This window comes from Anopheles cruzii, chromosome 3 (genome assembly GCF_943734635.1).
Source record: "Anopheles cruzii chromosome 3, idAnoCruzAS_RS32_06, whole genome shotgun sequence".
In the NCBI taxonomy this organism is placed as follows: Eukaryota; Metazoa; Arthropoda; class Insecta; order Diptera; family Culicidae; genus Anopheles; species Anopheles cruzii.
In genome coordinates, this window is record NC_069145.1 from 18,331,131 (window position 1) to 18,610,785 (window position 279,655).

The 279,655-nt window shown below is 50.8% G+C and overlaps 25 protein-coding genes and 1 pseudogene across 32 annotated transcripts; 13 read left to right on the plus strand and 13 right to left on the minus strand.

Moving 5' to 3' along the window:
• Window positions 1-10,620: 10,620 nt before the first annotated feature.
• On the plus strand, window positions 10,621-11,310 carry LOC128269975 (uncharacterized). Its single transcript, XM_053007378.1, has 3 exons — window positions 10,621-10,943; window positions 11,018-11,115; window positions 11,195-11,310. The coding sequence occupies exons 1-3, from the start codon at window positions 10,621-10,623 to the stop codon at window positions 11,308-11,310; spliced, it is 537 nt and encodes a 178-aa protein (XP_052863338.1).
• A 984-nt stretch (window positions 11,311-12,294) lies between these two features.
• LOC128274029 (uncharacterized) lies at window positions 12,295-12,926 on the minus strand. The gene is made up of 2 exons (XM_053012111.1): window positions 12,809-12,926; window positions 12,295-12,733 (listed from the first exon to the last, which is right to left on the minus strand). The coding sequence occupies exons 1-2, from the start codon at window positions 12,910-12,912 to the stop codon at window positions 12,295-12,297; spliced, it is 543 nt and encodes a 180-aa protein (XP_052868071.1). The 5' UTR covers window positions 12,913-12,926.
• Window positions 12,927-19,100: 6,174 nt separating this feature from the next.
• Window positions 19,101-19,940, plus strand: LOC128269976 (uncharacterized). The gene is made up of 3 exons (XM_053007379.1): window positions 19,101-19,276; window positions 19,375-19,514; window positions 19,816-19,940. The coding sequence occupies exons 1-3, from the start codon at window positions 19,101-19,103 to the stop codon at window positions 19,938-19,940; spliced, it is 441 nt and encodes a 146-aa protein (XP_052863339.1).
• A 693-nt stretch (window positions 19,941-20,633) lies between these two features.
• Window positions 20,634-21,113, plus strand: LOC128269977 (endocuticle structural glycoprotein SgAbd-5-like). Its single transcript, XM_053007380.1, has 2 exons — window positions 20,634-20,773; window positions 20,843-21,113. The coding sequence occupies exons 1-2, from the start codon at window positions 20,634-20,636 to the stop codon at window positions 21,111-21,113; spliced, it is 411 nt and encodes a 136-aa protein (XP_052863340.1).
• A 1,417-nt stretch (window positions 21,114-22,530) lies between these two features.
• LOC128273649 (endocuticle structural glycoprotein ABD-5-like) lies at window positions 22,531-23,131 on the minus strand. Its single transcript, XM_053011665.1, has 2 exons — window positions 22,980-23,131; window positions 22,531-22,833 (listed from the first exon to the last, which is right to left on the minus strand). Exons 1-2 carry the CDS (start codon window positions 23,129-23,131, stop codon window positions 22,599-22,601), a joined length of 387 nt encoding a protein of 128 aa, XP_052867625.1. The 3' UTR covers window positions 22,531-22,598.
• A 13,126-nt stretch (window positions 23,132-36,257) lies between these two features.
• Window positions 36,258-41,682, minus strand: LOC128273058 (CLK4-associating serine/arginine rich protein). The gene is made up of 7 exons (XM_053010971.1): window positions 41,584-41,682; window positions 41,335-41,432; window positions 40,743-40,924; window positions 38,675-40,607; window positions 38,412-38,562; window positions 37,606-37,708; window positions 36,258-37,496 (listed from the first exon to the last, which is right to left on the minus strand). Exons 1-7 carry the CDS (start codon window positions 41,680-41,682, stop codon window positions 36,316-36,318), a joined length of 3,747 nt encoding a protein of 1,248 aa, XP_052866931.1. The 3' UTR covers window positions 36,258-36,315.
• A 2,316-nt stretch (window positions 41,683-43,998) lies between these two features.
• On the minus strand, window positions 43,999-46,686 carry LOC128269979 (uncharacterized). Its single transcript, XM_053007381.1, has one exon. The coding sequence runs from the start codon at window positions 46,684-46,686 to the stop codon at window positions 43,999-44,001; it is 2,688 nt and encodes an 895-aa protein (XP_052863341.1).
• A 3,186-nt stretch (window positions 46,687-49,872) lies between these two features.
• On the minus strand, window positions 49,873-66,715 carry LOC128275488 (probable E3 ubiquitin-protein ligase IRF2BPL). 2 transcript variants are annotated; one of them, XM_053014004.1, is made up of 4 exons: window positions 65,901-66,715; window positions 54,880-55,095; window positions 52,680-53,344; window positions 49,873-52,598 (listed from the first exon to the last, which is right to left on the minus strand). In XM_053014004.1, exons 1-4 carry the CDS (start codon window positions 66,628-66,630, stop codon window positions 52,458-52,460), a joined length of 1,752 nt encoding a protein of 583 aa, XP_052869964.1. In that variant the 5' UTR covers window positions 66,631-66,715; the 3' UTR covers window positions 49,873-52,457. The 2 variants fall into 2 exon arrangements, with proteins under 2 accessions (XP_052869964.1, XP_052869965.1); XM_053014005.1 differs by lacking the exon at window positions 54,880-55,095 and adding an exon at window positions 57,305-57,358.
• A 21,732-nt stretch (window positions 66,716-88,447) lies between these two features.
• On the plus strand, window positions 88,448-91,670 carry LOC128269980 (spermine oxidase). Its single transcript, XM_053007382.1, has 3 exons — window positions 88,448-88,666; window positions 88,962-90,287; window positions 90,360-91,670. Exons 1-3 carry the CDS (start codon window positions 88,448-88,450, stop codon window positions 90,540-90,542), a joined length of 1,728 nt encoding a protein of 575 aa, XP_052863342.1. The 3' UTR covers window positions 90,543-91,670.
• Window positions 91,671-91,940: 270 nt separating this feature from the next.
• LOC128275787 (protein Aster-B-like) lies at window positions 91,941-93,400 on the plus strand. The gene has a single exon (XM_053014409.1). It carries the CDS (start codon window positions 92,100-92,102, stop codon window positions 93,216-93,218), a length of 1,119 nt encoding a protein of 372 aa, XP_052870369.1. The 5' UTR covers window positions 91,941-92,099; the 3' UTR covers window positions 93,219-93,400.
• A 65-nt stretch (window positions 93,401-93,465) lies between these two features.
• Window positions 93,466-97,434, minus strand: LOC128272734 (symplekin). Its single transcript, XM_053010603.1, has 4 exons — window positions 97,318-97,434; window positions 94,599-97,245; window positions 93,791-94,533; window positions 93,466-93,707 (listed from the first exon to the last, which is right to left on the minus strand). Exons 1-4 carry the CDS (start codon window positions 97,399-97,401, stop codon window positions 93,588-93,590), a joined length of 3,594 nt encoding a protein of 1,197 aa, XP_052866563.1. The 5' UTR covers window positions 97,402-97,434; the 3' UTR covers window positions 93,466-93,587.
• A 614-nt stretch (window positions 97,435-98,048) lies between these two features.
• Window positions 98,049-103,777, plus strand: LOC128275491 (nucleolar protein dao-5). Its single transcript, XM_053014008.1, has 3 exons — window positions 98,049-98,603; window positions 100,460-101,681; window positions 101,791-103,777. Exons 1-3 carry the CDS (start codon window positions 98,544-98,546, stop codon window positions 101,850-101,852), a joined length of 1,344 nt encoding a protein of 447 aa, XP_052869968.1. The 5' UTR covers window positions 98,049-98,543; the 3' UTR covers window positions 101,853-103,777.
• Window positions 103,778-104,524: 747 nt separating this feature from the next.
• On the minus strand, window positions 104,525-106,060 carry LOC128273946 (ADP-ribosylation factor-like protein 5B; annotated as a pseudogene).
• Window positions 106,061-115,931: 9,871 nt separating this feature from the next.
• On the plus strand, window positions 115,932-116,688 carry LOC128273928 (zinc finger X-linked protein ZXDB-like). The gene is made up of 2 exons (XM_053012001.1): window positions 115,932-115,987; window positions 116,185-116,688. Exons 1-2 carry the CDS (start codon window positions 115,961-115,963, stop codon window positions 116,614-116,616), a joined length of 459 nt encoding a protein of 152 aa, XP_052867961.1. The 5' UTR covers window positions 115,932-115,960; the 3' UTR covers window positions 116,617-116,688.
• A 1,241-nt stretch (window positions 116,689-117,929) lies between these two features.
• On the plus strand, window positions 117,930-118,913 carry LOC128272721 (pro-resilin-like). The gene is made up of 3 exons (XM_053010588.1): window positions 117,930-117,947; window positions 118,233-118,371; window positions 118,486-118,913. The coding sequence occupies exons 1-3, from the start codon at window positions 117,930-117,932 to the stop codon at window positions 118,911-118,913; spliced, it is 585 nt and encodes a 194-aa protein (XP_052866548.1).
• Window positions 118,914-122,154: 3,241 nt separating this feature from the next.
• Window positions 122,155-124,020, plus strand: LOC128271908 (high mobility group protein I-like). The gene is made up of 2 exons (XM_053009588.1): window positions 122,155-122,277; window positions 123,025-124,020. Exon 2 carries the CDS (start codon window positions 123,048-123,050, stop codon window positions 123,420-123,422), a length of 375 nt encoding a protein of 124 aa, XP_052865548.1. The 5' UTR covers window positions 122,155-122,277; window positions 123,025-123,047; the 3' UTR covers window positions 123,423-124,020.
• A 610-nt stretch (window positions 124,021-124,630) lies between these two features.
• On the plus strand, window positions 124,631-125,947 carry LOC128271906 (chromosomal protein D1-like). The gene is made up of 3 exons (XM_053009587.1): window positions 124,631-124,712; window positions 125,100-125,214; window positions 125,305-125,947. The coding sequence occupies exons 2-3, from the start codon at window positions 125,152-125,154 to the stop codon at window positions 125,623-125,625; spliced, it is 384 nt and encodes a 127-aa protein (XP_052865547.1). The 5' UTR covers window positions 124,631-124,712; window positions 125,100-125,151; the 3' UTR covers window positions 125,626-125,947.
• A 647-nt stretch (window positions 125,948-126,594) lies between these two features.
• Window positions 126,595-130,546, plus strand: LOC128273261 (calreticulin). The gene is made up of 3 exons (XM_053011196.1): window positions 126,595-126,779; window positions 126,928-127,032; window positions 128,642-130,546. The coding sequence occupies exons 1-3, from the start codon at window positions 126,692-126,694 to the stop codon at window positions 129,673-129,675; spliced, it is 1,227 nt and encodes a 408-aa protein (XP_052867156.1). The 5' UTR covers window positions 126,595-126,691; the 3' UTR covers window positions 129,676-130,546.
• Window positions 130,547-130,682: 136 nt separating this feature from the next.
• On the minus strand, window positions 130,683-143,041 carry LOC128275401 (SH3 domain-containing kinase-binding protein 1-like). The gene is made up of 4 exons (XM_053013884.1): window positions 142,000-143,041; window positions 134,773-135,001; window positions 134,597-134,708; window positions 130,683-134,519 (listed from the first exon to the last, which is right to left on the minus strand). The coding sequence occupies exons 1-4, from the start codon at window positions 142,022-142,024 to the stop codon at window positions 132,009-132,011; spliced, it is 2,877 nt and encodes a 958-aa protein (XP_052869844.1). The 5' UTR covers window positions 142,025-143,041; the 3' UTR covers window positions 130,683-132,008.
• A 1,003-nt stretch (window positions 143,042-144,044) lies between these two features.
• LOC128272798 (transmembrane protein 179) lies at window positions 144,045-145,356 on the minus strand. Its single transcript, XM_053010677.1, has 4 exons — window positions 145,145-145,356; window positions 144,931-145,074; window positions 144,689-144,850; window positions 144,045-144,623 (listed from the first exon to the last, which is right to left on the minus strand). Exons 1-4 carry the CDS (start codon window positions 145,252-145,254, stop codon window positions 144,341-144,343), a joined length of 699 nt encoding a protein of 232 aa, XP_052866637.1. The 5' UTR covers window positions 145,255-145,356; the 3' UTR covers window positions 144,045-144,340.
• A 5,698-nt stretch (window positions 145,357-151,054) lies between these two features.
• Window positions 151,055-163,826, minus strand: LOC128271767 (diacylglycerol kinase theta). Of its 2 annotated transcripts, none has more exons than XM_053009401.1 (15): window positions 163,715-163,826; window positions 161,909-162,091; window positions 161,653-161,844; window positions 161,366-161,572; window positions 158,792-158,959; window positions 158,445-158,581; window positions 158,258-158,370; window positions 157,682-158,168; window positions 157,375-157,604; window positions 157,164-157,312; window positions 156,915-157,094; window positions 155,091-155,382; window positions 154,864-155,020; window positions 154,687-154,794; window positions 151,055-151,201 (listed from the first exon to the last, which is right to left on the minus strand). In XM_053009401.1, the coding sequence occupies exons 1-15, from the start codon at window positions 163,824-163,826 to the stop codon at window positions 151,055-151,057; spliced, it is 2,862 nt and encodes a 953-aa protein (XP_052865361.1). The 2 variants fall into 2 exon arrangements, with proteins under 2 accessions (XP_052865361.1, XP_052865360.1); XM_053009400.1 differs by having other exon boundaries at window positions 156,810-157,094.
• A 4,846-nt stretch (window positions 163,827-168,672) lies between these two features.
• On the minus strand, window positions 168,673-176,078 carry LOC128275355 (AP-1 complex subunit sigma-2). 6 transcript variants are annotated; one of them, XM_053013828.1, is made up of 6 exons: window positions 175,972-176,078; window positions 175,587-175,765; window positions 175,409-175,517; window positions 175,200-175,337; window positions 170,103-170,900; window positions 168,673-169,387 (listed from the first exon to the last, which is right to left on the minus strand). In XM_053013828.1, the coding sequence occupies exons 1-5, from the start codon at window positions 175,972-175,974 to the stop codon at window positions 170,856-170,858; spliced, it is 474 nt and encodes a 157-aa protein (XP_052869788.1). In that variant the 5' UTR covers window positions 175,975-176,078; the 3' UTR covers window positions 168,673-169,387; window positions 170,103-170,855. The 6 variants fall into 6 exon arrangements, with proteins under 6 accessions (XP_052869788.1, XP_052869792.1, XP_052869789.1 ...); XM_053013832.1 differs by lacking the exon at window positions 170,103-170,900 and adding an exon at window positions 172,806-173,065; XM_053013831.1 differs by lacking the exon at window positions 170,103-170,900 and adding an exon at window positions 173,412-173,455 and having other exon boundaries at window positions 169,340-169,387.
• A 496-nt stretch (window positions 176,079-176,574) lies between these two features.
• LOC128272762 (zinc finger protein OZF-like) lies at window positions 176,575-178,855 on the plus strand. The gene is made up of 2 exons (XM_053010631.1): window positions 176,575-177,162; window positions 177,225-178,855. The coding sequence occupies exons 1-2, from the start codon at window positions 176,684-176,686 to the stop codon at window positions 178,162-178,164; spliced, it is 1,419 nt and encodes a 472-aa protein (XP_052866591.1). The 5' UTR covers window positions 176,575-176,683; the 3' UTR covers window positions 178,165-178,855.
• Window positions 178,856-179,246: 391 nt separating this feature from the next.
• Window positions 179,247-181,100, plus strand: LOC128273264 (tubulin--tyrosine ligase-like protein 12). The gene has a single exon (XM_053011200.1). It carries the CDS (start codon window positions 179,247-179,249, stop codon window positions 181,098-181,100), a length of 1,854 nt encoding a protein of 617 aa, XP_052867160.1.
• A 3,681-nt stretch (window positions 181,101-184,781) lies between these two features.
• LOC128274183 (uncharacterized) lies at window positions 184,782-232,986 on the minus strand. Its single transcript, XM_053012291.1, has 7 exons — window positions 232,744-232,986; window positions 231,702-232,026; window positions 229,164-230,428; window positions 186,658-189,690; window positions 186,391-186,584; window positions 186,024-186,323; window positions 184,782-184,935 (listed from the first exon to the last, which is right to left on the minus strand). The coding sequence occupies exons 1-7, from the start codon at window positions 232,984-232,986 to the stop codon at window positions 184,782-184,784; spliced, it is 5,514 nt and encodes a 1,837-aa protein (XP_052868251.1).
• A 17,764-nt stretch (window positions 232,987-250,750) lies between these two features.
• Window positions 250,751-252,409, minus strand: LOC128273867 (uncharacterized). Its single transcript, XM_053011926.1, has 2 exons — window positions 251,186-252,409; window positions 250,751-251,122 (listed from the first exon to the last, which is right to left on the minus strand). Exons 1-2 carry the CDS (start codon window positions 252,407-252,409, stop codon window positions 250,751-250,753), a joined length of 1,596 nt encoding a protein of 531 aa, XP_052867886.1.
• Window positions 252,410-279,655: the final 27,246 nt, after the last annotated feature.

Genomic DNA, 279,655 nt, shown 5'->3' on the forward strand with positions numbered 1-279,655 from the left:
GGCCGGAAGGGGCCGGTCGGGGTGGTGGACTATGAAGAGGGTTTTGTGGACGAGGGTCCTTGGTCCCTTTTTCCGTTCCCGACCCACTCGGAACGGAGGTTCTTCAGCCGCTGTTTGGAGAGGACATTCCTTGCTGGCGGTGGCGTTGCTGGCTGGGTGGTGGCAGAAAAAAAGGGATTCTCCAACAAGGGAAGGGCACCGGACGGGAGGGGTGAACCGGGGACCAAGGGCGCAACTTTCCGCACGTGTGTGTATGTGTGCGGCCGGGCACGGTTGTGTGAATGTGTCAATATTTGCCGGTATGAGGTTATAAAATGGACGGTCGGTCGGTCAGCCAGAAGCGAAGGCCGGTGGGCGGTGGGCGGGGAGAGAAAAGGCATGCGAAAGGTGACGTCAACCCCTACGCCACCCACCTTGGCCACCCCACCGGCCACGGGTGGTGCAAAAATGGTCGGCATGTGCTAACAAGATACTGGGAATTTCGCTTCCGGTCCCGGGCCGAAAGGGGTTGCGATTGCGTCCTTCTCGGCCTGGACGCCTCCTTTCTTATCCACTTGACCACAGTAGGCAATGGTTGAGAGAGAGAGAGAGGGAGAGAGTGAGCGACAGAGAAGAAAACCGGGGAAAAACGGAACAACCACTCTGGACTAAACCGCGTCGCAAGCGTTGGACGTTGTTCAGGGAAACCATCCAAGGATTCGGACCGTGCTCTCTCTATCGCTCTCTCGCTCGCGCACGGTCGGGTTGCTTGGTTTCGCTTCAAAGTGGACGCACTTCTTTTCCCTTTTTACCGAAGCCCTGGTTCTGGTCTTGTCATCTACCACGCTTCCCATTTGCCCGCGTGGCCCCTTTTTTGTTTTCCCAACCAGAATGCGTGTCCTTTGAAACGCGGAGCCAAAACTTCGTTAAGATATTGGGCTGAGGCTTGGGTAGGGATAAAAAGGACACGTCCTTACGCCGGGGAAACCCGAAAGAAAAACATCTTTCCACTGAACCCACCTCCTGGTGGAGGTGGACAGTGTGTGTGTGTGTGTGTGCCGAAAGGACAACACATATTTTATTTAATAGAAATAAATGGACACCGGTCCCACGGTGGCCTGCATGTCGTGTGTGTGTGTTCCACCCATCCGTCCGTTCGTTTATGCATTTGATTTTCCCGTAACCCTAGCCAAAAAAAGGAAACGACGCGAAAATCGGTTCGAGTGTCCCGAAGGCGCATTTCCAGCGAAAGGAGTTCCCCCGGGAGAGCAAGGCGGAAGAGTGAAAGGGATATGGGTCGGGTCGAATGCGAATGCCGCGTACCGTTAAATCGAATGTAAAGCCGCTTTCGGTTTTATTCGCTGCCCGCAACGGGGTCCCTGGATGGGCAGTTAATATGGTAATGAAGGTGTTTCTGCTCCATTTTGACCCTCCGAAGTCCGACGGAAAAATAGGGAGCGCATTATGTCGTTAAGCTTAATTTGCGCCGGAAGCCGGGAGGCGGATGTGGCAAATCGCCTAACGCTTACGGCGAATCGTTTGTGAACCTTGTGTTTGATGCACCCTGCTTCACCTAGCATTGCGGCAAAGCGCATTTTGCGTATGTCTCCTTAGCTAGTTCCTTATTCATTTCATTTTCTACGGTTTTATTGTATTTATTTAACACCATTGAAACGTATGGAGAGCCGTATTGACCACCAACTTAAAAAGTTTTGCACTCAGTTGTTGATGGAACTATCTGGGTTCGAACTGACGTCTTTCGAAACCTATGAATCGGGACAGCGCTGACGGACGATCTACGGACGAACCACAGCTTTTAAGATTGATGGTTGCAACAATCCATTTTAAATTTGAGGACTCAACAAGGCATTCATATCTTACGAAAAAAGATTATAACACTATCAACGTTACTCTACAAAGTATGTGCTCCTATTACATTTCCATACATACATACTTAAACATAAATCAACATCAAGTGAAGACAAGTGAAAAATTAGAATCGAACATTAACGATTTGGCTTAAAGAATATGATTCCATCACTATATACCCATATCCTGCGATGGTCGAAGGAGTTCACAGTGCGCGTGTTTGCATTCTTGTGCCAAATGAATTCATAAGCCACTCTGATTGTACCAATTACCTACCAGGATCCGGTTTGAAAACTCACCAAAGCGGCCCACAAAAAAACAGCTTCCCCCAAAGCATCTTCAACCACAACACCAACCAACGTGTTCTCGAAAGGCGGCCCCAGAATGCGCGGGGAGCAAAATTTCGCCGCTGAGTAGATTTAATCAGTTCATAAAATGTAATCCCCAGGCCCGCGTTGTCGTTCTGGCCACTGGGGCAGGTTTCGGGTGGGTCCGGATTTTGCTGCAAAATGCAAACTATCCACTTACCCGGCCACCGGAAGTCCCGGAAATGCCTTTTCAGCGCTGGCTGCTATTCTTGACGCTACCACCACACGGTGCACGGTGGTGCAACCAAACTCCTGGTGCTCCGGTTTCGAACAGTCATACCGGCTCCGGGTTCGCCCGAGCTTCCGGCTCCATTAGGCAGCAGGCGCTTCGGCCGCAGGATGCAGTACCGGCTGCATGGTCTTAAAACGTGCGAGGATGGGGTTTTTTGTAATCTAGTTCAATATTTAACCCGGAATTGATAAGCTTAGCTCGGCTCTGTTTTTTGGAGCCACGTTACACTTGAGATGTTGCTTCATAATGTATTTGTTCGTGAAACATGTTTAACTTTTCCCCGGAATACGTCAAGCACTATGGCTTCAATTAGTTTTTTTTCTTCCGGCACAACGTTCGACTGGAAATTTGCACACAATGTTGCCGGCTCTCCCCGTGCCTCGATTTCTTGCTGAGCTTCCCAGAGCGATGCATGTCCAAATAACGGCATCATCTTCTCAGGAACAGCATCCTCTCGGCGCCTGAAACCGCTTTCCGAGTGGGTCGCATTCAACGATTCGTCCGACGTTTCCGCCTACAGGAGACGGCCACCGGCTGGTTCACGGCGAAGGTGAGTACATCCTTCAAGCGGGCGGTCGTCGAGAAGCTGGCCCCATCCCATGGCCCATCGTCGGCCGCAAGGAAAATCGCAAACTACCATCTCGATGCTCCAACTCCATTCAAAGTACCCTTCAGACCGGGTACAAGATGTCCGCCTCCGCCTCTGCGGTGCTACGGCGATGTCCAACCAGAGCGCAAATTGAATTTACTTTAATATAAAATTAAATCGGTTAACCAACGCATATCATTGTCGATCATCTGCCCGGCTCTACCGGATAGTGGTTAGTGAGGTTATGTAAGAAACCCTCGCTCCATCTCGCTCTCACTCTCTCCCGTACTCTCTGGAAGCGATTCCCGAAGGAGATTTGCCAGGATTCAAAGTTTCCAGCGTCGGGCCCGGCCCAACACTCTGTCGGTCTATCTCCGGATCGGCCAATCGATCGAAACGACCCCGATGGCGCTCCCTGGGCACCGAAAGTTTGTGCGCCATGGAAAACCCTTCGTTTTTCTTCGAAGCGCAGTGGCGCAGTCTAAGAATTCATTAGGAATTCTAATCACCGGAGGTCAAGATAACAAGCGTCCATTTATGGTAACTATCATCGAGCGAAGGGACCGCTGTCTAATTCGAAGGACGGAACCGCCGGTCACCGGTTGGGAAAAGATGGGACCATTCGGATCCGGACCGAACAGGAACCTACCCATGCCACGTACGCAGACCAACATACGGGTTGGAGGGGGCCAGGGAGTCTCTTAACGGCCGCAGACCAGTGCCCGTCCGCCTGTCCAAAGTCGTTATCGTTTGCTATTTTTCATCGCAACCGACCAACCCATTTGCTGGGGCGATACGGTTAGCCCTTTGCGGTTCATCCAGAACGCCCGGCATCACGTACGCTCCTGCGGTAGTTTTGGGATCCAGAACCGTTGGCCATTCGGCTTAGGTTTAAACACACGGTCGCAGATCGGGGAGCAGAAAGAAAAACCCAATATAGTACCTCGCCAGAGTGGGATTATTTATATTTTCCAGAACGATAAATAATCCTCGGCTCCGTCGGTCGATCGGGCGCACGTAGCGGTCGAATCGGTTTCGGCCGCCGTCCGCCGTTCGCTGGCCGGCTTCTGGTATCTGATTTTTCACTCCTCGACCATCAGCAGCAGCAGCGGACCCTCGTCGCCGTTATCGTCACTCACTCAGACTTCCGCCATTCGGGGTTCGCCATCACGCCGGCGGGCGCCCGACGGCGCACGCGGAATTCCCTCGTTACATATTATTTATGCTGCCCGGATGCTGCAGGTTGGCTGTCGGCGGCAGCGTAGGACTTTTTATCTATAGTGAAAGTGACTGAAACTGTTGTTCGGGAGGAGCAAGCTGCTGCTTGGGAAGAAAATCAATCATACTTTGAGACCGAATCCGGTTGCGGTTGTATGACTCCTGGACCCCGTGGAGTCTGTAGAAAGTTCAAATGAAACACACATTCAACATGATACTCTTCCAGGATACTACTTTGTAGACGAGTTAGTAGAAATTGCCGTAGAAATAGAGCAGATTTAAGAATTAATAAAAAGCTTGTTTTGTGTTTTAATTCATTTTTATTTATTTTATTTATTTTTGTTACCATTTATCACAATTCTGAGTTTCAGGTGAGGTTGTCATCTCAAGCACGGACCGACCATCGACCGTCATTCCTCTTATGTTTCTTATGGTTATTTATATTTTTCATACTCTTCACTAAAGCCATTTAATTCTTAATAACTTAACTAAAAATTTAATAATGTTAACAACGCATAAAGTTCGATTGAAATTTAAAATACCAAATCAAAGGGTGTAATCAATTTTCGTGCTCATGTATGGAAACTTCCTTAGTTCCAGAGTGTGTCAGCGCACATCGTTTAAAACTAGTGGAGTGTTGTTTAAAGACATAACGCCCCACGAAGAGTGTCCTTGAGTGGCCGTCTCCGATCGACTGCTCACCTCCTCCCGCGCGGTATGACCGTTAGCCGCTGACCGGAAAGTGTCTAAGCCAACCCATAACCGGTCCACCTCGCCGATGACTTCCAACGGTCCCGGCCGGCGAACCAATCGAAGCATAAACAACCACGGCCCAAAGTCATCCATCCATCGCTCCCGAACGGGGTCGTCGTCGCCATCGTCGTCCCGGCTCGTTATTGGCCTCGGCTCGGCTTATTAATAGTGCCCGTAATCCCGCCCGACCGTGTGTATTAATTTTGGGTTTTCCCAAAAACTAACTCAGGTCCACCGGCGTTGGTCCAGCGTTCGAAGGCACCCGGGCCGTCAGGGAGGGTGGTGAGCCGAAAAGAGTTCCCGAAAGAAACCGCCCCCATTCATCATGCTTTCAAAGACGAAATTGGCTATTTTCCGGGAAAGTCCGGGCTCGGCATGCATGGCTGGCCGGTCCCGAAGAGCCCCAAAGGCTGCCACGTTCCACGAGAGTCCTTTCGACACTCGCCAGAGCCAGGGGCGGATGTTTGGGCTGCGTCCGCCTCCCTCCGGACGGCAACCTTTCAACTCCCTCGACTCGGCCCCCGAAAGCCCCTGCGTCCTTGTTCGTTGGCTAATAAATACGTTGAAAAATCGAAAACTCTTGCTTCGGATCCACCTTTGCTCTGCGCCACCGCCCCCCGGGAGCGTCACCGAATTTAAATAATGTCACCTACTTAGCCCCTGACCATAAGCGCCGAGTGGCCGACCCACCAGCAAGGACCGTGCTCGGCGAGGCTTCCTGGCACACACATGAGCGGGATCACTCAAGCATAATATTGTCTCCGACCGGGGCGACCGGGAGCCGGGTGTTGCCGGGTCAGGCGACCGAACGGCGTGGCCCGAAATTTAAATCAAAGACTTAAGAACTTTTCATATTTCTTCCGGTTCCGGGAACCGGACTTCCGAAGACGACGATGTGTGCGCTCCCGGCGATGGCGACGACGGCGACGACGACGACGTTTCGCATGACCGGCTCATCGACGGGGCGCTATGGAAGATTTAGAAGGCGCTCGGCCCTGGGCTGTGCTGTGCTGGGCTGGCTGGTCTCTCAAGCGAGACCCGGGACAGGGAACAAGTCCAGTGTGTCCGGAAAGGTCGAATTGAAAACGGTTCGTTTGCTCTGGGAAGCAACCAGGGGCGAGCTCGGCCCCGACGGAATGGGCATGCTAATGTAGGTACGACTTTTGGTCATTCGTTTGCGCGGGGCACGGGTGACCAGGAAGGGGGCCCGAACTTTCACCCCTTTAATGGCGCTAAGGAAGTGGCAAGGCGGACGGCCTCGGCCATCTTCCACCCGACCCGGGGAAATTGCCGACGATGGTGAAGGATAAATCAAAGTGATTAAAATTCCTTTTTCCGTGAGCTTCCCCAGGGCCAGGCCCCATGGCCAGACCTGAGGGGCTGTGATGGCCACCGGAGAAGTTGCCCTCGCCATCGGTTTTGGACATGGGAATTAATTCCTGAGGTTAGGTCAACGAGGCATTCTTCGTGACATCTTGCACAGCGAGGTTCGGAGCTTGTGTCCTGAAAAAGTTTCTTGCCCTAACTTCCGAGGGCTGCGAGCCTGTAACCTACGGCCCTGACTGCAACTTCCCATACACGTTTTTTTTTGTTCTTTTATTGTACGATGTTAATGCTTTAATAAAAGCGTAATCGATGCTGTACCGCAATCTAACTGAGGCCTTTGTCACACGGGTTTATTTTAGAGACCCTAATCTATATCGCAGATCTTATGCTCTGCATGGGCTCTTAATAATGTGACCGAAAAAATCGGGAATTCACATATAACCCAAGAATTGCTTACTTGCTGAGGTTTGAGTGGGTTCTAGTTGGTTAAATGCAGAAGTCCTGACGTACTAAACAAAGACATTAGATTGGCACCCAAAAACATAAAATTGAAGATGACGGCTCTGACGATTGAAAAGTTTGTACATCAAAATTTTCAACCCATCGATCAAATCGTGTACTTAACTTAATACTTAAAAAAGTCATCGACAGGAAATCGAAGCGGACCTTCGTCAATTTTCAGTAATCGTCGAATGACGCCGCTCGATGACGATGCCATAAAGAAAATCAAGAGATTGACAAAACCCACCGGTTCCGATGAATGTTTGTTTTATTTCGAAAAAAAGTAAGTTAGACTAAAGTGTAAACTAAAGTAAAACTATATTTCACTTTCCGAAAGACCCGACCTTTTTCCCAAAACACTCAAATCCATTCTGCGGCAGCTTCTGTGCTTCGATCGATACTGGCCCGACCGGAGGAACCAAATCGTAACTTATTCCTCATTCTTTTCTTAATTCGACAAACTCCACCCAAAAACGCTGCCCGAAAGGACATTACCGTCGACCGCAGAACCTTCCGTCCGTATACAAGAGGCCAACCGGACCGCAACTGGCAGACATCTTTTTGTGGCTCGGACTGGGCCGTACTCGGTCCATTCTGCGTGTGTGTGTGTGTGGGCCATGTTTGTTTTGTGGGAAGGTTTTAAGTTTTTCGTCCCATGTTTGCCTGAGAGTGGCCCACCTCCCAGTCCCGGGTGACGGCCAGCATGTTGGGCTCTATTTCCGGACCTTCGGACAGCGACCATGTTGGACCAGAGTTGGTGCGTTACGTCCAGCCGGTGTCTTGGGACCATCGGGGGGACGAGACTCACAGTTGTTGCCAGCGCAGCGCAATTCTCCCCAGCGATCCACCCATGTGGCCCTCGGGGCCGGGGAGAAAGTTTTCCGTTTTAAATGTGGTCCCAACCCCCAGAAAACCCACACATGTCCCGGGTGGTCCCGGCACCGAACCGAACCGAAAGCCCTTGCGGCCTCGGTCCTTTCCTTCCGACCAGTCCGGTGTGGCTTGTTTATCTTTTCGCAAAAACATAGACTGGCCCGTCAGGTCGGACATCGGGTTCGGGTCGGAAGGTGGTCTGCTGTTTGTTTTTCCATCCATTGGCACCCCCGAAAGGCCGGGCGCCGCACTGGCCCACCCGAGCCGGACCCAACCCAACCTGGCTGGTGAAAGAATTCCAACCGGCAACACGGGCGTTCTCGTTCTACCCAACCCGGGGGCGAAAGTGAGTTTGGTTTCCAACCTTCCGGCAGGTCCTTCCAGAGGCACGCCCGGTCCCCTTTCGGCACTCCGACATTAAAACTACTTTCGGCCCGGAGCTCCAACGGACCCAAAAACGGACGCGACAGCGGACGGGGCGAGTTGCGCCTTTCGGGTTGGAGTTTTGTTTATTTCCTTGACTAAATTAAAATGAAAACCGAACCGAATCGTAGCCGAAACGGCCACCGGCAACCGAAAACCGGACGAGTCTATGCTGCGTGTTTGTGCTTCCAATTTGTACACACGTCCTCATTTCGTTCTCAGCAAACCCCCCGTTCTCGGGATTGAAGCTGGGAGCAGGGTTTCGGACAGCCGCTACCGGAGTGAGCAGCCGCTTAGGCAGGATTCGAACTGGTAGCGAAAGGAGTTTGTTTAGTGTAGGACCTCATTTTTTAAACTTCAATCGAAAGGATGAAAAAACGAGCCGCACAGCAGACGGGAGATAGGAACAGCTGCCCGTGTCCTATTGATTGGTTATTGATTAAAGCCCGAAACCCGCGCGAAGGGGTTGCGTGCCGTATGCAAAGGATTCACGCCCGGACGTGCATGCATAAATCGAATTAAAGTCCTGCGGCCGGCAGAAGCACCCTGCGGTATTGGTTCGAGGGTCGGGTCCCGGGGATTAGGACCTTCGGGACACGCAGCGGGCCCCGAATGCAACCGACGCAAAGCGACGAGCACCGTTTACCAAAAAAAGGGGTGCAAATGATGCAAAAACGGTTGCATCGCGGACTGAGCCTGATGACGGCCGGCATCCAATAGAGGCAACAGCTGCCGCTGGAGGTGAAGATATTAGACACCCTGTCAGCGATCGCATTCGACTCAGTGTGGTGCGTTGGACGTTGGAAGCGTTAAATAGGTGGCATCCATCGGCTATAGTTTATGGTTATCCTTTCGTTGCTTTACACTCTATAGAGGACGAAGAATTGCTCCTTCCAAACTCAATCGGAAGTAAGATAGCTCAATTCGAGTAGGGTTAAAAGTCCTCCAACGAAGCCACTAACACTGGGCAGATTCGAGATATTGGCTATGATGGAACAGTTCAGCGCTTGTACATTATTTCCCTATTTTCTGCAAGCGTATAGTGTCCCATTTCGTGAATGTAAAAGTTTTTGCTAAATGTTTACAATTTCTAGAATGAAGTTTGAACTTGTAAAAGTCAAGCAATCGGTAGTTTAAAATCCAAACACTAGATAGCACCTCCACCTTATACAAGCACCTCACAAATACCTCATAAAGCCACGAAAGAATGATGAGCGGGTCAGCGTGAGTTTATGTTTTCGTTGACCCATCAAGTTTCTGGTTTATGCCCCATTAGGATGGCCCGTCAACCACCGGTGCCCACTTTTGGTGATCATCTTTCGATGGGGCGATATTTATAAAACACTCATCGCTAACGCCATCGTCATTCGCCAGTCAATGGTCCAGCAGGTCGTGCCGAGAAGATCACGCAAGAACGCCGACTCAGAGTGGTACTCGGCAACGGCAACATGGTCCGCAAACAACGTCTTGTCGGTCGTCTTGCCTGCATCACCTTCTGATGGCTCGCAATTGTGCCCGCGGATCCACTGGAACGCGATCTGTACAAGTTATATGACCTCGAGGAGATCAAAAGCACCGTTAAGACTTTAATCGACAGCAGGTAGGTACCCATTAGTGACCTTCGGTGCCGAGTAAGCTCCTCGTACTAATCTTCCGGCTCGATTGACAGTGTCGGCATCAGCCTGGAAGAACACCTGATCCGCTACGTTAAGGGTGAAACTCAGACTCGGAAGGTCGAGAAGTACCGATTTCTTACCGACGACGGGCGAGGCCCCCGTTTGATCGGAGTTCATTACGATGGGGTTACTATTATCGGTTTTCAGACAACGACCAGAAGCCAAAGATTGTCTTGAACGTCGACATAACGGATGATGACGTCGCACAGAAGGTGCTCCTTTCGCTGGTTGGCAGTGGGCACATCAAGTCGCTGGTGGTGCAAAAAACGAAAAAAAGTGTCACAGTGTAGGTGAGCCTTTCTGCTTGAGGTCTGAAGCATAACAATGTGCAGCATCGCGCATGGATTGCAAGCATACAATGAACACAAACATAAAAAGCCGACACGGAATCGCGTGGAATTCGCACGAAACCTGTTTGAAGGTTACCCGGTGATGGTCTCTCGATATCTCTCTCTCTCTTTCACGGTCAACCGAAATTTGGAGCGTGCTGAGAATGGACGCTACTATTACGGCTTCTAGGCATTAGAGACCTACTCGAATCATGCCGCAGGCAAACATCTAGAATCGTTGATCGAGTCCGTGACCAACCGAGAGATGCAACGCGATAGTGAACTTCCTTGCCGGAACTCCGGGGAAGCCACCGGGAGCCGATGGTTCTTGGTAGCGCGGCGTGACTGATTATCATAGCGACCTCCGGGATCACGGGATCGAGATTGCAATGACAGCTATGGTATAAATCGCCTCAATTGCACCACGAAAATGACCAGTCAATTACTAGCAGCTCGACACCTACTGCCTGCCATGAGTTGGACGATGCTCTCGTTCGCTCTGCTCTCCGCCTTGATCGGACCACCAGCCTCTAGCGCCCCACTAACCGGCCATTTTCAAGTGGTTGCCATTCCGTTCGCAACGGTCGACGCGAACAGTTACTGCCGAAAGCTGCACTCGAAGCTGCTCCACGCGGCCAATCCGATTTTTGTGCTCGAAACAAGTGTCCCCCGACGGGTTTATCAGGTACTGCCGAGTGTCGCGACGACAATGGAACCGATTCGACCAACGACGGGCGCTCCGGATGACGCCGGAAACAAAGTTGACGACATTCCGGTTGACGATCTTGTGAATATGATACGCCAACAGTGAGCCAGTGAATTTCCAGGAGTTCTCCAAAACTGTGTGTTCCTCATCGAAGCTGTTTCGATTTTGTCCACAGAGAGGTAACGGTCGTGAGCCACCAGATTGTGGAAACCATCACGCTGGAAACGAACGATGGTCTGGTACGGTTGACGGTCGAGCGTCCCGGCAACTTAGGTTCGTACCTCGTGCAGACCGTGGGCAGCTAGCATTCTGACCCGTCCGTTCCGTTCATTTCCAGCTCCATCCCTTGCAGAGTCATCGGAAATTGCAGCCCGAAGTGGGCTGGGCAATGATAAACTGCTCCTGTCACTGCTCGGCGGTGGCCGCCAGAGTAAGGTGCGGCGCATCGAACGTGTTAAAAATCTGTAACCTGGGGGCGCCCCAAAACTCCTTCGCACCTAACCGGGCGTCCCGAATCCTTGCCGCATGTATCGGTCCAGTATCCGTGCCCGCCGTGGTGGCCTAATCTTCATCTAATCCCAGCGCCCCGGCCAACGCGCACCGCCACAAGACAAACAAATCCAATTATAATTTATTACAAGAAGCGATATCATACAGCACTTCCGCCGAGCCGAGGCCGGGCTTAAATCGTCACATCGCATGTCGCACGGACCAACCCATCGGGGCCCTGCCACGGACCGGAAGGCCGGAAAACAAATGACCTGGAGGGGCCGTTCCGAAGCAGAGTGCGTGGTTGATGGGGCCCGGAATCCTCGAGCAAACTTCGAATAAATATTAGCCTTCCATGGCCGGGCCTCGGGCGAGCTTGTTAAGATTGAACCGTACATATCTGGCCCAATTTCTTTACCCGCTTTTTAACCTTTATCACCCGAGCTCACTTGGGCTCGGGCCCAAGGTCCTAGCGATTCCCGGCTACCCGGCTCCTGACACTACCGCCACCGGTGGCGTTAAGAATCATCTACCTTCGGCCGAGCCCCATGTGTCAAAATCACCTTCACCAGCGCCTCCCCCCGACGTGGATGTCCTCAAGTGCGGGGACCGACCCGGCTTCCGAAGCAAACTTAATTGAATAAAATTAATAATAATAAATTTATTCGTGACTAAACCAACTTGACCGTACTTTAAATTTATCATCTTGTTAGGAAATCGGCTCGCCAGGGCAGGGTGGAGTCGGGCCGGGTCAGGCCGTCATGAACGTCCAGTGAGGTTCGTTGAGCCAGAGGTTCGGGCTACTGGTGGGCCAACCTTACGATGGTAAGCCGACCATGGACCTAGAAACCTAGTATTGTTGTACCATGACTTTCGACACAAAGAAATGGGACCAGGATTCCTATACTGTCTTCACTTTTATTTCATTGAAATAAGGTACATTCTCAAGGTAACGGGGGTCACTCATCCAACAAGCGACAGTAATGCTGCCTGTTTCGGACTAATTCGGTTGCCACCTCCGATGCCGGCGCACGGATTTGCGGTCGAGCTGTCATCAGTCGTCGCATTAGCGGCCGCCGCTTGGTTCGGGTCGTAACCGGCGCACGGATGATCCTCTGACAGCTCGGTCACCGGAGCCTCACTTGCCGGTGGAGCAACACTTGCCGGGGTTTCCTCGGAGCGGATTCCCACCTCGTCACCAATCGATGGGACACCTACGCTCTGTAGCTCCGGTGGTACCTGTACCTCGGGAGCCTCCGCTGGATCGGCTGGTCGGCGTCCCAGGTTCAGCGTTAGGCCAGTGGAAAGCCCGAGATGGAAGCCACCGATCGGTGTCTGCACTCCGATTCCGTTCGGTGGCGCGTTCGGCGCATTCTGAATGCCACCGAATGGAAACTGTGGACTGTAAAAGGGCAAAAGTGCGTACGATTTGTGTCTCCACGACGTTTCGGTGTCACACGCAGTCACGGTCGCTTACCGTGCTTCACGAACAACCCGCTTGATCACCACTGGACCGGCCCCAACTGCTGCCAGCAACCACAGGAAGGTCACTGCCACACTCACGCTTGCTGCGAACTTCATGTTGCGCACTTGCCCACAACCTAATTGCAACTGGCGGCGATCGTACTGTGATGGGTCCGCTTTTAAGTTCCAGACATCCAGATAAACACCTGACCGGTGCCTTGCGAGAGAGAGAGAGAGCGAGAGGTGCACCTGATGTTTGACGGTGTTTGAAGTGTTCCCAAAACCACCTCACGTTCATCATTAATCACGCGAAGATGACGTGAGACAAAACAAATTCAAAACATGTTGCAGCAGGCACTGAATTCGCGAAATGGTAACCCAGCATACCAACCTTTCGATCTGCAAACAGGATCGTCCACAATGGCGAGACCGGATTAGGACCGCCACCCAAAGCGATCGTTGAGCCACTGGTGCCGCTAAACTTTTGTCCTACACTGTGCGCTTATCGTTTTTTTTCTGTACGTTTCACCAGCCTCCAACATATGGATGAGTATTTTCCGGTTAAAAAAACCGGTTTATATGCGCCGGTTACTGTGTTTCTTAAGTTTAACTTTTTTGCGGCAGCATGAAATCGGTTGATGTTTATCTATATCCGGCTGTTCAGTAAGTATTGCGGTACTATAAGAAAAACATAATGTTATGGTTTAAATTATACTTTATTATTCAGTAAGGTCTCCCTGAACACACTTGATCCAACGAGATTCCAATTTATGAATTCCATTCCTAAATCTGGAAGGGCTACGCTTCCATAGCTGGTATGACCTCATCATTTGATGAAAAGCGCTTTCCACGCATGATTTTCTGTTAGGTCTGGAAACAGATGGAAGTCACTAGGGGCCACATCTGATGTACAGGGTGGTCAAACAAGCGTTCTCTTTTTCATTTGGTTATAAAACAAAAACGGCTTAATATTTTTCGATGCTTGAACATTTATTTGAAAGGTTGATCATCAAATTTATGTGTGAAAAACAATTTCGCTCAAATGTCCCCCTCGGCTGGCTTCGCAGTAGCCCAATTGGTCGACCCAATTTTTGGGCACTTTTTCGACTGTCTGTGGTCCTATCTTGGCAATGGCAATTTAAATTTCAGTCTTGATGTTGTCAATAGTTGCTGGTTTGTTGTCTTTCACCGATCCCCAACAGATAACAGTCCAATCGTGTAAAATCGCAACTCTTTGGAGGTTAATTCACAACACCATTTGTACTGATTATTCGCTGTCCGAAGACGCGGTGCAACCAATCGATCGTGGCTGTCGCTGTATGGCAGATAGCCCCGTTCTGTTTTAACAAAATGTCATCCAAGTTCTCAGCTTCAATTTTGCCAAAGAACCAATCAGCCAACATGGCTCTGTAGTGTACGCCTTCGACGGTTATGGCGGCTCCTTCTTCATTCATTCATACGGTGGCCGATGATGCCGCCGGACCGAAATCCGCACCGAACAGTCACTTGTTTTTCATGCATTGGCTTCTCTTGCACGACGTATGGGTTTTCCGAACCCCAAGAACGACAATTCTGCTTAATAACATAGCCACCGAGGTGGATATGAGCTTCAACGAAATGAGCTTTTCAAATATCGTACCGTTGAGATAAGACTTACCACTTTGGAAGTAAGTTTTTAATATTTCCCAGCATTCTTCAAGCGTTTAGCGACCCACTTCGTAAATTTTTAAGTGTTTACTAAATGTCTACAACTTCCAGAATCAAGTTTGACGTTTTAAACGTCAAATAATGGGTAGTTAAAAAAGAGAACGCTTATTTGACCACCCTGTATATAACATAACAAACATAACACAATAAATGTAGGCTAGTAGCAGCGCCCTCTGCTGTTGAAGAACTTATTGAACAACCCAGTTAACACGGTGCCCCAATGGTCCCGGTGTCCACACTGAGAGTAGGCACCTGAGCATCGACAAAAAATGGGAATCAATTAAACTCCTCTACACGTAGTTCGGAATCTCTCTCTCGCTTCTGAATAACGGGGTTTTAATGCCTTTTCTGTGAGTATACAAGTTGTCTTTACTTTCCATCCGTTGAATGCATAGTCCCTCGAGGTAGCCCTCCTATTCCTATCCTATCAAATCCACCTATATTTACACAAAAACCCGCTTCAGATTATCCCAGGAGTGAGATCAACACCTTCTGGTCGATTCGATTGCCAAGACCTTCTTCCGGCGGTTCGGTCGTTTCCTGCTCCAGTGGATCCACGGTCATCAGGGGATCCTCAGAGCTGCTTCCGACGCGCATAGGGTGCTCGCTCGTGGCAACTGTCGTTGTGGATGTGGCCTGGTGCCATGGCGGCCCCTGACCACCGATACCGTACAGATTTTCGTCCTCATCCTGGGGAAACACGAAATCACCGCCCGGTGACCCGGTGGTACTAGTGCTGATCGCCGCCTTGAATCCGTCTTGACCCTGGTATGGGCGCTGCCACCCGCCATTGAAATTGTTCAACTGTTCCGAGCTGGGAAATATGATTCCGAGTGGGTTGGCCCGTACAGCTTCTCTACTCTCTGTCGGTGGTGGCGCTGTTGGCGCTGATCGGGCCAACGAATCCGGACTGGCGGAACCAACATCCAGCAGCATCGGTGAGGGCACATTGTTTTCGGCGGGACCGGACGTTGTTGCAACGATTGGCGATTGTGTTGTAGCCGCGCGACCAGCAAACGTTGGAGTTACGGAGAACGTAATCACTGGGGGTTGCGTTTGGATAATGCTTCTAAATGTTATCGACAGTGGAGGCCCTCGCCTGTTTGCTCCTTGGTGGAACGGTTCCACGGGCTGTGCCCTCGATTGCTGACCCGTACTCAGTCCGAAGGAGTTCTGCCACACACTTCCCAGCTTAGCCCTAGAAAAGAGAGATGCGATCTTAATGTCCCCATTCGGAAGAACAGTGCTTGCATCCTTACCGAACCACCACAATGGACCGAATAATATCATCCGCGGTGAGCTGCTGCTCTGCGCCCTCGGCACGATCCAGTGCACCGCACGCGAGTAACAGCCAGCAGAAGGCTCCGGCAACGAGTGACTTCTTCCAGTTCCCGTGCATGACTACATCTTGCTCACGATTGGGAAAGTCCACGGACGGCCGAACTGTACTCGGAAGTCGGACAAGCCAGCTATCGTTTTTGCTCGCTCTCCGGCTCGAACTGCCTCGAACGCGACCACCACCAATACGATCCCATCCGTGGCGCGTGGAATATTAACCAAACGCCTCTCGATCGATCTTCCTTTACCGGTGTGTCAGGTTCTTCGCCTAATCAAGCCACCACACAGCAGGTGGATGTTTATTTTCGTGGGGCGGTTTTTGCCGTCCCGAAACTCGCACCACTCGCAGGCGATTTTTTGCCACTTTCGAACACATGGCCACTCGTGAAGCTGCCCTCGCTCGTTCGGGTTTCTCTACGTGCTTAATCTACGGCCCTTTGCCCTGTCGGCGGATCGCATTAAGCATCATCGTCACACAACGACCTTCGCCCTCAGGATCCCTCCGAGCGGGAGACCCTATCGGTTCCGTTTCCTGCATCACCTCAGGCATCAAGATCAAATCTGGACCAAACCACAACCGGCGATGATGATGGTTCGGAGGTTAAAAGTTCGCCCTAAAAAGCGTCCGGATGTCCGAGCTAATTGGACCAGATTTCTCCTGGTACCGGTTCGAGAGGGTCTCTCGGGGAGGATGAAAAAATGACCTGCATCCTCCTGGATGCTGAAACTCGGTGTCAAGATCAAATCTGTAACACAACCCCCCGGGACGAGCTCACTCGGCCCAGTCTCTGACCCGTTGCGCTGTGGACTGGTTGGCAACAACCAACTGACTGACTGGAACCGGCGCCCAGCTTCTCGACCAAACTGGACGAGCAGACGAATGGTCAACGGGGCTCGCCGAATTAACACACTGGCGCACAGGAGTACAGAGGTGGAAAAAAACGAACACCCCTCAGCGCGCTCAGGTCTTTCGTAGAGCCCATCAGCGGATCGTCCCGAAGCTCAGGTTTGCAAGGGGCGTGCGGGGCATTCGGGGAAAAGAACGATGTTCTATGGGACATACCGGTTGGCCGGGCCAACACCCAAAACTGGATCCGTGGACTCCGTTGTCTGGCTGGACCCTGGCTGAACCCTCTGCTTCACGGGGCACGTGTTCAGCGTTTGGTCCGTCCGTATATTGATATTCTAATCCGAATTCTAGGGTGGGCCGATGAATTTTGTCCACCAAAATGACCACCAAATGTGGCCCTCGCGTATACCCAGCGAGTGTGGTGCGTCTAATCGTCCGCCAAAAAACGGTACTTTTCGCGATCCCCGAGAGTCGAACGAGGCAAAGTTATTGCCGTTTGAAAGCCAAGCCAAAGTCGCTTTCATCGAAGCCGCAACATTGAGCGGGCGCGGCCCTGATCATGAATATTTATGCAGTTTACGGCCGGTTAGAATATCTGGTGCCGGACTGAGCTAGCAGACGGCGAGCGGTGTTAAATATTCGCCACACGCAACACCGAAAGCTATTGATGAAATCTTTGGACAGCAGTCGACATACTTCTCTAAGCTCAACACTGTGGAACGTTTGGTCGAAGAATAATGGGCAGTGTTGTTTGTCAAATTCAAGATCCAGTGTTCCAGTGGCCGCGCAGCACAGCGAGAGCCCACACACTTGAAAGACTTGAGAGAGGTGCTAACACACACTCCTCAAGCGTTCTTTCTGAAGGCGTTGGTGTGATTCTTCTTCGCGGCTCTGAAGTGAATGGAACCTGACCACCCATAGAATGGCTTTGCGTAACGAAGATTCAAGGCACACACAAGAAACCGAAATGATGCGTATTTGAATTGGATTTTTCTACTACTTTGGAGCGCGATCCCTAGAAACAAGTTCTAGGTTTACGTCTATCCGATGACGCACGAAGTGGTTTTTAATGACCCCACTTACAGCTCGGACTCGGGCATCCATAAAGACGCTCGCGACGCGTGAGACCACAAACGTGAGGCCTTCTTGCGTGTTAATGCCCTTTAATGAATCGGTCCGAAGTGAAGTGACATACTTTAGGTAAATTAATCGATCACCCAAAAGTGAGTAAAGCCAGTATCGGTGGCAATGATGCAACAGTTAGCGATCACCTCGACCTTGAAATTGAAACTCGACCGTTTCCGCACTCACCGTGCCCAATTACAAACTAGTGCCACAGTTCAGGGCACAAACAGACAGTACATTGACCATATGTTTCGCCACCATCTCTTGAACTCGAATGCGTGCCCGGGTGTTCGGATGGGCTCAAAGAGGTGCTAATGTGCCGCACCCGTCGCAGCAGATGCTAGCCCCACCAGACACACCGCACGCGTTTCCGGCCCGGCCTTCCGACGGGCCCCGTAGGAAGAACACAGCTTGAAAACTGGTTCTAACAGTTAAATGTCGAAACTAGCACCCTTGTTTCGGTCGATCGGCTGCGGAAGAGTCCGTCTCTGAGAGCGGGGCCAATTCTGCAACAAAAACCATCGAAAGAACTTCAAACAACTTAATCGATCGTGGCAGACCTTCCAGCAGCGCCAAGTTCCCCCGCCCCAAATATAACGCCCGCAATGCACGTTGATTGCTCGCGAAGGAAAGACCTCGCCCGACCGGTTGATTTCCTCAATCAACCGCGAAACGTTCTAGCCGTTCAAATAGGCAAATCTAATTAAGCTCGCATTACGCGCACTGACGTAAAAAGCTCACCGCGGGCAAATATGAGCCTCGCATCGCTAGCCGGTTAAGCATCCCCAATTGCGCCGATGGATCGATCGCTCAATTGCTGCGTAAACAGGCAGGACCAACAACAACAAAAAACGCGTTGATCCTCCGCGGCTAGGAGGGGTTGGTAAAAAAGGTCTAGGCTGTGGTCAATCGCAAGACAGCGATTGTTTCGTTGTTGCCTTTTTTTGCACCATGCACCAACCCCCCTCGATTGGGTGCGCTTTTCAACATTATGCAGCTACATACCGTGGCCATTTCCGCGCCGAGACAATTCAGGGACACCAAGAACAGGGGCCGTCCAACGGTTTGATGTAAAAAAAGAACCCTCACTCGGGGTGGCGAAGACGCTCCCGTCACGGGGATAATCGCGCCCGACCTGAACTCGTTTCGAGCTCCACTCCACGCCGTCCGTCCATCCGTCCGTCCATCTGTGTGTGGCACAGTCACTTTCGGGAGTGAATATAAAATTCGCACGACCACAGCCAGCGGCAGTCATTGCTTGGGTGTCGCTAGAACTGTCAACATCATGGTCCTACGAAGCAACGGTCCGGTCGCCACCGGTGCGCTAATTGGTGCGGTACTGTTCGCGGTGCTCCTGGGGCAACAGTTTGCGCCGAGCGCCGGCTTCCTGACCTACACGAAATACGTCACCGAGAGCATCTCCAACCGGTCGGATTTTGTGAACAAAGTGCTGAGTGACGAGTAAGTGCGCTTCACCGGGACCCCACCGGGGGGTCTGTCGCCCCAACGTGAGTTTAATCCGTGGAGTAACTTTCTGCATCGCCCCAATCCCCAAAAAGGATCAAGCTACGAATTGTGGACCACTCGGTGTACGTGTACGATTGGGATCACGACACGCTGAAGATTAGCGGCAAGTGGGTGCTCAAGTCGCAGGAAGACGATGCCAAGTACTACGTGGAGTACACGCAGAAGATCGACAGTAAGTACCGACTCCGAATTAGATGTGAAGCCTATTTTTAATGCCCTGACTGAAAAGCGTGAAGCGTGAACCCAAATATTCTGGCTTGCTAGTGCTTTCTTTTAAATTAACCAATCGTTAGAATTGCCTCCCGAAACAATTTCGTTAAAAGTTCCACCGAGAAGGCACCGAACTTTCGTAAAGCTCGGAAGCGATGCAAGCTCGTATGAAAAACATTGCATGCCAGCCGGTGGGTTGTACGCAACCTTAGCCAGCCGGCTTCGTGCAAGTCCATCAATTGATTGAAACATTTCATTTGCAGAAGAAACGGCCTTCAAAGGAATCCTGGAAAATTTGAATGCCAACGATCAGATCACCGACATCAAACGAGTTGAGCGCGCCAAACCACAGACCTACACCTTCGAAAAGACGTTCTCGTTCTGGTAGAGAGCAACGGGAAGAACATGACAAACAACACGTGCGAGCTACTATCGATTTAGGCTGCCCTATTTAATCGTCCCCCGCGAAGTGACCCGCATTGTGTTCGAAATAAAATCTGAAACGTGTTCGAGGTGATTCAATACGAGTTCGCTCATTTCCTAGTTCCATGATCCATTAAGACAATGCCAGGTCGTGGTACGAGCAGCTCTCATGGGCCCATGCCAACTAGTCTCTAATACCATTTAATTCTTGAGGTGTGAAAACCCCCACTCCTTCGAAAGGGAAACGTCAAAAAGCTTGCTGTTGGTGTTTGGTTTCCCATTTTGTCACACATTCCGTTGCGCAAGATTAAGCGGTCTAATCTCCGGACGCTAACCCCATGCTGGCCATATATCACAAACTGCCAAACGTAAACAAATGACGATCTGTCCATTGGAAGTGCCCCTGATTGATTGTCAATCATTAGCCTTCGGATGGGTGGCTAAGCATTTAATATCCACGATTTTTTTTTTCTCGGGATGCATTTACAGCCGCCAATGGATTCGATCATTGTCAATCGATTGACTAAATCAATCGACGGTTCGATGTCCATCGCCGGTGGGTGGGTTTCATGGTATAAAAGTTTGCAAACTTGCAAGGCTCACCATCAGTAGCCACCGAAGGATTGAGTAGCGAACCCGAGCCTGCCCCCACGAAAGGATGCAGTCGATTCGCTTGTTTTTGATTGCAGTCTCCGCAACGTTGGTGACAGTGTTCGGTGCTCCGGTGGATCCCGTGGCCACACCGTACATTTTGCAGTACGAGAGCAACAATGCGGCCAACGAGGGATACAGCTTCGAGTGAGTAGCCCCGTATTGTGCCGGCTCTGAGGGTGAGGTCTGACCCGCTGGGGAATCTCTCGCACCCAGGTTCGAGCTGAGTGATGAGCAGAAGCGCAAGGAAGAAGGGACGCTGCGGTTCACGAAGGACGCCGAGGGAAACGACGTATCGTTCGTGGCCGTCCAAGGACACTACTCGTTCGTTGGGGACGATGGCCGCACGTACTACGTGGAATACACGGCGGATGAGAATGGGTACCGCACCAGGATGAGCGCCGGCGACTACCCGGGCGATACGGATCGTTCGCTGGCCGGCCGCGCCGGCAGCCACACGACGACACCAGCGTCCAGGAGAAATTGATTAATGGAGCCAAGCTTCGCTATCCGCGGTCGCGGATCACACGCAGCCGCACACGCAGTCATTTGAATAATAAAAAAAAACGCGCAAGTTGGAAACAAAACGATGCGGGTCTTTCCCAAACATAGCTCATATCAGTATCCTTGCGCGATGAGTAATGAAGCAAATCCCGTGGTTCTGAGCGCTACTTCCGGTTGGTCTTGGCGTGGGACAATAGTTTATCGCTTTCGATAAACGCATGAGTTATGGGATGCGCTTAATGATCGGCCATCGTGGATGATACCGGTTTAGTGAAGGAACGTCTCAGTATTGAACTCATATTACTGAACACAGGGACAACGTATAGGGGTTCTGGTTCTGATTTGATGATTGAAAGGTTCTGTTCTGTTCAAAGGTTGCTTGGTCCTTGTGTCTTCAGATAACATAATCCCCGAAGGTGACAGACAACGGCGATGTAATTGAAGTTTTATTTGACATTTAGATAGATCCAGTTTGATAAATACTTTAATGACTCTTATGCCTATCTGTAATTTGACTAATAAAGCAATACATTAGTTCGGGGAAAAAGAAAACTATTATTTTGTGCGTGAGATTCAGAACTTTCTTTAAAATGTTTCGGCATGTCCGGGCTGGGTCAAATATGCACCATTTGATCATAGCAGTCTTGGTCTTTATTGGTGACAAGCTGTAGTAATCGATGTTCACAGTCTTCTCTAGGGTTCCCATTTCCCAAACACTCAGGGAGTTTTGAATTGCTCGATAAAGGTGACAGTCACTTGATGCCTGGTCCGGATACAGACGCGTGTAGCCTGATGGAACACAAAACCTCTTCTGTCTGCCAAATCATTTCTGGCCAATCACTAGCTTCAAACTATCCAATTGTTGGCAGTAGAGATCTGAGTTTAGTGTTTGGCCATACAGAAGCAACACACAATAAATTATTCCTTTCAAGTCCCACCAAATGCACAGGAGAACCTTCTTGACCGTTATCCCTGGATCGGCGACCGTTTCAGCTACTTCATCACCCTTCACGAGCACGATCGTTTTCAAGAGGGCTTCTAACACTACGAAGCTGAAAACACCAAGGGACTCTTCGATATGAAATGTTAGCAACATACCACAGGAATGTTCGCGAGGATTCTTTCAGGCCTTTAAAAACCAATTGCGCTGCACGAAAGCAGAGGATGTTCGAGAAAGTGACTGAGGTCGCAGACTAGTTTTACTAAACTTTGTTTATTTTATATCCTTATAGTGGCTAAGGAACACAAAGCATCCTTATGTACATCGGAGCGCTACCGCTGAGTGTAGGGAAAGGAGTGGCGCATTTCTTCTTTCTCTCGATCGTTGCTCGAGCAAGAAGTAATTGCTGGGGTTTGTTCTGACACCTAGTTCGCGCATCGACCAAGGGCAGGCTTCTGGCTGACTAACTGACTGACTGACTGACTGACTGACTGACAGTGCTGGTGACCGACCGACTGCTGGTGGTGCTTATTGGACCGGCGCATCCTGTCCCGGTTGAATGCCTCCCGTCGGGCCGGTGCCAACCTTCGGGTGGTAGCCGTTCTCGTCGGCGGTGTAGTTCACCCAGTGCGTCTGGCCGTCCGGAGTGACGAACGAATACGCGCCCTGCACGAACAGCGTCGGCACTTCCTTGCCCTCGGCATCCTTCACCATGCGGTAGGTACCGACCTCGGAGCGGATCTGTCCATCACTCAGTTCGTAGCTGCGTGGAGACGTGAAGAGAAGAAAGGGGGATATAGTGTCGTTGGATATCGCTGACACTCCGAGCCGCACTCCGGGTTATCCGGGATTCGTTTGACACTTTCGACACTTTCACGGCGCAACCGACCGCGTTCCGCACACACTTACGTGAACTTGTAACCATCAAGTCCATTATTTTCGCTATTATATCGCACGAGTGTCACATCGCTCGGGTTCTGTTGGGGTGCCGGAGCCGACAGCACGGCGCGTCCTGCCAGCAGGACACAGCACACACTAGCGAACACTACGGACTGCTTCATTCTCTCGAGGATCGCGGGGTCACTTCAAGGCACGTGTGGTATCCACTGGGATGAGAAGCTCGGTGCGAAATGATGTACCAACGTAACGAAAGCGTCGTTTATATACACGCCATCGTCGCCAAACGCCCGGCCCGGCTGTCGGTGTGGCTATCTCGGCATCGCCAAACCGAACCGATTACGAGAGGTACGAACCGTGCCGCGAGAGGTGGGTTTTTCGGAAAAGCCCGAAGGAAGGGAGCGAAGCCCGGGCTTGAAGATTCTGTGCAAAGCTCTACGTTTCTGCGTCTTCTGGTGGCGGGCCACAATGTGCCACTTCATCGTCTCGCAGCCTCGCATCTCTGTCTCTCCGTGCCGCGAGCGAGTCATACGGCGCAGACATCAGCTCACTCGCCCGCGCTCACCTCGGTTGTGCGAGCGTGGAAATATGTAAGCAAAGCCTTCGCCACAAGTCGGCCTCACAACGCCCAACGTCGCATCATAACCTCGGTCCATGCCATTCCGGCCGGCTGCGGGTCTCGTCTAGTTAAGCGCGCGCGCCTCACGAAACCCTTTCGTCCGCGTTCATTCATCCCAACCCCAAACAACCCCGTTGGGCCGGAGAAACGACGAAAGATTCGCGCTAGCGGCGCACGCGGAACAAACGACTCCATTCATCCGCAAGCGACGAACCCCATCGCCGCGCACGGTGGGTGTTGATAGTGACTTAATTTAGGGTGACACCGCTTTCGGGCGGGATATTAATCGGATAAATGTTGGCGGCCTGACACGCTACACGCTGACCACCGGTTCAGTGGTTTGATTGATGAGCGCTGTCGCCTGTTGAGGCGTGTGTGGCGTGCGATCAAACAAGGTGATCCAGCGTGATAGGGCTGCTAAACGGTCATGAACGGTCGTCGATCAATTATTTCGTCACATGAATTGTTACTGCGTATGAATGTATGAAATATTCTCCAGATTTAATTCATTCCATTACCACGCAAACCTTCTCACTTCCTGGTGGAATAAAATAAACATTCTTCCCCAACCCGGCCGGCAAGCTGACCATTATCCCAGAGATTTTTGGGACGCTTCACGCCTCGTGCTTATCGCAATTTTTCTCATCGTCTGTAAGCGCGGCGCATCGCTCGTAAAAGCGTCGAGAATGAAGCGCTTCCCTCGAAAAACCGATCGTTGAGTCGGTCTGCTTCCGCTTGGGCAGACCATCAAGGTCACGACCATAGGTCGTGGTCGGTGTTTGATGCGTTTTACGCATTTGGTGCCATTAAAGAGCAATGGAACAGCTGCGGTGGTACTCAGTCAATGCGCTGGGAGAATCAATCCACACACCCCGACCCGGATGATGGTGCAGGAATCGCCGCGAAATAGTTTGAATCGAAATCGTAACGAGGATGAAAACATATATTTTTTTTATCAAATTCGCCGTAAATCAACTGTTGAAACATTATTATTCGTTTAAACATTCATTACCTCAAGGCCGTACCTTCTGGCGATAAGTAGTCTTGCCATTGGCGTTTAGCATTACAGTATACGGTGCTTAATTACAAATGTTGAATTGAAGCTTTCTATAAAGATGGAAATAAACTAAGTTAATGCTTCGTGCCACGCCGTGAATAAGACTTTACTGCGGAGTAAACATGGACCAAGCTTTTAATCACCGATCGATCCAGCCTCATCTGTTGCGGATCCACCACGGGCTGGCCAGATGATCGTGGCCACCGACAAATGCAACTCTTCTTCAACGCAACACGTACCGGCGAGCAGACGAGCGCTCCGGAGGGCTCGCAAACGGCCCCCGGGTCTCACGGGCTCGAGCCACAGTTCACGGTTCATAAATTTTCCAAAACTATTGTCCCATAAATCGTGCCATTTCGGTCAGCGTTGACTGCGACTTCTTCGCGCAAAACTTCTCGCGTAACGGGCGCGCGTAAGTCGATCGAGCCAACGAGAACCGACGGGCACCGGGGAACAAATGTCATCGGTGCCTCGACGATGGACGATGAACACCCAGAACATCGGAATTGCAAAGCGTGCCCCGCGGACCGGTCACCGGAAGTGGCCAACCGGGAATGGCCGTGTGGCCAGACCGCTGGACACACGGGTGGGCGCCCGGAACATCGACCCGGGGCCGACCAGCAACAGTAAATTACCCCATAAATTTCACTCAACAACTCCCGACATCGTTGGGTGCCGACTGGAAATCCCACCAACAGATCGCTGGCCCCGGCTGGGCTCGGAGAAAATCACGGACTACCCGCCGCCACCTAATGCAGCGATGCAAATTGCACAATGCAACTCCACTGCCTCGTAGCGATCACTGCGCCGTTTATGTTGCGCTAGCGGCGCTTCCATTATGCTCATCTTCTTCACGACGCTTTTATAAGGACGCTGGACGCAGTGGGCTCGTAGCCGGGGGCACATAATAAAATGTCACCACAGTCCGGAGGCCAATCCCCTATCGTGTTAGGTGATTCCAGACGCGTTCACGACGCTTTCAAAACCCCGATTCTCGTTCTTGCTAATCACCAACGAAACCGCGAGCCTTGCGACGTCTTATTTGATCGACTGATACCGGCTGAACTCAGCCCCGGCCATCTGCTGCCCGGCTCGAGAGTGTCTCGGTGACATTTTCGGTTCCCACCGGACCTCAGCTGGGCTATGCAAACTATGCAAACTATGCGCGCGCTCCGCAATCGCGAACTGAGACTGAGGTCGATAACTCACCCCGCGGATGATGTGGTATGATTTATGACCGCAGATGGAGTCCGCCCGGAGTTCGGGGCGCATTATGTGTGCGCCATGAGCCTGCGCCGGGCCGCATCGGATGCGATTGAGGTCAACCGGCGATGGTGCCGATCATCCTGACAACGGCCGGTCCCCATAAAATGTCCCACCTCAAACTGGACCAAACATCGTGCCCGCGGGCGACCTTTGCCACCGTCGATAGCTCCTCGACGCATCCTTACGCAAAAGTCAAAGTTCTTCGAAGAAGATGTTCGCAAGACGGGCCACGCGCTGGATGCTGAGATGCCCGAACTTTGATGGAGCTCCGTTTTGGCAAGTGGCCAAAACGGAGGCACGAAAAAAGCAACGCATAAAAACGACGCGATCGCTGCCCGCACACACACACACACGATAACCCAAGGGGTTGCCCGATGTGCCCGGGCCCCCTTTAATTGCGACCCATCAATAATGCATGGCTCAACAACCGAGCAGGCTGTGCTGAGTAGGAAGGTGAATTTTATTATTTTACAGTTCTACACGACACCCGTTAATGTGTTCGTCATTGGGCTGCGGACTGCGGCGAGAAGATTTGGCATCGATCGATAGCATCGTTCAGCCGGAGCAGCGCGAATGAAGTAATCGCCAAATATGGCTTACTTTGGTGTCTATCATGTCTAGGCGACTGTCTTTCTCGCAGGAATTATTGATTGGAGCTCCTTTCACGCTAACTTTCGCACGATGGAAGGGTGCACATACTGGGTTGCTCAGTAAGTTTTGCAGTTGCGGAATTTAAACGTGATCGAAGGGGGCCTTGAAGATGATTCACGTCAAGGACGTTCAAAAAAAGTAACAACAATTGAAATCGTAGAAAACATACAGGACATCGTATTGAAAAGTCGTCGAGTGACTGAAAGAGATTTAGTAGAAACCCTAGGCATCTTATTGCGCAGTGTAAGCAATATTTTAACCGAATTTGGCCCCTAGCGACTTCCATCTGTTTCCAGACCTTAAAAAATCGTGGAAAGCGATCTTCATCAAATGATAAGATCATAACAGCTATGGACGCGTATTTTCCATCCCTTCCTCTTCAGGAATGGAATTTATGAATTGGAGTCTCGTTGGACATACTGATTAATAAACTGTATTTCGAACCATTAAATTGCGTTTCTATTATCGAACCGCAACACTTATTAAACATCCCGGTGTATTTCCCAGCACACAAAAGCGTGACCCACCGATGGCATCATAACCTTGGCATTTTACTAGCGAAAATTTTGCGAACCCCATGCTACCGGGATTCGGCCGGTCCGTTCGGCTCACACGGCCAAGTGTCCAGCGACCTTCAGAGCCGCTTCGCGCATCACGGAAACTGATAGCGAAACACCGGCGATGTTTTATGTTTGATGAATGCATTACCATCGATTGGCCGCGCGCGACAACACGCTGCCTAATTACAAGTGTCCACACTCCGGCTGGGACTCGGAGCGGAAGCGACTCGTGGGCCACCAGAGTTTGGTACCAACTTTACACCGTAACCGTGTTTGAGATGCAAACAGCATTTGCAGCCACCGTTTGGGTGTCCTTGGTGTCGGGGGGTGTTTGTCCGGCGTGCTGTTATCACTGGAATGCCACACAAAGTCGCAACATTGCTCGGATCGGCAGCATAAGTCCGTGGTTTATGCTCGCTGACCTGCCCGCAATTAGGCGTGGATCTTGACCTTTCATGACACCGAAAACTCCCAGCCCCGGCCGAAAAGGGTACAATGTCAAATGTTTACGAGCCTCTTGCCCGCGAAAGGTTGCGCCGCCAGCGCCCCCCACGCCCCGGGCGGGTCGTGGCTATGGGTGGTCAAGCCGAGGTGAAGTCGGCAGCGGTAGGAGTGGGCACACAGAATTGAAGACGCTACCGCGCGGGCCACTCGAGCCTGTGTATTAATCTAATTTTAAGCAGCAGATCAACCGCGGCTAAATGTCAATGCCTGACGGTACAGCTGCATTATGCCGTCGGAACGGCCAGATTCTTTCGGCCTTTCGGAGGCGTCGAGTTTTTCTCTGCTTTTCTGGTGATTGTTTTTTTTATTTCCTACAATTTACCCAAATCACGGTATCATTTACGGCGGAGGTCAAGGAAACTGACCCGGTGCGGACCGACCCGGCCCGGGGCTGTATTGGAACTGCGCACTAAACGACCAACAGCCGAGCATTAAAACGGCGCGTAACTCTCGGTCTTTCTCTCTCTCTCTCTCGGCAAGCCTCGGCCATTAGGGGTTTGAACTTTAACCTGCACGAAGGGGTTTCCTGGGTGGCCAACGCATAGCCCGCGGCGAAACGGTGTCCCAACCGGAGAGAGACCACCGGTAAATCTTTCGGTGCGGCTGGTCAATCAACGTGACGGCCGTCCGTCAGGATCGGACGGCCCAGGACCTGTGGCGGCCGATAAAGTTCAGCAAGCCACAGCAAGTGGGCACTTTCATCGGCTCCGATCCGATTACGTAATGAGCTGGCCATCACTGACGAAGATGCACACCGAGGAAGAAAGGTGCCTCCACGGCAGGCGGTGCGATGACCGTACGGTGACGCTGGATGGTTGGCCACTTCACACCTGGCCGGCTGCGAGGCACACGATTTTCACGATCACTGTGCCAGTCGGCCACCGGTACGTGGCCACCTTGACATTATCGAAATCCTGCTGCTACCGGCTGTTGCGATCGTGGACAAGTGGCCGGCCCGTGGTACGTCCTGTCAGAAGCAGAAGCACCAGCGCTTCATTTCCATGTCAACATACCACGTTTTCGTGCAAGAGCTTCTTCTTGTGCTGATTTTGCGTCGATAATGAACCGGCTGCCTGCGGCCACATATGGTGATGGCCACCTGAGGACCAGTCGCAGGACGTACGCGCGAAGATAACGCGAAGTGGGACTGGGAGCATAATCGGTACAGCCAATCAAGCCGAACCAAGCGGTAATTGTTTACTGCGTGTGACCATCATTGCTCTATAGTTATCATTGGTTTTTGTGTTGCGGTTGAACATGGATAATAAAGCAATGATAAAAGCAGATCGAAGCAGTAACCAATTTAGTGGCCATTTAACGATGGAAAGATCGTGGAAACATGGGAAGTTAAGCGTTTGTTGTCACCCATTTGTAACAAGGCAAAGATATTTATAACCAGAACGTGCAGTTTTTGGCAGTGTTAATGATTTCACATTATCGGTTTTTGATTACTGATTGATCATCGATTGCCTTTACTCTCGAAACGTAGCAGATGTTATAAAACAAAACACCGAAACCGAGCGCTAAGAAAACCAATAATAAATTACAAAAAGTGATGCAGTTTATAATTTGCCGAACGGTGAAAGAAGACCCTGTCCTTCTGCTCTTTGGTCGCCATCTTTTATTTATTTTAGTAGTTGAATATTGGCGAACAATTTCAAAATTTCAAACAAAACTGAGCACCTCTCAAAATAGCTGGCCACCACGGCATGGCGGCCAAACGGGACCCCATTATCGGTGGGCAAAATGTTGGCTCGTTTATGATTTTATGATGCAGGCTCGATCGGCGCGCTCGTGATCAACTGGCACATCTACACCACGGCGCGCATTATCTATGCCCGGCGGACAGCCTTTTTCACAGTAAATCATCTACGGACGATTGACTAATTTTCCAATTGTGCTCCGTGAGCTCATGCACACACCCGGCACCTGGGGCGGGGGCCAAAAGATCCTTGCCCCGCTCGCCCCGTAACGCCCTCCAAGCCTTTAACCAGGTGTGTAAACATTGCAGCAGTATTCTGTCGAATAGTTGCAATTCCATTAATTGATTGCCCCGCGGGCCGTGCGCAAAGCGGCTTGCGCAAAGCGCGCAAGGCGAGCCGTCGGATGGAAGAAGGAATCTCACGCGGTACCGGACCATACGGCTCAAAACAAACCGAACGAGTGCCTCACGAAATGCCCCCACTTTGCCATCTCGGCCGGACGTGGCCGGCGATCGACTCGATACGCGGGACTTCGCAGCGACGCTGCTGACGATTTAAATTACTCCCAGTTATCGACCACGATCTCACGCCAGGTTCTTTTTTTGCCATCACGTCCCATCTGCGTTCGACCGAAGATGCTTAACCCCAGCGGAGGATGCTACGGCGCCGCTTCTAGCCGAGCCGAACAGAACATCGGTGAATCTGCCGCACGGATTTCGGGCCACAGGGGTCCCAGCGGCAGTTCGGGGCGAGATTTATCGATCTTTCCGAGCCGAGTCGAGCCGACGAGTGAGATTCACTTGACCCACCGCGTGCCCTCCGGTCGTCCGGCCAAGGGCGAGGCGAAGCATTTGTCGCCATCGACGCCATCGCCAGCGGTACATTAATTTGTGCCGCCCGGAGGAAGCTTATCGCTTCGTCATCGAGTCCGCGCATCGAGTGGCCCTCTGGCTGCAGTTTCCTAAATGGGAAAATGTTTACCTACCCGAGGGGGAACGTTTTGGAGGAGGTTTTTTAAAAACATTCCGCGGGTTCGTCGCTGCAACTGCGCTTGAAGTCTTTCGATTGGCGGTTCGGCCGGCAGCAATTAATTAAACCAAATAGGCACCTTTTTTATTGCCCATTATTGCTAATGTGTACCCGTGGAAGGATTCCCGTCCAGGATGTGACGCGTGACCAGCGGCAGCGACGTTGATTGGGAAGCCAATCCAATCCGCCGAGGTCCGATCTCGCGCGGCGAAGCGCGCGGAAAATGGCTTTTAAATTCGATTAATTACATTGTAGTGCGATCGTTTGCGGGAAACAAAAGCAAAAATATCTCACGGCTTAATTGCTCAACATATCAAGCCGCTCAGAGCTGAAGGTTCCTGTCCTCCGCGGACGACCCCTTGCGGCGGTGAATAAAGCAATAGAGGCGGTTTCCACGTCCATCGTCCGTGCCTCCTTGTGGGCCCGAGATGCTCTTCCTGTTTGCGCATCGCCCTTCCGACGTGCGTAGTTTCCTGCCCGCGACGTGCGGGAGTTTAACGCTTGGTGCGGCGCGCGAAATACGCCATCGTCACTTCCATGCGCATGATTAAAATTGCCCGGCTGCAGGGCAATGGACCTGCCGTCGGACGTTGTGGTGTGGAGTCGTATTAATGTCTACCTCAACTTCTTGTTCCGTGAGAACTCGCGGCGCCGTGTATTGCGTTTCGGGCGCCGTTCTCAAGAAGCACGGCTTCTTCGGCGAAGTGTAGGTAGTGATCGATCGACGAAAAAATGGTTGTTTATTTTTAGAAAACGAAGATCCGCGGAAACAAAATATCGAAACTTGGAGCTCGTACAAATCGGAACCAAGCAACGTCGTTTTAGATTCGAACACACTCGCCACAGGAATCTGGTCTTAGATTGATCGTGTGCGCCACACCGCGGAACGCCACAAATCACGTAATGGTGCGAATTAATTCCAATTCAAGCATAATTACTTCAAATGCTTTGGTAGTCGGTGGCGCAGCGGTCGCCAGCACCGGAGATCGATTTTTCCAAGTAGCAACTTGATCGTACTTGATCGGTGGGGGCCTCGTGTAGGCTAATTGTGAGCGGGGACACCATTTAACGGGTGCTTCTTCCACCGGCACACGCAAGGCCGTCTTGCAGATCTGCCTTCTGGTCATCTTTTCACGCTCTTCTTAATCGAGCCCCAAGCCGTTCAATGTCAACCAGCAACCGCGCCTTGGTGGGTAATGCTCGGTTAGTTTGGGCTGTTGAGTCACTCGACAGCACTAGCAGTGAGGATCTTCAGGCCAACAACCAAGGACAACATCGTTTTGAAGATGCAAAGAGACGATGTAACAGCACTGCAATTACATCGCACAAAACGTTTATCAAGTCGCGCTTAAAAGGCTACGGGCGTGCTTCTTACGCCCTGCTCTAAGTTGTCTGCGACCACACAAGCGTTTGCGCCAAAAAATGACCGGCGGAACCGTGATTCGCTGACCGCTGATGCAATGACATCTTAATCCACGCCTCTCGGCGAACTACCTACTGACCGAATGAACCGCAAAGTACGCGTACCCGACGATGCTAAGGCGGCGCTTGGCCTCAATCTTCGCTAACGAGTAAGGGGTTTGTCAAAATGTCAGCCTGGCACGTACGAAATTTGGGCGCTCACGCGGAGTCCTATCGTTTCGGAACAATCATTTATCAAACACGTTACACGCATCATCATCATCCCCGGCACCAGCACCGGCACCGTTTGGTACCGCGCGCAAAGCAGATTATGCTACGCACGAAGGTAAACAAGAAGGTGGACCAGATGATGCGTCCCGTGAGTGACCCAGGCTCCGTGACTGGCTGGCTGGTTTGTTGGCGAAAACTCAGTACGTAATCGGTTCGAGCGTCTGGAAATGGTCCGTGCGCCGCTTTCGTTTCGATTGTCATGGCGGTGTCGGTGTCGGACTTTGGCGCCCCAAAATCGTCCGCTTGATAAATGGTCTACGCGCTTGAGTGAAATTATGATTTATACGAGCGGCCAAAAAGACGGATGAGGTGAGAGTAAATGTGTCAAGAATTAGGGCAATGGAACGTGCTGGCACGTTCCAGTTTTGAACAGATTAAAGTGAGAGTAAGAGCTGTTCCGTTTCTTTATTTCTCGCTGTTTGTTTTCGATACTTTAATACCTTTTTTCATGCGTTCGTTTTTCTGTTAGATTCATTTCATTTTTCATTCGTTTTGGTTTTGTTTTGGGTTGTTTCAACTCTTTTAGACAGTTTTTTGTTTGTTATTATTGCTTCGTTAATAATTAAGGTTTTATTTTTACTTTATCGACAAGACTAGCGTGACGCAAAACGGCAACGATTACCCATTGAATGTTTCATCGCATCACACTTCTTACCGCGCATAATTAAGTACACACTCGCAAGAAGGAACAGGTTCGACACCCGGCACCCGGCACCCGGGTTCGGGTCCCCGAGGCTCCACACCGCCTGTGTATCGCTTTCCACAGCATCTCTCATCAAGCCGGCGATTGCCTCACACAGTCTGTGGCCATTGGCGGAAGAGCAACGGCAGCAGCTAGTGTGTGCTGTGGGTCAAGATTTCGATTTTCCTAACCCATCACCCCATTGACCTTTGGCACACACACACACTCGCGCACGCACCAAGTGGATGCCATTTCGGCGTGTCACTTAGGTCACCCAAACTATAGCTATCAATGCGTACGAGTACGGGGTGACGTAATGGACAGAAACGGAAACATATCGCTGGTGAAGATGGGCGACCTTCACCCGCAAGCCAGCGGAGGGTCATCGGTTTCTGTGCCGATCTGTGCGGCTCTACGGTGTTTAAGGAAGTTTCGAAACAGACACAAAATGGGTGGCCAATGTTGGCACCATTGAACGGGCGCCCGTCCACAGGTGCCGGAGGTGCGTTTAATGCATTTGTCACGAGTTTGTCACGAGGCCTGGGAACGGTTCACGTTCCCTGGCGGGTTTCGGGTTTCGGTTCCTCCCGCACGGCAATTCATTAGGCAATCCAACAACCCGACAACCGTCCCGAAGATGTGCGGCTCGACCTCGGCTCGGTGACTCGTGGCAACCTCTGTCGCCGCCAAAGGTGCCAAAGAGTCATCGGAATTAATTACATAATTTTTGTGCTCAAAATACACCACACGCCGGTGACACGATCATTCTCGTCCCGGGAGTGATCGTTGCTGGTTGGCAAAGGTGAACGATTAGTGAACTCATCCACACCGCACTATCCAGCCGCTCACCGGTGGTGCGGTTTTTATCAGATCGCACCGCATCACCGTCACTAAAGGGCTGTGTGGTGCGCGAAATCAATCCGCAAAACCGAGTACCCCGAGTTCGGTGTCACCACTTAATTAATATTCGCCTTACGAAACCGAAGCGGAGGATGAACCGTTATCGTCCTCAGCAACAATCACGGGCAATCACGCCGTCGGAGGTTCAAGAATCGACCGTGGGTCTCCTCCGGCCGGTGGGTGACATTTTTCTCCGTCTCGTTCGCCAGTGACGTAACCCGTCCCAGGCTTCGGTCTGTCATCTTTCGTCAGCGGACCGCCCGATGTTCTGTGTGCGCGGAGGTCCACTTCCCGTTCGACGGCGCTATCACGGTCGCAGCATCGTGTCCCGCGCTGGTCCCGAATCGTCACGACCCACCGAGGGAAAGGTATTAGTCATAGGCCGCGAAGTGCGTTGTGGGTGCCTTCAGAGTCACTTGCAATTGGAAAGACGAACACCCCGGCCCGGGATCTCCGGCAACAATGCCGGTGATATAATCGCATCATGCCCGATCCTCTCCCGCCGCCGACGCCGACGAGGAAAAGAACATACGCAATACGGTGATTGATTAGCATAATAAGAGTTCGGTCAGGAGCGTCTGGAGAGAACGAAAGTAATTCGGCGCACGCCCAACCACCTGGTTGGGGTCGTTGTGGTCCCCTGGCAGACCTGATTTACCGCGATACCGTGGCTTCAGTCACCTGGCGGGCGGAGTATGCTTTCAATTTCGTCGTTCGACACTCGCTCACGGTTTGCTTGTCTCTTCGACAATCCGTGGCGGTCCGTTTGCCCGATTCACGGTGGAGCTATTTCCGTGTGGAGGGAGATCCACAATAAACTAGGGACAGCCTGCGTTAGTGGGATGAAGATTTTCAGATTTAGGCATTCCCGCTTGAGCGGGCTGCTGTCAGTTGGTTCAGTCCGAGATTTGAATGGCAAATTCGTTTTCAACGTAAAATTAAATCAATTGCGACACCCGGTTAACCTTCTCAACCCGCCCCGAGTTGTTGCCCAACCCATTCTCGGTGAACACCGCAGAGTTTTCAAGATTAATTAATTTCTCCACGTGGCCCACTTACTTTATGCGCGCGCAAATTCCCGCTACCGTTGCGTTACGTTGAGTGCGCGCGAAACAAAAATTATCATATTTCGGGCATTTCCTTGACTAACATTTTGAGAGGGGTCACAGGGGTAATGCTACATCCGCTGACATTGCTTTGTTCGAGTGTCTCCCCCAACGGGCGACTTTTGCGCCACATTCTCCGGATCGTTGGCTATCTTGGGTGGGTCTAGACGGCAGCCGACCACCGGAGCCGCCCACACGGGTCACTAATTATGAATTTATTCCATTTCCATAACCTTGACTTTTGACAGATTAGCGTAGAGCCACCTCGGGGGCTTCTGTGTGCGGTCAGATGAATGGTAAGCTTTGGAAAATGTAGCACCGGTACCGTGCCGGGATTGGGATTCTACTGAACGTTGCAGCCATTGGTAGGATGCGTCGTGATGCAAACGGTCTGCCCTCACGAGGATCCCACCCAGTATTGGGTCGCTTTGTGATCGCCAAACGTCGAGTCGTCGAAGAACAGAGCGCCACAACAAAGCAGAAACGCACCCGGAACAGGTGCCCTGATCACTACTAGCAAAGCGCCGGCCGCAGACGATTAGCAATTAAAAGTACAAATTTTGTACCCATCCGTACTGGAACGCGGCTATTAGGCGCCTTTGTCCGTTTACTTGTTGCTTTTCTGTTTTTCGTTGGCCGCAACAATGTACACCATTGTCTGCGGCGCTTGGTGCGTGGGATTCACATTTTTCTTATCGCCATTTAAAAGTAGATTTGGCATCAGCGATTCTTTAAAAATATGCGTAAATTGTCGTATAATATTCGTGGAGAATAATGAACCGCGAACCGTACCGGGGGCGATACGATCGACATAAACGCTGCCAGAGATATCTAATCAACACCTTCACCCGATGCCAATGTTTCACTCGGTGTATATTTCGGTCCCGGGGGGGCGAACGGTCTGGGAACCGCAAAATGATGCATATTAAAGTGAAGATGAAATTCCAGAGTCAATTTCATCGGCCCCCAAATCGGACATTTGTAGATCACAGACGGAAAACATCGATCAATAAAAGTAACAGAGAGATGAGATGGTCGGTTTGTGATACATTTTTTATTTACATAAGCTATGTTGTTGTTTCGGAACGATAATACAATTAGAGGCGTATGTGCTATTTTATTAAATAACTTTATTCGTAAGCAGGTAAGTATCTCACATCTCTTCCGCAGGGGTCATAAAAGAGAGAAAGAAACGCACAAGTGAAAGCAAAGATCATCAACAAGTTCAGTGCCAGTGCACCGAACCCCGCTGCGACCACCGCCAAATAGTAAGTAGTATAACCTGAATCCGTTGCCGTTGTAGGAGGTTTCTTTGTAGCGTGTTCAGTGTACGTGTTGTAATGTGAAATGTACGTGCCGAGCGCACATACGCGTTGATAAGTGTGAATGTATGTTTGTGTTGTATGTTGTATAGGAATTAGGAATTAGCATAATAGAACAATATTAAGTGTTTGTAGTGCTGAGGTCAGTTAGGTATAAATAACGTTAAAATGTAGGAACAAAGTGTAAGCAAAAACTGAAAACTGAAACATGGTGGCCAGGTGGCAAGCGAAGGGAGAAGCACGTTTGTGCCCGTGTGTCAGTAGTCCACCAACTTCTTAACCGCCCTCGGTTCCGTCTGCCGGCTAGCGGTGCTTGTGCTTCCCGACTTACTACTAGATGTGCCTCCTCCGACCGGTGCTCCCCCGCCGCCACCATTACCACGCCCACGGGCGGGTGATCCGGAGCGACGACCGGGCGAACGTGATCTTCGGCCGCGCGATCCGGATCGCGATCGTCTTCCCCCACGATAACGACCACCGCCGCCGCCTCCACCGGAGCTTGCACTGAAACCTGAATGTGATCCTCCGCCGCCGCCGCCGCCACCACCACCAGTGTAACCGTGAGGCCGATCGTAATCTCTGGAACGACCTGGATATTCCGTACGGCGCCCACCCCTACCACGCCCCGGACCCGTAGATGTGTCCCGCGCAGAAGGCATCCTTTCACGCGACTTGGACCGCGACCGGTTGTAACGTGACGGTGGCGACCGTCGCCGATTGCGATCATCAAACCGGCCCCCACCGGGAGGAGCGGCTGGTCGATGACCAGGTCCACCCGGCCCACCACCACCACCACCACCACCCCCGGTATCTGCGCCACTGCCAGCACCCCGACGAAGACTCATTGAATGAGAGGACACCGGTGCGGACTGTTGCGTCCGGTAACCCGTGGCTCCACCGATGGCAGGCGAATTCCGACGACGCAAGCGTCCCACATCACCACCGGGGCCGCTGTACATGGTCACCGGTGGAACCTGCGGACTCGCCCCGGCATCGGTTGCACTTCTCAGAACGGGTTTCCGCTCGATGACCGCACTGTTCCTGTAGCCGGGTACCGCCGATAGGGACTCTACTCGCAACGAAGGCGGAGGCCGTGTCAGTCTCGGCGCGGCAACGGACGCCAGTGGACAGGAGAGCAGCGGTTGTCGTTGCGGAGACCGGGAACCCTCGCGAGCCGTCGAACTGTGACCGAACCGCGACGGCGGCTGCTGCTTCACGTGACCACCGCCCGTAGCTTCGTCCTCGTCGCCCGTGCTGCGATCCCCGTCGGAACTGTGCGATTTACTGTGATCACTTTCCGGTGTGCCATACTTGTGGCGCAGTTCACGCTGCCGGCGGCGCAGTTTCAGCGCCAACTCGCGCATCTCATCGTCCCGCTCCTGCTGCTGCTGTATTTGGCGTTCCACTTTTTCGATCTCCGCCTTTTTGTCCGCTTTATCTGGGAGGGGGGAGGGGATGAAAAGAGCATACACACGGTCAACTGCGTCGTGTTCCTCAATGGTGCCACATACGATGCCACAGACGGAAACCGACCACACCGGACTCACATTGTTTGTTGAGCAGTATCTGCATCTTGCGCTTCAGCCGATCGCGCGGATTAACGGACGAGCACGGCTTCGAGGCAGGAGCCGCCCCAGTAACGATTCCGGCCTGCAACGAATGATCGGAACGCACAACGCGCCAACCGCCCCGGAATCACGCCGAGAGACAGAGAATGAGTTGGGTGGTGTTAGATGGGGCAGAGGAATCAAACGTGAAGGTAGAGTGAGAGATCGAGAGAGGGATGATCGGTGATCTATACTACCAGATGGTGGCGATATGAGGAACTAGTTTAAGTGTGTGTGTTGGCGCAGGTTTTGTCAATGGTGAATGATATGACCTAACCCCTGTGTCTTGTCTTGGTCGCATTCCATACGATTCAAGCCCAAAGCAGTCTCAATCGATACCGTTTTTGAGTGTTACGTACTGGCCAGATACATTTGTTCGATACCCTAGTCGCAAACTGACTGACTTTAAATAAACTCACAAAACCGTTAATGAAACAACAAAAAACATGGTCCGAAATCATGGCTGGTAAGGAAATTTCGTGAACCTGGACTAGGAGCATGAGGATACTGTCGTCGATCGTCAAGGAAGTGGTGGTCTCGATCATGGTATGTGATGGCATTAGCCTCCCTCCTGACCATCACACGACAAGCTCGGCCCAACTCGCGAAACTCGAAACGTTCGACGAAAGCGAACGGAAGCTATCTCAAAAAACACACACTCGGTGGGCAGACAGAAGCAATTTGGTTGGTGGACGGAACGATCGGATTATTTTGTTGGTGGACGGATGGGGCGTATTCTTACTGACTTTGGATTCGGGTACGCTCGTGCCACCGGGGACCGTTTTACCAAACCTTAACGACGCGCCAGCCGCGCAGCCGGCAGTGGTCGGGCCAGTAGAGCTGTCCGGCTTTTCCTGTTTAATCTGTACCATTGTGTCGGTGAAACCGCTTGCCAACCTGCAGATAAAGGCAGAAAGAACGCACCGGTGACTAAACCAGGTTCGCTGATGGGTGGCAGCTAACATCCAACTAAAGAGGTGATCGAACGAATACGCTACGCCTCACTCACTTGCTGCTCCCTGCTGGTGCAGTGCCGGAAGTGCCGTCGTCACCGGCACCCCACGGTGGATCGTGCACCGCCAAGGTTTGGGGTGCGCCCGGTTTCCGCTCGTCCACCGCAGCACCGTTTGTGTCACGATCACCGTCGGACGTGCTCGAGGCGTCGCTGGAACTTTCATCACCCCGCCGGCGGCCGTAGTAGCGTTTGATCGGCACTTCCGGTTCGGGTTCGAGCAACGCCAGCGAAGCGATCGGTTTCTTTTCGTCAACCACCGCCGCCGAGCCAGCGGTCGAAAGTGATGCAACCGCTGGTGGCAGTGGTGGCGGTGGTGGTGGAGGTAATACGGTAAGGATCGGGGATGGTACAACAGTCGGGAGCGTGGCCACTTTTCGCTCCTGAGGCACTCCTGCCGTTGGTGCGCGAGATTTTTCGGGTGAACCGTCGGACGAGCCATCACCGCCCGGTGCTCTAGAAGTTGGCGTCCGCTGACGGCGCCCCGCCGGGGTCCGGGAGCGCGATCGTGACGAACGCGAGGTAGATGAGGAGGAACGTCGTGCATGGCCCTTGCGAACCCGCGCCGCCCGTGGTGACCGTCTTCGCGCACTCCGCCCGCGAGTGCGCGAACGAGAGCGTGATCGTGAAACAGATCGTGATCGTGAAGCAGACGACCGGGAGCGCCTTCGGTAGCGAGAGTGCGTCGCGTGCCGCCCTCCAGACCGAGCGCTGGGCCCTCCAACCCTTGCGGGTGATCGACTTCGGTTACCCGCTTTTTCGGTTCGCGATCTTTGTGGCCGCCTTTCGCTCCCAGTGCCCCGTTTACGAGAGGCAGGGCTGCTGCTGCTGCTATTGCTGCTGCTACTGCTACTGCTGCGTGAGCTTCTTCTCCCGCGGCTTCTCCGAGGGCGACTTCGGCTGCTTCCGCTGCTGCTGCTACGTCTACTACTACCTCGTCCCCGTCGTCCCCGGCTCGTCTCGGCCGACCGTTGATACTGGACCGGGGGTTTCTTGTCGCTCTCCTTCGGTTGTTGGGCCTTAAGCTTTTCAAGGTTTTGCTTCACCTTCTCCGCGTAACTCAACGCACCGCCACCCGCTGCACCGCCGGCTGCCTCGGCCCGCAACCGGGCCGCCTTCGAAGTGCCGGCCGCTATCCCGCCCAGCGTACTCATGTCGCGGCTGAAACCGAACGAAACCTTGCCATGTGCCTGCAGTTCATCTTCCCCACCGAACGACGTAATGTACGTGATTTTGCCCGAGTTGATCGGCGACGGTGACCGGGAACTATCGTTCGTCTCCACCAGTGTCCGTGGTAACAGTTCCTCTTTGGCCGCGTAACTTGGCGGACTAAGCGGTCGACCGGCAAACTTACGCTCGCGCTGGGCCCGCCGCTCCCGGCGGCTCTTGCGGCCGCTAAACATGATCTTCTCCTGCTCCTCTTCGCGGGCCATTCGCAGCGCGTCCGCCTCGTCGGCGTCCTTTGTGAGAAACGAGTAGAAATCGTTGCTCTTCATGCCGTACTGACGCCCGCACGCGTTCAGCTCGTGTGCCTGCGCCGTGCCAATCTTGTTGATGTCGATCGACACGTCCATGTCGAGATCGGAGTCCGATTCGTCCTTCATGCACTCGTCGTACCGTGCCGAAGAGCTAGCCGCACCGGAAGTCCCGGCCGCCGTTGCCGAGTCGGCCGATTTCTCGATGGCCGTGATGGACTGGGCGAATGGGACCGACGACGACGACGAGCTGCCCGCCATTGAGCTGCCACCTGTTCCCGAGCTGCCGGCGACCACCGTGTCGGTTTCCTCGTACGTGTACCCGATCGCGGCACCGGCGGCGGACTTTTTCTTCGAAGCCGCGGAAGCCGCTTTTGTTTCCGCTTCCACTTGCGCATTCACCCCGAACTGTTCCTCCAAGTGCAGCTGATGCAGATATTTTTCCTCCACGATTCCTACAAATGGGACCGTGATTGCTCCGTTAAAACCGGGACGCCCTAGAACGGCCTTCCTCCTCTCCCTCCGGGTATTCCGGAACTGGAAGGCGCGATCGATGCAGACTGTGCATCGTTGGATCAATAGTTACCCACCGAGGAACTCGTTCTGAGCCAGCACCCGAAACCGTTCATAGTTCATCGAGCGCTCGGTGTCGTCCGCCTGCTCCGTCGGTGCATCCGTTGGTTCCGTGCGCGGAACTGGCGGAATGTAGTCCAAATGGGCGCGCACATCGAACCGATCGATCAGGTTTTCCTTCTGCCCCTGCCAGGGCATCCTGTTTGTGGCGAGGGCAAAAACAAAATCAAATGAACCGCCTTAGAGACCGCCTCTCACGATGCTGGCCACGATTGCGGCAGAAACGTGGAACTGCATTTCAAGGACACATCACAACGTCAAGGGCACCAAATCGGAAGGACAGCAATTCCGTGCACACAATTGCCGGACAATTATGGGACAATTTCCCCCTCGATGCAAACAACCAAAACAGGAAATGAGCGTCATTTGCAACGAGTTCGTCCCGAACCGGAATTACGACCCGCAGAGGTATCAGAACCAGAATGGTTGAAAAGGACTGCTAAAGGGCTGTGTGAATGCGTGCGTGTGTGTGTGTACGTGAGAGTATTTTCGCAAAGAAACGGAAACGGGAGTTGACCAGAGCTCCCTGAGGCTTTGAATATCACTTGCATGATGGCGGGATTCTCGGCAGCTGTCGCGACGCTGGCGTCCAGGTTTATCTTGCATTTGCGCCCATGCACTTGAAGGAACTGCGTCGGATCGGCTTTCTGTACGCCATTTGGTCCGTGTTCCGGCCGAGCGTGAGCATGAAAGTAACCAAAAGGATATTAGTACACCACAACTTTTGCAGCTGCAACCGAAACGATGCAACGGATACAATGCAGTGAGCCGGGGGGTTAGAACCGGTTCCGTACTTACAATCCGCTCGTAGAAGTCCTGCCTCCGCTCGGCACGCTTCCGATAATCGACCAGCATGCCGCGGATCTTTTTCTCCTGCTTCCGTGCCTCGTGCCACATTTTCGGATCGTCTTTGGCGGTCTATACAATTTGAATTGGAAAACTGCTAATATCGAAACATTTATTCACGACCCCTCACGTTCACCGCCAACGGGGCAACAAGGTGAACGAGTAGCGTCGATTGCTAGTGTCCGCCGTAAGGGAAAGATCGTTGCGGCGCATCGTTGCCGAATATCACTTGTTCACTTTTGGCACCTTCTGTTTGACCATCGAATGCAACGGGGCACTACTTATTTACAAAATTTGCTGGGCCTTCCAACACACCGAAACACTTTTTCAGAGAGAACCAAAACACGACCTTCACGTTGCGGTTCCAAGCAAACAGTCTGCCGGCGCGAAAAGAAGGCAGAACAAAGAAAAACAACGCGCGAAAACGAAACGTCAAACTTCTGATCAACTGTGGTACCACAGTTCATCAATGGTGTTGAGTTTCAGCCATTTTCACCACCACCATTTTCACCACGGCCGGCCGTCAAACTTAAACAAACAATAATACCGCCAAATAATAAAAACTTTCTTGTGCTAAAGAGATCAAAGAAGCTCAAAGTGATATTAACAAGCTCATCTTCATTCCACAACTCTGTCATTTCCACTACCGGTTGCGGTTTGTGCCGATGGAGCGATACGGACCAAAGGCAGAGGCTCCACAAGGAACCAAGCGACGGCGGAACCGGCAGGTAACACATGCTCAGTTACCCGACGGTAGCCCACGGAAGTACAGACGGTTCAGTAGAAGCACCTCTCACAGTCCCAGTGCTCCAACACCGGCTATGGGGGATTTCGTCCAGGTGAAGCTGGAAGTGCTGGAGGAGGAAGAGCTGGCGGTGCCAGACGAGGTACGGCCGTGCGAGATTTTGCCCCAATACGGAGCGGTGGTGAAGGAGGAACAGCTGACCGTGCTAGGCGAGGTAGGGCCGTACGAGATTCTTCCTCAACCGACAACCACCAATACCGCGGAGTGCTGCAGTGCACTGCAGGCGCGGGTGACGGAGCTGGAAGCCAAGGTTTCCGCGCTGCAGGATTGGGTGGAGAAGCATTCGCAAAACCACAGATGTTCATTCACAGTAAGTAACATAATTTTGTTTGTGTTCCATGTTTCGTAAACTAAACAGTTCAACGTTCTAACTAGAGGGCCACACGAAGCGAAAATAAACGATTTGACATAAGCGGGATCGATTTGACATTTTTACGCTCGAATTTACGGTTCGTCTGGCCCTCCAGTAACAGTTTCAATTTGTGTGGTGCAGGTATAACAAATGGAAGTCAAAAATCAATTAGGAGAAAATTCGATTGGATATTGAAACAATTTTGTATTTTGTTGCAGGGGAAAATATCCAACGACCACCAAACAACGGCCTGGAACAAGATCGACCGATTAAAAAAGCAGCCAAAGGGGCCTTCTTTCGACCTAAGCAATTCTTCAGACGAGCACATCCTTCGTTCCGTCTCCGATACTCCGCCGGACATTCCTTCCGTCTCCGATACTCCCTCCCACACCGACATTCCTTCCGTCCCCAGACTCCTTACTGATCTGCTGCCGTTGTCTTCGTTTCAGAATGTGAAAATGGTCGAGGAATCGGCATCTGAAAATTATGAAGTTAGCAAGTACGGATTTATTAACTACATTCATAGTAAATGTAGAAATCCAAAGCGGAAGACAGGGGAGAAATTAGTTAAGGAATGCATAGATTATTTAGTAGAGCCAAAATTATTTGTAGACAGCGTTTGGGAGCAACATAGGGACGGTAAAGACCTTAAGTGGTCACTCTGTAGAAACACCTTAAAGTTAATTTATGACGCAATTTGCAGCTTAGATCCTGATTACGTTATTGAAAATGGATCAAAAATTTATAAATATTCCTTTAATGATTTCCGCAACAAAATGCACAAAATGGTTACGTATCCCAAATATTGCCAGAAGAAACAAAAATGAACAATAATAAAACTCTCCGGGTCTCCTCTCGGGTCCAAGATAAGCTGAAAACATTCAAGATAAACCATTCGTTATTTATTTGTTTCTTTATCTAGTTACGTATTTAACATTCTTATAGTCACGTCACGGATGCCACATTCTCGGACTTGGTCAGGTAAGCCTTGGTCTAATAGTGGTACGCATGGAAATGTAACTTTTTGTATTGTTGATGTTTTTGCAGTTTGCATCAGTATTCTGAACGAGATCAGCCCCAGTGCCGTTAATACTGTCTGTTCAAATGTAAGATTTATTCCTTTATTGTCTCAGAAAATTTGCGAATTTGCTGTGAATGTGAATAAACCGAAAACAAACTAAAATACGGAACCAATCTCGGTTTTATTTACTCATTTAATTTCGCCATGACTCAATACTTCTCCTTCGTCGGAATAAGGGCTCCCGTTACGGAATTGTACTGGCAGTGAGGATGAATCTTCGGTCGTCGCATACTCTACCGTCAGCTGCGTACTGAGTTCGGTCTCCTCATACGATTGCAGCTCAAACAAGGACGAATTGCTCCCTCGAAAATTGTCCAAATCTGAGCACAGCTCAGCCTCACTGAACGCTTCAAGATGCTTGCGCCCACCAACTGGTGTTCCGTCACTTTGCTTTAACGAGTACTCCGTAGAATGAAACGATATCGAAGAGGAACAACGTGTACTCCCGCTACTGCTACTGCCCTCCTTTGCAAGTCCTTTTTGCCACGATTGTAAGAATTTGTGCGCCGCCTTTTTTGCCAATTCGGCATCATCTCCGGAGCTTTCACCTCTTCGCTCCCATTGAGCACGGTGGCCAATGCTACAGATTTTGCTGATCGTTCGTGCATACCGTGGATTTTGTTCAAAAACGGCCCGCTGAAGCTGCTTATGTTCGTACGACGGACTAGTTGTCGGGCGTGGAACTGGCTCGTCAAACGTGCTCTGGCATCCGAAACACTCACATGACTTTGGTCGTACGTCCGGCGGTGGTGTAGATCCGAACGGTGGTTCACGATGCCTCGAAACGCTTGGTTCGCCCGTAGAATAGTTCTTCACTGTATTAAAATTTGGTGTCATTTTGGCAAGGCCGGTAGCTTGGCTTTGGATGACTCTTATGTTGTCCTTCAGAACGTCCAGGCTCTCCGTTAGTTCGTTGCCTAATTTTAAATTCTGCGATTGCACTTCGACCGCCGATTTCCAGATACGTAAGTTTTCCAAAAACCTGCCACCCGAACGAACACCGGAAGAGTACTCCACGGCTTCCGACGATGGCGAAGAACTTTTTTCGTGATGCATCTCTGATGGGCTTCGTAGTGCTGGAATGCTTGATACTTCCAGCAGGCTCCGTTGACACTGAACCGTTTTTGGAGTCGTCACCGACGCGAGTTTCTTAGTTTTCGAAGTGACCGTCAACGGGCGCTCTTCTCTGTCGGTCGATGAATCGCTATTATCTTCACTGTTAAACTTCAATAGAGATCTTATTTTTTGTGGCTCAAAATCATCATCATCACTAGTGCTGCTGTCATCGTCAAATATCTCCAACACTGCTTTGGAAGTTAATTTGTCAGCCGAACAGTCCTTCTTGAGGCCGACGAAAGGTTCTAGATACTTGTTCGATTTAGTGGCTTGTGTCCGCGATGCTGCCACTTTACAAGCGGACTTTGGAACGCGCACGAAATGCTTTTTCGGTGCCTCGGACTTCAAAGAGATTACTTTAACAGATTTGCGACCGGGTTGCCATTTTGTGTCCGAACTGTTGATGTTGATTGCGCCCTTATTATTATCTTTCAGTTCTTCCGTTCGCAAGTTCAGATCCGAGCTGCCTCGAAAGTGTTCTGATTCGCCCTCAGTAACTGGTTGAGTAGGTTTTTCGGTCTCAGCAACCTTTGTTTGCGATGCCAGGACAACGTGGTTGAGCTCTAGGTACTTAACATTTTGCTCGTGCACCGTATTATTTCTCTCGTCTTCCTTCCAATCCGCAATTGCAATGTTACTGGTTTGCCGCACTTTTAAATTAGCATCCCAACGGCCCTTGATCGAAACACTGGGCAAGATTTCAGTGGTGAAGCCCAGCAGTTCCGATGGGATCACACTTTCCTCCGTAAGTATTTTCTCCGTATGGTCAACTTTCTCTGTGTCTAGCTCTTTTTTCGTTAGTTTCTCGGGTAATGGTTGATCAGCAGTAGGGACGGGTAATGGTTCCAGCTCGGCCACTACCGATTCACTCGTTACATTGGAAGTTTTATCCACTTCCGGTGCCTCCTTTGCATGATCCCCCGAACCGTCTACACCCTCTTTTGCTTCTTTTGCTGGGTGCATCAGCAGGAAGCGGTCGAACAGTTTCTTAAACTGATCATCGGTGAATGTGCTGCGTAACGGTTGGCTAGCTTTTCTTCCACCGGAGGGTTTCGCTGTAGAAATGGCGCAAGGCTTGATGACGGGCTGAACAGCCGGCGACCGTTGCGAAGGAGCGGTTTGCGACTTCATACAGGGCCTTTGTACTGCCGGTATAACATATCCGTGAAGGTTCGTCCTTTTCGCAGCCCGTGGAGCGACAAAGTTCACATTGGTCCCAATATTCCGAACTGCTTTCGTCGGCCCAACCGGAGCCTTGTTGTTCAACGGTGACTGATCGCTGCACGGTGCTACGATCCCTTTCGGTACGATCTGGGCGATCTTGATGGCCGTTTTTCTCTCCGGCAGGGACTCCTCTCCGGACGATTCCTTCAGCTCCGGCTTTTCTACCCAGCTTGATGGTGTCGCGACCATTTTACTTCTGCCCAACTCCGGCTCACACTGCACTCCGTGGTCGTGGTACGTCACCATGGAACTCCTGGTTTCGCGGATAAACTTTCGGGCGGTCGCCAGAAGATCGTCAACTTCTTTATTCTGTCTGTTGGCTTCGGCGACATCCGCGGGACCCACTAGGCCACTCATACTCTGACTGCTAAGCCGATCGATTTCGTCATACAGCTCCTGGTAGCCCTGGCGCAGTTTCTGCAACCCCAGGCTTTGGGCCTCGGCAATGGCCGGTGAAATGGACTCCTCGTTTCGCATGCTAAACAACAACTGAAAGCAGCGGTCGCCAGCTGGCCTCAGGCATAGTTTGCAAGCGTTCGTCGCTAGGATACCTTTTGAAGCAACGTTTTCTGCCACGCATGGTTGACTTGGATTTCCGGTGGCGTCCTTAGAGACCGTACTCAGGGCAAGCTGTTGGAAAACATACACACACACAAACTCAGTTTGCCACCACATTGACCGGTTGGGTTATTGTTATAGACTTAATAGTTCAAATAGAAGGTTTATTTGCTTGTCATTTATCAAGGTATTGTTTCAGTATTTACAAAAAAATGTTGGAGGTTATCATTTTTCGCCTGTTGTTTGCCTGTTAAGAAAAACATTCCTCTAATGTTTACAAATCTCACTTAAAGGTTAATGGTTTTCCTTGTCCAATAGAAGCACAGTTAATTTCTGTCATCCCGATTCACTGGCCTGTTTCGGACATAATTTCACACAGGGCTTTACTTCCACCAAATTCCTCATCTGCGCAAGATTTTTGATTGACCAGTTCACTCGTCCGTAGTACGAAAGATGGTTGCTGTACTATCAATTTTTTTTTGTTTTTGAACTGACGGTAGCCTATAGGTCGTTACAAGTAGTGCTGAAAGATCATTACACAAACGGACAATGCCGTCTCCAACCCTTCACTCGTCTGATTAAGGGTTGTTTTTCTTTCCTTTTTTGTGTTCTCGACCAGCGAAAGTATGCTGCCGAAAAAGAACATACAAAACTCCTTATTCGAGAATTACTACTACTACTACCACTACATCCAAAACGCAAAGCAAAGATGGACCGAAAGGAAGATGAAACGCTGTCCACCCTCCTCGTGGGCATACACTTCACGAGAATCGGCACGCGGTAAGGTACACAAGAAAAGGACAGCTCTGCTGCCGTATGGAGATGTACTAGGCCCTCCGAACGGGATGATGATCGGGTCAACTCGTAGGAAGGGGCTCGGTATTTTCGTATTCTTTACAAGTATGTACAAATATGGCGAGTGTTGTGTTCCAATGTGACGAGCGGGCGGAATGGTGTCTGACGCGAACCCCGAAGCCCCAGAAAGGCCAAACCGGGAGAAGACCATCATACCACCGGTCCACCCGCTCCGTCAGTTTTGCTTAATTAAATGTACAAATCGAAAATCGAAACGAAAACCTTTTCCTTCACTATGTATGCACTCTCCTTATTCGATCGGATGTGACCCTCACTCGTCGGTGGCAATGGGAGAGATGGGAGAGGAATTGGGCTAGAGATCGTGTCGAAATTATCCTCGCTCGACATACTTTCTTGCGTTAACACTAGCGTAGAAGTTTCTGAGTTTTTGTGTTTTCAAAGGAACAAGCAACTAACGCTGGAAGCAGCAAGTGGCGGCACACGGCTGTTTGCATGCATATCATTTTTGGTTTATAGTAATACTTTACTGTCTTCGTTGAACTTCTGTTTTACCCTCTAGATTTGATTGCTTAGCAAAAACCCCAACACCGGTACCTCTCCAGCGAACGTGGTTTGACCGATCCGCTTTGCTGGGGTGGTTGAGTAACGAAAACGGACAAATTGTTCTTCCGATATAATCAAACGATTATTCGACATCCAACAAACGAAAATTGGAACCATAACGATGATGAGATTCGCTTGGGCTTATTGCATGAGAAAACAAATACCGTTAGGTATCCACGTAGGTACTAACCGTTTAAGCTAAAAACTGAAGGACGCCATATTTTTCACGATTTCAAACCTGTCGATCTTCACCACCCTAGGTGTTCTACATTTAGGCATATTGAACGAAATAAGAAAAAACCCGTAACGTAATAACAGCTATTGTTTGCCCTTGCCTTAGACAGAAGAAACTCTCCTATGCCGCACTATCGATTCAACGTTCTATAAATGGTGGGTATCTCTATCGGTAAAGGAAGAAAAGGTGCTAAACATTAAGGTATTCATGGTGATTAGTCGCTACCGGTGCGTTGGGAAAGTGATGCAAAACTCAAACCATCAGCTGCAGCTGCACGATAAAACTCTATGCTAACTTGTTTCTAACACATCGCATTGCATACGTCAAACTTAATAGTAAGGCTCACAAACATGAGATGTTACAAGAGAGAGAGTACAGTGCACGATCCTCTTAAAGTATTTGTTGCTTCCATTGGCAGACTTGCACACCTTTCAGTCAGGATACACTATTAAATACAAGATTTGTCGAGGACTGCTCTACTGCTCAGGGGCTTTTTGTTTGTTATTACTATGAAACGGTTGCATGTTGATTGCTTTTTTACGATCATGGATTGGAGGAAACTATAACGGCATCTCTACTACAACATATCTCAAAGAATGCGGACCGACACAACGCTTTTCGTCACGGAAGCCACTCTGTAGGGCGCCCCGCCAGTGTGTAAGGCCAGTGTAAACTATCTAAATATTTTCGCACGTTGTAACGATGCCACAGAAACAATATAATTCATTCCTCGATGCGTTTCCTCGGTTCTACCGTTTCACCTATCGTCCTGTTAGTGTGAAGTAGTGTGAAGCACCAAGTGGGTCCCTTCCATTCAATATTTGGGGACCCCCGGTCGCGATCGGTCCGCAATCGCAATCAAATTGTGAACGATGAGATGAAGGAGAAGGATGAGATCGATATTCTTATATGATTTACCTTTCATTTACCAACGTTCGCAAATATGGTATCGATTTCTAGTTTCACTAATGTTTTAAGTTTCGCTACTTAATTACATTCACAATACGAATTTATGATAGGTTTCTTACGTTGCGTTATGATTTGTTTCTTTTCCTGATTTAATTGCCTAATGATTTTTAGTTTACTCTGGCTTCAGCGAATATTGGCCGATCCGTCGTTACTCCGTGTTACATACTTTAATATGTACGATCATACACGTTTATGGATTGCTAAATTCAAGATCAATATCGTTCAAAGGTACTTTATCGCTTATTTGCTGATTTACTCATAATCGTCGATGAAATTTCCTAGTTAGAAACAATGGAACGGAAAAGTTTTGAATTGTACAATTGACAAAAGAAAAAAGGTATAAATAAAACCTAATGAACCTGCGAACAAAAGAAAACACAAGACACTTACCTCCACTGTTAATGGTAGAACAACAAAATCAACTTGGGAACGAAAGCAAACCAAAAACCCAACAACGCAACACACAACGAAGAACAACGATCTCGTTTCAGAAGAAAACAATCATTTTCACTGTATTTGCTAAGTCCGCTCGGCTATGTTATGCTGTAGCTCCTTGCAGCGTTTTCGCCTTAGAATGTTCAATGCCTCTCGCTTGCGAATAATTAGCACTACGTTATCGTCTTATCTTCTCCACATTAACGTGATTCATTGTTTGCTTTCCTTACAAGGGGTACTCTACCATAGAAAAGTATAACTAAACATAAAAACAGTACACAGTGTAATAGTATCATGATTTGTATTGTGTGTGCATCATGATTTGATCTGCTTTCCTCTGCTACATATTCCATCCGTTTCGCAAACTAAAAACTATAAACAACACTTACAATGTGTGTGTATTTTTCACTTCCGTCCACCGTAACTCGTATGTACAACCAGTATTCGTGAAATGCGCCAAAACGGTTCTTCCGCGGTCTTGCAAAGAACTAAAATCCCAAAAATTAAATAAAAATTGAACGCTCAGCTACTGTTATAAATACATGTACACTTAAAAAAACGCATCATCGCATCTTAACTCAATCAAACTTAAACGCGTACCAATCGCTTAAAGACTACAATTCGGCATATGTATTCCATCAAAAGTGCAATCGTTTGTTCGAAATTATTTCAACTCTTCAAAATCGAGTCATATTATAGCCCCCCGTGTGCCGGGAGTTCCTCCATACGTTCTTGGGTTGTCACGACGTAAATCCAACGCTTGGTTTGAATCAAACCTTGCCACAAAACCCATCCAAAGAAGCCACCACACAACAGGCGGTACCCCTGTCTGGTGACCTGAAGGTTGGGCTGTTCCAAAAAATGTGCTTCCCAAAAGCGAACCTTTCACACGCTCTGTTTAGACTTTCTTTTACACAAACCACGGCATCTAACACAAAAATATGTTGCAAAATTCCTATAACACTACACACTTCGACACCAAAACGATAGCAACAACGGCACGGTCAATGAATTTCAACACACCGCTGCAAATCGTAGATTATGAGACAACACCAAGAATTATCGAAATGTGGTCAAACGTAAGGCAAAAACTTGAACAACGCAGGCATTATGCACGTAAAAATGTTTAACCTCCTGCCCACACTTCAAAAGCAGAGGCCCCACACGATGATCCGATCATCGATCAGCCTCGTCTAACCGTTTCCGGTTCCACTTTTTTGCTGTTTGCTTATAACAAAACGTCTACCCACCCACGTTGTACTCTGATCGAGGAACGAATTCATAAAAAGACTACCCTTACTAACACTTGAAATGAAACACCACTTCGCTTAGGCTAAGTATGCTTTGTGAACTAAACTCTACTGCACCTCTGGCTTTCTCTCTATCTATATCTCCTAGTACGGGTTGTATTACGGAATACTTAAACAAAATAATAAAACAGTATCATCCCCCTAGTAGGGCCGCCGCTTTCGGGGTGGAAAACGGCCAAACTATTTACATCGAGAGTTTCCACTTCTCGCCCCGGTTCATCATTCGTCGGGTCGTTGCCTTATCCGTGCTGTGGACGAATGCCCCCCCGTGCCGAACGACGGCGCGTTATGCAAAACGATGTCCCTTACAAACTACCAAAGAAACGGTTTGTTTGCTCTTCGCCCACTTTCCCTGCGGCCTAAGGGCGAGCTTCGCGCCGATGGCCAAGAACTGGGAAAACAGCAGCACAGCAGCAAATCCAAAAACCGGGAAACTATCTACACAGGGATGTGGAGTGCAACTCTTCGATTGCTTCTTCATTTTCATAAAACAAAGAAGACACAACGCACGACACGATCGCCGTTTGTCTCTCACTTCCGTTGACCGACGTGTCTCACCGCCGTTGCCGTTGTCTAGCCACCCTTGAGCGTCACCACACGGACGTACGCGCCGCCACCTTCTCGAAGTAGCAGAGCTGCTCAAGCAAACACATTCTGGGATGTGTCCCCGGATCTCGCCATCAAAACTAGAATCATTACTCTTAATGATGACGCTGGTGCCGGTGGGATCTCAGCTGACGATCGTACCGCTGTTGGGGGGAGCCACTGTGAAGTTCCGACTGTTGTTGCTCCCGGTGGTGCTGTGGCTGGCGATAGTAGCTTCCATCACCACCACCTCGATCATCATCGTGCCACACAACCTGCTGCTGGTGCTGCCGTGTGGTGCTCGAAGACATCCGTTCCGAACCTCTTCGACCCACCGCACGGTTTGCCGAAAGCATTAGATCCTGCTCGACCGCCGCCGGCGACTCTTCGGGCACTTCTTCCACCTCGGCCTCATCCACAACACAGCGGTTCTGCTGGTGGGCATCCTCGTCGAACACTTCATCATACTGCTCTTCAGAAGGCACGCGCGGTTGTACGCGATGCTGCTGCTGATGATGGAACTGATGATGATGGGCGACACTACCGAGCTCGGGAATGCCGCTGCCACCGGCACTGCAGCTGCTTCGGCTGCTACTGCTTCTGCTGCTTCTGCTGCTACTACTGCTGCCGCCACTGCTACTGTTCCTGGTAGCAGCGGTAGCGCTAGTGGTGTTGATCTGTCGTCCGGTGGCCGAAACGCCGGCAACGGCACAGTCGGCAACGGTGTCTCGACTTCTCTACGTTTCTCGTTCCTTTTTCACCTTCAGCTCTTCGCCCAGAATGGTCGCAATCTCGCCCTGCATGAACGCCCACGGTATCGTGGAGTTGGCCAGCGGGCACTTTTCCCCACTCGGACAGTACACTTCCGCTCCGGAGCCCTATAAACGGAGAGAGAGAGAAAAAGAGAGAGCGTTAGCAATCAGATTCCTGCACCGTCCACTCCGCATCAGGATACCGACCTGTCGTTTGATGCTCTCCCGGCTGCAGGGGAAGCAGAACTTGTGGTGGCCTACCGAGGGACACTGCACGAAATGCGTATCCTCCAACCGTTCCTGACAGAGCGTACACTTGAGCGTCGGGTTCGGTGTCGGGGCGGGCGCAGGTCCACTGCCGGGCGCACTGTTCGGTGGAGCAGCCCCCGGCGGGAGTCCGCCCGGTCCGCCGGCACTGCCCGGTCCACCGGGAACATTGCCACTGCCGCTGCCACCGCCACCCGCGCTTCCCGGCGGTGCGGGGCTCGCATTGGGACCGTTCACATTGTTCGGGCCGGCCGGACCACCCATACTGCCACCGTCGGGCGGCGGTGGAGGTTGCGACTGTTGCTGGCCTTGCGATTGTGGCGGTGGTGGTCCTTGTTGCTGTCCCATTTGCTGTTGTTGCTGTTGCTGTTGCTGTTGCTGTTGCTGCTGTTGCTGCTGCTGACCCGGTCCCGGTGGGCCGCCCATCGGAACTCCCATCGGAACGGGCGGAGTGCCACCGTTGCCTCCGGTGCCACCGCTACCGTTCGGTGTCGTCGAACCGCCACTGCCCGGCACGGACGAGTTGGGCTGCGGAACCTCTGACGACGTGACGGTCGTGCTTGACACGTGCCGCGAACCGGACGATCTTCGCCCACTGGATGAACCTGTAAGCGAAACGAGAACGAAGAACAGATAAAGGTTGAGTTCGAAAAAGCGACACGTCGTTTTAGATGATACTAGGCTGCTCATTAAGTTCTGAGCTTTTTCAACAGAGGGCACTGCTACGAGGCTGATTTATTTTGGTGATATTGGTACACTCTTCATATGAACGTATGTGAAGTTTCATTTCAATCGGTCACTTGGTTCTTTTTTTACAAGTTATTTAGTATCGACATGTCACAGTATTTTTCACAATGGAAAAAATCAAGTATCGTGCAGTGATTGAATGTTTATTTTTGGAAGGTTTAAAAGCAAAGTAGATTTATGAACGAAAGTAGAAAGTGTATAAGGACTCTTTACCTTTAATTAGGTGGTTAAAATGGGCAGTTATGAGTTTAGACGTGGTCGTAGTAGCCTTCAAGACGATCCATGTAAAAAACGTAAAAAAACAGACACAACACCTGAAATCGTAAAACAATACAGGATATCGTTTTTGAAAATCATCCAATCACTGATAGAAATTAAGTACAAGACCTAGCCAACTCATTGAGCAGTATAACCAATATTTTGACTGAAGTTTTGGGTTCGAGAAAGCTGTTTGCACAATGGGTGCCGCATTTGCTACAAACGCATTCGAATGCATCTTTCTTGACAACATTTAAAGCGTTTTCGATAGGATAAAGTGGATTTTGTGCATTGAATCAACACTAGGGATGAGACTTGGGTCTATCACCATGATCCTGAATCAAAACAAGAGGTTAAGGAGTGGTATGAACCTTTTTGTTCAGTTCCGAAACGAGTTCGTCCAGAAATTGCCTTAAAAGATGTTAGCATCAGTTTTGTGGGATGCGAATGGAATTTTGCTAGCGGATTACTTGTAAATTGATAAAACAATAAATTTCGATTATTTTTGTAACATTTTAGAGCAACTGAAAACGAAAATTCATGAAAAAAGAGCCGGTTTGCAGAAGAAAGACAACCTCTTTCATCAGAGCAACGCACCCTGTCAGAAGAGCATTTCGAAAATGGCAAAAATCCATGAAATAAAGTTCGAATTGTTGAAATATCCACTCTATTCACCAGATTTGGCCCCTAACGACTTCCATCTGTTTTCAAACCTAAAAAAATCCTGCGCGGAATGCGTTTTTCATCAAATGATGACGTCATAGCAGCTGTAAAGCATACTGTGACGTGACAAAAATACTGTCGATGCTAAAAGACTTGTAAAAAAAAAGTAAGTGACCGATTGAAATGAAACTTTCCATACGTTCATTTGAATAGTGTACCAATATGACAAAAAAAAATCAGGCTCGTAGCAGCCCCCTCTGTTGTAAAAGCTCAGAACTTAATGAGCAGCCTAGTATATGCGTAAAAGCGTTAAAATATGTGCGGACGGGTGTGGTGCTTGTGGTGTGTTGTGATGCCCCCGAAAGTTGTGTGTGACGCAACAGAACTTTAAAGTTTTGCGCAGGACTTTTGCAGCCCCCTTGCGCCGTGGCCTCGTGGTGCAAGAAGACCAACCGGAGAAAGCGGAACCTACCGGAACTGTTCGGCGAATGCTGCGAACCGCGAGACGCTGTCCGCGGTGGCGGTGGCCCCGGTGGGCTGGGCCCATTGCGTGGGCTGCCCGGCGGGAGAGTTTCGGTGATCGACATTAGGTTCGCCATCGGGCTTTGCAACGGTGCGACAGACGACGGGGTCGGTGGTGTCGTGTCACCCATCGACACGGGCGGTATCGGTATCACGTTCGGATAAACTGCAAAGCGGAAAAAGAGGAAGGAAAGAGAGAGAGAAAGAAGAGAAAGAAGAGAGAGAGAGAGAGGTGAACATACAGTGACTCTCTTTGGCGTTCCATCGCCCGCGCCCGTGGGTCATAACATAAGGGGGTGCGCGTTTACTGCGCCATAGCCGCGAATTCGCAGTTGGAACTCGCGCCAGAATAGTAAGTCTGTCCACGCGGTCCGACTGGTCCGCATCAGGAGTGTGTTCTCTACAACAGCACTTCGTCTGTGGCATGATTTCGCATGACCTATTACACCACACTTCATTAGGCAGCGGTCCTTTGCACGAGAGCGATAACAAGACGGGACGACCATCGCCTTATCAGCTTCGTTACGGACATGCACTACTTGCCCACCGCGCTAGTAGATTGCGCTCCCCACAAAGATGCCCCTCTTTCACACCGCAGCTTGTCTGGCTCTCTCGCCAGGAGATAGTCCTCAGCGCGATAAGAACAGCTCTAGTTTCTCAGTCGAGGTGGTGGCTTTCGTCGTGTGTCATCCGCGTCTCTTAAACAGCTGAATGTGAAGCGATACGACCCCGCGATGGAAGTGCAGCGGCAGATAAGAATGTTACGCACACAAATGAGGGGTGCTTCAGCTGATAGTGGCTACTACGACGTCTTTTCCGTCCGTCGCAGGAAAGCTGTTCCAATAAATAAATTCAAACAAAAAAAACAGAAAAGCTCCGGTTGACCACCGGCGGACCCCATCCACCGCGCACCTCTTCTTATCAGCGACTTCCAACAACTTCCTTATCACACGCCGGCCATGCTCTCGCCCGCATTGCATCATAGGGTGTGATTGTGGGAGATCGCCCCTGGCGCAGAAAAACATGCGCCCAGCGCGCGCGATGTTTGCTGACCGACCGGACATCGAGAAAACGCCGACCGCTATACGACCCGTACGCCACCCGGATGATAACACCCAACGCACACCGCCGGCGACACCCATCATCATTTCACCAATACTAGCTCTCGCGCTCGCGCATTGATAACGATTATCAGGAACGCAATAAACGAACCCCATCATGCCCCATTGCGAACGAATGTAGTGACAACACCCCCGGAAAGAACAGCTGTATTTTATTGGCCACGGTTTCTTTGTTTTCCGGAGTGCAAAGAGAAAATGCAGAAAACGGTCACATGCGACCGCAGGACATTCCAAAAGTGCAGCACACGGCCACGGTCCAACCCATCCATCCCGGCGAGAACCGGTTCCGGCCGGCCGGGTGTGGATGATAAGGATCGAAACAAATCGTTAACTCACACTGCCTCACAACGGCACACGTTATCTCGGGCTCGGGGCGCGTTCCAAGGGCTTGGAGTTCATCGGGGAGTTCTATTAAAAGGAGGCTGCAGCGGCAGCGGCTTCTGTTGATAGCCAATTGTAGTAATCACTAGACACCGTGTTGTTGTCGGCCAGCGCGGTGTATTGATCATCATTCGTCTTCGAGTCAACAGAAAGTGAAGACCAGTTTAAAGAGTAAAATGGAATCAAACCACGGCCGCGACACGGCACAGAAACGAATGTCAAAAAACCAAAAAGCACACACACGTAGAGGAAGCATTCGAGAAATAGAAGAAATGGAACGTTTCAACTGCCAGACTGCCAGTCAGTGGTAAAGCGATTTTGTGAGTCAACGAAAGCAATCTCAATCTTCAGTCATTGATGTAAGCTCTGTTGCCTCTTCTCTCCGGCGAATGAATGAGATCGTTTTCATAGCCGCCAAATGGTGCCATTATGTGCCACATCCATCCCACCGTGCCCCGTCGTCGTCGTCGTCGTTGTCGTTCTCAACTTAGATATTGCTGCCTTGCTGTCACCGTTTTGAGACATTTTCCTGTTGAGTAATGAATAATGGGGACATACACTTGCGCTCTCTTACGCTGTGTGTCCTTTTGCGGGTCGCTACTCGAAAACCCGAAACAGAACCAAAACACCGACCCGACAAGGAAGACAGATCGCAGCAAATCGCGGCTATTGATCGAACCGGTTAGTGCATCAAATTCGCACCTTTCGCACCGCAAATTCTTGCTGGGCTCACAATATGCGATTTTTCGGTTCGGTTTCGGCCATTTCATTGTGCATTAGCCCCATTTCGTCGTGGCTGCTTGACGTTTACCAGCAATTGATTCCCGCGCGATCGGGAAGTACATTACTAACGTTAGTAACTTTCATATTTACCTCTTGGCATGACTGGGGCGTTCACAAAAATCCCCACGTTCTGTGGTTTCTGGTCTGCAAGAGATAGTATAGAAAGAGAGTAAGGGAAATTGGTATCAGAACAGCATTCGGCGATTGGAGCGCACAACACACTGTCTCTTTTCATCACGAGATTACCGATTCGAAGGAACCGGAATTACGGAATTATTGTGTGCAGTTAGACGCCGGGTGTTTTCTAGATCGAGGAGCAAACCAACGGCGGTGATCATTTGTTAAAATGCTACACACTATGCAGTTCTAAGTGTTAGTAAGTTAATAGTTTAGTTCATCGGCAGGGCCGTGTTTTGTACAGTCTTATTGTTATTGTTTGAGTCTACGTTTAGTTTCGAGTTTAATTTCGAAGCCGTTCGGTCGGCTAAAAGTGAACAATATTAAATATTGCCGAACCCCGAACTAATATGGCTCAAACAACACTTACGAGAACTTAACACAACCAGCACAGAGAGCACAACATAAGACCCCTCGTTTGGCTTCAAACTCGATTCCATTAGAGAGGGAAAACAACTCGGGAACTGCTCGCGAGAAAATAGGGAAAATCACCGCGAGGAACCGAATATCCTTAACCTTTTCTGTTCCAGTTTCTTCGCACACATGGGTCGCGCCTTGGCTGATCCTTGGGGGAAGGGTTTTTTTCCGAGCTTCCGTGAGTCCGGAACACGCAAACGGAAGGAACCAAGGTCGTTGTGTATTGAACAACAGCAAAAAAAATAGAACCCCCGACCAAGAAGGAACACTCCGCCTGTACACAGCTCGAAAAGGACATTGCACGCGGAGCGAACACGCAATAAAGCGCGACTTTTTCTTTTAATTTTTATGCATTCAACTAACGGCACTTCCTTGACACAAGGAATCGTTTAGATGTTAGAAAAAACAATGCTTGAGCATAAACCCTAGGGCAGAGAGTTTGTGTACCCAGGAACTGTAGAGTGGCGCGATACATGTAGGAAGCCAGTTTAAGCCATTCACCTCGATTAGAAGAAAATAAAGAGCCCAGAGCAATGGGATTATTTTACATAAGGCCCCTATGTGTGTGTTTGCCCCGTGTAACAGCCACAAAGGAATAGTTTTATGAAAAGAATAAATTATATTTCAACCAAATTCCTACGCCAGGCCGAAGACAAAGCAAGGGTAGTGAAAAAAAAAACAAAATTATATTGTCTCTGTTACAGACTAGCTATTTGCATGTATTAATTGTAGCCTCTATTGTTTGTTACATTCAGTGCCCACATTCATTATTATGGAAAGTTTCTTGCACGGAACAGGGAGCGACTTCCAGGTGTTGCATGGAGACGCATGATACTCTGCAACATATTACCCCAGGAATGAAGTGCAAAAAGTGTAAGATTGACCACATTCATTCGCCAACGAAACGATTTTTATTTGGCTTTCGCCGATAGTCAAATTAAAGATGACACTCCGAGTTCCATTCAACTGGTGCATCTTGCTGAACTAATTTAAAAAAAATAATGAACAACAAATACTAACGAACCCAACCCAACACCAACCAAAAGGCAGAGCAGCAAACCGAGATTGCTCCGCCGGCAGCTCTCCTCCGTTGCGATGCTGATGACCGAGAGCGTCGAGAAACGGACAACCGACCGCGGGCCACGGGTTGGCCTCCCCGGCCGACCGGAAAATGGAAATAGACGAACGAAAAAATGGTGTATCTGTGTCGAGGAGCGGGAACGAGAAATGTTGTTCTCTAACTGGAATGTGCGCGCCGCCCATCGGTGGAGCAACCACATTTCTCACCACAAGCGGGGCCTGGCCTGGTGGCCCGTCTTCCAGAACCTGTTCCGACATAACCGTAGTCAAAAAACCGAACCGGATGAAAATGAAAGAAACATAATAAAGAAAGCGAAAGAGCGAAGAGGGAGAACCAAAAGTGGAGTCCGAAAACGGAAACGGGAAGAAAGAACGGCCCGAAGCATTCCGTCGCAGAGCGCAGCCCTACTGGAGAAAGGAAAACGAAATTGAATATGAAGACATGGAGACATGAAAAGAGGCAAAGTTTGCGATCATCAAACGTCAAAAACAGCAGCAAAGCGCGTTCAATTTGACATGAGCTCACGGTTTGCTTCGCTTCGCCCTGACAATGGTGGCGAAGTTTGGCACACGGCTCAAACGGCTTGGGGCTCAGGAAAAGTTTTCGTGACTTGTTTCGAAAGAACATTTAAAAGAAATTGTAAAGCGAGCCGGAAATATATTAAAACGTCCAACAAACGACGATACACCAGAAAACATCGGAAGCCCACCGCGGAGAGCCAGGAGAAGCAACGCATCCATCAAACACAACAGAAGCAAACGGAGGAGGACTATACAAACAGCGCTCAACGCACACAAAACATTCACGTTATGTACAGTTAGCAGCCGACCGTGGGACGAGCTGCTCAGTAAGCGCGGATGCGTAGGTATTGGTAGGCAGGCAAGCGAGATAGAAGAGAGTGTACCGAAAAGTAGGTTATACGAGGGACTATGCTCGGTGCATCCTCGGCACGTGCTCCACCACCCGCGGTGAATCGTGCTTCTTTTAACCGTAGCACAAATTTATGACACGCAAGCGCCTCCGAAAGACAAGTGCAACAGCTTCCAATCGAGCCATCTTTTCGGTGGGTCGAAAAAAAGAGAGCAAGAGAGTTGGCTGTTGCCTAGCGCAGGTAATTTGGAAGAGCTTGCTCCGGAAAACGAAACGATAACCTGCCATCTTCCGGGTCAAACAAACATCTGTTCTCGACCGCCGTGCGCACGCATCCTTCCTGGGTGTAACCCCCAATCGAAACTGAACACCTTTCCGTTTATCATCATATAGGTTCACCGATCGATAACATGTTTACGCTCAATGTTACAAGGTAAATAATGAAGCCACACACACGCAGTGAAAGGCCTCAAAAGTGAGTGATGGTGTTGTAATGGAGATAGCGATTAAATGCCTACGATATAATGCACCGACCGTGTACGATAAAGAGAAGGAAAATCGCTCAGCGATGGCTAAAATCCGTGACCAAATTTCATCCGATCGGCGACCTCGAATGGATCATCACCTTCTCTCGAATATTAGCTCCCCCGCTCCACGCGATATAAACAACGCCGCCCGCGATTTCTTGGGAAGGAATTTTAAAAATAAACGATTACATCGCATTTCCTAATGGTCTCTCCCGGACGGCGGCCAATGCTTCCTCAGCATCAACGAAAGTTTTGCTTACAATTCGTCATCACGTTCCCGTTTCCAAAGCAGAGCCCATCGTGGGGCCGACGGCTTTCTCGTTCACCCCTGCTATGTGTGCTGCTGCTGCTAATCGATTCTACCAGAAGATCCTTAGCCGATGTTAAGAACCACTTTTTTTTCGGGGGAGCTAAACAGCGCATTAAAAACGTAAATAAATCACACCAATTCGTTTGGAGCTCTCTACACACCACCACGGGGACCACCCGTGTTCCGGGGGGAGGGGCTGGTTCCATGTGCGTTATGTTTATCGCACGTCCGCGTACATTGTAGTAGCAAATAGTAGCATTCGTATGCGAAGGTTGGAAAAGCAAAGAACGCGCTCGGAACTGTGTGGCCGCGCCGCGCCCAGCAGTGCATCGATCTTTTCGGTTTCTCGCGTGACGTAGTACTAAAAATACACCATCATCATCATGAGCTCTCCCCGTTGGCTGGCCCAATCAATCGAATTAGCTCTGCACTTCGCGCTCGAAGCGGAATAAAATAGAAGCATCAAAACAAGGGAAGGCAACGGACGGACGGAGAGCGAACGGAACGTGATTGACCACGGGAGGATGTTTGGGGGGACAAAACAGCTTGCGAGTGCCTTTGAAACGCGGACACGCAACATAACTTAAGGAGAAAAAGGCACCCAACTGTTATGGCCAAGTGTTTGCATGTGTTTGTGCGCCGCTGGAAAACGCGCAACGCAATACACGCCGCCCCCAGCCAGCCTCGTCAATCCCCTACGAGTAGCCCGAACGCCGTCGCGTTCACAATCTTCTTCTGCATCTTCACGGGCTTCATCGTCGTCATCGTCGCCCGGCATTTCATAGCAAAGGTGTGGAATGTTACCGCACATCACACAGCCTTCTGCGATGTGCTCGGGCGCACTTCCTTCGCGCTGCCCAACACCACCACCACCTTTCTTCTCCCGCCATGTTGCCCATGACCGACAGACAGACTTTCATTGGCAGCCCCACACCGTCTTCTCCGTCTGCTGTCCACGCGACGACGGGACCAACCGTCTCGTGATGAAAGGGCTGCGTTGCGCCACCCCCCGTACTGCCTTACATTCCAGGCGACACATACACACACAACCACACGGCTCGGCTCGGCTGGGCGGTATTGCGTCGTGAGCTGGCTCATCGCTTCGTGTGTCGCGTGCAGCAACGACGATTTTGTCAAGGTAGTGGTGTGGTGTAATAATAGCGACCGGGGGCCATAGTTACTGGCTACTAGAGTGTTGTGGGGTGGTGCACGTCGTGTGGTTCATAGCAGCAACCCGGGGGGGGGGGCCGCGATGATGTAATCCATAAACTTGAACCACGATGGCGAGTGTGAGCACGGCACGACACCAAAACTGTGATGTGATGTGATGCGATGTGTGTGTGTTTTGTTTGTTGATGGCTGTCGCGCCTTTCGGCGTCCGACGACGAAAATCCGCTCCCTTTCTTTGCTAAAAGAAAACGGAACATCATTATTCGCTCTCGATTGATGACGCGGCGGCGGCGCGGTGAATGAAAGCTTATTTTGCTTTCTTTAACTCGATCCAAACTGGTGGCGCACGCCGCCGCCGCGCTTCGCGAATACCGCCTTTACTGGTGTTTTGCCTTTTCTTTGAAGTCGCCGTGAAGTCGTGTACTTGGTTGGTTGATGGTGTGGGGGGTCCGTCCTCTTCTGTCGTCGAGGAACCGGTTTTGAACAAAAACCGGTTCCTGCCTGCTCCTGTCCAGCCGCGGCCACCATCTGACGACGGCGAGTCCCTGACGGGGCGGGCACCACTTGGAAGTTGGAAATAATTCGCGAAAAACGGTCACACCATTCTCTTGGGCAAATATTCGGTACGGCAGCAGGAAGTGGGCGGGTGTCGAGACACGGTGGGTCACCATTTTCTTGAAAGTCCCAGGCGCGCGCAGCCTCCTCGGGCTGCCGTTCCACTTTATTCGAGACACGCGACCTCCGCGTGCGGACGAAAGGAATTGGAAAGAACTGGTTTGAATGAGGCCAACTCCGCCACCGGTCGGTCGGTCGATCGGACACGGAAAACAATCTGGAGTACCCCAGAGCGACTTTTCTGGGATTACCAGCAGCAGAGGGGATATATGCGAGAAATAAGTCGTCGTTGGTTTGTCTACAAATGAAATTGAAGCTCATCGCAGTAGACACAACATTGTTATCTAGGGAGGCAGGCAGCGGAATGTCTAGCGGTTCTTCGAAGTGCTAAATTTGTTTGACACTTCAGGAACTGAAACGCCTTTTGCCTCTACACCTTGAACGCTGATTTGTTCTTTTCTTTGGAAACTCCATTTAAAGTTCCCAAATAGCGCGTCAAACGTTCGTATGTTCGTGCCTCCTCCACAGCCTGCTGTTCTTTTATGAGTTCAGTTTCGTTTTCAAACAGTCCCGATTTGTGTACGAACTTAAATGGTCCCCCAAAAAGGAATCGCAAAGAAATCGACAATAAAAAAGGCGCCATCAGCGAGACGGTGCCTCGTAACTGTACAACACCACCGCTCTCTCGGGGAATCGTCTTTAGGCTTCTTTTGGGCCGTAAAACAACCAACTGACCCGAGAGTGGAATCCGCAATCCGGTTTTTGGTCCCGCCGTGCACCTTTCCAAAAAGTCCTGCTTCCACAATGCAACGCTCACACACCCCAACGAACGAACGAGGAGGTCCACGACATGGGGCTAAATGGCCATACTTGTTCGGTGCTCTCCCACCCGGCAGCACACTAATCTGTCTCATTGGCGTGTCTCGCGATGCGAAACACGTTGAAAACAGTAACCATAAAAAAGGGAACTGGATGTCTGGCTGTGCCTTTGCCGTTCTCCATTCACACCACCCGCCCGCCCGCCGGTTGATGTTGTCTCGCTTTTCCAGCACATAATGCTGCACCGGCGCAGCAAGCGCGCCGCGGTTTGTGCATGATTCAAAACGGTACAAACGAGAAAGAAAGAAAGATAGAGAGAGCGCATAAAACGTGGCAACGGTGCATAAAACAACGTCAACCACACACACACATACGGCGTTGTGTCGTCGCCATACACCTCTGGGCAACGAACGACGACCAGACTTGACCGCGAACGAACCTTCCGATGAAGCTGTCGCCCCGCCGCCCCCAGGGGTGATGGGGTGGTACTGGGAGCGTGTGGGACGCTATGTCAAAGCCATTAGTCAGACATGCCATACACACTGGCGCACACATTCACGTCCAAGCGCAAGTGCCCAGGTGTGCAGCAATTCGCGTGACACGCAATGGAGGTGTGTGGACGACCCGCCGCCCCCCTAACGGGGCAGTCGAGACGACGGAGCCCCGATCCACATAAAGCACAACAAACGAGAGCAGCATATGGTAAATATCGCGAGCACACACGACCGACCGACTGACTTACAACACAGACACGAAGGCTACTGCGCGCCCCAGAGACAAACCCCAAAACAGAGGCTGACATAACTAACAGCGGTGATGTTGGGGATACGCCACAGATATCGATTTTTGGGCCCTGCCGCTTAAAGCCGACGGGCGCGTTCGTTGTTTGTGTCCGATTTTCATGGCCTGCCGTGCTTGGTGGCATCACCGAAACAATGTCTAATTCAACAACGCGCGATCGTAACGAAGAAGGCCATTGCGCGCGTCGAACGACCGACGAAAAGTGGCCCCAAGAGCGCATCTCTCAAACCGACGGAGAATGAAAGTAGGAAAGTAAATGAAACGGGGAAAGAAACAACGCAAAACGGACCGATTTGTTGAGCAAAAGGGCAATAAAACCAGAGGCAATCCTCCGCGAAATTGACGATCGCAGCCATGTTGTTGTTAACGGTGATGTGCGTGTGTTACTCGCGCTCTCAACCTTCTCTTCTACAAACTCTTTATAACGGATGGGGTTTGGTTACAGCAGTTTTGCGCGTGTGTGTTGGCTTCGTTTGTATCTGACACCCACCACAGCCCAAGAAAGTGAATGAAAAACGGCGAGGAGGACGGGGCGATTTAAAAGGACAACCCTGGGTCCCTGGGAGAGAAAAAACAAAGAATCAAAAATATTCTCTTCTACCTGAACGAAACACAAAAAAAGGATGTCCATCATGCATGCCGCAGCAGACCTTTTTCGACGAGGGACGCGCACACTGACCGTTATTAACCGTCTCGGGCCGGGACGGAGAAGTGGTTGATTGTCAGCTGATACCTGCGCGCCCCGAAAGAGCCGGAAACCCCAGCTGCTGTTACCACGGGAAGACCGGCATCGGGAAGAAGCCGCGCGCCGGCCAGCCAGTCAACAACAGGAGCAGCGCGAAAGCAAAAAAGGTCGACCAAAATGTATCATCTGCTCATCGATATGCGCGCTCTGCGCTGCTACTCAACACACGTGTGTGTGTGTGTTTGTGTGTCCTTGAACTTGGCACGGTGGCGCGAGGACACACAGCGGTGTTTGCGTCACACCCGCGCTCATACATTGTGCAGCACGCTGTCGTCCCCACAAAGTCCCCGATCCGGTGTGGGAGGGGACGCGGCATTAATCAAGGCACACGGTGTTTCACTGGCAAACGGCACTATTTTGATCCGGCAGTTGCCGCTTTCCGGCCCCCGGGACACTCCAATTTCGATTTCTCTCGAACAATGTGAGGGGATTAAATTTCAGCCTTCTATCTGGTTCCCATACCCACCGAGCGTCGGATAACGTTCCGTCGTCGATGTAGATGTAGGTTTTTATGGCTGTGTGTCGCCCTAAAAGTATTCGAAGGTGGTAAAGTGAAATTTGCAAAACACAGTTAAACCCGGTTCGGGTGCTTTATCCTTCTTGTTGTGCCAAATTCTAGGTACGAAGGACGACGACAATCGATCTACCCGGCAAACTGGGGTTTTATTATACACAAAAAGAGGGCCGACTGTAAATTTAACTGTAAAAGAATCATCCCATCATCGTTATTATCCCTTTCGACCCGTTTATTCACGGACACATCGCAAAAAAGACCCCAGAAGAACACTTGTTACCGATAAATGTGGAAAAGGACCATAAAAAAGCGATCTATTTTCAAACTTTCTGACTCACACCATTTTGGGGGCACATCTCCCAGCAACGGGACACACTTACACGGGCAACAACAGACCACCACCACCACAAAACACAGTGTAGACGCGACACTCGCTTTATGTTAAAACCATTTTATGCTAACACACGCGGCCTACTACCGTCCAGCTGTGGAAAGAAGGACGGTACGGATGCTTTTGGGTTCGCGTGAGTGATTTGCGATTTTCTACCGGGTTGGTGCAACAGGACTAACTAGGACTAAAGGAGACAGAAGCGGAGAAAAAAACATCGAACCCTACTGTGGCTACTGTGATGATCCTTACCCATCGATTTGAACGCAGCCGTATCGAAGGAAGCGGTTCGCACGGGATGTTTGTCCTTGTAGCTGGGCTGCCGCTCGGGCACGAAGGGTACCGCCGGCAGGGATTCGCCCCGCGTCAGCGGTGGCCGCTGTCCGAGGCCCACCGACGGATCTTCCGGGCCCCGCTTGGCGCTCCCGGTCGGACCGTCCATCTGGTGATCGTCATCGTCCGGTGGCGGTCGTTTCAGGTTCACGGACAGTGCCGGCGGCACGACCTGCTGCTGCCGGCCGCCACCACCGCCGCCGCCGTGTTGCGGCATACCGTGGTGCTGCGGTGGCAGATGCTGCTGCATTCGAGCGCCCGGTCCACCCCGCACACCTCCAATGTCGTGGGGTTCATGTTTCGGCGTAAAGTCGACCAGCGTCGGACCGTTCGGCCCGGCACGGACCGAATAGTGGAGCGGTCCGGCCACCGTCGGCACCGAGCGGTGCGACAGTTCCCCGTTCTCGTGGATACCACGTTTGCCGCCGCCAGCACCGCCAATGATGCCACCGCCGCCCGGGCCACCGCCACCGGCCGAGTGGATCCGTTTCATTTGACGGGCCGTCTCGAGCACCAGCTCGATCCGATCGGCGCCCTCGTAGTTGACGCAACCGCGGCACACATGCTCGGAGAAATCGTTTATCATTGCCCACGGCATGCGCGGCAAATCGCACAGGTAGCAGTGCTGCCGTTTCGCTTGGACCGACATTTTCGGGCACCAAAAGCGGGAGGGTTATGCTACGTAAATAAAAGCTCTTTCCTTTTCCGAACTCAATTCGTCTCCCGCTACACGGTTTGTTTGTTGCGGCGTTTAAATTGTTACTCGACAGGTAAGCGTTATCAAACCAACACTATAAACACGCTCGTTTGTACGGGTGCGTCAGTGGCTTCACTGTTGACAGCAATCAGACCCAGCATCTTTCTGGTAGGTTGGGTGAACGCAATTGCCGTCGGTAGATTGGCCGTCCTTGACTAGCTCCTTTATTTTCTTCTCTCACACAGTCGAGACGAGTATCGCGCGGCCACAGTTGTTCCGAATCGAACTTGTTTCCACTCAGCCACTTTTTCACTTTCAGTATAGTTACGGATCCGCCGTCACAAGAGCACGAAGCTGGTCGTCAAGTGTGCTGTGGGGCGCGATAACAACCGATTCGCCAACCGGAACCTTCCACGTGGAAATGCGTTTCTTCTCCTTCTTCTACTTGGTTCACTGAACGTGCCGCTAGACACGCAACCCCGGGCCCCGGGAGTGGGCTTTTTATTTCACTGGACACGCTCTGCTTTCCTCGGCTAAAAACGGGCTGCGGCAATTGCTTGCAGTGAAACACTTGCCTTCCCCGCTAAACGTGCCCATTCCGCCGACGACGCGGATGACGTTTTCGTTGCACACACACACCGCACGCAACGCCACACACAACCGAGAGACGGAGGACGTGTATTTATTTTAGCACGGCCGCCAATTTCACAGCCCACGCGCGAAAAAAGATGGCCGTTTTTCGCACACCCACACACACACGCTGCACGCGCGCCGGGACTCTGTTGAATGCTGGGTAGCACGCAGGAGGGAGCGACTTATTGCGACTGTCCGAAATATCTGCGACAGCCGCCGACGGATTGTGCCAGTTCCGCGCGCACTAACAACCCACCCAACACTTTGCTTGCGCTTTTGAAACGGCAACAATCGAGTGAATGATGATGGTGACGAATTTCGCGGTCGCTGGATTCGGTGAGAAACAACTTATTAATAGGCGGCTGCCTGGCTGCAAACAACACACGAGAGCACACCCCGAAAACCGCTAGACGACGACAGCACGAAGTGGTTCTTTCAACGGACGCGTAACTTTTGAAACTGATGATGCGAGGTGCAAAACAGGCAACGCGCACGCCACGGGCCTGTCTGTATATATGTATCGCCGCTGCCGTATATGTGTTCCGGTGGCCAATCCCTGCGGGTGCGAGCGAGACGTGGTCGAACGGTACACTGCTCGCGGCCACACGCACACCACTCAACGCAAAGGAGCTGGCGTCACAAGGAGGAGCGGAGCGCCCGCGGCCGCTGCTGAGGGGTGCTTCTCTTCCCGTTCCCATGCACGAGCACGATTGTTGGAACCTATTTTTTCCTCTGCTCCCTTTCGGTCCTTCTCTTTCTAGCACGCGGCAACCATCTTGCTCGCACACCGTACTTCCGCAGACGGCAAGCAACGTTTTCCCGCGACTGTTGGGTGTGTGTGTGAGTCGCGAGTTGCTAGCAGCAGGAAGTGAAATGAAAGCGAATGACGTACGAGCGTGAGCCGCGCGCGGGGCGCCTGTGACGACGAGTCGGACTGCAACGGTAGCACCACGCACAGCATAAAGTGAGGCAACAGCAGATGAACGAAAAAAAAATGCAAACACAGCCATTGCCAAACCCACACACACACACATTCAGACGGCGTGGAGCATTAAAAAAACGGATGATTTATTATCCATTCAATAGCCAGCGCCTAGTCAGCGAAGCGCGTTGTGTACCGCGGGCACCACACTTGTCTCTGCGCGCCGCGTCGAGCACAACAAATGACCAGTTTTTATGATTATTTTCACTTCCGACGCGTGAAACCCGAAACCCGCCCCGTCCCACTTGAGACAAGTGCCCCGTGAACCATCGGCAAAGGTCACCTGCATATTCGCGTTGCATTGCGTTTTGCAACATGAAAAATAGATTCCGTATTGTCCGTTTGTGGCCGATTTATCTTTATTTAGTTGATTGATGTTTTTAATTTAAAAAAAATGGAATGCTAAGGCGCACATTGCTCATGGGACTTTTCGAGGGCTTTTTCTGTACAAGACGCAAAAAACATCGAACACTCGCTTAGGCGAAACGGTAGGAGCAAAGTATGCTGTGCGAGAGCGCGAGTGGCGAATAACGGGGCACCGCTGGTCCTGCTGCGCATCCTGCTCTACCGTTGAACGACACGCACACAGGCGCACCATTCGCCCGTAATTAAACTTTCCCAGCCATACCATACACACAACACCATCCGCACCGTCGCGTCGTCATCGTCATCGATTACCTTTTTTCTGTTATGTTGCTTCTTCCGTGCGCGATTCGCGGCTTCTTCTTCCCGCGTACTACGGGCCCGCCGACGGCTTTTCTTCGTCTTGTTCCCTTGGTGGTCTTCCCCCTTCCGTGCGCTTATTTGTCCCACTACTCTTCTTCTGCTTCTTCTTCGTAGCGCACGCTTTCGTTGGGCAGTACGCGCCACATAGCGATGAGTTTGCCTTTTGGCGCTACTCGGTAGCCGCTCGTTTGTATGTGTATTTAGCAGCATTCGGCAACATCGCGCGCCTTGTATGTACTACTCGCACACACCCTTACAGCACACGACAGCAAGGTAAATAACGAAGCCCGGCTTTTTTTCGACGACGTTGTTGGCTTCTTCTTCGCCTCCGTCGCCGTCGTCACGTTCGGTGGGTCTTCTTCTTGGCTTGGTGTGTGCATCTTATGCTCCCCTCGCGCTTTTTTGCCTACGCCGAGTTTCTTCCTTTTCGCTGGCCGCGTGTTCTTGCCGTTGTAGCGGGCCAACGGTTGTGTTTGTGAACGTGGCCTCCGCTGTTTTTCTCATTCATTACACTTACCGTTCTTAGCGCGGGCACCCTCAGGATAACGGACCGGAAATGGATCGGTTTGCCGATATTTTTGTGCGAAAATTGGATGCTTTTTTACTGTCAATTGGTGGCAGGTGGCATTCTGATTGGCAATTTTTTCATAATTATTTTGTGAACTTTAAATGCTCATCACTTTGAAGGTCGGCGAAATGAATAGGTAATGACAATCAGTTAAATAATGTATTAGATTGTTACTTTTCGCACAAACTGTTATTGAGCCAAACGCTGAGACGCAAGTGCACATTGATGGCGTACTTGAGCAAATGTCTAATCTTTTGTCAAAAGAATAACCAGAGATAAAGGGATAACAGTGGCATGTCAGCCGCGTTTCGCAATAGCCATCACAGCTGTGCTTGATGGCGAAAGAAAATCATTGTCCGCAAGGGATGCTTTTGTCACTGTCCCCATTTTCTCCAGCAGAGAAAGGCGTTCGACGGTGGCTCGATTTTCCTTCTCGGCGCAAGACACACGACCGCGGACGATCGCAGCATTCCTGATAAGCGCGGAATGATTGCACGAAGCGGAAGGCACGTCGTGCCGCCGGGACAGTGAGCCGGGGATTATCGATTTTTTTCACGTTCCTTGTTTGTTAATCTTAAGAATCCGACGACCACGCACCAACGGATAGCCATTGGATCTGAGGCGAGCATCGGTATTGGTGCCCGAAGATTCGCGAAAGTATCCTAAGCGCTCGTGGCCACAGTACAGTAAACCGTTATTGAAACGGCAGCCCTCGGTTCCGCAAACGGACAAAATTAATGGCCAACGATTAAGTTGAAAAACGTTCGTCGATCAACGATAATTGTGCGACGCATTCGTGTTTTTGCGAGACAGCTTCTGCGACTGAAAACATGTTTTTTAATAACCAAAAACACAATTGCCTATGTGCTAAAATTTGCATTCAAAAACATTTTTCAAAAGCGTTCGTGGCGATAGGCCGAAAAATGAGTCAATTGCGACGGATCGAAGAACGATGATCCTGCACAGATTTATGCTGACGAAAATGCTAATTGAGAGGCTAATGCGTATCTCGATAAACATCTATCCTGAAACGCTGAACAGCAGAATCATTGTCGTCATAAATCATAAGCACATAAAAGAAAACATAAATCATTAAGCTGGGCGCGCTCGGTTGCACAAGTCTTGTGGGGAAAGCTCTATTGTAAGATGAATGAATAATGGAAATGGATCGTACATTCCAGGCCTTAGGCATTATTGACATAATATCGTCAGCCATGCGTCGTCGTCGTCGTTACTTCCATCATCGGATCAGAGCCTAAAAACGTCAACATTCTATTTCAATTTTCGTAGTTAGCTCAAATGAACCCGCGATAAGCTATCACAAACTCAAACGCACTCACCTCTCGCAACCACGTTTGGGGTTACCTTATCGTTATCAGTGGAAATACCGTCCATTTCCCCAGGAGCTCAATCATCGCACTGGGGCGCAAGGCTTCTTATCGTACTTCTTCGGTTCGGAACGCGGTGGCCACTATCGGTCACGCAGGGAAAAAAAAAATGTCGGAAGACTGTCAACACGCTATCGCCGACAGATGGCCAAACCGATGCCCTCCCTGGGTCCCTGGGCACACACTTGCTGCGGCTGTTCCCAACCCCAATCGGAGACAGTCCCGGGCCGTGAGCCCCACTCTGAGCATGCATCCGGTCGGAAGCAGATTAAAAATTTCGCTCTAAATGGCCCAACTCGACCGCAACTCTGGCTCGGTTACTTCTTCTATTAAACCGTTTTGGAGGGTTCATCGCTTTTGGTCGAACTGGTTTCACCCGCACAGTTTGGTGCTCCAACGCGGGGTGTTTCGGGCTCAGAGCTCGAATGTGACCCTATGCCGCCGTTTTGCACGGCGACCTTCAGCCGCAACGACGCCATTTGATAAGCGGGACCATCGTTTGGCCTACTGCGAGGCCGAAAATCGCTCAAGTAGCTGGCCCATCCGGTTTTTGGTTCGGGTGCGAGAACCACCAAGCATCTGGGCGGGTTATCAGTGCCGTGCGGGCCGTCGGTTGATAAGGCTAAAGTGCCTATCCGCGTTCCGGGTCACGACGACAGTGCGCGATAGTGCGCTCCGGTCTGTTGCATACAGCAACCTTGGTTGCCGGCCAGTCGGGCCGAACGGAATTCTTTATCGGCGATGCATGCAAACAGATGGAAATTCGATGTTGTTTTTGCCGTGTCCCGAAACTAGCCGAAACACGCATGCACGTAAATAATGAGGCCACGCAGGCCAAGGCACGATCCGGCCGTTTATTTATAGGTTCGACCGGCATTTTTCACTGCACAATCTCTGCCGCTCTAATCGGACCCCGGGTTTGCCCGGTGCGCGATACGTCACGTCACGGTGTTGTCGTAGTCGTCACCGCGCGTGGCTGGTGGCGCTGTTTTGACCGACCGACCGACTCCGTTACACCGTTGGTGGTGGTTATGTATGGTTATTCTACTACTGGTACTACTAGGCACCACTACTGCTGCGGCTACTATCAGCGCGGCGTCGGAAAGGTGAACGGGCCACGCCAAGGAGCAGCAAAACAGATGCAGAGACGACGAAACACGACCGTGGCGTGGCGAAACAAAAATATTCCCATCGCGGCCATGCAGGCGGCCCGTGGATGCCCGACCCATTTGTTGTCGGATTACATCATCCGACAGAGTCATCGTCATCATCCGGCGGCGGGTGTCTCACGTCCCGTACGCCGCTGTGCTTATTTTCCTGCGTTGTTCAGTGAGCGCGCACGTACGCAGCCCTCCTTCTGGTCTGGCCGGTGGCTGCGCTCGGGTCGTGCAGCTCCAAGCCTCCTTCGTTGGCGTTCTATTGGCTTTCCCTGTGATGTGATTGGCTTGTCGGTGTCAGAAGGGCACTCTTCGTTTTGCTCTTCTTGCTACTTCGCCTTTCGCCGAAAGGCTCGTACTAGTCTGGGTGGCCTGTACATTATATACTGTCCGAAGTGTGGTTTAAAAAAACCATAAAAGAGTGTGTCCGCGTCGACAGCATCGCGTGCCTCGCGTCGCTTCGGAACTCCTTTCGGGGTGGCGCACATCTCACGTGGAACAGTACATAGGCCACTCTGTTCCCCTCCCCACGACGGGCTGGAAAACCAAGTTTCGTTTTCAGTTCGTGCGCACCGTGCCATATGTACACGGCACGGCAGGATCATGTGACCCAAAGCCACTAACGCTGGTTCCTGTCTGCGAAGTCCCCACGACGATGTAGCCGGAAAAAAGGACGGCACCTTATGTAGTGCCGGTGCAGCTGCAATTCCGACGAGCGGTGCAACGACATCCTCCAACGACCATCGATCGATGTCCCGTGCGAATCCCCCGATGCGCTCTGTGCTTTGGAAAAGAAAAACGACCCACGGACAGACAGACAGGGTGTGTTCGTGACAACGGTGGCAGATTCTTTCGCCGGATGGAATCGGTCGTTTAAAATATGCTACTGGATCGGTAAATGCCATCCACCACTTCCGGGGGGAGGCCGCGGCTGTACATAAAAGCACAGCGAACTACGTGTACGGTCGGTCCACCGAATGAAAAAAGTATCTCACGGCTTCATTAATGTATGTAAATAATTTCATTTAAATACGGCATCAATTTCACGCACGTACCCCGCGCGTAGCCGAGAGAAGCGTGCAGAGAGCGTGCGAAAATAATGCCCAAACGTTGGCGATTACTGACTAATTAAAAACAAACAAGTCGCGCGTTGCTTTCACACGAATTAAAATTCGCTTGCATGGGTTTCAATTTGCCACCAAATTGATGATTTATTAAGACCGCACACCAACGGTAGTCACATCTACCTTGAACCTACTGGTTTGCGTTTATGAAAAAAAGCCGTGAACTGTTTTGAATTAATCACACCCAAAGATAAGCGCCGTTGTGACACTAAAAATACTGACTCCTATCGATACGCTGGTTCATTTATTTTCAAACCCCGCAGCGATAAGATAAGCAAGGGCATCAAGTTGTAGGAGGCCCTAGAGTGGCCTACGCAAGTGGGTTGCGCGAGAGCTCACATGATAGGGCGCGCGCTATCGGTGTCGGCGGCGGAGAAGAAGTAGCCCACGCGTAAAGCATCCGTTCGGGCGACGGGAATTGACCCCGTCCAGCCAGCGGCGCAAGGGGCCTCTAATCAGCGTGCATGCCCGAAGTTTCCAACCGCTGATAAAGCGATCGCCCGGTTGGTTGGACCGTGGGACGAAAGCTTCAGCCATCTGCCGGCGGTGGAGTGGCGACCGCCCGGTGCGTATCTTATCTACCTTGTCTTACTGACGAGTTGACGCCTAGGAAAGCGGTGGGGGCTTCCAGCGGGTCTGGGTCCACGAATTGTACGAATGGCGGCCGATTTTGACCGTATCGTAGCACCTTCTGGACAGTGTTTTGAAGGGCTATCGGGGCTGCGTGAGGGTTTTTTTGTGGTTCGATGTAACGTGCACCAATATAAACGGTGACGGAAAATGTGCTTTCGTGCATTGACTCGGTGGAGGCGCATGGTGGAACATAACTGGCATACCCTTTTCGGATTTATTTGCTAACAAGGATGTCTATTAATATATATTATTTGCTTGTTTGAAGCTCTCGCAGAATAGGAGCGTGAGAATGTAAGTTTGGTCCTCCGCCTTGCATCGGTTCGCGTTTATAGCCTTGATTAAGAAAGTTTATTCACTTTTAGTCCATTTAGCGAAGAAACTGGAAGAAACTACGACTGCATGTACCGAGATTGAAGTTTGAGGTGGGTTGATGACAAACGTCGAAAGTACGCTAACAAAGGCAAACGGGGAACATTAATTTCCATCAGCTTGGCCATTCTGAAATATTCGGAGCAAAACGAAGTGAAATGAGTAAGGTATTACGAAATGGCCTCGGACATGCTCTTGCTCCCAACCAGCCGAGCCGAGCATCATTTGTCATCCGTTCGACCCGATATATACACAGCGCGGGAAGTCTAATGGAGGCGCATGGTGGACCGTGGTGGCCCGGCGGTGAAATGGCCCCGGGCAGCGAGTGAGACGGAGAATATTGCCTTCCGGGAAAACCCCAATAACCGTAGCTGGCGTAGCTTTTGCACAAGGCCACCGTCGGTCGGCCGGGAGATTCCAGGTGGAATAAGCCGACACGCCACACGCCACCAAGCCCCGGGGTAATTGACTGTAAACGAAGGAGCAAAAAAAGGGCCGTTTCCTCGCAAGTCCTACCATCCTACCTCCCGCTTACCACACGCGCGGTCCCGTCAAACGAAAGTGGTTCTTCCGTTCGGTTAAGCTTCGTTGCGCTCCGCCAAGCACCTAACGCGCTGATGTAATTCATTCAAATGCATTTTCCTTCGCCGCGTACCCAGATTGCCTCATTGCGGGACCTTTTGCCCGCCTTTTTTCTGACTTCTGCTACTCGGTATACTAGGTTCGTGTGCGACTACTATGTACCGTGCCGTGACGGGGCAGGTTCGTGCAATTCTGCGAAACGCCCCAAAATGGAACGTCCCGTCTTCCCACGCGCACCGGACCGTCACAGTCCGGGGGCGGAAATTGAGCTTCCGAGCTGCGGAAGTCACCAACACAAACCAACCCTTCGGTGCACGGATCTCGGCTCGGTGTTGGTGATTCCGGCCGCTTTAGGTACCGCTCCGTGGCCACCGAGTGTTCTATATACCACGCGGAACACGGCCGATCGATGTGTTGGTCTGCGCTGGCCAACGCTGTAGAGGTGGCTATTTTCGTGGCTGCAAGGACGAGCCGAGGATTCCAGGGCCGTCAAATCAGGACAGACCCAGACAACGGATCGATACCGGCAGCCATTGTCGCAGCCATGGCCGCCATCACTATCGCCTCTTCCCCCGTCGTCTGCCGCCTGAAGGCCTTCTGCTGGCCGGACCGAACCCGAGCCGTGTCTCACAAACACCATGACACGCGAGGATGACTACGACGGTGACCAGGATGCCTGCGACGACGACGACGACGACGACGACATGAAGTTGGCCAGGGTCTGGGACGAAACATATTTTTCTCGGCTACGACGCAAAAATCGATACCGTTCACTTTTTCCTTTTCGGCCACGGCGTGCCCTGTTCCTGGCGACTCCCGAAAGGTTCCGACTCCCAGTTCCGGCGTTTTCCGGCAATTCCGGTCTACTCCAGAGGGGTGTGGTCCTGAAAAGTGCCCGCCACCGTGCTGTGAGCTACAACAATCGCCCTGCGTATTCTATTGCGTAATTTGAATCCTTTGAAGTGATGGCCGGAAGAAGGTGAAACGAAATTCCAACTTCACAATGGGTTCGTCCGCAACTTTTTTGCGCCACCACCGGCCAATGGAGGGCAAATTAAATTTACGCCTAAAATTGCTAAACAAATTTAATCACGTTTCTGTCCCGTCAAATCCTCGGCAAATAAAGTACCACCTCCGGCGGGAGCGGCCCCATTTCCCGTTCGAGCTCACCCCGGCTGTTCGCCCGGGGGGTGAGCGTATCGATTTTCCGACTGAATTTCCCGAAACCGAACGTTCAACTGCGCACACACTCACACACATACGAGGTGGACACCGACTGTCTCGCTCACCAGCCTCTGTGTCGCTCTGTTTCAACGGTTTCCTGTCCCGCCCACCTCCACCCAGACAGTTCATCTGTCACCCGGCCCGGATGGAAGCTTCGTTTCGTCGCATGGAGTCGGATCGATATACGCACCCAGCAGGTCCCAGCATCCGGCCACCGAGACCGCCTCGAGGACTTGAGGAGAGGCTGCGAAACAAGGCTGACGAAAGGCAAGCTGCTGTTTGTGTGCAGATTGCTCTCTTGGTGCCGTCGTTGTGGTGCTGTTGTTGCCCCGGTTGTCCGTTTGGGTTTGGGAGGGACAAAATACTACTCCACCCTGGGACCTGGGCACGTGTACGGAAATGGCGAACTCGAAGCAAAAAGCGAAAGCGTCCCTGCCAGCGCCAATGCCTCCGGTTTTCGGGTCAACATGATTTCTGCGCCCGGTCGTCGTCGCCCGTTTTGGCTTGTGCCGTTCCGGATCGGTGCAATGCATATGGAGAGGCAACCTTTACTGACCCAACGGTTGGCGTCTTTACGCATGTGCCACAAAAGTCCCGGTGTCGACCCGGTGTGGAGTGTGGTCTTCGTCTTACCCCAGTTAAATGAGCACCATTATCGTGTTAATGCGTTCATAAATTGCGTGAAACTAATCTCCTAATTATCTTTTTGTGTAAGAAAAATCTATGAGCAATGGAACTGTAGCGTCTTTCATTAATCCATTTCATTTTACAATTTCAAATAATTGTTTCGCAGAATTATTTCTGTTCCATTTCATCAAAGGTCAGGACTTAAATAGAACTGCCCAACAGGGTCTACCCGAAGAGTAGTTTGTAATTGATTCGATTCGATTCTAATGTTCTCCATAATCGCACAGCTTACGGTGTGGCCCGTTAGCCCTGGTGCCATTTAACGAAACCCATCAATCCTTCATTCCGGCTTCGGCCAGCCTAATCTTCCACACGATGCTAGCGGCTGTTGGCCGTGATTAATCGATAAAATGTTACGGAGTCATTTTGCGTTTTTCGTTGACGATTTCTCCTCCAAATGGCTCCCCGATGAACGCTCCGGTGGACGTCCCGGGTTCTTAGCGCTCCAACGGGTTAGCTACGAAACTCCAACAAGGGCGAACTAGAGTTCGAATAAAATATAAACATTGTTTATGAACTTGAACGTTTGCCACTTCCAATCGGTCTGGCATCGATCCGGAACTTAGTTTTAAGTAAGTTGCACTTGAAACAACTTTAATCAACCAACTTCCAGCGACGTGAGTTCGACTGCTAGTTTCGGTCCAGAAGCGACCACAACTGGGGAGCAGCCGTCCAAAGAATGAGCGCTTCAAACCGCGCTCATCAAATATGGTCGAGCTGGCACAAAGTACGAACGTGACCGCCATTTGCGACGCTAAACTTGTCCGGTCCGAGCCGGAATAGTTGGAGAGGGTACGGTGCCTTTGGCCGCCGGTGGCCGTGCGGCGCAAGAATTCCATCGATCTGTCCATCGTGCGTGACTGACGTGCCAAAGCGGACGTGCCGGGCGAACGGCCCTCCGGTGGTGGTCCCGATTGTGGCAGGAACTGGAGGAACCACCGGGCACGATTTTTGGTGGCCGATGGGAAGCCGCGGAAACGGGCGAACCGAGTCTTGCATGTCAAGCGGAGAAACCGGAGAATCGCGGCCCGAGTAACAACACGCTTGTGACGCCAGCCGACGATCTGCTGACGTCTGCGCTGCAAATTGCGCTCACCGCGCTCGCCAACACAGCCCGGCCCGGCGGGCGAGCAGTGGAACAGGTTTGCCTTGATCCATACCCGCGATCCATGCTGCTCGCAATCGCCAGGGTGAAGGGTTGACCACCCGATCGACGCCACTCGCTGTCGTCTGAGGCACACACACACACACGGAGAAACAGAAAAAACTTGTTTCGCCACCAACGCCAAGCTGGAGTGACCGAAGTCGCAACACGGCCAACATGTGGCCAGACATGTGAATAAAAGATGCCACGTTGCCGCAGCGAAGACTAACTGGAAATTAGGACCCGCTCGAGAGCAGGTTTTTGGCCCGAACTGCCGGGGACCCCGGGACTCGATCAACCCACGATCCGGTTTTTGCGCGACCGACCCGATCTCGCGAGAAGCCACGCTCGATGAACGGGATTTTGCTGGCGAAGGTTGTCCGGGCGGCACACAAAATGTGCGAAAGTGGCCGCTCGGGGTACCTACCCCGGGCTGTTCAATAAGTCTTGAGCTTTAATAATAGAGGGTGTTGCCGCTAACCTAATTTTGTTTGTTGTTGCATTGGTACGCCCTTCATATGAACGTATGTGAAGTTTCATTTCACTCTGTCACTTCATTCTTTGGTTACAAGCCATTTAGTATCGGCGTGTCACAGTATTTTTTACAATGGAAAAACAGCTGAAATCGTAGAAAACATACAGGATATCGTCATAGGTATTGGAAACATATTAGGAACATAGGTACTGGAAAATCGTCAAGGAACAAAAACACATTGAAATGCAACTTTCTCGGCAACATTTAGAGCGTTTTTGAAAGGATAAAGTGGTTTTTTTGCGTCGATTAATTCCTATGGATGAGACTTGAGTCTATCACCGTAACTCTGAAGTGACTAGACCAGCGACAAGTGGCCCAACAGTGGTGCGAAAGTCATTCTTCAGCTTCGAAACGAGTTCGAGTCCAGAAATCGGCCAACCAAAAATCCATGAATTACAGTTCGTGTTGTTGGAGCATCCACCGTATTCATCAGATTTGCCCCCTAGCGACTTCCATCTGTTTCCAGACCTTACAAGACTTTATGCAGGGAAAGCGGTTTTCATCAAATGATGACGTCATAACAACTGTGGAAGCGTATTTGGCAGCCCTTCCAGATGCTTACTTCAGGGATAGAAGTCATAAATTAGAATCTCGTTGGAGCAATTGTATTGATGTTCAGGGAGACCATACTGAATAATAAAGTGTATTTCAAACCATAAAGTTTTTTCTTAAACTTTTCTTATCGAACCGTAACGCTCATTGGACAACCCAGTGTTACGCTGTTCAGTAGATTCAAACTTCCTTTACACTGTATCTGCTTAGTGGATGATTTAGTTGACAATTTGTATGTACTATGACAACGTTTGTTAGTTTTACCATTATGGGATAAATAATCTTTACTTCCATAAAACCACCTTAAATTTCTGCGATACACGCTACTGACTCAACGAGGGACACAGCTCTCCAAGAATTGGCACAGGGCGTACGAGTGAGACAGACTACAATCGAACTCAAGCTCCAACGTTTTTGCCAAACCGAATGAGGGACATAAGTATTGGTAGGGATGATAATCATAACAAGGTTTACACGGCTATATTAAGCCATCAACATTGTTTTCTTAAAATGGATAAAACTAAGTCTTTCCTCATCCTCAAAGACAAGTTTATCTAATTGGGAAGCAACTCTCCGAATCCGCCGTCTCGATTTCTGTAAAACGTTTTTAGTCCTGATCTAAATGTACACCTACTTACAGTTTGCTAGCTTAAGGGGTGTTTCTATAACAGAACGTAGATAACATAGTTAGGTGAGGATGAGGGTTTAGTAATTCCACTTTACTTGTTCCGTGGACTTCTTGGAAACTTGTTTTGAATAACTTGAATTCGCTTTCTATGTGAGAGGGCACATTTGTGTTAATCTGGCGATCCATCATACACTATCCAAGGCGTCAGTGATCCTTGATAGAAGAATAATTAGTTCTTCATTTTTTCATTGTTTCATTTCGCATTTATAAAGAGGAAAAGAGTTGCGAAAAGGACGCCATCTTATGGGTCACCGCTAGTAGCTGTGAATACTTTAGAGCTGGATTTTTGAAGGACATTTTTTCCGTACAATATCCCGGCGCTTTTAGCTGCAGTATAAACTTAACATCAATTGTTGAAGAACTTACTACTTTCACACAAGAGTTTCACAAAGATGAAGTGTTCGTTTATTTGCAAACTAATCAAACATCGGCGTTCGACTGAAAATGGATTAAAACCTTGCGCTGATAATCAAGTATTTCAAAGGCGCATTAAGTACTAAGTAAATGGGTAAATTACTTCCCACATTCGTGAATTTCGCAATGCATTCGCAATAAATTATCATTGTCATTATCATTGCACTAGCCACAGTTTTTATCTCGCTTTTCTGCCGAATTCAGCAGAGTTTCAGGCCAACAGATGGCAGATGGCGTTTGTGTGTGCCATCTGGCGATGAATTCTACTGTTCAACTTAAGTCCCTTTTTTGTCTTTTACATACATAAGATGGGTTCCTGCACGTGCTTTCTAAGTGAATCGAGACTATTAGGTTAATGTTTTATGTTGTGGAAAGTTTATAACTTCAATTGGGTTCCCTAAACGACTCCACAGGTCATTTGTATCATTTTGTTCACTTACCAGTCGAATCAGCTTGGCCATTTTGGGAATGCTATATCAGCTTGGCAAGCGTGGTGCTATATCGAACCTACGAACGATTAGGTGCGCAGTTTTCCAACACCAGGACCGCATAAAAAACTTTACTCGTTACCACTGATAACCGAGTATGTATGGCCATTTTCAAAGGTTTTTTCCCGTTTCTCCCCATGTCTTCTCGCCACTCTTCATGGGACGCCCAAGTGCCTAAAGTGTACATTGCAGCGATACGAGATTTGAATTTTTTAATGAAATTTTCTCCAGCCCAAGCCGGAGTTTGTTGAAAATTCATGAAAATCGTTCCCCACCCCGCGCTCGCGCCCCACGACCCTGGGACTCTGTCATGCTGCGGAATCGTACCGCTGTGTGGGTTCCGTTTATGCTACACAACGACGACAACGACGACGGTGCTGGTACGCCTTGTACATACTCTCCGAAGCAGCATCTTTTGGCGCTTTTTTGTTTTGTTCTTGCCATGCTCCGGAAATCGATCGATGCTGCGTCGGGCGTCGGCATACATTCGCCGGCTGCCCGCGGGGTGGTGGGTGGTCCACAAAACGCCAGCAGTCCGAGCGAGATGCCAGGCGTGCGGAGATGTCGGAAAATCGATATCTGGTATGCACACGGCGGAGAAGCGACATTAAACATTCGGCGTACAGCAGCAGCAGCATCCGGGTCGGGATGCGGACGACGGCGGTTCGAGTCCATCTAGTTCAAGAGTCCGCAAGGAGGCCGCGGAGAGCACCAACACCAACAGGGCTCCGACATACGGTCGGAAAATATGTGTTACACCCGGACCCGGGCCGGATTCAGGGACAGGGCATCTTCAGGGAGAAGTGCATTCGTTTAAAATGGAACCACTTTAAGTAAACACCAAACCGATGGGTTGCAGTCGCTGGCCGATTCCCAGGTTTTGTAGGGCACGATCCCAGCTGAACCCCGAGGGCCAGCCCATAGATCCTTTTCTTGTATCGCATCCTGTATTACCTTGTACAGCGCTTGTACTGTGTTTTGCGAGTTTCAGGGCTCTTTTCTGACGGAACCGACTCATATTTGTTCTTTTTTGTTCGGCTCTATTGTTTATTGGTCCGCTTTTTTGTGGTTTTTCTTTTCCATCGTCTGCCATGTTTATGTTTTGCTGTCGTGTTTTTTCCCATTAGATCCCCCCTATTCATGGCTTGACTCATCCGCGGCGGCCATCCACCATTGATGGCACCAATGCGTTGGCGGCGCGGCTGTTGGTGGTGTTGGTGGTGCTTTTGTCGCTTTCTCAATCAATCTTCGGGCGCGATGCCGTTGGCCGTCGTGTGGTTGGCGAATGTTTTCTTTTTCTTGCTCGCTTCTGCCTCCCGACCGACCGACCGGGCCAACGCGCGGGTGGGTCCGCCCGGGAACCGGTTTTTCACCGCCTTACCTTACCATCCTCAATGTGGCACTCGCCCGCCTGCCTGGCCAGCCAGCCTGCCAGCCCGCCCTTTGGCCCTTCGGTCGCGCATACACGAGACTGGGCGACCGAAGGGGGCCGCCAGCCTTGCTGTCTCTTGCTCTCGTGCGCAGAACACAATCCACACACGCACACACACACAACCAGACCGTGCCGCGCCAAAAACCGGTTCTTCCGCGCGCTCTGCTTGCCATTTTCGTTCCTCTTTTCTGTTCTTCCACCCCTTGCGTATACGAGCCTGGCCTTGCGTGTCGCTGGCGCAAAAACCGTGCGTCTCCATGCTCCGCCGTGAGTCCCCCCCGCATACTGGGTTCCGGTTTTACGGTCCGCCAGGCCAATCGGGCCCACACACACACATCGAGCGGGTGTATATAGTGTGGGCTGCAGACCCGCCCCGAACGCGAACACCAACGCACGCACACGTTCGCATCGCGTGTGGCGCAGCACCTGGAATGTCGGCGCGTGTGACGTCACACGCGGTTTAAACGGCTCTCGCTCTCGCTCGCGTGCAGACAGATCCGTGCCGTGTGCCGGGAGTCCCAGGGAGAAGGCCGGAGGACGCGGCAGTCGGTCAGTCAGTCGAGTCGGGCGGTGGACACGCCAGTGTGCGTGGACGCCTGTGTGTGTGTTGGTGCACGGCGAAAGAATATAAATAAAATGCCTCGATGCTTGAACACTTGAACTACGGAAGAAACTGGGGCTGGGTGAAAAGGGGGTCGCCTTTGGCCGTGAACGTCCCGCGGCCGCTCTTGGCCGGCGAAGGTTTTCCGAGCGGCGCAGACAACAGTTTTCTCAGCGTCGGTCCCGGGTGCGTGTTTAAAATACCCCAAACCAAAACCGGATCCGGGGGTTCTCCGGCGGCGACGAGCGGACGCTAAACCCGTTGACAATGTGGCGAGCGAACGAGAATTTCCAGCCTATCCTTAAACTGACTAAAGAAATTAGTTTAAAGCTCCAACGAAGCATTGTTGGGATGGTTCAAAACTATTTCAATACTTACCATTCAATTTTAGCAAGCTAAACTATCGAACAACGTCCCTTAGGAGTCTTTAGATAAATTAATGTCGATGCCCATTATCTCAATCAATTCTTTGCGATGACAATTCCCTTTTCCAATGATTCAGGGTCCCGGTCTTAACTCCACGGAATCAACGGCCCAGACGGTGGAAGAAAATAACAAAAAAGGAGGACGTAAAACCGGCGCAATCAACACGATTCAGCACGAACGTGACGAACCTGTCCGTGTTCTGTTCCGAACCTGGGCGTGTTCTTTCGCGGTCATTTTCGGCCACTCGAAACGTCACGTCGTCGTCGTCGTCGCCGTCTGACGCTTTTATGCACCGAAAAGGCAGAACGGAGTTTGGCCGCTGCAACGGGCGCCCGATGCGAAGCGAATATAGGAACAACAAACTCGGCCCCGTACACAGAATGACCCCACATTTTACCGTTACCGAAGGCAGATCGGTCTCGGAGACGCTCGGATCAGCTTGGCGGCAGCTTTACTGCACCGCGTTTGTGTGTTGCGTGACCCAACCATTAGCATGTGCACGCTCCGTACCCAAAATACACCATCTCACCAGCCATCGTCATCGGTGTCGTCGGCAGCAACTCCATGTGTTCCATGGCTCATCCGCTCGACGACATCAGCACGGATCGTGGAGCGTTGCGCTTCGGCGGCGTAGGCATGCGTGACCACCTCTGGTTCGCGAGGGTGGCGGGGACATGCGGGACGCGTCGCCTCGCGGAACCGTACGAGCCGCGTTTTTGGAACGCCACTCAACAGCCAGAGAGAGAGAGCGAGAGAGAAAGGACACATCGGAAGGGTGGCAGCGATAGTTTATGGCTCAAAGTTCAATGTCAGGCTGGTGCAAAGATTGTCGAACCGGAAACGCCCTCACTGGGGCCGCCTGGTTGCGGCGCCGTTTCCGGTAGCTTCGGTGCTCTTCGTCACGTCACCGCCCTCTCGTCCGCGGGTCAGCTGTGGAGTTGGTGAAGGTCAACTTTGGGGTCGCGTGAAGCTATTAAGCCCAAAGGCACGATGGGCACGATCGGGAACGCAATATGCAACTCTTCCCGTTCCCTTGTGGTCCTGTTTCGTTGCACTAAACGTGCCTTGTTTGCCAACAGAGTGCTGCCGGCGGTCGCCAGGTATTTGGCCTGTGAGCACCGTTTTACGGTTTGCTTCCAACATGACCTACCCACGGAACGCCGGTGGTGGAAGATTCTTTTCGTGCCAATCGGCGTCACAGCGAACCGGTTCCGCGTTCGGTGGCCCCCAACCCTAACCGACACCAACACAGTCAGCAGCGGCACCGGTCCGAAAAGAGAAAGGTCCAAGCTCTAGCTCTCCATAGCTGCTGCAACGAGAAAAAGCGAAATTCTCTTAATTTTGCGTCCCAAGTCCATGCGAAAATAGCAGTCAAGATGGCCAACGGAATACTCACACACGCCAACTAAATGCACGGGAGGTCAAACCACATTGGCAGCCAGGCAGCGCACCTCTAGCCGCCAGCGGATCCTCGAGCTTGGCTCCATTTTTTCCGCTTCGTTCCGGTTTCTCGACCCGTTTCCTTCGGCCGCGTTCTTCGCTGGAATGGCCTTTGTCGGTGGGCCCCAACAACACAAGAGCGGATCCGGACGAACGGAACCTGATCGATGTCACGCCATGAGCCACCATTCGCCTCCACCGTACAGCGTGCATCATTGCCTCCTATTAATACATCGTATCTTGTGGCAAAGATGGCGTCCTTTACTCATCGGTTTCGGGGGAACACTCGGCAGAGCCTACTCGTCTTGTGGCATCAAATTCATTCTCGATCCATTTATTTATACCAACCGTCGCCATCACCGCCCATTCCATTGGCCGGTGGATTATTCAGCTGCTCACAGGCGTCGGGAACTGATCCGTCGGGAAGACGGAGTTTTCTGCTTGACTTTCCACTTGTGTTGTTCTTCCAAGCGGCCAGCGTCAGCTTCCCAGCCAGATCTCCGCCTGTTTCGACCCAATTAAAGACGTTGAAGGAGTACGGCAACTGCTGCCATTTCTAGAAGACGGGGACACGATTCCTATCCGGAGATACCGGGGATTCGTTAAATAGCAATTAACGACATTAACGACACAATCCTAACGTTGGGGTTTTGTTCGAGTCCGTCTTCTACGATGGCAACAGTAGTTGCTGAACTCTTCACCGATTTTGGGCTCGATCACGGTCACGGTTCGGCTACGGCTTTCTGCGTGTGTCTTCTTCCGCTACTTTCAGTCTTCCTTGTCGGCGGCTTGGCCGTTTCCGTTCTTATTTTATTCCGTTTTTTTCGCTCCTCTTCGCTTCCACTGCATTCCTACACGAAGTTCTGTTCGCGTGCGCGTGTTGGCGCGATACGAAGGATCGCGAATTTTGTGTCTGCCGCCTGCCGACTCGTTGCGTGTCATGTTTCGCGTGTGTCGGTTTTTGGCAGATAAGTGCGATTCAAGGATTTTTTATGCCGCTGTATGTACCTCCTATTTACTACTCTCACTCTCTCTCTCATTCTTTCTCTCTATTTCTCTGGCATCTACTCTTGTTTCTCTTTCGCACGCTCGTCTGGTGTTGAAAGGGGCTGACGTAAAACAACAAACGTTGTTTATTTCTTTTTTCCATTCAGTCGCACACGCTACTCCCACGCGCACCTACACCGACGCAAAACACACACATACAGCACATTTTCGCGAGTTCTACACTCAAACGGGATGCGCGCCACGGTGATTCCGTTCGTCGACGCCACGATCTGAACGTGAATCAGCAGCCGCAGCAACCGACGGTCGATTACGTCTGAAATGAGACCGAAAGCGAAGGAGAACACCATGGTCAATTCCTGGCTGTATATTTATCTTCACTTTGTTTCTTTTGGAGTCCATGCATTAAAAGCGATGGAGCTTTCAAACAACCATTCCGGATTGGCCGGAGATTTGGCTTAAAATCCCAAAGTTCCCCAAACCCGTCAGGAAAAGAGCTATAACAGTCTGGAAATACTAACGTTCTATATAATCCTAAAAATTTAGTGAGTAATCACTGGCAACAACCCTAGAAGTTTGCCCGTGTCCAGATTAAATGTGGGGCGTCCGATCTTGTTGTTGAAGCTCCGGTACCAGGAGTCACTGGGTCTGTCTTTACTGCGATGCCCTTGGTTCAGTTCTTGCTAACCGATCTTAATACCGCTCCCGATTTTTAATCAGTACAACGGGTCCGGACCCAATTGCATCGGCCATTTTTTCTACGCCCATGCCTGTCATGTCCTGTGGCGTTCCCAGATCCATTGGAAGGCGTGCGAAGACCACATGGGACGTCATTTTCTACCATCTGCGCCACATGTCCAGTAGCTCTGTTTTGGAATTCTTCGTTTGGGTTTTTTGTTCTGTCGCGAAACACATCACGTTCGCACTTGTTGTGGCGGACAGGCGACAGACGACAGAGCCGGAGATTAGCCTTCGCCACACCAGCCACGGCCGACGGACAAAAGCGAGAATGGTTTGGCCGTTTTTTTCATTCCGTCCGTATGTGCGTGGAAGACGCTCTGTTGTGGCGTTGTTTCAAGTCCCACCATTCGTTCTGGTTGCGTGCCCCGTTGAGTAATAGGCGCAAATGGGGGGGCTGGTAAGACGAAAGAAGCCTCGCTTTCTACGCGTGCGAGTTCGGGTTGTGGCCCCCCGTTCGGAGTGTCGCTCCGTTGCTTTCACCTTAGCCTCGTGGCCACCCCTGCGCCGCGGCACACACGCGATCGGGGAGCTTCAAGAACGACGATCACGATCTCGTTTATTTTTGGCATCACGGTTCGCTTTGTGTTTATCTCGCTCTCGTCTCGTTGCTGTTGTTTTGGCCGTCGGTGGCTTCGCTTTTTCTGTGTTTGACTCAACCGCTTCCGCCGACGACTTCAAGACTTGTTCGCTGTGGAACCGATCCGTTTACAGTTCTGTTCTGATTCGTTGGTCGGCCACACTAACACCACCAACAGAGTCGGACTGGCTGGTTCAACTTCCGTTGTGGCATTGCGAGCAAAGTATCGACTTTGCTTTGTGTACGAGAGGTTCCAAATTCCGTTTACAATGCTGTACTTATTTAAATTACAATTTAATTTTCAAATTTAGCGTTCCTGATCATGCTTAGACTGTCTATGGGCAGTCTCGGGGTTTACTTTTCTACTCTAGCTATCTTGTGCTATCGTCTGGCACCAGTTTTAAAATTCATACACAATTGAAAGAACAGCTCAAGTTTCACGTAAAAAAATCAGGCGCCGCTCTTCCGATTTCGACGACATTCTAATCCCGGCCAGTCGCGGTGTGCGGGTAGCGAAGCGGCGGAAGATCGTGGCCACGTTCCTGCTGTTTGTTTGACGGATTTGAATTTCTTTCCTGCTTTATTGATTCTTTCCTTCCTTTCCCCCGCGTCGCTTGTTTAACGTGGGGCGGGGCCGGAAAAACAAACAAATCGCGAATCGGCCGGCGGTCAAATGTGCGAACGAAGCGATATTTGAAGCCCCGTGACTGGCGCAGATTGGCCGTGCGGACGACAAATTCGTTCAGAAAAAGCGGCCGGGAAATTTCAAAGAAACGTTTGCTCTTCTGTGGAAGGGACTGTAGTTTTCTCAAGGGCAAGACTGGCGGTGGACATTATTAATCCAACATTTTTCAACGAAATGCTGCCCGATTTGATATCAAAATTGTACGTTGGTTAGCTGATCGCCTCGCGACATATCATCCTTTTGTGAAATTTTCAAACCAGCCACGAAAATGACGATTTTAGTTATAGTTTTCTAAAATGGAGAAGTTTTGAATTTTGAATTTTTTGAATATTTTGAATTTCGAAAATTCTAATTCGAAAATTCGATGAAAATTGATTCGAAAATAAAAAGAAAAATAAAAAGAAAAATAAAAAGAAAAAAGAGAATTTGAGAAGAAGAAGAAGAAGAAGAAGAGAATAAAAAGAAGAATTTGAATAAAAAGAAGAATTTGAATAAAATTGAAGAATTTGAATAAAATTGAAGAATTTGAATAAAATTGAAGAATTTGAATAAAATTGAAGAATTTATTTTATTTATGGTAAATTTTTGAATGTGCTTTCGGGGTGCTCGAACACAGCCCTTGCGCTGTGTCACGAACTGTCACAGAGCTCGCAGCTGTTGCGAAAGAAAAGCCCAAAACAGAGAAGAAATATTGCTGCGCAGCGACTGCTCCAGCAACACACGGAACCACACAGCCCGTCATACCATAGATCTGGCCATTCTCTGCCATTCTCATTGCACCGTGGCAGGGAAGGCAGTTTGGGATCCGAAAATCCGGCTTCGGGATCTAAACACGGCACCGACTTTGGAAAACATCCCGACCGGTGCTGGTTCTCGAACGGAGACGTCAAAGCTGGGTCGGGGAAAACAGTGGACAGTGAAAAGTGTTCAGGCACAACCCATCGGGGAAAATTGCGGAAAAAGCCATCATGAGCAGTGCTACTGATGGCACGGTGCAAACGGCACCGGCACCGGCACCGGCATCGAACGAGCGACGTAAACACAAAGTGATCATAGTAGGCGCGGGGATGGCCGGTCTATCGTCGGCCAACCACCTGACGAAGAACGGCTGCTCAGATTTTCTAATCCTCGAGGGGCGCAATCGTGTTGGTGGTCGGATCGTGTCCATCGACATGGGCATGCAGAAGGTAAGTGTCCCGGGGGTTGGCCAATGGTGGGCGGAAGCGGTGTTTTTCCTGCATTTTCCGCTTCCACCATCTGGCTTATGTAAGCGATCCTGCGTTTATCGATTAGTTATCAGGCGCTCATTGCCATTCGTGACTCAATCCGCTGCCACCCGAGGGAGATTGCAAATTCGAAGCGAATTTTTTTGGTTCCTCTTTGTTGTTTGCTAATCTGGCAGATAATGGTTCCGTGCATTGCTGCACGGGACTTGTTAGATAAGAATTAATGCCCGCGGTCTCGGTAACCTTCGTTTTACAGATTGAACTTGGCGCTAACTGGATCCACGGTGTGCTGGGGAATCCGATGTTCGAGCTTGCCATGCAGCACGGCCTGGTGAGCATCATCAACATCCCGAAACCGCACAAAGTGGTCGCAGCGACCGAGGACGGCAAGCAGGTTCCGTTTCAGGTGTTGCAGGAAATCTACGAGGCGTACGTTTGCTTCCTGCGGCGCTGCGAAGAGTACTTCCTGTGTCAGTACCTGCCGCCACCGGACATACACAGCGTCGGCGAACACATCAAGCTCGAAGTGGATCTGTATCTGAATGGGATCGAGTGTCAGAAAGAGAAGCGGCTAAGGCAGCTGATCTTCGAGTGTCTGCTGAAGCGAGAAACGTGCATCACCGGGTGCCATAACATGGACGAGATCGATCTGCTCGAACTCGGCAGTTACACGGAACTGCAGGGTGGAAACATTGTCCTCCCGTCCGGCTACAGTTCGATCCTGAAGCCACTGTGCGAAAATCTGCCCGCGGAAAACTTCCAACTCTCGTGTCCGGTACGGAGAATATATTGGAAACGGAAAGCGGCACGTCGCGCAGGGCCACTCAGTGCGACTGACACGATCCTTGAGGAGGATGAAGATGGAGACGAGTCGGATGACTCTGATCGGACCGTCACGGAGGTACCGGTCGAAGGTGGATCCGCTAGCAACCCAGGGGCCGATTCATTGGCGCACAAACTGAAAACCTCTACCGCGAACGTGCTGGTGGAGTGTGAAGATGGCACCGTGTACGAGGCCGACCATGTGGTCTGCACTCTTCCCTTGGGGGTGCTAAAGGAGCACAGCGAATCCCTGTTCGTGCCGGCACTTCCCCAGTATAAACTGGAGTCGATCGACAGCCTCCTGTTCGGTACAGTTGACAAGATATTTCTGGAGTACGATCGACCGTTTCTCAACGCAACCATCACCGAAATCATGTTTCTGTGGGATCAGGAACCATCGGATGCAAAAACGGAACCATCGTCGGACGACGATCCGGCACAACGGTTGAAGGAGCAGTGGTACAAAAAGATTTACTCTTTCTCGAAGGTGTCCGATACGCTGCTGCTCGGGTGGATATCGGGCCAGGAAGCGGAGTATATGGAGACGCTGTCACACGAGACGGTCGCCGAACGGTGCACTGAGATATTGCGCCAATTCCTAAAAGATCCTTTCGTTCCGAAGCCAAAACGATGCGTCTGCACCAGTTGGAAGCAGCAACCGTACAGTCGTGGCTCATACTCCGCCATCGCGGTCGGTGCCTCACAGGATGATATCGATAATATTGCACAGCCCCTCTACTCGAGCCCCCATCAATCGAAGGTTTGTTTGATCTCGAAAAAACGGAGGATCGGTCGAATGAATAAATTGTTGATTTTTCTCCCTCGCTCGTAGCCCTCGGTATTGTTCGCTGGCGAGCACACGCATTCGAACTTCTACTCGACGGTGCATGGGGCCTATCTGAGCGGGCGAACCGCAGCCCAGATTCTACTAACGCCTGAATCTCCGCAGGAGATCGTGATAGAGTCGGACAGCAGTGATCTTAGCTCGTGGATTCAGGGCATCGCGCTGGACTAGTTAGCCTCCATTCCTTCCCGGCTGCTTAGTGTTACGGTTCATCGTAGTTTGAGCTAGTTTTAAATCATCTGACACACCTGACCGCAACGATCGATAACGAACCTACAACACGAGGTTGCTTTACTGTTGCAAAACGGAAAACTTACCAAAAACCAAGCCAACAAACTCACTCACCAACTGTTCCCATTGCATAGCAGCGACTCCTGAACAGGGATTTATTTGTTAATTATTTATATTGATTTCATGGCTAGAAACGACCTTCTCTTATAGCAGCAGCAATGAAGGTGATTATTAGAGCGATCGATGCATGCTGGGACTTATTGGGAAAGGTTAGCTAAAAGAGAAAACTATCGTCCTTTCATCATATGGAAAAAGGCTTTTGTGATGGGAATGAGACTCACACGCGACATCTATGCGCACACAAGCACATTGGGCGTAGCATATTCTCCTGATTTCCTGAAAGGTAATGAAACGGCCAACAATCAAATCAAGCGACAGTTTTAGGTATTGGATAATAAGTGATAACGTATTGTAAGAATCGTCGAAAACGAAAGGGGGAGACACCAGTGACGCGACTCGTATTGTGGAGCCTCGCAAGCTCCGAAAGACACCCAATCGCCGTTAAGTATTTATTCCTGGCAGACGCAGATGCGTAGCTTCTTTTTTTTGTCTGGTTGATATTCGTTAGGTAATTATATGTTCTTCGAGTTTTGTGTTAATTCTAGTCTTCGAAGGCGAAGAACCGCTTTGCACCATTAGTAGTGTTCAAGATTGTGGAATAGGACGATGGGCGACGCCTCAGTTTAAGCAGCCAACAGTAACGGAACACACAGTCTCCACAGCTTTGCTTGCGTATCAGTTTACCAATAGAAATTGCATTTTCGTTACACATTCAACTGCAAAGCGCTTGTAAAGATAAGATAATCTTGAAAACAAGAAGGTTCACCCGGTGCAATAACGGATGCTTGGATCATTAATTGTACGAAAGATGATATTCATTTTTATTAAGGAAATTCCTAGCAAATTCTACGATTAGCAGTTCAAGATTAGGCAAAAGTATTGTCACAATGATTTTGTTCAATTATTCCTCGGGGTTTGCGATAAATTACACGGATGAGTGATATGAAGCAGCAATTGGGCGAGCCGAAGTTTGTGCTTCAAAGAACAAGGAATGATAAAGTATTTTGCTAAAAAACAAGCTCTGTATCATTTGAATTGGATTTTCAACTGGTCAATAAAAGAAACTGAAAATCATTTAAAATCGAACAAATGTTGTGAATTGTGACGAAATATTTCAACTGCTCGTCGTGCGAAAACAAACGAAACGTCAAAGAGCCCACGCACACTACGATGCGGACTGTCAGACGACCCATTGTTTTCCCAATCGACGAAAACACAAACCCCTTATCAATTCTGTGCTTGTGTCCTTGTAATCGCTTCTGAATCACCGTGAATCACTCTCAATGCTATCGATCTTTATCGGGCATTTCCTGCCGTGAGTCGTTCGTCTGTTCGTCGTCGTAGAGTCGTAAGCAACCGAGATCGTCAGCTCACAGGATGGTCGTCTCAGCCGCAGATCGACTAACGGTGTCATCCGATACCTCTGATGGAGAACCGGAGAAAACGGAGCCTTTAACGACGACGACGGAATGTGATTCGCTGCACTCCGGACGCCAGCTCGTGCACACCATACTCCCGATCAATGTGGACGTGCTGTTCGAGTTGCTCTTTTCCCGCTCCAGGTTTCTCACCGAGTTTCACGAGGTCCGAAAAACGACCGACATGGTTCCGGGTGAGTGGAGCCCCAACAAGGACGGCCTGAAGGAGCGCATCGTAACGCTAACAATTGCCATCACGCAAACAATCGGCCCAAAGAATGCGCACGTAACCGAAACGCAGGTAATGCGCAAGTGTTCGCAGCCTTCTCAGCTGTACGCGATCGACGTGACCGCGGTACAAGGTGGCATTCCGTATGCGGACAGTTTCTACGTGACGCAACACTACTGCATGTCCCGGACGGTCGACAACCACACGGTGTTTTCTGTGCACGCCCAGGTTCACTATCGCAAGTCGATCTTCGGCTTCGTGAAAGGCTTCATCGAGAAGAACACCTGGGTTGGTTTGGAGGATTTCTACACCTCTCTGTTGCGCAACCTGCAGAGCGAGTACTGCATTCCGCCAGCCAAGGGCAAAGGAAGGCGAACGCGACGTTCCGGACACGGACAGAGCAAAGCACTCGCCGAAGAAACAACCGCTATCGTCGACACGAAGGGCAAACAAGCGCTGGGCCGGCTGGGACCGGCCACGAGGCCTACGGCAGGTGGGCAACCCAAGGCCCCGAAATCTTCCGGCGCCCGGTGGCTCGTCGCCGTGATGCTGCTGCTGTTGATTTTCGTCAATCTGATGCTCTACCGGAAGCTGCTGCAGATGGAAGACCTAGAGCGCGTGTCTCGCTTGGATCGTACTGAAGAGCTGGATTCGTTGCTGCTCGCCAAAACCGTGCGAACGCGAAACGATTGGTTGTTGATCTTTCAACAGCAAGAAACGCGCTACAGCGACGAGCTGCTCGAGTGGCAGAAGGTTCTCTCGTCGGTCACCGAAATGCTCAACAAGGCCAGTGTGCTCTGCACCAGGCTGTGCAAAGTGACAGACAATGCAACAACCGTAACCGGCTGAGGCCTCTCGGACGGGGAAGAATTTCGAAGCGCGCAATGGTAGCGATATGGTGTTTGGTTCCTTTTGTAGTATTACCGTTATATCCTGTGTTGACTAGATTCTAGAGTGCTCTGGTCAAATCAAAGTGAACCAAAGCAGTCCTAACCCAACCCTGCCACATGAGCTGGGTTTGGTGGTGGCGCACGAAGAGTTAATGTAAAATATACATTTATTTTTTGAACATTTTTTGTATTTTTTCCGTCTCAGTTAACAAAAGACACAATCAAACCAGCTTCAGTTCAGTCAGAGCCGAACGCTGTGTCTCGCCATTCGCTCCAAGATGCTTTTCTTTTCACGGATCACAGTGCGCTTCGAGTGAACGAACTCGCGTTACTGTTCTTTCGTTAAAGGGGCGGCGGCCGATGTGGTTGTTGCCGGTTCGGGTTCCTTCTCCTGTTTGATTTTAACCGGAAGATGGGATGACATCGGTGCATCTTCACTGTAGTTACCCTGTGATGAGCGGGAAAAAAGCGGAAAAGAGACATGTTTGGTAAAGGATGGTGGGTTTTGGTTTTACGACGCCCCATACATACCACTATTTGCAGATCGTTCGACTCTGTGGTCGAGTAGGGCGATATGCCGAGCAGAACGTCCATGACGGGCTGCGAAACGTGTCCGATCTGGTGTTCCATAATTTCTCTCGCGTGTTCCAGCATCGGTTCGCGAAACTCTGGGCAAATGTTGAGAGCGTCCTGGAGCTGCGGTGCCGGCATTTGGATCAGTATTCCGAAACTCTGCGGCGTCAATCGCTGGGCGCACTTCAGAAATCCGTCCCAAACCACCTTCTGCTTCCACACCTGCTTTAGTATGAGCCGTTGCAGCAGATTCGACACGAAACCAGACAACCGGGGGTGCAGTGTGAGCGACTGGATGACGGTGCGCATCAACAGTGTGGGCAGGGGTGTCATCTCGACCAGCTGTTGCATCACACTGCCCAGCACGTCGTGTGTGTAGACATCCTTTTCGGCCAGACACAGCGAGCAAGCTTTCACGATAAACTTGAGCTCCACCTTGCTGGTCTCGATCGTGTGCAGTGCGACGAGCAGCTCTGTTGGCGTGAGCGGAAGTTCGTCGCTACCATACTCGGCACCGATGCCCAGAAGTCGATTGAACACCTCCTTCACTACGCCCGGGTTCAGCTTGATCAGCTTCGGCAGGGCAGTAAGGATTTCCTTCTTAGTCAGCCCATTTATGACTGGAATAAGAAGCCGCACGTCGGACACTTTTGTGTGATGGAGCGTACGAACACGATCGACGAGTTCGGCCGAGGGAAGCGCTGAAAGAAATGACAATTTGCGTTTAGTAACATACAGGCACCATGTAAACCCATTTTTAACATACTTTTCTCCGTCAGAATGTAAATGATGCGTATGATGATCGTCTCCGAACCCTTGGGGCACTGTTCGATCAAACGTAACAGTTCCTCGCTGTCCGGGCCGATCTTGCGGATCGGCACCTCGATCGCTCGTATCACGGCTCGCTTCATCTCCGAGGTCGCCTGTATGTACACCTGCGAGAATCGCTGCAACAGCGTCTGATCGTAGACCATCACCTCCAGGAACAGGCCCAGACAAATTTTGGCCAAATCTTCGTTCCACGTATGCGGATGCTCGGCCCGACCATACTCGGCGGTGAATATGGCGTCCGGTGGGTTTTCCTGTTCCAAATGCCCAAGCCACGCGAGAGCCCGGGTTTCGATTTCCTCCGTCAGCACCCGGTGCACGGCAAACACGTTCATCACGTACTCTATTGCCTTCTCACGGATCACTCCGTTCTCGTGGTACGCGTACCGGAACAGCAGTTCGAGGTAGACACGCTCTCGGGGTGGCCGACGGATCAGCAAATCCTTCGCAATTTGCATCCCACAGTCCACGAGGTCCTCAAGCTCACACATGCCCACGAGCAGATCGGTCACTTCCTGCGGCATTAACGGTGCTTCGAGGTAGAGCCGCTTCAGCAGCGATTCCTTCTGCCGGAATGTGTCCTTCGGGCGTCCGATGATGTTGGTGACGAGTCGCACCAGCAGCTGCGTGTATGGGTACTGGGGACCGTTGTCGTTCTTGACGTGTGTGTAACGCGAAAAGCCCTGCATCAGTGCGTATTCTTCGAAAATCCAAGAAAATGCCAGATCGATGCGCTTCGGGAGATCTTCGAGAATGTGCTCCAGGATGGCTTCTCGCACGGGCGCAACAAACGCCGACCCGAACGCCGTTATGATCTGCTGCCGCTGCGCACTGACCCCACCGACCAGAGCTTGCCGTTCCGCGCGCAGTATCCGGCCGACCGCATCGAGCAGGAACGTTTCTTTCGTCGCTTTCGCCAGCGGTTTCGTGATTTCCTGCAACTTTGGCATTTTGATCCGTTGCCGGAGCTTCGGTTCGGTACCAGCCGCTCCGGTTCCACCCTTGACACGCTCTAGCGTTTCACGGAGCTTGCGCGTTGCCTCCAGCTTCTGACGATCGTCTTCCGAGAGCGCTTCATCGTCGTCTTCCTCGTCCCCCGGCCCATCCCCTTGCTGTTCTTCGTCGACGTCCATTTGTTCCAGGTTGCCTGGTTCCGACGACAAATCACCCGCTTTTCGCTTTCCACCCTGAATGATGCTTTTCTCCTCCTCATCGCTAACTCGCACCTTCATCGGTGGGTCCTTCGTGAACGCGGAAGCACCCGGACCGACCTTCAGTTCGCTCATTTGGGTGGCCAAAACGTGCGCAATCTTTTGAATGTACTGCTCTACGGAGAGCACCGCGGTAGGTTTCGATGCCTGAATCGTTTGTTCGGACACTTTGTCCATGCTACCGATGACCAGCTGCACCACGGGGTCCACTTTCTGGAGCGCATCGTGCAGGAACTGTTCGTTCAGCTTCGTCGAACGCACCTTTTGCTCGTTCAGCTCGTCGTAATCGATCTCCATCGTGCGGTGCTGCTGCTGCTGCTTATCTTCCAGTTCCTTTTCACCCCTTCGCCCCCCTTGCTGTTCGTCCATTTTAAGTCGTTTTGCAGCGGCCACAAGCTGTGCGCTAGCCATGGCCGTTTCGAGGGCCCGCTTGGCCCGTCGCTGCTGCTCGCGTTTGTCCATTTTCGGAATGGCACGCGTTATCTCCCCATTCGATGCACCGAGGTCGACCAGGATTTGAGCGATCGTTGCCTGATGCTCGTAGCTGGCCGGTTGCTTGAGCAGGTTGAGGAACTGCATTTTCAAGTTCTTCCTCACCGAACTGACCTGCGAGTTGGTCAACGTTGGCGGTAGGTTGGAGTGCAGGTTTTTAAGTGCGTCGATGACGCGCGCCAACATCGTGGCGGGGCGCAACTTGGCGATGATGCACAGCGTGCCCGTGCAGGCAATCAGATTGACGGACGAGATGTGCGAAGCCGCATGGAACTGGAGCAGCAGTTCGAAAATGTTGGTCGCTTCATCTTCCAGCTTGCGCCGCCGGATCAGCTTCATCGTAAGGGGCACATCTTCGAGCGAAAAATCATTCTCCCGCTTCATGCTGTCCTCGTCCGGGTAGGTCTGCAGGATGACTACTCCCTCAAGGAACTTGATCGCGTTCGTGCGGATACCGTCGTTGTCGTTGTCGATCATGTCCAGAATGGAGGCCTTAATCAGACACAGCGTATGCCATGCCTGTTCGACCTCTTCCGGAATGTCGTCGAGCGAGCAGATCCACTGCAGCGCCAATCGGTAGATCGAACCACAGCCCTGTATCACCCGTTTCACCACGTTCGGTGACAAGTCGCGGAGAAGCGAAAACAGTTCCCCGATCACCTTCGGCAAAAGTGCGATGTGCTGTTTGCACATCTCCTCGATAAATCCGGCGATTGCCTTGCGCACATCATGATGCGTATCATGGCCGAGCACCAGTATGTTTTCCAGAAACTCGTTCAACAGCTCGACATCCGAGTGGAGCAGAAGCTCTTGTAGTTTGGCGATGATGTCACACTTTGCCGCTGCCGTTGCCGTTTGTGATTCGTTCAGCGCCTCAACAATCTAGGCAGGGAAGAAGTAACGATTAGCATATAAGCGGATGGTCAGTGAGAACAGTGCATAAGCGGCAAATACTTTGGTACGGGCATTGGCGATTTTTTCGTCCGTAAACAGCATAGCCGCTTCGCTGAAGCCGGATCCTCGCAAGAGAGAGTCCATGTTGATTAGCTTCTCCGGGAGGGAAGAGGATCCTTAGTGTTTGATGATGTCGTACTGGTGGGCCCGGTTACTTAAATAAAGCACTATTTTCCACTATCTAGTGACCCAGCATTGCTAGCCAAAGGGGTTGTTTTTGACTGAAAACGTTGGGTTGCTGAAAACAATTTCTACGGCATCGAGTGACAGCCGCCCTGACAGCTTCGACAAATGGTAAGCGAATTTTTGCTTTGTTTCCCGGCGATTTGTTGCTTTGTTGTGTGTAGAACCTGCCTAACAATTGACCACTAGGTGATACGTTAAACAATTAATCCAACAACCCACACAACAATACGAGCCATAATGAACATTAAAAGTAGGCGCGCGTGAAATATTTCGCCGGTATGCCCTGCCGAAATATGAAACCCACGCTCGCGATGCCACACATTGCCAGCAACACTTTCCTACAGGGCACTCCGCAAACAGTCCTCACCACAAATTTGGGCGCATTTTCTTCTTACCTCACGCAAGACGCCTGTGCCTGTTTGTGTGTGTGTGTTAGCTCAGCAAGAAGAGAGTGAGAGCGGGTGAGAGCGAGTGAGAGCGGGAACCGAATCGCAGTTCACGCTGTTCACCTTGTTGGTTGGCTGAGTAGTTGCTCCGAAAATTTCGCTCGCGTTTGACGTCGCATTTTCAGCTTGCGTTTCACGCGTGCATTAGGAAGGAAATCAAGAGTGATCACGTCGCAACGCGTCCACTTCAAAGAGGCGGGAATCAAGTAAAGTGTGAAGCAAAAACAAAAGCAATCCTGTGCGCGAGTCGGTGGTAGACGTGACGAACGGCAAACGTTCGTTAGTTTTGTTTTCGCCAGTACACGCAGTACCCGCCAGCGCGCGATATCAGGGTTCGCAACCGGAACGTACAGTGCAGCACCACTAGCTCCCTTATTCCGCCTCACGCATCGCGTGTGTGTCCTACGGTGGTTGGAGCGAGAGAACAACGGGCGGTGCGGACGTTGTTCTACACCGTGCGGCCGCAATATTGTGCGCTAGAGGGCGGAAGGCTAGCCGTTCTTTAATTGTGTGTGCGCGCGTATCTTGCGTTACCGTTGTCGGAGCGCACAGTCCTCGAACGGGGTGACGAACGCAGGGTGAAAAGTGAAAAATATGTCGGAATCGAACGCGAAGCCGGTCGAGGAGATGTCGGCAAGTGAAGTTAAAACGCCGGTAAGTGTGGGGCATCACGAAATGGTCACGTTTACTATCGGCACGGCGGGTTTGTGTTTGAGTGTGCTTGATTCTTCTCGAAGGCACAACCGTTCGCCGACAAATAGATGGCGGTGGTGCTTTTTTTTCGAGAAGAAAAGTCGATCGCAGGCGTACGTACCGGAATGATCGAAAATCGGATCGGAGCACGCACCTGCGAATGTATGTGTGCTCATTATGACGAAGGCCAAACACAAGCGCGCGAACCACACACCACACCAGCGAAGCGAATGTGTGCGCGAGTGTGCGAAGAATTGAAAACGCGAAGAAGAAAACATTATTTTCTGGAACTGTTGGATGAATAGAAAACCAAAGACATTGTTGCTACCGCTAATGGAAGCTTCCGCTTGGAAACGAAACGTTCCTTTTCCGAGAACTGTATTGTGTAATACACCTTGCGGAGAAAACAGTGCTGGTGGCAAGCGATGATGAGAATGATTACGACGAACTCTGCCGCCTATTTTCTTGTTTGTTCATGCTGCTGAAGTTGCCGCTCTCACTCTCCACTGAAAAAAAAAGCGACGGAACGTGAGATGGGATGCGTGCAAGCTCACGATGAGATGCGAATTGAAGCGATGAGAAGTGAGATAACCGCATCACTATGGGAGCTAATGTTGTGAAAGGGAACGAAGCGACCGGCGCAACGAAAGTACAGCGACAATATTTTTTCATTTCTACTGAGCCCTCCTGACGAAATCGATCTAAAATCGTCATCATCCACTCAGTGCAAAACGCACGATTTGACCCTGTGATGTAGTAATCGTTTGCACAATAGCTACAATTTGCCTAGTGACCGATTTTCTTATAGCAGAGTAGTAGTAGTAGTAGTGGTGTTGGCGGGGAAAACTATGTTTGCGTGGTGTTTACGGTATGGCGCAATCATGTGTACGGCAGAAAAGCTTTGCACCATTGAAAACGATTCGTTCCGATGCACGCAAAGCGTGAGGTGTGCGCCTCTCCTTAGAACGAAATACCCCTATTCACGAATAAGACAATAATTTTATTGTAATGGTATTGTACAAAATAAAGGAAAACTGTTTTATTTATTTCAGCGAACCCCAAAACCAAAACAAAAAGTAATAATGTTAATCCTATTCGATGCGCATCAACCGTTGCGAAAATAACTGTTGCACAGTAGCGTGCGTGGCAGACATTGTTTTTGTGCGTTGCTGGCGCGCATGCAACATCCAAGATGAAATAATAGTGTCCCAACTGCTTGAAAGACAACCCCCTCCACACGGTCGTGCTATTGATGTTGACCTTGTTTATATTCCATGTGCAACAGTGCGCGGCTTGCGAATCTAGAAAAGCACAGACAAGAGCCCGAGAGAACTGTGGCGCAAAGCAAAAGAGACAACAAAAATCCAATGCCTACTAAGAGCGGCTGTAGTACGTTTATTTATCAACGCTCACCTGATTTGAAGGCTATTCTCTTAACTTTCGAATTTCTAGCAGAAGGTGACACATGGGGTTTATTTAGTTCGTCATATATTAAATTTAACCCGTGTTAGATATGTAACCTAAATCGATGATGTATGCGAGAGTAAGCCAAGGAAGGTGAAATATCACATTTCGGTGTTTACAATATGGTTTGTACCTAGGCTTTGTGAATGTGCACCGTGGCGTGAAAATGTAATCAAAACGGATAGAACTTTCGAACCATGTTGGAATGGTCACGCGCCGTGCGTTATGGGCTTACTTTACACGCGGCCGCATGAAGCACAATGGACGCACCTAGGGTTACATTGGGTGCTGCGAGTGATAAGCGCCACAGCATAATACCGTCTTCTAACTGAGCCCTCTTCCTTGTTTTGCAGACGAAACGGACACCTAAAAGAAAGGCGGAGGCGTTTCAAAAGGAGAGCGAAGCGCTGCTCAAAAATCTCGGCGTCACCGTCGACCTAGATGATGGCCGTCGTCGGACACGTTCAAGTTCTCGCGCTGTCACAGCAACGCCACCAACGACACCGGCAACACCACCAGCAAAGCGAGCTCGTGGCGCAGCGACACAGTCAAAGTCCCCGTCACCAGCATCGGACGAAGCGCAAAAATCAAAGGCAACACCGAAAAAGCGTGAACACGTGGTGGAACCGAGAAAAATTGTTCTGCAAAAAGATCAACCGACTGCAGAAAGCCAGCCCGAGGCGAACACAAGTAGCACAAGCAGCGCGCCAGCAGCAGCAGAAAATTCGGTTGAGAAAATGGACGTCAGCACAGTACAGCAACAGGCAAAGTTCGGCAAACCGGAGGGCCAGGTAGCCAGCGACGTGGTTGAGGAAAAGAAAGTCGATGACACTAAACTGCGGGAAGTGAACACGAAGGACGAAGCCGATGCTACCAGCACAACCACCGAGGCGCTGTCGGCAGAAGCGAAGAAGGACGAGGAACATCAAAAAGATGCTGCTCCGCAGAAGAAGAACGACGAACCTCCAGCGGTGGATGGCGTAAAGGCATCCGTGGTGTCTGCTGCGGAAGAACCGATGGAGGTAGATGGTGGAAGTGGTGAAAAGGCAGTTGCCAGCAGCAAAGCAAAGGCTAACGTAACTGCTGCCCCCGTAAGGGTAGAATCCACCGATAGTTCGGCCACCGAGGAAACTCATGAAAATTCCACCGACTCAGCGAAGCAAGAGGACAGGCCAAAGGATTCCAACGCTACCACCGTCGGGGTGACTAAGGAAGAGGTTAAAGTGGTTGAAACGAAAGTTGCGACGGCTACTAACGTGGTTGAGAGCAACGGTGAAGTAGTGAGCCACCCGGAAGACACAGTGGTCAAGACGGTGACATCTACGGCAGAGGTGGTCGATGGACCGGAGAAGAAAGAAGAAGAGCCAGCAGCGCCTGCCGTCGGGAAGGAGCCGCCAGCAGAAAATATTAAGGCAGTATCTGTCCCAGTAGCAGCCCCGGTAGACGTGACAAGTAGCACGGTCGTAGAGATTGATGACAACTCATCGAACGAGGACACTGTGCCGGTCGTGAAAAGCGTAGATGTAGATTGTGCACCGAAAGAGAACAATGTTGCAGACAAAGTGAATTCAAATGGTAAGGAAACGATACTTGTTTCGAGACACGTTTTCCCTTGAAGCCTCGCTGTCCCAGTGACCCATTGCATTGGCTGTAGTATAATGCGTTTTCGCTTCTATTATTACAGTGGAGCCTAAGATTGTTGCAAGCGAACCGACGGCCGTGGAAGCAGCACCGGCAGCACCGTAAGCAGAGCACTTATCACCGTCACCAATTTGTTTCAATTCACCCCCGGTTTTTGAATATTTTTGTTTGTAGTTTGTTTCGTAAGAAAAGCGTCGTAGTAAGAAAATGCTTGAAAAGATAGGCCATGTGAACTAGACGAAGAAATATTGCAAGCCAACAGAATAGGAATGACAGAGAGATGAATAGAGCGAGAGAAAGATAGAAAGAGTGCAAAATGGACGGATTTCTTAGTATAAAGGTTGTTGATCGATTAGTTCTACATTTCGCGTGCCGATTCATCGACGTTATATATGTTGTCAAATCGTTGGAAATAATGTTTGGAAAAAGCATTTCACCTCCGGACATGATGGATGAACGAATCCATTTTTTCTTTTGTTTGATCTATTAACTGTAATTTTGCATACCTGGTTGTCCTCCGGTACGCCACGATGCTGTTTATGCCTATTTTGGAACGTAAGAGGTAATAAAAGCAATCCAAGTTGTGAACTACTGTTTCACCATAGTAACGACGAATGACGATTCTTAACGTTTCCGATTCGTAGTTGAGGCACCCAACCCAAACCCAATCAGCATATTCGTACTAATATTTTGAATTTAAGGTGAACAAAAAAATAAATGAACTACAAAATGGTTGAAATTTGTCGTAGACCTCAAATTACGGAGTGACTCATGGTTAGAGTACAAAAACGAATGTAACCAGAAGGAAGAAAGCAAATATTTACAACTTTAAAGATGACGAATATCATAAAATCCATTTATATGCCCGCAGCCAAGCTTGTCGGTTAAGAGTAAGAGTTTCGGAATCTGCATCAGACACAGCCAGCCGAGTCGAGCCGAGAAGCAGTCAGGGAGGCAGCAGTGATGTTGGTGAAAGGAAGTGAATTGAAAGTATACGTTTCCGCACGATATCCTTATTTTCCTTATGTCCCAGAGAACCAGCGGAACGGGCTGAGTTCTGTTTTTTCTTCGTTCGTTTACTTCTTTTCCCTAAGTAACCATACCAAGAAGCAGAATCAAAAACCAAAGTGTAACGAAAGCGAAAGGAAGGAAAGATAGAGAGTAGAGCATCTTTTTTTCTCGCTCGCTCGCGTGTGACACTTTGAAGCAAGGATCGGTGTTGACTATGTAGAATCGTTTCTTTTTTTTCTAGTTATGGCCATCTTAGACTAGAGTTTGTCGTTATTAAGAAGTTGGAACGCCAACACGAAAATAACGCTCTGCACCTTGTAACAGAATGAGATAGAGGCGTGCACAGAAAAACAGGGTAATAATATAAAGGTGTTACATTTTTCGACTACTCCATCAGCAACAGATAGGCCATAGAACTATGAACATGTGTTAAAATATCTGTCTCGTTATATCATGTCATCTTTTTCATCTGTTTGGACGGACGGAACCCGCTAGGATCGGTTTGCTTCTTTACCGTTGCCTTAACGCTTGGTACATTTGTTTGAGGAAAGCGAGTGCGAGCGAGATAGCAGACACCGTTGTACAGTGTGGCGCTGTGCAGACATGTGGTTCTGGTGGTTCTCCAACGCTGTACAAAAGATGTTAAACGGAATCCTAATCCATCAGTACTATTTACACGGAGCAAATGAAAAGTCAGTGCAGCAGGCAGAAATGCTTGAGGCCGGCGATGCATCCAAAACTTGAAAACAACACTAACACCACGTACAACTGGCAATCGATTCTATTTTATAATCTGTACAATGTTCACCGATAAGAATTAAAAAGATTACAAATGTGCGGAGCTTTGCGAATTAAACGAAATTTTCAAAAGTAACACAATATTGCACCGCGGCTACTGCGGCGGTGAGGCAGAATAAGAGCGATTTTACCTGATAACTTGTGTAGGTTAGAATGCTATAGTCTTGTAATGTAACTTGTAATGTAACTATAGTCTTTACATGAAATATAAAACTGTGTCGCGTTTTTGGGATAAAACAAACGTGTTCAAAGTGTTTGAATGTAGATCCACTGATGACTAGTTTGATGACTTTACCTGTAAACCAAATTTAAACTAATATTGCTAGCTGGACTGGTGGTGGGTATAAGAAAGGAGGAGATCTTGCCATTACTTTCGTGAAGATGCTAAGCGCTCGGGTGCACATGCACCGGCGCGCCGGCAAACATTCTTGTAACGATAGGATGTAAAATAACTACAAGAAGCTAATGGTCAGAGCCAAAACAAAAGGATCCTACAAAACCAACTAACCAGCTAGTGGAAACGAACACCGAAACAAGCAAACCCAAACCATTTATCAAACTTCATTAACGCATCGTAGAGCAGAACGCCCCAAGGAGCAACTATGTCCGATACAGAGTCCGATGGACGGTCCATCGGACACTCTCGGACAGTCCTTTGGACGGTCCGAAAGACGGCAAAATTAAGCAGCTTTGCAGTCCTTTGGACCGTCCAACGGACTATGCCTATGCTCGGGACTGCAAAACGGCCTATTGTCAAAAAAGCTCATTTTATAGCTACAAAAGCTCATTATGGCAAAGCTTTGTTAAAATTATAGCTAATTTCAAATATTTAAATCTATTATAGCAAAAACCAGTAACATTATTTTTCATTATTTATTTATTTATTTATTTTAAAAATACAAACTTAGTTACGTTACGCAGCGACGAACGCAAAATCGCCGGGTTTACAATATTATTACTACGCACGTATTACATTACAATCTATCGTTCGAGAGGTGGGTTCGGTTTACCCATCAGATCAACAACAACACTCTGCCAATCGACGATGTTTGCGAATCCGACGAAATAGATGAGTTTGGTGTCAGAAGTGGTTTGTGCTCCGTTGGTACACTCCGTTGCATCGTCCATCGTCCTTAGGGCAGGTCCAGGCGCCTACCCACCTCTGTGTTTATGTAGTAGATGCTCCATGCGGCCCGACGCTTTGCTGCCCGCCGAGGTCCCACACCAAAAAGTGGATATTCTTCCACACGATCTGCGAGGCGCGTTAAAAGAACAAACAACCAGTTGTGACTATGAACTTTTGATAGTTGCGTGGTGCACGTTACGAAAATACGCGGCACGGCGAATGAATGAGAAACGAGGCAAATGGACACCCGTCACCGGTAAGCGGCTTACGAAGTGGCCACTGGTCATCTGGTAAACTGCGTGCGTACCTCTTCCACGTTCGATCCGATCGCTCGTGTGAACCACCTCGTTCATCAGAAACTGGTACAGAATGGTCGTCTTGTCGGCGTTGTGCAGTCCCACCATGACAAGCTTGTGTTCTAAAACGAAACATAAAGTAAATAAACATTAGCAAGTTACAATAAACATTAGCGCTACGGGGAATTGGAACATCAAACGAAAACCATTTTACGGTTGGCCATTTTAGTTTAATGTTACGTTTGACGATCAGTGAATCCATGTGGCCCACAAACGACGAGTATCGCTAAAAAACCAGATTAAACAAATTATAATTGCTTGCTGGCGGCATTTTTTTGGGGTATTTGTCGCGGGTTACGAACACCGCGTTTTGGCGTTAACCCACTATCAGTGCTCAAAAAAGGTCCCCTTCGTCGCTAACGACCACACAGCAAAGGGCCCACACAGTGAGCTGCAACATTACCACTGATCCACTGATTCACAATCCACTGAACCGAACTACTGATTGATAGATTATCTTACGCATGACCGTACAGTTGCTTTGGCGCAGGAAAGTCTGCAACAGCCTCGCCACGCATACCACTTTTCTTGTCATACCTCTTTGTCCAGTTGGTTGGCTGGATTCCCTGGCAGTTGCTGCGCACATCGTTCTCATTCAATTCCAAGTCATCCAGCACTCGTCTAACCTGCAACGAAAAGGATGCTCATTTCACTAAATACATTTCTTTACACCTTACTTACCTTTATAATGTTTGAACTGATTCAAAACATATCGCCGCACACCAAATGCTCGTTCCAAAACCAAATGAATGGCAATACACCATTCATTCATGCCGTCGGGTACATGCTGGATCGGGTACAGTCGCTGTGTATGTATCTGGCGGTAGCGGGGTTTGGCCGGGTACGCTTGACGGCGTTTTTACTATTTGTCGATGGGCCAAGTATGAAGCTAAAATAGAACAAGACATCAATCGGTGCACATAACTATAATTGTTGATTAGTTTAACTCATAACACGGAACAACCAACGAAATAAACGAAACGAACTACACTGACCCGCCGTCGAAGCTAACTGCGTAAAATGTTTGGCAAACACACATAACACACATACAGACCGGTGCACCGTTCTAATGTAAACAAACAAATCGAATCTGTCAGTTTATTCGCCATAAAATAAGCCTTTTCAAAACGGTGAGCTTTAGCAGGCCGTTTTGCAGTCCGCCGGGACTGCAAATCGACGGCATGCCGTCGATAGCAGGCCGTTTTGCAGTCCTGTCGACGGCATACCGTCGATTTGCTGTCCGCGTCGACGGCACGCCGGCGATTCGAAAGCTCGTGGCTCCTTGGGGCGTCACGTTTCCATTACCTGAATTGGGAATGAACTCTCTCGAATTGGGTGACCGTTTTTCGACAGGTTCCGAATCCGAATACTGCGCCTTAAAGTATGCAGTGCGTTGAACGATCAATGCTACTGAAATTTGAAATTTATTGTTTTCTGACAACGGTTTTGTGACGCCGGACGCACGTTTAAAAGACATTACAAAATGTAGCATAAAAATGTTAATCTTATTTCATTCAAAAAGCTTATTTTCCTTGAATAAACCTTAGGCAAGGGTATCGGAACCTCGTGAATACAGAACACCAGCACGCGAAGACAAAACCGTTGAGCGGTTCAATGGCCCGATGAGAGTTGCTGGCACGAGCTTACATTTCTAATTAATTGGCGTGTGTTATTTAAGATTTCGTCCACCTTGTGCCATGATTTGAAGAGGATCGATCGCCTCGTTAAGCTCCGGTATGCAAATAAATGCCGAATGGGCGCCAGACGCACCGTTTTTTCAGTGGTCCGATTTGCCAAGCTTCCGGAGCACACTCAAATGTCGTCAGTCGAACAATGAACGGATGCGGAGACGGCGGTTTCGACGGTGTCCGCTTTTGCTTTTGCAATGCATCGCCTTCCTGATTGCCACTTTCCACACCATCGTGGACGCCGTTTGCACGTCGTCAATCGTGTCGAGCCTCACGCTGCGCCCAGGCGGACCCGTATGTTTTATGCCATCCGGGCATTCAGCGGATCTGTGTGTTGCTGCAACGTTCCGAGCGCCTATGGCCGCCCCTTGAATGGGAGCACATTTAAATTACCTAATGGCTGTGTGATCATCGTGGCTATTTGCAACGTTTAAAGTACCCACACACAACCAATGTTTAGTGTCGGTGTAATGCAGCGCTAGTCGCGAACCAGTCGGGAAGGTGACGAGAGCACGAAGTTCTTTCGCCGGAACTAGCTAGCTAGCCAGGAATGGGCACCCTTTTCTCCGGCCAACGGGTGCCTGTTCGGTGCGAACGAAAGCAGCACGAAAGCGCGGGCGCCGGGAAAATGTCACAGTTCAGGCCCTCCGGGGGGCCTGGTTCGGGAACTGGTTTTTCTGCTCCAAAATAAGAAAACGAATGTCCACCACCTTTCCATCCATCCATCTTCGGCCGATCCGCCAATCGCCATCGGGGTCGCCATTGTTTCTACTCTCTGGTGGACGGCGCGGCATGATGGTTTTGTTCCCCTGACCTATGCCAAAACTGGATCGTTCCACACGGCCCGTACCGCCGCCGTTTCCGATCCGATGGGCGCGTGAAGGGTGTGAAATTGCATAGCGCACACACACGCTCCGTTGAGCAGGCCACTTCGGAGCCGGTCAGAGAAGACCTTGTCTCGGTGCGGTCGCTTTTCGCACTCAACACGCGGTTTGAAGATTTGGTTTCCAAAAATAAACCACCAGCGAAGACAAACGTTCCACAGCCGCCGGCAGTGGCCATAATTATGTGTGCTGCATAGCAGGGCCAGTTAACGGCGCTCTCGGGATGGGTGGACACTCGGGGCTCGGACACTCCATAAATAAGTCGTGTGATGCAATCGTAAATAATCTTCCCATCCGATGGCGGAGAAGGATGCGTTCGGTTAACCGGACGCTTACTCGGCGAACGGACCTAAAGCGTAATAGGACAAGGCCTCTTCCAGAGGTTCCGCACGACGACGAAGGTTGCATCTTGGGCTATGTGTGTGTGTGTGTGTGTGTCTGTCTGTGTGATTGCGAAACGGGAAAATCGTTGAGCCGTTTTATGAGCCGCTTACCGCGCGTGGCGCCCGACGACGATGCGGGGTCCCGGATTGCATCACAGACTGCCCAAAACCCAACATTACCGGCCGCGATCGTCATCAGCATCGTCATTTGATGTTTGAATTCTGTTTTTCTTTTTCTTTTTCTCTTTTTTGCTTGCCTGCTTGCTCGTTGACTCCTTTCACATTGGCGGCCTCACAGCCGACTCTGGCGGGCTCTGCTGCTGCACCGCTCACCGGTGGATGAGCAAAACGGTACGGCTCAGCGGACCAATCCGCCTGACTGCTGGCTGCTGACGAGGATAAAGGTTCGAAGGTTACAATGTGTGGATACACCTGCGACTGGGGCTCGATTACTTGTGGCCGGGCAACTTTCTCGGGGGCCCATAACGCGCCACGCGCCGCCCGCTCTGGCTATAAACATTTGAAGAAAGCGCATTCACATTTTAATCTTGTGCATCGTCTGGCGATATCATTAACATCTCGTTTTTACGTTCGCCCAGGAACATCCTGCCTTTGGGTTGGTGCAAAAAAGGTGGCCAAATTCCAGCAAAATTTTATTCAACTCGAAACGAATGTTTTCACATAACCCAACTTTCGCCCTCCTTGGCACTTAGGCGGCGCCGCTTAAAATGAGCCCCTTTGTTAGGCCACAAGAAAAACTGGACCTACTGGGCTCGGTGGCTGTGGCAGGGACTTACGGTTGCCGCTTGGATAATAGATAATGCCGTGCATAAAATGCAGAGGAACGCAGGCTCGACTCCCGGCTGATTGCGGGTCCGGCCGCATCTTGGTAGCGAACCGGGTATCCGGCCGAGGGCCGCCCAACCCAGCCCAGGGTCCAATTACCTAGTTTTCCCAATTTCGTGGTGCAGTTTTCTCTTTATGGGGAAAACAAACACCGCACAGCAAAGCGTCCCCGTAATGAGCGGTGCCGGTCAGTCCCACGGATCGGGTAGTGGGAAACCTCAATCTGGTTGGTGAAACAATTGCGCCACAATAACCTCTGACCACTAACGGTTGCTGCACTAACGGTGCCGCCCGTTGACTCACACTGTCCGCAAATGAGCCGGGGGTCCGGGTGTTGCATCGCAACCGTCTGGGTTCCACTCCGGTTCCAACTGCTTGCGGGAGTGCTCGCCTCGCACGGAAGGCGTGTTTTTTCGTGTCTGTTAATAAACACAAATGGGGCGAGCAATGCTGAGGTGAGATGTTGGGTCTTTTAGTTTAGGATGAAACGTTCGGAGCCCAGATCGGTCTCTCTCTCTATCGGTTGGGTCTGGAGCGTTTGGAGGGGCACATCACGACGCTAATCGTAATGATGAGCGGCGATGAGATGAGTGAAGCGTTCGGGCCGAGCGCATATTGAGGGCTGCACTTAAACCGCGCCACGTTACATAATATGCCAACGGGCATAGATCGGAGATCTGCTCGGGCGCAAAAAAAGGTGATTCACAAATTCGTTCCCAAACGGCACTTCCCCAGAAGTCGACGCCGCGTTTGGGTGAAAGAGAAATAAAGAGATGCAATCCGGCTGCCGACCGAGTTGGCACCGTGGAACGCAGGTATCAGCTGTTGGAGGGCAGTGCTAAAGGTGCCCCGGCGTGTCACGGTTGATTCCGGGAGCTGAACCAACCGAAAGTGATAGTATTTTTTACGATCTTTGCGAATGGTTCGTTAAGAAAAGGATGCTCCAGTGCCAATGATACCATCGGCCGACACTCGTTTGCGGCATGTGTGCGCAAATTTTTTTTGCCATTCGTTTCACAACCCACCACACACTAAATGGTGCGTTACGTTGCTGATTGATTATTTTACCATTCGTTTGCATCCCATCGGGTCGTGGCGGGTTGTTAGTGCGTCACACACACGTACAACACACGGTGCGGTCATAAAATCGCATCTTATCGCATAGATTGATGATTTTCTGCCACCGCCGTCGCATCGGCCAGTGCCAATTTGTTGGTAGAATCTAGACAAAAAATCCATCCCCACACCGGTCCTCCTCATCGAACCGGTTGCATAAGGCCGGATCCCTGCACCCGCAGAGCGACTGCATCGTGCGAGTCTCGCGGCCGAAGAAGGGGGTCTCGAGCGTGAAGTAGAAAAAGAAGCGCCTGTGCTGACCGCGGCCGAAGACGAGAGGGGGGTCGGGTTTGCATAACCCATTGGCCGGGGTGGTGATAGAAGGATGCGCGGCGGTCAGTCTCGACGCTCAGAAGAATGCTCGACGTCAGTAGCATCATCGTCCAGTCGTCGGTTTCAGGAATCACCGGCTTCAGACCGCCACGGACCGTACCTTGCCACGATAAAGCGTTGTGAAAGTTCGTCTTTCGGCTTGCTCGGGACCGAAGATGTTTGTCTAATGAGAGCCTCTTCGGTGTGGAGTCAGCTTTCGCGCAACGCTTCGCTGCCGTCATCAATCATCAGTGGATCTCCAGTCCGAGCACGTCTAATGATCCGTGTCACTTAATGTGGTTAAATGCGGCCTGTTTACCTGCTCTCAAAATCGGCTCAGCCGAGAGGTGGACCACCACGCACGGCACACAACGCCACGAGCCACTTCAGGCCGGCCAAAAGACGGAGGTACCGACTGGGCCTCCGACTGTGGAGCTCATTTCCCAACATAATACCAACCTGCGTGCGTGCGGTGCACGGGCATAATAAGGTGGTGGCTTCCCTGTCACCGGCACCCTGTTGAAGGATATGTCGGTCAAGGTCGTTTGTTGCTGCTGCGTGAGCTTTCAAACGAGGATGCGTGGACACTCGTGGACAATCCGCTATCGAGCGAATCTTCGAGCACTACGGCCGTAGGTTCGCACTGAGAGGGCAATTTTGGGACGAGTGCAAAACTTCAGCTCGCAGCAGGGGTCGAGCATCTTCACCGCTCGATCGGCGAACCCACACCGATGCCAGAGTGGTGGCCAGCGTCGAAGACATCAACGGGCTTTCGATGGGCGCTTATCGTGGAACGTCTTCGAAAGAGACGTATAAATGAAAAAGAGAAAGAAAATTGCCAAAACAAGGCACATAAAGCTGCCTCTATTTCATTACCATCACACCGAACGTGCACCCGCACGGGCAGTAGTTTATGGCCCACCCTGGCCCATAACCTTTCTGATAGTTCCATCACCATCACCCCTTCATGCGTGCCGATGATGATTAATGATGATCGGTTACCGAACGGCCGAATGGTCGGTCGCTTCCATCAAAACCCTCAATTTAAATCAATTTTAGATGTGTTGTCCAACGTCCAAAACATGTGTTTTTGGCCACTGGGCAACATGAATTTGGAAGTTTGTTCACGTTCACGTACTAAAAGTGACGTCTGTCGCTGACGAAACATTCGCCATTGATCGTAACATTAAGCCTCATTTTGGGACCATTTGCTTTTGTTTAGACAAACTGCGTCTGTTGTTAACAAGGCGTAATGCAAATTCTGATTAGAATCTTCTCACTTGCTATCTAGTAATACACAGCCGTACACTATCTCCCGCCGTTAGTCCCGTTGGGCGTGTGTCTTGCAGTTTTCATCACCATCGTTCCACTTTCTGCCCATCACACAATACGTAAAACAGCACCGGAGAAGATTATCGTGCTCATCAGCAATGTTTGTTGTTGGCCGGAAAGTTGGCTCACAGAGGCTACCACCCCGCCGCCCCAAAAAGGTGATGGGAGAAAATTTATTTTCCAGAAAACCACACCAAACAGGGGCTGTGTTGCCCAACCTTGGTACCCCGGGGGTGCCTCCGGTTGGAGTGGAAAGTTGGCTCAATTCTCACGCCTGCCACCGCAACGCGTATATCTGCATGTTAGGTGGGCCGATCCGATGGGGCCACTGATTTAGCGAAGCGATTTCGTACCTGATAGGCATACCGCGGCCACCGCCACGGAATCGGCCCGTGGATCTCATTTATTACAGGCAATGTCATGCCACGCCAATGGGTGAACTACATTCGTTCACAAATAAAACCAAACCGGGAGCGACAAAATGTGGAACAATAGTCGTCGCCGTACGCCGCGGTTTCAAACATGTTGCGTGACTCTCGGTACCAAACCTGCTGCCACACTATGGCGCCTGCCGTACGTGAATGCAAATTTATCAACCAACCCTAGCGAGTCGTTTGCGTCTTGCAGCGGTGACCATCTCACGCCTGCCAGAGAGTGCCATCGCTGCCGGACTGCTAAATGTGCAATCCATCGGCTGGCTGGTATGCTGGCTGGCGTTACGAAACCTAAGAATCGTACCACGATCAAACCGATGACCGGGCAGGAATGATGGCATTAGCCGGGCACACGAACAAGACACAGTGTCGCCCACGGTCCAGGAAACTTCACGACTCTTCAACCCGTTTTATCTGGCGAACGTGCTGCACTTTACCGAAGTTACTCTCCCCCCCTCGGACCGATGGCGCACGGCGCTTCCTGTTCCTTTGCGGCGTGCAGTTGGATAACTGTCCTGCTGCTTCTGGTAGGGCCAATTGGCTCCCACCCCCCCTCATTGAGCTAGGCCAGCAACTTTCAGAAGACGCTTGCCTTCCGAAATCCGCCGCGACGATGTCCGACCGAGGATGTGGAAGTGGTTCATGACCCTCTCTCTCTCTCACTGTCGGTTTTGGGTTTCCTCTAGCCATTTTGATGGTGAGTTTAATTGAAGTGAGCAACTTTGTATTCAAAACACGGCCCAAGGGTAGCCGTGTAATGGACGTTGTACGGTGGTGTGTCGTGAGAGGCACCTCTTAGGGTAGATTTCATTACGGACTGAACGACGCAGCAGCAAATCAATAATTTCAAGGCCTTCGCTAAGGCATTGTTTACATATTGGTTAAAATGATGAGCTAATTGCCTGTGACTTGAGGGTTTTTTTTGCGTCTGCTATACCCACGATTATCTTTCACACGATCTTTTGCTATGCTCGGCGTTAGAATATTTACGAACATGCAACAGAGCACGAAACAGCTTCAGCAACAGTTTTACGTAAATCCATCCAAAAACCTTAAACAACATCGCAAGAGTAATTAAATATGCAAGCGCGCGAAGTGCATCGCGCATCAACGACATACCTGCTGCGCGGAAAGCGTCTTCGGCGACTGTTTTCGCCATACCGACAAGTCTTCAAGTACGAAACCTTGCACGATCGCTCTGTTCGTCCAAAGACATCGCAGCGGACCCGCAGCTTTAGAAAAGAAATCACAAGACTTGAGCGTAATGGCAAGCGACGAACCTGCGCACCAAGTTGTTTGGTTCGCCGTACGGATTATGTCGCTATCTTGCCCCAGGTTTTCTAGCTTTGAAATCAACATTTCATTCAATCAGTACACTGCACCCAACTTTTTGAGACTGATTGTGCCAAACGTGACCTGATGATGAAGTCTGAGTGCCTCAAAGTAACACTACGGTTAATGGTTTCTGGCAGCCGCGCTCCGTGACCTTATACTCAATCTATCAATCGGAAAATCATTATAACCCCCTCTTAGTCTCGTCAAGATCACGGTGCGCCCACTGGTCGGATCACGGATCGTAGCGGAAAAGGTGAGGCTTACTCTGAGGGCCACCGACGAAACCGATCGGTACGCGATCATTACACGAGTAGTACTCGTCGCGCCATCCGAATCTCCGTGAGATGTATACCTACAACACTTGGACCAAATCACATAAACGATCGCCCGGTGGCAACACTTCCTTCCGCTTCTTCATTTCCGGACGAAGTCTATGGTAACGCAAATGAACGTCCCAAAAAACAGTGCTTGTCCATTGAGCCTTTCCAGCGTCGGATGTTGCCTTGATGTTGAATTGGTATTTTTTGCCTTCGCAAACGTTTAAGTAAACGTTCAATTCAAAACCACGTAAACATTAATCCATTACTGCTGCTGGGTCCTTCACTAGCCATTGCTGCGGCCTGTAGCGTTGCATCTTTCGTTGGCAGCGTGTGATAAAATTAGTACAAGACCCCCAATTAGAGTTGAAGATAACGCCTGAGAGTGCTGTTTTACAATCTCTGTCAAGCCAAGCGGCTAGCCGGCCGCCATTTGGGGGAAATAAGCGGCTCAAGTGGTGGGACCTTTTTTCTCATTGCCCAAACTGATGAACACGTCACGTCTCTCACGTTGACAGTCGGCCTTCTTGATTGCGCTGTCAATAAAAGTGACTGAACCAGGACAGCGTTTCAATCGTGGCCAGCCATGCAGGCATTCGGAGGGCTGGGCCTTCTATTGCCATGGTAACCGAGATGGAGATAAATGACTTGCACGCGCTCTTCCTGCGCGTGCGTGTGTGTGCGTACCGTTGTTGTTGTTGCGCATTGTCGGGCAGGAAAGCGCAAGGCGTTACGGACACGTGCCCTCGCGAGAGGCCCAGAGCGAACAGACAAACAATCGAATCAACTCCAGTCCACCTGAAGGAGTGAAAACGGTTTTTGGGGCGTTTCGGGGTGGTTTCGACTAGAGATGCGCCACAACCGGAAGCGAAATTCACGGAGTGGTTTGTGCAGTTTTGTCAAGAGCTTAAAACTATCGGCTACACAATACGGCCACCGTCCGGTTTGGGGTGGAACGTCTTCAAGTTGTCGGTTTTGAGCATAGATTAACATCAAGAGGACAAGCATTCCGTGCGATGCGATGGAGTCTCCTTCCTAACGACCCGAGAGTCGGCAAGGAGAAAAGCTATCAAAAGTCTCTGTCCCGGCCTTCGCTCCGTATGCCAAATGGACGGATGCTGTGTGCAGGAGACAGAGGGAGAACATAATTACCTAGCGGCCGGGTGCCGCAAACATCGGCACCGCACATTGCAAGGCGACCCCTGACCCGACACCGGAGGTCAACACGACGTTTACGTTCGCCAGTAAATTCGATAGCCCGTCTGACGGACGATGAAGCGGTCCGCGAAATCTTCGCGAAGCGCGCGAGCCGATGGCCGTTGATCTATGGCCGCCCAGAAGCAGCCTGACATGTTTCATTAGACAGCCGCGGTGCGTCGTGATTTGTGTGGATTTTATGAGAGATCCCGTCACGGCAACACGGTCGGTTTTTTTCATCTTTTCGCTGCCCGGACCAGCATCATCAGAGCGGCGGTCGGTACGCTCCGTGTCCTCGGCCGCAGTCCTCGCTAATTTGACGGTTATTTGGAAGAAAACCTACGGTACGATGAAAGGTAAAACGCAACCTGTTGCAAGTCGGCCGGTGGCACGGTAGCCCAAAATCACGGGCACTCCATCCCACCGCTGTCACGTCGAGCCGGCCCGACGTGAGAAAGCCACGGGCACGTGCGTGCGTACACCGGGAAAGGAGGGTTAGATCGTTGAACGGCGAAAAACAATCAGCCGCCAAATTAATTCGCCAACCGGCTATTTAGTGCCGGCTTGCGCACGATTACGATTCGGCCATTTATGGACAGGGGTAAACGCCGGCTCATCTGCCGAGCGACGTGCTGGGACCTTGTTTCTTCTCTCGCTCAGCCGCTCAGACATACCAACCAACCAACCCGCTCCCCCCCAAAAAGTATGCTGCCTGCCTCGTTAAGATAGGAAAATTATGGCCCAGGCAACGTGCGCGTTCTTGGTGCAGCAGGAACACCACAGACACTACACCACCACCACCAATTAGCTACCCGCCGGCCACCGGCGGTCCCTCGGTTTGCCCGGTGTACACTGAGCTTTTGGACGGACGTGCCACCGTGCAGCGCGCATCTGGCGGCGACCGGCCGGAGGACAAATCTGGCAATGAGATCTTTGTGGTTCGTGGGCCGCCGCAGTATACGTTCAAGGACACTACTAGACTATAAAGCGGCAGGAACAATCGTCCGGATGGCACATTCTACCGAGTGGCGTTCGATTGTGAGGAAGAGCTTTGGCAGCCGCGCAGCGCGAACAGAAGATGCGAGTATTCGGAGTAGCAGTGCTGGTAAGTGTTTCCGGTTCCAGGGTGCCCGGGTGGCCCAGGAGTTCTGCGGCGGCCCAGAACCCTAAGTGATGCAAGTGTGGTGCAGTTGCAGTGCCGGGGGCACCGCTACGTTGTCCAATGCTCCTGAGAAATCTAATCGGTGCCATTTGGTGTTCTTTTCGTTTCTGTGCCCGTGTTTTTGCGTATGTGTGTTGCAGTGTGTGGCGCTGGTCGCTACGGCCCTAGCGGAACTACCTCCTTATCCAGGCGGAAACGGAAACGGAAACGGTGGTGGTGGCTACGGCGGTGGCGGTGGCGGTGGCGGTGGTGGTGGCTTCGGCGGCGGCGGTGGCGGTGGCGTGACGCTGCAGAAACCGGTCGGCCCGCAAACGTCCGAGGGCCTGATGGTTGACCAGCAGCTCCTGGAGCAGGTCAAAATGGTGCTCCTGGAGCACGAGCAGAGTGCCGGCCAGAACGGGAACGGGGGCTCCGGTGGCCCGAGCTCCTCGTACGGTCCACCCCGCGGCGGCGGTGACCGCGTCATCGGGCTGGTGCTGGAGCAGCCGGTCCAAAGCATTCCGCTGGCCGAGTACTGGCAGGGTGATCAGCCGCCCCCGAACCCCAGCTCCTCGTACGGGGCTCCCCGCTAGAATGACCTGACCTGTCCGCAAAAAACGAGAGAGAGCAGAGCGCAGAAAAAGAACACGAAAATCAGATGAAAGCAGCAGAAAAAAATCGAAAAAATAAATAGAAAATTTGTCACCGTTAATCCAAAACAACCGAGAACTAAGTTCCCAAACGGGGCCTAGCTGAGTGGTGCGTTCGATGATGCGCCGTGAAGATCTGAGATGTCCCCACCGGAGATGCCGTTTGTGCGAATCCCTTCCGAAAATCTACCGTCCGCCAGCGTGCGTTCCGGACCTGCTGTTATCCGAAACCCCTTGTCCCTGATTGAGATGGATAGTGGGCGGGGGTAGGAAAAGAAAAACAAACCACCTTCTCACAGCCCGGCAACGACGTTGTGACGTTGAGCGACGACATTCACTTTCCTCTTGAGGGCACCTTCGGCACGCAATAATTGGTTGCAGCTTCAGTGGCGTGCGGATCATCTGCCTCGATACCGCACACCGTCTTTCACTCGGTATTCGGGTGAAGGGCCCATCGGGAGACTGTGCGCCACAACCGCAAACTCTGCGTGCCTGGCCCGGGAATCGCCATTCGCCGCCGAGTCGCCAAAAGAAAGATGCTTTCCCCCTGGCCTCCGTTCACTCTCCAAGGTGCATCTCGTTCGATCGATCGGCCACGGACGGGGGGCCTCCGAACGGTGGTGGACCAACGATCGTGCCGTTGCCGATGGTCCCACGTTCCTTGCCAAGGGCACGGGGGCGAGTTGAATGAACAGAACCACCGCTCTGGTGGAGGGATCTGCCACCGGAGTGCCGTGCCTCCGAAGATGGCGAGGTGAATACGAAAGAGAGAGAGAGGGAGGGAGAGAGAATGACACAGAGAGAGAGAGAGAGAGATAGAGCACACTAGAGCAGCTTACGAAGGTATCTTCTACAAAAAGCACCGTCCCAAACCGGGTCTGCCTTTACGGTGCAAAATAATAACAAAAAATCTGACAAGATTAAGCCACGGAACCGTGAGAGAGCGAGAGAGAGATGCGTAAGTGGGAAAGCATTCGCGTGGCGCCGTTTGGGAGAGACCTCAACGAGGCCCCTGGCGGCCAGTGGGAACGGACACACCACGCGACGCCACGATGAAAGTGAATCCGCGCACCGAAAGGGGATGAAATAACGCGCGGGGCGCTACGAAAAAAGGGGTACCAAATCCCACCCGGGTGTTTGGGTATAAAGACGGCAATTTGGGCCCGTCGAAGCCACACTCGGTCACAACACTCGCCTCAGTAAACATCTAAATTTTAGTCCCCCGTGTTTTTTCCCCTCTCTCTATCTTAAGCACAATGAACAGCTTTGCGGTGGTAAGTAGCGACCCCTGTGCTTCCCTAGTGTTCCCGGTGTCCGGTGTGGTTCCTGTGTCGGTGTTTGCTTTCGGAAATCGTTGGTGATTCGATTGTGTTGATTTGGTTAATTTGCCACCGAACCGTATAGAACGTCCACTTGAGTACTACACTCCGATCGTTAGGTTAATGATTCTCGGTGTAGGGCAAATCGAACCATGCGGAACCACGCGGACACAAGGACATATCCGGCACGCCTGACGACACACACCCACTGAACCCGTTGCTTCTGTTCCTTCCCAACAGATTTTGGCGTTCGCTCTGGCAGCCATTGCCGTCGCCGAGCCGCCCTCCGGATACAACTACCGGCCATCCGGTGGCCACGGAGGAGGCGGTGGTGGTGGTGGCTATAGCCACGGAGGTGGGGGCGGCGGCGGCGGCGGAGGCTACTCGAGCGGCGGTGGCTACTCGAGCGGCGGTGGCGGCGGCTATTCGGGCGGCGGTGGTGGAGGTTATGCCCTTAGCGGCGGAAGCTTCTCCAGCTCGGGATCGTACAGCAGCGGCGGTGGCGGCGGCGGATACCAGCAAGTTTCGCCTGGTGTCCAGACCTCCGAGGGCCTGAACGTCGATCCGCAGCTGCTGAACGAGATCCGACAGATTCTGTTGCGCGAGGAGAGCCAAAGTTCGTCGTCGTCGTCGTCGGGAGGTGGCGGATATCCGTCGGCGCCATCCGGTAGCTACGGTGCGCCGTCCAGTAGCTACGGTGCGCCATCCGATTCGTACGGACCGCCGTCCGGTGGCCACTCGACCCGCGTCGTCGGCATCGATCTCGAGGGCGTGAAACAGGCCATCCAGGTGGCGCAGTTCCTGCAGACCTCGTCCTCGTCCTCGTCGGTCCCATCCGGCTCGTACGGTGCCCCGTCCGGTTCCTATGGCGCCCCATCGCGCCCCTCGGTCCCGTCCGGTTCGTACGGTGCTCCCTTCTAAACACAAGGGGAAACGGATACCACCGGCGGAACGGCACTGACGGAAACGGACCGAGCGATCTGCGAACTACCGGAATCTGAACCCACGGACCACGCAACGCACCCACCACGCAACAAAAACACGCAAATGCACGTGAAGAAAACACACAAGGAACATGGAAAAAACACGCCGCAACCACCATCCCGCGGACGCAACATCAACTGAGCGAGGAAACCACACCCGTCCCGGGGCGGCGGTGGCGGCGACGGCGGGCGATCCCTCGCCACTTCTACGGCCGCTCGCTCGCTGGCCGTGCACGGTGTGTCGGGGCGGGTGTGGTGGAGCACGTCCGTGCGCCAAACCAACAGGACTCCGGAGGCTCCCCTACCCACTAGCGAAGGCCAAATCGGTCGGTCCCCTGAGAACCCCCGAAACACCATCATAGAAGAGCACCGCGGGCCGACCGTTTGGCCTCTTCGCTGCACTTTCTGCGGGCAGCCGGAGGATCGTTGGCAGACAGTCAACACCAGCCTTCGTCCGCGCACGGACGGGCACGTGATCAGAGATTGTAACCCTTTTCTTTTCCGTGTAAATATCTCTCCCTTATCTAGTTTCATTCGTTTAGTAGCATAATGCGTGTTTGTCCAACACAAGCACACACACCGTAACCGAGTAACACACAAAAAAACTTAAAAAATAAAAAAAATCGAAAAATTTGTCACCGTTAAACGCTCCGGGTTGTTGTTTGTCCTTCTGTTGCACACTTCTATTACGTTACGCGGCATCAGACATTCGAGCGGCACATAAGATATCAAAACCGTGGATACCTTCGCAACGATAGTGAAAGTAAATTTCTAGCTACAAAGGGTTCGTCAATCGACACAGTTTAAATACAATCAATACAATAAAACTCAATTTAACGGGGGGTATTGTGGCGCTGTCGCTCGATCCTTATGCTTGTCAGCATAATAACGGATCAATCGGATCAATGGATTATGCAGCCACACATTAACAAAAAAAACAAGTTCGAGTGAAGGCTGCTTTCCTGAAACGGTTTAGAGGTGGGAAAGAAAGGGTCATTATAAGGTTATGGGAGTGCCTTTCATTAATTGACACGAAAATTCATCGCGTACAACACGCTTTTGTAGCACACATTCCTCAAGCTCCAGCCGATTTCGTAACAAATAATTAGGTCAACTCTGCCATCGTCCAGAAAAATTATCTTGTTTTTCTCACTATAATTACAATTACAAATTACATTACAACCGTGCATATAATAAACGCTCCGATCTGGAAGGGACAGACAACAATCGAGGGCTAGGAGGATTGGCATGAAGGGCTCACGGTTCAACCGGAGCACACGCTGAGATGCTGATGCCGTGGGATGGTGGCCAGACACCTTTCCGTCCTGGGCTGGGTTGGGAAGAGCAGACTGTAACAATGACGGTGCCTTATGAGCGCAATGCAATGCTCATAATTTCTTCATTTACAGCTACGGTCGCCCTTCGAATGTGGCTTCCCTGCCGGTCGACAGCGCCCGAACGAAAGCAGAAATTCGAGATTCGGTTGTCGATGGAATGCTCAACTAAATGCTGATGACGAGCCGTGCGGCAATGGACAAAAACTGTTGATCAGTAGCAGTAGCAACGTAATGGTGTCGTAATGGTTTTTTTACGCCCAGTTCACGTTTAGCTTGTCCAGGGTGGCCTACTCCCAAAGGGACGGATGGCAGATGGGAGAGTAAGCATAAACTATCGGTCGCCGGGTTGCTGCGACCTGCGATGGTTCTACGTGGTCGTAGCGAGATAACATCCTAATGGCCATCTCGCTGCGTCCAGTTACGCAACGGATACCATTCCGTCTGATAAATGTTATGCGTTTTTCAAGGCTCTTCTTTAAACATCTCATCAAGTGTCGCCATCAACTCAACAATCGCAAGAGGTGAGAGTGTATTTAGTTTTAATTAAAAGCGCGAACCTGTCGCGATTATTTTTATTTCAATCCATTTCACTTTAACTTAATTATGATGAGCTTCATGTAATTTTTAATTAATTTACATTTTAGTGGCACATTTCGAGTACCGCTTGCGTCAGCCTCCAATTATTCATGCCATCTTTGGTTAATAGGAATTATCAACATGGTGGCATTGCAGAAGCACGTGTGAGTTTTGGTTGTGTAGTGAACTTTCTGCGCCCGACAGTAACACCTAGTGTAGGCCGAAAAAATGGCAAAGGAAAATAAAACGCCCGAGTAAACGGAACGAGGAAAGCTCTCCCTCGTGACTGGCAGATCGCAAAATCCCAGCGAAAACGATCTGAAGCGGCTGCTTGAGCTGGGAGCATTTCACGATAGCGCGAAACTTGTGCATCGTGCAATTAAATGGCATCTTGAGTGGGTGCGCGCATTAAGGCGCGGAAGTTCTTCCAATGGCTGGAAAAAATGAAAAGAAGAGGCACCCGGATTGGAGGGTCAACTTTCTTTTTTCGTCGTGCATCTTCCTTATTCAAGTGACTTAAGTTTCGGGAGAAAAATGAAATGCTGTCGCTGAAGCAATTTAGTACGATTAATGGCACCTTGGTTCAATATTTTTAACGGAAGCACCGATTTCAACCATTTCGACAGCACAATGGTGGAAGTGATTTTTTTTAACAGATTGTGAAAGAGTGAAAGAAAACAAGGTTTTGTTTTCTTACTCCTACAAAATTAGCATGCTTGATTTGGTAGGGTAGGCGTCCAATCATTTGCTCATTATGAAGTTGAGGTATTTTCTCAAAGTGTGCCTAAAATATGAAGAAAATAAATCATTTTGTACAGCCCTTCGTTTAGTAAATTCGAAATTGCTGAATTTACTATAAAACCCAACCGTCAATCCAAAAAAACTTGGTTGAGACTGCGCTGCCACACGGTGCATAACAGCAGATATAACAGCCTCATATAACAAATGTTGACAGTACAGCGACCAGGCGTCAAAAGCGTTGTGGGTCAGCAGACCCTATAACACGACGTTATACAGGGCGCAACCCACAGCATTATACAGATACAGGGCGCTTACCAGATTTGACACTATGTTACGTGTTATAGTTATGCACCGTGTGGCACCGCAGAGAAACTTGGTTTCTCAACTCAACGCATCGAAGAAAACTCAACGAAACAAAGAAAACTCAACGTTTCGTGCAGGCCATAGCATAGCTACGCAGCATAGCTACGCTTGCTGTCAAACATACACACACACACACATTTTCCATTTTTCGCGGCAGTTCAGCGTTGTGTTTCGTTCGATCTCGGCTTTGGCTTTTGCTTCGTGTCGTCCTTCTTATCTATTAAAGACTCCGCTGATCCTCGAGTGCCGCCAAAAAGTTTCTAAACTAATCGTGCTAGGTGCTAGGTAATGGAACTATTTTTACGACACAATTTTTGCTCGTGCGCCTCATAATCGCGGGTGTGGCGCGGCTCAAAAGGCTGCCATTTTTCCCATTTTCTTCTTCCCACAAAGAGCTTGGCTTCTGGAGCCAATTATTGCTCCCAATGTTCTCGTGTAACAGTGGTGTAATTTGCTGCATTCGGACCCCAGCTGCATTAACGCGAGTGAATAAATAATAATTTCTTCTTTCCGGGGGCCGACGGATGTTGCGCGTCGCGTCGTAGTTGGCGGCGTTTATCCAGAAAATTTGTGCCACAAGTTGTAATCGAAAATGTCTCGTAGATGTCTAGCATTCCATGGCGGAAGAGCGCAAGAAATCGTCCATCACGGAGAGTGCACGAAATTTTATGATTGAACACAGCACGTCTCCATATTGCAACGAAACGCTTCGTTCTATATTTTTCGTGTCATTCAGTACGCCCATTTTACCATATTCCATGCCAATTTAGCGAGAATATTTTTTTTCGGCAGACAAAAATAGTCATAGATAATTTTCAACGGGCCACTCCATTGCGAAAACCTTTACATAAAAATGGCGAATTAAAAATAATTTTATTATAATTTTTTAATTCTTTTTTCTCTTTTTCGTAGTAAAAATCTAACGAAAAAAAGAGTTAAAATTTTATGTTAACAAAAAATAAGACCGCTTTGCATTACCATTTAAGTGATAATTTTAATCAAAGGATACTAATATCTCTGTTAACTTTTTAGCATTTTTAAACATAAAAAACAAAATGACTGAAGAAACCGTGCCGGTGAAGAAAGCGCGCGGTCGCCCAAAGAAAAATGTGACCAACAACGAGGAAAAAAAACCGGCCAGCAAACCGGCACCACCAGAACGTGACGACACGTCCGATGATGATCTGTCGGCAGATGAGGCCGAGAGCAGCAACAGCACGCCGCCGGCCCCGGTTTCTTCGGCCAAGAAGCGCAGCGCTGAGGCTGCTGAAGCTGCACCAACACCGAAGCGGGGCCGTGGCCGACCCCCAAAGAACTGGAAGAAAGGAGCAGCCGCTGCCAAAACAGCTGCCGCCAAAAAAGCTGCTGTCAACAACACTAAAAAACCGGGCACTGGCCGTGGTCGAGGCCGCCCGCGAAAAAATCCTTAGTACAAAACGAGACAAGAAGCTAAAAACACCGATTTATCGTAATCGGTCAAATTGTATTCCCGAATACGAACGTACCCTTTGGTCCCAATCACCGACACACACCTACGGCCATGCAAATGAGCCCCATTTACCTAGGACAATGTTACGTTGTTTCTCTCCAACTTCCTCATCTAACTTCTCCCACATGAAGTTTCACCGAAGAAGAAGCGCCTTAAATTTTAGCCCTCCCTCATACAGGTTTCAGTTTCAACATTATCATTTATTTTCTCGTGCGAGTCGCGAAACGGACCCTTCCTGAAGAATGTCGCACAAGACTCTATGCGTTATCCGGATCACAGCTTTTGTGGAAGTAGTAAACGGTGAACGAGAAGAGCTCGGTTCTTGTCTTCTATGTTGCGGTCTCTTAGGTAAGCAATGGAGTGTAAGCAAAATCCGGACCGAATAGGAGTTAGTTGTGGTCATGTTTGCGCGTAACCATTACTTTCACTCTCAATTACCGTTCCAACATCGGTCGCCTTTTCGGTAATTGAGTTGTTGAATCTACAACACCGCGGTATCCGGGACAAGATATGCCATTGAATGAATAAATGTAAAACACTCTCTGAATAACACCGTGTTGTTTTTTATCGATGTGCGACAACGGCCGAACAAATCCGAACGGAACAGGAAAGAAACAGTTAACCAATAGATGTGCGGTGTGTGAATCTACTTGAAACAGCATTTAAAAATGCGTTCTCAATGGTTCGAATTCAATCAAACAACCAAAAGTAGATAATAATTGCAATATTCGATCTCGGACCTCGAACAAATCTGCTAGTTTTGGTTGTTTGCAATGAAACTACTTAATGGCTTATCGTTCGTTTTAAGTCTTTGGAAATCCAGTGATCTATTTTAGAATTTAAGAGAAGAGATGAGAGTAGATGCTCCGAACGAGCAAACCTCTCAGCGGCAGCTAAACAGTAACAAGCTTAGGGAGAAAAAGCCCAGGACGTTTTCTCTCCCACAGAACCATGTACCACTACACGGACAGCTCCCTGAAAGCTTTCGGCGTCCACTAGGGAGGGGCCCCTCACGTGTTCTGACTCGTTCGTAAGGACACCGGGAAATGCGTGCGTTGGAGTAATTTGTGTGCGTGTGACCGCGTTGTTTTCGCGTGCGAGCGCCAAAGGAAGCGAACTTGACCGCGGAGCGCGCGCTTGATTGAAGGGAAAGACCATCGGATCCGCCAACACCAGCACGTCAAAAAAGCACGGTGTGAAGTGCAAAAGGAGTTTCGATTGGCAGCAAAAGGTACGCTGTGGGCTTCAATACCAATTACCTACAATAGCGGAAAGAGTTTGGTCAAAAGACCAATTGCTTGGGCGACAACCTTTGGCAATTGAGAGTGATCCATTGGAGTGCTGTCGATTCATTCCTGGTTATACGAAAGCGAAAGCACCCGGCCATAGTTGTACTTCCGGACCAAGAATGGTGGGGCATGCACCGGTTTCTGGAGATGTGTGCGCACTAGTGTGTGTTTGTGTGTATGTGCTTCGTACACGCTTATGGGACAGCTTCGTAAAGCTCGTGGGTGATAAGAAAACCATTATTATCGAATGCTGAAATGCAGTTCAGACAAGAAATTGAATGAATTGAACGCTGATTTTAAGTTGTATGATTCGTTCTGTTTTGTTTCAGTTCTTTCAAGAGCGACTTTGTGACGCCTTGGGCGCAGTAAAAGGCCAAGAAAATGTCCGATACGGAGGTCGTTGAACCTAAGAAGGGTCGCGGACGTCCACCCAACGTCGAAAGGGTAAGTGCTGCTGTTGGGTTGTTGTTCGGTTTTCCCTGCCGTGCGAAAGTGTGTTTCAAATTTTCTTCTGGTCTTGCCGGTCATCGACAGAACAGCGTGGCCCCGAAAAAGCGTGCCCGAGCCCTCTCCCCGAAGGACACCAAAGACGAAGAGAAGGAGCGCGAGAAGGAAAAGGCTGTCGTTTCGGATGCCGATGATGAACCGTCACCGAAGCGTGGCCGCGGACGGCCAAAAGGCACCGCAAAGAAGACCACTAAGGCCCCCAAAAAGGCACCGGTTGCTCCGGTCGGCCGTGGCCGTGGTCGGGGAAAGAAAAAGGCGGCCGAATCGTCGGACGAGGATGATGATGACGAAGATCCGGAGGACAGCGATGAAAATGAGGAAAACTACGAAAACGATGACTCTGATTAATCGTGTGACCGCGCGCGAATTCCTTATGAGAAATTGTATTACTTAGATGTTTTTGACGTTAAAAAACTGCCACTATCGGTGGGGGATCAGAACTTTTGCGCCGTTTCCAAATGACGATACCAAGTTTCCTGTCCTGTCCACGGAGATCGGATTACGGATCACGCAAAGTTGGGCTGCCGACGGAATGGGCGTCTTTTCATAGTTTCTCTATCGATGTAATGTACTCCTTTTGAAACGAAACTGCACCATTACTGTTCTAGAAAAGTGAAAAAAGCATTTTGTAAATCGCACCTATTGTAAAGTTAATTTCGAAATAAATTCAGTTCCCACATCTAAGTGATAGATCGAGAGCGTATGATAAATTTTGGAAATATTATTCTAAGGTCAATTTGCAGGCAAACAATTTGTTAACGAACAAAGCTCGTATGTGGGATCGTAAAATGAGAGTTTTAATTGCTTTGTAAGTGAATGTTTTCCAAATTGCTCTACAATTAGTCGGCTCCAATCCGTAACCGTCCCCTGTCTAGCCAATTTAAATGCTCGCAGACTGGTCGCTCAACCGACGACAGCGACACCAAACCGAACGACGGTAGACGCGCTCAACTAAGCCGGCTGAAAAGTGTGAGCTAGTGATTGGTGCAACGCGGACCAATCACAGCGTTCCATCTGTCAACTCGCCGGACTGAGGACATTTTAAGTCGAAATTACCGGGATTGATAACTACAAACCACGATCAGGCTGGTTGTCAAGCTGGGTTTGATTGCCTACTTTAAGTAGTAACCACTTTCCGCTTACTTTCCAATGAAAATACAGTGAAAATACTCGCCAATCTGTGAGCAATCATCGGACACGTATCTCGAGCGAGACAGCAAGACGGTGATGGCAACACTGCCAGCACGCAGCCGCTGGTGTAGTTTTCATAATAAACCACTGCCACGGACGAAATTCATTCGTTGGGTTCCACCGAAAGAAAACGGACGTGAGCCGGTAAATCGTGCGCGAAATTTGCAATCGGAAAGGTTCGGAGCGTTGGTGAAAAAAATTAGCACACGAGATTGGTGACAAAATGCGTTCTTTTGTGACTGTTTTGGCCACCGTGCTGGCCGTGTCCGTCGTAACGGCGGAAGTGTACTTCGAAGAAACTTTCAAAGATGGTAAGTGGCAGGCCACCACCAGCATGTGTGGAAAGGGAGGAAAACTGGCATTGCTACCAGTGGCAGAACCGTTTTATTCGCCTCCGTCTGGTGCACGAGCTGTTTAATACAAACTTTGCTTGTTTCATTCCATTTCCGCCCCGCACAGATTCGTGGGAAAAGACCTGGGTCCAGAGCGAGCACAAGGGCGTCGAGTACGGAAAATTCGTACGAACGGCCGGAAAGTTCTTCAACGATGCCGAAGCCGATAAAGGTAAATAATTTGTTTCCATCAAAGGTAGTACTTTTCCGGGAAAATTCGCCCGGCGCGGTCTTACTTCCCGGTTGAGTGAGCGAAATGATTCTGGTGTGGTCTGAAGGCGAGAAAGGGAAGCCAGTAGGGGATTCTATAACGGGACGTTGCTTAGGCAAGCGCCAAGTGAGCGGTTTTTGATGCAAGAAGACGAACGGCGCGGGATGGGATCGAGGGCTGACAACGTGTCAAGTTTCTACAGCGAGAATGACCACCAAGAGGAATAAAAGAGGGTCAAAGAAGAATGCATAGCAGGCGGCGAAAAGAAGTCTGCTGCGCTACCCATGCTCCGTACGCAGCTGATATGAAAAATTGCATAATTATCAGCACATTCCGTGTGAGAGCGAACCCGAGCGATTAGGAAGCGATTGTCGTAAGGCAAAGCATAAGGCAGTAAGAAGAGCAGTAAGAAACCGAGGGTAAAGGAGAGTTGATACGTGTGTCTGTCAGAAGTTTTACGATATGGCTGGCGAAGAGAGAGAGAGAGAAATTTCTTAGCCACACAACGCAGACCATAGCACACCGAGCATTGATGACGTACCCGGCGTTTTTTTGCCCTTCGGAAGATTGGCTACCAAGAACCGGTAAAACCGGCAAAACGCCTTACCTTGTCGTGCCCCCCAGCGCCAGAGTTGCCATCGTGGCACAACACAACAGAGAAAAACTGTTTAACCTTCGATCCCATCGCTCACGAAAGGCCGCGCCTCTGTCGCTTTCATGTGTGACGTGTCTAACCGCGAGGTGATATGGAATGTTCCAGAACCGTGGGCCTTCATGTGGTTCGTTAATGCGCCTTCCGAATGCGTTTGTGATTACATTTCAATTTGCCATGGCTACTACACATGAAAAGAAAAAAAGAAGCTAAAAACCATTACCTCTACCGGTCACGGTTTGGGACGGATAAATAGGGTAAGCGATTGCTATCGATATAATGTATAACGTGTGTAGTCCTCCTCTACATGTCAATATTAATCGTATCGGAAATCTGGTGCACGTTCCACGGTTTTACAACGAACATCGATGGAGATAGATGAGCTTTGGTTTGTGACATTATCCGGCTACTAATCCATTTCCCGTACACAGATAGTGTGTGTTGTAAACGTACGCTGGGCCATGCGTGACCGGCAGCATAAACAAATCTAGGTGGCATTGACGTTGCTCGTTGCGACACATGGCACATGGGAAGACATGGGACAATTTGAGCAAAGTATGCGCAGAATGGAAGAAAGTAAAGACACTAGAACATTCGAAGTCAGCAGAGTAGCGGCACGATTCAGAACGGGTCTGGTGGTTACTTATTTTTCGCATGACTCCCTTTTTGTTTACGTTTATTTTGGGGTCACTTGTGCATGTGTGTGGGTTGTTCCCAAAGCAACTCGATATGTAGAATTATTTTTAAAACAACCCACCAAGTGCCGGTGAGTTGTTTTCTTTGCAATTCAACAGAAATATTGGCAAATTTGGAACGACTTGGTTTTTCTTTTCATTCACTTCACTGTCTGCACTTTTGAGTGATCGTACGATGGACTACTAGATTTGATTTGACACATTCGTTGGTTTCCCTTTGTAGGTCTGCAAACGTCGCAGGATGCACGATTCTACGCGCTGTCGTCAAAATTTAAGCCGTTCACGAACAAAGACGATACGCTCGTCGTTCAGTTTTCGGTGAAGCACGAGCAGAACATTGACTGCGGCGGTGGCTACCTCAAGGTGTTCGACTGCTCCGTCGACCAGAAGGACCTGCACGGTGAATCGCCGTACTTGCTCATGTTCGGGCCGGACATTTGCGGTCCCGGCACCAAGAAAGTGCACGTTATCTTCAGCTATAAGGGCAAGAACCATCTGATCAACAAGGACATCCGGTGCAAGGATGACGTGTTTACCCACTTCTACACGCTGGTCGTGCGGTCGGACAACACGTACGAGGTGCTGATTGACAACGAGAAGGTAGAATCGGGCAGCCTCGAGGATGACTGGGACTTCCTGGCACCGAAGAAGGTCAAGGATCCGGAGGCGAAGAAACCGGAAGACTGGGATGACCGTGCGACCATTCCGGATCCGGACGATAGCAAGCCGGAGGATTGGGACAAACCGGAACACATTCCCGATCCGGATGCCACCAAGCCGGACGATTGGGACGATGAGATGGACGGCGAATGGGAACCGCCGATGATCGACAACCCAGAGTACAAGGGCGAATGGAAGCCGAAACAGATCGACAATCCGGCCTACAAGGGAGTCTGGGTGCACCCGGAGGTCGATAATCCGGAGTACGTCGCGGACAGCAGTCTGTATCTGCGCGAGGACGTGTGCACGGTCGGTGTCGACGTGTGGCAGGTGAAGTCCGGCACGATCTTCGACAACTTCCTCGTCACGAACGACGTCGAGGTGGCCAAGAAGGCGGCCGCCACCGTGAAGGCGACGCAGGAGGGCGAGAAGAAGGTGAAGGACGCCCAGGAAGCCGAGGAGCGCAAGAAGGCGGAAGAGGAGGCGGCCGCCGAAGAGGCTGCCAAGGACGACGAGGATGCGGACGATGACGAGGACGAGGACAATGCGCTGCCCGGGGAGCCGACCGAGGTCGATGACGGTCACGACGAGCTGTAAAGTGAAGACTTTTGTTAGGTAGCTAGCGTGTAGAGAGGGTGTGAACTTACGAAACAAGACAACAGGACGCGTGCCACTAGCATTCCTGTGGAATGCGGCTCATTTCAGGACGACGACCAATTGACTGCCACACAAACACACACACACAGACCCAACCGAAACAAATCTCTCTCCCCCGGACGGACAGTCAGGAATCTAGAGCGAGGACAAATGAATCGTAGGGGGATAACAATCGGATCGGTTTTTGGGGCAAGATTATAGTCAGGCAGGCAGACAGGCAGCAAGAGAGACAAAAGTACCGACACGAGAACGGTGTGTAAAGGCATTTACTAGAGAACTGGTCGCACTTGTGTGAGGTGCGCAATAGCAATTGTAATGCAGCAACAATCGTCGTCAATCTCTTTCCGGCTTGATCTCTGAATGGTGTCCGGAGAAACACCAAACGTCGTGTGCGTTGATCGCCGGGCATTTTTTTTGTTACACCTTGTTTTGCGTGCAATTTATGAACGGTTTTTTTGCTAGTGGAAAGCGATACACTCTCCAAAGCAGAGTTCCCGCCAGAGACGGGTACCATCATGGTAGTCATTTGAATCCTCGAAAGCGGAAATCTCCTTCAATTGAACGAGGAAAGATTTGCGTTTTTATATTACATTCTACGTTCTGTCTTTTGAGTGTATGCCGAATTAGGTTTATAAGAAATTGTAGACAGAAAGAAAGGGGGAATAGATAGAAAAACCGGAAGCGTAACAAAGTAGTTGGAAAATGGACAAAGCAAACAAAAAACTGAAACAAAACCACAGACCGAACGGGATAAAATGCAAGAGAAAGTGAAATAAAAGAAAAGAAATGATGAAAAAAAATCATAAAAATAACACCTTACATTCTGGGAAGTTTGTACTTGAGTTTGACGGATGACTTGGAACTTTGGAACGTTGGCCGCAAAGTTCTTGCCCCCGGATTATGCCCTCAGATAAATGCCAAAACACAGAAAACGTTATCGATTCGTTTGCCTCCAATTTATTGGACTCCATTTAGTGTAAAGTTTATCGACATTATACTTTTTTCGCTAACTTCTGAAAATAAAACTACAAACAAGCGCAAATCGGTCAAAAACGCGTCACGCATCGGTGCTGCTGCGTGTTGGCCTGCAAAGAATCGCGCAATCGGGGCGGGTGCGCTCTTCGCCCCGATCCCCCCGCCGAAGCCGACTACCACCACCGCATAATACTCGTGTTTCTCTCTCCACTGGCCGGACAGGTTTCGGGCCGTTTTCGGGTGTTTCGGGTGGACCCAAAAGGGTCCTTGTGTGTCATTGTTGTTATTGTTTATTCTAATTTACGGCGCGTGATTTTTGTTGTCTTGACTCTTTGTTAGCTTGCGTTACGGTTCCGCTTAAGTACGACCTAACAGTATCGACGTTTATTTCTATCATGTTCGCGCTCTTCCCATTTCGGTCCCGCAGTGTTTCTTGTTGTGCCCCGTCGTCCTATTCCGCGTCGTGGCCCTGTTTTATCACGGAATGCTCGCCGCTGGCCGTCCCCCAGCCCAAGCGCGGAATGCATAAGATATATACGTTACAGGAAATCAATTGTCGAAGAAAGGGAACGGCAGCAGCAGCAGCGAACGGGTCGAGTGGAACGGCCCCCTTCACTCTCCGAGCGATATATGGCCAAAGTGCCGATAGTTCCGCTGACACGTTCTGCGAGGCACTCACTCGTTCCGGGGCCCACTAAAATCTGCACACAATAGTTGAGTAGGACCCTTTCTACGGGCGTACGAGTTCTCGCGCCGGTCGCCGGTGTGAATACTTTTGCGCTTTCCCCAAAGTGGGCTGAAGAAGAGAACTAGGAATGATAAGTAGGAAACAGTGTTTACCGTTTTTTTTTCTCCAGTTTGCCGTCGCGTCCGAGTGTGTGGTGAATATTTCGAAACTGTACACAAATCGATTTTCCTTAGAATAGCGTAATAGAATGCAAAGAAATCACGACGATAAGGAGCAACAAGCAGACTTCCGGCTGCGGCTCCGGCTCCGGCAGAAGTGGACCATCTGCCAATAATCTGCACTGGTTCGTGTACATAACTTTAATGTACCACGGCGCGCCGTGTTGGCCATCAATTCCTCATGCCGGATAATCTACACTCAATCTAGAACCACATTCATTGCTCCGGGCTATGTTTGTGCCATCGGACTACGGGGTTGCTCCCTGGTCACACGTTACACGCTAATGTTCTTGCCTAATGACGGCGCGCTAGCCGCTCTATACACGAACTGTACCCCGCCCGATCGACGCCAGCGATCGTCGCGCGCGGATCGACCGATCGCGACCGTTTTATCATACTTGTGTGACGCACTGCGCGTACTTTTCTAGCTCCTTCTGCAACGTCCGCACCTTGTCCGTCTCGTCCCGGAGCAGCTGCGTCAACTCGTCGATCAGTCCGCTTTGGGTCACCAGCTGGCGTTCCATTCGGTGCACCTTCTGCTCGAGATCGTGCACCCGACCGCACACATTGTCCGCCGAGACAGCGGGTCCCGTTGGTAGCGCATCGGTTGACGTGACCACGGCGGCGGCCGTGGAGGACGGGGCCGGCGGTTTGCTTGCGACGATGTGGATCGTTTTGGCGTTACGGTTCTGTGGTGTCGGCGACAGGCTACTGTTGCGTAGGTTCACACTTACGGGCCGATTGGTGGTGGTGGTCGTGTTGGCCCCGGTGCCCGTTGTCGTCGTCGTCGCCGCATCCGCCGGGACACCGTTGTTGCTGGTGTGCTCCGACGACGATACCGCGGACGACGAAATGGCAATTTTGGTTGTGGTGGTGGTGCTGCTGACCGCTGACGATAGGGCGGACATCGATTTCGTCATCGCACCAGTGGCCAGCTTTGGTTCACCGGGTGCCCCGAGCCCGAGCCCGGCACCGGCCGTGGCCGGTTCCTTCCGATTGCACGAAGCAATAAGATCGAAGGAACTACTGTTGCTGTTAACGGCGCTCGCGGTGTTACTGGAGGTGATGGTGCTGTTGTGGTGATTGCTCTCCGCCGGCACACCCGTGGTCGTGGCCGAACGTTCCATCAGCCGAGCGCGGGACACATTGCCCGCCCCGGCCGAGGACGACGTTGTGGTGGAGCTCGCGTGGAACGATTTGGAAATAGCGTTCGACTCTTCCTGATGGTGGAAGTGGCCGCTGCTACTGCTGCTGACGGTGCTGTGGTGATTGGTGACCGTCGTGCCATGATGCTCGGGAGATTTGCTTTCCAGTGCCGGGCCGCCGCTGGCCGTCGTTTTCTTGGCCTGGCTTGCCTTCAGCTCGTCCATCCACGGCACTTTGTTCTTTTCCCACTCACGCGGCCGAGCCGTCGCTTTGGCCGCGACCTCCTCACCGGCATCGGCGGCGGGCATCGCGTGCGAATTCGTGACGTCCGGCAGAAGCACTCCCGGTTTGGGACTTTCCGGTTCGAGTGACAGTTGCGTAAACAGGCCCCCGGAAGTGCCACCGTTGCTAAGGTTGCCGCCGTTGGTGGTGACGATGCTGCCGGGCGCGGATGAGGCACTCGAATCGCCTATAATACTGCTCGGTGATGACGGGGGTCTTCGCTTCGGTGCCTTTGCCCGATTCGCCCGCATGTCCTTCAGCACCGAGGTGCCCCGCTCGACGTGTCCCAGCTCCAGGTCCATGATCCGCTCGCCGGTCACGGAGCGATCACCGTTGTCGGCCACCTCCGACCGTGCTCGGCTCATGCCACCACCATCGCGCTCGTCCCCTTTGTCCGTCGCCGCCGGTGATCCGCCGCTTCCCTTCACCTTCTGCTTGAGCCCCGAAAACAGGTTCCCGGTGACGCTCGTGATCGACGGGGACTTTTTGATCGGTACCTGCGGCTTCTTGCCCAGCACCGGTGGCGGGGTGGACTTTTTGTCGCTGTCCAAGTTCTCGAGACTTTTGCGTATCTCGGAGGCGATGGCCGATTTGTTTTCGAGGCTCTTCCGGGGCGGCTTCTCCGTCAACGCGCCCGACGACGGTGCCCCACCGGTGCTCTCGGCGGACGACGCTTTGCTTTCCAGCGACTTCCGGTGCGCCGCCACGCTCCCGTACGTTGGTGAACCGGTTACAGAGGGGGAACCACCGCCGCCACCGGTCGATTCGTTCAACGAATCCTTCGAACCGAAGCTCTCCTTCCGGAAGGCATTGACCGTGGTGGAGCTGGGTGTGTTTGAGTTCTGCTTGGTGAACATGTGCATCTTGCTGGCGGGTGGTGGTCGGTCCGGCTTTATGCTCTGGCCACCGTGTCCGGTCGGTTCCTTGACCATCGACACCACGCCGCTGACCGGATTGAATGCCGTCACGCCACCGGTACGAACCGAAGCCGACACGGTGGGCGCGGTCTTGTGGCCTTCGGGGGCCAGCAGGGCCACGAAGTTGTCCGGAAACACACCAACCCGACCGCGCAGCTCGCCCTTCCACCAGCCCTTGTCCGGCAGCTCCTTGGTGAGGATCGTGATGATGTCACCCTCGACCAGCTTCAGTTCGTCCTCGTTGGCCGGCTGGTAGGCGTACAACACCTTGCACATCTCGCGCACCGGTTTCGGTGGCAGCGACGGGGCATCGTGCCGGTCCAGGTCCTCCCGGGAGCTACTGTTGAGGCTCGTGCGACTCTTGTTGAGGCTGTTGTTCTTCGACAGGCTCACCGACACACCGAGTGCCGTTGGTCCACCACCGCCGTCAATCATCGTGACGCCACCGCTCTTGCGGCTCGACGACTTCGGTGACACGGATTCTATCATTTCGACAAAATTGGACGGAAACACACCGACGCGTCCGTTCAACTTGCCCCGCCACCATCCTTCCTCGACCTGGAAAAGGAAACGTGTAATGAGGCACACGTTGCTGGTTCTTTCACGCTTTCTCCGGCACACTCTGCATTACTTACGGCTTCGTAAAACTCTATCACGTCACCTTCGGCCAACGTCAGTTCGTCCGGTTTGTTCTCTCGGTAGCTGAATATTACCCGGCACCGCCGGTTGATCGTCGCACCCTTGTCCCTGCGGGCGCACGGAAACGGAAGGGTTAATCGTTACGTCAAGAGGGGCCTTGCGCGGGTCTTACCTTAGCACGACATCGTTCTTGTCCTCTACCACCAGCGCAGGCGGCGGCTGCTGCTGTTCGAGCACGCGGACGAAATTGTCCGGAAACACACCGGTACGGCCGGTGCTGATCAGTGTCCCCTCCCACCAGCCACCGTCCTGCACTTTGATGTTCGTGATGATGGCACCTTTCTTCAGCGTCAGCTCGTCCGGCTCCTTGGCCGTGTAGTCAAACTCGACGACCGCGCTCACTGGAAAACGAAGCAAACGAAACGATGGTTAAACGATGCGACCAGCAAAGTTTACTACGATGCAAGGAGAAAATGGTTTCCAATTGCGGCTCCATCTTAGTAACACGGGTGGCGACCTCAGTGTCAGAGCAATTGCTTGACATTCGTCATGTTTTGGTGTTTTTGTTTTGATGTAAATTCTTCAGAACCCAAAACGAGCATGGCGAGTAACGAATATTTAGGCAAATGTAATGTAAATATTTAATTTTTCTTCTACCAAAGAAGGTTCTTTAACCTTTCTAATCTATTTTAAGGAAATATAACTAAAATCCTCAAACATTGACGTCGACTTATGACCGCCTTTTCCCCAGCGGTGCGGCAGTAAAGGACAACGCAGACCAAAAAGATTAACTGACCACCAGACCAACCTCGGAATTGTAGAACTCAAAGCTGCAACCCGTTACGGAGATGTGTCCACACAGGAGACTACCGAAATAAGCTCGCATTTACGTAATTTATTTATTCAAGGCCCAGCCAGCAAGTGCCTCAAGTCCAAGCAAATTTCGGGCAAGATTTGTTTAATTTCAAACACAGCCAAAGGTGGATCACTTTAGAAACGAACCGGGCGATCGCTGCGACCGCATCGCAATAATACACTACACGCGGACACGGAGCCCTCTCTCTCTCGTGGACCCCTGGGTACGACGCTATGGCCACATTACAAAATCATTTACCAAACGACCCGAGGGGAGGGCTGAAGGCAGTCTAAACAAAATGGAAAAAAACTGCCACAAACACTACATTGCTTCGTCGTCCGCGTTGCGGTCGCCGTTGTTGTTGGCAGACGCGCACGGAGATTGCTGGCGCGCGCCGTCACGCGAGAGAGTGGTTTAACCTATTTTCGCGCGACAAAGCACAAACCGGGGCTAAAAGACACGGGAGTCACGGCTTCTTCGGCTTCTTCTTCTGCTGTCTGTCTGTTGACACGCAAGACGCGTCTCCCTCTGTCTCGGTCGTTCCCTGGTTTGCGTTTAGATACTGCCGCCGCCCGGATTATTGAGTTGCGCGCGCCGTCGATCGCGAGTGGTCGGGTCGATCTTCACGACGTGCCGTCATCTGCACAGCTTATGGGACCGGCCCAGAAGGCCGATCTTCCAGCTGCTGCTGCTGGCCTGGCTGGTTGGTGCTTCGTTGGAGTGGAGCACACACATAGGCACAGGACCCTCCATTCCGCGGGTGCGCGCGCGCTCGCTCGCGCTCTATTGCTTCATGACCTGTTTTTATGTGGCTTTTCCTTCTTTCCTTCCATCGGTACACTTCTGCCACAGGCCGCCGCCGCCCTCGTATGCGGTGTGGTGCAGAGAGTTCAACCGTCGGGTGAGCGGGTGTCATATGCTTGATGTTGGCTCCGGCCCGACCAGGCCAGACCAGATCAAATCGTGCTACACAACTGGTTCCCTCCGCTCCCGTCCGTTCTCCCGGGCGAAAGGGAGTGCCCCGTGGAGTTGCTTTCGGGCCGAGGGATTAGAAAATGCCACAAGGCGGCAAACACTACACCGCCGAAGGTACTTTCAAATTCGTTCACGGCACCTTCGGGTTGGGGCGCAGCGAATGTGTCACGACTCTCGACTCGGCTGGCTCCCCGGAAAGCGATCAACACCTTCCCGCCGCACAAGAAGCTTCTAATTTGTAACATCACCTTCCGTTCGGGTGCGTGTGGGGCTACAAAGCCAGCTGGCCACCAGCACCCAGGGTGGTGGCGGACCACTTTAGGGTTTAGCCCTTAGCCCCCAAGGGCGGAAGAATCGAAAGCAAAACCGTGAATCAGCCGTGAAAGGTGAACAACCGCCAAAGTGCTAGATTCTTCTCCTCAGAGGCTCGATTCGTTGCGCTGCTGCTGTTCTCCGTTTTTCTGGTAAAACCTTCTTGTTAACCTGTGCACAGGAACTGGTCCCAAAACGGGGAAAGAGAATAGGCCAAAACCCGCCGGTCTCGAGTGAGCAAGATGCACGATCGGTTTCGAGGATGACAGCGAGCTGAACACGTTTGGATGGCACTTTAACGGGGCCATTTTCACATGCGGATGCGATAGTGTTGCTGCTGCTGCTGTTGCCACTGCCGGGCGCGGCTCGACGGTAGAATGGGCAGCCAGGCTTCTCCCGTTTCCGTTGCTGGGCTGCTTCGACCATTCTTTTCGAACCGAAAAGACAAAGAAAGTGGCAACGAAGGAAAGAAAAGGCCCGTGCCTATGTGAAGAGAAACGGATTAATCGCTGGCCGCCGCCAAGACTGGCCACGATGTAAGCGGGGGCTCGACCCAAAAGGACTCGTCGGGAATCAAATGTCAGGAGCGCCCGGATTTGCTTCGGACAGCCGAAGACCGAAGTTGATGAAAAATAGAATACATCTAGGAAATCAGTACGATTCGCGACGATCTGGAGATATCGAAGGGAAACAAAAGCATAAGAAATGTATCCCTCCAGCAAATTGGTCATGTCTTGGTATTCTTGGCAAATTCTTCACCATCGCAATGGCAAAAGAATGCGTCTTTCGAGCGGGAATCATGTAGCGCCCTTGTTATGCAGTTCTTCGAAGCGTAGCGTAGTACAGCGAAGGTGTGGCGCATGACACGCGCCATTGACCACAACTGCTGATAGTACTAGTGCACATCCCATCCAGATATGTGGTTGAACTAATCGCACGCAATGTTACTACATTCTGGCAATCCAATACGAGCCCTCTTCTTGACGAATTGGGTTCCACGTTTGGGTCATTTACAACTCAACCTTCGTTACCTGATTGAGCACAGTCAGAGGTAGTGACTCTGCCGTGGAAAGTTTTCTCCCCATTTCCAGCGCTCATCAAAAGCAATCGTTTATTAGGCCCAGATCTTGACTCAAAAGGATGTCATAACATCGTTATCATTTGGTACAACTAGCAACACTTCATTGATAACGCGTACGCGTAATCGATGAATCATCAGAACAGTGATAGGCTCATCGCGCGCACTGGCGGGCGGGAAGTTTTTGGTGGCGTTTGTCCCCTCGGTGCTCGGTTCCGGTGTGCGACACAGAAGCGACCTCTCGACGGCTGATGATAGTGGAGGAGTTCGCGACACGTACTGATAACGTCCCAAACTCACCCACCAAAAGCGGCCGGAACGGTAGCACCAGCGGCGCATAGTGTCGCTTTCGAGCAACAGCAGGGTCCGATGTTATCAGGAGGACAGATTTATACAAGGCATGTTGGAAAACATTTGACTAAAGCTGAAACTGGGCCAAATCAAATGTTTGGCAGGGCTCAGGCGAGCATAAACGACGGTGTCAAGGGATGACCAACCGGTGTGGTATGCAAAGCGAGTGGAGTCACCGATCGTGGTTAAGGCTGTGTTACACAACGCGCTGGGGCAGGGCAACGCCTAGAACAGCAAGCGAAGATCATGCCCGCCAGCTGGCCAGTAGATACATCAATCGACGTCGGTATCATCATCACCCGGTTGGCCCTGAATGGAACTAGTTCCTCGGCTTGCGCCGGTTGCGGTTGTATCCGTCGGCTGTCGGTCAGGTCCAATCCGGGGAGAGACGGAAACTTTGTGTGAGGCTACCACGATAGGTTTTTGTTAATTTTTTGCATTGCTAACGAGCCGGGCGGACTCGGTGGCGGCGCTAGCTGGCGTCAGGGTGGCACCTGCGTGATTAAGATTTATAGATACCTCTTATCGGACGGCACACGCTAATGGATGTCATATGCGTGCCCCGTGCAGGCTGGCTGGCTGGCCGTGAAGAAGGCTCGAGGATTCGTGATAATGGATCATAAAACTGGCCATTCCATAATTGGCACTACTCGCTTTCGTTTATTAGTTTCAACTGCACCCTGTATAAGCTGGTTGATCCTCTGTTTGCATATAGGGATGGTCCAGTTGGTAAAAGCTCACCTCAACTTCCATCGAGGATTCAGAGTCGAAAACGTGTCAACAACCAACGGCGGCGCGCGATAGCGGAACCCGTTTTTGTTTCCTCGCCCAGAGCTGTGCAGAGTGTTGCTGGTTACACATTCTTCCCAAATTGCTAGTTCCTCGGTAATGTTTCTGTAAGCGCCCCCCTTTTCGGCTTTGTGGTTGCGTGGCTTCTTTTCTGTCGCTGGTGGAAAAGCATGCATCACCTGCAGCGGAACGCGCCACGGAGCAGCGGCGCATTGTTTGTATGTAAATCAGCGACCATAAATTTGGATTGCAAAGCTCACGCATGACTCATCTCGGTGGCCGCCGCCGTTCGTCCGTTGTTGTTGTTAGCAGCTAGCAGCCCGACCAGCACCATCACCAGCAGCAACGAATCGTTGGCAATGGATGAAAATATTACACTATTGTTTCGGTTAATATAATATTAGTCCGAGTGTTGGTGGCCTTTTTAAAAGGAGTGTATATGAGCCACAGCCACAGTTTCGAGCCGCCGTTTAACTAGGGCGGCACTAAAATCGATTCCAAAAAAAAAACAATAGGGCTGCCCGATGACGAGCTTTGCGGGTGGATAAGATAAGATAAGGCACCGATAAAGAGTGCGCCGTGATCTACTCGAGCGATTTCACCGGAACGGGCTGCACAAGATGGCGAAGCAATAATGATACCGCGCTAAAGTTTCGACTCATTTTGTGGCAGACCACCGAGCCAATTGTTTTTTCTCGTGTTTCATTGCCACTACTTTTCCTTTCGTCAAAACATACATATTTTTGGGTTTCGATGATAATGAAAGATAACTGGCCATGGGCACCGTGCGGAAAATGAAAATAAATAAATATGCTCCGTGTTCGCTCCGTGTATATGCAATGGGTTTCTCTTTCGTTGTCCACAAACGGAAAATGCGGAAGCGGAAACGGTACTATGAATCAGTTTCTACAAATCACAAAGCCTCGTCGCTTATCGATCGTGAAGAAATGATAATTTGCCGTCAGACATGAAGAAACTCATAAAAGTCAATTAATGCCGCGAATGGTGTAGACTTTTGTACATAACCCCCAAAAACGCGCATTTTTTGAAGCTGACAGTGAAGAAAGTTAGTCTAGCCTGCTTGGATAGCTGTTTCCACGCACGATGCGGTAGCTTTTGAACCGCACGGAGAGCGCTCCTCGATTTATTTGCCTTTCGCACAGCAAGCCACGCATTCCCGCACGTTAATCCCTTTGACATTCGATCATCCAGAGCACTCGTCGGTGAAGTGTGACCGCAAACAGCAGCACCAAATGGCACCAAAAGGCGAGAGTTAAATTGGCGCATATGGTGCCGCCGTGCCGTGCGTGCGGCGGACGTGCCCAGAATGCCCGGAAAAGCACAAGGGGAACGGGTGCGCCGATGGAAGCTGAAGCGATAAGGACAAGCGCACACGTACGATAATAAGTTGGTGTAAATCTTGGCGGTAGACAGAAAACCCTTCCATCCAAATGCGCCGCCCGAGGCCGTCGCTGTCGCTGACCGGCGGAAGCTTGCAGAAGGAGTCTTCCTTGGTCGGTTCGCTCTTCAATCGCCAAGCGGCCATTTCCTTCCGTGATTCATCCGCGAAAGCGCTTTCGATTGCGAAACCCCGTCCCGAACCTTGCGGGCTGCGGGGAGCGTCGTTTTATCTAAATGTCCCGTTTCCTCATCATCGATTGCTTGATGGCTGGCTCCGTGCGCAGCCACGTCACCCATGGCTCACCGGAATCGCCAGGATAAAGACGAATGCAGCTTTGTGATAAAAATCCATCTCAACATCCGCTGATATCAACACAAGCAACTCCGCGAAACGCGAACGCCACACACCAACGTTCTAATCTTATCAGCGGCGTCACGCGGGCCGCTGGTGGCCGCGACTGTTGAAGAAATGTACAATAAAAGGCGCTCAAAAAGGGGGCATTAAAAATCCTGCCCTGCGAGACTGTCCCGCAGTGGCCGATTGACGTGGTTAACAAAAACCCCACCAAAAAGGGTGTGGTCTGAAGAAGCAAACGGATGGCCTACATTCCTGCCCACGGGGAGCCTGATGAGCCTGACGGCACGGCGACGAGGTAGACACAGTCATCTCCGGGGGCCGGCACGGCACAGCGACAGAGTAGTCACATCATGATGCCATCATCACCCCCCCTTCCGAGGTGCGATGATTGAGTCATCAACAGTTTGCAGCTGGATTGAATATCTTTGTCCGCCGATCCGCCGGTCGGGCCTGGCGTCGGCGTCGTGAAACTGTGCCACCGACCGGGTGGCGATTGTCCAAAGAGAACGGCACTAGAACAGCCTCGTGCCTGGGGACTATAAATAAGCGGCGAGAAGAAATCAAACGAAGCCAAGAATCATGGTCACCATTCACAGGGCGGAACCATTTCCTGCCCCTGCTGCTGACAGTACCCCGGACACGAACAAGTGAGAAAATGTTGTCCCACTCGGGTCCCCGGAAGTAGGCGGAAGAAAATCGTCCCGAGTGACGTAGCAATTTTCCGTCCAGCAATCGATCCATTTGCAGAATTGGCCCAATGCGCCGTGTATCACGTATTGAGCAGCAGGATTCGCAAAAATGACACATACATTGGCTCAAGTATCCGTCTACTAATCTGTTTTACCAAACCGTTTTTTGTGCCGAATCACTCATCGGAATCTCTCTTTCTCCCTCTCTCTTCAGGACCGACTAAAGTCTCTTGTCTAAAATTGGGTCAATGGGTTTGGTCCTGTGCAACACGGTACTCTAGTTACGACTGCCGGAGCGATCCCTATTTGCATGCTCCCCACCAAAGCTTGCTCAAGTCAAGCGGATCAAATTTTCGGCCGGTTCCATGAAGGCACACCGATGTGGAAAAAGGCCGAAAGGTTCAGTGAACCTTTGACAGGTTCTCGGAATGTATCCTTTCGCAGTGAACCGAAACATTCTTGTCATAGGTCCGCCGCCGAAGGGCACCGGCTTTTTTCGGTGCACACCTATTAAAGTCATCAAGGGCCGGCGTAATTCGGGTTTACGCACTTCTGGTCAACACTCGGTGGGCTGACGGATATTAACTTACCTTCAGCTTTCGGCAGGACGTCCATCGTGCCAGGAATGTTTGTAAGCGGCAGGCAAATCTGGTGTACCCCGCAGTACCATAAACTACGGCCGCCGCTGTGTTGCTTGGATCTCGTTCGGAGGTTCGATTTCGCGAAAAACGCTACCTTGATCGCAGCAGACTACTGGGACTGCTTTTCCAAAAGGGTTTTTAATTTAGTTTGCTCTCTCTCTCTTTCTTTCTTTCTTTCTTTCTCTCTCCTCTTGCAAGGCGAAAGAGTTTTCTATTGCCTAAAAATGCGAGCAAAGGCGTTTGCGGCCTCTATTCCGTTGCGCTCCGGTGCCCGCTGGCTTGCCGCAAGGAAATTGGGTTGGTCCAGGGGAGCATCTGACGGCCGGTGTCCCGCACCGATGCTGATGGTGGTGGTGGTGGCGATATTAATAAAAGGGCAGAGATTTTCGTACGAAATTTCCCTGCGCGATCCGAAAGCGGTACTGTTTGGTTCCCGTGTTGTGTGTTTGCCGCTCCGTTGTTTTCACTTTTCACTTCACATCCAACACCCCTTTGCCACAGCGATCCGAGGGGCTAGCGGGCGGAGGGCAGCAGCAGCAGCGGGGACAGACTCGGAATCACTTGCCACCGGCAGTGGGGCATGGCGCGATGACGCCCGTTGTGTGTGCGTGTGTGTTGTTTTTGTATAATGAGGTATCGCTAAAGCACTATCGCATTATAAATGCACCCCAAAGGCTGCGTCGGGAACCACTGAACACTAGCAAACTGTTGATTTCGAGCCAGCGAATTGGGTGATCTTCCTGCGGGACGATCTTCAGTGTCACATACTCTCGGCACCCGTTCGTGACGGTTCCTACATCGTGACTGGGACTGGCAATCTTCACGAAATTCACGTACCGTGACAATACTGTAACTCAACCCTAGTCGCGGAATCGAACAAATCACACAGAAAAGGACAAACCCGTGCTAATGGAACACACTTTTACCGGAATGGAGTGATTGATGCTTCCTGCCGCTTTGGGTTTCGGGCTCTCTGCCAAAGACGGGTTTCTCCGCCGTCGTCGGTCGCACAACGAAAATGGAGACTGCTTTTGCTGCTGGTTTGTCCCTTGTGTCCTCTCTCACACACACACGCAGTCACGCTCTCCCGACCAGCACACACGGTTGACGTTTCGGGCGTCGCTGAATTCCGTTCCGGCGGAAACTATTGTCTTCCCGTCATCATTGGCAGGATCCACCACGCACAATTACTCGATATCCTTGGATTTTATCGTGACACCCGTGTGTGCCACTGCCCCGTATCCCGGTGTCTCGGCGTACACAAATAAACACAAAACAGCCCTTCGCGTTGCACACACACGCACACACACACACGCCCGCGCGTGTGTTGCCTGTCCAGAGGCTTCTTTTGGCCACGGCACCGAAAAGGGAAGCGGGATGTCGAGACGTCGGGACGATGCCTGCTTGTCTGATGGAGAGCTAATTTTCCCCGAAAAACGATCGGGAAAACCCAACGTGCTGCTGTGCCCCCTCTGTCTGTGTCTGACTTCACGATACTCAGGCCAGCCAGCGGGAATGACGTTGCCTGATACTCGATACGTTGCCACCGCACAAATACCAATTCAACAAAACAACACTGCGTCAAACGCACAAGGTGTGTATAGAAGGGTGGTCTCCTGTATCACTGAGTGTAAAAAGGGATTTAAAAGTATCTACTTGATTAAACGCATGGTCATGGTCAGGAAAACTAAGTTTATGGTTGCCTATGTATTGAATGAATATGAAAGTGTCTTCTAAGTTGTTCTCTCTGGAAGCTTAACTTCTTTCCAAATGGTTCCTAAACCTTCCTATGAAATCTTTATCTACATTAGGAACATCTGAAAAACTTCTTTCATACCTTAAAATGCATATGCCCTAAAAGAAACACACCCAAAAGCAAAAGGAAGTTTAGTTACTGAACAGTTGAACAATATGATGACAAGAATAGATTTTCGTGTTAATCATTAGTAAAGGCTTTGAACAATTATTTGACAATTACTACGCACTTTGTGGGAGAATATTTTATGCTCTAATTTATTTCGCATCATTTAGCGTAAGCTACGTTCGCCGAATGGTCTCGAAAAGGATACAGTAACATTTTACACTGGAATACATGTCCAACCATCTGACTTCACAGTTCCGATACACCTATACAAATCGAATAGAGTTAAAAATTACAACGGTGTACTGCCTGGTTGAACGAAGCGGCAGAAAAATCATATTTTTCTCAGCTTCATCCGGAGTTTACGCCGTTCGTACAAGCAAATCCATTCGAGTCGATGGCTGACTTTTGTGCGCCCGAGGCCGCCACCTAATTATCACTGAAAGCTCCTGCCGAAGCGGGCACCTCCGATGTGGTGCCCCGGTAAACGTCTTCGTTTACCAAGCGCTGCCGTTCGATGTACATCGACACGCGAATGTTGCGGACCTGATGGTTGTTTATCAGTTTAAGCAGCGCGAAAACGGACAAACCCACCAAGATGGCAAACGATGCCCAGGCTCCGAACTGTGCGGTGCCCATCTCGATGTAGAATCCCGACGTTACAATGTTCAGCTCTACGTTGGTAATGTTTTGACCGTCCGCTATTTCGCATCTGTAAAATTGTACCGCAAAAGCTTAGCACTCGCACATAGGCGACAATCATTGATCATTGCTTACGATGGGAACCGTTCCGTCATCTGCTCGCACCAGGTGATGAAGCCTAGTGTGATAATAATGGCACCAATTAGGGTCATTGCGCACTGCGAAACGCTGAATACCACATCGAAGAATAGGCCAAGGAAGGAGCTTTCCAGTTCCCGGTACGCCAGCAGTGCCATCCTGAGAACAAACAATCGAAACAACGATCATCGAAGTTAGGGTGTTCGCTTCTTCTCTGGATGACCATCGAGGTGACCAACCTGTAAATTTGCACACCAGTTATAATGAAAAGACTAACGCCTACGACGATCGGGTAGCTGCAGTATGCTTGCGATGCCCATCGCAGGTCAATCAAACCGTCCTTTTCCTGCCAAGTCCCGGTGGTGAACAGCAAACAGTGGCCACTGCAAATGGTAAAACAACTTGCGGGTTAACTTCCGGCCGACTCCGGGTCCGTACACAATGACGACTTACTCAAATGACCGCACATGGATCGCTAGTGGAATGAAAATGCACATCGATAGGATAAATGCAAACACATGGCCAGCGATTTGGCTAAGAATCAGCACGTTGGAAAGGGCCATTTTCGCTGACGCACATCGGCTTTCACGACGATCGCCGATGATCGGAAAAGTTCGAGACGCAAATTTCTTTTGTTGTTTTGCTTTATATTTTCACGGACACTGTTTATGTTTCGCTATGAGTAATCGGCAAACTGACAGCCGTCAAGGGATGAATCGAAAAGTTGTTGTGCTTTCAAACCGACTGTTGTAAGGTTCTGTATCCAATATGAACGGTGCCGAACGGAAAAGGTGTACAAAATTTAATATTAGGTTGGCGAAAAAGAAATCCATCATCTTCTCCGTAAATAGATGTAGTGCTCGATATTTCGATCATACAATTTCAAGTTTATGTTTATTTCAAGTTTTCAACCCAGGAGCTAAAGATTGACTGTAAAAGAGTTTTAAGATGTACGCAAAGCTGATTTTGAAAACAAATGATTCAGTGAGTCAAATTCAATGATGCTTTGGGCTATCCGAACATTGATCGGTTTAAACGTTTCTTACCATCGTGTTCTCAATTTCGGTTGGTTCCGTTCGGTTGTTCTTTCTGGTAGCGTAGGAAAATAATTTTGCTCCTTTAAAATTACCATTTCGATGCAAACTCAATTTTACTGATTTGTGTATATTTTAATTATACATATATGTATATATATATATATATTTATATATATATTTTGTTGTTCTTGCTATTGACAAATTATGTTTAACCTATTTATAATCACATATATTTATATATATATATATTTATATATACTTTATATAGTTCACTTCTTTATAATAATTATTAAATAGTTAATAGTATTTCTTCTGTGTTTTCTTCCGCTCCGCAGCGCCCGATTCTCGTGTGTAACCGTTTGTTTCTCTTTTGCTCTTCTGGTTTTGTTCCTTTCTTCCTCTTTTATTTGTGTTGTTCTCATTCAATGGCTTTACTATTTACTTTTTTATTTTTTGGTTTTAACTTCTACCCCGTTTTCAACCTTATTTGCACGTATTATTTTTATTCTCCTTACGCATGTATTTTTCACTGTTTTGCTACCGGAGGTATTGTTTCACGCTCGTTTGCTCTTACTCTCTCTCTCTCTCTCTCTCTCTCTCTGACTCTCTGTTGTCTGTGCCTTCCGTCGTTCTTTTAGTTTCTACATCTCGTTTCCTCTTTTGCCCATCGTGCGTGCGTGTGTTGCTGTCGTCCAGCGTATCTATTTATTTTCTCATCCCGTCAACTTATTCAACTTTGCCCGTTTGTTCTCACACACCGAGTAATTTCGAGTTCTCTCATGCTTTTCGCGCATTTCAATTTGCATGCATTTGTTTTGGGTTTTTTATCCTCCCCGAAGGAGACCTGCCGCCGCATGCCGCTACTTGACTGTTCTCCCTTGTAATTGGATGATTTCGGCCGCGCTCGGCGCTTTGGTGAGTTTTGGTATTCTGCCGCCTTCCGGCTGTGGTCTTGTGTTTGGTTTCACTACGTTAAACTCTACTATGTGTGTTCAGCAGCCTGGATGCTTTCAGGGACCGCACGCGTCTTTCGCTTTTGATTTCGTCCTTGCAACGCTCAAATGTGCCGTACCAAAATCGTTGGCGCACCGCACCACGGGTTCGGGATCCGGTTCGGGTTCGGGCCATCTCCGTGTAACTTTTGGTCAATTTGCTCGCGGCGAGACCACCATTCGGGGCAGTGCTGCCGCGGCACGGTCCCTCCGGCTATACATCGAACCATTTGACCATTCTTTTTACAAATTTGGCTGTCATCGGCAGGGTGCTCCCCGCGAGGATTGCATTACTCGACCATGGTCTACTGCGCGTAGTCCCACACCGTTGCCGTGGCTATCGTTTCCGTGCACTCTGACGGCATCATGTGACGATGAACTGCACGCCAACTTTGTGGGGAAACCATTTTCCAGCAAAAACAGCCATCGCGACAAAACGCCCTCCCGCTAGGCCACATGCCGCCCCCGGCACACCGGTTCCGGTCGCGAAAATCCGGTTCCAAAGGTGTCGTTCGTGGCTAATCGGTCGCCCAGTGAACTTGCGCAACCCGGAAGCGGGAAACCATCGGCAATCGTGCAGGTCGTGCCGTGGTCGGTCTGGTGTCACTATTCACTTATGGTTTAGGTAATATTGTAGGTGACTTTTTCCCTCCATGCGTTTATATGCGTGTTTTTTTTTGGTTGAGATTTGCTCCGATTATTCTCATATGACTTCGACACTACATCAACTCTATCTTGAGATTTTTTTGGGTTTATTTTAACGTTTTCATTAGAAGGATACACTGCAATATATTATGGTCAGTTGATTTTACTTTCTTTTGGTTTTTTTGTTCGCCTCTGTCTACTCTCGCTTCGCATCGCGGTGACAGAGCACTCTGTGTGTGTGCGCCAAAGTGCCCCCATCATAGGCAACTTTGATCTCTGCTATGACATTTGCATTATAATAATAATTGTTTTGCTCATTATTATTATTATCATTATTATTACCGTTAGATACCATCATTATGCTGTAGTTCCCTTGTGTATCTCTGTGTGTGTCTGTTTCTTTATTTTTTAAGTTTATCCTTTGCTACTCTCGCTACTTTCGCCACCTTCCATTGGTGGGTAACGGGAATCGAACCGAACAGACACGTTAATAAACTAATTCGCAATACTTGAACATCAATCCTGTGCGCTGCTTGGCTGGTCAATGCACACAGCGCGGCAAATGTATGAGCGGCTTAACTGAGCAGATTAACGGGTAACTGAGGGACCGTAACGAACCTAGCCAGTAACGCGGGGAACCGAAAACCGATATTCGATAATCTTCGCATCACACGACTCAACTGAGACGACCTATGGCGTAGTGTTTGGTGGTTTTTGGCAATCAGGGTGGTCACCATCGAGAAGTGAGTATGTGTGACCAACTTTCGCTTGGCCGCGACCTAGGCCCACTCGCAGGCGTCACCCGTCCGGGTGGCTGGCCTGGGAATGGGTGGTGCCTACCAGAAATGAAAGTTGCCCGTCCAATTGGCGGTCCTGCTGCTCCTGCTGCGTAGGCCACCACCCGGTTCCCACTGCCAGCCACTGGATGGACGGGCGCGTGGACTGCAAGGGGGCCGTTGGGGTGTCGTCGTCTAGTGCGCTTCCGGAATCCGGCCGGCGGTGGCGCGACAGTTAGTCACACTGAGCCCCTACCCAGTTCTCGATGGTGAGAGAGGGTGGTATTCGTAGGGGAGGCCGCCGCCGACGTTCCGGCAATCCTTCCATTCCGGACCGGAAGGAGGGCAAACGTACGGCGGCCAGGTTTGATGTACAGTAGTGAACCGAGTAGTGAACGCATGAACTGAATCGCGAAAATGTTGGTAACCAAAATGGCGCGCGTCCGAACTCTCTCTCTCTCGTCGGAATGATGATCGAACTAAACATTGGCGCGCGCCGTCCAGGCAGGTTAGGGACGATTGAGGGACGAGGGACTGGTGGGCGCGGGATTCGATAAGTTCGAAGCTCCACGACGCCGACGCTGATGGGGATGGAATGGACGCCACAGAAAACCGAGATTCCTGTGCTTCGCGATCGGGTTGCCTGGCCCTGCCTGCTTGCCTGCCTCTGCGCTCATACATTTGCGAGTACGGAAAGAGAACCCTCCTCCGTAAAGGGGTTCGCCGGGTCCGAAAGGCCCTCCTAATGCCCGCTGGTTCGGGTCTTTAAACAGCATTCGGAAAATAAATCTGTGGAAATTATGTCTGTGTGTGTGTTGGTGATGTCGTGGACCGCTGGTTGCCGGTTGGTTCGGGTGTCCTTCACTCTGGGGGCCCTCTACCCCACTAGTGTGTGTAACCGACGTGTGTAGAGTGTGACGTGTGTAGAAACAGTGTGTTAATATTATTTAAGCTGGTAAAATACCATACATAACGTAATTGTTGTAATTACATTTTACAATTATAAAGACATTGTACTGTACTGCTGCCCTGTGCGGCTCTTCCGTGACACCCGAAGGGGCACTACAGTAACTGAAGAGTTCCTTTCGTCCTTAGCGTGTGATGTTTCTGTTTTTCTCTTTGGCCACGGGTGCTCTACGGGCACCGGTTTCTACTACGATTCGGTTTGGGCCAACCTTAAATTCGTATTCGTACCGCTCCGGCGCTTTTTAACTAGCCTTGTTTGTATCTGCTACTCTGCCCCGTGCCGGCAGAGGATGGATCCGGAGCGTCCCCCGAGCGTGGCTTCCGATTAATCGTAGCGGTGAGTTCTCGTGTTTGGGGGGGAAGGGAAACGCAACCAGAATAGGGAACGGAAGCTACTGGCTGCCTGCCAGGCTCCGTGTGCTATTTCTATGCTTCGCTTTCGCTCGGGGTCATCGCTCTACACATCGATATTGATAAGTTAGTTGTGTCCTCAACCAGTGTTTACCTACGTTTATACGTTTAATGTGTCTATTAGTCCTACACGTGTGTGTGTGTGTGTTTTTCTGTTTGTTTTCGTCCTTCCTTCCGGTTCCCTTTTACGCGGTTGCTGGTTGTCCCGGTTTTTGCAACGTTTCTCGAGCAACTAAAGAGCCATTAATTTAACGTTCTTTCGCGTGTGTATGTGTGTATGTGGTGTGGTGGTGGTGGATGGGTGTACCTTTCGCTTCCGTCGCCTTCCGAGGCTTGATGCCGTCCCTGCTGCGCTATCTTCTGTATGTGCTGTATGTTTGTGTGTCTGCCTGTTGGCCGATTGGATACACGGTTTAAGTCCAAAGTACTGTACAGAACGCTCGGGTTCGCGCTGGCGCCCAGCAAGTTAACGCTAGGTCATTGGAAATTTGGGTTTCTATTGGGTAGCGGCGGTTCCTACGGATTCCATTCGCCTTCTTCTGAGCACGCCCGTTCCGTGAAATCCGTTCCCGATTGCTTCTACGACGCTACGCTACTACGAATGGTTCCTACTTACTGCACCCCGTCCGTCCGTCCGTCCGGCCAGCCCTATCCACGTGGATTGTCTACAACACGCACACACGCACGGACACGGACATATACAATAGAGTTGTGTGTTGTTTCGCGCTGTACAGTAGTGTATACTGGCCACTCTTCCTTCACGGCCAGGTCCTTCGCTTTGGCTATTGGCTTTATGATTGTTGCTAGTGATCTCGGGGCGGGGAGGTTCAAACTACTACTTGCTGTGTCTGTGTGTGTGTGTTTGGCTATTTGTGACTAGTTTGCGCAACGTTTTGGGTGGCGAGATTCGAGTGGAGTGTTCGTACGTTTCTATTTTATTTATTTAACTGTTACCTTGCTCTCAGACAGGTTTGCTTGCCCCCTCCGAACCTCAACTACTTAATACTCGGTTTCGTGTTACTGGTTGCACTACACTACACCTAACGGTTTCGTCCCCTCGCTTCGCCGGTGCCCCACTACGGTCTACTACACGGTTTGGTGTGGTTGGTTGCGGCGGCGGCGCAAACGGACTCACATCCACACATACACTACTACTACTACTGCCGTGCCGTTAACACCTCCATTCCCCCCACCACAAGCCAACATATGCGGCCGTCCATCTCCCGCGTTGTGCGTTCCTGGTTCCTTCCGGTGCCTCCCGCCGGCTCGAAATTGTGCGTACGGAAGTAAGTGTGCGTAACGGTGTTGTGTGCGTGGCCACTGCGTTTGATCCCGGCGCACACGATGGACGCTGGTGGTTGTTGTTGTCGGGTAGGTAGGTTGGAGGGTGGTGGTGGCCAGGGTCCTGTTTTCGTGCCACCTTCCAAGGCCGCTGCCTCCTCCGCCGAATCGCCGCTTCTTTCGCGCGCCCTCGCCGGCCGGAGTTCGGGTTGACGCACCAAAAGCACGTTAAATTAATCGCTCGTTATACCATATTCAAAAATCCGTATTGTTGGAGTCGACCTCGTCGGGCTCCTGGGGGGCGGCCAGCGTCATCTGGATGCCCGACGGGCCCATCACCTGCATCGTCGGCTCGGTGTTCCGCCGCTTCATTTTGCCCTTCATCTTCTTCAACATCGTCGCCTGCCCCCGGGCGGGCGGGTGAGGGGTTGAGGCCATACGCGCCACGCACGCACCGTCCGGTCCACGTGGTAGTAAAGTATTGTTCGCGTGTCGTGTTTGTGTGTTGTTGTGTTGCGATCGGGAGCGAGAGAGAGATACAGACAGACAGACAGTGGTGCATGTAGACCATTGTGGTCGGGTTGTGCGTCCGTTGTTGTTGTTGTTGGTGGTGGTGGTTTAGCGCAGTGTCGGAATCCCGATTCAGTCCCAAGACCCGGAGTTGACGACGCCGCCGCCGACGTCGCACACAACACAATCGCGGACGAGTGAGTTTATTTTATTTCCGGTTTTTTGGCGCATGTTTTGGAGTGTTGGAGTATTTGGGGTATCATTTGGGGGGAGGCAAGATTTCGTGTGTTTTTGGCACGTCCACGTCCACGACAAGAGAAAGAAGAGAGAAGAATCGAAAAACCATTTTATAGCATCTCGCTTCCCTTCGTGTACCGGTAGCTCATTGAGGGGACTTTTCGCCACCCAAAACAAAAAAAAACAAGAAACTCTGTATTTTTGGGTACCTAACAAAACGGGAACAAGTACGCAACAGGAGCGTGTCTAAAGTGAACAAAATGATGAACGAAACGGAACAGTATCAATCAAACAGTACCGCATAGCATTACAATAGAACGGAACAAGAATGTTAAACAAGGCAATCACAATAGTAAACCACAAACAAACTGCTTGCGCCAGCCAGCCAAAAACGTGTAACGAACAGTTCCGAGCAGAACGAGAACGCGACCCGGTTGCTACTGGCAAATTCTATGAAACTTTGCGAACATGATAACGAAACGGTTCGTGAAACGGACAAAACAAGGAGTCGAGAATAACAAACCACAAAACGAAAACAAAATCGAAAATTCACGAAATACTGCAATACTTCATTGAGAAAGAGAAAACGAGAACGGAACAGAACCGAATGATGGTTGGTAGGTGGTGGTAGTAGCAATAGAAAGGTAGTAGAAAGGTTCAAACAGAGGCAACAAACGCAATCGGCGCAAATATCGAACAAGTCAACTGACGTAGAGTAAATAGAGATTCAATACATGGGCAAGATGCAAAACTGGTCAACAACGTTCAAAAACAGATCTCAAACTAGATGTTGGTAGAGTAGAGGCGTTCATAGTGTGGTGAGGGCAAACAGACCCGCCAGAAGCTGGCCAAAGCCCACTGGCCGCCCAAACTGAGGGCCTCGAAACGATTAAAGTAAGAAGCTTGAAGATGCATAAAAAGTAAGACTGAAGAAGAGCTGAAGGTTGATAGCGATGGATACAGAGAGAACTTGAATTCGAGATTCGTCATCAACTAAAACAGACACTATACTAATGATGGTGTTGGGGAAAAGGAGAACTGGCGTGTGATGGTCGACTGGCTTTGGGTGGTGGTGTGGCATTCGTCGGCGTGTAACGTGAGATGGGTTGGTTTCGGGACGGGCACTATAGTCGCCGGAGGACTAAGGACTGCGGGCGGTGTGTTGTGAAAAAATGGCGATCATACTGCTGCTGCTACTACTGTGTGCGTGCCGAGTTAATCGATTGGTTCCACGTAGGTAAATCAGCCATACCCAGAGTGAGAGAGACAGAGAGTACGTGTGGTATGAAATGGTGCTGAGACACGGAAAACGCGTGGTTGCCTTGGCAACATTACAGACTACTTGCTGCTGGGCTCGTGGTTGGGGTTTCTACAACTGCTGCTTTGGTTCATTAAATTCGTACGGTTCGGTTTCCTGGCACTCCTAACAGTCTACGGGGCGTTCGAGCCGTGTGACTCCTGAGCCTGTTTGCAATTCCGATTCCGAAGCCTTACAGTGGGACATAATAGTAACAGTTTCCATAACGCACCTTACGACAGGCGCCGCAACCTAACTTAACGAAACTTGACGAAGCGCGCGGTACTCTACACACTACACTAAGCTTAGCTTTAACGTAGGGACAGACATAGGGCATAGAGCTACGCTAAGGGTAAGGCCTCAGGCCAAGCCGATCTCTGCGTGTGTGTGTGTGGGTGTGTGTCTGTATATTTGTTTGTTTCCGATCGGTCTCCGAGCGCCGCGGCGCATCGCTCAGCTCGGCTTCATGCTCGGTCTGAATCATAGAAAACAGGAGAAAAGAAAGCTAGGACCGGACGGACGGGTACTCTAGGTTCCGCTCAGGGCATCCTTATCGCGATCGCCATTCTCTGGAGCCATGCCGCCCTGCGAGAAGCCCGCCACGGCCGGCGAGATATGCGGTTCGGTGAGCCTCCGTTTGCTCTTAATCTTTTTCAGCATCGTTGCCTATATGTGGAAAGTTAATAGCATTTATTGTGGGTGAGTATTGGAACAGAGGGTGGCGGGGGCGGTGGGGCGGGGGGACATTGATGCGGGGGATACAGCTCTTGCAGCTCTATCGTATCGGCTATTGACTTATGTTTTAAGTACACGACACACACACACACGCATACACGCGCACACTCATATATGCACACACAAAACACGCACACGGACTCGTACGGGTCGGTCGGGAACTCGAGTCAAGTCGAGCAGCTCCTGGCAGGCCAGCTCTGGCGGCCGATGCGTCGTCGGGTGTCGGACTTTAAGCTACATACACACAGGCACTTGTGCCACATCTACATCTCGCAAGTGGACTTCGAGTTCGTTCCCGAAGACATCGGGGGCAAAATGAGGCAAATGAGGGGAAAAACTGTTTTGAAACTAATTAAGCATGGAGCACTGGATGGCAAGAGGTGTGTCGTGTTCTGGTGGCGTTACTGCAGTTCGAGTAAGCAACGGGCTCTCGCGGACCCATCGGATCCGGGAAACGCTCGCCCATTGCTTCTCGCCAGTCTGGACATCGGCCGATCAGTTCAGATGCAAATTATAAGGTGTGTTCGGTTTCAAGTTCCGAGTGTGCCTGCGATGTGGAGAAGTTTTTGGTCTAGACTTTTGTACAACAATGGTCGAATGGATCAAATTTGAACAGTGAACCAGTGTCCAGTTTGACGGCGGATCAATAGGAGGAAGATTGAACCAAACCAAAAAAAACGCGCCCAAAACCGGTGAGCGCTGCCAGAGAACCAGCGACCGGATGGCGATAACTTTGTACACCATAAAAACACAAAATTGGAAACGTAAACGCCCTGGGGTTAGTTATTTTTTTTGGTGAGTTAAGATCGAACGGCGGCATGCGGCATTTGGTGAACATTTACAAAACGGATGTTAGACGGATGAGGTTGTTGTGCGTAAAAGAAGACAAAAAAACGGGACATGTGTGGGACGGAACGGAAACGGCAGAAGCGTGCGATAGGTGCTACGATTGAAACAGTAGACTGAAACCCGTGATCATGCTCGGGACACGAGAGAAACGGAAAGTACTGTACAGAGTTGTTTTTTGGTTTTCCTTAAATATCTACTCTACAGAGAGCTATCGGCTAACATGGGAAAAGCCTAGACGGCTTGGACTTGGAGAGCTTACCTTGAGGGCCGACTTCAGTACCACCACGTCTCCGGGGCTCTGCACCCACGGCTCTCCATCGACCTGCACCGGTATGTCGGAATGAAGATGAATTTTGATGTGACCACCCTGAAAGAAAAACGGAAACAGTCAAAGTAACGGCACGGCAGGACGTCGCAGGGAGAGTGCTGGGCTTACCTGGGCTATTCGCATGGCGGAACGCAACCCAGACTGTATCTGGCCCAAGTGCACGACACCGGTGACACCGACCACCTCGAGCATGCCGTCCCAGTGGTTCGGTTTGCTGAACTGGTCCTCCTTCTCCGGACCCCACGGATTGGCACCGGAGCCCCAGCTAGCAACAAAGACAACCGAACGCCTCAGTAAGAGCCCGACGTGGTCCGTCACAGATGCACTTGACCTACCTGAGGATGTTCAGTATGATGATGCCCTCGACGGGCGGTAGCTCCACCACCTTACCGTCCACCTCCAGCCGCAGCTCCTTGTGTAGCTCCTTCACCATCTTCCGGCCGACCATCTTCCGGAGGCCCATCTTCACGTAGACACCCTTGTTGTGGAGCCGCGAGTTGAACTTGTTCGGGTTCTCCTCGCGCGCATTGTGGAAGTCCAGGCACAGGTCGGCATCGATGCCGATGCCGAAGTAGTTGTTCATCACGAAGATCTGCGAATTGTCCTCGCTCTGTGCCCCTCCAACAACTGACGGGGGATTTCGAGAATTCGGGGGCCGTATTAGGTTCCGGGTGTCCGGGTTCCGACTAGTGCTTCACGCTTCAAGTGATTGTGTCGTCCTTTGTACGACGTCCGTCCAAAGTACGACACAACACTCCGGCGGAGCCGGGAGGTACATCGAGAACACATCCACATCGAAGGGTCACAACAATGAGCATATCAACAACAACATCAACAACCGGCCTACAACAGTATGTACAGCAACATCCATCTCTGATCGTGTCTCTGGGAGTAGTTGTTTGTTTTAGTATTAAGTGGGTGTCGATAGAGAGGCAGGTTAAGGAGGGAAGTTCAAGGCCCGGCCATCTTCTTGAAGTGTGTAGATGTTTACTTTTGTCCAACTTCCAACTCAAGCAACAAAAGGCATGCGAAGAACAGCCACCGCGAACCGTTCTCAGATTAGACCACAGTGTCACATTAGAGGTCGATGATGTAGATAGAACAGCCTAAGTGTCTTGATTACTGGGTTGGCGAATACTCATCATCAGAGCGAGGAACATCATGCAGTTCGCTGAACAAAGTCCGGAGATTGTTGCTAGCCCTGGAATCGAGGCATTATCGAGGGTATCTGCATACGAAACTAAGTAGAGCGTACTCCATCTAGTGTTTGGATTTTGGAAACTATCGATTACTTGACTTTTGAAACGTCAAATTTCATTCTGGCACTTGTAAACATTTAGTAAAACCTTTGACATTTACGAAATAAGACGCTAGAGCTCATTAAGCTCTTTCCCATCTCGGTGATTATGTTAACAAACAGAATTGTCGTATTTGGGGCTCGGAAACCCCTCCCGTCGTGCAAGAGAAGCCAATGCATCCCACAACGAGTGACGAGTGACGGTGCGGATTGTGGTCTGGTGGCATCATCGCTCAGCGACAACCACAATATCGATCATTTTTGCTCCATCTTCGGAACCCAAACACTAGATGGACCACCCTGGGAACACTACTGGCCAGACCAATACTGGGAAGGTAAGCTGCCGGGCACTGGTTAGTGTGAAAGTGACGTTACACTTCTAACGTCTGTTACTGTGTTACTGCTGCTGCTGCTGCAGGTGACGTCCTAGGCGTTACAACACAGAATCAGAACACACAATCACACACACGCAGGGATCTTGCTTGCTGTCTGCGGTACGAAAGGATGCGATGCGCTACTCAGGTACTGGGCTTCTCGGGGGGTGGAAAGATCTCCGATGGAGGTGCACCACCAGAGGGCGCGCATTACTGTTGCGCGCGGCCAGAGTGAACGTGAACGAGGGGAGGGTAAACGGGGCAAGGCGAGTCAAACTAACGGAACCGGAAACAAACCAAACCAAAAACGCAACAAGTTACAGTGCCGGGCGGCGGCGAATGCGGTAGGCAGGCGGCGGTGCAAAAACGGTATAGCAAATGACCTTGCGCCGGGTTGGTGGCCACGATCGCCACCGATGGATGCTGGTGCTGTTGCTGGTGCTGCTGTTGCTGTTGGGTTTGCTGTTGTTGTATTTTCTTCTTCTTACCGGTTGAGTTGGGTTGCGCTTTCGGCGTCGCGTCCTCCGGCTTGTCCTCCGGGTGGAAGACCACGGTCCAGCGGTCGAGCCGGATCTCTTCCGCGTCGATCACGTCGCGCAGCAAATTGAGCGGGTCCTCGCCGCCGGTGTAGCCGGCTCCCCAGCGCAGTACGCGGGCCAGGTCGTTGCCTAAAAAAGCGAACGGAGTTAGTAGCGGCGGAGCAAGAGAGCAGCAAACCGGGAGCGTGGCGAGCTTACCGGTACCGAGCGGCACGATGGCACACGGTGGGCTAGAGCACTCCGAGTCCTGGCCCACGTTATCCAGACACTGGAGCACCCAGCCGATCGTACCGTCACCGCCGCACACCAGGATTTTGTAGTCTTGAATGTGACGGAACACGTACAGCCTGCGAACGGTTCAGAGGATTCTCAGGTTCGGCTCCAGAAATCTGTCAGACCCCACTCTTACCCCGGTAGTGGTCCTCCGTTATCCAAATCAAACACTTGATATGGATTCAATAATTTACGAAAACTACTAATAAGCTCTAGACCCTGGCAGCCACCGGACTTGACGTTCACGAACACCAGCAGCGGCTGGACACCGGGCGGCACCATGCTCGGTTCGATGTTCGGCAGCAGCAACACCAGCAGGTGCTTCTCCTCGTACTTGGACTCGCGCAGGGCTTGGAATGCACGAACCTGTGTGTGGAAGGAAGCGGACATCAAGGGTCAGTGAGTCAGCTCCAAGGGCTCCAAGGGACGCCACGCGAACGTACCGCTTTGGATGCATTTTCATAGGTGATCACCAGCGAACCGTACTCGTAGTAGATGGGCCCGATGCTGCTGAACTTGTTCTCGAACCCCAGGAACTCGGTCAGAATGTGCTCGTAGTTGCGCTGCGACAGCCCGGGCGGCAGGTTGCCCACGAACAGGGCCAGGTTCGGACCGTGCGGGTCCTGCTTCAGCTGCAGGTAGAAGCGCATCAGCTCCATCTGGCGGATCGAGTCCTTGCCGAGCTGCTTCATGATCTCCCACGGTCGCTCGTTCCACGACAGTACCCGCTCGGTGACGCCCCGATCGAGCAGGATCTCCGAGCAGCGGTAGTCCTCGATCTGGTGGCTCTGCATGCCGAACTTCTTCAGCGACTCGCCGATCAGATCCTTCACGGTGGTGTCGTTGTCGACCGGCACGATCACGTACGCGTTCTCCACCTGCAGCTTGCCCGGGTAGACGCGCACGAACCCATGATCGTTCTCCTTGTCGCTGGAATTACGGGACCAGTACGGGACACACAGTTAGACACACAGTTCTTTCCGTCAGACACACCGTCCTCCCCCACGCAGAAAACTCACCGAAATCTTAAGTAGGTGGCCGGTCGTTTGCCTTCCACCCTGTGCAGTGTTGGCACCGGGGTGGGATCCTGCAGTCTGACCTCGTCCCCGTAGACGTCGGTGAGAAAAAATAGCTACAACGAGAAAATCGATTAAAATGGATGTTAGAGCGGGGCGTTAGGGGTCGTCTTGGGTGCGGATTACGTACGTTCGGATCCCTGGCTATGTGGAAGGCCCTCAAGGCGGTGGTCAAGAGTTGTTCCAGCGAGCAAGTTCTAGGTACGGTGATGGCTCTAAATATTCTTCTTCGATATGAACAGTTCCCGTCGAATACCTTGATTGTTTCTGCAACGGGAAAACGGGGGGATGTTAAGGACCAGCGGGCGATTATCCTACGCTTTGGCCATATTTATAGGTCAGCAACGAGGGCCAGCCAAGAGGCTGGAGGCGGGCCACAGCCACGTTCAGCTGGGCGAATGGCCACTCAAACACGGCCAAAATGTCCCCCTTCAAACCGGGACACACAAACACACACAAACGCACTCAGTTACGTACCTTCATCGCGTTCCTCCTTCTCCTTATCTTTCTTATCCTTATCTTTGTCGGGTTTGTGCGCAGAATCGGGCTTCGGGTGAGTGCCGGAGCTGCTGCTCTCGCCCTTCGGGACGTACTCATCGTCACGGTAGCGGTTCTCCAACGCTATCTCCTCGGAGATGCTGCGAGCTGCACACCGGTGCCAGCCACACGGACACGATCGGGAAAAAAAGATACACGGTGGGAAAGAGCAAGACAATAGAAGAAATAGAAAGAGAGAGTGAGAGAAAGAGAGAATGTATGAGCGACAATATAGTAGTTTTCGATGGACAGTGGACATGTGTCATTGTCGTCCCAATCCATTGCCGTCACGGCACCTGTAAGAAGCTGGGAGCGAACGAGTGAGGGAACAGCGCATCAAACGGGAACACTCAGGAGTGGCTACCGGACAGTCTAAGGGTCTTCCAGCAGCGAAAAACGTCCGACACGGGAACGCAAGAACACCAACCACACGAGCTGTCAGATCGAAACGTCAGCGCGGTAACTCGGTTCAACACCCATGCCTACGTCGATCGTTTGCTGGCAGGCAGGCAGGCATATTAGTTGGCAGTCACGAAGGGGCTCGGTTAATGGGCTCTCACACATACAGTAGCAGCAGTGCGCCCGTGTTAATCTTCAGACCGTCGATTCGCAGGAAGCGCATAGGTTAAGTTCCTTCGCTCACTGGCGTGTGCGTGTTAATAAAATGGTAAGCACGGCATTAAACGTGGCAGAAAAAGAGGGGGAAAAACAGAAGATAAATAATGGAAAGAAAGGGAAACATAAAAGTAAACAAAAAAGCTGGAAAAGAAAATAAATAACTCAACCGCTCAAATCGATCAAAACAGCAGAAAACAAAAATCAAGTGTAAACAAACGAACAAAAATAGCGATAACTAAACGTAAAACACACTCGAAAAACGGAACCGGAACCAAACAGAACGGAAGGAACGAAAGCGTGAACCAAAACGAAACAACAAAAGAAATGCACACCTCGGCGGACGCGACATCCAGTTTTGCTCCAGCCCATCGAGCACTTGCGCATCTGGCGCAGGAGCCGCCCGAGCAGATGATGCTGGTGGTGGTGTTGCTGTTGTTGATTGTGGGTCCTGTGAAGCGTCGCTGGGCGGCATGGTACGTCACGGGCGCCCAGCTGTGGTGGCGGCCGTAACAGGGGAACCTGCGCCAGGCTGCCGTCGTCCGCGGGCGGTTCGTGATCCGCCAGAACTTCGTCCGATCCGTCATCATCGATGAACGTAAACTCACTGACGTTATCGTACGACGCGACCCGTCTCGGGTCGAGCGGCCAGCGGCCAGTGGCCGTCGTCGCCGCCGCCGACCCAACCGTCAGCCGGGCACCGGGGTACCGGGTTTCGACCAGATCGTAGTTGGAGCCGGGAGCCGAGCACGACGAGGTTTCCGGCTCGTCCCCGTTAACTCCGATGACGGTTAGCAGCGGCCGGACGGTCGGTGCGTGCGGTAGCACCGGGGCAAGCGCCGCCCGGATCGAACCACCGAACGTGCCGCAATCGAGGTGGTCCGGCGGTGACGGTGACCGCCGGAACAGCGATGGAGGCGCCTGGTGGTGGTGGTGCTTCTTGCGATACCGGAAGCGGGCCAAAAACCGCGGACTGTAGCTCGGCTTCGCGAGCCGCTTTGGAATGCTATCGGAGTGGTCCTGGAACGAGCGGCTACGCACGACCAGGCCGGCCGGATCATGCGCCACCTTGGTGCGCCGTAATGCCGGATGGATCAGGTTGCGGGTGCGCTGGGTTGGCCGCACCAGCCCCTCGTCCCCGATGGCCAGCAGCAAGCTGTTGTCGCTGTGGTACTGCTCCGGTGGCTCTGGATGCGGTGGCTGGCGGTACTGCTGGCTGGTGACACTGGTGCTGTCATCTTCGCCGTCGTAGAACGTGAAGCACACCGGCGGAGACAGCTGGCCGGCGCTGTGCTTCCGCTCTTCCTGCTCGACGCTCTGCAGCAACCGCTCGGTGCTGCCGTTACCGTACATCCCGATCGTCCACAGTTCCGCTTCAATCGCGACCCGGTTCAACGACGCGATGGATGCGATCGACCCCAAAAAGGCAAAGTGGACCCAGCGAGCGGACAGACACATACACATACATTGACACACAGACACAGAGAGAGAGAGAGAGAGAGAGAGAGCGCGAGATACATACAGGAGGTGGCGCAAATGTGGAAGAAAGTGCGAGCCCGGTCGGCGTTCGTGATGAAAATGACATGAAAATGAAAATGGAAAGAAAATGGAAGGTGACGAAGTGACAAAAGAAGAAAAGAGAGAGTGAGAGTGAATGAGAAAGGAAAAAAGAAGAATCAAATAGAAATCATATTAAAGAGGGCCCGAGAAGGAGCCCGGACACAAGTGTGAGCTGAATCAGAGGAAAGGCAAACAACATCTCGGGCAATAAGTCGGACAAGACGCGCATTTGGCCGTGCGAAGGTTCGAAGCCGCATGATAGAGTGAGAGAGAGAGGGGGGGGGGGCCCCCCCTGGAAGGTAGAGGTTGATAGGGCCCGGTGGCCCGGTTGACACTTACGACACGAATAGTCCCGCTGGATGCCGGGCGTGCCCTTGTTGCGGTTCTGCACGCCGATGATGGCTTCCATCGGCACTTCCGTTCGCGGCACGGACACAGCGTGCGGTGGCAGGTAGATGGGCTGCAGCGTACCGAACGTGCACTCGGCCTGGATGTTGTTCCGGCAGCCGCCGTGCGTCGTGGTGCCGCACCATTCACAACGATAACCTGTCACGGAGCGGATGAGCGGAGAGTTCGGAGCAGATCGATTAGTGGTTCCGGTGTTCCGGGTCGCTTCCAGGCTTTACCTGTAAGGCATTCGTACGACCAGCACGTCTTCTTGCAGTACGCACACTTGGACGACTGCGGCAGGTTGCCCTCGCGCCAGTGGTGCTGGTGTTTGACGTGGCCCAGCTCCTTCCCCGGCACGTACGTGGCATTCTCCTTGCAGTCCGGGATGGCAAAGTCCTGGCACTCGACGTGCGCAAAGTACTCGCATACTGTGGACGGATGGACCGGTTAGAAGGAATGGGCAGATTGGCCGCTAATCGACGGAGTACTTACTCAGACAGTGCACGGCGGGCGTTTCGTCCAGGCGCTTGCGGCAGACGGAGCAAAACTTTCGCTTGTGGTGCGACGGTTCCGAAAAGCAGTGCGCCACCGGGTTCCGGATCAGGTAGGGTGCGATGCCCAGGCACGGTGTCACGGTGTTGGACACGCACTTCTCGTGCACCACGAAGTTGCACACTGCAAGCAAACAGAGCGATGAGCGATCGAGGGAGAATGCAGCGAAGGTGGGTGTGTGTGTGTGTGAGAGGAGGAAATGATAAAACTGGGTTATCGGTATCGACTCGACGCTTGGGGACCTACTTTAGAAGAGGCTTTGGAGCGCACCGTGTGAGAGTGAGTGGACTCGAACGAATAACGGGTGAGTTACTGTTACGGTGCAAAACTCAATAACAATAAATCATGTTCCCTGAACTTTAACTAAAGCTCCGCGATGTTTGGATTTGGGGGAAATTTAGAGACGTTCTCTGTGGGCCGAAAAAAGGAAAGAAAGAAAGGAGGCGCCCAGTCGGTTTTAAATCGTCAACCTAAGTTGGCTACGCCACGTATCCGTGCGTTACGATGTGACGCTGCCTGCCATTGTTGGATTCGATTTGATTAGATTGAAAGCTACATTTTTTGACAACCCGTCTCGAACGTAGTTTATGGGAAAAATTAGGAAAACAAATCCGATCGAGCGATGGAGACGCATGGTACTTGGAACGGATCGAATTTTGAACGGTGATGTGCATACTATAAATTAACGAACCGAGCAACACCCAGCCACTCCCGGGGAGCTGTGCTGTTTGGAAAACATTATTCCGATGTTTCGCGCGAGTTTCCGTGCCCAGCTTGGCCGGCGACTGTGTGCGAGGACGTTGATAAAACTACGTCAACCGATGCCAGGGGCCGATTCCACGTGTTGTTTACGTTAGCGTTTCGGGCAAGTGTGATGTGTTCAGCATTGAATCTATTTTCTACCACTCCCTCAAGACGCGATCCCCACACCGGGGGATGCCGGGTACGGCCAACAGGCCCCGTGATGGCAATGAAACCGTGATGACGCATGAAAAGCCCTTCATCTTCACGGGGCCGCGAAGGGACTTTTCGACCGGGATCCGGGGGGGATTTACGCGAATGCCGTTCCGATGCAGCGTGCGCTTCACGGGGGACGACTCGACTCTATTTGGCTAGGCCAGCGCCATCAAGATAATTGTGCATGACTCGCGGCAGCCGCAACAGTAAATCTTGATAAATTACAACCCTGCACGTTGGGCGAAACGGGCCAACGAATATTAGATGGACAAGCTCATCGAGCAAACCCGAGTGCTCCGGGGAACGTTTGCGGCCTCAAATCCGAACCGAGTTGGTATAAATCATTAAACAAGACACCTTTGCTCAGCTCTCCTTTTTGGGACGAACAGACAAACGCAGGCAGAATAGAACCAAATGCTGTCAGACAAGGCGGGCCTACTATGTACCTGCTCGAGAACAATTTTGAACAAACCGGGCTGTCAGACAAATCCTGGACGCCCAGTGCCCGAAAAAGGTGCCCCGAAGGTTTAAATATCAAATGTCAAATCGATTATTGCGAATAAAGTTGCGAAATAAAAAAACGAAAACCGATCACAGGGGGCAGGCGGATTAAAATCACAAGAGGGCAGCAACAAAAGCAGGGCGAACGAGGGCGAGATGGAGCGAAAGCAAACGAGATCAAGCATAAGAGAGCCGCCGTGTGAGTGTGTGAGAGGATGTGGAGTGGAGCGAGTGAAAACTGAGAGCCAGCAGCGGCAGCAGCATCATCAGAAACACGCACGCACGCACCTTCACAGATGTAGCCCTGTCCGATGAGACCCCACAGCAGATCCGAGCAGTGATGGCAATAGGTTGGCTTGTGAAATGTCTTTCTTCCGAACGTATGCTCGCCGCTCGCCATTTTGTTTCCGATGGTGCTGCTGATGGTGGTCCGATGTGGCGATGCAATAATGCTGACGGTGGCGGCGGCGGCGGCGGCGGCGAAGGAACGACGATGACGACGGCGATGAAAGTGATGACGACAGAGTGTCGCTGCTTGGCGAGAACGCGGATGACACGATGACGCCGCCTGACTTGCGTTCGGCTTGCGGAGAGGAATAGGCGTTTCGCTTAGGATCAGTTGACTATTTGTTTGTTTCGTTTCGTGTTTTGTTTTGTGCTGGACTTTGGTAGTAGTTTCCTGTTTCCTGGTTGCTAGGTTTGGTTACTCTGGTTCTTGTTCGGTGGCTGTGTCTTTTTCTTTCTATTCTCCCTTCTCTTCTTCCTCTCTCTCTCTCTCTCTTTCTGTTTCTGGTGTTCCGTTGCGCTTTCCGGTTCCGGTTCGGAAGTATTTCGTGGGGGCAGGGGAGGGTGGCCTTGGTTTCGGTCTCTGGCTCGTTTAGCGGTGTGCAGCGGAACGGATCATTCCAGATCACGGCTCTGGCTGTGGCTGGTGACCAAGGTGACCAGGAGCACGGTTCTGTTCGAGCAAGTGGTAGTAGTACCGCCACCGACATCCATGGCCCACTCTCACTGCATCCCGTCGATGTCGATGGGTGACTCGAATTCTTGGATCGGGCCCTCGCTCTCTCTTTTTAATCCTCCAGCGACCCTGCCATGGGAGGCTGGAACCCAAACGGGGTGCGGGTCGGGGGTGCGGGCCTGCTGTCGTCACTGGCTCCGTCGGAATCCCACAGCGGCAGCATAGAATCACGCACCAGAATGCAACTGAAGCTGCAGCCGCGTGCAGCTGGTTCGTGGGCAGCGCGCGGATGGCCTGGCGGGACGGCGGTCACTTCGAAACACCGAGCCGAACCGGGGCTCCTGGCGGGCCTCTCGGGACTCCCTTCGTCACCAGAAAGCGCGACCACTTGGGCTTTCTACTGTTGGCTTTGAACGCGGCTCTCACTCAACACCTGTCCCGTGGTTCGCGTGGCCTCGTGCCTCGATTGTTCCTGCTGCCCTGTGTGTGGCAGCACGACAAACTGTTTGTTTTTCCTTGGCCTTACTCATACACCTTTCTCGATCCACTCACATGCTCCACATTCGGCTGGCCACGGTCTAGTTTGCACCTTCTTCACACACTGCGTGAGAGGCCCGGGCTCTCATCGCTGACCCTGTTTGGAGATTTTCACTTCACTTTTTACGTCACCTGCCGCGTCGTCAGGCGTCAGGACTGGAAAAAGAAAAACGTGGCCAATTGGTTAAAGAAAATGATGGTCGGTCGGTCGATGGTCTGCCGAATAGCCGGAACCGGTAGCATCGGAACCGGATCGGAGTTAAGACACTGGCACCTTTTTTTTTTTTCGTACGTCGTTTGCTCTCCTAAACACACTCATCGAACCTCATCGGCATGCCACACGGACGGCATGGAACACAATGGAACAAAGCAGACTGGAACACACACACGCACACACGCACATTGCGTGCGCACACATCGCGCACGAAACGAGGACTGTGGCAGCACCACCGAGCAACTTTTTACACTTTCTTCACCAACAAACAACTTCCACACACTCTTCACGGTGCGCGGTGAGAAAAACTCATTTCACCATGACACAGACACTCGCGTGCACGCACGCACGCACGCATCACCACGCCGAACCGTGTCAGCTGAGTGCGGACGAGACTGAGCGCCCATCGGGGGGGACGAGCGATGGAAAATATTTACAACAAATCACTCACACTCGACATCGCACTCACCGATTATGGGTACAACAAGTGAACGGCGTGAGTGACCGGCGGTGGGTAGCTCATTTTCCGAACACGGACGGACGGACGGATGGACGGGCGGACGGAAATGGAAATGGCACGGGCGGTACCCAGCAGATCAGCGAGATCACAACGACAGGGGCGACGCATGGCGAACGCGGAGCAAATATCACGCACGCACCACTGCACACGCACACACGCACGCACACAGCAATCGTAAACACTACGTTTGGCGAGCGCGTGCAAGTGTGTGCGCTGAGCGCCGGCGCGGGCGCGCGCAGGACCCCCCCGAAATTGAGAGTACCCCACGGAAAATGGAGTGGTGAAAAAGTTGTGAAAAAAAATGGGACGGACACTGGGACCAAAACGGTGTGTGCTAGGTGCTAACATAAACGGCCATCGCACGGTCCGTGGAACGTTCGGCCAAGGAATCCCGCCAAGGCCGTGCTGGAGCTGGAGGGGGGTCCGCCGTTACTGTGACACGCGAGCTGTTGATGTTGAGGCGCTGTGTGAGCGCCTCCTGCGATGAGTCCGCCGAGTCCTACATTGATCTCTGACGGACGATGAAAAACCAGAGAGCATTTCATAACTCCGGACCAAATCCAATTGGGGTCGCTTCGCAGCAGCAGCAGTCAGTTCGGCGTTCGGTGCGCACTTCCGGTGCACCGATGGCACTGATTTCTAGGTTCGCGGGTTCTGGTCTCCCGGAGCCAGTCGTGAGCGTGCGGGAAACACAGGAAAATTGATCTAGTGACCTTACACTGGGATTGGGAGATAATTTTAGCACCGAGTGAGCGAGAGAGAGAGTGGGAGAGTGGGAGAGAGGGAGAGAAAACATTTGCTCTCCACCACTCGGACTAATCGAGCTCAGCAACCATCGGTTACTTTGATTCCATCACCGATGTCAGCCAAGTTTTCAGCCAAGCGCAGCACAGAAAAGGGAACAGAAATCTGTCCACTTCCAATTTTGGCCTCCGTTAACACCACCACACCAACACGCGTCCCGTGCGTGCATCCGTGCACTACCATCATCGCGATCAGCACAATATCTTCATCAACCTTTCTTCGGCGTCCTTCGCTCTGGTGCGCGCACATCACGAGAACTAGAAGCACGGAACACGCACACTCTCTCACACACACAGATTTCGGACGGGCGCGCGCGCGCACACGCACACTACTACCCTACGGTGTGGTCGGTGTACTGGCCGTGGACCGAGAACCGTGTGCCCTCTTGCACGGTCACCTCAACCGGGGTCACAGATACATTATTCACCTGTTTCACCCGTGACCCGTTCCCGTTCTTCCGCAGCAGCAGGGACCTGCTGACACCGGCGGTCGCCTTTTAATAACTTTTCCCTGCTTCCTCCGCTTCACCTTCCGGATGATCCCTCGGGCCCTCGGGGCCTGGTTATGAAATTTATGATGCGAGCTTCTTTCACCTTCTTTTCCTCCCCTTCACTCACTCTCTTACCGTGGCCAGGAGCTTCCTGCACTGGGCATCCTTCGCTTCACACACACACACACACACACACTGTGCTCCCCTTACACGCACACTGGTGCACCACACATTGTCCTTGTTTTTCACCCAACACTCGCCCCTGTGTTCTCGTCTTACGTCGTTCACCCTCTTCTCACCCTCCAAACCGGATGGGGTCGCCTGGTCGGCCAGGCGGCTGGTGGCCAGCGGGGTGGCAGGGGTGGCTGGTGGTCACGGTTTCCTTGCGAGTATCCTTGCGCGGCCCCCCAAAACTGGCTGGCAGCCACCTTCCACGCGGGGCAAACGCTCGACTGGAGCGGACGGCACGGCACGGTAGCTTTAGGCCATGGCCGGGAGCAGCGCCAGCAGCACCGATCCGGATGCCAGCAGCATCGTCGTTGTAACGGTGGGCGCAGTGTCCGTGGCGGCGACCAGCGTCGCCAGCACTGGGGCGGCCAGGTTCGGGGCCACCGTCGACGCGTCCCGGGCGCACGCCAGGAAAGGTTGCTCCATTTTGTGCTCCCTGGTTGTCACCATTACGACGACGTCGCTCCGGATGACACACGGGCTCGGGGCGAGAAAAGGTTGAAAACTGAGCCCACTTTTGCTGCCGATCGACCGAGATACTCCCCCGTTTTCGGTTTCGATGTTCCGTCTGCGATGCTCGCCACGGCCACGGAAAACGTCGATACTCTCCTTCTCTCTCTCTCGTTGGAGTGCGTGGAAAACTGCTCTCTCGGAGTTTTCCCCACGCTGATGGTGGATAACGTTCGCGGCCGCCTGGTCCAACCACGAGAGCGAGAGAGAGCCAGCCGTGAGCGAAAGTGGCAGGATGAAAATCAGATGTCAAAAAGTGTGAGATGAAACGCTCATCTCATCTTGAACGAACCGAGATTGTATGCCGCGAGGAGCGAGGCCTACTTTTTCTTGATTCCATTAGGAATGAAGGAATTTTCCAATTTCCTACCCAAAGTTTATTAGATGCAAGGAAAAGTGGGTGCCTTTGGGTGATTTTCTAAAGCAGCACGCACGCACACTCTCTAGCTTTCTCTTTGGCCGTGATTCCCCTCCGGCCCGAATCAGGTCGGGATGATTGCTCAGCATTCTCATCTTCCGCTTTTCCAACGAATTTCGGGATCGTCCCGACGGAGAGGAGCGTCTGCACGCACGCACGCACGCACCGAGCGAGAGACTTGTCGAGAGCCCGAGATTCATCTTGCACCATGCGTGGTTGCGTTCGCCAGAGAGTGGCCACTGTTGTTGGGGCGCGCTTCTGCGCCGTACGGCCGTCATGGAGCGAGCAGTACCAGAGCGCCGACCGAACCGACCGATGTCGACCCAGGCGATCCGTGGATCAACTGTGGCAGTGATGGTTTCAAACAATCAGTTCCGATTAAAAGAATACAATTATTGTAGAGTTCTGTGCGTGTTGCTGGTACTTACCCGTCTGATTGTACAGAATTTAACCACGGCATTTGTAATTACTCTTCAATCGCTTTATTGGTGCGCTCGTTAAACTCAACAACCCCACATGAAATAAGCAGACACGCACCCGCAGATGTTGTTAGGTTCTAATTTTATTAGAAATCATTTCGTTTGTTAGTTTTCAATAAGTTTATCAGGAATACGAGCTAACACTTTTATCGTGAAGATACTTTACACTAAATAAATGCTACACGTCGATGTAGGTCGCTTCTTTGATCATGCTGAGGTGATTCAAACACCCATATAGTACGCCCGTACGAATCGCTCCGAGAAAAACGTAAAGACACCGAAGTGCAACATGCTCGAAGGAAGGCGATCGGTACGGGCTGATGGAAATGTTGGCGAACTATCTTACAGATTAAGTACAAAGTGGATTTCGTACACGAGTTTCTCACGCACGCTTCCCTAGTAGCCACAAGCGCGTCGGATTCGGGGTGCAACACATTTCCAGTTTCCACCGACGGTCCTGCTGTCCAGTGATGGTGTGTAAGTGAAAAGGATAAATAGTGATCGAATTCCGAAACAAACAAAAAAGTAGTAAAACCTAAGATAAAAGGCACTGTGCCAATGTTGTCGTCCTAGCAAATTGATATGCACTCTAAATTCGATTGGCTTCAAATACTGCACACAATTAGGAAGCGAAAGCGAACCAAAGAAATGATGCTTTTCAAACAGCTTGGGTTCAAAATCGCAACAAAATCCTTCCAAAGCGATTAGGAATGAGCCGCAAGCCATCGTCCCGTGCCGCCGTCACTGGCTGCCGCCTATCCGAGGCCATGATCTTCGAAGAATCCTTGCGGAGTTTCGTCCTAAGAGAGAGAAATAGAGTGGTCAGTACAGCATGGCCGCAGTGTGGGCACAGAAAGGAAAGAGCAAATTGTTTCGAGCTAAAAGTATTGGTCTTCTTCGAAAGGACTGTTCCTCCGATGGTGCCTTTTTCATGTATTCAGGAGAGTATTGGCAAAACTTTGTATTAACTGTTGTAGCATAGAAAACATTCTATTGAAAAGAAAGGACGTAAGTATTGTTATGAGTAATGTAAAACAGAAAAAGAAAATTATTCTTTAAAATTGCAATCCTTAAAAAAACGGGCGCGTGCGGTGCAGGATCTAGTGTGAAGAAGGAGTAGTTACTAGTCAAAAAGAGGCAACATTCTTTAAAGCCGGTGAAACAAACGGACAGCGCCCCGTCCGTTTGTTGAGTTTAGTACGCGCGACGTGGCCAACAGGACCGTGGGTTAACGGAACTAAGAACAGAACTACTACAACAGAGAAGGTGTGCCGTTTTGCTAACGAACTAATGGCAGCTGCTGTGTTAATATATAAGTGGATAGGTGAATAGTCAGGCAACAGCTAGCAACGATGCACATTACGGTGTGTTAGGTTTGATCTTGGCTTAAAAGTCGCGCGCATGGAGAGTTAAACAACAAACGCAAAACACGGAAACTGCGCACGCAAACATGTTAACAATGGACACGTTCACACACACATAAACACACACGAAACACAGACACACATTACGTACCTTGTCGGTTGCTTGTTTTGGGCTAGCTTGGGACTTGGATTTGATTTGTTGCGATTAGAAAGAACTCGAAGGAGCAGAAGAAAGCGCGTATCAGCGCAGCGGAGCGTTGATGAGAAGAAAAGTTCATGGGGATCGGGGATAAAACCGAGTGGCCAACCAAATCCATGGTACAGTTGCGTAGAGACACAGAGAGACAGAGAGAGAGAGAGCGCGTGATACTAAACGATTGCGTTATGGCGTTTCTCCCTAGGGACAGATCGATAGTCGGGTGAATCCTTCTTTCCGCTCGACTGTCTTTCCACGTGTTGCACGCGAAATACTTTTTGGCACTGATACTATAGCTTTACACTAGGCTGTTAGTATGGGGAAGCTGAATCGCTCTACGCGGGACAATGTAAAAAAAGCTGACCGCGCAACAAATCGGTCGGAATCGGTATGGCATCAATAAGAGAACCGTACAGTTCTCCGGTAACTTTATTGTAGAACTTACGTTCCTTACGTACACTAGTCTACACCCATCTCCGGCGGGAAAGGAATCAACTAAATAAGCTTCGCCAGCTTCTTCACGAAATAGTACAACGGCGCAATTGTCGGGGGGCCATAACGGCCCTCCCAACGGTTGCTGTCCAAATCAGCGGGATTAGTCTACCTAACGCGGTGCATTGTGGGATATTGTGTTTGGTCCATTCTGGTTGGAAAGAAGGATTAGGATTTCGGGGGGAGGCAGAGGAGGTTCGTCGCTGGATCGTGTGCTCAGAGCAGTCCAATATCTCTTAGGGCTCCGTCCGCGGCTTCGTCCTAGGCAAAACAAAAATACAATGTACACACGGGAATTGCAGATTTTTGCGGTTTTATTTTTGGTTTGGTAGGTTCTGGGCAAGGGTTGGATGGGCAATGGCCGCACCGAAGATGTGGAAAGAAAGGGACTTTCAGTAGTTTAATCATTTGTAGCGCGCGTATTTACATAGCCATCGCGTATCCTCGACGAATTAGTGTACCCCCATGCCCGAACCGCCACGGAGTCCAGGATGGGCCAGGTTTGAAAGCATGCCACAGGGCGAAGGGTATGTGTGTTACTGTTTGTTGGTCGATTGGGTTCAACGACAGTTAAGAGGGAGCGAAATAGAGAGAGAGAGAGAGAGAGCGAGAAGAAGAGCAGCAAGTGGTCACCACGTACACACGCACACAAACCAATGGGGCACACTGTGGAGGTTCACCACTTCACCGACCTAATGTTAAAGTTGTTTGTTGCGGTCCGTTGTTAGTGGTCCCCCATCGACACGCAAATCCACTGATCATGCCTTAAAAGCTACGCACCACTGGGCCCACGAGGAACACTACTTCCCGTAGCACTACTGTTAAAGGGAGTAGAAGGAGCAGAATATTTACAACCTAGAAATATTTTATGCAAACCTGTTACCCACCGATACGTTTGCGATAGCGAGATATGTGAATAATACAGCCAGACAGCGGATGCTTCACACAAGGCGCCAACGGTGTACGACACAGTTAAATCGAGGAAGAAGGATCTGTCTAAATTACTATTAACGGACAAAGAAACGGTGTGCACTTCTACGAACGTTCGTGCAATGTTCATGCAATCGGTATATAACTGGAACTTCAATTTCAATTTAATTTGAACGTAGAAAAAATATGTCGTAAACAGGGGCCGAAAGGAAACGACTAAACTGGAAAGGATAAACAGAAAACCTTCGATGCATCGGCGAAAGAGATCAAAACTACACTAACTTGTGCGACCAAAAGGACCAATAGAAGATTTCAATCCCAAGTCTAATTTCCCCCCAATTACAGAAGTGGTGGTCGTATCGGTAGTGAAGAGAAATCAGAAGAAAAAGAAATAAGAGCATGTTGTGTGTTCAGTATATATTTAGTCCTAAGAATGAAGTGTTTTAAGATGTAAGATTAAGAGAGGTTTGGTTACATGTGTTATTGTTGGCTGCAGTACTTCTTCGTGATAAATGACTATTGTTTGCTTGTCCTGTAGTTTGTTTTGCTCGCAGCTGTTGCAGCGGTTTTGCTTAATTTATTAAAAACCATCGCCGACTTTTGATTACGTACGCCCTGCGAAGAGCGCACAGCTCGCCTCGTTCGAATGGAATCCCCGACTTTCGGTAAGCTATTTTTTTACTAACGTGTTACCAGTGCGCTTCCAATGAACTGGCGCCACGGATGAAAGTATAAAAAAGTAAATCCTCTCGCTCGAAGGGTGTTTGTTTGGTGTGAAAAGCGTTCTTTTGGCATGTCTCTGCTGTGTGTGCGTGTGTGTCTGGGGTCGAGTGTCTTGGGTACTTAGTACACTAAAAAATAATCATCATCATCTAAAACCTGCAAAACGGAGTTGGTAAAAGTGTTGAATTTGTGGTGTTTCACTGAAAGATCGCAGACCAGAGAGTGATCGTAACAGAAACGCATGAAAGCACCAAAACTTGCTCGACACGAGCATCCACCCAGTAACCCGATAGGAGTATGTTCCCTTTTGCCGAAATACATGTAAGCGGTAAAAGTTGAGCGCAACAAACCAAATAATGTATCGAAGCGATGCTTTACAACTGAGCGAATTTTGAAAAGTAATAACTTCGAAAAACAAAAACCAGAATGAACCATAACTCGAGAATACGAATCAAACAAGTATAGTACGGGACAAAGTGTATCCAAACCGATGGCATTGATATATATATTTACAGCGCTGTTTGCCTTTGCTTGCTGCGACATCCGGCTACCGGACGGACACCACACACCCATCGACAGGCGTTCAAATAAGCATCGCCTACGATTAGCCCCAATTCCTCGGTTCAAGCGCGCTTGCAGAGAATTTCGGTGACCGATTATGTTCATAGCAGGACAAGAAGGTTGCGTGGTAGGGCAGCAAGAAATGGAGAGAGAGAGATAGAGATAGTGGTGCACAAGTTGCTTCGTGTGCACTAGCACTCCAGTTCCTTTTGCTGCACGTGTGCGTTGGCAGGATGCGGCGAAGAAAGCGAAAGGAATAGAACAGAAAACAGAAGTTGAAACCATTTGCGCCAAGGAATGGCGAAGAGTTCGCGCTATAATCAATCAACGATTTGGGAGAGTCTTCGGATTCGAAACAAGCTAAAAATGTTACGCCATGGCGCGCTTGGGCACAGGCACACTACGTACTGGGAGTTTGTTTCAAACTAAAATAGCATGGCAACGACATCACCATCGTAGTAAGCTGATGCGAAACGTAACCAGAGCTCAATCAGAAACCAAAGAACGAAACAAGCTGCTAGTGTCAACCGGATGCTACGCTACAAAAATGCTACCTACACATCGTGTACGCCTGATTATCAGTTTAGTGTCTCGTTTAAATCCTATCACCAAACAGCAAGCGGTATTTGGTGTGATTCATTTCGTTTGCCACATTGAATTAAGTGCCATTTGTTGCCAATGGGGTGCCCAGTGGCATTCCAATTGATTCACACTCACAACAACCGTCGGAAGTGGGCGCAGGACAGTGTCAAACAATAGATCGGAAAGTGAAGATGGAAAACAGGAGAAAAGAGAGAAAAAGAGAAAAAGAGAGAAAGAGAAAAGGTTGAAATACTGTTTGAACTACCGACCGAGCGTTGTATCATCAGTACTGGCTGTCTAAAGCAATGAAGAAGCAGTCATTTCGTCCATCAAAACAGGCCATGAGTGGGCCCGTAAGCGGGTAAGCTTTTTCGTAAACCGCGTCTCGCGTCGGCATCGTTCGCGACAAATCAACGCATACCCCAATGATTATTTGTGGCGACACGTAAAAACTTTTTTACTAGCGCATTCAGAGGTTATAAAGAGGGAATAGACGTGCCATACGCTTTAGAAATTCCGCCGTTGCGATTTAGTGATTATAACAACCTACAACATAGAGAACAGTTGAAAATACAGAAACTAGGGCAACATATGATAGCTACAAAAATCAACACTAGCCCACCCATTAATGTATTAGTAGCGCATTCCGGTACATGCACCTTCTCCAGACAGCAGACACGAGCAAGACTGCCGTTCGATACGCGGAAACAGAGACTAAAGAGGGATGCAAGAGGATTTTCTTTTTTATAGTTAAACAGGGAACATTGAGGTACGACAAATAGCTACGGATGGGATGCAGCGCTTCGTAACACTAAAGATCGTTCAGTTGAAATGGTTAAGCATTTGCTACTACACTAGACAGGCACTGTTGGTTGGACAAAGACCTTGCTCCACTTCTCTAAACTAAGCCGTTTACCACGGATCGGGATGTTGGGATGCGCGAATAGTGCCTTACTTCCCTATTGGCTCTCTACCAACAGCATCCCAACACTTCAATGCACTGCTTTCCTACACTAGAGTGTCGGGCTCCGACACGAGCCGGTTTCATCTTAAATTATGTAGCGCGCATTATACAATACAAAACAAAACAGAGGCCACGAGAAAAGATGCAATTTTTGGTATTCGGCAAGAAGTTCATAATTTGCTAACGCACAGCACTCAATCTTTCAATAGAACAAAACAACAGAAGAAGGACAAAGTAACAGTTTTAACATAACACGGTAAAAAACTAACTAAAATAAATGAATAAAAATAATAGCACATTCACAGGTTTCTAAACGCTAGCTAGGTAAAAGGTAATGAAACTTAAGTCTAGAGCATCGTAACGCAACCGACAAACACGAAGCACAGCACGTGTTACTGTTTTCGAATCTTTGTTTTTGGTGGGACTATATAAACAAAATACAAACACACATCTAAGCAACTCGTAGCGCATTGTGGCGATGAGGATCTGTATGATCGAACTGCCAAAAAGAAAAAGCGAAACGACAACTGCTTATGATTATTTCACGAGTTTCGGCGCACTCGCACCGGAGCTGGCGTAGCGTATGCATGTGTGTGAGTGTCTGTGTGTCTGGATGTGTGTGGAGGCTGATATCTGATAGCAATATGATGGAATGTAAAAAGGGCGTTCTGTTGCTTTGTTTTGTGTTTTGTAGCGGCCTTGGGTGAGATGGTGTTGGCAAGAGTCTATCCGATGGTATCGTTTTTACGTTCTGGCATTATGAGGCATTATATATCGTAAGAATCATCTGGTGTACTGACCTCTTGTAACACGTCTTGGGCAGCTATCGCCTTGAGGACATTCTTTTTGGACGTTTCCTGTATCTCGCCTCCCACGAGCAGCTCGTCCAGTATGAAGTAAGCCTTTTCGAAATTGAAGATTATGTCCAGCTCACAAACCTGCAATTTGCCGAAGCAAAAGAACAATTCAGTTGTTCGCGTATGAAGGCGGTTCAAACTGTATGACTTACACTCCCGAAGTATTTATCCAACAGTTCCACGTATCTGTGAATCACCTCCAGGGTTAGCAGCTCGTTATCGTTTTGTTCGATCGCACAGCAAAAGTACAGGCTGGCGTATCTGAAGCATTTGCCAATAGAGAAACATGAGCTTTTAGGTCACATCCATTCGGAAGCTCACGATTCGTACCTTTTGTAGACGATAGTGCAGTCTTTCCATTCCAAGAACGAGCACATCTTCGGCTTCCGGGACAGGATGGTTGTGATCAGCTCCCGGGTAATCTTCTTCTTTACCTTGTCCGAGTGCGCGACGTACCATTTCTGCAGCCGCAATTTGCCTTGGCGGCTAAACAGTAGCATAAATTGCAGCTAATGTGGAACAAAAAACCATGTCTGATAAAACAGTTTTCTCCGATAAAGGCGCCTCTGTTTGCACAGGGCTTTCTGTCGACTGCTGGTGACGTCACTAGAGCTCGATGCGGCGGTTGTAAAACCAAGCAATCACGCAATACGTAGCCCGGAGTTTGCACATTTTCTCGAACAAGGAGAGCACCAGTTTCAACCCTTCTACTTACCATTATTTTCTACACTATTGAGATCGAAATTTATGCTTAAAACATGAACCAAATTCCACCGAAAACCAATAGTGAACGCGTTGACGGCAAAAGCAAAACATTTGTCACTAGCTTTGACAGCAGACTGCCTAATGGTGCGTTCCGCGATAGGAGAGCACGATAAACTGGTTTGTTTATACCCGAATATTCTCTTAAAATGGACTTAGGTAGGGTTATTTTGGAAAGAAAACTACAGAACTAGTGTGGAGTTTAACAATTTGCAGCTGTAAATGTAAGTTTAGGTAATTTTAGGTTTAAATGCGAATCGGTACAGTAATGTTGAATCGGTTCTCGTGGTTCGGCTGTTTATAGTACCAAGTGCTACTCCAGAATCATGCTGTCATTAGCATTGTCGTGTCATTTGGGTGCTTTCTGTGCCGCGGGAAGCAAATTCTGCTTTATCTTTTGTCTCCAACTCGTTACACGCCCGAGAGAAAACTTTTCGATCTTCGCATGTAAACCAACGGTTGAGTGTCATCGTGATTTGGTGTTGAAAAGATAACTTTTGATTCGCGCTAGTATCAAAAACAAGGAAAACAAATCAAACGAAAAGGAACAAAAGAAAGAAATGCTGTGAGAAAGTGGCACCACTTTGTAGAAGAAATGTAAAATCCGGACCGATTTCAAGTGTGACCCCGTAACACGGCACCTGGTGCGCTCCAGGGGCAGCGAAATGGATACGGCGCGCAGCACCGTCTGTCGCAATTCGCGGACTGGGGCAAACGAATCCAAAATGGTTGCGATCGATTTTAAAACAATCTGCCGTATCTGTGGCAAATCGGAAGAAACGCTCACGTCGGTGCACTCGCGCTACCAGAGCGACCTGCGGGGAAAGATTGCGAAACACCTGAGCATAGATATCGCCGAGAACGATCGACTACCGACAAAGATTTGCTTCTGCTGCAAGGACATCATCACGAAGTGGCACGATCTGTTCGAGAAATGCCGTTCAATGGAGCAAAGGTTCATCACTGTTCTGAAGTCGTGTGAAGAAGTGCAACACGAGGCCACGGTTTCCGCTGCAGAGCCCACAGAAGCGGAAAAACCTAGTACACCCGAATCGGTGGCCGAAGAGAGTGACACACCGGAGAAGAACACGTCAACACCGGAGAAGTCCTTATCGCAATCAGAACAGCCGGATGCAAAGAAAAGGTAAGTTCGGCAAACATTTCGTTGGAAAGTCCGTTGCATGGCCGTTTTTGTTATTGTTTCAGCAAAAAAACTCCGTTACGACCGAAACCTGTAGATTGCACGTTCTGTAAGTCCGATCCGACCGCTCGGGTTCATCGATTCGCCTCGCAAACGGTTCTGGTAGATCACATGAAGGATCAGCATTGGGATCAGATATTTCATTGCGAGCAGTGCGACAACTATCTGGACCGCGCGAAGCTCATAGAGCACATGACAATGCACGCACTGAGTTTGGTGCTTCCGGTACCGTCGGGAGGTAGCGAACCGGAGGGAGGAGCCAGTGCCGATTCGGGCTCGGCCGCCGGCGACGAAGAGCCCGACGGTGAGCTAGAGGAAGCGGAAGGAAGCCAGCAAACGACGGAGCTAAAGTCGGGTGAAGGAAGCACCAATAAGGAAAACGACGAGAAAGAGGAAGTGACGGTGGGCGAGCTGAAGGGACTGGATTCTCGCAAGCTGTACTGTTACATCTGCGAAAAGACGCTCGCCAACCGGAGCGCCTACTCGTACCACGTGAATCAGGTGCATCTGAACATCAAAAACTTCGACTGCAGCTTCTGTGAGAAAAAGTTCGGTAATCGGCGGCTGCTGAACAACCACATTGCCAACGTGCACTCGCGGGAGCGCAACTTTAGCTGTAACGTGTGTGCCAAGCGCTTCAAGACGAACGTGGCCCTGTACAACCACTCGCGGGTACACGACGACAAGCTGCAGTTTAGCTGTCGGTTTTGCGACAAAAAGTTCCGCTTCCGGAATCACTTGGTCAGCCACGAGCTGATCCATCTGGATGAGCGCAGCTTTTCTTGTGGCCAGTGTAGCAAGAAGTTCAACACGAACGAGTGTCTGCAGAAGCACAAACTGACGCACGTGACGACGGAACCGTACCAGTGTCCGCTGTGCGGGTTCAGCACCAAGCAAAAGCGCTACCTGGTGATGCACGCGAAGCGCATCCACATGGTACGATAAGGGAGGTGCTGTTCGGGAGAAAAACGGAAATACTCTATTCCCGGTAAGTGGTAAGTAATTTATGAATCATTTTAGCAGAAATATAACAAGAGAAACGCGAACAGAAAGAAAGAGTGGAGCAGAGGGTTCGTAGAGGGATCCACGACAGCACGACACAGGATCGGCACGACGACGAGTACGGGCAGAGACAGAAGAGCGTGAAGATCCGACTAAACCATTCTCTTAGCTACCGGTGTACCTGAAAATGAAAGAGGAAACTAAAAAAACACTAGATCATAGGCGGAAAGTAATTGTCGTAGGAACATTGTGGTCATCTTAGCGGAATCGAAATCAAATAACGAACTCGTAGGATAAACGTAGCCGAAAGCTTAACAAAACATGCATACGAACCTAATCAAGCATTTGTAGCATTTTAAGAGAGCCATGTGACATGACATCAATGTAATCGTACCGTACTTCGTGTTGCCAGAGCCGTATGCGTTACTCGGAAGTGCTTCTGTTGTGCGAAGTACCGTCGTTCGGTTGTAGGATTATTTGTTTTGTTTTTAAATTATGCCCGGCATAAATGCATCCGTTACGTTATACGTTCGCCGCGGAGCCGAAGGTGGTCGTGGTGTGTGCGCCACACACCATTTTCCGTTTTGCATTTTTCAACTGCCAGTATTTATCCACAGCTGTGTGGTGAACGTTTTAGTGTTACTGTTTAGCGTTAATAATTTATTCGTTCATTCTCCGTAGGTAGTGGAAGTTACTGTTGCTGTAAGGAACACGTATTTATTGATATCGAATAAATTTAATGGAACCTGCTAAGTTATTCTCTGTCGTAGAGTAAACCAACTGTCGTACGCACTTTTGTCACTTCATCCGAAGGAAAACGATCTGGTGCCGCCAACTGTGATCTTGGAACAAAACGCCCCGAGGGTGCCTTCGCACTCTAAACCTTGGTTAGCTCACGCATCTAGCGACCTTGGCTGGTACCTTTGAAATGTCAACCGTGCCGCCGGTTTGTTTACTTCGTCACACGCAGCACGTTGTTTCTTGTTTCGATTCGTGCAACTAGTGCTCGTTTCTGGTACCAAACCATGGATTACGATGCGTTTGTAGAGGCCCATAAACCGCAACTCCTGTCCTCTGGTGTTCCGGAGCTATTTTGGCCTACCCTGTACCGTAAGCTTGTGGGGCAAGTCTTTGATGCCAATTGTGCGTTTTCACTTCTTTTCGTCGACTACGGTGACGAGACACGGTCACCGGAGGATCCCGTGTGCTTGTTGCGAGTGTCCAAAGAAAGTGGCATCAAAGCGGACGATCCGACGGAGATCTATCTGATCGATCATGCGTGGACGTTCCGAACGGACAATGCGCGCCAGTTGCTCCACGATCATCCGGCACTGGTGAGCCGGCTAGCGGTTATGATGGGCCTGCAGGAGGACGACGACGAAGTACCGCCGATCGCGTACATTCCGCGCATTCTGCAGAACATGTGGCGCTGGTGCCACCCGTACTCGGTCAGTGCCGATGGTTTGTCGGTCGAGAACCGGATGCCGATCTGGTACGTGATGGACGAGGTGGGGAGTGCGGTCTTACACTTGGAAGATTCGTTCAACTGTCGCATCGTGCCATTTATGCACATTCCCGAGGGCGTCACGTACAGCTTGCTGTTCCCCATCGAGGACATTGCGGAGGGCGACAATCTTTACCGTGATTTCGTGGAAGGTGTGCCAATCGGCTCACAGGAACGCGAGGCCCTGCTACTGCCGTGGCGTTACACTTCCTTCGTGAAGGAAGACTTTAGTCAAACGGAACCTCCGGAGGAGTACTTTGCTGCCGGTCACGTGGCGGAGACGCTCCCGAGCCCAGACATCCCGCCACCGCTTATCGATGCGAACCGACCGCTCAAAGTGTACTCACAGTACGAGCTGGTGACCCAGTATCTGACCGACCCAGCGTACGAGATGGTCAGCGATCCGTCCGAAGCGGACATTCTCTGGATGACGACCCACTTCAAGGGGTACCGCGAGCTGAGCGAATCGCGACCGAACACGTTCGTCAATCAGTTCCCGTTCGAAAACGTGTTGACCATCAAAGACCTCTTGAGCGTCGTGTGCCGGAGAATGGCCGGCGACCGCAAAAGTGACGATGCACTGGCCAACCCGAGCCCACGGTGGCTACCGGTGACGTACAATCTACAAACGGAACTGGTCGCGTTTGCCAGTTACTTCCAGAACCGGGCGCAGCGCGGAATGGACAACCACTGGATCGTGAAACCGTGGAATTTGGCCCGGACGCTCGATACGCACATTACCGACAACTTGACGCAGATCATGCGCCTTCAGCAAACTGGTCCAAAGATTGCGCAAAAGTACATCGAGCACCCGGTGCTGTTCGAGCGGCCAGAGCTCGAGGCGGCCGTCAAGTTCGACGTGCGGTACGTGCTGCTGGTGAAGAGCGTCGACCAGCTGTGTGCCTACGTGTACACCAACTTCTTCCTGCGGTTCGCCAACAAACCGTTCCAGCTGGACGATTTCGATGACTACGAGAAACACTTTACGGTGATGAACTACACCGCCGAGTACACGCTGCGGCACATGAAGTGTGCCGAGTTTCGGGACAACTGGGCCGTACAGTACCCGAAGCACGGCTGGGAGCAGATCGAGGCGGATATCGGCACCATGCTGAAGGAGATGTTGCTTGGGGCGACCCAGGTAGGGCCACCGTGCGGCCTTGGAGCCTGCGAGCAGTCGCGCGCCCTCTATGCGGTCGATCTGATGCTCGAGTGGACCGAGGCCGGGACAAGGATGCAACCGAAGCTGCTGGAGGTCAACTTCATACCGGACTGCCAGCGGGCGTGCGAATATTATCCGGAGTTCTACAACGATGTGTTCAACTTGCTGTTCCTGGACCAAGAGAACCTGGACGTTTTCAGGCGAATTGTGTAAACGGAATGTTGCTAAGGTTTACGAAATAAATCGGTACACGCTCAATGGAAAATGCCTTCGGATAATAAGCGCCGGATATGACACAGAAGACAAGCTTCGGTAACATTACAATTTTATTCTTGTTCATGTTGTTTTTGTTGTTGTCTTAGGTTACACCTTGGCGGCACTGAAGCATCCACTTCCAAACATCCTAATCTCCCGTTTTGGTGGGAACCATCATTGGGCCAAGATCAAGTGAGCGCGGTCAACCGTGTGGCGTCATCATCATCGTTTCATAAGTTGTTTCATTTTGTGGCCTTTATTAGTCTTCGACACTTACGGGGCTTTCGACACTTTTAGTGTACGGTTTCTCTTCCTTTTGGGTTTCGGTAATCGTTTTTTTTCTTCTGGGGATTTGCTTGTATATGCGCCACTCGAGCTGCAACGGTGCAACTACCACCGGAGGATGATTATTTCAACTTTCATGGATAATGTGGGTCAACGAAAGAAGCAGCGGCGGCCCCGGTGTATATAGTCATCGCGATAGGCTTGCTCTTTACATTCTTTTTTGGCAATATCATAATATTAACACACTCATTTCTCGACGGTCGACATTGGGAGGGGCCCCAAACTCATTTGCTTATCTGGGTTCAGTATAGTTTTATTTAATTTTATCCTTAAAACATCTAGATTCTGCTTGCAGAGCGGTTGATTTGTGAGCCAATCAATTTACTCCTTCGCTTTACACCTTTTGAGCCGGGCTTTTTGTGTTCTCGGCCACCTGACCAGTGCGGCCGGCCGTGTGAGATTACAATTTGTGGTTGTTCATTCGTTTTTATCCCTAAATTTGATACGATTTCATTTGCGTCTATGCTCTCCTTCGCTCAACACTAGTGATAACATTCCGGTCGAACCGTGTCGTGCCCTGGCACAATCGCCAACAACCAACTACGACGACCACGACCATGTTTTTGGGGCATCATTTTCTTTGTAATGTTCTAAATATGTTCAAAGTTTTACGTCATTCCAGACAAAATACATTAATGCATCATATATATATACTGTATATCGCTCGCCTAACAAATTTTTCCCACAAATCATGATCGGAACCGATGAGACTCATTCTGTAAACGACGGCGGTGCGAAACACGTTTGTACGTAAATTATATTGTCATAATCTCTTATCTTACGTAATCAAACACGCGACTCAGCGCCCTTCTGCTGCCCGTCTTTAGCCTCTAATGATAAGGATCCACAATTTATTGTAAATACAACTCGAAAGCAAACGCGATCCGTTCCGTCTCACCGCACGCAGACCGCGGAACGGACAGATGTACATAACATTCCATTACAACAGCAGCACGCACTAATAAATATCAAACACCCCGCCTGATCGGAACTGATGCGATTACATTTACAAATAACCTAACACTCGCGCGGAGTCGGAGTCTGCTGGCCGCGCAGAACGCGGACGCGCTCAGTTTAGAATACTTTCTACGATCTCTTAAAATACGACTTCCCTAAAATACAACGACCATTGGGATGCGCCCAGTGTGACCGGGGTTTCGGTTTGAGCCTTCTTATCCTTTCTTGAAATCGTGCCACGGCCCTCCGCGAGACCGACCGACCGAACCGAAATCTCTCTCTGTCTAAAGTTCCCAATCCCGCGCGAAACATTGGAACGAATGGTGGCCATTTGACTGTTTTTTTTCTATTCACTCTCTGCCGTAGTGCGGAATTATGGTGCCGTACTCTCGTAGGTAGTTTATCAAACGGGGGGCCACGAGGAGGGGCCTCATCTTATTAACAGTTACTTCGTTTCGCGACTACTGTGAAAACACACACGATCAAGTACGAACAAACATCATCATCACGCCGTCGCGGCGGCGGCGGAAGCATGTACAGTTTCCGGTTGGTTTTTTGTTTTGTTTTCTCAAGCCTATCTATATAGTTTAAAACTGCGCCGCCTTGCGCGTGTGGTGCGCGGAATAAAAAGGGAGATTCTTCCGTACCAAAAAAGCAACAAGCCACAAATATGTATACACGTCCGCCGGTCTGATTTGTTTTAAACTCTGCCCTCGTCGAACGGGATCCATCCAACGTGTCCCCGTGCCCATTGGCTGGCTTACAACAACAATACGCGGCCATCAACACCGGTCGATCCCGTTCCCCAAAGCTTTTAGTTTGTCAATCGGCCCAACGTTTGGTCGACTAAGTTTGTATAAAATGGAAGCAAAAAACGGAAACGGTCGAGCTCGCCTACTGCTCCATCAAAACGAGCGCACACGCGGGCGGGCGGGCACGCGAATATTGTCTTCTTTCTACGGTACACAACTTTTCATCATAACATTTTCGGTACGTCTTGGGTGTGGATTCTTCCGTCGAGGGAAGGGTTATTCTTTTGTTTTCTATGCTTTTTACATAACAGAGAAAGTCGGGGCTGGTTTTCTAAGATATATTTTCCTCAGTGGCGGTGGCGGTGGCGAGAAGAGCAGCGTGGAAACCGTAGATTTGTGGAGACACAACGTTTAGTACTCGCTGTTAGTACAACCGTAGGCAGCGATGCCTGCTAGATCGGGGGGAACAGTAGCTTACTAGTAGTACATTTGTGTGTGCATTCGGGTGTGTGTGGGTTACATAGAAAGAGACATATAGAGTGTGCGAGAAAGAGAGGAACATTGCGTAGCTTCACGAATTTTTAAAGCCCTTCTGATGATATTTTTAAATACTCTTTTGGCTTGTGGATCATATTCCCATTTTCCTCTCTTTCTTTGTGTGGCAGCATAACGATTGTGTATTTTTTTTTGTTCTACTAACATTGTTCTTCGCCACAATCATCCTGTAACGGTGTTCAACAAACGTGGGGCACACGCACGAGTTGTAGATATGAAACGGTTTCTGGGCGTGAACCCCATACGCATCTGTGTTGTGATAGATTAGTAAAGTTATCATAAACCATCGAGTCACCTTTGAAAATGACAGGGCTTTTGAGGAGCGTCGGGAGCCAAGAATGCGAGCGAAAAGAAACACAGAATGGCGGGCATTTTGCTTCTTATCGTCGAGCAAAGACGTGGTGACGTTAGTGCTCAGAAAGGCTAACACCGCGCCTTAAGATGTCCAATCTCATCGGTGACAGACCGTTGCATTACGGGAGCTTCCGGGAAACGGCTCTAGGTAGGCCGAAAGAGGCTCAGGGCACACCGACGCCTAATCACGTTTGTACTTTACGTCGCCGTTTGCGTTGCTCCAGCAACCGTCGCTTCAAGGTTTGCCCTCAAATCGATACCTTGTGGGGTGACGCTTCCTGAAGCATCCATTTTTAGAAGGTAGAGTATAAGAGCAGCTTCCGGGCCGCGGCCGGAAGTAAAAATGCTTACCTAGGTGCAAGAGTAAGAGAGACCGAGACAGAGAGAATTCGTCGTGTCGTTGTGCAAATATTGCCTACAACGTTTTGGGCGGAGGTGCCCATCACGCCCCATGCCCGGTCGTGGTGGTGGTGGGGCTCAGCCCCCGGTGTGGCACTGTGTAATGCGTGTAATACTTTGGCCGCTTCGATCGATTCGCTCGCTTTCGTTCGTTAATCCTTCGCAAATCCTTTTGGAATTCGTTCCGGACACACAAACACACACACGCAGGACACAGGGCAGTCGTTGGTGTTGCCATTGGTGTCTATCTGGGGCCGTTCCGGGCGCATTTCGGTTATTATTTGCGGGACAAGCTTTTCGTCGAAGTTTTCTCGATGTGGATCAGTATGCTGTTCGAGGTGCCAAACGTGGAGACGCGAATGTCGAACTTTCCGTCCATGCCGAGGTTGCTCGTCATCAGCCGTGCGTTTTCGATCGTCGAATCGGACAGCCTGCGGGTAGGGGTAGAGACGATGGGTGAAAATTGAATATCGGAATCAAGTGCACGTGTTTCGGCGAGGGCGAGGAATCTATTGAAGATGCAAAGTGGTTTCCCATGCAGATGGATTTCCGCACGTACTTGTGACTTGCGTGGAGTAAAGTTTCACAGTTTCAGCCTGCGAAGGCGCAGATGATGTCGCCGTCAAGGGCTATCTGATGGAGACACACATGTGGCACCCCTTTCTGACCCATCGTTGAATGTTTGTATCAAAAAGAGTCTATCCGCCGCGATTCTAACTCTTACTTCGCTGCGCTTGACAGTCTAACGGAGGTTGAACGTAAGTTTTGCGTGTCTTTTTCCGTTTTTCTTTTTTTTTACATATTTCTCCAAAAAAGTCAACCAAATAGGAATATTTTATAATAACATCCGTAAAAAGCCTTTATCTTCTCGATTGAGTTTCAAACTGTCCAAACCAGCTTTCAGCATCTTGTCCTTGGTCGTCCAGCAGCGTGACAGCGACGCTGCACCAATGCAGTGATTCTGGTGGTCAGTGGTCATACAAACCGGAACTGAGAACCGGAAGCACCCGTTGCCCGGGAACACAACCCTTTGAACGAGTACGTATCGACTTCGCTGGACCCTTAACGCAAACCTATTTCATCGTCTTTGTAGACACTTTACCTCGAAATGGCCGCTTCTCCTATTAATGCATGTAGAGGATTCTTGACTACTTATACCCCACAACGATCTATTTCCGTGAGAGCAAGATAGGCGAGGCAAGCCGCATTATCGAGTTTAGTTGGCTGCTACCCGTGATCTGGAAGCGTCACATCCAAACCGGGGTTCGTCGCTTGATGTATCGTTCGCTCCCGAAGTCTCGACTCGACTCGACTCGACATGGTCAAATTTTTCTGCTTAAATTCGTAATCTTTGTACTAAACGCTATCGTTTTGCTAAATTGCTCGCTTTCTATTAATTTATATCCATCAATTTTAGTGCTGGACGATTGGGAGACTTGCGTGGGAGAGTGCGCGAGGAACCGGACGTTGCTTAGTCCGGCCGGACCTTTTTGGCGAGAGAAATAGAATCAACACTTACCGCACGTCGATCTCCATGCCGCGCATATCAGCACAGTGACTTCCGAGGCCGATAATCTGCTCCTCGTTCATGCCGTGCAGCGTGATGCCGAACCACCGCAGCAGCGGCAGGTTGGCCAGGAAGACGTGCATCACCTGCGGCTCGATACGCTGCTTTTTCGGCCGATCCATCGCGACCACGTTGTCCAGCTTCAGGTGGCTGAGCGGGCTCGATTTGAGCAGCTTCGCGACCGACTTCAGCGTTTTGGCCGCCTCGTCCAGGTGGATGATCCAGTTGCACATCTTCAGCGTGTTCAAGTGGCTGCTGGGAGTGGAGGGCGCGGTTAGTGGGTCTATGGACACCCGGGGAGGGGCAACGAGCTACGTACCTGAAGTGGCCGTTGAGGGTGTGGAAGAAGCCCACCATGTCCTTGTCGGAGATTATGAGCGGCGTCGAAGCCGAAGTGCTGCCGAATCCGGTCCGCGACGGTGCCGAGAGGTCCAGCTCGCGCAGGTTCACGAATCCGACCAAGTACGGCAGCATGTGAGGGCCCTTCATCGACAGGTGATCGGAGAAGATGATCTGTGTGAGGGAAAACGGAGCGACCATCAGTCACGTGAAACCATAAAGACACCCCGATGATCCCCGAAGTTACCTGTGCACCGGCCAGCTTGAGGTTGACGACCGATCGGCACTCGTAGGCACCGGACTGAACCGGGACATCGCTCCGGAACATGGGCATGTTGAAGCGACAGTTGTTGAGGCCCAGCTCGCGTACGGTCGTGAGCGAGAGGAAGCCACGCACGGACGCGAGCGTCCCGATGTTCTCTATCCGGAAGCTCCACCCGTCAAGGCTGAGCAGCCGCAGGGTGATGCAGCTGCCCAAGGCCCGGGCCGACATGCCGACGGCCGCGTCCTCGAGCGCGATCCGGGGCGACCCGAGGCTCAGCATTTGCAGACAGGGCGACTCGCTGGCTCCGAGCACCGTGGGCAGGATCTCGCTCAGGCGCGACGCACCCTCCAGCTTGATCGCGTGCAGCGTCGTCGAGACGCGCACCGTCTCACCGAGGCACATCGAGTCCTCGAGCGACAGCTGCGCCTTGCTCAGGTCGAGCCCGTGGAGCCGCGAGTAGGTGTCGCGGGCCGCCAGCAGCAGCTCGTGGAGCGTGCCGGAGTTGTGCGGTCCGCCGTCGCAGGCCGGCGTCGGGTACCAGGTGCGCGAGATGACCGAATCCGTGCTGCGCTTATCCGGCGGACCGTCCATCGGCTGGCGCGGGAGCGTCGCCGAGCGGCCCAGATTGTTGGTCGAATTCAGGACACCACGTGGGAGCGACGAGAAGATGCCGGCCGGGTAGGACCGAGGTGACGGGGCCGCCGTCAGCGAGGATTGCTTGATGAGCCCCGAGTTTCCGCTGCTACTGCCCGATCCCGAGCCCATACTGACGCCACTCGAAGACGGAGGATCATCGCGGGCGCCCCAGCTCGATGGCAAGCCCAGGTACGACAGCGGCCGGACAGCCAGCAGTGCCGCCAGCGCTCCCACCGCACCTCGTTCGCAGCGCAAGTGCGGCAGCGAAAGGCGCGTCACGTGCGGACACTTCTCAAGGGTGGCACAAATCTGGACAAGCTGCGAGGTGCAGAGGCCAAGGTCGAGCGACAGATTGCTGAGCTTCGGCTGCCGTGGCATCGTCCGGCAGAGGGCCGTCACGACCGATTGGAGCTTCAGGATCGGCGGATCCTCCTCCAGGAGCGTCAGCACGAGCTCGAAGCTCTCGAGCCGTGGTTTGAGCAGCGCCTTCGAGATGCAGGCCGCCAGATAGTTGATGTCCGAGTCGCGGATCTCGTTCTCGATCAGCGACGTGATGCGGAGCGTCGTGACGCTCTCGTTCTTCGAGAGTGCATCCAGGAAGATGTCCATCACGTTGCGCGACTCGAGCAGCAGGTTCTTCTCCAGCTGGTACACCAGCTCCAGGTTCTTGAGCGTGCAGGTTGGGCTTTTGAACGCCAGCCCCCAGCCCTGCAGTTCCGCCAGCGTCGATTTGATCGACACCCAAACCGGCTTCGCCTCGAGCGGCGGCACCGGGGGTGACTTGGAGATGCCGAGCATTTCGCAGAGCGCCGTCAGGTTCGCCTCCGTTTCGCCGCCGGCCAGCGCCAGTGAGAAGATGGTCTGCGGGCTGAGCCAGAGCGGCGTCAGCTTCGACAGCAGCAGGTGTGCCCGGGCCCCGAGGAGGGCCATCGCGAAGTTCAACACCTTCAGGATCTCCGGTTCGACCTCGTCACCCACCGCTAGGCCCGCGATCTCGGCCGCCAGCAAGCCGGGCCGATTGGCGAGCGATACGATGTAGTTCGCGGCCAGGAACTCGGCCAACCCGGGGCAGATGATGGTGTAGCAGTAGTCGGCGGTGGACTTGCGGCGTGCTGAGCGCCCGAAAAGCGGGGCCCGGTCCAGGCAGCCGGCGATGCTGGAGTCGGGCGACGAACAGTACATCTTCAGCTCGGCCGATGTCACGGTGGAGCGCTTGGTTTTCAGACAGAAGAGCGCCAATCGGCCCAGCTCGGTGAGCTGCGTGTGCGTGGCGTTGGCCGCCACACACTGGAACACGGCGGCCATCACCTCCAACTCGTCTGTGGGCAGCACTCCGGTCGACGACTCATAGAGCGCGGCGATCGCCAGACACCCGAGCGTGGTCCGGGCCACGTTTCGCAGCGCGCGGCACGATTGCACGGTGTCGATGAGACGGGTTGGGGCTCCCCATTGCCCGCCGCCCAGCAGTGACACCGAGCGACCCCAAACCAGTCCCTCGAGGGTGATGTGACGTTGCATCAGCGGAAGCAGCTCGGCGCAGGACGACGTCACGCTGACCAGCACGACACGCGCCTCGGGGAAAAGGCGACCCTCGAGCAGATCCACCACGTCCTTCGGGAGGGTTTTGGCTTTGCGCGACTTGCACTGTACATCGTACCCGTCCAGCACGATCAGCAGCTTGCCCTTGAGCGACTCGAGCGAGGCCCAGGCGGCGCTGAAGCCCCCGAAGCCGCTGGCGAACGGGTTCGGAGGACCACGCGGAAGCAGCTCTTTGGCGATGAAGTTGGCGAGCGTCGTGCCCTTGCCGAGCTCGGCGAGCGGCACGAACAGGGCCAGTGCAACCGGTTGGCCGCGTGGTGGCCACGGTGGTTCGCGGCTCCAGCCGTTCAGTAGACGCAACGCTAGTGCACTGCGCGTCGCCCACGGCGGGCACTCGATCAGGACGCGCCGCGGAGCCTCCAGGAAGGGTCCGTCTTTGGTTTGCACCGGCGTCAGGATCTGGTCGACGCCGATCGACTCGTTCAGGCCGTGCGAATGGATGTGCAGCCGGAGCTCGGGCTCGAGGCGGGCCGGGCAGAGGGCCCCCGGAGCGAGCGGGTGCACCCAGGACGGCAGCACCGGCTCCTTGGCCGCCAGTTCGGCGTACAGCGTGCGCAGGTAGTTCGCCAGCCGGGCCTGTGGATCACCGCGGCGACCTTCCGGCCCGCAGGTCGGAGGTCCCGGGGGCGACGGGCACTCGAGCGACACGTACGACCCGGACAGCTCGTAGTCCGCCCGGTACGAGGCGCCCGATTTACCGGAGGACGCTCCCGCCGTGCCCACCACCGGCGCTGGCGTCGGCAGCTGTTGGGACGATGGTTGCGACTTTGTTGGATAGCACTGCAGGAGAGAGAAAGAGAGAGAGAGAGGGGGGAGTGATAATTTACGACGCAGCTGGCAGTAGTTTGCGGTTCGAAGTGAACCCCTTTTTAAATTAGCATACATTATACGCCGGTCGCCAGGGTCGCACTCGCTCCCGGCGACAAATGGCGAGCTTTGTTCTGGATCCTGGACCCGAAATTCACGGTGGGGCCGCTTTAATGTGCCGTTTATTGCTTCACCTCCAAACCCAGTAAAAGGAGATAACTTTAAACTTAAACCATTAAATCATAAGCCTTGGCTCATGTTTTCACTCTGAGGCAGTTATTCTTGTGTACGGGAAGGAGCTTATGTGACATTTAATTGCAGTGGTAACTCGATGGAGACACTTGTGCTCGGGGAATGGTTGTATTGGCAGTGTGTCATAACACATGGGCTGAAATGTCACGAGCTTAAGAAATAAAACAGTTTTTTTGTGCTAAAAATTGGCTTTATTCATCATCGTCATCTCCATCACGCTACATAATATTCTCTGTTGATGTTGATTTCCCTTCTCAAGATAGACGATGAATATAACACCACGCACATTGAACCCATAACCTTTCCAGCCAATTGATTGCTGCTTTCGGGCGTTTAGTCGAGGTTCAACAGGCACTTCACTCAGATGACGATCGTTTTGTTTCCGGAGTGAAGGGATCCATCGATATTGTCCATTGTCACATATCGACGTAAAAATTCCGGTTTGTTACACTTTGAACAAACCTTTCTCATAGTCATCCGTCTTCTTGGGATTAGAACTTCCAATGCCTTCACGGATCTAATTTTGAATCTTTCCATTTCTCGGTCCCCTGAAAATCAATGGCTGATACTTGACAATGAATCAGCAAAGAAGAAAGCGTTAAGGACCGGGACCGAATCGATATCGGCACCGACACTCGAGGATATCAATCGCTGGAAGGTATTTGAAGCGCGCGAAAGAACTGAAGAAACGAAGCGTCTAGTACTTTTTCGAATATGAGAGAGATTGAAGAAAGTGTCCCTGACAAAATAAAAATTCATTTGGTTCCAAAAACTTTCCACTTCGTCGGTCGCAACCAGCAACTCACGTACCCATCTGCAGGCTATCCAGTAAAAGCTCACGGAGTATATAGCTTCGAGTAGCTTAGGGCTACTCGAAGAAGAGTGTTCAGGACCATCCCAAAAATCCAGACCTTTCCGACTGGTTCGTGAATCGAAAGTAGCGCATCTTTACACAAGAGTACATTGGAGCGGCTTGCATCGTTTCCACTATGCATCGCCTGAGGAGCTAGGATGAAGCACAAAGTTTGGCCAAATTCTAATTCCCGTAGGAGGGTTCTGCTCCTACTCCCGAGATTTACATGGCAAATAGTTAACAAAACAATCGGTTTTTTCAGCACCAGCTCATCCTGCCGAAGTGCCGAAGTGGTGTTAAATCACGTCCGAAAGGTGCACGGGTGCCATAGAGCCAGGTAGGTGAAAGTTTTGCTCACATCTCGAACAATTTATTCTCGGAAAAGTTGAATTGATGTCTCTGGAGCCATCCGCTGGCACTCTTAAGCCCATTGATTGAAGTTGATCTTTTCGCAGGCTCCGCATCCGGTACCAAAGCAAACACACACACACACTGAGTCATGGGGAGCATCGGTCAGAGAGAGCGAGAGAGAGATTGGCTTGCATTCCACTTCGTTGTGTTGCGCTTTTTTGTTTCGCTTCATGAGGAAGTTTGCGTTTCATGTTGCAAAAGTTTAGTCATTCCAGGACACCCTCACATCGAATTGCAACCGGATCCGGTGCGGCTATGCTTTCGGGCGAAGAATTCTGGGCACCATTCAAATCCCGATCCGATGTCGGGGTGTCGATGAGCACGAACCGCAACGAACCCAGGGTGTGGGGAGCCGCCCCACGTCAGCTCGGTGTGTCATCGGCCATGCGTTAGGTTCGGAAAGTTTCTAAGCTTCAAACCGAATAGTAATGAGAGGCGGTATTACTGCGCTTTCCTGTTCGCTACGTGCCCAAGCGTGGCGTCGGCATTGGTTTGGTTTGCAACGCATCGCACAGTTTCGCAGGAACTGAAACTATGCTTTCCGGTTCCGGGTAAAACCCTTGGCCCACAGTGCGTTCGGAGTGCAGTTACAGTTCACCGATAGATGAAGGAGGAAATATTGGAATAGTACAAATAAAGCGAGTTGGAGTGCACCCATTTTGAGGAGCTCTTCATGGATAAATGAACAAACCCTTGGAACAAGGCAATATCGTCCGATCGTTATTTTACAGAACACTCAAACTCTTGAAAACTATCGCTTGGTCGGTTTAGTACGCATTACTACACATTGGCGATCCGTACTTCGGATCAAAATGCGAATTTTAATGGTTATGAAAGCAAATGCACTTTATTATTAGTTTGAAATGCACTTTACTATTTAGTATGGTCTCCGTGAACAAATGTATTGATGCACTTGTTTCAACGTGATTCTAACTTATGAATGCCATCTCTGAAGTGAGAATCTGCGAAGTGAGAAATGTTGCCGAGAAAGTTGCATTCGAATGTGTTTTTGCTCCATCGTTAGCGAATTCTGCACTCATCGTGCACACAGCTTTCAGAAAACCCAATACAGCAATATACCTCTACTGCACGCATACAGCATCCGCGGGGCATTAATTGAGCGCACTAGCTGTGTTCGGGATCTGGGAATCCTACTCGACGACAAACTTAGCTTCATAGAACACTACGAGCACGTCATTGCGCAGGCCAATAGGCAGCTAGGACTGCTATTCAAAATCGCTAACGGTTTCCATGATATCCTATGTATTAAGGCACTGTACTGCAGTATAGTTAGGTCTACTGTCGAATATTCAAGTGTTGTCTGGTGTCCGTTCTCTGCCTGCTGGAGTGAGCGAATCGAGCGTATTCAGAAAAAGTTTACCAGATTTGCCTTAAGGAAAGTTAATTGGTGCGCGTCAGGGCAACTCCCACCATATCGTACGCGTTGCCTCCTCCTTGGCCTTGAGAGGCTCGATGATAGGCGGGCCATCGCTCAATGTTGTTTCGTGGCTAGCCTCATCAGTCACAACATTGACTCTCCGGTGCTTCTCTCATTACTCAACATTTCTGCGCCGTCGAGAGCTCTAAGGAATTACTCGTTTCTGACTGTGCCAACGCAGGCGACCAAATTCGGGCAGTTTAGCCCTTTAAACTTCATGTCAACCCGGTTCAATCAGGTGTACCATTGTTACGACTTTGACCAATCTGTAAGCGTGTTTCGTCAGCATATTCGTTCGGTTGCGTTTGCGTCTGATTTGTGATTCTACAATCTGTGACGTCCAAGTATGTTTAGTTTTAAGCGAAATTTGTACCTTATTTTATATATTCTCCTATTAAGCCTGCTGGCCCGTAGGATGATTCTAATAAATAATAATAATAATAATAATAATAATAATTAGCAATATAATTAGCAATATAATATAGCAATATTTTGACTGAATATTGCTTATATTGCCCAATGAGCTGCATAGGGCATCAACGAAATACCTTTCAGTCACTTGATGATTTTCCAATACGATATCCTGTATTTTCCCACGATTTCAAATGTTGCTATTGTTTTTGGACGTCCTTGACGAGGATCGTCTTCAAGGCTTGTACGACCACATTTAAATTCAGCCCATTGAAGGCGAAGAGTCCTTATTAGTCATTATATTTCTTTTGTTCTAATCTTTCCAAACACACAAATTCACTCACTGCACGATACTTAATTTTTTCCATTGTAAGAAAATACTGTGACACGTCGATGCTAAATGACGAATTGACAGATTGAAAGGAAACTTAACATACGTTCATATAAAGCGTGTACCAACATAACAAAATAAATTTGGGCTAGCTAGAAGCGCCTTCTGCTATTGAACCACAAAACTTATTGAGCAACCTAGTAAACTCTTGAAAGCTATCGCTTGGTCTGTTTAGTACCCATTACTACACATTGGAAATTGGCGTACTTCGGTTCAAAAAGCGAACTTTAATCGTTATGAAAGCCTGAAAACCTTTTAAAATAACTCCAACCAAGCCACCAATAATACTCAACCTCTCGGAAGTACATCGTTACACCGGTTACTCCAACAGCCTTCAACGCTGGAGTACGAAAGTGATCTAGATATCAACTTTCCGGAGCCTCCCGATATTGCTGCGTCCGGGGGGGAGGTGGGTTCATCACTCCGTTCTTTTCCATCGGAAAAGGACAGTGCACATCGCCGGAGTGTTCGCTTTTATCGCCCCGCTCTCGGAAGGATGCCTGACGACGACAGACACATGCCGCCGACGGGTGCATTGTGCAATATCCCTTTCACCGAGGCCGGCGACCATTCGTGATGAAGCTATCCCGGGGAGTGCTGTGCTGTGCTGTGTCCGGTGCCATCTTCGCCAAACAACGGCACACATACCACCGTACGGCTGTTGCGGTGGCTTTTGAAATCATCATCTCGAGCTCGAAGAAGCTGCCGCCGTTCGGCCGGTTCACAATCACGCAAGTACCCTTCGCCTTCGTATCAAAACTTCGACTTCGACTTGCCTCCGTTTGCTCCCGATTCCCGCTCCGCTGCAAACCGGGCGAACGGGTCAAAAGTTTGCCCGCCACGAAGGCGTGTCCTCCGGCTAATCCGGGCTGCAATCCTAGTTGGGCATCCGTTCCGAGCGAAATTAGCGAACGCGACGACTGGCGACTTCTTCGTTTGGCAGCGCTCTTGTTGAGGTCTCGTCGGAGACACCACACCCGGGCACGTACGACCCGGTGGCAGCTGCATGCCAATGGTGGCCACAACATCGCACCGCGCCTCCGACGCCTGAAGACGGCATCTACATTTCCGGAGTCTCCCTCCCGCTCTGTGTTGGAGATGTCACACCGAAGTTGGCTGACATTGGGGTTTTGTACGGTATCAACACTTTCGGAGCGGGGTTTCTGGGGCGACATATTTTACGGCCCGGTGTGAAGTGCTTCGGAACTCCAGAGGACCCCCAGTTCGGAGCTCGGCGTGCGTGTGTGTGGGCCAAAAACTTGCACAATACCCACCATCGGATCGGATAAGGGCACACCCACCGAAGAAAGCCATTTCTTGTGGGTCCACATTATCCCGGCACATACTTCCGGCGAGGTCGCGCTGTTGTTGCGATGGCGATCAACTGTGTTGATGCGCCGGAAGTCCGTCGGGGGTTCGAGTTTTGTGATGGAGCTTTTTCCCGGGATCCTTTTCAGCCAACCGTGGCCCGTATTTTTATCAGTTCGAAGCACATCGTCACCGACCGGCCGACGGGGCCGGTTGAAGTTTGCGGCCAACACCACCATCGGCCTTTTGAGTGAGTTTCCGGGTTACCCGTTTCTTCGGGGCCGTTCGGAATGGGTTACGCTCCATTGCCCGTTGCGCTTCTGTTGAATCTTGCAAACCCCGCTCGCCTCGGAAGCTCGGAAGGGAAGCCGATAAACGGGGAGAAAAAGTTACTCGGCAACCGGCCGAAACGAGGTTCACTTTCTCCACCACCGGTTCCACTTCTTTTCATGCGAAGTTGTACTTATTTATTTTCTTTCCCCCTTTTTTGGGCGTGCAAAATACAAAGCAAAACCACGGTGCGTATATGCGATAAGTAGAGCGTAGCTTTTTCAATGGGGCCCAACGGATCCGGAAGAGAGTGGTAGCACTTTTAACGATACCCGTAGCTGATCACTTGCACAGATAGTACGACGAAAGCCGAGAGTGTAAGCCGAGCCACGAGCAACAGAGTTCACAGATTGACACAGATTGGCCCAGTGGTTAAAGAAGAGTGTTGAATCTACTTTATTATTGAATTGAAGTACTTTAATACACGTTAAACCCATGTTACAACCAACCAGGAGGAGGTTGGTCGCCTCCTTCTTAAGCCAACAGTTTACCGAAACGTAATTGACATTCAAAAAGTGTTTAGCTAAGTGAATGTTTAAGGGAAAAATAGGGATATTTTAAGGCTGTTTAAAAATAACGGCTCGTATCCTCTTTAGAAAAAATCGAAAAAAGAAGTCGGGCTCAAATTACAACTAATTACAACTAATTACAAAGGAAGAGCTTGGACTTCTATTGAACCCACTTTTAGTATACGATGCCCGAAAGACAGCGTTCGAAACATGCTCAAACCTCAATTCGAAATCACTGGTCCAAATGAACATACTCGTTTCGAAAGAAGGTCTTGTAATCTGTAGGTCTGTCGATTGACAGATGTTGAAGGAGACTTAAACTTCGTTTGATGCCCTGTGCTCCGTTTGCTCTTTGATTCAGCACCGTCCAGGCTCCGGCTCCAAGATAGCTTTATCCCAGCGAACGGATACTAATATTGATCGAAAGAAATTAAACATTAGCATAAACTTGCTGCCTGCTGGCTGGCTGACCCGTGCGCTGTCAAACAATGTCCGGGTCCGGGAAGGAATGTGCAAATATGGCCACATAACTGATCACACGACACACAAGTCAATCCGAGGAGGAGCACCGAGCGTCCGGCAGCAAAACAAAACCTCACAAGACGACCACCGACCGACTAGACCAGCTCAAAGTTTCTGCTGGCTTAACGCTTGTCCAAGGGATGCGTTGATTGGATGTCCTAGCCGGCGTAAGCTCTGTGGCGTGGCCCTCTGCCTCTTTGTGTGTGTGTGTGTGTGCCCCTTCCGGGTGGGTTGAGCTGAGCAATTTTCCGTATGTTTAGAATTCATTACGTAAGCCGAAGCTTCGAGCGGAGAAAAGCTACGGCACAAGCTGGCCGTGGCCAAGGTTTTCATAATCGATGCAAATACGACAACTACACATCGGGCGGACCACAGCACCGAGCATAGCCGGCTGTCTGGGTAACGGCCTTTTGCCCTGCCGCACTCCCTGCGGATCGAAATGGTCCAAACCGAAGAGGATGTGCTGACCGAACGTAGTTGACGTGGTCAGTTGACGGGCGCTGCCAACACCGTGTATCTGGTCCCCATTTCGTTCGGACGATTACGGCGAACTGAAGTGAAAGAGAATTGCCATGATTCGATTGCCAGCGCCAGCTCGTTTAGGTATGCCGATGCGGTTCCGCTTTGCGAGCGGGACATTTACATTTGCTTTGAAGGATGGCCTACGCCACACGGGTCCATGAGCGGACGAATTGATTTAAAGGTCCCAAATAGTTTCTTCAAATGATCCACGTAAAGAGCTAGGCAGTTTGTGGGCAGCGTCAGGGCACCAAACACATATCTTATATCCAACTTCAACTAAACAATTTAAAGTACAGCAAATACTTGTGCAAAAAAGCACGGATTTGAGAAACGACCATAGCCGGTATGTTCCCCTGTTACATTTGCAAGAGTTTTACCTCAAAATTTCCCCCCGAATTCGAACAAATTAACAAACTTGGTACGGTACGCAAAAAACCTTATGCTTTAGGGCCATGGGCAACGAAATGACGAAAGTTGTGCCTTCTTGAAACCGCCTCCATTAAGTATTTAGCATCGGCCGCAATTGTTGCGCCCGGCATGACGTCTGGCCGTCGGGAAAGTTGGTCTCAACAGTCACCCACTGTGCACCGGGAGTGCTTAAAAATGGTCAATTATCATAAATTTGAAGATTATGAATGAAATGGTTCGAAAATCCAGCTCGGCAAGCCGTTTCCAGTGGCCGTGATGTCAACCCCGGTCCCGCTGGTTGGGCGGGTAGGCGTGACATAATCTGATATCTAACTACATTAACACACCGACCCTCCGTCGCTCGCTTTGGAGCCTCTCGAGCGCTGTTGAGCGCTTAAGTCATCTCCTCAAATCTCCACCATTTACGGATGAACGGGCAGCGAGCGGTGGCCGCTTCCGGTGCGCTGACAGGGCGTCCTCGGGAGGAAGTGCCGGCCGCCCGTCGCCTTTTCGCCGGTCACTAAGCCGGATTCCGGATGCTGCTCAGCGACGGTGACGGTGGCTGAATCTAAAAGTACAACATCCACCGTCGGCCAATGGCCGTCTGGATGATAATGACACAAAAACCTCGAATTCCACTGCGAAACCGGAAGCGGCGCAGCGGTCGGCGGTCGAACCACCCGGAAACGGAAAATGGGGCGGGAAATTGATCATTACAGGAGTCTCGTTGAGTGGAGGACGGAAAAGGATTACCAGCGTGGAGCCGCCGGACCTTTTCGCTGCCATAATAAATAAATAGCATTGCGTCCGTTCGCCGGTAGCGGTAGCTGAGCCCCTGCCCTGCCATAACACGCATAAGCAGCATGAAAATCAGTGGAGGTTGCACCTCCCGATACCCGAGATTGAGGAAGTCCGATAATTAAGTCCACCGGGCACTCGCACTCGGATTTGCTGGCCCTCGGGCAGTGGACCTACATCAACCAGGGACATTGTTGCGGCTCGGATCGGCAACGGAACGATAAAGGTCAGCAGAAATCGTTGTCATTACTCCACCAGGCACGGTGAATGAAGCGCTCTCGGGAATCTCCATTACCATTATCCACCTTCACTTCTCGGGTTCCAATATCCATTTCGTTTACTTAACATCACCATTTTTATCCGCTCAATGGGACGGATCCCGCAAGCAGAAGAGAGAGAGCCGCAAAGGACAGCTCGGTCGAACGGGGGCCAAAAGACACTGGAGCATGTTCCTCTAAACTGAATGGAGGAGAAACCATAAAAAAGGAAAACCTCAAGCACACCTTACCGAAGAATTGTTGAATGGGCAGCCCAGAAAGAGCGAAAATGCCCTCAAAGATTACCGAAACCGGAACATCGTGTGTCCGAAACCACCGACCCGTGCCGGATCGCCGGTCCTTTTTTCTGCTGGTTTAAGCATTTAAAATATAATAGGATTTTACATTCCTCTCCAAACAAGGACCCGAGACCCGAGAAACAAACCTCCCCCTGTGTCAAAGAGACCTTGCGAGACCGGTGGTCGGTTTTCGGAAGCGGATTCACTCTGACAGCGATGGACAACACAAATGGATGGAATGGTTGGCCCGTTTGCGGATCGTCGGTGCCCGGAACCGGGCACCGGAACGGGCGGTATCATGAAATTATGATCAGCAATGTTTGTCGAGCCCCCTCCAAACAGGAAGCCAGCACGCAGCCAGCAATCGGGGTCGTCCCGGGTCGTTGTGGTCCGGATCTCGCCAGACTCGCCGTGGAACCTTTGGTGGAGTATCAACGGCGCACCGTTTCCGTTTTGTTTGGACCGCGCCAGCCCTTTTTCCGGGGTGCGATACAAGACAACAAGACGATATCGATGGCGCTAATGACACTGACCGGTACGGTCGGTCGGTCGGACACCACCACCAGGCGAACCGAATTTGCATCGGCGTAGCATAAATTTCGTCGGCCAATGAACGATAAATTATCGCCATTCAGTAACTTCGAGCGAGGCGAGCGAGGCTCATTGGGACGCTATGGCTGACGCGAAAGAGGCTTATTAATTGGAACAACGGCATTAAGTTGTACCATTTTTGCAAACTGCAAACGATGGCGAAAGCCGTCTCCAGTCTAACCATGGACAGTTAGTTTACTGCTATTTCAAAATAAGTGTTTCGGTGTTTTTGACAGCTTGACAACAAGTTTTAGTACACACACTTTGTCTTTAGAACAAAGATTTTTGGAAATCCCCTGAAAGTATGCAATCCAGAAGCGTTCAATATTGTGCCTCGGTTCGAAGCTAATCTTTTCGCTTGTTCCGCTAATTTAAAGACATTTTTCAGAACATTTATCTTACATGAATCGGCTCGGGAGTGAAACTAAACCTGCCCTGGAAGGAAGTTGTTGCGCAAGAGACACCGGTGCAACTTTAACGGACCACTCCCGCCGCAGGTCGGAATGCCTCCGCCATCGGAACGGTCCGGTAGGGTTGGTCCTGAATTGGCAAATGTTTTGAAAACGAACCCCGAAGCCAAAAGGCCAGAGAGTCGCACGGCCGAGTGAAGATGTTTCACCGGGACCGCAGCAGCAGCAGCAGCAGCAGGAAGCGTAGGACGACGGCAGCGACCACGGTGCAAATGTTTCGGTGGTGTAAGGCACGACCTGCCGTGCCCGGTGCCGTGCCCCGGTAGCCGGAGCCGGTTGTTTGTGCGAATCAAGCATCAGCGGCCCCGGGGCGCTGTCGGCATTTGAAGTATAGCCGTGCTGGCACCGCCGCAAGTTGGTTCGCCAGTTGGCTGGCTTGCCCGGTCCACGGTCCTTTCGATTTCAGACATCGTGAACCGGAGTCAGGCCGGGACGGTGACGACGACGACGCCAACTGGGACCGTTCACACGACCGCCACAAACATGGCACGTATGAATCGCGTGTCCGTGCGGTCCGTGTGTGTGTGCGCTACTCCAAAGACACTCCGGAGGGTGCTTCCTTAAGCCACTAAGGCAGACGTGGCAGAAGAAGCTCCAGCTCCGGGTGTTGTTGCGGTCCAGTGATTCCGCTGCTGCTGGGACGACCAACGGCGGGGCGAGATAAACGTTTCATTCCGAACGCGGCGCGAATCCGGTGTCAGAAGTCGGTGTCATGCGGCGTCTGGGCGCGCGACGAACACAAACGATTATCTCGGAAAAGTCATTTTCACAGTTCAGAGAGCCCTGCCTTGACGGCCGTGCGATGCGTGGCCGCGACGATGAGTCACCGCTGTGGGCGTTGAGTGAAAATGATGGTTCCCGAATGGTTTAATGAGAAAATCGCCGGCATCTTTCGGAGCGGGCGCTCGCGCCAGGTTCGCGAAGTGTCTTTCGGCCGTTTTGACAGCTTTTCATCTCGGCGTCGTTGCTATTCACGTCACTGTCACAAGACTCGGCCGCTCCCATCGCAGTCTGACAGGCGTCGACGATTGCGTTACGGGGTGCTCGGTAAAAATTAGTTGCCAACCGAGATCCTGCGCTGGCTGGCTGACGCCCAATAAGTACAGTTCCAGGGCGGAGGCGTCCGATAACTCTCGCGGACATCTTTTGGGGCCCGGGAGCGTTTGGAAACCCTTCTTTGGGGATTCGGGCCAGCAGGTGACCAGGTTCGGGTTGTAATCCACTTTATGGCTTCATCAGATGCACGCTCCGGAAGTCCGAGCACGTGCACCATTTTTAGTTTCCTCACGCATTAGCACCGTCTGCCTTGGCTGGCCTGAGTAATGTGCTGGTGCCGTGGAAATTCCCGGTGAAGAATTGGACCCACAAAAAAAACCCCAGAAACCCTGAAACCGTGATGTATGGGAGCCGGGTGCCTGACGGAGCCGGGATGTATGACAGCGGGATAATGGTCCCGACACACGACGGGTCCGACATTTTACCTGCACCGTGGATGGATTATCCTTGGTACAGGGACGACGGCGACAGCCGCCGTGGTGTGGGTATCCATTTCCTGGTATCACGTATTTTTCACTCCCCAGTACCGTCGGAGTCCTTGTCGGGTGGTACGGATCGGCCAGTATCAGTTCCTTGCATCGTAAGTTTCACCCGATCTCTGTCTGTCTCTCTCTTGTGGGGGGGTCCTTCAACCCGCTGGCTACACTTTTCATCTTTCACCTGGCAGCCCACAGGTTATCACGGGATGCAGCCCGGATAACGGATAACGCCGGTCCCGTCCGGTCTGGTGCTGTGGCACCATTTTAAAGCATGTATTCAAATATGGCCACCGACCACAGAGCCAAATCTGGAGCCATTTTTTAATGCCGAAACCAAGATGGCCGTAGGACAATGGTTCCCGGCTGTCGGCTGCCGGTTATCCTCTGCAGAAAGAGACAGAGAGAGAGCGCCAATTTTTTGTGGCACGAAACTGTTGTGAAATTTATGATTTTAAGTCGACGTCTTCCGTGGCTCAGAGCGAGCGCTGCGGCAATAAAAACCCGGGACCCTTACCGACGAATGTCACATGTGTGTTGAGGATGTCTTGCCTTGACTGGAAGGAAGACCATCCAGCCGAAGACGACCTACGACTCCCCCGGGGGTAGGGAGCCATCAAACGGACATATTGCACCGTTCCTCCGTTGTCGTCGGTAAAGAAAGGCGATCCCAACGGGCGCGGTGCCCTGCTGCCTGGTGCCAGGATCTCTGGGATAAACGTTGCGTGTCAATGTCAAGTGCAATTTTGAGGGCCATAAAACAGACGCGCGGAACAGTGTCCTGTGCGCCACACAGGAGACCGTATATTCCCCGTGCCGTGCAAAAGATGGCGTTCGGACGGGCGAATTCTTTGTTCCGCGTGCCCTTATCGCCGTACCCGTGGCAGGGCGATAAATGTCGATAACGATTTGCGTGTTCCGGCCAAGGAATTCCCTCCCCCGAGGCGGGAAGCGTGTGGCACGCGTGGCGCACGCGTTTAGAGCCTCGAACCTCGGGGGAATTGGGTGCGCTCCCGAGTTAATCGAGAAATGGTTATTTATTGGCCGCAACGGAGGGATATCGTTCCATTTCCGGGAGTTTTTATCGGCCACTAGACTTACCCATTGGTCGGCGAGGACGGAACCACCACCGACGGTGCCGACGGGGGCTTGCGACGGGACGGGCTGCGACGGCTGCTGCGGCAGCTGCTGCTGGTGCTGTGGCTGATGGTGCGGATGGCTCGTCCAGTAGCCCTCGCCGGCGTCGGCCCATTGCGACTCGAGCGGCAGTTCCGGTTCCGGTGGCCAGAGCGGTGCCTTCGGGGGGCGTGGGGAAGCGGAGTCCCCACGGGGGCACCACAACACCGACTGTGGGCAACCTATGTTGATGGCTTTCAGCAACCACACCACCGAGAGCCTGTACAGACACACGGCTGCGTCCTCGGATGCCTGGCCGGGGCTCTGCTTGACCGCGGAAACCGCACCGCACCGCACGCGTGCGGTAACAACACTTTGACGCCCGGGCCGGGGGAGAGGAGCGAGCACAATTATGAGGCCACCACCGTTGGGCGGACGCCACGTGGCGGTTCGAGCGAGGACCACGGAGCTTGGCCCGGGCGACGTCCTCCAGCCATCGGTGTGAACTCGATTCGCCGCGCTGCGACTCACGCTTCTGACTCACTCACTTCACTGCTCACTCACTCGGTCGACGTTCAACGTTCCAATCAAAGCACCCGTTGCTCTGACACTGACACTGCTGACGAAGACGAGACAAGATGTGCTTTGATTTCGTGACAATTCAGAAAGCGGCCACGATACGGGGCGTGCCAATCGAACGGAGTGCTTCAAGAATATGTCCAGCCTAGGAAGCTTTCAACTGACGCTGAGATTTCTCCATTCAAATCGTGGACTCTTGCTTTTCCGTCCGTTGCCTAGGAAACTCCGTCATCGGCATCGGCTGATTCGTGGAAACGTGTGTCAAAATAGCCAGCGCCAAGAGAAGGACGTCAATAAAGGACCGCTACGGCAGAAAGCTAAATTTGGTTTACGACGGCGCGAACATGATGAAGCGCGAAATGAGCATTCGACGACGGACGCAGAGATAGCACAGTGAGTCAAACAATACGGCGTTCCTGTCGTTCCCGGAAGGCCCGCGGCCATTGCTCGAAGCTAGCTGGTACACGATACGTTCTCTGGTTCGCAGAATCACAACCAGGGAATGCTCGATTCAAGGCCTCGTCGCAGGTAACATTCGGCCGCCTGGTCCGCCTAGCTGTTGCATCCGGAATGGCATAGCAACGCCCGAGCCTACTACGAGCGCTACCAGGCGCCTCCATCAACGAGAATGCGGGCCACCAGGCGTCTCCATCGGTCGCTAGGCACGTGTTGTTGGCATTTTCGTGTCTGTTTTTTCCAAGATCTTTAAATTGCGGCCCCCTAAAAATGGGCATTCAAAACTCACACCCCCATGGTAACAAGCGTTTCAAAGCACCGTAACGTAACAAGTAGGCCCCGAACCCCGAGTGTCATTTATTGTTATCTGTTGTGCCGCACTCGATGCCGCTTCGCTGCCGTCGAATTCGATTTCGGCTTCCGTCTGAATCGTGGGCCACTTTCTTTTTCTCAGGACCACGAACAGGATCACGCCGCAAGAGACGACGCTTGCGAGCAAAGGAAATGATTCGTTCAAGGTTTTGTTTTTCCGTTTCCAGTGTCCAGGTCCAGGTCCCCAGAACGGGCCCAGATTAAGCGGCTTCGGCTGGCTGAGGCGACCTGTGTTGGGACCGAACCGGAAGCCTACACATCTGGCCGCCGCCTGTCGTTCGGTGGATTCGGTGGGAAATTTATGTTATTGAAATAAGAAACCAATTTCGGGATTAAACTCAAGCCCCAGGCGATGCGAGCGAGCGATCTCGCCCACCGCCCGGCGGCGGACATGGGGGGCGAGCGTTTTCCGGCTCGTTTTTCTTTCCGCCCTTTTGCTTTGTTGCCCCATCGGGGGTCCCGCATCTTGTCCCCCGTGCGCGGGGGAGGATAATTGTGATAGTTTTTCCCTCTTATTCTTATCGCCGCCTATCTCTGCCACGGGCTCTGGAACGCCTGGGTCGTCTCGGGGTGGCCAGAACAGAACAACGCCGATGATCACCGGCGGGACGACGGTGAACCGTTGTTTGATTTCGAATTCCGCACATCGACCGGAAAGTTGTGTAATGAAAATTTATGTGCCCGTTTATTTGAATTCTTTACCCATCTCGGCACGATGGTGGTCCACGTTGTACCGTGTTTGTTTGCTGATTGAATTTGTCGCACTCGTGACAGGCTCCGGGCGATGGTTGTTTACGACGTGGTGGTCAATCTTACGTCCGGTTCCGGCTTGGCCGTAGATTCAAACTTAAAGAAACCAGCCCAACTAGCCTACTCGGACGAGGAATTCTTGGAATTGCCATACAAAATATACCGTGCGGGAAGTATGTTTCGATGCTGAGACTACCAGAATGACATAAAGGAATTACTTTCAAACTTCCCAGTGCTCTTGAGGGTTCTTTAGACTGAATGTCCGAATGGCGGGATACTTCGGCTTGACGTCAACAAATTTGCGTGGCACCAGAAAGCATGCCATTAAAGCGCCGCAGTCCGCACACCGCAAAGGCTGTGAAGCTCAGCATAAATCGTGCGATGCGCATCGCAAGGCATTTATGGTCTCTCCACCGTTTCGCAGTTTTATCAGCCGAAACCACCGTGAAACCACCACGGGCCAATAGTTGAGCGGCCTTTAGCGGCCCAGTGGTCGGAAATGTAGTGCTTAAAAAGTACCAGAAAAAAAACCCACAGCACCAACCATTTGCGCTTTTTGGTAGATTGGAAGGACTCAGGTTTTCCGTTTTTGTGACCAATTTTTTGTGGCTTCTTCCAGCGGTCAACCGGCGTAGTGCGGAAAACGGCAACCCCCTGGCACTCTCATTTGCGCACAAAACGCGCAACGCGCAACTTCAACACAAACTTTACCCTTCGGACCGCGGAATGCGCAGGAAGAAAAAGTGCTGAGCCGAATCGAGCCAAAAAAAAAACTCAAGTGCTCAAACGATTCAAGTTTGGCCCTAGCCTAAAACCATCCCACCCGGCACCCCGGAAGGGGCCGTACGCGTGGCGCGTAATTGAATTTCACGGGGCACGCTCGTGGTGGGCGTTGTTTATGTTGATGTTGGCGGTATGTCGCGCTCCGAAGGAGGGCCGAAGTTTAAACTTTTATAGCAAACCGAAAGCCCAACCGCTCGCGCCATTAAACTGCTTCGAGTTCGCTGGAGCCGGCGTTTTAATGCTTTCCGTCTCCGGGCTAGGAAATGGAACAAGTAATGTTAGTGCTTAACTTCAGTCCGTCCCCCACGGGCCCACCCCGGACCCCTGTAGCTATAATCGAAATCCTGTCGCCTCTCTGCGGCATTAAAGGCACATAAATTAAAAGTACGGCCCACTCGGAATTCAATCCACCCGGTGGCGGCGGCGGCGGTGGCGGTGGGAAGTGTGAATGGGCCTCCGGGTGGTCGGGGTGAGCCGTCATCACCGTTGCCGTCGGGGCCTGGCATGAAACATCAAACCTGTGTGTGCTGCATTGCTGAAGTGAGTGATTTATGCTCCGAACACTGCACCGAATTGCTTGTTCAGCCATGCTGCGCAAATGGGCCTCCAAATGGCCGGTCCTTGCAAAAAAAAAGCAGCAACGAAGCAGCTGCTGTGTGTTCCATCAATGCCCAGGGCTACCTAGCCGGTGCCCCGGTGCGAATCAACACCGCTAGCGGAGACGGAGCTCAGCTTCTCGGCCCCAAACCGTAAGGACCGTATGCCATTTATTATCTGAATATCTCTTCTGAATAACTTCTAGAGCCACAGGGAGGCGAAAGAGAGAGAGCGGTCTCTGGGATGGTCTTTGGGCTAATTACCCGGCACTTTTGTGCACCGGAACCGGACTCTGGGCACTTTTTGCTCCGACCGGCCCTTTCGAGCGACCCTGCCTGGCGATAGTTTGTCTTACCGAAGGAAGCGGCCAACTTGAAGATTATAAGATGCTGCTTCTCGACGAGCAACAGTCTCGGCGCAAGGCACACCATAAAGGGAGACGGGGACAATCTTGCCTTGCGCCTCAGCTCCATAAAACATAATCAGTAAACGAATGCATCCGTAGCAGTGGCCGAGCGGAACCCACAGATTGCTTCCGGCTGCTGTTGCTGCGGCTGCCAGGCACTGGGTAATATCGCCCGGAACCAAGGAACGCTCGACCCGCGCTCGACTTGATGAACATTTGTAGATAAGACCAAGTAACATAATTTCCCGCAACAAATGGCACGGCAGCGAGAGAGAGAGAAAAAATACGACAAGAATTGCTGAACTGAAGTCCGCTCCGAAACGACACTAATAGGGTTGTTGCTGGTGTGGTGCTGTTGCTGCTGTTGGAACCGTTGGAACCGTTGTCATTAATCAAATTTATTGTACCGTTCCCCGCCACCCCTTCAGGTCGCCACCCGCCTGCCGGTGAAGATTTACTGGGACCCGTCGTCCGGAATGGAGTACCTTCCTCACCTGAGAGGTCGCGGGCGCGCTCGAGGTCGGAAGATGTTATCGTTAATAAGAGTTTAACTAACGGTCCGCCAGCCACTCGGTCGGTCGGTTCGGAACTGGTGGCTCCTTTGCCCATTTTTCCGCGTAAAATGTGTCCCAGATTTCGGATTCGTCGGATTGTTGAACCAAAATTTGCAGCCCATGGTAAGTTAAATCCACCACGACGAAACTTCGTGGTCCGGCGGCCAATAAAGTGACCGACGGAGCCCTGTCGGTTCCCTTCTGGACCGGAAAATTGACAAACACACAGCACGCCGGCTCTGTTCATTTGCGGCCAGTAATCCCGGTCCATTCCACGCCGAAGACGTGTCCTGCGTCGCGCTCTCGTGTCCGTCCCGTTTCTTCTCCAGCGGACCAGCGGAACCCGCCCAAGGAGTCGCCTAAAGTAAAGTGTGTTTGGAAAACGGTCCACGTAATGGCATTATCTTTTCGGTCTCTCCCATGGACAGCTGCACCGTTCTCCATTATTATTCATCAGTGTGTCCAAATTAGAGTGTCCTTCTGGGGTAACCGTTTTTTTTCGGCCTCGGCGGCCAATCTGCACCCGGTGGCGACCGGAGTCAATTGTGGTTTGAGCTGTCCTCCAATTAATACGCGTTGGGTCGCGGTGTGTGCAATTTGTCGGCGGTTCCTGTTTTGGGTTCTAAATGGGATAATACTGCGACCTGTTTCTTTTTTTGCTACAGAAAACACCCGAGGTCCGATTTTAGGCCAGGATTAACATGGTCGTTTTAAACTTTTGGTGCCAATTACAGCGAAGCGAACGAAACGGAAGCCACGCTTTCGCCGGGGAACGTGACCCAGCTGACTTTACGAGGTGGTCTGCGGCATCAGTTGGGGCTATGGTATGAGAATCGTGTTCTTTAATACAAGTAGCTCCTTCTGCGGTAAAAAAATGAACTAATTTGAGCTTTGCCTTTTCGCCACAGCATCTCCAGTTCAACAGTTGTCGGTTGATCCTTGCGTTGCGATGAATTTATCAAACTGTTTTCCAATCGCCACCGGAGACCGGACTAAAGTGGGGTCCGATTTTCCTCCGATACCGAGTGCCGAAACCGAACGCCGCCACGCCACCGGGGCCGGAGTTTTGTGTGGGAAAGTTTAGAATAAATAAATTGAAGGCGATAAAAATAAATTGGAATCGCTATCGACAGGCCGGGTCCGGAATGTCGGACCCGAGCGGACCCGGAGCCATCTCGGAAAAGGGCAGCGGAAATATGCCACCAACTTCCGACGTGGCCTGGGGCTCTGGGGAAAGCAGCCCCGGGGGGGTTGGTTAGTGAGTGAAAAATAATTTCCACCGGTCAGTCGGACTGTCCGTTCCAATTCCCGGGCACACACAACACACAACATGTTCCCCGCAGCGTGCCACAAACACTCACTCTCTCTCTCTCTCACACCCTGTCGCCACCAGTTCGTTAGTTGGTTCGGTCTGCTTTGGCGCATAGTTTTTCCGCCGCCTTGCCCTCTGTGTGTGTGTGTTGTCGAAGTGGAATTCCTCGAGGCGAGCAAAAAAAAATACCCCAGCTCGGAGCATTCGCGTACTTTTGCTGCACTTTGAGATGTCGGGCGAAAGCGAAAAAAAAACGGCGAAATATGGACGATCGAAAGCAATCGCCACTCCGGAGCCGAGGCCGGCGGCGAACAACTCTCGAGCGAACGTCTTCCATTCGACGAGAAATAAAATAAAATTATCAGCACAAACTACACAAACTGTGTGAAAATGTATTAAAAAGCACTCCGGCATCTGCAGCTTCCGGCTGTCCGTGGCAGTTGTTTGCTCGGAAGTTCTCGGTTCCCGGGCTCGCTAGTAGCCGATCGAAATCGGTGTATCGGCGCGCGTGGCCCGCGGGGAATGGGCCACCTTCCTGCGTTTCAAAATTGGCCCGTTTACAGCGCACGACCGGGACGACGGTGGCAACCGTTACCTTCGACTTCCGCTGGAGAGATCTAAGAGGGCCATGGCTCAAGCTCAATCACACTCAGCGCCGAATGGCGAGTGTAAACACTCTCGTTTCGAGCATTTGGAATGTTGAATTTAGCGACGAGAAAAGGGGCACATCAAACGGTCTAGGAACCCACTTTGTGAGCCTTTGTGTAGACACGGTTTTTTCCCCCGCCGTGTGCAGTGGAGTGAAGCTTTACAGTCTGGGCAATCAAATTAACTTCACAGTCCGCCGTCGCGAGGCTCAGCTTTCAATTTCCGCACCGTTTAACTGGGGTCGCATTCCGTTTGCCAGTTATCATTAAAAAGTGGAAGACCGACCCACCGCACCGCGTGTGTTGGCCTCTGTGGCCCTTGTCTTATTACTTTACGCCGGTTTGAAATCAATCCTCGGTGTGTGTATATTATGCATAACACTCCCCGGGCTCGGCCCGAGTGCTGTGCGGTGGTAAATACATTTACCAAATTTGCGCTACATCAAACGACACTCCGGTGCCGGCCCCAAAATGCCCGACTGCTGCTGCTGCTGCTGGAAGCTGTTGCATAATTTATTGCCAATCAGACGTTTTTCCCCCGGAGACGCAGCCTCGGTGCTTGTTTCACCGAGCAGTCCCCCGATGGCGACCATTTCATTGCAGTTGGTTTTGTGCTGGTGACCCCTATCTCTCGCTCTCTTTCTCCTTTCGGGTATCGACTTGCAAAGTCACGGCATGATTGGTCGCTTTCGGTCGCCAACTTGTCTCAGTTTCTTGGCCAAAGAGGGCGAGAGCATTGTTTTAGTGCGTCCCGATGCGTCCTTTTGTGTGAACAACACTTGGCCCCTTTATTGTCTGGGGTGACGGTGTCCTGGATGCCCTGTCCTGACTCAACAGTGGCGCGAATGAAAATTAGTGAGTCAAATGGCCGGCCGGTCGGCATGATGATGATTTCACTAATGCACCACCACCTTCTGGGAAAGTCTAAGCCTCGCAATCATTTCACTCTCACGGGGCGCGATTATTTCGCGTGGAATGAAGAACGAGCCGGCAACGAGTCGCACCGGTTTGTGGCCTTAATTAATGGGAAATAGAAGATAGCTAGTCGGCAAGCTGAATCCGCTCAAGCTCGAGCAGTCCCGGACCCGGAGCGTACACGTACTTGACTCGGGCCTTGCGTCGGGCTTGCGAAGAGGATCGGTTGAAATGGTGCGCAATGGATGTGGAACCGGAATTCTAGGGCGAGCAGTTCAGCGAATAAAATAAAATTCCAATGAAAAATGTTCGCCAGCCCCCGATACTGGATGCCGAATGCCGGGGCACGTTCCCGCAACGATCATAATGCACCGATTTTCCATCGCACCCAACGATGCTGCTGCTGTTGGCATCCATTTTCATTTCATTCCTATTTTTTTATCCTTGATACGCACGGGCCACCACATCATTAAGGGTGTTATAAAACGCATTATTATTGTTGCATTGTTTTCGATGCATTTGTTCAACAGTTCAGCGTTGTTCGGGAGCTTCTAGTGGACAGCTTCCGAGGCCCGCAGGCGTGATAAGCTTTCGCATTCAAACTGTTACACATTACACAACGATCACAATCACAGGCACGGCCCGGTACGTTTGTTGAATGCGCTGTTTCCGTGCGTGGCCAAAGACAAAAGTGCAGCGAGTTGGAATATGTTTGTTTAACTTCTCTCGCAGCATAATAATTTCATAATGCATTATGCCCGGAACCGGAACATTATGGAAAATGGAAAAAAGTAAAACATTATGCGGCCACCGTTTTGTTTTTTTCTGGTGTTGGTTGGAATACTCAATTGTTAGCCAGATGCCACAGCATTTTTCCATCCTATTATGCTGTGTGGGGGTAGGACTCGGAATGCAACTCTACCTTTCGCAGCGAAACATCGCGGGCCAATCGACCGAGGGTCATCGTCGAGCAGGGGTGGCAACGAAGAGCTAACCTCCTGCTGGTGGCTGTTGCAACATGTCGATAGCGACGCTTTCCCAGAGCCTTGTGAGGGGCGATGTGCAGCATACATTGTGCGCACTTCTTATGGCATCGCCCGTGCGATGTTTGGCACGATCGATTGAAATTCAAACAAGCAGCTTTCCCGCATCAAACGGCACCGTTCCCGGGGTTTCCGGGGTTTCCGGGGTGGGCAAACAAACTGGTCGGCAATATCAATTTTTGATGGATGCTTCCGGTGGCGCAACTCGGGCGAACGGCGTGCGAACGTGCTTCTGCTGTTTGGTTTCCGCCGGAGTTTTCCATGGAAAGTGGAAAAACACACACATGTGGTGGGGGTGTTGGATGCGAAGATGCTTCCGCGTGCTTTCCCCGCGACAAGGAAACGCTTTCACGGAGTTGCACCGAGCCCGTCAGTTCCAAGGAACGCCAGGAACGCAAAAAAATCGAGCGAGACCCGGAACTCCCGGAAGTGTGTGCAATAAACGCATCGACCACAGCACTCTCTGTCGTCCTGGCGCCCTGTTGGGTGTATCTTTTTCCCGGTGTCCCCCGGTGTGTCTGGGAGATCCACATTTCGTGCGCACTCGGCACCCGGCACCCCGAGAGTCTTATGCTCAATTACTGGGTCTTATCTGCAGCGTTTTTTTCTCTTCTCTGCGTTTGCTACGCCGTATGTGGGCCGTCATCGGTGACTGACGATGGTTCGCATCGCGGCTTGGTTTCCTAGCCGCACCGAGAGGGTGGAAACGTCGACATTGTTTGCGCCCCACAGGAAAGCGCGATTCAGGGAATACGCTGACGCTTTTCAACGGAACTGGTACTGGATTTTGATTAATTAATTAATGCCGCCTCAGCTTCTGCAGACAGCTGAACCGAACCTGTGCCACAAAAAGACCGATGACAGCTCGGCCCGGCCAAGTGTTTCGAGGTGCTAGTTGCGAGGTGCAGAGAGCGACAAAAAAGTTAGATGTTGGGCGAAGAAAAGAATAGTTAAGCGTTAAGAGTTTGACTTCCACTTAAAGCCAGCAGACCGGTCATGGTATTTTGAATAAGTAATTATTAAAAAACAAGGTAACAACTATCGTGTTCCTCGAAAAAAATCCTTTAAACTAATTTAAGGCAGACATTTTAAGATGGGATTCATTTTCTTGTTGCATATTGTTCTCGAGGACAGTTAGAATCCTTGGCTGGTTAGTCCTACCCTGCAATTTCAAATAACCCCACAAATGAAATCTGGTGATCTCGGTGGCCTATCAAAATCACCAGTTTTCCAAGTCAGTTCATCCAGGGAACAATGGTCACAATACTAGGTCGTTGCGTTGAGATTCGGAATTTTGAAAAGATGGCTGTACCTGCCGATTGGGACTTCCCAGTTTTGCTGTTCATTCATCATTACCTTGTGTTGACATCAGGTAAATGATTGCAGGTCGAAAAAAAAATTATTTCGGTTTGCAACCCATCATTGAAAGGGTTGAACTATGTCAACTTTTGTGCCTAAAAATGACGGTTTGCGGGGATTATAATTTTTCTGCTCCTCTTGAAGAAAACTGCTTCGGAATCGCACCAAATGCTTGTCGGGACTTGTGTTTGGAAGATCGCAGTGCTTTGAGTGGTTTAAAAAGTTTCAAAATGGCAATTTTGACTTAACAAAAAAAAGCGTCGAAGGACTCCAAAAACCGGACTTTCTGCTGGGACAGAAAGGTGCGATGCTTCACAAACTCCTAAAACCTGATGGAAACGTTAATTCCGATCGCTACTGACAACAAATGATCAATTTGAACCATGCATTGATCGAAAAACGACCAAAATGCAATTCTAGGGGGTTGCAATGGGGGCGCCTGGTGGCCCGTGGAATCAAGCACCATGCGCCCCAAATAACAAAACTGTTTCAGGATACTATCAAATCACTTGGATGGGAGTTGCTATCCCTCCCCGCGTTATCCACCAGACTTGGTTCTTTCCGAATATCATTCATTTTCATCGATGGGACACGTATTGGCTGAGCAGCCCTTCGTTTTTCCACGAGGAAGTCGAAATGGGAAGACTAATTAGTTTACTTAAAAAGTCGAAGAATTCTTTCCTCTGGGAATCCATGATTTAGCAGAGAGATAGGAGAAATGTATAGCTAGCAATGGCACATACTTTGAACAATGTAGAAAATCGCATTTAAATTTTATAAACATTTTTGTGTGTCAAACAAATTCCGAATCTCAACGCAACGACCTAGTAGATCAATTGTTGGTCGTGCAGCGGCGTCCTCTTGGAACCACTAACCAGTCCATATCATTTTCTCGAACAATTGGTACCACAAAATCCGTTATCATGGCCCGAAGTTATCATGTTATCACCTGTTGGATTGATTGAGCGTTTTCGGTAGCATAAAACCGACAATTATGTTTATGTGCTCCTCCATTTAACGTCACTGTGCCTCGTCAGACATGATGGCATGATTAAGAAGTTATTTTGTACTTCTGAACAATTTCAGCGCACTCTTTGGGTGTTTACTGTTCGATGGTTCCAAATGATACTGAAATGACGACGTTTCCAGCGCGGTAGTCGATCTGACAGTTAATGTCAAAACATATAGAGTTGGCCGTTGCTTCTGACGGAGCGTCCGGAGACATTATTAGTTTCCATTAAAAGGAGACGCTGGACGCTGCCGAAGATTCTTCTTCGCCGCAAGACCCAAGCAGAACAATAGGCCCAATTGTGCGGCTTGGACGGATCATCCACACGAATCCTTCGTTAACGCTAACGCCAACCGTGGGCCCGTTTAAATATTCATACGAACCTACGCGTTTCTTTCCTGCGCGGAGGCTGTTTGGCGGAGAAAAATTGGACCATAAATAATACACACCCCAAACGGGAAAGCGGACAGACAGCGGATAGTATTAGCCGCACCGGTGCCGGAACATCTTCACGAACGCGCTGCCGAGGGCCCGTTGGACTTTCGCGTTTCGGAGCCGGTGCTCGGTGTGTGGGAAGCTGTGACGTCGGCGTGTCGGCGACGAGAAAATGAGGCCGACAGATGTGCTCGGTGAGGTGGCCCCGCCAACGTGCGCGGCGAACGGAACGATGTGCGAAACACTGTTGCTCATACATTTAATAAGCACATATTTGCATAAAATGTTAGCCCGCCGGGCGTCCGGGCCCCCGGAATTCCACCGGGGGGGGACTCGAGTTCCCCGAGCACGTACCGTGCGTGCATGTGTGTGTGTGAGCAAACCAACGACACGCTCGGTCGGCTGCCTGCCCGCCGATGATCGTTCGCCATTTTGCCTACGGTCCTTGCGGGACTTTCCTTTTGGGCTGGCCAACCGACGCGAAAGCACTCACCAACCTAGGACCGAAAGGACGGGTGCGGTTCCGGTGGATAATTCGGCGACGTACGGCGCAGTGCTACGCAGTTGCAACGTGTCCGGAGCAGGACGGGTTTTTTTTCGCAGGACGCCGTTCCGAATGGCTGATGGTAGGCTTCGGCGGATGTTGCCGGCCCGGAAGACCGTGTGCCGTGGCCTACTTCTCGCCGACTGACGAGCAACTTTTGCGCCCGAGACGAGCGCAGGAAGCAGAGGAAGTGCCAGCCGGCCGTTGGGTGTCGATGGTTCGATACGGGGCCGCCACCACCAGGCTCGGGCCCTCTTGGGGCGCGCTCTGCTGTCTTCGTGTGGCTCATCATAATTCGCTTTGCTATTGGAATTTAATTTAATTTTCACATACAACCGACGCTCTGGGTCGCGCTCCGTTGCCGCGAAGGACTCGTCGCGAAGGACACAGATTAATTGCATGCCAGCGGAGCGTGGAGTGTCCCGTGACGGTGTGCGCAGGAAACGCGGGAAGTGGTAAATTAATGCTCTCTACTCCGCGAAGCTGCAGCCGCAGGAGACGGGGGTCTTAATTCCCTGCTAAATATCTCGTAATACACGAGCAGTTTATTTGACTTTTATGATAATGATTAAAAATGGAATGCGCCGGGGGAGGATTGTATGACATGTGCACTTGGCACTTGGCACTTGGCACCTGACACTCGTTGGCACTCATTTATTAATCGCTCGCAAAGCTGTAGGTAGCCGAATACTGTGAGCCCACTTGTTTATGGCGTTGGTCGATGAATTTCCCAGCGCCGTGGGAAATCAAGAAGTCACAAAGGTGTTGGTTGTGCGAGTCCCACGGGACGGTATCCACGGGCGGTTCGGTGGGGTCGAATTGGTTCTTATGAACATAAATGTCAACGTCTTTGGCCCACGAGTTGTTGTGACGTCGGATACAAAAACATATGCAAATAGCTCAAAAAGTACCAGGCTGTTCAATAAATTTTGCGGTTCAATACCAGAGGGTGCTTTTGCTGATCTATTTTTTTTCATTATGTTGGTACACTCTTCATATGAACGTGTGTGAAGTTCCATTTCAATCGGTCACTTCATTCTTTGTTCATTCAAAGTCATGAAAGTATCATGCAGTGATTGATTTTTTTATTTTTGGAAGGTTTAAAAGCAAGAGAAATTTACGAACGAATCTTGAAAGTGTATAAGGACTCTACGCCTTCAATAAGTACTGAATAAAGATGGGTTGCTGAATTTAAGCATGGTCGTACAACCCTTGAAGACGATCCATGTCAAGGACGTCCAAAACCAGTAGCAACATCTGAAATCGTAGGAAAAGTACACAATATCGTATTGGAAAACCGTCGAGTGACTGAAAGAGATTTAGTAGAAGTTCTAGGTATCTCATTGGGCAGTGTAAGCAATATTTTGACTGAATTTGGCCCTTAGCGACCTCCATCTGTTTCCAGATGAGACAAAAATCACTCGTGGAAAGCGTTTTTCATCACATGATGACGTCATAACAGGCTGAATTTTCCGGCAAACCTTGTCCCGTTCCTCGCAAACCTGCCCCGCCAAACGCGTTCAAGGACCCCGGAAGTACCACTAATTAAAGGCTGCAACTCAATCAGTGTAAAGTGTGTGTGTTTATCTCGACAGGCTCCACTCAACGCAAGGGGGGTTTTCGCCTTTCAAGTCGGATTAACATCACTTCGGCCTGATTGCCGGCGGATCGTAAATGGATTCGCGGAAAATCGGAAAATCTGCACATGATTTACGGTACGCTCGGTGGAGGCTCAGAACTGCCCGGGTAGCGCGCCAGGTGGATCTATCATTAAGCCAAAAATTACAATCATACCCGAAGCGTTCCACCGGTCACCGGCCGTTTTTTGCGTGACTGTAACTTTTGATAGGCCACACTGTAATTATGAAGGAAAGCCGAACTCGATGCCCGCATGTGTCGGGGTGCTTTCCGAACCCGATTGCAGACCACCGTGTTATGGGCCATCAACCTGTTCAACATTAATAATATTTCACACGCCCCGTTCTCTCGCTCTCTGTCCCTCTTCGGCCTACGAATCACGGTTCAGTGGTTGACGTGGTACTTTAATTACAGCTGAAAAGCTTTCGGGCCGAGTTTAACCGCATGTGTAACGGAAATTATGAAGCGAAAACTTTTATTGCTCCCGGCCCTGCCGTCGGCCCCTCCTTTTTATGGGTCTCCCCGCGGGACCCGAACTTAGCGGTGGAGTGGCCTCGTCTCGCACACACACACACACACGAAGCCTGTCAGGGAGTCATAATCCATTAACAGCATTTGTGGTGGTTCCTGATGGTGGGCCCTTCCCAGCTCAGCTTTTGTGGGCTCTAATCGGACCGGGAGGCCACAAAAAAAACGAGAACTATGACACGATGTTTACATGGGTCACATCAGCCGAAGAGTTTAGTGCTTTATTGTTGAGTCGTATTTATGACTAGTGCACGACATGTTGACGACGAACGGAACAGACCGAAAAAAACCCAAACAAGCTCCATAAAAACCGGTCCTCCGGCGGTGAGAAGCATCTCGCAACAGTGCCAAACAGTGGATCCATGGCCGTATAAATTCGGCACAGTTATGACGTTTTGGTTTGCGCTGTATGTGTCCTTTTATGAAACGCTTTTTATCCGGCACCAGGCGCCTCCATTGCGGTGTGCTCTGTGTCGAGTGCTCTTATCTTATTGCGCCAACGATTACCATTTTCCAATGGCAAGTAATCATTTTAAATTGACGAATTTATAGCGATTACCGTCGAGCGAAATCAGTAAAAGATATTGGTTTCGCTTCACTTCTCGGTGTGTTTCCCGCGGGCAACCAGGCGCCTCCACCGGGCGGGGCACTACAGCCGTTAGGGCCAAACATTTCCATACTAGTTTAATTAATTAAATACCTCTCCGCGCTCTACCAGCGGGGGCGAAGCGGAACGGAACCGGATTAGGTTGGCGTCAGCGTCGGTATTTTGTATCGAAATACCGTGCGCCGTGTGCGACGCTCCAGTGCTCCTGCAGCGCACAACGCGAGGCCCGTGTGCGTCTTGATTGCCGGAATGATTACAAATTGCGTCCACCGCGGTGGCCTGCCAGCGTTGCCTAGCATCCCGGAACAGCGCGTTTCCGGTGGAATGGTTCGATGCAAATTTCGCGACCAGACCTCGCGTCAGATAAATGGAAACTTAAATGAAAAAGAAACGAAACCATCACCATGGCAGCCGGACGCAGCCGGACTGTAGTGCGACCCCGGTTGCTACTGCCAACCAAGCGGACCATTGGCTGCGGAGCGGTCCGGGGGCACGATAATTGGATTTCAGGGGAGGCGCGATCGGAACCACACTCGCGCGACGTCAACCCGGTGGTGCCCGGAAAGGTGCCCATTAATAATATTCCTGGCCTGCCGGACCCGGGACTTTGGCCAACTGCCAACACTAATTATCGCGCGCCCCAACTAATCCGCACGCACTGCGGGGAATTGACATTTTTTCGTCAAGCTCGGCGACGCTAAGGATTTTTCTCCGCACTCGCAATCGATAATTTAGAGTCCGCCCCGCTGGGCTGGGCGGGGCTGAGCTGGGGCTGTTGTGCCGCGAAAGTCCTTGTAAAGTTTTCCCCGAACTGCCGAACTGCGGAAAACAGGCCGTGCGATGGAAGGATTTGGAAGGATCGCGTCGCATTCCAAGAAGCGGACAAATTTTGCGACGACGCGACTGTAACTTCACAGCCTGCTTCTTCTCATCACCACCATCACCATCGTCATCGTCGTCACCCAGAGAGCGAGAGGGCGATGTTGTTGTCGATGCGAAATCCCTTCCGAACTCGTCAGCGCACCATCGAACCGCGATCATATCATTTTCCAAAACACATTCTGCACCACCAAGCGGACCCGCAGGCCGTAGTACACGCACGCACACACGCACAAGAGAACCATCAGCTTCCTTGGCAGCGTCTTATCGGTATCACTTGCCCTGCTGCCCCTTTTTCTTGCCGACTTTCTTGATATCCATTATCACAAACACAACGTAACGCGTGCCGGGGATTACGTTAGGCACCTCCCCTCCCCGACGCCCAGGCCAGGTGGAGTAGCAACAAAGGACCGAACACATTGTCGGTCGTCAGGGGGCCGTTTTTTCTCGCATTCGATCCACATCCGACGATGCCGGGCCACTTATTCAATTCGACTCGTCTCGAGCGGTGTGTTTCTGGGTGGATCCGTCGAGTATTATGTCGTTCAATCCGCCGTGACACGCGCGATAAGAAGTGAAACGTGCCCACCACCACCACCATCCGCACTGCACTTACGCGGTCGTCACCGGGTCTGCCACGAGCCGGTCGAAGGGGTTTTTTGTCCGTTTTCAGACGCTTTCCCACGGAAGACTTCACAAACTGGGATGAATTTCGACAGCACAACATGCCGGGCGTCCAGGCAGTGACTGATGCGACCGTAGGCATCGCGAGCACACCATCGGCGGGCCTCGGAGATGAATCCACAGCCTCACGATGTGAGATCGGTGAGCGACGCCCGTTTTGTTCACTCACTTGCTCACTCGCTGACTGACGCTTTGCTCCGGTTGCTAGATGGCAACGGAATGTTGTTGCGAAGCTTAATAGCAAAAGCAAACCAAATGAAAGCTTTCCCCGCGACGCCCAATTTTCGTACTCTCCGACACACATACACACGCGCTCTCAGTCTCGCTCCCTCCCTCTCTCTCTCTCTCTCTCTCTCTCTCTCTCTCTCTCTCTCTGTCGTCGATCGGATGCTGTCGGATGTCGGGTGCGGATGCTGCGAGCACAGGAAATCGAAAAGGACGTCCTTACCGAACCACGGACAACGGCAAACTGAGTAGGGTTCGACTTCGGACCACGGGCGGATATTCTGCGACGGCCGGAAAAGAAGAAGAACATTGCGCTGGAGTACCGGGAGCGGTGCGGTGAGTGAATGCTGAGTGACGCACCGAGTCCGAGGGTTAAGCGCAATCCGGCAGCACATGCAACCGGTAGGCGCGAGCGGCGCCCGATCGAGAGGGCCCCCTCGAGTTGTGCCCCGCGATTGTGTGATTTCAAGAGATTTGATTTGTTGGTACACAAATGGGTGCGTCGGTAAAGGGGCCCTGAGTGTGAATCCTGATTGCCTGCCCACTTTTCGCGTGAGTTGCATGCTGTTTGCATTTCATTTAAACGCTTCACTTTTGGTTTGGTAATTCGATTGAAGAGCTTAAGTAGTCGGCAGCCTGTTTGTCCTCCCCAAGTCAAGCCGCAATCGGAAAAAGCATTTATGGAAAAATGGATCCTTGATCCTTGAAATAAAATAATATAAACTTGCAGTGACCCCATCCCCAAAGGGAGTGATGGAAAGTTCATGGTCCGATCTCTGCATGGTGCATTTTAAACTTTAACCCAGTGCCTCGCGATTTCTGACCATCGCGAATCACATCAGGTACGCTCTCTCTCTCCACAAAAATCGGCGCATAGGGCGTTGACTTCTGGTGAAGAAACGGCTGTCAGGCTGGCCACGAACGGACACTCAGCATCGGAAAACTCGTGCGGTGAGGTGGCGTGGTGAGTGAACCGTTTCCGCGGGGTCACTCACACGGTTCACTAGCTCACTTCAGATCTAAAGATAGCATCGCCGCTTTAAGAAGACGACCGCCCGTTACTAGACACAAAATTACCCTATTTTCACGTCCTTCTCCGCACACAAACACACACACGCACGGGTTTGAGTGCGGTCGTGGTTTTTGTTTTCCGGCCACTCCAGCAGAAGTCCTGCTCCCAGCATCCTTGGCGTCACTGGCGTTTCATTGGCCCAGTTTATGTCCTTTTCTTAGTTCACCAGCTCGCTTCGGACGGCAGCTGCTGCCTCAAACGTTTACGTGGCGGTGGGGTCGTGGATGGTTATTACACGCCCAACCCTCGCCTGCCAAACGAACGTCGATGGAGCCGGGAGCTTCGGTCGGGATTGGTGTCCTTTTCGGGGACCACGCGCCCAAAAAGGAATTGTCCCGACTCCCGATTGTCTCTTCTCGGGTGGGGGTCGCCAACACAACAAAGGACACTGAAAATGATGATAAAAAGATGTTCTCGCGCTACCACAAGAAGCCCCCGGGCGAGTGCAATGGGGTGCAAGTAGCGTACTCGGCACACATCACCCAGGCCAGGCACGGCTGTCGACGGTCGCTCTGCTTCCCGGCGAGCCCTCGGAGGCTCGCCCGGACAGCAGGGCCCGCGCGCGTGTTGCGTAACGAACGGCAGTGCATTAAAGACAGCCGGGCGTTTTCGTACTACTTCCGGTCCGGGGCACGTCCAGGACACCGCCCTGAGGCAAGAAGGTCCAAGTGGTCTGTGAAAATGAAAGGCATGCAAGAAAGTAAAACCCCGAACCGATCGAGAGAGAAAGAGAGAGAGAGAGAGCGAAAGAGACCGCAAATGGACCGGCTTGAAGAAAGGCATCAAACGGATAGGAAAGTTCCGAAAATCTCCGGCACTCTCCGGCACGCCTGGGTTGGTGTTGGTGTGTGCAGGCGGGCGACATACTTTCACTCGGCGGCCCGCGGCATTAAACTTAATTCCCTTTTATTGCAGTTCGGGGTTTTCCTTTCGGCACCGGCGAATTCCGGCGAAAAGAAAATGGCGGGCCCCGGATCCGAGCAAATAAATTTGACCCCAAACGTCGGCCGTGGCCGGTGGCGAACTTTCTGCGCTGGATCTGTTGAACTCTCCGCTTCTCCGCTCCGACTCTTTGAAGGCTTTGATGGGCCCTCCCAAAGCGTGCCCTTTTTGTGGCCCCCCCGTTCTCACCTGGGGCTTCAAAGGGCTTTCAGTCCACCCAATGGCGTGGTGTTCCATTTTCCCATTTTTCCACCGCAACGCAACGCAGACGAAAGAGAAAAACCATCGAACCCCAAAAAGCGATTTGCCTTCGAAAAATGTTGCTATTCACTTGTGCGCCACGACGACAGTGGCCAGTGGCGCGTAGAGCCACTTCACCGCCCACTCTCTCCCCCCGCCTCAATCGATCGGTAATTTCCTTTCCGATGGTAATGGTCGTGCCCGGTGCCCGTTCTGGGACGTGTTGCAACTGTTGATTTCATTAATGGTCCGGTCCATCGAACCACGGAGAACCGAGAGAACCGACCTTTTCGGCGTCAACTTTTTAATTTTACGGTCAAACGTGCGCGCTCCGCCAGTGGCATGGGTCCTCGAGGGTGCTTACTGCGGGCCGATGGCCCGCCATCATGATGATCGGTGCCGAGTGCAGGACTTTGCACCGAAATCGGTGTCCGTGCGACGTTTGTGGTCGTTCGGTGCACTTGTTGCTGCTGCTGCTGCTGCGTACGGGAGAAGCATCATTTTTCGTGAGTTATTGCAGCACGTTAATCAAACTTTATGGCGAACCATTAACGGAGCGCACGGTTGGCAACCGATGGCTGGGAACGACCACGCGTCAAGTGATAGATATGAGATATAAACAAAAGTTTAGGAGTTGAGTTCTTCGAACAGCAAACAGAGCGGTAAATCAGGGATTAGAGTTTTCTCTTAGTTCTTACTGTTCAGTGTTAGTTAAAGGATTTGAGAGCAATGCATTATGTCGATTCAATGACATTTGAACTTTATCTCGTGCCATAGAAAGCGGACCGGGGAGAAACAAAGTTTATTTGAAGCCTGAAGTGTTCGGTTTTTCACAACCCAATCCTTCCAATCCATCCATGCAGGTAGATTAAGTTCTTATTGAGTAACTAAAACAATGTTTTCTATACGTTTTGATATTCAAAATGCTAAATTGATGGTGAAAAACGTGCGATGACGCATTCATAGGGAATTGTTTGGTTTCGCAGCTTGGAAGTTGACAAAAAACCTTGAACTATTTTAAACGAACCCCAAATGGTCATAAATATAATTTTTGGCGGGAAAAAATAACAAGGATTTTGCCAAAATTACCAACAAAAGCTGGGCAGCAGTCGGTTAAATAATCAAGGGTTATGCAAATGCAGATCAAGTTCATCGTATTAAATCTCTTCATCTCTTCATCTCTTTAATTCAATCCGGCAATGTTATGTAACAAAAACTTCAATCAGAAGGCACACAAGTCCTTTTGCATGGTAAGGGTGGTATTTTGCTATCGGCATGCTTTGAAACCTCCAATATTCTGGGAACCGGTTCTCTGGACTGTTGAATTGTTGATGAGACTCTGCTTAGAGGCTGAGCATTCTCCTAAATGGGGTCTAAATCCACATTAGAAAACAAATTACAAACGGCAACATGACCTTTCCTGGTCATTTTGCCCTGAAGAATTAGCAAAAATTGATGACAGACAAAATCGTTCATGAAGGAAAACGTCCACCAGCCACAAGGATTCATGCAGCTCATCTTGAGGATGGCGATGTTAAGATTTAAGACCACAATGTTCAGACCGGCCAACCATTGAGACACCATGTGGGCACAGATGAATCTTGGAGTGCCTGAGAAAACCCCACGTAATTAAACAGAATAAGCTCAATTTATTAAAAGAGCCAGGTCAACCGTAGGTCTGTGGAAAGGACCGTCTGACAAAACCACGCGCTACGGCAATATTGTCTGAGTGAAATATACTTTGTTTCCCTAGCTATTGTAGAACAAAAAATGATAAAAATGGAAATAAATGATAAATTAGTCGTTGAAATAAAAGAACGGAACGCAAATGCATTTAATAAAAGGAAAACATACAATTTAAAAATAGATAACCTTTGACAAGAGCAGATAAACCGTGATAGAGATTGAATTTTACGCGACACCCCAAAAGTAATGAAATGGTGGATCGTAAATTTAATTACACACACACCACCAAACGGCCGGTGATCCACACGAAGGAAGGAAACTTTAAGAGTCGATCCACCGAAAGACGACGCACGGCGAAAGTGGAAGGTTCCATCAAACAGCGGAGTCCGCGGTGGTATCGATTGAAAACTTTATTAATCTCCCCGCGAGCTGCGTGTGCGTCTCGCGTGAAAAGCGGAAAACTTCCGGAAAAAGTGTCCGGAAGTTGACGCGCCTCCACACAAACTTCACCCAAAAAAGAAGCAGAAGAAGCCGGTGTCGATCGGTGCGATTGGAACCGGTGCGCGGCTCGGGAATCCGGGATTGGCGAGTTCAAGAGTTCCCAAGAAGTTACTGAAACGTTGAGTTCGCAGGCGAAGAAGTTGTGCGCTGCAGTCGCCATACAATTACGCCATACGGGACCGGGTCGCAGTGCTCACATCTCCCAACTTCCGGCCGGGCATTTGCGGCTGACGCTGGTTTCCTAATTAACTCACGCTCGCACGGTCTCCGCACTCCGTGTTTGCATCTGCCCACCGAGAGCCTTGGTCCATGGTCCGCCAGAACCAGGACGCACGTCCGAAGAAAACGGCGCACTCTGCGACCGTGGCAGGGTCGGGCCGTGGCTTTCGAAGACGGTGGCCCACAAGACACAATTCAAATTAGCAGCACAGAAAGGTTAAAGTTGTTGCAGCAGCCGGTTGCTGCTACGTTGTGACCTGATTGCTGACCCCGAGGGCCTGGCCACGGGGTGAAGGAGGCCAACCTCGGCCAACAAACAAACAACCAACAGAGCCCAGGGCGAAAATTATTCCCGGTCCCTTCGGCCCCGGCTGCTGGGCGGCTTGGGAAATTTTAATAAAAATTCTCATAATTAAAACAGTTCCCACGGAACGTGCCCGGTTGGTGTGGTCCTCTCGGACGGACGGACGGACGGTCGCAAGAACATCCGCAGGCAACAGTGTGAACGAGTGAACAAGAACACGACGCAACTCCGGCGATCCGGGCCGTCGATCGGCGGATTCCCTTTAATCCGAGCGGTGTCAAGTGCAAATAAATCAGCGTGAAGCGCGCTTCGGCGCCTCGTAGCACTTAGCACCCTCTTCGGGGAGCTCCAGGGAGGACGCACCGAGCCGAGGACGAGCCCCCGATCAAGCGCCACGCGCGGCAGAGCGAGCATTATAAATGAGTTCCGAAGCGGCAACACCTTGCGGCTCCGCAGTTTAATGACTTCGCAAAAAGGGGTTGGAAACTTTTGTCGCGATGTTGCTGCGCCGGCGGCCGGCGGACCCTTTCACCAGGCACCACGGTACAGAGAGTGTTTAACCTTCTAGCGGCCCACCCGACGACGTTGCATCGGTTGGTGCATAATGAGCAAGTAGAGTTAAATTAGTTTCACTGCACCACCACCGGTGGTCGTTCGTCCCCGGCGAACAGCGAAAGTTTCGAGCGCACCAAACATCAGACGGTGCCCCGAGACGTTGTGCCGAAGTTTTGTGGCCCCGCCGTTGTACGACGGCGTTAAATATATCTAGTACAAGGCTGGGGGAATTTTATCGTACCACGCGGTGGCGTCCAAAGCCGGTGGCTGTGAAGCCACCACAACCAACAGCCAGCCGTGAAGTGTGAAAGTTTGCATTTTTAATCGGAATTTGCCTGATTAAAACGATGTTTTCACGGAGGACACACGGTGTTGCGTGTTGGGTGGACCGAAAAGTTGCTGGTGGACTACGGCTACTACGGACTGCCTGACATATTACTAAGGCCAATTTCGGGAATTCGCTTATAACTCCAACATTCTTTCTTTATTCTTCTAAATCTATGTCATTACCTAAAATAATCTATACTCTGCGCAATAGATCTATGTCTACATTTTTTCCAATTATCGAAACGGTCCGAAAGTTCGGTCTTCGTCTTCTATAGGTCTTCTATAGGAGCAAATGCTTCGTTTCGTTTCTTATCTCAACTGTTGACTGTAGAAGGGGTCCACGCAGTGGTCTGTTGAGTTTAGGAAATAGCCAGAAGTCACATGGGTTGAGTTGATCAGAAAATGATCACGAAAATGTTATGTAACAACAAGACTTGTTTCTCCACAAATCCGGACCTCACAGCAATTCTAAGTTCCAGGTCATTAGGTCTTAAACATCAACCGGTAGCAAAACCTTCAAACGGTCTAACGTGAATGCCGTCAATGAATCGTTCGCACTTATGCAAGTTCCTAATGGTTGTTAAGGTTAAGATTATTAAGATCAAGAACCGTTCAACGAAGAAGGCAAAGAAAATCGAAACGAACGTTTGGTCCAACCCAACGAAAGCTACCGTCAACGGTGTGTGCCGTCGTAATGTCAAAAGTTCGCCATTTTGGTTGATGTTTAAGTACATAAAAAGCATAAAAGCATAATGCACTGTCCCACTTCGCGTCAGCCTTCGCGAAAGGGTAAAGCGGAGCACCTGGAAAGGCTGCATGGCTGCGCGCGCGATGAAAAATTAAAAAAAAAATACCCAAAAAGGACCTCTTCCAATAATCACCAAACAAATGTCACCCACCGGCCGCAACATTAGACGCGGGTTCGCAACATAAAAGCACCGAAAGGAGAGGGGCCCGCGGATTCCCGATTGTCGTAAAGATTCACGGCCCACGGGCCTGCTCGGGCTCGGGTATCAGGTACCGGACCGGGTACGAGGAAATAAATACACCCTGTCCCGCGGTAGCTCTCTTGGGTTCATAAATTCATTTACGACGACGGTGTCAGTTTCCAGGGCGCCAAAAATGGCCGTCCCGCCAGGACTGTTGGAGCTTGGCTGTTGACTTATCAAATTTGAATTAAATTTCATTGCCCGACGCTGGCGACGCTGGCTTTCGGGAGTTTCGTACATTGTCTGTCTCGGGGAGCATATTTTTCGGTTAAAATGGGCATACTCATTAAGATTTTTGGCCTTTTTTTGTCCAGCGCCATTTTGAGAGTCATTTAGAGGAAGTTTATAACGTCGGGGCGGTTTTGCGATTCAGAACCTCAGAGCTGGGGATTCAGAAAGTAGTTCCCAGCAGAGAGCCCATCGCCATGCCCAGTCGAACAAGATACTTTACGAACTAACTTTCTAACGTCAGCTACTAACTTATTTTCTAACGTCAGCTACTAACAGTTACTAACTTTTATAGTCTCCTAGTGAAGTTATCGTGACCTGAACACCGCTAGCACCGCTCTTGTCCCAATCATTCATAACTTTGCTTTAATTTCAATCAGTTTCGTTGTCCGAATGGCCGTTTTAACTTGATAAACATTCCTGATGCATGTTGTCCATTTCCTTCTGGTCCGAGCAACCGGGCGAGCGATGCAATAGTTTCCAATCAACTAAAAAATTTTCCCATCACCACGGCAACCATCGCCCCGGGAGACCAAAACCTAATTCACGCTTCCGTTCCCAATTTCGGCACAAATCACAAGCATCTGATTGATGAAAGTTCCACCGAGCTGGAAGGTTATGGTTCCCACGCCACCCCCAAAAGTTGGTCAAAGTGGCCCACAAACATTGTCCACTCCTGGCCAACCCCCGCCAGAACAATCCTCCCGGGACGACACAATCTGTGCGGAGGACATCCGATTAAAACCGGCCGGACTTTAAGCCCGATGCTCGGCTCGGCAAGAAGCCGTTGCCGTTCGCCGGACCGTTCATTTGTCTGACAAATAAACGCCCCTACGCCATGGGGTCTCTCCCTCTCGCTGTCTTTCTCTCTTTGTCGGGACACAGCAAAAAGGTGCAAACGATGCCAGCCAGGACGGACCGGACCTCGGACCGGCTCTAGGTTTCAATTTACCGTACGTCGTACCTCACCAGCGCCATCGGTGCCTGCGGTCACTGCGTTCGGAGTGGCAATTTTCAGCTACAAAATTCTCGCTCTCGGGCGATGGTGCCCGACGCCTTCCAGGGCTTCTCGGGCGCTCGGCACAGGACGAACGTTCTCGCTTTGGCCCACGTTTGATGTTAAACGCTCCCAACGGAACTCCGCTTCCTTTTAATTTCGAAACAAGCTCATCGGAACCGGACGACACGGGACGGTAGTGTGTCCACCAGCGGGCGCTATCGTTCCCTCCCGGCTTGGCCATTCATTTTCTTCATCGCTTCCGAGTGACTTTCGAGCTTTGCGGCCAGGATATCGTCTGGACCGGGTTCCGGAACTACTACTTTCTGGTTGACACCAACCGGCGGTGGTGGCGGCGGCTCGAACCCATCGACGCTCGATGAGGTCGTTTGCCGGCTACCAGGACGGACTCATTTACGAACTCTTTACCGAGCTTCCGAGGCTTCCAGGTTCGAGGTTCCGTAATTTATTTTCTCGTCCTTCTTTCGACCCGACCTCCCGGGGGAGGATTGAATCGAATGATGGACATATTTCACCAACTTTGACCGGCCCAGACGGTCGGTCCGGCCGAGAAACTAATAAAATATTCCACAACCTGCAACCGGCCGATCCTCCCGGCTCTATCGGCCACTCTAAAAGCTCTAAGTCCAAGATCTGGGATCTTCTCACGGAGGGCCTCACATCATTTTGTGGTTCGATGGCCAACAGCCTCAAGCGTGGTGGTCCCGGGGTTCCAGGGAGCAGCGCAAAATAGGTCACGACAGTCACGAACCCCTGGCCGGGGATCCAGCCAACGGAAATCCATAAAACCCCGGGATTGGATTCTGCCCTCCGGCGTATCGATGGCAGTAAGGCTGTTGGAAACTGGAAACTTTTGTTTGGGCTCTATTCCATTTGTTTAGCCATTTCCACGATAGAACTTGTTGATCTTGACCGGACCGATTTGCCGTGTCGTTTGCCGTGTGGTCCGTGGAACGGGAACGGTAACAACAAACCGAAACCTCTGTGTGTCGTGGCCGATTTTCGATTCGCCAATTCCACGTGCATCCCGGAAAAATTCACTGCTTTTATCCCTTTTTTGAATTGACCTGCCATCGCACGGTCCGATTGAAGTTACAAAACAAAAAAGGCACAAAAACAGTGTGGAAAAATAAAAAATCAACCCGCAGAAAAGCTTCGCACGAATCGCGGACGCGGATTTTCCCGGAATAAGGCACCGAGAAACACGGCGCTTTTGCGCTGAGAGATTTCCACGAATCCGTCGGGGGCTCGGTCTAATCGATTGGATTATTTGGCAGAACCTGTGACAGAACGAGAGACGACGCGAATAGCCATCGTGTTTCCATTGGTAGCATATTCCACTGACGCGTTTCGTTCCGGGGAAAACATTAATTTATTGTTTTACTGTGTTTCCAGTTCGCATAGCGGAAAAAGCTTGCTCGTTAAGTTTGATTAAGTAAAGTGTTAAAATCAAATAACGGCCAAAAAAGAGATGCCATTGCTCTGCTCTGGACAGCCATTAAAAATGTTAATTTTTACATGGCGAACAAAGTGCGTGGAAAAGTCCACTTTTCGGGCTAAGATGACAGCCGAACGCAGCAACAACTCGTGACTCGAAAGGTCACCTCTCTACGTTTGAGAAACCATCAGAAGATCGGAAAATAGGTTCCACACGATAATGCTCCATCACATACCGGAACTGCGTGGCCATCAGACTTGGCCATCCTTTCGATTACCGTCTATTTACATCGATGACTTGAACGATTGCTTGCGGAGCTTGCTTCAAAAGAGCAACCATTCCTTTGACATGAGCTCCACAAATTGGGCAAAAAGATGGGAAAATGTAATGCTTGAATGGAATAGAGTTTTTCATTTTCTACCTATAAACGTGTCCGACAGTCTTTGATCTTCCCTTCTTCGATTGGTCGTCCTTTTTCGCAAACCAAAAATCGGTTCCTGTCAAGCATCAGACCGAAGAAATCGGCAAATCAGAGAATAATTGTGCCTTTTTGAAGTTTCTTTTTGTAGATCTTGGTTCACCTTTGCTATGGAGTTAGAGTTATCGAATTATTACCTACACTCTGCCTTCTTACTCGTGAAAGCAAAGGTCCGATACGCAGAAAAATGTAAAACTCTTAGAACATGTCACTAAACGCAGATGATTTTGCTACTCGTTGTTAACAAATAGCTCAACCCTCGGGGTTTTCCTGCTGTATGGTTGCACTGATGATGAAATGATCCACTGACAAACGTATTAAACGTATAAAACAATGGTCCTCGTTATAGTCACAACCTTATAATTTCGATCTATCGATCGATTATGAAGTTCCCTCATTCAAGCTGTAAATTCAACATCCCCATCTTCGATTTCGAGTTGAACTTTCAACCGATTCCGTTCTTTCCAATAATGGTCATAAGAGAATCACCGCGAGATGAATGTTCACGGTAAACAACGAAAGATAAGCGCGCAGTTCGCACAACCGGAGAGAACCCGATCCGAAAGGTCGTTTAAAATTACGTCCCAGCCCACGCAGTTTAATTTCCCACGCAAGCCCGGTCTGTCACCTGACAGGCCCACGCGAACGCCCACGGCCCAAAGTGACACGGCTCCCGGCAGCCCCGTCCCGGTCCCCTCGAGTCACTTACCCGTGTCAGCGAGCTCTTTTTCTCTGCCTGCGGCTGACCGGTGGCCGGATCCGGCGGCTCTTCGTCGGAGTCGATGGGCGGCCGCGGCAGAGGCCGCGGCTGGTCCGACTGGAGGCTCTTGTACTGGAACACCTCGTTCTCTTCGATGCCGCAGAGCGGTGGTGGCCGCAGACTAGAACCATTCACACCGAAGCTCGTCCCGGATTGCTGGGCTGGGATGGACCGAGCCCGTGGAACCGGCACGCCCACCGTGGTCTCGAATGCGGCGTCCGCGGGTTCCGTCGTCAGGATCGCGTTCGCTGCCGGATAGTTCTCGTAAATGTTGCGCGGGTCATCCGCGGTCACGCCTCCGGGTGCCGGTGGAGGTCGGCGGTGTTGGTGGTGCGGGAAGTGGTACGGCGGTGGTGGAGGCGGTGGGAACCAGTGGGGTACCAGCATCGGTTGCTGGCGGTGACGCCGGCGGCAGTAGGGCGAGAAGCGATCCCGGCTGCCGGTCAGCTCCGGAAGTCGACCCGCTGCTCCGAACTGCTCCAGTCCACCGACCAGTTCCAGTTCGTCCATCAGGAGCGTCCCTGGCGCGATCGCCCTCCGGGTGCCGACCTGCTGGAGGTCCGTGTTGGAGTGTAGCCTCGGCTGGCCGCGGACCCCGGGCCGCGGCCCTGTGTTCACGCTGGATGACGACGCGGACTTGGTGACGGACCGTGACTCCAGCGATGGCTCACCGGGGATCATACCCGGCCCGGGTAAACGCCGTGGCCGTGGAATGGGCGAAGAAAATTTATGACCCCAACCGACCGGCGGATCCACCGATTCCGGATCCGTCAGTTCCGGGTCCTTCGCTGGCTGGGCGCCTTCTCCGGCCGGCGAAACGACCGGAAGACGAGCGACTGGCCGGGGAACGGCCCGCCGCCGTTCGAACGGGCTCGAGGGTTTCTTGGTCGGTGCCGTTTTGATGTAATACCAATCGCTGAGCTTTCGCTGTTTAACCAGATCGTCATCCTCCTGGTTCGGTTTGTGGCCGTCGACACCCCGTGGTGGCGGCAGCAAACCTTCACCGACACGGGGATGCCCGAGCGGCACAATATCTTCACCTCCGTCGAGTCCGGGGTCTCCAACCTCGGCAGCCGTGGCCGGACCGTGGCCACCGTTTCGCGAGTGGCCATACGCGTCCGATATCTTCAGTGTCTCCAGGGCGTAGCCGAACTTCTCCAGCGACTCGTAGCTGGACACGTCGATGCCGGACAGCTGTCGCCCGTCGTCCGGATCTGCGGGAATGGGAAAAGGGGGAGGAACTCAGGGTCAGCTCATTTCGGTGGGGTGGCGTGCTGAGTGCGTTTCGTTGTTTCGCTCCGGGTGTCCCTCACGACTCGGCACAGAGAAAACATAAAAACACACAGACACACTGGAACGGAGATATTGTCCCCGTTCGCCATCCATCTCCGGACATGCGGAAGGCGCATCATGCTGGAGATCATAAAAATGCCGGCGAAAAGTCATAAACTATTTTCAAGTGCGAGCAAAACATAAAATTGGAGGGCAACTGGATGAAATGGCGCCGTGCCGTGTTCCGGGTTTCAGGCAGGCCACAGGGTTGCGGAATGATTACTTTAAGTTTGCCCCTTTTTTTGCTCATCCTTTCTCGCGGTATTTAATTAAATAAAGTAACGTTATTTAGGTCATTTTAATCCGCAAAGAAACCCCTTCCGAACTGCAAATCGAGAAAAAAAACTGAAAAAAAAAATGAACTGGGATCGTCTCGGAGTGGTTTATTAGAAGCTGCTCCCCAATAAAATTATTGCTAGGGAACTTCAGAGCTGATGCAGCTCCAGATCGGTGCTCAGCTTGTGTTTGTTGACTATTTTAATTGATTGTTCGCTAAAAGTGCTCTAATTTTTCGAGACATCAATCAGTTGCACTGAAGTTGAAGTCTTTGCTTACGTAATTATGACAGCAGCACGGCAGAGCTGCCAGTTCATCAGCTACCATGGTTACCATCTGGTTCATCAGTTTTCCTCCGAAGCGTTCCAAAGGTGAGCGAATGAGAATGAGATGAGATGGCTTCTCGCGTGAGTTACGGCTCACGAATGAATGCATTCGTACAAAGGAGCAGCCACAGAGCACCGAACCATTGATGGCCAACTTATTCCTACCTGTGGCACTGCGCTGCGTTTGTCACAATTAATTGAAAATTTGATTTCCAATGCAACCACCGAAAAGCAGCGTGCGTCAAAAAAGTAATTATTAAACTGCAGACCTGACTGACGAAAACAGCTCGCTCAGCGTTGCGATGTAATGGCTCGTGGCCAATGGCACCAACAAGAGCCTGGGCCAACCGGTTTCCGGGAAAGGGCACCCATTCTGCATCGATAGGCCCGCTGGACGAACTCGGCTTTCCACCGTCCACAGCATCAAACAAAATCAAAACGTCCGGCGTCCGGCCTTCGGCTGTTCGGGACGGCTCGTGGTGTTGCCGTTTTGGGCGCCCCCGACCCGGCGCCGGATGTATGAATAAGTAAATGAAATAAATAAATCGCTTACCCAAGTACGACTTGGACTGCGGCGACGGCGGACAGGACGAGAAGGTGCCGGTGCTGACGCAGTCCAGCAGCCCGTCGAGGCTCATGGCATCGGTCGAGGTGCTCAGGCAGGACCCGTTCGCCTCGAACGGATGCTGCACCAGGAACGGATGGTGGTCAAACTCGGTCGGTCCCGGTCGCTTCTGCTGCTGCTGCACTGTCGGTTGCTGCGTTGCCGGCAGACGCTGTGAATGGTGCTGCTGCTGGTCGGTGGGTGCGGATGCGGGGCTTGCGGCCACCAACAGTCGGCAGCCGTCGGTCGCGAACGATGATTGATTCAGGAGATGCTGCAATCGAAATTGGCACATAAATTCTCTGTGTGTGTTTAATATTTATGGAAACATATTTTTTAATGACGCCAGCACGCACGGTGGCCGCAGGACACATGCCGGTCGCGGTTCGTTTGCTCACTACCAATCCGGGTGGCCCATTCCGCGGAAATCAATTTGTCGCGCCCATTCGGCCGGCGTGCGGCGGTCCACGTGTCCGCTTGGGTGACCGAAGAAAAAATGGCCAATCCCGTGGGCGTGTGTCATCAGGGGACCCCAAACCGAACTTCTTCGCTAGCGACACCGATCCCCGGTCGAGAGCGAGGACGAGAAATTAATTACTTTTCGCACCGGCACCGGATTCGGGTTTCTCGCCCGTCTCGTTTAATCCTCCTTCCGGGCGGAGCCGGAAGGCGATCGGATCAACACGCCGGAGCCACACGATTAATAAATCAAACGCAATCACGCACCCCGGACGATTGGCCGATCCGGATTGACCGGATAAGGGATTACTGTTTGCCCTCGTATGGAGTTATAATTTTCTGCTCCATCGATCCGGCGGCACTGGGACCGGTTCCGGGTACCGGTTAATAATTCAGTTAAGGCTTACGGCAACACCGGCTGAAGATCGTTCGAATGAATAATGTTCCGAGCTGTTGAAATCGGTTTTGCCACCATTTTATGATTGTTATTAGTCTAAGGCGAAGGCTCATTTAAAGCAAGGGCCACAGTTACCTGAAAAGGAGCCGCTTCCGAGTCGTAGCTTTCGTCGCTGGACGAATAGCTCGAGGATGAGTAGCAATGGCTACGGTCGTACCAGTGGCGCGGTCCACCGGTCGCGATGGACGACTCCGAGCCGTGCTGGCTGTTAACGGTGGAGCTCGACGGCTGCGGGCTGACGCACCGCCGGTGGGCTGGCCGGACGCGGCGCACCGGAATTCGCGACCGAAACGATGCCGACTTCCTCAGCGAAGACATTTTTCATCTCAAACCGGAATTTGGCATCGTTTTCCCGACCACCGGCCGGGGCTCATCGATGGGTGTGACGTCGAATCCTATCAATTTCTGGAACCAGAACAGAGAGATTGAGAGAGAAAGAGAACATGAAATGAGTTGCGCATCGGATAACGCATATCGATAAGAAAAACATAAATATGAAGTGAACACACACAGCGTTAAAAACATAAACCCCACCCGGTGGCCCCGACACACAAACATGTTTAATCGAATCCGTGGGAGCAAATAAATCATAATTGAATTCTGTGGTTTTTCCTGGATCCTCGCCACCGGAACGTCGGCGAAGGTGTTGCTACGCAATGTTGACGTCATCGGGGGGCGGAATCGGCGCACCGCCAGGTAGGAAGCTGTAGAAAATGGGGCCGAACGTTGCGATGAATATTGATGCCTGAGTATGATTTTTTCCCTGTAGCGCCGTACCGAGCCGAGCGGGATCAGTGGGAAGAGGCTCCGCCTCACGCGCACACCTTCAGGCTCCGTGTAGGGCCTAAGATTATGCCATCTTGGCGTAATTGTTTTTCACCCCTGCCATGGTTAGGAGCCGTAGCCGGAAGTTTCCCAGAAGTAGAAGGCGGCCTATGGATCCCGTGACACGTATGGGCGAGATTTTGTTTTCTTTCTGTTCTCCGACAAAGAAATTAACATTTAGTAACGCGTTGAGAGTACAAAGTTGCAGGGGTGATTTGATTATCTATGCTCTGAGCAGAGAAAGTGGAAGGCAAAGTATATCAAACAGGGTCGAAATCACAATTAATTACTTTGTGGTCATCTTTAACGACGCAGATGTTCTTCTCCGAGCAAGTAAGCCTGTTGTTTGAAGCCCTTACAATCTTCAACCAAGTTAAAGGGTTTTTTTGGGGTTCAAATCTAAACCAAGTGCAGTTACAGTATGTCAGTTAATATTGTGTTAGCATTTACAGAGATCAGTTGAGACGTTGAAGCAGTGGCTTCGCTGATAAATCAATAAACCGAGAACAGAAATCTATTTATCTCTACTCCTTCAAACTTTCCTACAATAACGTGAAGTGGCAATGTTTCCAGACAAGATCACAGTGCTCGATTCGTCTAAAGGAGCTCAACCGATCGAATGGATCGAATCTCCATCTGTGATACCTTGTCCAAACGGAATGAAATCGACCCACTTCTTAAACGGATGGTAACTGGAGATGAGATAGTGACTGAGTATCAAAGCGGGGTGAAGCAGCTCAAACGGTAACCAAACCAGAACTAACGGCCAGGAAGGTTCTAGTGGGTATATGGTGGGACTTGAGAAGAATCATTTATTATGAGTTGCTTCCGTGTGGCCAAACGCTAAATTCAGATCTCTACTGTCAACGCCCACAAACGCCTGTCGCCTGTGGTGACTTGTAAGAAACTCCAGGAACTTGGAGCTTGAAGTTACCTTTAAAAATGGCAACCCGCACTTGCTGAAACGTCTTAAATAAACGTTTGTATTTCACGCAAAAATAATGGATTTCGTTTCCGCCAATCTTATAGTTTAACTCTGGCTCTGTAATACGTGCCTGAAACCATGAGCGTTGGCAGCCAAATGGCCGCTAATTGACCCAACGTGCTCGTGCATAATGCACCGAGTTCGCCGGCGCCGGAAGTGCAACGTTTTGTAATGCAATCGGAGTGATAGAGTCCGAAGTGGTGTGGCCATTTCTGTTCCAACCAATCAACTGATCGTTGTCCATGTCTATTTGTTTCCCTGGTAAGTCCATCAAAAGGGTCTACTTTGGTGTTCTGAAAAAGCTCACGCGACTAAAAGTTTTGAAAACCACAAAAGCTCACGGTGTCAGGACTTGACCAGAATGTTGTGACATGTGTGGTGATCGCCCCAATGGGACCACCGACCAGCTAATTAACAGCCAACTTCTCATCAGCGGTCAAAGATTAATTGCCAGGAAGCGAGTCAACCACCCCCTTTCGGGGGCCATAAAAATTTCATCGCCGTTCGCCGAACCGAAACAACACACGTCCACGGTCTCAAGTCTCAAAATTCGAGCACCGCCCGCACGTCGCGCCAGTGCATCGTTACACTGAAGCAGCATCGGTCTCTTGGGCCCGAGTCCTCCGCCGTAACCGAAGAGCGTAACCCGGGCTGGGCCGGCAATTAATTAGTCGCCTCCGATCGGATCCGGATCACTCGTGTCATCTAGGGGCTTCGTCACATGCATACGTGCGGCCCCGGAACGTCCCCGTGGACCAGAGAGCCCGAAAAGCACGCGCCGCGTCACGCCGGGCCGGCCACTAAATGCAATCAAACCGTGCCACGGCAGCCCTTTCGAGAGTGTGCGTTGTTTTTGTGTCCGCCATAATCCTCGAGGAGTCTCCTACGGACTTTCAGTCCGGGAGCCCGCCATTGGGGCGACAAGTTTTGCAATCAATCAGTGTAATTAAAACGAAACAATCACGGGCCAACATTTTAATCCCCGGTCGGCGTGCCCGTCCGGTTCCGGTGGCTTACTGTCACTCGTTGCCAACGGGTGGCTCGTTGGCAGCCGTGTCCCGGCTTGATGACGATAATCAATTAGCATCGAAAGCGGTGATGCGTGTGCACCGCGCTCGGCGACGCGCTCGGCGATATGCGCCGGGTGTCCGGAAGTTTCCGACGTTCCGAGTCACATTTTCTCGTGCAGTGTATTTTCTTAATTGCTGCTTGGGCCTGGGCCACCCTCCCGGGGACCGGGCGCCGAACTAACCGAGATTTATCGGGCGTGATTTATATGGTTACGCATTCGGGGAAAACTTTGCTCGGGAGGGATGACCCCAGCATATGGAGTCATGTTTAATTTGTTTATTTGTGCCGAGAAGAAAATATGTTTCATTCGTTTCTGGAGCGAAAAAAGGTGGAAAATTCGTGAGTTGCGAATGGAGGCGCCTGGTGACTCACAGCTCGAGGGCTACAAGATCAAGTCCTTCGGAACCTTCTTCATGTACAAGCTGCAGTGTTCATAGTTTTGAAGAAAAACAACATTTCCCGGTCCTGTTTGGGACACAAAAATGGGGTCCACCAGAGAAAGCGTACCGGTTGACAGCTTCCGAGTGACGCTTGAAGTGCCCCAAAACAAATCATTATCATTACGCACAACATAAGCAATAGAAGAGGGCTTCAAAATGTCTACCCAATTCCGTACTCGTTAAATCCCAGCCGCCCCCCAGAAAAGGACCCCTAATCGCTACCGAAATCACTTAAACGCAATGAAGCATCCGGTAAGTGCCGATTGCTATCGCAACGGCGACGAGGACGACGACGGTGCGCCATTCGAAGCCCGCCATTGCTCCGGTGGCTAATGTCTCTGAAATACTAATTACACGCGCCGACAAGACGGCTAACGACCGGCCGGGACGGTCCCGTCCGTCCGTCCGTCCCGGAGTTCCGTGAGTAAATTATCTCGTTTCGACATTTGCGATGATGACTTCGGGCCCCGATTGCCTCATTCGCGGAAGTCCCCCGGGAGCCCGGGAAGAGGCCACGCTTTGTGATTAATGAATTGCATTCATTGCCTCAAATCTGCTCGAATTTAAATTTGATTTTTGCCTCTTGCGCTCCGGCCAAATGGCGAAGGATCAAAGCGAGACAGACTCGGAGAGCGCAAGAGAGAGAGAGAGAGACACTCGCTTCTGAATGAATGACGGACGGGACGCATTCAAGCGGTGAAGAGCGCGACCCACCTTTTGGTGGGCCGATCGTGAATGACCTCTTCAGTGCCGGAAGTCGTCCAGGACCAGGGCCGCCGCCGCCGCCGCAGCTGCCGAATGGCAATTTGATCCTTCTTTTAAAACCAATTTTCCTTTTCAATGAATATGAATAAATCATTTCCCGGCCACCACACAGCGTGCCAGCGTGTGGATGGATTTCCAAGCCGGGCGGGACTCGGTCGGATTTTGTCGGATCTCCTTTTTTTATTTTGTTCCTCCCTCTCACTCTCTCGCTCGGATGGATCCTTTCAGTTTGCTTCACCGGGTAATGCTTTCAGCAGAGGATGCAATGAGTGACTCAGTGCCCAGTTGGAGCCATCGGCGCCCTTCTCGATCGAGGTGTGAAAAGCGGAGCGGAAAATAAGCAAATTGCTGCCGCTTCCTTCATCATAATTTATGTAAGTTGCCAACCCGGGGACCCGGGGCATCGCCCCATCGGCGGCAGAAATGCAAAACGACTTTCATTAGATTAGAGTTTATGAGCGGGACTCGAGCGTGCATATGAATTAAGGCCTTGCTCTCGGACGTTGCACTCGGGTGGTGCTGCACCGCGAAACGGGTGCACCGGAAGCGTGTTAAACATCGAACGGAAGCGGAGAGCTAATCGAAAACTGAAGAGCGAGCCCGCCGAGCGCAAAACTGCGCGATTGCAGAAATTGTAAGCGAAGGAGAGTTTGGTGGGAAATTGAAAAGCGATTGAACATTAAACAATTGGCTGGTGTACCTCGCGCACCCGGAACACGAGCGGAACCGGATGCCGATGGCGATTGTATCCGGTTCCGCGAAGCAGATTATTCATCACTTCCCAACAGCTTGCTCGGGCAGCAGCAGCAGCAGCAGATTCCTTTCGCTTGACGAGACTCAAGAGCGATTGAGAGTTTTTGCGCTTCGTCCGAAGGCGTTCAAGCGGCAAAGCAGCGTTTAAGACATCGATTTTTCTTTATTGGAAGCCCGGAGCGAGCAGGAGAACGCCAAGAAAACTGGTTGAAAACTCATTCAGCGCTATTAAAGTGCAACATAACGCCGCATAGCTGGTGGAGCATCGCTTACACAATGCAACCGCGTGCCTCATCAATTAACGGACCTGTGACCTCTACTTGCTAATGATGCTTTGCGATTCGGTACTCGGCAACCTGTTCATTATGGATTTAAGCGCGACCCGCGACTGTGTTCAAGAGATTCCACGAGCGAAAGTTGCAACTCTCGAGCACCACGGCACGAGCCGACAGAAGGAACTGTATCTTCTCTGCTCGGTGACAACGGAACCACACCTGACACCGAGCGCACGCTTGTGGGAAAATCAATTAGCACCATCATTTATGTAGCGGCACAATCATTCCTCATTAAGCCGCTGGTAAGGGACACCCGGGCGCAACTCCTGGGCCCGATGAATTTATGATGCCCAGCGGCGCACTACACTGCATCGGGACCGTGAATGTCGGAATGGCAGCTTCATTTGTGCACACCACAAGTAGACACAGTATCAAACGGAAGCGCCTGGAAGCGCTCAACAGCTCGGCCTCAAGTTTGTAACGCACCCGTATAAACGCTCATCGCCTGTGCGATGATATCGCCCCAAGCCGGGCGATGTTTTCTGTGTTGGGCTTTGCGGAAAACATCGCCCCGGGTGCGTGTGGCGCGTTGATTGAGTTAGCAAATTCCATTCACACCCCTCCGCGCTCACCCGGTCCTTATCAAATAAAGCCATAAATTAATAAAGCGCTGAACGAGCTGAACTTTCTTAATTTCGTTTCTGCGCGATCTCCTCCGGCTGTGTGAGGGCGTTTTTGTTCCACCCATACACACCGACCGACCGCCCGATACAGCAGACGGCGGAGTTGCGAAAGATGGTTTCAATCAACCAAAAAGCATTCCGGGCGATGGGAGATCCGGGCCAAAAAGCGCCGGGAGTCACGGGGTCGATTCTCCGCACACTTTACGATAATCGGTGGCCGTACGTTACGGTTATCGGACCGGGCGTCTGGAGCACGGTTCGCCTGCTTTTGCCGGCCGGCCGGCCACCACCAGAACATTCGCAACAATCTTCCGCAACGCCGGCGCCGGGCGCCGGAACATAAAACCCCTGGTTCCGGTTCCGCGGCCACGCACCGGTTTTCGGGGGCGGTTTTCATATTTCGGGCGCACCTTGGCGAGTGCCGCAGTTTGGGCCGATCGGGGCCGACGGTGATCCACACGATAAAGCGTCTCACTGGCCGAAGGGTGAGTATGATGGAACGGCGCATACGTGCTGCGGTCGAGAACTGGTTCCTCCCGGATGTGCGTGGTTAACCGGCAAAAGGTCCGCGTGAAACTTCCTAATGATTACAGTTCGTAAAAACGTTCGGGCTCCCCTTTCCGGTGGCCATTTGCAAGTGGCAGTGAGTTTAAAAATCACTCAAAGCACCGTCGGCACCGGATGTGGGTCCTCCGAAGTCCTATCGGAGGTAAAAACCGAGGCGTCAAGTACACGGAGGTCGCTTTCGCTTTTGCCGGGCCGATATGAAGTCCGGAGGGTCGGACAGTACGCTACGATTAAGCTTCTGGAGCACGTTCGCCACCAACCCGGTTTCCGGGCGGGCCATTGGGTGTCCGAACGGAGCAAAAGGACGAACAAGGAGCTCGTCGACCGGGCGCTCGCCACCCAGTTCCTTATTGATCGCCTGCCGTAGCAGCGTAGTGTTGCAGATACGCCGGCAACAAACGCCGGTGGTGCGTCATCGTTTGTTGCGGTTTCGGGACATTGCGGGCGGCCCAATCCGAAGGGACCGCAGATCCGTTCCCTCGCCCGGGCAGCAATCGTCCAACCGAATCGGCCCTCGGAGCGGAAATAATGGCGCGGGCGCTCTCCCTGTTCTCCAACGTCCTTTTGGTTTTGGTCCTTTTTCCGACGGCTGATCTGGGAGATGCCAACGTTATTCTCATTACCCGGGCCTCCGTTACTGACCGATGCGCGTACGGAATCGGAATAGTTTCGGGGGCACCAGCGGCGGAGGGTACGACGAATAAATTTTCTCCTCACGCCACCACGTCCTCCACCGGCCGGTTAAGCCGTGGGGACACAAAAGAAATAAAACTCAGATTGCCGGACTGGTCGGTGCGCGGTCGACATGTTGCGGTTCCGGAGCGAAGCGATCAGACACTCCGTTAGAGACAATCACGAAGCGACAGTGTGCGTGTGTGTGTGTGTGATAGATGGTGTGACGGTCTGTGTATGTGTGTGTTCGTATGTCCTTTGCGTTGCGTCGAGGCGGCACCGAGTCGGAAGAAACCCAAAATTGGCCCATATCGCCTCGAGGCCGCTTCGGAGCGGCGGAACATAAATTCTCACATCAAGCCCAGCCACCGCCACCACTCGGGACGTGCGTCTCGGTGTTTCGGGCTATCATTTTATCGTTTTACTTTCACTGTTGATGGAACGGCAATGGTTTCCGGCGCGGCCGTGGTCGGGGAAAGAATATTACTTTTATGCTTACCGTTTCGCCAACCATTTAATGCTTGCATGCGCACACAGCCCGGGTTAATGACACTCTCGGTTTTAAAAGCTTTCCAGTACAATTGGTACTAAGTGCTCGTTAATGAAATTTTAATTAAACTCTAACGAACACTTAGCAACAGGTCAACATTGCAACGAATGGTCGCAATGGTTGCTACTACTACTACAAAAAAGCGCCTACTAGCGTAACACCAACTGATGAAGTAAGAAACAATGTTAGACTCACGGCTTGGTGCAATCAGAATCTATTGGGTTGTGGAAAAATTAATCCATTGTTCGTTTACTTATCATTTCGATTAAGTTTAATTTAGCATCCAGGGCTACGTTTGCTTGGGAAACCTCCAAAAGTGAACCCTTCAGCTGGCTAAACGTAGACAGAGCTCCCTTTTCCGTAGTTTGTTTCAACTTGATTTAACAATCAAAAACTTAGTTTTGTTCAAAATTCGAAGCCTAATCAAACTCTTTAATATTAGAAAAAAATGGTAACCCTTTTGCATGTAAACAATATCATTAACCTAAAATGTTGACAACACTACTACGTGTCCTTACATTTGGGCTCAATTATTTATGTTCTATTCAATGAAAACGCGATCCCGTACGCAAGGCGTGAAACAGAAAGACGACCCAGCATTAAATGCAACAATTTACGGCGCGGCTCACGTGCCGGGTAGCTTCGGACACAAATTGACCCATCAGCAGCACGGCTCCACGCGGCTCCAGTATCTCCATTATGGCAGCAGGTGTTGCGGTGGGACCGCATGGCTCGAGGGTGGGCAAAATAAGGAACCGCACCGCAACAACGGCCCACCTGAGGTGTTAATTATCTGCCATACATTATGATCTGCCACCGCCCCGAGGTGGTATCTTCTCGTTCGGCACGCGTCCGCGCAAGTCATGCCAAGTCCAGGCCAGATGCCAGATTCGCAAGTCACGCAACCGGCTCAACCAGCTGTGTCCATCCGGTCCGGTCCGGTCCGGTCGAGCAAAGTGCAAAACAAACACCGGGCGCCGTGTGTGTTACGATAAATTCATTAGTCAACGATCGCCGGCCATTGTTATGGCGCGCTGTCAACGGCGAAGCGAGAGGAACCACCGTCACAGCCCATTTGGGCTGCATTAATAATGATCCTTAATTGATTTTCTTGCTCCGTCCCTGGCAAGGCACAGGAGATGCCGGTCGCGCCAGGAAGAGGTCCCGTGGCCCCGGGTGTGTGTGTGTGGCCTGGATAAATAATTTACTGGAGGAAATTAGTAGCCCAGGATGCCGACATGTAAACCGGAAGGGGCCAAGGATCGTGCCGTGCACCGTGTGTGCCGAAGGACGCTTCGAGGCGGATTATCATAGCAGAAGTTTGGCGGATATGGCGCGCTATAATTAGAAAGACCACCACCACCATCCGAATGTGGGACGCCTTTAAACACCGACTGCGAACGATCGAACTTCTGAGCGGTCATTATGGTTATTACCGTGTGCAAAAGCAATAGCCAGCCAGACAGTATTAAATTAAAGGTAGAGCAATTGAATCCTGTGCCTGTCAAAGGCCACCAAAAACGCAGAAACCGCTAATGTGTTTCCACCAAACGGCGCACAGAGCACTTTGGTGCGATCGGCCGGATTAATGTTTGCGAAAACCACTCAAAACCGATCGATACCGCCGCCGAAGAACAAAGGACGACCGAATTAACTGTAACACCGACACTAATCTGCTTTATGTCTATCGGCAGCTCCCAATCCTCAAGAAGTGGCCGCGTGGCCGGCTGGCGCAGAGGGCAAATAAAATCTTACCAACTTACCAACAACGCCAGCTGGCAGCTGGTGAAGTCCGACGGAGCCTGAATATCCTAGTCCGGGACGGGCCGTGGCGCTGGGATTTTATAATCCCCTCCTCAACCAGTGCCGTGTACGTGATAATGCCAAAGTCTTAATTGAAAATCGGATCGTCCCCAGCTTTGCAGCGGCTGTCTCTCTCTCGCTCTCTCTAGCCATTGCTCGCTCTCGCTCAGCCATTGCTCCCGGGGGCACAATCGAGTGAAACAATGGCACTTACATCGCCAGTCATTACTGCCCATCGCGACCGTCGCCATTATTAGCATTACCATTATTATAACTTTTAGCGATATTTCTTCGGATTTCGTTTTTTTTTTGTTCGTTTTCGCCCCTGAGTCGATTTTACGGTTCTATGGCGCTGCGTCCGCACATTTTACGGCCAAAGCTCCCGGGCCGGGTTGGGGTGTTGGTGAACTTTTTGAGCACAAAAACGCACCAACTTTGGCACTCCGAGTTGCGTTTGATGCCGCTCTCCGTGATTTATGAAAGGACCAAAAATAGAACCCGTGCGTCGTCCTGATTAATGGATGCACAGAGCAACAGCAGAGCGGCAGCTTGCAACAAAAAAAAAGCACCAGCGTCCCGGAACTCCTGGTTCACACACAAATCGGCGGACCCACCAATCCGTCTACGCCGGATGGATGAAAAGTTTTAATTATTTGTCCGACTTAATTAGGAGCTCAAGTTTCACCCGAGCGCGCCCGTATTGACCACCGCTGCAATGGGGCCCATTTTTCTTTCTCCCGTTTCATCCGATGGAAATTTTCATTTGGTGCATTTTGATGAGCGCTCGGAGCCAGCGCTCGGAGATAGGAGGTAATGCCGGCTCCTAATGAAAGGTGTTGTCTGTGCAGGAAGCACTACGCTTTTTGACTTTTTTACCAACAACCCATGGACAGGCTGGATGGTTGTTGAATATGATATGGTTTGCCGTGTTTCGGGTGAATAAAAGCACCACCGGCTCGTATTTCTACGGGCTGGAAAATTCCAAAGAAAAGAGTTGTTGAATGCTGATTTCGAAGCTCATTCGACGAACCGATAGTTGGCATGCGAATATTTCAATCATGTTTGATTAAAATTCCATTAAGGAATTTAATCCGATCGCAGAGCTAGAGAGCAATTCAGTGTAATGTAATCGTTTCAAAATGTTATTGCTTCGGTCGCTGTTGGACCAAAACATCCCCATTGAACCGTTCTTCTGTAAAGATGGCGACAAGAGAGGCAACCTCGGTCGGAAGTGCACTTTCTGCTTAAAAAATGCGAGAACAAAGACGTCAGATTCAAGCTAACAACACTGTTGGCCACTTCAATTCCGGTTTGGGCTCCATCTTACACACTACAGGAACGTTGCTCGACATTCGCCCAAGGATGACGAATCTGCCCAAAACTGAGCTCGCCTTTGTGTTGTACATTGTGGATGCGTTAAGTCTAACCAAACTTAAAACACTTTTCAAAATCCATCCATTATTGTCTGGTTTATTCAATGAGTGAACCTTCTTGTAGAAGGGGCAAAATCATTGTGCTCGTTATTGGTCAAAAGAAATGGGTTTATTACATTGAAATGAAACATTTTATTTTATTCAAAGTATGTGCCATCACTAGATATACATTTATCGCCTCTCTCTGATAATTTGTGCGTGCCACGCCGAAAGAATTCTTCGTCTTTTGATGCAAACCAATTTGTCATCCAATTTCGACTTTCTCGTAGGAATCGAAGTGCTGCTCAGCCCATGCGTGTTCCATCGATGAAAATGAATGATAATCGGAAAGGACCAAGTCTGGTGAATACAGCGGAGCGAGAAGCAGCTCCCAGTCAAGTGCTTTCATTATAACTTGAAGCAGTTTTGCTTTGTGTCCAGGCGCATTGTTATGGAGCCAAGTCATCTTACCGTGTCTTCTGGTCCATGGTGGTCGTTTTTCCATCAATGCATGGTTCCAATTGATGATTTGTTGTCGGTAGGGATCTGAATAAACGCTTTCATAACGTTTTAGGAGCTTGTGATACACGACACCTTTCTGTCCCATCAGAAAGTATTTAAACCCCGGGGTTCTAGTTTACTGACAATCCGGGCCACGCTGAAAACGATGCCAAAGTAAGATGGTGATGGCAGTTTCTTTCGAATTTTCTTCTATGGCTTATTACGCTGCTGGCGCAATGTAGCACTCACTCTGCTGCCATTCATTTTGATTCTATTATTCAACCACGACCATTATCTCTTATCTACTACCTGGTGGCGGGGAGTAACTGCCAATTAAGTACCATTGCGATCATGGTTGCCGAAAAGTAAATATGGCGATCGCAGGTAATCTACGGACAATGGAGCTCGCTTTCTCTTTCTCTCTATCTCTTTCTCACTCTGTGTCCATTTCCAACAGGCAGCGGCCATAATACCGTGAAAGTAATGACCAATACAAACTGTCCTTGCAGCTACTATCGCTTCTGGCAAACTTCACCATTACTCTCGAACCGAACCGAAGTTCCGGATGGTCCCCCGGTATCGAAAGCCCCCAGAACGAAGCCATTTCCGAAATGACGACTTTACTAATTGCACTTTTCTTTTAAAATGCTTTATTTTATCTTCCCTTTCATTGCTAAGTTGAATGGACGGGCGAATCCCTACCTCTCCCTCCCTCGCTGGCCCACCACCGCAGCGCCGTTGGCAAACACACATATCGGCGGACGACTCGGACGGGACCAAAGTCAACATATTCTCAGCCCGCCTGCCATTGTCGAAGTCGACACCAGATGCTGCCCCGGATCGAACCCCGTAAAAGCATCATAACGATCTCGGAGCTAACAAGGGCACAGCCGTCGTCGCAAAGAGACTGAGCCGTCGCCAGACCGTCCGACGGTTCGGTGGTAGTCCACTGCCAAGAGGGGCGACGACAAAGGTGTGTAATAGGGTCATCCAGCAGCCGGCCGAGCAGCGAGTCGAGCCAGAGCGCCCAGACCAAATAAGGCTCACACGGTCAGACTGTGGGGCGGTGCGATGGTTTCCCAAAAAGGAAGAACTCCGAAAACTCTGCACGAGCGTCGGGGCTCCTGGTTCGGTGACAGATTTCGGTGGCATGTCGTCCACGGCACGACAAAGATGACGGTGGGCTGGGTTGTGATTTGAACTGCCGGCGATGGCCGGTGGTCGGGTCATTAAAATAAAAGCAAGCACCGCATGCAGATTCGGTTGGGCGTTTGGGTCGTTTCGATTTTATCACGCAATTGAACACGTGCCGGTTCACAGGAATCGACCAGAATGGTCCTTTGGTCCGGTCAAGAAGCCCGCTCGGAAGTTGAAGGGGAAGAAATCGCTCGGATGAAGAAACCCATTGGCCCCATTTGATTGGCTCGCGACTCTCTGGACTGGATCGCTGAACGTTAAACAGTGGCGCGTTCGATTAGTTCCACCAACATCGGGAACCCAAACAGGTTACGGTGGAACCATAGTGAAGCCATGTCTAGGAACTAAAAATGTTTAAGACGTGTATAAAATTACATCTAACGTGTTCTCGTGGATTCCTCTTACGGGGAACCTTCTGTGGGCTATGCCAATAGGTGCTCTAAGGAAGCGGAAGGAATTATGCGCCATCATAAACAGTGGTTTTATTATAAGTTGCTGGCGATGGGAGGTAAAAGGTTCTACGGTGCCAGCCAATTAAACTGCCAAGCGCACGAGGTTTATGCTCAAAGTTCCATCCATCCATTAGCCCCGTTTTACTACAATATTAGCCACTTCTCTAGCCACTGGCACTGGCACTGCTCTTATCAGCCCTTGAACACACGCCACCCGTAATAATGCTGGCCAAAGGGAGCGAAAGTTCGCCGCGAACCTTCATCATCCCGCGAGCGCACCTTTCAATCGGTGCTTAAGGAGAGCTTTTCACGATGCCCGTCCAGTCGCAACAGCACGTCGCGTACATTGTGTATGCGTCGTGTGTTGTTTACCGACCCCGGGACCCAGCGCACCGGGTGATTGTTTTTCGAAAATCCATTACTTTTATTGATGGGTTCCCGCCAGCGCGCGCGAGGAGAAAAACCGAAAGTTTAATGAAAAACACGGACATCCAGACGCGCGGACCGCACTGCACTGCAAATATGCACGTCTGCAAATATTTGCGCTCCTGTCCGGCCACCTCCGCCAGTCAGCCCGTGAGGACGAACCATGTTTGTTATTCTTCTCGTCCTTGCACTCGGGGCGCACACACATGCTATTGCTACATTGGTGGCGTGTTTTTTCGTAATCGTCCTTTTGCACTCCAAGCCACCATCGGAACAATACCGGGTCGGTCGGATTTCGATGGGGTCGGCGGATGTTGGTTGGTTCGAGAAGATTGAGCGGGCGCGGGAGGCGAGCTTTCTCGGCGGGAGACAACAACCCATTTAACTCGAACAACTCGACTCGTCCGCGCGCGCTTGCAACGGTTGGATGCTGCACTTCATCACGTCACACAACGCGACGGTGAGGTGGGCCGGTGGGTCGGCCGGGGAAAGTACCACATAAAGCTAACATAACACTTGGCGCACCCTACAGGGGGTCCGCCGAGAAGAGAAGGTACTAAAAACACAGAAACAAGATGGAATCCAATTGAACACCGGCGCGCGCAATCGTCTAAACACGATGGAAAAGTGAAAATAATCGTTAAAACCTGCTCCCACCAGTCAATAGGGGGCCGGCCCCTTCTGCTCCAGCGGCCGCGTTACGGAGCATTAACATGCGCTCAGCAGGCCTCTCACGCGGATACCCGATGATGCTCGAGGGTTCTTTTGCCGTTGTATGGACACACCAACCGTTCCCTTCGTCGGAGTTTGGTCTATTTATGGCCGCTTAACCGGATTCGGCGCTTCGCGTGTGGAGAATCTAAAACGGGGTGAGAGTAAATCAGTTTTATTAACGCATCCAGCCAGAAAGAGGGGGCCACGCCACCTGGAATAAGAACCCAGAATGGTGAGTGGTGAGCATCAACCATCGCCGGGTTTGGGATTACGAGGAATGGAATGGACCCCTGAAGAGATCTCTGGTCTGATTAATGTTTTTTTTTGTTGCTTTTATTATCCTTTTTCCTTAAATTAGAAAACTCTATGCAGTATAAAGTTCGGTCTGTGTGAATGTGTGTGTGCGGGTGCGCTAGAGCGGCCTGTATGTGTGCTCTTTTGTATTTTGATTCGTTTCCTTTTTGTTTGCAAGCAAATTTGTATTTGTTTGGCGGCGACGGCATCGTCGTCCTCTTTGCGTGTCCTTACGCTACTTTATTCAACCCCCTGCGCACTGTGCTGCTGGCGGCTCTCACCAGGTTGAATAATATGCTTAATGCTCCGTCGTTTAATCTGTTGCTGTTTTACTGTTTCACTATTGTGTTTCATTTAGAATCTACTTCGCTATTGTTTGTTTTTGCTTTGTTTGTATGGTTGTTGCTTGTTGTTTTGTAATTGTTTCAGTTTTTGTTTGTCGCTTGCATTTGCCGGTTTGCCGCTGGCAATATATATATATATATATAAACATATAATTGTTGTCCACAGGCCTTTGCCATCGTGCACCCCCAGGCACGGCTCAGCTCTTCCAGCCGTCCACGTGTCTTGTCGTGTGTGTATAAATGTTCAACTTTCGGTTCCATTTTCCGGCTTTGCTCTCTCTCTCTCTCTCTCTGTCTGTCTGTCGCGCACCGCTCTCTTTCTCTACACCGCTGGTTTACCTCTAATGTTAATTGTTATGATACCTTTTTGCGGGTTTTTTGTTTCATTTCTTAAATATTACATTCTTGTCCTGTTTATCATTTACCATCGTATCATTGTATCGTTTTATAATTAGTTCGTAAATATTGTTTTTGTTTTCTTCTTGTCCCCCTCTCGGTCATCGTCGTCGCTTTGCTATGTACTCTACTAACCATAATGCTAACATGTGTTTTGTTGTGTCTGTTTTCCCCGTTCGGCAACCGCTGCTGCTTCAGCTTGCTTGGTCAGCTTGCTGCTTCTGTGTTCTCTCCCATTCTCTTGTACCCCTAATTTTCTAATTGTTCTTAAAAATGTCGTTTCCCGGGTTTTACGTTTCCCCTCGGTCTGTCTCTCTTGCTGCCTCTGTCACACGTTTTATCCCATTCATGCAATCCCTCAAGCACACGTACAAGCACACATACCTAACTGTGTCCCCGAGCAAGCATAGCACGGGGAGATACTCCGCGCCCACCGATGGACCCGACACGGATTTGCCGGGAAAACTTTGAAGCGTTTCAGAGCCCATCACAATCCAGCCACGTGCAGCAACTGGTAGTTCCGCGACACAGACCCCCCCGGGGTTGTGTTCTCACCCTTGTCGGAAATCAAAAGTCGCGCGCCTATGCGCATCCCGGATGGGATCCCTTCCGCTCGTATTTTCTTATTCTACTTTGTTCTTTTCTATTTAACCACAACCTGGGCCTCCCCAGCTGTTCCCCGAGTGCCGCCACGTGGTTGTTATGAGATGAGTTAGTGCTGTCTGTGGAAATGGCCGACCCTGCCGTGAGAGTTTTCACACACCAACCGACAGTCACACTACTGGAGAGATCGAAGCGGCGTGACGGGTGACCCTGTGCGGTGTGTGCTGGCTAGTTTCGTCGTCCCCGTCGTCGTCGACCCATTTCCAACACCCCGCATCGTTCACAATAAAATAATAATACTTACACAGAAGAAGCATATCGGATACTGGTTTCAAATTGCATCGCTTTTCGCTTTCATCACGGCACGGCTCCCCGTCAACCCGCCACCACGTGTGCAACGACTGCGAGAGAAACGGGGATGAAAATGGGGTCGCAAAAATGGTTTCACTCGCACCTACACACATATTTAGAGTTTTTGAGGTTCCTGGTTTTTTGTTTGGTGACGCGCGCCACTTCGCATCGTTTTCCGTATCGTCGTGTTCCGGTAGCTTCACAGGCTTCGGCGCATTTAGTAGTAGATTGTCACTTATTTTGCTAATAAGTCACTTGAATTATAGTATCATCTTCACACGCCCGGTCTCTGCCGTTCTCTGCGTTCTTCTACACGGCTACACGTGGGGCTTTCCATTTTCGTGACGTTTGAAAACCGGAAAAACCAGGATCGTCCAGCGTGCGTGGGACCTACGCCGGGGATAGCCTAATTTGTTGCTTCGAGGGATTCTTTCCGCAGCTTTCGCCATGCACATGCTCACAATTTAGACGCAAGCACTCGGTCTTTGCCCTTGCCTCTGATAGATATTATACTCTCATCACGCGTTCTCATCAAGTTTGTTTGTTTTTCGGTTTATTACTCTGCTTCTCATGTTCGGCACTACTATTCTATAAATCTCAGTCATTTGATTTCGCGTGCTCAACCGGGGGCGACCCCGTCGGGGACAGTGAGACCACCGACACATCGGATTGCGAAGATCGATTGCGTGCGGTTGCGGATTCCGTGGTGGAAAATGTCAACCTGCAAATAACTCGTCGTGTGGAAGAGAAAAAGGTTCGTTGGAAAAGTCAGAAGCAATCATTTGGCGGCGGCTGACACTCTCCCGAATCCGGACTGAACGGAAATAGATCAATCATTTTTAAATCATCGCGCGCCACAGCTCGGGGCTAGAGGGTTAGGGGACTCAATCCGGTCCGGGCCGGCTTTTTGGTTCCCCGAGGAAGCCTGGGCCCAAAATAAGACGAATGATGACATTCGCAAGATCCACAAAAACGACCCAGATTAACGACACGACACCCGAACCGATGCGAAATCGTCCTCACATTTCGATGAATATGTTCCTCTCTTGCTCTCTCAATGATCAATTCTTATATTGCTACACTCAGCTGCTCCGTACACGTTGCTCTAAACGACTACTTCGTTTTCAGTCCGAAGCAGAGGAACGTCCTCCTCTTAACGCTGTGTGTCTCTGTGTCTGTGTGTGTGAAGAGTGAGAAGTCACAATGATGTCGCGAATGTACTTAAATTACGTGCGCAGTAAATAGAATAATTATTGGTACTGTATTATATTAAAAAAAGAAGGACGACAAACTTTCTACAATCTTAGAAGCGAAATTAAACAGATGAATCGCGAAACCGGCCGAAACGCTGAGAGAATGGTACGAGGATCACGGGGGATGACCAGGACGACGCGCGCAAACGAACGGTACACCATCAGGGACCCACCCCACCGGACACCGGCGGACACAATGTACTTTTCCTCGCCGGTCTATCCGGAAGCCGTGGAAAAACCCGTGGCCACCACAAAGTTGCCCTCCACGGGATGATGTAGCCCGCACGGCTTTCGGGCCAGTCACGGAGGAAACTAAAACGGAAGTGGGCTCAAAAAGTTTGGTCACTCTTGTCCCCGCGCGCGCGCGCTCCTCGATAGTTTTCTTCGCAAAGTGGCATGTCCCCCACCAAGTGGTATGTTCTGTGTCTGTTGTTCGCCGTATTTTGCTCCTGTTCTGTTTGCTCATTTGTAAGGACGGACTGGGCGCCACGCCGTGTTCATCTCTGGGCTCACTCCTCTTAATACGCGGAGGCCCGTGTCCCCGCGCACCGTCCCGTTCCTTGCCGGAATCTCTCACGCACGACCGCGCACGCTGATGATTGTGTTGTACTGTTCCTACAAAACGCTAAGGTGCCTACACTACACACGACGCCCATCGACTGGCGGAAAACTTCTTCCTTCGCCCATCCCGCCTTGCAGCCGCCACGGCCTACTCTACTCTACCCGCTATCGCTCCACGGCCCTAGCGGCCTACAATTTTATCAGCTTCGGTGCGCTCAGCTCCGGCTTGTCGTCGGCCGCGTCCTCGCAGAAGAGCGGACGTTTGTTGGCACCACCGTGACTGCTGCTGTTCTGCGAGTCGCCGCTATCGGCCGCCGTATGCTCGTCGGCACCACATAACGTCGTCGTCGTTGCAGCCGCCGCCGTCGGTTTCGTCGTCATCGCTGTCGCCACCACTGCCGCCGAGTCGGCTTCTAAACTGTCACCCGATTTTGAGCACTCGTCGTCGTCGTCGTCGACGGGACTGCTTTTGACCGGTGCTTTTGGTTCGGTTACTGGCGCTGCTGGCGCTGGTACCACCGCCTCGCTCTCGGGCGCGCCACCCACCGTAATTTCCGACTTCTGCTGCCGCTGCCCCGTTGTACCGTTGTTCGAGACGGGCGTAGGGTCGTTCTTCGCTACCACCACCACGTCCTCTTCGCCGGTGGCGGCACTACTGTTGTCTGGCTCGTCGCTTCCCCGAGCCTTACCGTTCGCCACCACCACCGGCACTGTGGCGGTGCCACCGTCCGCCATTGCTTCGTTGCTTTCCGATTCCGACGATTCGACCGCGGTGCGCGAATTCTCATCGTCCTCCTCGTCCCCGAGCGCATCCTCCTCCTTATCGTCGTCGGCCGTTCCGTTTTCGTCCTCATCTTCGTCCCGCTCTTCGTCCTCGTCCTCGCCGTCCTCCTTCGAGATTCCGTTCGCGGCCGCCACGCCATTATTGTTGCCTGGCATACCACCGAGCAGCTCCGGTTGCAGTTCCGTCACGATGTAGTGTGTCCAGAGGGCCAGCTCGACCTGATGGGCGGACCACTTCTTTGCCTTTGCGGTGGTGTCTCCGTTTTCCTCGGCACCCTTTCGCTTTTTGCCACCCTCCGTCGGTGGCTCGCTGTCGTCCGTTGCCGCCGCCGCCGTCGATCCATTTGTCTTCCCCCCATCGCTGGGGGCCACCTCTTCGCCGCTGCTTTCCGGTTTGTCGTCCTTTTTGTCGGAGGCCTCTTTCTCCGCCGCAGCAGGCGGTTCGTCACCACCACCATCGTCTGTAGCGGCCGTTGTCGGGAGCCCGTTCGATTCGACTTCCAGGTTGAGCCGGTCCATCGTTTGGTGGATGTGTGTGACGAACTTGAGATACTCCTTGGTCGTGTAGTCGATGCCCTCGATGTCCGGGATCGCCATCAGGCACTCGTCCGCCATGAACGGGGCGCTTTCGGGCATCGCGGCCGCCAGCAGGGCCGACGCCATCGTGATGCCGACCCCCTTCAGGTTCGAGAGCGCGTTGAGGGCCTGCTCGAGGTTCGGCAGCTTGCGGAACGCTTTCCGCGTGTCCATCACGACCGCGCGCGGTGTGTTGATTTTGATCAGATACGAGAGCTGCGGGTAAAACTTGCCGCGCGTCTGCTTCCACTCCATCGTCTGCACCAGCTCCTCGTGCAGCAGGTGGGCATCGCGGCCCCGCTTCTTGATCAGCTTCGGCAGCTCGTTCTGGTACCACTCCTCGAGCCGGACCAGCTTCTCCGCCTTCTTGCCGTTGCCGCGCGTGTCCGCCTTCAGCCGGAGCGCCTTCGGGTACAGCGCGAGCACGTACTCGAACTGGGCCGAGTTGCCGTGCTGGAAGAACGTCGCACTATCCTTGACGATGGCCATTTTTCCGTCCGCTGTGTTCGTCGGCGCGTTTGTCCTCGCTCGCTCTCTTTTATTTGCGCCTAAAAACCAGAGGAAGAAAACGAAACACTGTTAGCAAAGTTTGTCGCCGGAAAATGCATCTTAAATTCGTAGGGAAAAGAAGCGCCGCCGACCATCAATCTATGCGCACAGCAAAATTATTCATTTCAAGTGGCGTGACGCGGCACCACATCAACCGAATTGCATGAATAACAATTTAGTGTAGGTCCTTTTGAAGCAAAGCGCCGCCCGTCGGTCGGTGACCGAAGCACCCCAGCAACCGCAACATCTGAGAGCGTGCTGCTGCGTTGGTAGTTACTTAGCAACCACCATCATTTCGCCGTCGTCTCTGTGGGACGGGGCGAGGCCCACCAACCAAAGCGGTCAAGTATTTTGCCTGAGCAAATTGTCCGCCGGAGGAGTGCCCCAAACGCGTGTTAACGTTTAGTGCCGCTTTTACGATTAGTATTATTACAAGCCACGTTTCGGGGCGCGTAGGAAGGTCCCAACCGTCCCAACGCAAAGTGCAGCGTTTTTATGCTAAGCTTCTGCACCCCGAGGGCAAAAAATTAGGACCATAAACGAGCAACGATGTTGCAGGACCTCGCCACCGCCGCCGCGGCGGTGTTGCTACTGCTCTCATTCATTATGCATTGGTACATAATTTATTCACAAAAACGCGCCGGGCCGGGCGAGTTCCTTTACGGGGCCTCGTAACAGGATCACACAAAAAAACCACTCCAATAGAAGGTGATCTCTGTTGGGAAGGCGTGCGCGGTGTCTACCTATCACTCCCGCCGGAAGCAGGGACTCATCATCACCAGCTTCATTTAGAGCCGGAGCCGGAAGTGGACAAGGCGAGAACAAAGCGCGAACAGGGTTTTGTTGCGTTGATCTCTGCCACTCCGCAACAACTGTGGTTCTCTGAGTGAAGATACGTGTGGACCATCATCATTTAAAGGTGGCCACTTTCGCCGATGAACGATGAATATTAAAGTCGAACCATCGAGAGAGAAGAAAAGCACACACGCAAACCTGGCTGACGTGGGCGCCAGAGGGCCCATTGGACCGCAACTTTGCAAATACTATAAAATGGTGGTGATAAACGGTAGCTTATTAGCCACCCCCCAGAAAGGAAGCTGCACCGGAACGAGGGTCCATTTTTCAGCCATTCTAAACAGACTCGCTCGCTGGCTGCATAAATCATAAAAGCCACATCCGCTGGCATGGAGAACGGCACTACCAGCCAGCCAACCCGCGGCACTTTTGATAGTGTTTGATTCGGCATTCGGCGAGCGCGCCAAGCCAGCGGAGATTTGGTACGTGTCCTCTCTCCCTCTGGCGTGTGTGTGCTGGCATTTCCGGCTACACTTCGACTCCAACTCCGGACCTTCCGGACCTCACACAGCATCATCGCTCTTGGAAAGCGAGTGAGAGTCCATTTTCGATATCGTCAAGCACATGAATCAAAACTTTAATGCGTGTTCGCCGTGCGCAAATGGCCGTCCTCCACCGGAATGCGGGTCGATCTTTAACCCAGACTCTCGACAGCGGCAGCAACCCGTGCATTCCCGTGGCACCAAGCCCCAACACCATTGGGCTGATTAAAGGAAGAATGTCGTTAGAGATGCATGTGCTATGCATGGTGCCCCGATATCCTGCGGCACCGCGGATTGGCACACACTGGCTGGCCCCCAGAGCCTTGTGTTGTGTAAATATCACTTCATGCGTGAATATTCATGTACATAGAATGGAAAATGCCGCGCGTTTAGTACCAAAAACACGCCTTTTCGGTGTGCACTCCCCGGACATTAGAAGTAAAATGGGGCGCCGTGAACCGAATAAAACAAAACAGTTCCGACGAGCCGACGAGTGATCACACGGTGTCCTCCTCTGTGATGGTGATAACGAACGGGACCCCCGTTTTCGCGAAGCGCGATAACGACCGAGGACACGGTTTTTTGTGTTTGCTTTGGGGGTGATAAAAAAGTGGATTCGTTAATAATTTATTCCCGTGTCCTGCGCCGTGGTGGTGCAACATCATCGATCGGCATCGATTTATAAATCAATTCCGTAAACGGCCCCCCCCCCACATTCTATGCACCACACTAAAAGGTTCCTCGCAACCCGCACGCACCACAATACAACCCGACCCGAGGTGAGGTCGATCGGTCAATAATAGATAACGGTTCGCCGAATCCTGTTTGGCACAACACAACACACGACAGGCGCGCGCCGGCAACCGAATGGCAAATTACTTGGGTGCAGATTTATGTAGCAGCCACCCGGTTTTTGGGGCCCGGACGCCACCCGTTTTTGCACTGGGCTCGCGCCGGGCGCACTGCTGCTGTGTGTTTGTGTTGCATAATTTTAATTTATCGATAGAGCGGCGGGGACCCGATTCTCTGCAGGTTCGCGCACACACGGTCCATTATCGTTAGCAATATTATGATTAAACATCATCTAATTAGTGTTTAGAATGGCAGTTTGGAAAATCTCCTCCGGAAGGCGAGTAGATTGGAGTTTTTTTTAGCTTTGTCGGCTTTTCCACTCTACGAACCCAGTGTCGTTGTGGGCCGCTGTCGACCGAACCTTCGCTTTAAGCTCACAACAGAACGAGGGCTACGCCTGAATCAGGATATAAGCCGCCAAAAAGATTTATGCCATTTAATCTGCATTTGAAACATTGTTGCCACCGAGCACCGGGAAGTCCTTGCCGGGTCGGAGAGAGAGAGAGCGAAGTCGGATTACGATAAAAAGGGACCGCGAAAGGAGGTGGTGAATAAACGAAAATTGTTGTTCGATTGAACAATTCGACCAAACCTGGGAGCGGCCGGATAACAACAATTCCCCCGCCGCCGATGGAATGAAATTCGCAAATTCCTTCTTCACCCGCCCGACCCGAGAAAAAAACGAACAAACAAACGACCAAAGAAAGTTACTTCGAAGGCCCCACACGCGACGGAATGCCTTCACAGCGCGTTTCACGGGAAAAAGATTAACTTTATAATTCCCGGCAGGCAGGCAGGCAGGCAACGGTTCGCTCTTGGGCCGCTGTGTGCCGGAAGGAAGAATGACTTCCATCGATTCATCTTCGTCATGAGAATGGACCGGATCCCTGATCCCAGCCCAGGTCCCTAAGAAACCCCGACGGGCGAGCGGAGCGAACAAAATAGATTGCGCCAAATTCGTTTCCAAACACATCGATGATGATGATGTTTTGTGGGGCGCGCCCAAATGGCGGAGTTGGGGCAAAGATCCGTTTAGCGATCGGAACATGATTCCCGCTCCACGAAGGCCACGGAGCGGGCGCGAGTGTTTGGAATGTTAAGTTTCGCGGAGAATTAAATTAATCGCCATTAATCGATGCTCAACGAGGGCCGCGATTGATTGGGGAAAAAAAAGGCAAGGCTCGGGAGGGGCAACGGTAAAAAGAGAGCCGAGCCGAGCCGAGTCGAGAAGACTAATATATTCATTCCGCGCGTAATGAGAGGATATATAATTGACAGTACCGTACGCTGTCGGGCCGGGCCCATAACGGAAGGAAGCGCGTAATTTGCTTTGCATTTCATTCGTTCAACTTCAATTACGCGTTTCGTGGCGTTGAGTTAGGACGCTGTGTTCCTTTTTCTTTTAAGTAGAATGATTGATATCAACGGTAAGGCGAAATGTAACCATTCTTTTTATCCGGTTACAACCGCCGGGCGGTCTTGGCCTGCACCAGAGCCAATGTTGATCTCTGTTGCTTTCGGTAACGTTGTGTTTTAACGAACAGGACGCTTATTCGCACGCCAACTTCTGTCACGGTCTAGGGAATCGAAACCGGTCCCAGGATTCCCGGGAAATGTAACCATTAAAAAGTTAAACAACTACACACGGAGCAACGCAAAAACTCTCAAAAATGATGCTTCATAGAGCAACAAAAACATAGAGAGAACATCATGTCCCGAGAGAGAGAAAAAAAAGGTTGCGAAAATTAGTTGCAAATTACTTTCTCCATTGATGCAACAACTATTTGCGCAAAGTTTAAATTTAACCCAACCCGCAGCAGCACCAGCAGCATCAGTGGAGTGTTGGTGGAGTTTGCTCCGGATTTCCGCGACCGGCTTTAGTTCCACTTCTTGGGGTGTACCCGTTTTTTTCACTCATTTCCGGCACGAGCATCGTCGTCGTCGTCGTCGTTCGGCAATTGCAGTGCCCGACGTGATGTATGCGCGTAGCTTAAAACACAACACTTTCCCCACAAATCGCTGCCGTCCCCAGGCCCGCCCAAAGAGAACTCTCTAATGGTGCCGTGGCCACCCAAAACTCGGCTGCTGCCTCCGGGAAAATGCGCTCTTTCCGGTGGGCGGTGCTGCTGCTGATGCGACATCACACATGTACATGACAGATAGACAGACAGTGAAGTGACAGCGAAAATTCATCACTGTCCGCTATCCTCCGCCGCCGCCCCACACTGTCGGCAGTGGAAAGTAGCAACTCTGCGGCCAGTTGGATCGCTACTACTAACTACTGCATATGTCAGATGCATCCCAGCAGCAGCACAGTTGACCGACCGTTTTCCGGTGCCACGCTCTTTTTTTTGCGGGGTTTGGTTTCTCGTCCAACTTCCTTCTCGGAGTACGCGCGTGTGTGTGTGTGTGAGTGCTTTTCCGGAATGTGCGCCGGAAGCGATACAGCAGCAACAACGGAACGCGTGATCGCTTGTGCAGTCGAAAGGAAATATCCGGCTTCATATCCGGAGTAAGTGCGTTCCCATCGGAGAGTGTGTGTGTGTGTGATGAGAGTGACGTTTGTGTCTTTTTTAGTATGATGTTGATCTTTTACAGCTTTAACTGGAAAGAGCAGATTCTGTTCGAATCCGCCCGTCTTGAGGTACTATTATTCCAATCAGGGCATTAGGTGAATTTCTGTTGTCCTTGCTTTTTGAAACGAGTCAACCCAAAGTAGCATATTGGAAACCGAATAAACGTTCAACGTTGAACCAACTTGCTCACTGTTTGACGAGGAACATCGAACGAACATCTTGGGTCAATATTATTAGTTTTAAGGGCAAATTAAGTAAATTAGTGAATTATTCCTCACGTTCGTGGGATGTACAAAGAACTCGGCACAATCAATTTATTAGTAACATTGTCTCGTGTCTCAGCCAATCTTCACTTCAAGTTTAAAGCGCCATCGATTGACAGGTCCTGTTGGAAAGGTGTGCTGCCTTGACGACTTGATCAATTCGATTTCCATTTACTTTATTAACAACAACACTTCGTTGTGAGTTGTGCATCTTTAGGAAATAAAAACATTAACTCAACACACTTCACACGTCAATTATGCAGGCCCTCGGCCCATTAGAGGGCGGCCCTCGTGACGACTACCGGAGAATGTGGCCTAGGCGCTACCGCATAAGCTGTGACTATAAAATAAATAAAATTTTAAATAAGATACACCATCGGGGTGTCGTGGTCACTGTTTTTTTATGGTCGGTGGTTTGCCGACCGGAAACTTGACAGATTTGGCCAAACTCCACTCCGCTTACGGAGAGCCATAAATTATGCGACTTGAAATGGAAACCGAAGAACAGGAAAGTGACCTTCTTCGTCCGCGCGCACAATTCGCCACCGGAGGAGTCACAGATTAGGAATTTGCCTCCGCCACAACCGAAAGAAAGCTGGCGGCGATCGAATTCCAGCGCTGGGGGAGAGCAGGCGTGGAAGAAAATGGCTTTTCTTTTATTGGAGCCAAAGCAAACTTTTATAACGCAAGTTCGCCCCCCCGGTTCAGTGGAAGAGACCCCCACACACACAGCGAGGCGAAAGAAACACGCCAACGGCGTCGTGGCAAACCGAAGTGAACTTATTCGCCTCTCACTTGACTTCCCGCGGGCTCGGGTCCAGGCCCCGGTTGGTGCCAGTTTGTCTCAGGTGACGGCAGAAAAGTTGTTTGCTTGCTGTTCTGTTCGTTCGTTTCCCACTACCCGGCCCGGATGTGGGCGGAATGTTGTTGTTTGGAACAAATAATATCCGCCACCGCTGCTCAACAACGTTCCGTTCCGGGGTTCCGTTTTATTTTTTGCCGGAGATGGATCCTCACTTTGGGTGGATCACTTTCCGCGGTGATGGTAATTGGCCAACCACACAACCAGTGTGCAGCGCAAAACGGTGAGGGAGATGATGATCTTTATTGAAGGCCACCATTCCGCGAGGTGTTGCTTTGATCTGGAAAAGGCCATCCAGCTGGACGGACACAATATTTCGTCGTGGGGTCTCTGTAAAGCAATTCCAAAACCTGGCCGTCTTCTTCGGAATTTTTCCAAATGAAGACTCCACACCGTATGTCCTTAAGGAGAGCTTATGTCAAGAGTTAGGTGGGGTCCACAGCTCAGACCCAAACTCGGTCACCATTAGACTTAAACAAGAGATTATGCCAACTTTTCTTCACACACAGCACACACCCATCGATCGGTCCTCGTGTGAAAGAGTGAACCAAACCTAAGAAAAAACCTGCCAAAATCCGTTTATGCAACGTGTGCCGATGCGTGACCGATAGGGTAGGTGTGCACAGCGGCCGGAACACGACCGTGTTCCGGGAACCGACACCCCCGACGGACATATTTCCAGCAAATTCCACCTCTTCGCGATCCTGCCACCGGACGAAGTTTATTGGGCCGAGAAACAAAGTTAAACAGCCAAACACAACAGAGCATTAGCCCCGCACCGCTGCCAGAGATTTCCCTGTCCTGATCGGATTCCGGGCAAAGCAAACAAAACCACACACAACACGGCCCCCGCCACCAGCAATCACTTCCGGTGATGTTGGTCCCGGATGGCCATCATGGATTATTATGCCGCTGCTGCTGCTGCTTCTGGGAAACGGCAGAAATTAAATATAGAATCAGGGAAACTTTCTCCGGCTGGCGGGATCTGGTGCGGGGGGACCGGTGTTTTTCTTCGCTTCCCTCTCGCTCACGCGCCCCCAGGGGCTTGCTTCCCAACACAGCAAAGGCGGTTGTACACAATGACCTCAAACAGTGAGCCGTGTTCCGTGAATCGTTTCTTGACCAACCGTGGGATGGGATTGTGGGATGAATCCGTCCCGCCCATACACGGGCTTGGCTGGGAAGTTGATTCGTGGTCCTGCAACAGGTTCGTCAAACAATTTGTTCCGGATCGGGAAAGGGTATCCTCCGCCTGTGGCTCTCCTCGTAAATATGCGCTAACCTATGCGAAAAAGCATAACACGTAATGAACATTTGGGCTTCGCTCGGCAGTCGAGTACGGCAACATTGTGTGGCTCGTTAACGAGGGGCCACCAAGCCACGAGATGTTGTTAAAGTCACATCATGTGAGACGATTGTTTTACTTCGGGGATTCGGGATCGTTTGCCTTTCGATCCGCCGCCCTTGACCCTCATGGGATGCCGGATGATTATGTTCCACACTCCGCTTGATTCGCAGCAACATTGTTACAGATTACACTCACACGACGGTTCCACTGTGACGGTCGAAAGGAGCACCGAGAAAAGGACTAAAAAGGCACGAACAAGACTTCGTACGATTTACTTCTGTTAGCGAACACACCAACCGACCGACCGACAGACATCATCATCATCGTCATCAGAGCGGTGTGTTTGGCCGTACGCTCAAAATTCACTTCGGAAGTGGAGGCTAAAACAATGGCCGAAAGCGGGCAAGAAGCCTGCGGGCGCGCCACATAAGCCGGAGTCGTTTGTTTTTATGATTATGATACACTTTTCATCGATTGCCGACACGCGTTGCAGCAGCGCACCGGCGGCGGAGGACCCGTGGAGCGCCGCTGCTGGATCTACTTCGCTGGTCCCGAGAAGGTTGAAGCGCGTATTTTTAATATCGTTTTTATTGCACACCCTAATGGAATTATGTTTATTTCTAGCGCTTTGTAAGCCATCATTTACCTTCAGAGGGGGGAAAAAATGTTTAACCAAAAACATTACTGTGATAATCTCAATACATCCGCGATCAATAGAGGTCAGTAACGAGCCCCAAAAAAGTTATTGAAAAAGGACTGATCATATTTCGAATATTCCGGAGGTTTAGAGCATTTTATCAACAGTTGATTCTCACGTCGCATCCCGAAGAAAATGAGAGTGACACACGCGAATCCTTTCTCCGGAGCATATACCAAAGAAAAACTTCCTACTCTGCCGTAAAAAGTTGAATTCCCCGGCTGAACAGGAACATAAAATTTTAACGAATACAGCAAAGAGTCAGTAAAAGGGCTACCGACCCACTTTTGGACAGTCACCATCAGCAGTTGATGACGCGCGCGTGCGATCGTCATCGTCGTAATGATTATGTCCTCTTCGTCGTCGGATCGCGGTTTGAGAATATTTTTATCGTTCGACCATAAAACCTATCCCATTCGCCCCGCCAAACGGTTAGTCGCCGAAAGGGTACCCCCGACGACCGGGAAAGGGATTTTTGCACCCTCAGCACAGAGCGGCGGCAGTCATAACCGAAATCCTGCGGTTGTTCCGGGTGTGTGGGTTGCGATGAAGTAGCAGTGGAGTTAACAGTCCCCCCCACAGTACTAGTGCAAGAGAGTACACGATTATCTTGCGGCTTTTTTGTGGAAAATTTTGAGAAAAATCTGGGAACTTTTCCGTTCACATTTGCCAAGGAATGATGATCGGGTGGTGCCAATAATGGTGTACTTTTAGGACATGCACAGGGAATCCCTTTTTTGTCGAAGCGTTTCTCGATCATCTTTTTTGGAGTGGATTAGCACTATTAACCATAGTTCGCAAGACGCAAAAACTACATCAACTTGTGTGCCAGAGGTTGATAGAAGAAGTAGCTAGAGGGAAGAACCTACGAATATTTAGCAAATATACCCAAAAATTGAAATTGAAACTGCTCGAATGAGCGAAAGAGAACAGTCGAACAGGCACAAAAACACAAAAAATTTAGTTTTTTGCATGTTCTAAATTTATCCAACAGCTTCTTTATTCATCATAGTAGCCATGAAATTCGTCCTGACTACTGTTGTCAATGGCAAAGTGCATTGGTAAAAGTCGCAGCAACATCGTCAACTGACAGTAGAGAACAAATGACAAAGAAAGAGCTGTCAGTTTAATCCTCTCTTCTGTATACACCAGAGCTAATGGCACGGATTGCTCATTAACCATTACCTGGGGCCCGCATTCCATGTGAGCACTTTCCCAAGCATAAGTTGCCATTATATTTTCCCAAACCGTACACATAATGGACCCCTAGTAGTATCACCAGCCACCACCATTAGTTTGTTGTCGAAACAGTCTCACTCTGGTGGACCGCCGCGTACGTGTGTCGATCATTGTCCGCCGCGGCGGCCCCACACGCCATCTGCTGCAACATAATTGAAAACTCTATCAGTGCAATAATGCTACACAGTCAGGAGGAGCGAAGAAGGGGGTCCCTTCCCAGTGTCCTCTGGCAACACACACACAGCGCGATAAACGACCACCAGCGTCCGCCGGACTGGCCGATTCGAGACGTGCAATTATGTGCATTCCAAAACGGGTTCGACCCACCGTCGTCGTCGTCGTCGTTGTGTTTTGCATATCCCTTCTGCAGAGCAAGGTACCACACCGGAAGCATCATGTTCCGAGCCCGGCACCAGTTGCACCACCCCGCGGGTCGGATGGCCCGAAGAAGAGAGAATTCAAATCAGTGAAGCTCAGGACACAGCCTTATGCTGATGGGGGTGCAGCTAGCTGCGGCCACGTTTACCAATCGAAACATGTCGCCCACCGCTCTTTCTAGTGTTTAATTGGGCCATTCACAACCGGCGCCGGGCCGGGCTTTCGTTCCCTAAAATGAGTCCCAAATTGTCTGTCCTGGTGGCACAGGAACGCCCGAACCGACCGGACCCTCCCTCTGGTCTCGATATAACACTTTCCAGCGACGATTATCAATTCCAGCGCGCCACCGAGCTATGCACAGGACGAGGACGACACCCCCCAGTAGCGGACAATTAGTTGCCACTGGCGCCGTTTAGAGTCCCGGCTCTCCCGCCGGGTGAGGGGCTCGGGACGTGTGAAAATGGTGTCACCCGTGTTTGCGCTCGACAGAGGTCGTGTGTGGGCGATTTAGGACACGGCGGCGACGACGGCGCATCGATATGCTGGCCAGAGGTCGTACGTGACAGTATGCGCGAGAACGCTTCCCGTCGTCGCTGGGCTGTATGATGAGTAAATGATTGAGGCTCAAACATGGCCAGATGACACGACCGTCGCCGGAATGGTGTTTTTAGCGCCGCGACTGATGACTGATGGTTGGCAACGGCACACTGTTGGCATCTGGTGTTAATTGGCACAGGATGACATAAATTAAGCAGGTCCCGTCCGTCCGTCCGTGCGCTCCGCCATCAGAATCAGGATCATTCGTTTCAGATTTTCCACCTACACCGCCGAGCCGCAACGAGCCCTTTTCGTTGTGCTGTATTTGCAAAAGGCCACCATTATGTGGACGTTAGAATTTAGTCTCGAAATCGGCGAGCGAACTCTGGAGTGAACTCCTTAGATTGATATGTGGCTCCGTATTTGTAGAGGGACACTGGAGAAGCTGCTTCAACAGTATATATGCCTCGCCAGGCTCCGGTGGGATCGTCATGTCATGAGGATGGAGCGCTACGAACCTGCCAGCAACGGATAAAGTACAGAATCGAGGTGCGAAGCCAATCAAAAATGGTTCCGCAACGAAAGGTACTCCTCTTAACGAAAACTCTTACATTTCCAACATTCACCAACAATCATCATTTACTCCAAGGTTCTTTATGGATTTCCGTGAATTTATTATTGCTCACTTTTCAGGGTTCAAAACACACGAGTTTTCTTCCGCCATGGAACGATTTCATGGGGCGCGAACCCATCTAAAGTTCAACAATCGCTGATTGCCGTGTAATGGAAAAGACTACCACTTCCTCGCTCGCTCTCTGCGTTGTGTCCAGCCTGCACTTAATCATCGCACAATGGCACCGGTTCCTCAATCAACTGCATCCCGCCAACGCGGGAACCGTCCGCAGCGCAAATGCACAGCGTCAAAGTTGAAACTTACCATGCGCCTCCATCTGGTGGCGCATCAGACCAGCTGGATTAAGGGATGTTATCCGTCCCGAGAAAAGTGTGTCTCTGTAACTGTGTGTGCCGGTGCCCGGCGATGTAACAATCAATGGATCGGCCGCCGCATAATTGAATTCTGAGCAACTTTGAGAAAGCTTTCGAAGAGCTCGAAGAGCTCGAAGAGCACACAGCTCTCGGGCGTTTCGCTTGGGCGCAGAAGATAGATTTATGGCAGATGAATTGATTAAAAATACGAAGGACAGAGGGAGAAAGATGGGCACTCGTCTCGAAAGTTAAACATTTCCACCCCATCAAAATATGCAGGATATTTTCATCCCTGGAAAAGCTGCGCTCAATATCGATGGGTGATCGGGGTTAGGGGAAAAAGAGTAGTGAGACGGGAAGCGAAAAAAGGTGCTCCCGATTGCATAGATAAGCGAAAGATGGACGGGCGATGGCAGAAGGTACGCACGCCGGGCCAAAGCAGAGAGCTTAAGGAACCGTTAGCCTCGCCGATGTCAAGAAGTACGCGGCCCCCCTCAATAATCTCGAAAAGATGGAGCTTCTTGGACGCAAAAATGTAGACGAACACACATTTTTTCTGATTTCAAAAGCACTTTTCCCAGGTTCTTCCCGATCGTGCGATCGATTTTATCCATCTGTTCGTCAGCCAGCCAGCCAGCGGCAGAATAAACAAGCGATCTCTTCGGGGGCCAAAGTTTGTATGCGCGCTAGTTGATGGATAATCTATCGTGTCGGCAGCATTTTATATGCCATCGGAGCGACGAGCCCCGAGGGTCGTCCCTATCGTCGTCGTGATGCACATCACGCACCCCAAGAGCACAGCGCGAAATCGAAAGAAATGATAAAGAAACTTTTCTCTTCGTAAGCGATGACTTGTCTTCTTCTGCTCCCCGCGTGTCCGGGAACAGAAAGAATGTCACTTTTTTAGTGTAAGTTTCTCACCACACAGAAGACCGAAGAATTTCCAATAAAGTTCGTGGATTTGTAGAAATTTTTCAAACTAAAACGGTGCAAGGGAGTTCGCGAGTAAATCGCGAGCTTCGGAGCTCATCGGAAGCGAAGCATAATGTTGTCTGCCGCAACCATCGAATGGTTAAAAACCTTTAACTATTGACCCGAATAGAGAGACGATGGAAGATGCCCCGGCCCGGTTCCTAAGAGACAAAGACCATCACACCGACTGAGAAGGTGATGGACTGTGACGCATTAGCGCAGCATCATGTCCCGTCGCACCGCCAGAAGACGACGCGCAGCTCAATGTGTTTGCATAAACTTTGCAACCCACCCGAAAGGAAAATCGGAACCCAGAACGACCACAGGCCAGGGGTTCCAGAGGACAGGGCGATAATGATCGGGTGACTCCCCCCTGCGCCCATCATCGATTACCATACACACCTTTTCGACACGAATGGTTGCGTCGACATTTTCTGCCAATTGATTTTCTGCCGCTCGAACGGAACCTCGGGACTCCGAGAGAGAGAGAGAGAGGAGGGTGATCGATGTCGAGAGCGCGTTTCTTTTCTTAAACGACAGAGACGACGACGATGAAACCAATCCCCCAGACTGACGGACGGACACACAAAAAAATGGCGAGGTCGAAAAAGGACACGCCAGCCACAAACGAACCGAAGCGCCGAGAAACCAATGAACCATTAAATTGACCGGCGGTTATGTTGCCAGCCAGTCAGCCGGCAGCCATTTTCCTGGAGCAAAAAGACCTCGTCGATATCGGTGAGGAAAAAAAGTTCCATCGGTGAGAGTGCAATATGTGGGACGATTTGGCAAATGGGGCTGAGTAAAGTGCACAGATGTTGGGGAGCACTCAGCACACGTTAGCGACCCTTCTCGTGACACAGAAAGCTGCTTTAGTTTACTGCCAACCAACTTGCCTTGAGACGTGAGACAAAACCCAGGATGGCATCTTCTCTTTATGGATTCACCATTCTTCCACAACTCGTTTTCATTTCTTTCATGTAATTGTTTCTTACAGAACTTACAGAATGTTGTTGAGGTCCCGAATTGATAATCGGTCAATCAAAATATTAAGTCGATCCGATTTAACTTAATTTATACTTCATCGAGAAGCGGATGAACTGTCAAACGCCCCGATGATAGACATCAGAGGGTCTTAGCTGCTTCGGATGTCTATTCGAATTAAAAACAATCGTCAAAATCGAATCTCAAAGCAACATATAACAACGCCGATCGTTAAGCTAAGCTTCTGCTGCCGAAATGATCTCCAATCACGAGTTCGTTTTCTTAACAAATTTCGGGTTCCTTTGACGTAACGAGACGAGGGCACGGGAGCAATCATTTTGCAATCACGCGTTGTCCGCCACATCTGAGCGGCCGCCAATAATACGCAACAATAATGTGTACCACCAAAAGCCGACGACGCTGATGATGATGATGATGAAAGCTCGACAATTCCAGTGCTCGGGTGATGACAGATTTTTCTTTTGTTGGGCGGCCCCCGAGACACAACAGCAACAACAACTGTTGGCCGCATTCGACAGAGAGAGAGAGAGAGAGATAAACTTTACGAACCGCCGACGAGAAGCATCGAAACTTTCACCACCTTAATTACGGATAGCATTTTGTTCATCTTCACACACATTGTCGGCCAACATCATGTTGTAATGTTGGCCGTGTATGCTGCTGCTGCTGGTCCCGGGAAGCCCACAGCGGGGATTGTCATTTCACTCCATGACCGAGTTACTTTTTTTGCGTTCGCTACACATCGGTCGGTCATTTGATAAATGTGAGAACACTTCACCGACGCAGCTGTCGTCCGTGGGACGGCACTAGAAGCTCCATTACCGGCCACCGGAGCCCAACTGGGGCAAAGTAGTGTAAGGAGGCAGACATAATTGTGCCGTCCCACGGGCACTCGGCTCCGGCTTCTCGGATGGGTTTTCCATCGGCTTTCGACTGTTGCTGTCTGTCTGTCTGATGATGGTGGGTCTTAAACGTTTGCTTTCTTTCACTTACATCGTCTTCTGCAACCGGAAAAGGGTCGCCGTGCGCGCCCTACACCCTCTGCGCCGCGATCGGTAACGGTTAATGGGGCTGCCACATCGATCGGCCCGGCTCAGCCAGCTTTTTCCCGTGACCCAGAAATGGTATTTCGAACCGAGTAGCGAGTGTACGAGGAGCGCCAGTAACGTCGAACAGATGTTTTCACGCCGCTTTGCTCCCCGCTCAGCCGGTCTTGAACTTGAAATGTGTTTATGTGTATCAAACTTTACACGGAGGGCCTAACCATAAACCTATCCCCCCTTCAAGATCTATTCTGCGCGGTCCGGTTGCCACTCGTTTTGCATCTCGCTGTCCAGAGTGGGGAAGCAAGAAATACACTCTCTACATGCTGCGGTTGGAGTGTAACAAGCTTGAGGGTGTGGCGAACAAATGGGTTTGATGGTTCACATCACAATCCCTTCAGCTCCACACAACAAAGGGCCCCATCGCAATCTCCCGGGAAGCCCCCTCTGGAGATCGGTGGAGAGATTGAAGTTGGAGGAATCAGACCTTCACTTCCCAAGAGTGCAGACTTGGATCCCCGTCGCTAAAAAGCCCCCAACAAGTGCACCCCATTAGTTCCATTGCACACGACAGAAGTTGACAAGATAAAAGTTTTAGTCGCCCGTTGGGCCCAAGAAACAATTGACCCCGCCAGCAGAATAACAAAGCAGCAGCACCAGCAGCTCTCCGACCCGGTTTCTGTCAAACTTTCCCACTTGCGAAGCTGTCAAAAAGGCGGTCGGCAAGAGTGTGTTTGAGTCCCGGTGGCCGTTTTGACACTTGAGGCTTGAGGCCACTTGCCACTACTTTTCGGTGGCAGCTTTTCTACGGTAACAATGATAATCTGCAGAACCGCGGTACACCTGTGGCGCCCTCAATCGGTGTCGGTGTGGTCATAATATCGCGCTGTATTGACGTTCGAAGGTCAGAGATATAAGGCTGGCTAAAAAGTAATCCATTATTTTTGGGTGAGATTCAAAACATTATTTAAGATACTTCCGATGGTCCGATTTACCTCAAATATGTACCGTTTTGTTGGAAAATTTGTTGTCTTTTCAAAGATAGGCTTATCATGCCTCTTTTGTAAAAGACTTAGTCGTTATTGGTGAAAAACTCGAACAATCTATTTTCACAATCCTTTCTTGATCTCAATTTTTCATCACTCAGGAAATTTTGTAATGCACGAAAAGGGCATCAATCGCTTAGTGGAAGGTCCGGACTATACGTTGGATGCATTAAAACTTCCCAACCAATTTCCCGAACTTTTTGGCGAGTCACTAAAGACGTGCCTAACATTTCTTTGTCCTGATGGAACACAACTTTTCTTCTGTTGGCCGATTTTGGTCGTTTCTGGTCAATTGCTAGCTTCGAACGGTACAGTAATTAACGGTAGCAATCTGAATTTAGTATTAAGCCACACGGAAGCTACTCATGATAAACAATTCCCTTCAAGTCCCACCATATATCCCGTAGAACCTTCCTAACCGTTATTTCTGGTTTGGCCACCGGTTAATCCGCTTCACCACCCTTAGACCACGATTATTTTAACACAGTATGGTCGTATGTATCCCATTCTTCATCCCCAGTACCCTTTCGTTTAAGAAATTGGTCGATTTCGTTCCGTTTGGCCAAAACTGTGCAGATGGCCATCATGTTTTTTTTATGTAAATAGGGTGGTACCCAAACATCGAGCTTCTTTGTGAATCCAGCTTTGCGCAAACGACTTAAAACTCTTCGATGATTGATCTTAAGCTCCTGGCCGATGCTCTGATTACTGACATGCCGATCTACTTTGATTATTTCTGTGATTTTATCGACATTTTCGATGACGTGTCTGCCTAGGCTTTAACATCAAAAATGACTGAAACGAGTCAACGAAACCAAAATTTCACCCAGCTAGCTGTTAGAGTATCGGTACCATGAACACCATGCAAAATTTCAGTGGCCTAGCTTGAGTTTTCGCCTTTATCGGACAAAAAATGTAAAATGTACCGAATTTTCTCCGCGTTGACCTCCATTGTTAACACCCTGTAGCTCACAAACGAATAAAATAAACATAGAACAATGAAAGCATTTTTTTAAGTGTAAAGTATTAGCTTTACAACGAGCCTAAATTTGAAACTGTACGATAAATACTTCACAAGATATCGATCACTAAAGGCATCTACCGAAAAAATAATGGATTACTTTTTAGCCAACCTGATATTATAGAAAGCCAGTCGAGACTTCAGTTAGGTGAAGCCCGATTGAATGAAATTGAAGTGCACAAGTTTAAAGTGCCCTGAACGTTCGTCGGCATTCTGCTGACTCCCCGTTGACTAATTTATGACGATCAACGGCCAGCTAGTGAGCCATCGCATCGAAAAGACTCCAACTTTTCCAGCACATAAATCTTGGTGAATTCTGTTTTATATCTGCCACTCGTCCACCAAGCCATCAACAAAAGCCGCGAAGACCACCGAGACCAGAACCAGGACATCATTCAAAAGTCCACGCAGAGATCGTACGAATGGCCGCCGGCCGCCGTTATCATAAATCATAGTGCCGCGCGCGCCAAATTCGGCACCTAATCCCGACCGACCCACCCGACGACCATAGTTTATTGATAATGGTACGGAGGAGAACGCTTTATTCGAGGCTCGACCCCCCGATTACGAACAAAAAAATTACATTGCAAAAACACACACACTGGCCAAAATTGATGGAAGATTTACCGAAAAGAAACACGAACCGTGCGCAGCATAATGGCAGTGTTGGCCCCGACCAAACCAACGACCGAGCAGGTTTATGTAAATCGTGCTTAATCTACTATCGAAAACAATGTTGCCGCGTCGTAGCGCCAGCAGATCGAGTCTGGGGCTTGTAAGTGCTGCGCCCCCTTATTGATGGCGCGCCCGAGCGAACGGTGTACGAGTTCTGCTCTCGAAAGGATTTGGACAAAAGTTACCGTGCTACAAGCTACATAACAGCAGGACAGCCCAACCCAGCAGCAACATGTTCGGGTGCGCAGACAGCAAGGATTAATTTTTGCGTTCCGTTCCGGACCTGAAAGTTTTCATTCGTACAGCACACCTGGAGCGAGGGAGACTGGAGCACCAGCACCAGACCAACAATCGCTCTCTATCTCTCCTCACGAGAGACTTCATCGCCGGGAGCTTCTTCAGTGGTGCCGGATCGGGATAATTGCATCAGCAGCTCAACAACGCAGCTCAGGAACCTCTGGGGGGAGTCCGTTTGGGAACTTTATAGGTTTTTGTGTGTGAACGGCCGGTCTCAACTATCCTAGAGAAGACGAGAAACCGTCCCTCGAGGCAAGGTCTACACATACGGCGTTGACAATTGGTTTGTCAATTTTATTAGACTGGACAGAGAGAAGTCCAAAGTTTTTTTCAATCACGTCACATTCGTCAGAAACTCGAATCAGGAGTTTTGTGGATGAACTACGAGCTTCGAACAAGGCAGCACATGCCGAAACGAAACAGATTGCTGTCGTAAGTGGATTGGAATCTCGTAAAGCATAATTTGAAACGGCCGTTTTCGAATATTTTTCGCACGAACAGAGGGCACACGCGAGAGTAAATAAATTTGCATCATAATGTAATTGAGTTTCCGTTTGACGGTGATCAATAATTCTTAGGCGTCCTTCACTTCTCCGAAACGCCTCACCGATCGTGGCCCGTGCGTAACGGTGCGCGTAACATAAACAATCATAAAATTACGCTCATTTGAACCACCCCAGAACTCAGTTTGTTGTGACCAACACAGAGAGGTCTCGAATCAGAATGGCGTTTGGGGAAGGGACATAGAAAAACTCGCAGCCAAATGCGAAAGAATGGCCGAGAGCGCGCGTGAAAATGCAATCATGCCGCTACTGGGGACCATAAATTTTCACCACCCATTTTCCGATGGGAAAACGCCGTGTGTCGCTTTTCGGTGGCCTCGAATACATCACATCGCAGCACAGAACAATACACACGCGGTAAACGCGAAGTTCCACCTCCCCAGAGGCGCAACACGCCCCCAGAGGCGCAACACGCCGAAATTAACATGCGAAGAAAGAGACCCTCCCGAGACCCGAGACGAGCTTTTTGTGCCCCGCAAAATGTCTCGGGCACGCGACGCGACTTGAACAAACCCCAACTTCACAACTCCACGGTGAGGGTGACATTCACGCCAAAAGTTTCGCGATGCGACTCCACCGCTTTCGGAACGGAAACTCTCAAAATAAAGTCTGGAAAATTGAGGAAGGCCGTCGTAGGCGGACGAGGTGAGGTTAAGGGCCATCTTGTGCGCTCGAAGAAAACCTGCCATTTGTCTTGGGTGCGTTCTGGGCCATCCACAACAATCTGACATAAATCATTGTTTATGTACTGTGTACACAACATGAACGAGCGATCACAAAGCGAAACACAATCTGAAACGGTACTGCTCCTTGAGAGGAGCGTGCTATTGGGGAGCTTTCTCAAGTCGACAGTGACCTTGGGGAAGTGATCCTCAATTCCAAAACACAAAAAAAAACATTGAGGAAAGTCCGTAGGAGAGATACTTTCGCTTTCACAATTTATGGTGCATAGCAGAGTCCGGAGGCCCTTACCCGGCGCGTCCCGGGAGTCGTCGTCGTGGACGACTTATGGTGGCCGACGACGACGAGTGGCAAAAAAGCTGCACACCGTATGGCCCCATGTGCAGCGACAATATCCGGTCGGGCTCGCGCCGCGCGAACGTGCAAAGGTTAATGTGCAATTTTCCGCGTGTCCCCGGAGCGGAGTCATGACGAAATTAGGTTCGAAAATTGTGCCCCTCAAACGAAGAGAAAGAAAAATCGAAATTAGATTGCACGAAAACGGAAAGAGGTTGTGGAAATTTTCATCGTTCAAATTCAATCACCAGGACCCACCGCACCCTCGCCCGGCCCGATGACTGGCCAGACGACAGAGTTCATTGGGCGAGAGAGTTCATTTTTTTACCATTTTCACTTAACCTTTTCACCTCTTTACAGGGTGCGGCATCCGTGCGCGGTGGTTAGGGTGTGTATGTAAAGCTGGAAAACTGGAAATATTGATTTTAAATTATCGGCCAATAGCACCGTCGGCGGAGGTTAACGGAAATGCAATGAGGCATCGATTGCGACGTTTATGAAACGACACACTGTTTTATGCAAAGCAATTGAACCATTGTTGGGTGCATGCTTTTCTTGCTCGAGAACTACACGAACAAGATTGACGCAAATTTAGGAACCAAAAATGGATGACCTTTAAGCGACTTTCAGGTGACAATTTTGTGAGTTTTGTGTCTCAATTTGTGTGTTGTGCACGCGGTAAACTGCAACAGGCAGAGCTTTTATTGCTCAATTTAAACATCGGACGAAGAAAAGAATTATTGTTGAATAGACTTAGTGAAGGTGTCTGCTACACTCTGATCAGAACGCCAGTATGCTGTCAGTCGTCAGATTGGCTTGCTGTGACAGCATCGCAAAAGTGATGTTTTGATTATACAGCAACGCCAATCAAATGTTTTGGAAGCGCTTTGCTCAGAGCAATGACAGAACTGAGTTAACAAATTAAATTAAAAATTCATTCAAAGTTTAAAAAATTAAACCTTTTGAATAAATTAATGGAATAGAAATTTAGTCAAAAGAGGTACGATGCGTAAAACATGGTTACTATTAACCTGAGTTGCTGTGCTAAAAAGATGTCGCCGTTGTCATGGCAACACTAGCGGCAGGGTTTGCGGCCTTCGGCAAGACTTACATCAAGACCATCCCGTAATGGTTAAAGAATGTGAGAAAAATTCATTTCTACCGCTTTCTCTCAGATGTTATAAGCAAGGAAGAAAAAGTTGATGAGTTTAATGTTCAAACACCAACAAAAGAGAACCCGAATCTTGAAGGTTATCTCTGCTGCGTGTATGCGCGATAAACCGGAGAAAGAACATCTCTTTAGGCCATTTTATTACTTTTGGTGTATTCTACGATCGAAAACTGAATCGTCTGAGATTATCAAACACCGATAGTGCCTCGAAACGCCCCAAATAAATCCCTCCATTCCAATAGAATGTTTTACAGTCGGGCAAGATTTGCATAACCAAAAAGAGGCACACCACAGCAGCTGTATGTGTGTATGTGTGTCCCAAAACCCTTTCCTTAACGAACCCCTTCGTGTCGTGGACAGAGCGCCGCCCGCAGCGGCAACCACCGGGGGCTTCGAAAATTACAAAATCAAGACATCATAATATTTTATTATCACCCATTTTGGCGCTTCTTTATGAGCGCCGTCGCCAACGCCAAACCGGGGTTGTGGGCGGGTGGGGGTGGTTGATGCGGGCCACACAATTTTCCTTCCACAACTTTATCGGCCGTGTTTCACCATTACAACAATCCTCGGCGACCAGCCGACCGGCCGGCCGCGTGGTGCCCGCCCCATTTTCGAGTTTGATGAAGAGACGGCGATAAAGTGGCGATGGCGATGGCGGAGATAATGTACACCACACACACACACACACACAGAACGTGCAGCTCTTTAAAACTGGATAGCTAGACACAGTCCTGCCCACAGTCGGCTGGTTGTTGTGGGACCAAAAAAGGGACAACCCAGACGCCGATGAAGAAAAACGGGAACACAACCCATTCCAGCCGTGCCCGCGGTCGTGAATTTTGTGTTAATGCGATTGGAGGGATAGACAGAGAGAAAGAAGTGAGGCACGAATTAAGCCTCCCACCCAAGGGAAAGGTGTTTGTTGTTGATTGTAAATTTTCAACACCATCAACCATTGCTCTCGGGACAAATCATCTCGAAGAGGCTTCTCTCGTTTGGTTCGGCTTCTGTGTGTTTGGCGACCCTTCCTTGTTGATGGTCGCTTTTTCTCGCCTTCCGCGCAATTCGTTTTGATCCTTTTTCCTGTTTTCCCTCATTTTCCCTTTGTCGTAGGCTCAATTCAAACGGTGGTGGTGCGCTTTTGTGGCCGGCATAAGCCAGCATAAGTCACCCGTCGGACGACCTTGACCTTGCCCCTAGAGAAGCCACCCAAATAGCCGCATTGGGCTGCTGGACGACCCAAAAAAAACTGAAGCAGGAATTATGAAAGGTACACGCCACTGCCAGCTCTCGAACGGGATAGGGCAGGCCAATTACCTGGAATCGGAAAACCCCTTACAACCCACTTAGCAGCCGGGCGAGCCCCAATAATAGCCCCGTGAGTCACCAGACACTTTGGGAGAAACTGGGGCCCTCCGCGGTCCGCCGTGGGCGAGCGCGTTATGTTGTTTTGAAAGTGCGCTCTTGGCCGTTGCTTTCGTAAAAAAGCATAAATAAAATTCAGAGATAAATCAGAGACGGGATTCTTCTCGGAATGTGCGCGCGCCGCGGCGAGGCACGGCACAACAATAATGTGCTGGCAATAAATATAAATGTGCTCGTCCTTTATGCCATTATTGTTCCATTCGGCGCTTCAAATCCCCGGTTACGACGACGACGCTCCCTGAAGGGCCTCCACCGGCAAGTGAAAGCGAAGCGCATTTGGAGAGCCAGCCGTGGCTTCTGCTGATGCTGGTTTTAAATGTTTTCGCCTCCGTACAGTGCACGTCTCCCCCGGCTGTACTTCGCGCCTCCTAGTAGGCGTAAATAAATGGTTGGTTGCTATCCCCACGCGGCATTGCGCCCATAGAAGAGGATGTTCGCAAGAATCTACTCCATTACCTACCAAGACCAGGTACCACCACGCCGACCATTACGCCACCGTTTTTTCTTGCGAATTAGAAAAGCAATAAAATTACAACCACTAAATGGAACCAGGAAAAAAAACGAACGGGACTGATTGTTTCGCTAAATTGAGCACAGAGCAGAGCATTGCAGTGGAACATCTCGTCCATTCATACCAACCTCCGCCCTTACAAGGACTACTAGGATGGTAGCCCGAAGGCAACCACCATTCGCCCTCACGTTCGCCAAGCTCAACCCGGAGAACAAGGATCGTCCTTTGGACCGCACGTCGCACGTAAAACTCGATTCGGCAACGGAACCCTTCTTTAGCCGATTTTCGCTCCCAAAAATTAACTAAAACAACATCCTTTTCATCGCCCATCGCCTGAATGTTGGCCCTCTTTTTATCGTTTTATGGCCGATTAGATTCTGGGATGCGCACTGGTAGGCGGTGGAACATGATTTGGTGAAGAAGCACCGCCGCCGGCCGGCACCGGACAAATATGTTAACAGGATCGAAAGCAACCAAAGAGTGGCACACATCTTGTTATGCTAATCGTTGCCAAGAGGGAGAACAACAGAAGAAAAAGTTTCGCATTTCGAATCCAAAGTCCCGAAGCAGCTCCCTCTGACGCATCGGCCACAAAGCCGCGTACAGAGACCCGGGTCTCGGCTCTTGTGGGATGGGTATCGTTTTACCAAATGGTAATTTACTCGTTTTGGGATTTGGGTTTGAAATGTCAAAAATAACCTACACGATACAGCGACGTGTCATAAAATATTCCATTTCAAGTCGAAACCACAAACGACGAGTGCCACTAGCTTTTGGTACGAGAAGGTTCTTTAGTCATGTTTTTTTTTTGCTTCTTCTAGACCCGGATCCGAGTAACTAGATCCCTTTCCAACGTGATTGCACAATGCTTGAGAGGTCCCACGAAAACCACCGCCACAACCGATGGATCATAAATAGTGCCCCGCTTTGTGGGGAGAGTCTAACTATGCCCGTCACAAAGCCTTGCGAAGGATGCAGGATCCTTCCCAAAAGCATATACGGCATGCCGGGCGCGATAGAGTGTCGTCATTAGTTTTACAGAGTTTCTCATTAGCATTTTGTATCTCGGCGACAACCGGGGCCACAACAACAACCCTCCTGGTTGCTGGTTGCTGGTTGCTTTATGGTAACTTTATCGCCTCAACTTCGGCCCGGACCAAAGAGAGCAGAGCGCTCCCCCAACAAAGGAGGTACAAATTGATCTCTGTTAGTCGCTTTTGGGAACCCGCGGTCGGAGAATGGCCTCGGATGTTGTTCCCCAACCCCGAGGAATGAACATTAAATGTTCATTAACGTTTTAAACTTTGTTTCGAGCCACGGCCACGGTGTGTTGTTGTGCAGAGTTTGCACAATTTTACTGCGCAACGCTTATTAAAAATGTACGATGAAAATTCTCGGCGCCACTATAAAAGGAAGGACCACTCATTTGCGTAGCGAGTCACCCGAATGCTGGTGGCGTCACCGAAGATTCCGATTCCAATGGGGCGTTGAACCAATATACGAACGTTTAAAGATACTCCTTCCAGCTCGGCCACATAAATTCCCAGCCGTCAGGATGTCGTCTTCGTCGTCGCACAACAAATCCTAAATGAGTCTGCGCTCTAAAAGCTCGCTTGCTGTTTGCCAACCCACCAGGACGACGATAGACGATGGCAGCGACCTGGGACCCGCTCTCGGGAGCGAATCTAATCAATTAAGAAAGTCCAGATGAAAGGCAATATTTCAATAGCCCCTGGTGAGTCTCTGTGTATCATGTCCTCTCGTTTGATGCCACCACAAAACGAGTGATCTATGCGAGAGCTCGCCGGCGATGGTCGGTCTAATCTGTAGTCAGGTTCGCCCAAAGCTATACGCTTGTAAAGAAGCTCATGCTGTCGCTGCTGCTGGTGACTCGCTGTGTTCGTGGAAAGTCTTGACTGATCTCTGGACCGAATCGTACCGAAAGCTCCCGGGGGCACAACCCGGCGCGCAACGACGATAATAAGGTGCACAAATTCGATTTGCTGCAGTGAAATAAATTATGTTGGTGGCCCCAAGACAGCGGCGGCAACACAGAGCGCGCGCAACATCCCCTCTCTGGTGGCCGGAACTTGTGGATTTCTTTTATCGCGTTGCGCGTTTCCTACACTTTCCGGAGAGCCAGAGCTAATTCCCTTGCGGAAAAGGTGGCCCGCATTGACGCAGTCGGATCGCGCCGAAGAAAGTGTTGTGACGGAGGCAATAAACTATTGACAAACCTCGACCGGTGGCATTAAGACGCTCGACACAGGCAAACAGGCGACGGCAAAGCTTGACTTATCGCGAGAGAGAGCGCGGCTTGGCAAGGAAAATGGCATTGCATTTCCCCGTTGAGGGATTTTCTCGAATGCTATGGTGTAGAGTGGCGCGGCAGCAAAACAGGACCGACTGGGCCCTCATCAACGGGGTCTGAAGATGAAGTCCTCCGCATAATCCTTACCAGACATCAACCAGATGGGTAAGGCACTGACGCAGAGACGCTGGATGGTGTTTGTGTTTGTGAAAGTTCATTTACGCCTTTTGCAAAACAACCTCTTTAAGTGCATTACATCATAAATTTCTAAAATAAATTTTCGTTCAAAAAAACTTATTGTTTGGCTGCATTTAATTTATATTTACTGATTTGTTTTACGTTCAAGTGTACTAAAAATATTAAATAACACCTCCAGTTCGTAGAATGATCCTTTCGAATTCTGGCAAGGGGAAAAAGGGCTCGAGCAACATAAATCTCAAATTTCAAAAGTAGACAGCGTCGCTGTCGCTGGATAAAGTCTATTGCCATCTGTTTTACTTTTTCTTCTGCGGAAACAAGCGTTTGATATTCTAGCTTCAAAAGAACCGGACGTCGAAGCTGAACTTTCAATATTGGGAAGATTTTTGGGACGTCCATCTTCTTCTTTCGTCGACTTTCTCTCTGCCCAACCTTTCCAAACGAAGGTTTCTTTATTTGTCCTTCGTCTTCAGAACCTGGCAGGACACATCTTTCAATCTCATCGATATTAGATAGGCATAGGCAAATAACAATTTCGAGGCAATAAATTCTCGCACAATTTTATTGATACGCCCTCTAACCACCAGCAAGCAAAATGACCCGCAATGGTCTGGTTCGAGAATATAGTTCAATATCGCTACTAGCATCGACGGGAGAGAACGGAAAAGCATAGATTGCAGCATGGCACTGATGACATGCATAAATCAAAACTGTGCGCCGTGGTGACCGAAGACCGGAGTCGGAAAGTTATTCTTCGACGTGAGACATCCCCTTCTTCTTTCGGCTCTTTAACAACGAAAGACATTTGAAATATTGATCGCAAGATGTGGCCACTGACAGTTATTCGGTGTAGAAAATCGAATTTTGCATTCGACAATAAAATCTGAAGATTATAATTTAACTTGCAGAGCAAAAAGAGCTTTCAAACACCGTACTGGGTCGCCCGCTAGCAATCAATCATTTTCAAGGGGCTGGGCCTGGGCTGTAGCTAATAATAATGAAACGTTTAAAAAGTTTTCGGGCTAAAGTAGTGACTAAACCCATGGAACTTTAACAATATAAACCAAAAAAACAAGACACTTGTAGGCGCTTGAGAATCGAACGTAAACAAGCTAGCAAGCAACAGACGGTTTGTTTCGTGGAACCGAAACCCGCTCCAAGCTAAACTTGAGCTAAAACCCCGGCTTTAGCGGTAAATAATACTCCCCAAAGCTCCAATACTAGATTGTTTATTATTGCAACTTTCTCAACGCTGATCTCCTGACAATAAATTTCCAGAAAGATCAACTACATAGCAGAGCCTCTACGTGCCGTCCGTCCCAGCATCGTGTTCCAGCATCCGGCTCTTTTGCACTCGTGTCCGGTGTGCCACTTCACTGTGGCAAAGATGGAAATATCACACCAAGATACACCACCACCAGAGCGGTAAAAAAAGAGTGCACGCTTCGTCCGAGAAGGGGCCCACCAAAGAGTGTTCTTATTTTTGCAAAAAGACACCATAAAAGGCAACGTCTTGGGGCCACACCACACCACGCTGCTGCACGTTCCGTCGCGGAGCGTTTTTCCTTTATTTTGCTAGCAATTTTCTTCCCAATCGCAGGCTGGCTGACTGCGCGTGCCGCTCTTGGGCCGCTTGGTCGACACACAGCTGAGAGTTGCAACTGATTGCAATTACGCTCGGGAACTCGGTGGCTGCATTTCTGCGGTGCACTGGCAGAGACCTGTGAGACCGGTGGTTTGCACCGGGCCCAGGGTATGTAATTTTTTCACCTGGCTTTTTGATATGAAAAAGGGACGGAATCAGTTTCGCCCCAACGATGTATTTATAGAAAGGGTTTTCAATCGAATAGAAAGGGTCGTGCAATTGCCCTTCAGGACCTTTAGGCTTTACACATGCAAGTGTATCAATTTGTATGAATAGTATATAACATAAATAAACCTAAAAAAATATGTAAAACTTAATATTTTATATCATCAGTCCTCAGTTCCACCCATTGGCAATAAATTTGTGAGATTAAATTTACGAATAAAATGAAGTTTAAATGAATTCTTGAACGAAAAAATCATGAACAACAATGCAATAAACAAAATTATGCGCACGCACACTATTGCACCGCAGCATAGAGAAAGCAAACTTGGCACACCCCCCAATCGAAAACCGAGAGGAAAACCGTTTTATCATTGCGAAACACACGCAAGGGCAACAACTGCTGGTCACCCTATGCCCGCCGCTTCGGGGCCACGGTGCGGCTTCTGCAACAAAGAGCTGCCGTGTGGTGTGTGTGTGTGGTGGTAGTGGTGCTGGTTAGTTACCCTCGATCGAGAACCTCCTCATCAACAACACACGGCAGGAGGCAGGCGAGACACCACAAAAAGGGCAATTTTTCAACCAAGGGGACAAAGCATAAACGCGATGGCCGCACGTAGTCAGCACCGCGAGACCGCGAGAGGAGGAATGGCTCTTTATCTCGCCGTACACTGTGCACCCGTTGGTTTCGTGAGGCCAACACACGCGAGTGTGTGAGAGAAGGTCTATGCTCTCTACACACTATCGCAGAGAGCAGAGCCACGCACACATCGACGGCGGCCTCGAAATAGAAACCAACCCCGAAAAGAGAACCAGAGAGAGAGAAAGCGAGCGAACATAGTAGGCAAGGCAAGGCTGATGATATCCGCTTACAGCTGCGCTCTCTCTCTCTCGCTCTTTGTGGTCCGTCGGATGTCCCTTCGAGCGGACGAATCCCAAGCAACAGCCACTCGAGAAACCACCCCACGTTTGGGCCGATTGGATCGAATCCGGCTTGAAATATTAAACCGTCCGCAGCAGCATACCAATCCGCCGTACACGGAAC

Coding starts and splice junctions, on each gene's coding strand:
- LOC128269975 (XM_053007378.1), top strand. CDS start 10,621: ATGCTCTCGTTCGCTCTGCTCTCCGCCTTGATCGGACCACCAGCCTCT. Junction 10,944..11,017: donor GTGAATATGATACGCCAACA/GTGAGCCAGTGA, acceptor TTTTGTCCACAG/AGAGGTAACGGTCGTGAGCC. Junction 11,116..11,194: donor CGAGCGTCCCGGCAACTTAG/GTTCGTACCTCG, acceptor CATCCCTTGCAG/AGTCATCGGAAATTGCAGCC.
- LOC128274029 (XM_053012111.1), bottom strand. CDS start 12,912: ATGAAGTTCGCAGCAAGCGTGAGTGTGGCAGTGACCTTCCTGTGGTTG. Junction 12,734..12,808: donor CGGGTTGTTCGTGAAGCACG/GTAAGCGACCGT, acceptor GCCCTTTTACAG/TCCACAGTTTCCATTCGGTG.
- LOC128269976 (XM_053007379.1), top strand. CDS start 19,101: ATGGTCCTACGAAGCAACGGTCCGGTCGCCACCGGTGCGCTAATTGGT. Junction 19,277..19,374: donor AACAAAGTGCTGAGTGACGA/GTAAGTGCGCTT, acceptor ATCCCCAAAAAG/GATCAAGCTACGAATTGTGG. Junction 19,515..19,815: donor GTACACGCAGAAGATCGACA/GTAAGTACCGAC, acceptor TTTCATTTGCAG/AAGAAACGGCCTTCAAAGGA.
- LOC128269977 (XM_053007380.1), top strand. CDS start 20,634: ATGCAGTCGATTCGCTTGTTTTTGATTGCAGTCTCCGCAACGTTGGTG. Junction 20,774..20,842: donor AACGAGGGATACAGCTTCGA/GTGAGTAGCCCC, acceptor TCTCGCACCCAG/GTTCGAGCTGAGTGATGAGC.
- LOC128273649 (XM_053011665.1), bottom strand. CDS start 23,131: ATGAAGCAGTCCGTAGTGTTCGCTAGTGTGTGCTGTGTCCTGCTGGCA. Junction 22,834..22,979: donor CTTGATGGTTACAAGTTCAC/GTAAGTGTGTGC, acceptor GTCTCCACGCAG/CTACGAACTGAGTGATGGAC.
- LOC128273058 (XM_053010971.1), bottom strand. CDS start 41,682: ATGTGGCACGAGGCACGGAAGCAGGAGAAAAAGATCCGCGGCATGCTG. Junction 38,563..38,674: donor GCACCAGCAGGGAGCAGCAA/GTGAGTGAGGCG, acceptor CTTTATCTGCAG/GTTGGCAAGCGGTTTCACCG. Junction 37,497..37,605: donor GATACTGCTCAACAAACAAT/GTGAGTCCGGTG, acceptor CCCCCCTCCCAG/ATAAAGCGGACAAAAAGGCG.
- LOC128269979 (XM_053007381.1), bottom strand. CDS start 46,686: ATGCGAAACGAGGAGTCCATTTCACCGGCCATTGCCGAGGCCCAAAGC.
- LOC128275488 (XM_053014004.1), bottom strand. CDS start 66,630: ATGTCGGTCCAAGCGAAACGGCAGCACTGCTACCTGTGCGATTTGCCG. Junction 53,345..54,879: donor GCATTCGCCGAACAGTTCCG/GTAGGTTCCGCT, acceptor TTTCGCTTACAG/GTTCATCCAGTGGGCGAAGA. Junction 52,599..52,679: donor GGGAGAGCATCAAACGACAG/GTCGGTATCCTG, acceptor CTCCGTTTATAG/GGCTCCGGAGCGGAAGTGTA.
- LOC128269980 (XM_053007382.1), top strand. CDS start 88,448: ATGAGCAGTGCTACTGATGGCACGGTGCAAACGGCACCGGCACCGGCA. Junction 88,667..88,961: donor TCGACATGGGCATGCAGAAG/GTAAGTGTCCCG, acceptor TTCGTTTTACAG/ATTGAACTTGGCGCTAACTG. Junction 90,288..90,359: donor CGAGCCCCCATCAATCGAAG/GTTTGTTTGATC, acceptor CCTCGCTCGTAG/CCCTCGGTATTGTTCGCTGG.
- LOC128275787 (XM_053014409.1), top strand. CDS start 92,100: ATGGTCGTCTCAGCCGCAGATCGACTAACGGTGTCATCCGATACCTCT.
- LOC128272734 (XM_053010603.1), bottom strand. CDS start 97,401: ATGGACTCTCTCTTGCGAGGATCCGGCTTCAGCGAAGCGGCTATGCTG. Junction 97,246..97,317: donor TCGCCAATGCCCGTACCAAA/GTATTTGCCGCT, acceptor TTCCCTGCCTAG/ATTGTTGAGGCGCTGAACGA. Junction 93,708..93,790: donor CGAACGATCTGCAAATAGTG/GTATGTATGGGG, acceptor CGCTCATCACAG/GGTAACTACAGTGAAGATGC.
- LOC128275491 (XM_053014008.1), top strand. CDS start 98,544: ATGTCGGAATCGAACGCGAAGCCGGTCGAGGAGATGTCGGCAAGTGAA. Junction 98,604..100,459: donor CAAGTGAAGTTAAAACGCCG/GTAAGTGTGGGG, acceptor CTTGTTTTGCAG/ACGAAACGGACACCTAAAAG. Junction 101,682..101,790: donor AGACAAAGTGAATTCAAATG/GTAAGGAAACGA, acceptor CTATTATTACAG/TGGAGCCTAAGATTGTTGCA.
- LOC128273928 (XM_053012001.1), top strand. CDS start 115,961: ATGCGAGTATTCGGAGTAGCAGTGCTG. Junction 115,988..116,184: donor TATTCGGAGTAGCAGTGCTG/GTAAGTGTTTCC, acceptor TGTGTGTTGCAG/TGTGTGGCGCTGGTCGCTAC.
- LOC128272721 (XM_053010588.1), top strand. Junction 118,372..118,485: donor GGGCGGCGGCGGCGGCGGAG/GCTACTCGAGCG, acceptor GATCGTACAGCA/GCGGCGGTGGCGGCGGCGGA.
- LOC128271908 (XM_053009588.1), top strand. CDS start 123,048: ATGACTGAAGAAACCGTGCCGGTGAAGAAAGCGCGCGGTCGCCCAAAG.
- LOC128271906 (XM_053009587.1), top strand. CDS start 125,152: ATGTCCGATACGGAGGTCGTTGAACCTAAGAAGGGTCGCGGACGTCCA. Junction 125,215..125,304: donor GTCCACCCAACGTCGAAAGG/GTAAGTGCTGCT, acceptor GGTCATCGACAG/AACAGCGTGGCCCCGAAAAA.
- LOC128273261 (XM_053011196.1), top strand. CDS start 126,692: ATGCGTTCTTTTGTGACTGTTTTGGCCACCGTGCTGGCCGTGTCCGTC. Junction 126,780..126,927: donor CGAAGAAACTTTCAAAGATG/GTAAGTGGCAGG, acceptor CGCCCCGCACAG/ATTCGTGGGAAAAGACCTGG. Junction 127,033..128,641: donor CGATGCCGAAGCCGATAAAG/GTAAATAATTTG, acceptor TTCCCTTTGTAG/GTCTGCAAACGTCGCAGGAT.
- LOC128275401 (XM_053013884.1), bottom strand. CDS start 142,024: ATGGACGTCCTGCCGAAAGCTGAAG. Junction 134,709..134,772: donor AAGAACGATGTCGTGCTAAG/GTAAGACCCGCG, acceptor GTGCGCCCGCAG/GGACAAGGGTGCGACGATCA. Junction 134,520..134,596: donor TGATAGAGTTTTACGAAGCC/GTAAGTAATGCA, acceptor TTCCTTTTCCAG/GTCGAGGAAGGATGGTGGCG.
- LOC128272798 (XM_053010677.1), bottom strand. CDS start 145,254: ATGGCCCTTTCCAACGTGCTGATTCTTAGCCAAATCGCTGGCCATGTG. Junction 145,075..145,144: donor ATCCATGTGCGGTCATTTGA/GTAAGTCGTCAT, acceptor TACCATTTGCAG/TGGCCACTGTTTGCTGTTCA. Junction 144,851..144,930: donor ACTGGTGTGCAAATTTACAG/GTTGGTCACCTC, acceptor GTTTGTTCTCAG/GATGGCACTGCTGGCGTACC.
- LOC128271767 (XM_053009400.1), bottom strand. CDS start 163,826: ATGGCGAGCGGCGAGCATACGTTCGGAAGAAAGACATTTCACAAGCCA. Junction 158,582..158,791: donor GAAGGAGGAACGCGATGAAG/GTACGTAACTGA, acceptor TTCCCGTTGCAG/AAACAATCAAGGTATTCGAC. Junction 157,095..157,163: donor CATCGTGCCGCTCGGTACCG/GTAAGCTCGCCA, acceptor TCGCTTTTTTAG/GCAACGACCTGGCCCGCGTA.
- LOC128275355 (XM_053013827.1), bottom strand. Junction 175,338..175,408: donor TGGATAAATACTTCGGGAGT/GTAAGTCATACA, acceptor GGCAAATTGCAG/GTTTGTGAGCTGGACATAAT. Junction 174,899..175,199: donor CCCAAGACGTGTTACAAGAG/GTCAGTACACCA, acceptor TCTTTTTGGCAG/TTCGATCATACAGATCCTCA.
- LOC128272762 (XM_053010631.1), top strand. CDS start 176,684: ATGGATACGGCGCGCAGCACCGTCTGTCGCAATTCGCGGACTGGGGCA. Junction 177,163..177,224: donor CAGCCGGATGCAAAGAAAAG/GTAAGTTCGGCA, acceptor TTATTGTTTCAG/CAAAAAAACTCCGTTACGAC.
- LOC128273264 (XM_053011200.1), top strand. CDS start 179,247: ATGGATTACGATGCGTTTGTAGAGGCCCATAAACCGCAACTCCTGTCC.
- LOC128274183 (XM_053012291.1), bottom strand. CDS start 232,986: ATGTCTTCGCTGAGGAAGTCGGCATCGTTTCGGTCGCGAATTCCGGTG. Junction 232,027..232,743: donor CGGAAGCGGCTCCTTTTCAG/GTAACTGTGGCC, acceptor TTTCGATTGCAG/CATCTCCTGAATCAATCATC. Junction 184,936..186,023: donor GGCATGGAGATCGACGTGCG/GTAAGTGTTGAT, acceptor CCCTACCCGCAG/GCTGTCCGATTCGACGATCG.
- LOC128273867 (XM_053011926.1), bottom strand. CDS start 252,409: ATGGCCATCGTCAAGGATAGTGCGACGTTCTTCCAGCACGGCAACTCG. Junction 251,123..251,185: donor CCGGCGAAGAGGACGTGGTG/GTGGTAGCGAAG, acceptor CAGCGGCAGCAG/AAGTCGGAAATTACGGTGGG.